The sequence below is a fragment of the Notolabrus celidotus genome, chromosome 7 (genome assembly GCF_009762535.1).
Source record: "Notolabrus celidotus isolate fNotCel1 chromosome 7, fNotCel1.pri, whole genome shotgun sequence".
Taxonomy (NCBI): domain Eukaryota; kingdom Metazoa; phylum Chordata; class Actinopteri; order Labriformes; family Labridae; genus Notolabrus; species Notolabrus celidotus.
Window position 1 is genome coordinate 30,637,257 of NC_048278.1, and position 288,358 is coordinate 30,925,614.

General features: G+C 40.8%; 5 protein-coding genes across 7 annotated transcripts in view; 4 read left to right on the top strand and 1 right to left on the bottom strand.

The window, feature by feature from the left end:
• Positions 1-210: 210 nt before the first annotated feature.
• On the top strand, positions 211-18,930 carry iqce (IQ motif containing E). Of its 2 annotated transcripts, none has more exons than XM_034688477.1 (21): positions 211-628; positions 3,102-3,143; positions 3,264-3,309; positions 3,391-3,537; positions 5,292-5,393; positions 5,627-5,697; positions 6,014-6,127; positions 6,214-6,264; positions 6,352-6,422; positions 6,507-6,579; positions 7,754-7,794; positions 8,352-8,503; positions 10,132-10,187; positions 10,279-10,508; positions 10,736-10,843; positions 13,287-13,584; positions 13,702-13,788; positions 15,389-15,516; positions 15,663-15,754; positions 18,018-18,101; positions 18,623-18,930. In XM_034688477.1, the coding sequence occupies exons 1-21, from the start codon at positions 557-559 to the stop codon at positions 18,745-18,747; spliced, it is 2,190 nt and encodes a 729-aa protein (XP_034544368.1). In that variant the 5' UTR covers positions 211-556; the 3' UTR covers positions 18,748-18,930. The 2 variants fall into 2 exon arrangements, with proteins under 2 accessions (XP_034544368.1, XP_034544369.1); XM_034688478.1 differs by having other exon boundaries at positions 8,355-8,503.
• A 2,931-nt stretch (positions 18,931-21,861) lies between these two features.
• Positions 21,862-58,919, top strand: ttyh3b (tweety family member 3b). The gene is made up of 15 exons (XM_034688864.1): positions 21,862-22,402; positions 25,481-25,658; positions 38,517-38,713; positions 46,032-46,143; positions 46,230-46,450; positions 47,675-47,770; positions 47,898-47,970; positions 48,161-48,236; positions 49,295-49,350; positions 49,502-49,594; positions 49,761-49,853; positions 49,941-50,077; positions 52,004-52,177; positions 53,709-53,784; positions 55,938-58,919. Exons 2-15 carry the CDS (start codon positions 25,533-25,535, stop codon positions 56,070-56,072), a joined length of 1,665 nt encoding a protein of 554 aa, XP_034544755.1. The 5' UTR covers positions 21,862-22,402; positions 25,481-25,532; the 3' UTR covers positions 56,073-58,919.
• Positions 58,920-62,521: 3,602 nt separating this feature from the next.
• On the bottom strand, positions 62,522-74,343 carry LOC117816640 (beta-1,3-N-acetylglucosaminyltransferase lunatic fringe-like). The gene is made up of 8 exons (XM_034689001.1): positions 73,840-74,343; positions 67,823-67,871; positions 66,920-67,022; positions 66,495-66,648; positions 65,584-65,669; positions 65,338-65,497; positions 65,155-65,240; positions 62,522-64,334 (listed from the first exon to the last, which is right to left on the bottom strand). The coding sequence occupies exons 1-8, from the start codon at positions 74,194-74,196 to the stop codon at positions 64,268-64,270; spliced, it is 1,062 nt and encodes a 353-aa protein (XP_034544892.1). The 5' UTR covers positions 74,197-74,343; the 3' UTR covers positions 62,522-64,267.
• Positions 74,344-91,464: 17,121 nt separating this feature from the next.
• LOC117815386 (galanin receptor type 2-like) lies at positions 91,465-145,309 on the top strand. Of its 2 annotated transcripts, none has more exons than XM_034687069.1 (4): positions 91,465-91,643; positions 137,348-137,466; positions 137,980-139,598; positions 143,378-145,309. In XM_034687069.1, exons 3-4 carry the CDS (start codon positions 138,718-138,720, stop codon positions 144,375-144,377), a joined length of 1,881 nt encoding a protein of 626 aa, XP_034542960.1. In that variant the 5' UTR covers positions 91,465-91,643; positions 137,348-137,466; positions 137,980-138,717; the 3' UTR covers positions 144,378-145,309. The 2 variants fall into 2 exon arrangements, with proteins under 2 accessions (XP_034542960.1, XP_034542962.1); XM_034687071.1 differs by lacking the exon at positions 91,465-91,643 and having other exon boundaries at positions 137,059-137,466; positions 137,980-138,531; positions 138,625-139,598.
• A 75,562-nt stretch (positions 145,310-220,871) lies between these two features.
• The window catches only part of mad1l1 (mitotic arrest deficient 1 like 1), a 101,955-nt gene continuing 34,468 nt past the window's right edge, over positions 220,872-288,358 (top strand). Inside the window, exons 1-16 of the mRNA XM_034688175.1 lie at positions 220,872-221,016; positions 222,258-222,412; positions 222,504-222,644; positions 224,608-224,787; positions 224,873-224,997; positions 225,217-225,298; positions 228,128-228,258; positions 230,303-230,417; positions 234,772-234,833; positions 244,417-244,503; positions 245,276-245,420; positions 256,616-256,756; positions 258,700-258,756; positions 260,098-260,189; positions 260,448-260,538; positions 286,721-286,958. Of these exons, the coding sequence (XP_034544066.1) occupies positions 222,269-222,412; positions 222,504-222,644; positions 224,608-224,787; positions 224,873-224,997; positions 225,217-225,298; positions 228,128-228,258; positions 230,303-230,417; positions 234,772-234,833; positions 244,417-244,503; positions 245,276-245,420; positions 256,616-256,756; positions 258,700-258,756; positions 260,098-260,189; positions 260,448-260,538; positions 286,721-286,958 (1,831 nt within the window). The 5' untranslated portion in view covers positions 220,872-221,016; positions 222,258-222,268. The remainder of the gene's footprint in view (positions 221,017-222,257; positions 222,413-222,503; positions 222,645-224,607; positions 224,788-224,872; positions 224,998-225,216; positions 225,299-228,127; positions 228,259-230,302; positions 230,418-234,771; positions 234,834-244,416; positions 244,504-245,275; positions 245,421-256,615; positions 256,757-258,699; positions 258,757-260,097; positions 260,190-260,447; positions 260,539-286,720; positions 286,959-288,358) is intronic.

Here is a 288,358-nt window from a genome sequence, read left to right on the forward strand (position 1 = left end):
TGCAACGGAGCTGAAGGTCTAAGGACATAGGACAGAAGAAGAAGTGATTGTTGGTGGAGTTGGTTACATTACAAGGGGCCCCAGTTGAAATCTTGCCTAGAGCACCAAGTCAGTTAGGGCCGGCTCTGACTGTATATATTCTATTCAGCATTTATTTGGTGTATGCTTTTATTTTGAAGGCACTCTGAAACAGTTTCCGGTTCGATGGTCGAACACAGCTCATTAACAGCTGCCTGGTTGCTAGACGACTCAATCCGCAACAGTGATGTGAAAACAGAAGCCCCTGCTTTGAAACCGAAACACAATAACAGCTCCAGGTTTCAGGGAGATATGGTCTACATTGTATATCAGGACAACAACGACCTTCTGTGTGGACTATCCTTGTTGTTGTGGACGGAAACCCTTGTTGTTGCTTAGCTAGCGTCTCTTTTGTTGCCTTCTGTTTTACTACTAGCAGCAGGGTGAACCTGAAGTGCTCTTTCTGGACTGGAACATGTCAAGATTACACACGATCAGAGTCAAGTTCTCAAACTTCACGTAACATAACTAACCAGTGATGTTCAGTACGACTGCCAAGATGTCTCAGGAGGCGAGTGATGTTCAGACAGATGAGGACTGTGAGGAGCTGGTGAGTCCCGAGCCTCTCATGGGTCAACAATCAACTCACTTTGCTCTCTTGATCGTTTTAATTTCACACACTTTAAAGCTTTGAATACGTCTTTGTAGCGTGCAGTTCTGTGTTTACATCCTTGTGTCCATGTGGAGCCTGTATCCCAAACAGCAGCAGATAAAGTGCTTCATAGTACCAGGGGCGGATCCAGACTGTGTGACTGGTTCGGCCAAACTGGGGCACTAACTTCTGCAGGGGTGGCATGGATTATGTCTGCACACATGTATCAGGAGCATTTCTTTACCCTGTCTTTGACTACTAAAAGTATCCACAAGATGTTCAGTTTACACTTTTACTTTTAAAAAGAATCAACAGAGTGTCAACAGATTCATCTTCTTTGCGTAATTCTTCCAGGAGTTCAAGATTCAAGATTCAAAGGTTTTTATTGTCAATTTTCACTGTATATACGAGACATACAGGAAAAACGAGATGCTGTTTCTCTCTTCCAGCTTTTAAATATCTAACCTTTGAATATAAAATATAATAAAATACAGTTTTATAAAAACAACCTATTACACAGTGCAGGTAGTGCAGTGACAGTGAGTTCAAAATAAGATGTATCCAATCACAATGCAGAGTCCTGACAGAAGGAAATGTGCCACACCGATTTGCAAAGAAATTTACAAGCAGCATGCAGCAACCAATCAACAACTACAGGTCCTGAGAAATGAAGTTAGCATTGAAGTATTAAAAGCTGCAGTATCTCCAGTGTCTACTTGAGGCTGTCTCCAAAGGACCGAAGGCCACTTCAAAAAGCATTGTAAAAGGCTTATCTTTACAACAAGTACATTACAGCCTGGAATAAAAAAAATCGACTATGGTTAGAAAAGCTTTTTTTTTTTTATTCGCACACGCTCTACTTGATTTTTTTTGTTTGTTTGTTTTTTACAAGTCCTTTGTTTGGATAGTATTGAGATTATGTGTTTTACATGATTAGGGGCTCAAATATAATTTTGATGTGTTGGAGTAATATTTATCAAGAGAGTTTTAACAGAACTTATCTTTTATGCTAGCAAGCGGTAACCTCCATCTGTGAGAATTGAAGCCAATGCAGAAGTGCAGTTCCTCAAGTGTCCACTTGAGGCTGGCTCTGGAAGTAACATAAACCACATACACACCAATTCAAAAAAGCCGATCTTTACAGCAGAAATAAACATTTTTACAGCCTGGTACAAAAGACGAGTGTAGTCTGGATAGCTCATTTCTGGATCGGCACACACTGTACAGGGGGTGAATTTTTTTCTAACGCATTCATTTTGAAGATATTTAGATTACGAGTCTTCACATGAGAGGCACAGCTGACTTGATTGACAGGCGGGAACACTGTAGCTGTTGGCTAGGAGGCTCAAAGCCCGCCTCTTTATGTCACAATCACTCCACAGCAGCAATCAATCAATCAATCTATCAACCAATCTTTATTTGTATAGGGCCAAATCACAACAAACGTTATCTCAAGATGCTTTTACAAACATAGGAGGTCTAGACCACTCTATGTCAATATATATCTAATCTATCAGAATATATATCTAAAAAAGAAATGTTCATCAAAGACGACAGATTGGCCAAAATCCTCCTACACCAATCCTCCGGCTCCAAAAGCCCCAGAGGCCACAAAAATAACAATTCTAAAAGGCTCATCTGTACAACACAATTAACATGTAAGCCTGGAAAAAAAAAAGGATTATGGTTGGATAAACTTTATTTGCACACACTGTACATGTTTTCTTTTTTTTTAACAAGTCATTGATTTTGATATTATTGAGGTTACAAGTGTTACATAATTAGGGGGTCAGATATACATGTGATGCATTGGTGTACTGTTTATCAAGACAGTTTTAACCAAACTATATGAAAGTCCTGACTAAGAGGACTTAGAAATATGTCAAGGGTAACGAGGTGTTGTTCAGCTCATTCAAATTTAAAACCTACTGTTTTTACATATGTTGTTATTTAGCTTTTCAAATTCTGCTTTATTTCTATGAAATGTTTGTGTCTGTGTTTATAATAATAATAATAATAATAATAATACTAATTGATTAGACTTATATAGCACTCTTATAGGCACACAAAGACACTTTGCATGATATGGGAAACAGATAAAGGTATTATATGCACAATTAGATCAGTAAGCTACTTAGTATTACATTTTTTGTTGATCCTTATTCACAGACAAGTCTTGTGTTAGTCTAACAGTTTCACAACCCCCTTCTAAAAATGAACCACTGAGGTTCGGAGTCACTGATTTATGAAGGTTCATTTGACTGACATTACAAATCAAACACAGGCTAAACATCTGTCATGATTTTGCATTTATTTGAGATTATGCATTGGATTCTTTTTCTTTCCCTGACATGAAAAACATTAAATGTGATCCCTCTCTCTCCCTCTCTTTCTCTCTCTCACTGATTGACACATGCTCCTTTATCCATAGGTTGATGAAAGCTTCTCATTTTCTGCTGATATTCCTGAAAAGGTAAACTAAATCACCATTAATGATGATCATATTCTGTTTAACACTATATTTTTGCACACATGTTTAAAATCAAAGTGTGCGTTTGATTAAAACCCCTGCCTTGTGTTTGTTTTCTATCAGAGAACAGGGAGGAAGAGATTTTCTGGCAAGCCTCCTCCTTCTCCAAGTAAGACCTCCTCAGGCTCTCTTTGCAGAAAACAACTTTCATCACGCACTGATTGTTTATTCACAGTGTGTTTGTTCGCAGGGTCTCCATACCTCTCCAGTCTGAATGTGAACCAAAGAAAAGTGGTGGCGGCCTGGAAGCTGCCGAGGTCCTCTCTGGGGGACACCAGAGGGGACACATCCGGGGAGAGCGTCTCCGCTCGTCTCACGTCCCTCAGCAACGGCCACGGTAGGCAGGAAGTGTACAAACACAAGTGAAGCTCTGCAGTCAGAGTCTTCTCTCAGGAGGGACAGAGGGAGGAGAGGGAGGAGAGGGAGGAGAGGCTGCTGATGACTCAGCTGGAAAGAGATGAATAGTGACAAGCCAGAGACTCAGACACGGTTTGATCAGCTGATTATTGCTTCACTGACTTTGTAGGTGTTGTGATCAGTGCTGATGGCTTTGGAAAGACGGGCAGCCCTGTCAGCGTTACAACAGTATTCCATTTGACTCAGTCTTTCTTGGAGAAATGAAGGTGCATGAACTTTGTTTTCTTGCCTCTTGGGGGCATGATAATCAGTCTGACTTTTTTCTGCTTTCAAAACTTCTGCCCATCGTGTTAGTGAACACACTGAGTCACCAGTCTGCTTGAAATTATTCAGTCCTGCAACAAATCTCCCTTTCATGAATTTATAATGTTCAGTTTTTGATGAGGTGCTGATGCGTCTTAAGGGGACCAAGTTTGGGTTGAAGTTGAACTGAACTGCATTTTTTAGTCTACTACTTTTCATATGAATTACATGATGTACTCGCTGATTTTCAAAGGGGTCTTAGCAGGAATCATGTTCTCAACATTGCATCAGAAATAGATAAATAAATAGTCTGGACAACATGATAGCAAATCTTAGAACATCTGCCTGCTCATAGACGTGAGTCATTCAGGGCTAGGGAGCTACAATGAACGTATTTGGTTGTTCACTTGTATATAAAGCCAACTTTTTTGATAGTTATTAACCAGTATGAGAAGGTAAGACCATCTGATTCCAGCTTTCTTTGATTATTTTGTGATCAATTGTTTATTGGTTGTTTTTCTGTAGCTTTGATATTGCAAAACAGAGCAGAAGTTATGATTAAGCCATACCATTAACCTCCCTAAATGGCAATGTACATACAGCAGTAATAGATACTTTATACTTTATTTCAGACCCATAGGTCCATATCAGCATAAAAAGGTATAAAAAGTAGAAATACATAATATCAAATACAATACAGGGCCAGCAAGAGATGAAGATCCAATACCTACAGTTTACATGTTCATCATGATTAAAACATAAAAAGACATTTGTTCCCGTGTTTCCAAAAATAAGAAATAAGAAAAGCACTGTTTGTCACTTAATGTGGGCTGAGTGAGCTCGCTTAAAATGTCACTATCTGAATCAGCGAGGCGGCACATACATTTATACATAACATTTCTGAGCACAGCATGAAATGAAAGGAAATTAATAGAAACAAACATAAAGCTTGCACTCGTCCATCTTGGTACTTTGAGAAAGATTCTGTGTGCATCATGATATGCTACCTGAAGCTTTTTAATTTTAGCTCTACCGTAACTGCACCACAAATGTGCAAATTGTAATAACAATAATAGTAATATATAAATAATAATAATAAACTCAGTAAATAAGTACACAACATTTTTTTTTCTCCTCTGTGACTTTAGACTGACAAGACTTTGGAGGGAGTTCAATTTGACACCTGGAAACACTGAAAATACTTTCATAATCTTGTGGCATATTACAGACCCAAAGAAAACTCATGTCTTCATTATCCCTGTACTTCACAGTGTTATGCATATTGATCCGTTATAAAGAACAACTGCATTGATGGAACTTGTGAGAGTGCTCAAACTGCATTAACAGTTAAATCTAAGAACAAGTCAGATTGAGTGTTTCTGTGACTCTCTTTTAATATCACCTCTCTCCGTCTGCTTCCTTTCTTTACAGATATGTCCCAGACGCTGAGATCAGAGTGTGATGTCACACCTGAGCTCCTCAAACAGACCTTGAGCACGAGGAAACACAAACATCTAAACTCTGCGTTCAATGGTGAGAGACAGTGTGGGCTCATGGGAAAAGAGGAGAAGTAGAGACGAGCAGAGCTGAAGGACAGAGTTTGAGGAGTGCATTATACTGGGAGACGCTTTGGTACAAAAGGCTGGGTAGTGAGGGTGGCAGTGTGATAATGGCACTGTTAGTTTTGTTTTAGTGCTATACGGTGAGAGTGAAGGTGTCTGTGTTTGATTGTGTGACATCTTTCCTTTTGTTCCTGTGTGTTTCAGGCTTCTCCATCCATACAGGTGACCACAGAGAGAAGGAGGACATGTATGATGAGATTATTCGCCTCAAGAAGGTAGAAGAGTCACAAAAAAGCGATGATGTGAATTAGAAAACAACAAACACCATATACTAAAGCATTTATGGTCTGCTGTAAAAATCCTGTAGCAATGCAGTAAATGTAAACAGTTTCTATGTGCAGCCCTGCAGCTGACTCAGACTTTTACCGATCTGTGAAATGGATTAAAAGTGTTTAGATATCTGTTTCCTGCATTGCTTTTAAATTCCATTTAGTTTTGATGCATCAATACTTCCAAATGCACTTGTAATATGTTGAACTGTTCCTTTTTATGCCTCCTAATGTGTGATTAATCGCAAGTCTTCCTCTGCAGACTATCCATGCACAGAAGTCTGACAACCAACAACTGAAAGCCAAACTGCGGCGCTCGGAGGAGGACAATACCAAAAGAGAGAAGCAGATAGAGGAACTGTTGGATCCCACTAAAGTATGATCCCTGAGTTGAATCAGTTCGATGTTGAATAAAAAAATCTTTGAGCAGCAGAAACTTTTTAAAGCTTGTTTTCTCTGCAGGGATCTGAATACACTCGTAGTTTTGTGGATAAGAGGAAAGAAGGCAGTGTGGTGAGTACACGCAGACTGTCGGTGAAGATAGAAGAAGACTTTATGGATTGAACTCTCAACTAAGTTTGTGATTTTCTATCTTTTAAGGTTGTGAACGGACTGAAACAGAGAATCCTGAAGCTGGAGCAACAGTGTCGAGAGAAAGAAAACGCCCTGAGGTAAAATGATGTACATGTTTTTAAAATCCATCCTGTTTTATGCATAAAGAATAATGCCCAGTTTGTTTGTTTTCTTCCTCTAAGTAAACTACAAAGTGAGCTGAGGACCACCAACCTGGAGGAGCTGAAGATCACAGTCGAAACCTACTTTGAAGAGGTAGAGTGTGGAAAGAAAATGTCTTACTTTTGTTCCCTTTATTTGAAGATTTAAGCACAGAAATCTTTTGTTATGATGATGCGTAGAGAGTTTTTCCAAGAGCCAAAAAGAAACAAACACCAAAGCAACAACAAAGGAAGAATAGAAAGAAACCTGATACATACAGCTAGAGAAAAGTGATGAGACTATAAGAGACTATTCTGAAATGTCTCTTCAATCAGCAGCTCTGCATGCATGGGAGTGATTCTATTCTAGTGTTAAATTCAACACACACACACACACACACACACGCGCACACACACACGCACGCACACACACACACACATACACCTCACACCTCGCTTTACTTCACAAGGTATCCTCATTATCAAGGTGATGATCTCCTGGAGACGTCAAACAAACCTGAGCTGACATAACATCACTGAACAGCAATAAGTAAGACCGGGGGAGAGCATGCCAGGACACATGGAGACTTGAAATAAACATCACGCTTATTAAACTGGATATTGATTTCCAATTCGACCTAAGTTTAATAATTATTTAAATTATCATTATTTTTTAATTATAACTAATAGTTTTGTTCTATTTTAAACGTACATTCAGCTTTTATATTTGTGCTTTTATTTAATTGGATGAATGAATTGGTCGATACATAACATAAAAATGACAAATGAAGGGATCTTGAATCTTGAAGTTAAAAAATGTGTACTTCAAAAACTAAACTAGGAAACTAGTTGTTCAAAAACTAAAATATTTTTTTCTCTTTAGATTATTTTCATTCCAAAAAGTATTTAACCTCTGTGTTATCTTAGCCTGTTATTCATTTCTGCAAATGAAATACCTAAATGAGATCATTTATTCAGATGTTGAGGAGTTTGGTAGAAATGTTGTGTCCCATAAAACAAAAATGTCATTTTCACTGAAATACAAACCTATTAATATTAAAACCTGAGAAAAATATTTTGCAATGGTCTTTTATTTATTATTATGATATTGGTAACTGTATTGCATTTAAAAGTCTATTTGTAAGTTTTCCTCCTCTGCTCTGTGTTTTCTTCCTCTTCTTAAACCCTGTTATTGTCACCTTAACTTTGGATGCAGAGTGTGATTTCAGCTGCGGAAAAGGAACTCTCACCTGACGTGTAAAGTCTGTTTTGTGTGTCTCGTTTTTCAGATCAAGAGACTCAGAGTTCTTTTGGAGGCTGCAGAAAAAAGGTCTGAATCTACTGATGAAATGAAACCTCCACATTTTACACTACCATCTAACAAACTATCATAGGAAGCTGTCAGCTGCTGTTTCACATTCATTATCTCATGGAGTCTAAATATTTTATTACCTTGCAGTATAACTATCAGTCTTACTGTTCATGTAAGATCATTAATTTATTACTAAGTATTGTTATAGCTCTGTTATAATGTATTTTAAGCACCATTTAACCCTCATTCACTCTGTATTTTATTTAAAAACATTATTATTTTCGAATATATCTTGATATATTTGATGATCTCTTGTGTTAGGCTTACTTTTAAACTGTCATTTTGGACCAATCTAGCATTAGAACTTCCTTCAAGATAATTAAACACCCTTCTAATCTCATCCCAGCACCACACAGTGTTCCTGAATGAATCTCACAGTATGATTTCTGATTCCTCAAAGAAAAGTGTTGCAGTATTGGTGGTTAATGTTAAAAAGGCAATATTGTCTCTGCAGATATGGTTTCCATCTTCCTCACATAATCACCAAACCCCTCCCTCTGTCTTTGTGTCCACAGTAGTCGTGCAGAGAGTAAATGCTCGCAGAGGCAGCAGAGAGTTTTTAGCACTAGAGTTCACCGCCTGTCTGAGGACCTGAACCAGCTGCAGCAGGAGAACTCTGTGCTCAAGGAGGAGCTCGACACGGACAGCCCTGCAGGAGGACTCAAAGGTCTTTACTCACAAAAAAACAAAGTCAAACTGTCATCTGACTGATTCAAAGATATCTGTGATGATGATTATATTACAAAGTGCATCACAGCAAAATGCAGCAAAATAGAAAAGGAGATAAAAACAGTAATGGTAGGACAGATGGAACAAAACAGGACATCAAAATACTGAAGAATAGTCATTGATTTAAGGGTCCAGAAAAGCTTTCCTACATAAGAAAGGTTTGAGAGACAATTTAAAATAAAGACATGGACTGTCTTGTTGTTAAGGGCAGAGAGTTCCACAGTCATGGGGCTCTCACTGCGAAGGCCCGGTCACCTTTGGTCATAAGCTGAGATCTCGGAACATCCAGCAGCTTGCCCAGGCACATAGAGGTCAAAGGGTTGCTTTAATACTTTGGAGCTAGTCCATTTAAAGCTTTAAAAGTATTTAATAAAATATTCAAATCAATATGATAAAAAAACTGGAAACCTATGTAAGCTGGTGAGTACAGGAGTGATGTGTTGGTAATTGTTGTCAATGAGGGAGCTCCGACTGACACCAGTTAAAAGAGAAAAAAGGAGAAAGGAGAAAAGATAGAAGCACGAATGACTTTGTACAGATCAGAGGGAGAAAGGAGTGATCTTAAAAAGAGGAAAAAGAAGCTTTAATCATACCTTTTACATGAGTGTGAGTTTGTACATGAGACTCTATTTACTCCGCTCACATCAGCCTCGTTGATCAACTTTTGTCCTTTTCTGCCATGTGCTAGTGTTAAAGACACACCATATTGTTTATTTTGGAAAGGAACACTGAAATGAAGGCTTACTTATATTATTAAGTGTAATTACATTATTAATTATTAATATTTCACTCCATCTCATCAAATTAATACCCTTTAGTTTGACAGACAGGTCCTTCTAAGAGGATAAATATAGTCCTACTTTGCAGATGTATGCTTTGTACATAACATTTCCTATCCTAGAAAAATACTAATGAGTCTAGAAGTAATTCTCCTACACTTTTATTAGCTTTCTGTCCAAGTATGTAGTACATGTCAGATTTTTTGTTAGATCCAAATAAAGAGCAGGAGTATCAAAAATTATTCAAGAAAAAGTAAAGTATTTATTTTTAATTATTAGTATTTATTATTATTATTATTTTCATATATTCACTTATTTACTTATTTAATTGAACGTTGTAATATGTGTAATAAGCACTCCTTGCACTATTTTATGGACAATGTCAACTGCCTTAACATTTTCTCTTCTAATTCAATTCAATTAAATTTGCTTTATTGGCATGAACAAAGACATGTTGTTGCCAAAGCACATAAGCTTCATATTTATAATATTCATATTTCTTCTATCTTTTATTTTTCTCCCTGATATATTGATTTTATTTATTATATGTTTGCTTTAAAAGAAAAGCATCACTTGTCTGAATTGTTTAAGTTGATCTTCTGTATGTAATGTGTAAAAAAGAAAAAGTAAAATAGCAGGAAGTGTCTCTTAGTTTAAGGACTTTCCAAGATGCAATTGACAGTGAATCATCTATCTTACATCTTCAAGTAAAGGAAAAAGAAACACATTGTAGTGCAGCATTGATAAAGTAATGCAGATCTTTTGTTTTGGTGTGTGTGTGTTTTAGGTTACAGAGAGTGGAGTAAACAGAGACTGTTGAGACGCCTGTTGGAGGTGGAGAAGGTGAGAAACGACTGTAACCAGTTTTCAGTGTAAATGTGTCCCTAAACACAGACAGCTTCATCAAAAACTGGCTCCTCTCTCGTCCAATCAGAGGCTGGAAGACAGCAAAAGACACACCCAGTCGCCCAAGAGCAGCAGCCGATTGGATCAGGAGGTTCAGGCCGTTCCAGTGGAGATTCTGAGGTTTGCCATGGCAACAGAGGCAGTGGTCTCTGTGGGAATGATGACTGAGAATGGGGGGGAGGGATGTGATCTGGAAGAACGCCTCGGCCAATCGGAGAAGGAGAGGGCAGAGCTTGAAGAGAAACTGTCAAGTAAAGAGTGAGTAAGCAGCAAGTACCCAGTTCCCCCACAGTGTTTAATATGACAAGTGTGTGTGCGTGTTTTTTTTGTGTGTGTGTGTGTGTGTGTGTGTGTGTGTGTGTGTGTGTGTGTGTGTGTGTGTAATTATTTTCAAGCCATGATCAGTTAACATGATTTAAGTTCATAGATACCAGAGATAGATACTTGTAACCAATAAAACTGTTGGTCTGTGTCTGCGTTTTCAGGGACGAGTTGAAAGAGCTGAGGACAGAAAAAGAAGAACTGGAGAAAGAGGCGGAGCGATGGAAAGATGAACAGACAAAAGAAAGAGACAAGGAGAGAGAGCAGCATAAGTATGCTTCAGCTGTGACCCTTAACACTATGACTCAATATGCCACTGTGTGTGTGTTACATCTATATACTAGTCTTCTGTGAAATTTAAGGGAGTGATACACTTTTTCCATTTCTTTTAGTTAGAAATCATACAAACACAATTTTAATTTTAAATTAATTTTATAATTATTTTTACTAAGAAATATGACAAATGTACAGGGACAGATCGATATTGAGAACCACAGTCAAAAGCAAAAAAATATATAAGTGGCAATATTAACAATGTACTGTGCCTCTCAAGTAGTCAAAGAAAAAAAATTGAATAAAACAAGCCATAATTTCCTTTTTCACATTATTCAGTAGAACATAGAAAAGAACATGACTTATCTCCCTAAAAAAAAGAAAAATATATAATAATAATAACAATAAATACATAAATAGATACAATAAAATGAATCAATAATGATAAATAAATAAATAAATAAATAAATAAATAAATAAATAAATAAAAAGATAAACATTCTATTGAAAGTGAGCTGTTATTTAAAGTCACCGACTCATTTGCATCTGAGGCCGTCACTGTGTGGAGGAAATCTCCCTGTGCCCATCACACAGACCACAGCTGAGGCATCTGTCACAGAAAAGCTTTGTAGCTACATCAAAAATAACCCAGGAAACACAGTTGGCACTGTCATCTCTAATCCACTGGAGAATTGCAGATATGTACTGTACGTCAATACAGTCTGAATGTAGAGCAGCTGGAGACGACACAGAGAGGACTGAAGTGAAGTGATGTTGATGGTCAAATCAGTTACATAGAAGTCATGATGGATGAAGATGAATTGTTTCCAGATGTAGTTTGTTTACAGATTTTGCTCTGGCCAGAGAGAGTTACATTCGCAGTTCATCATAATCATCATCATCTTGATCATTTATTCACTTTAACCCTTAAGACTCAGTGACAGTGGTGCTGAGGGACACACTAGTGGTGCACTAAGTCTAAAGGTTCATAGTATGATTTATTTTTATTTATATTTATTGTATTGCACATATAAAATAACAAAACATTACTGCTCAATATCAAGAGCCAAGATATAACAGGTAAATTCAACAATATAACTAACCATTAACTTTTTTTTGTTTTATTATTTGGAAAGGGTAACATCACAAAATTTGACAACACTTAGATTTTTGTAGTTATCCTTTTCCAGTCTTTTATATCTGCATATGCATAGAAAGAAGTAGTATGTCTTGATACCCACTCAGTCCTGAAATGTGAATGTATCCATTTAGACTCTTGAAATTTAAACACATGCTGTACATATACATTAATCCTCACCTCTTCCGTCAGTAATCAACACTCATTTTCCTGCAAACACCCCTTGCACAAACCATCACATATTTAACTCTTTACATAAGAACTAGAGGAGCTTAGATTTATGTTGTACTCTCTAATGAGGGGGAGGGTTGATATCTTGTTGGTAGAGTCATACAAAATCTGCTCACACTGGGTTTGTAAATGAAATCCAATTATTCCAAATTGGATAATTTTTTTTCCCTTTTGTATCCTCAGAGAGTAAGTCAGTCTCTCCATTTTAAATATTTTCAAAATTATACCTGCTGGTTTAAGCCACCTTCTAGTGATTGATTTTTTTACTGGCTGCTAAAAGCACTTGCAGTAGTTTTGTATCACTCCTCTTTTCCAGACACAGAACATGACCCAAGTACAGAGCCTCAAAGGTCACGGGTACTTGAGTTTCAAACACCTTGCCTAGAGTTTTGTGGATGTCATTCCAGCTAACCACTAACTTTAGTGACAATAAATGTGCAGGAGGAGGCAAAACCCTAACAGGATGTGGCACTCCAAATAAAAATATTCAACAAAAAGACAAAGCATTAATGAGGAACATAAAATCTAGATACAACTAAAGATGAAACATACGATGATAAGAAGGATTAATACTGAAAACAAAGGTAAAAAGAAAAGAAGAGTATGTACTTGTAAATGTGGATCACACTCAGGATTAGAATCATGTTGCATTGCTATACTGACCTAACGGAAGGAGATTAAGTTTGTGGTTCTTGTAATATGACAAGGTAAACTGTTCCAGAAGTGAGGTCCTCTGTATCTGAACTGAGAAAGAGTCGTCTTTTTCGTACTGAGGTTAATTTCAATGCTGATGCTAACCTACTGGATGTGATAGCTGATTGGTGTTCAATAAATCAAACAAAGGTTATCTCACTTAATCACATATTGTGTCCTTGCTGACATGTAGAAGTATCTCAAATTTAATCTGATCTACTTTTGTGGGGAAAAAAAGAAAAATGTCTTTAAAACCAGTCAGAAAATAAAAACTCAAATCATGGTTAAAGAAAGTCTTGGTGAGCCAAATGTTCATTTATTTTGGCTTACAGTTTTGTTTTGTCACCTCTTGTTCTAATTCATTCTTTGTGTTTTCCCAGAGAGGAGCTGGAGCAGTTACGGGCGAGGATCCAAACTCTGGAGGAAAGAAGTAAAGCTGCACAAGTTGAGCTGTTGTCTCTCTCTGCCACATCGCCAGAGGACAATGGAGACAACAAAGACAACAAGGACACTCAGGCTGTTTCTGATCCAGTCACTGAAAAAGAGAGAGCCACTGAATGCAAAGAGGAGAGAGTCGGGGATAGAGAAAATGCAGAATCAGGTGCAGATGCAGAGAAGAGAGAGAAAGAGAAAGCAGCGTCGGTTCTCCAGAAGAACTGGAGAGAGCACAGAAGAAGGGTGTGTAACACGGCACAATGAGAGGAAGTGATCGATGTGTGAGAGAATCATTATATCAAAGTTTGAAGACTCAGAAGTCTTCTTATATATGTGCATCTCTCTGCTCTCTGTCTTCAGGACATTGTGATGCTGCAGTCAGCGTTAAGAGGCCACCTCCTCAGAGAGTCACAGATCCAGGTCCTGCTGAAAGACAACCAGAACAAGGTTTCACCCACACACAAACACTTCCATACTGAATTAGTCACAATATATATTTATCTGTGATGCAGCAAGAATCCTGTTACACATCAGAATGATCGTGTTCAGGTGTGGTGATCACTGGGCTTCAGTATCACAGGTATTTCTCCAATGTTAGGTCCGTGAACAATAACGGTTTGGTGTTTATACTAAGAGAAGTCCTTACTTACACGAAGACCCTAAAATAATTAAACAGTCAGAGTCTATGATGAGATATCAGGAAGAGCAGCAGAGGGTGGGCCCATTTCCTGGGAGGATACTAGCAGCGGTGTGACAAGCAGGATGACAAACTTAGAGTTAGATTTTCAACACTGATGAAAAATGTTGAGCCTTTGAGGACAATGAACTTGAAACACATGGTCAAAATAAGAAAACACAAACAGACCAGATAGGAGAAAGAAAAGCAGACTCTAAGAGGGAGAGCAAGATGAAAGGAGGATGAAAGTCCAACACTGAGAAATTTGGGAGAAAGAGAGAGATGTCCCAGGAAAGCCAATGAACAAGCTTAGAGAAGCCTAAATGAAAATAGTGGACAAGGAGAAAATAGTAAGAGGCATCTGGTGTATACAAAGATGGACAATATGCACCCACCTCAAAAGTGAAGCCAAATTACTTCCAATCATGTACACTGACATATCATGCTGGTGACGTTTGGAGTCAGAGTCTGTGTAGGTGGGATCAGCAGCTGGTGGAGCTACATTTTCCCCTCCCTTCCACAATCAGTTTGTCATTATAACGGTAACAATCCGTCAGGCTTAAACAGCTTCACACTCATAGAAAGTTCATTAGTGCCCATATTAGGGTTCATTACATTTTCTATCACTGCTCTGCCTTAAGTCTGTTAATCCAAATCACACAGCATCATGGGAGCTTCTTCTACAGAGCTGTCAATCATGACATTGTACCCCTTTATATAGCATCACATTTTAAATTTTTCTATGAAATGTGAATTTTGGGACGTAAAAAAGCGTGATAAGACAGACGCCATGTGTGGAAAATGTTCTTCTTTCATCTGTGTTTTGATTTTGAAGTTTGACCCATGTCCCATCTGTTAACATGGAGGAGGCAGCCTTTAGTCTAAATGTTTTGGCTTCACTTTGGGAAGCTGGCATGTCGTCCTTCTTTAGATACAGCTCATGTCCTCGTGGGGTAAGAAACAGAGTGTTAAAAGCTGCAGTGCCTCAAATAGGTTGAATTCAACACCAAGTTAGAGATTGAATGGGAGCACACTACAGGATTAAGGCAGCACATACATCCTGATTAGTAGCCCACCAGAGCATCATGGGCAGAGGTTTATCCAGCTCTGAAAGCTTCATCCAGTAATCAAAAGTTGTGGTTGAAGCAATGTTTCCCAACATTGATTCATATCCAGTAAATGCTGATTGGTCTCATGATTTGGTAGACAGTCACCAAAAACCACTAGATGGCTCTCAGCAGCATTTTTCTGTCACCACAGGAGCCCCCCTCTGTCTCTTCCTCACATGTTCTCTCTGTCTCAGCCTCTGTTTCTCTTGTACACTTGTTTTTTTTTCACCCGCCTCTCTGTCTCTTCCTCCTTTCTGTTAAGGCTGAAGAAGCATCGATCTGCAGTGATGTGGCATCCTCCACAGAGGGAGAGCTGGATGCAGTTTCCTTGGCGATGATTCAGTCAGCATTCAGGGGACACCTGGCACGCTGTGAATTTGCAGTAGAGAGGTGACTCATGTTTCCACAGAAAAATATCAAACCCATCCAATCCTGCCAAACCTGCAGTGCCTTTTGCAGCAGTTTGAATCCATATGTGTGTGTGTGTGTGTGTGTGTTTGTGTGTGTGTGTGTGTGTGTGTGTGTTTGTGCCTTAGCTCCCAGTTGTCTGTGCCTTCTATGACGGGTAAAGATTTGCCCACACTGGTACCAAGGAGGGCTCGATCAGCACATAAACCGAGCAGAACAGGTGAGCTTGTGAATACGTTTTTTGACCAGCTGTGTATTATATGTGTCAACAAACATACAGCAAGAGTTAACACGCTAAAGGGATGAGTGTAATCACGTTACTCTGCATGCAAAGACACTGAAAAACCCTTTGCTTCCCCTTTCTTAGCTTAACTCATTCATGCAGCTGCCCATCAATCTTTAAACCTCTTACCGAGTTAGGTTCAAGTTAAATCATGCTGTTGCTTCAACTCTTACTCTGGGATTATTTAATCTACCAATCAACCAATCAACCCGCATCTACAATGATATTGAGTCATTTACAGAAACAATCAAAAGACAAACAACAAAGTAATCATGAAAACTAGGACCTGATTGATACAAGGCAACGTCACATTAAAGGGTTAACGCTAATAGGAAGTATGTATAAACATTTTAACCAGACAGGGCCATGCATAACTACATACAACATGTTACACTGCTGCAACAAAAGATTTCAAACACACTTATTTAGGCTTTTGTATCCTTGAACAAAACAAGAGCAGTCCAAATATCAGTCCAGCTGGATGTACCTGAAGTTGACCTGAAGAACAGAGGCTGCAACTGAATAAGTAATTGTTTTTGCAACAACACACTCAAAGCTTTTCATGTTTTTATTCATAAGAAAGATAAATAATAAGTAACCCCACCCCCACATCAAATTAAGGACTTTATTATTTTTAATTTTTAAATCACAATGACAGCCAGCGTCATTGAAACAGCATACACTTATAATGATACACCGCTCATCTACATACAACTCCACCTCACCCCCTAACCCAAATGGGTAAAACAACATCAAATACATATATATATATATTAAATAAATAAGTATAACAAAAAAACAATTACATTTACAGTTTATTAGGATGCACAAGTACAGAGATTTATACAAAAAATGTTAAACAATATTAGAATGTAGAAATATGACAATTAAAGACTTTTAAAATTTGTGTTGATCAGACAAAATATATTATATTTAGATGTTTTTAAATGAAAACGTGGAATCATTTGTGCTTGATTAATACTTATGCAATGCCAACTTTTGACAGATATATGTTCATGCATGCCTTGTTTTCAAGAAGAGCACAATATTTCTTTGATTAGATGAATGGAGCCGGCGAGAGGTGGAATATGCAGTATGAGTCCAGAAACGCCTGGGTGTAAGGTCACACAGGACTTTGTATGTCAGTGACAGGATCTTGTAGTTTAGTGTCAGTTTGACAGGAACACAAGAGCAGGAGAGATATGTGACAGATGGGATTAATGAACTAACAGCTTTAGAGATGATTGACTGCAGCATGTATAGAGGGAAATACGATGATATAGATAGTAGACAAAAGTACAAATTAACAGATTAGAATGTTTAGAGGAGCTAGATTTATGATGGTCTAAGGTCTACAATGGTCAAAGATGATACCAACATTCTTAGTGATAGATTTGAGAATTGGTTGAAATAGCACAATAGACTGATCCACTGTAGTGGTGAAGTTATAGAGACTTCTTCACACTGTGGATTCTGTCGGGTATGTGACTTGATCTGCCAGTCTATCAAGGTCCAGGTTTCACGTTTATTGGCTCCACAACAGGCTGGCATCACCCTGCTTTCAACGACCAGATCACTCATCATGTCCCCCCTGACACCTTTATGAGTAGTGATGGATGATGCTGGCACACTGATCTAATTCCAGGGTGTCCGTCTGCTCTGCAGCAGGCAGGACTGCGACAGCATCGTATCAGAGACTGATGAGGACACTCAGCAGCCCTGTGCCACCAATAACACTGCTCAGTACCTCACATGACCCTGAAATATCTGAAGTTTCTACTGTGCAGGAGCTTCTGCCTAAATGACCCTGTTAGGCTCCACTACCTTCCCAATAGCTGCCCCCTTCATCTTCCTGACTTTTGAAGAAGTTGACAGCAGATGGGTGCATGGAGCAGATCAGCAATGTCAGCGTTATATTCCAAGAATGCTTACAAGACTGGCCCTGTAGCTGATGTGCACAGGCCTTCACTAAGACGTCTCAGGCTGCAGAAAATTGAGCTTGCACTCCTGATCTTTTTGCAATGTGCAACAAATCTGTAATCCACATGGTACAGTCTTATTGTGTATCTTAAATCCAGGAAACCTGAGGTCAAACATGATGTGGCAAGGTCAGCATCATGCTAACATGTGTTTTCAGTGTACTGTATGTCTGAACTGTGACCCAACAGATGGTGACTGAATTTGTTGTGTTCTTGCCAAGGTGCTGCATCCCCCCATAAAGATGATGAAAAGCAGGGTGAGGAAGAAGAACCCTCTAATGCCTCCAGGAAGAAACTCACTCGAGGTAAGAGAGATAGAGGAGAGATCTTTTTATGCTCTATTTTAAATTACACAAGCTCTTTTGGTCTCCTTTGTTATGTTTTATTGGTGAAATCAAATGTTTGCTAGAGGAAGTGTATTAAAGTGATTAAGATATGGACACAAACTACTCAAATTCCCATTGGTGTTTCTTCTTTAATGTGTTCTTTCATCATTTTGGGGATTTTTGAGTTGTTAATAATGAAATATATAAATGGACAGACTGATTTTTAACTGCAAAACCTAGTTACTGTAAGGGTTGATAAATCTTATATACATTCTTTAGAGTCCATGCTGTTAGTTTTAAGTGTTTCGAAAGACCATTTTAATGATTTATCTACTGCAAGTTGGCTTCTTTCTCATTGAAACTGCGACGTGACTTCTTTTTTCACCAGGTCTTCCATTTAAAAGAGATTTCTTCTCTCTTATTTATTCAGATTAACTAAAAAAATACCCTGAAATGAAGTACAGTCATTTAATCTGAGGTGTACTCTGTATCTCCTGCAGAGCAAACAGAGCTTCGTTGCACAGCTGAGTCTGGTGGAGCTGCTGCAGCTGATTCTGACGACTCTGATGACATCATCGTTTCTCCGTCTCGTCCAATGAGGAGCAGAGAAGTCCTACTCCTATAGATCCCCTTGGTTGTGTGTGTGTTTAGTACGCTTGAGTGAGAGATAGAGAGAGAGAGTGAGTGAGTTTTGACCATATAACAATGGTTTGGGTTCTTAGTGAACCTGCATATGACAGCTGGGATGTTTCCATACCTTGTCAGGAAACATTAAACATGCACAGCATTTTACTGTGTGCTCATCTCACATGTGTAAGCTCTTTGATTTTAGTATTTTTGAAGGCAGAAGCAGGTTTTTAAAACATTTTAGACATTAGACATGAAATGAAGAGGCACATAAACACCTCACTTTGATCACACAAATCTGATCTGATTCTTTCCAAATGACAGTCTGTCTTCAAAATTTGATTTAAGACTGATAAGCTTTCATATTGTATCACATGACCATGACACAGTAATAACCTTTAATTTAAAGCCATTTGTGAGGAGGATGATTTGAGCCGTTAGTCTTGTGTAATGACAACGATTGCTTTGTTTGCCAAAGTGCCTACTGCGTGATATTCAGATAACAGTAATGCATATATTCATTTTAACCCGACTCACCTGACTGAGCCACAGCACTGTAATTTCCTCTGGACTTTGCAGCCTTGTAGTAATGAATAATATTTTGACACGCTTGGTTTTGCAAAACACAAAAGTCATATCACTAATCTATTACGTATGCTTAAATTATGGCTGATTCTGAGGGATGATCGAGGGCTGATTCTCAACTGATGCACTATTTAGTCAAACTGTGAATAAATTATAGATCAGTCTGCTGCAATACAGAACACACAGTCAGTACAATGGAGAATACACAGGGGGGGTGTCTGATGCCAGGGATGTCTGTGCTAACAGACTCATGGTCAGAGAAGGACAACACCGTGAACGGATGAGTGCAGGTTCCCCCACATGATGTGTGTTACTTGATTTCTAAGGCATTCAATAAAATGCTGTTTTTGTAATGAAACCTTTGTGTCTTATGTGGTTTTTGCTGGAAAGTAATGCTTTAATCTTCAACTATTTTATACTTGTACTCCACCACATTACAGGGTAATTATTTTATTCCTCATTGTGCCAGAATCACTTTGAGGATTGAGCTTTTATATACTAACTATATGATGTGCTTTTAAAATAAGAAAGTTAAATCAATTTATTTTAACTATCATGCTGTGAATAGCTGAAACAACAGGGCCTGAAATAAGTATTTTTAATCATCAAAATATTTAGTTTTATTTGAATTTGTGACAAGGCAAAGACATCTAAAAGGTCTTAAAGGAATTACTTTACACATGCACTTCTGCCAAAGATAATTTAGAAAAGCTAAAGAAAGTATAAAACCACTGCTTAACAATTCAATGTAGTACTAGTATTATGATTTATTTCTATAAAAAAAAAAACAAGCTAAATACGATAAGTGAGATTTTGTATTATTTTTGGTTTAGGAACAGTAGTTTATTTATTTAATTTATTTAACCAGGAAAACCACATTGAGATTAAGAATCTCTTATACAAGTGTGTCCTGGCCAAGATCGGCAACAGGACGTTCCAACAAAGTTACAGACAAACAACACAGAATTCTAAAAGATGACAACATATCATGAATTTCAGAACAGAAGTCATCAGTTAAAGCTTCTATAAACTGATGCATCTTCCTCAAGGTCTGCTTTTAAAAACATTTAAAGAGACAAGCTCACCCAGACCCAGGCTCTCCTGCAGCAGGTTCCAGGCTGCAGGAGGCTTTTTACCCATTTCAAGACGCACTCTGGGGACTGAAAGCAAAAACAAGTTTTGTGACTGGATCACAGATCGGAGACTGTAGCGTTCAGTATTTTTAAATGGATAAAATCTTTTAAATATGAGGGAAGCAAGTTAAGAATTGCCTTATAAAGAAGGACATGCCAGTGATGCAGCCTACGGGGAGACAATGCAGACCAGCCAACTCGAGCATACAGGGAGCAGTGATGGGTTAGAGACTTGAAATGAACCTCAGAGCTCCAGGAAAAACGGTGTCCAGAGAGTGAAGGCATTGAGCTGATGCATGCATATATAAAACATCACCATAATCACTCAGTGGCATGAAGGTAGCAGCAACAAGTTTTTTCTTTGCAAGTTACTACCTTGTGAAACATATCAACCATCAATAGATTTTAAAAAGACTGAAGTTAAAGTACAAATGACTATAACTTAAGATTAAGTAGATAAGACTTCCATACTTTTGTAGTATTTGAAAAGCTGGACTTTTATCAATGTTATAATTGTAATTTTGCTAAGGACAATCTTTGGATGCCCGAAGTCAGCGCATCATTCCACCATGGTGCAAAACTGAACGCTTCAGGCGCTCCTTTGTGCCCACCGCCATCAGACTGTTGAACAGTAACGGAGGCCACAGACTGCACCCCGCTGACCACTGACCCCCCCATGAACAGGTCCATACCATCCCTGCATTGTCTGTCACACTCCATCATCTCATCCCGAACTGACTCTCTTGACTGCTGCTGGCATTATAATGCATAATATACTGTATTATAATTATCTTTGCCATATTACATTATGTTATGTTACATTATTATTCTAAGTACAACTCATGGTCATATTACATACCCATATTTATTTTTATTTATTGCTTAATCTGTCATTACCAACCATAATCACACCATGTCAACCTGTCACTACTGAATCATTTTTAATACTGCCTGTAATTACTTCTATTTAATCTAAATTCCATTTGTAACATTGTATATATCTAAATTGTATTCTAGCTGTATTTATCTATTTTTATTTTTACGTATTTATTTTATTTTATTTTGTTTTATTTATTTCATTTTATTTTATTTTATTTTATTTCATTTTACTTATTGAAACTTCTTCTTGATTATACTTATGTCTGGGTTGCTGTTACAACTGAATTTCCCCCCCGGCGGATCAATAAAGTAATATCTTATCTTATCTTATTCTATTCTATTCTATTCTATTCTATTCTATTGAAAAAGACTGTACCATGTAATACCATCATTTCAACGTTAAGGGGCGACTTCTATGCGCATTTGCTGTCTTCCCCTCTCTCTCTCTCTCTCTCTCTCTTTCTCTCTCTCTCTCTCTCTCTCTCTCTCTCTGTCTCTCTCTCTCTCACACACGCACACAATCCCTCTCTCTCCTTGACAACACGCACACATACATACACACATTTGCAGAGCTGGAGTTGCCGCAAAGCCCCGTCCTCCAGGGCTTTTTAAACACCGTGTTTGCTTCACGCTCCAACAATATCATCCAATTGAAGAGGCGCAGCGCGTAATGCACTGAACCGACGGACACCGTGGGAACAGCGCCGAGGACGGAGCAGAGCACAGCGCGTTATGGTTTAGGGAAGAAAGAAAGGAAGCATCGTTTAGGTGTTTAAAAAAGAGAGAGAAGAGACGCCTAATCTGACTTAGCATCGTCAACACAAGAGAGGGGGACTCGGTGAAATGTGACCGGTGTCCCGTTGTTTTTTTCAATGTGGTTGGGTCTGCAGCCGACTCGGTCGTTGCAGCTTGCTCGGTACGTGGATGCAGGAGCGCACGGCTGTGGGGTTAAAATCCAGCACCGGATCTTGGAAGACAATAGGTGAAATACACGCCGGCCTGGATATCCAATACTGCACTAAACGAGGGTCTGAATCCGCTTCCACTTCACATTAGGTACGTTGTAACCATCCTTCGAAGCTTTGATGTCCACACACTCGGAGACACATCCTCTTCTGTGAGACTGCGGTAGTTTTAACGCACAAAGCAGGTTAAAGCTCTAATCCGGGGTTTGCTTACAATTTAACGCCTCAGTGTGAAATAATAAATAAGGCTTGGTAGTCACCACTGGGTTGACCTACATGTGTTGGCACAGTAAAAGCAGAATAATATGAGAGTCGTGTTTGGGTATGGGGTTTGATACAACATCGGCCATTTCACTCAACAATCCGGTTCTCTCATGGAGAAGCTTGTGTTTTGCGGTTTGGGCGTTATTGGGGTGATGCGGGGTCGCAGTCTGCCATCCTATTGTCATATCATAATTCATATTCAGGGTCTTCAACTACAGTATGACCTCATGTTTCTCATTTCACATACAAAGGGGGTGTTGGAAATGACATGTAATTGGTCATTTGGTTATAGTGGGTGGTGATCTGCTTAATAACAATAATATATCCAGCATGAATGAACAACACAAGGTTATCACTCAATGCATGAACAAATGTGAAGGAAACCATGTAGAAATAACAATGTTTCTGCAGAATTCGAGTTTCAGAGAATTTGAAGATTGACACAAACCAAAATGTCATATTGCAGTGTTCAATCTTTTTTCAGCATATTCACGTGTCATTGAAATGTAAAAAAACTACACTTTTATGAAAATTGGCAAGTATTGTATGCCATGCTATTGTCATATCATAATTCATATTCAGGGTCTTCAACTACAGTATGACCCCCTTCACATACAAAGGGGGTGTTGGGAATGACATGTAATTGGTCATTTGGTTACAGTGGGTGGTGATCTGCTTAATAACAATAATATGTATCCAGCATGCATGAACAACACAAGGTTATCACTCACAATGCACGAAGAAATGTGAAGGAAAACAGGAAAAACATGTGAAAAATAGCCATGTTTGTGAATTTTAAAGTGGCAGACTTTGAGTTTCACAGAATTTGAAGACACAAACCAAAATGTCATATTGCAGTGCTCAATCTTTTTTCAGCATGTGTGTCATTGAAAGGCAAAAACACCACAAATTCATGAAAAATGACAAGTATTGTATGCCATGCTATTATCATATCCCAATTCATATTCAGGGTCTCCAACTACAGTCTGACCTCATGTTTCTCATTTCACATACAAAGACGGTGTTTGAAATGACATGTAATTGGTCATTTGGTTACAGTGGGTGGTGATCTGCTTAATAACAATAATATGTATCCAGCATGCATGAACAACACAAGGTTATCACTCACAATGCACGAAGAAATGTGAAGGAAAACAGGATAAACGTGTACAAAATAACAATGTTTATCAAATTTATAGTGGCAGACTTCAAGTTTCACAGAATTTGAAGACACAAACCAAAATGTCATATTGCAGTGTTCAATCTTTTTTCAGCATGTGTCATTGAAAGGCAAAAACACAAGCATTGTATGCAATGTGAACAAAACAATCCTAAAAAATGAATTGTGCTTGTGTATTGTTAACCAGACTCAAAACAACATGTGTAACACATTGGCATGCTGATTTTTATTGTCTTGTTTGTCCCGCCCTTGTTGCTGACCAATGGCAGATAAAACTAGTTACATCATTATGTCAGTCATCTTTATATAAATTTAAGTTTAGTATTAGCAGCTGTCCATCACCAGCACGTGCATTGTGCATGCGTATTGTTAACCCTCCTGTTACCCTCAATTTTACTAACATCTTTTATCCTTGGGGTCAGCAATTTAAACCTCCAGAAACTGATTGTTACCCAGGTTTATGTCAGGTACTTTATGTTTCTTTGTTGACTACCTAAATAGCCCTTTAAATAAAATATATTTCAAGTATAATAACAATTTAAAGCATTTAGAAGGACTTTATTGTAAAACAGAAAATCAAACTGCTGCGAGTTTGTCATGCTCTCGTCGGCCCTGCCTTGTTTCTACGTTATGAAAACATGACACAGGACTCATCGTTGAATGTCTATAGAGACAAGGTGGCTGGACATATTAGACCTCAATCTAAAGGTTGGCGGTTCGATCCCAGCTCCTGCAGTCACATGCAGAAGTGTCCTTGGTTATAGTGACCTCAATATCATCCAAAACAACTAAAAACAAATGTTTGTAAAATGTTGATATTCCTTATGTTATATACAGCTAAAACAGCCTGGGTCAAATTGACCCCAAGGAACACTGATGCTTTTTTTTTTTCAGGAAATTGGGACATATCAACATTTTAATTTAACATTTTCCCAGTTGTCTCCTTTAGAATAGGAAAAGTCATGAAATATGAAGCCAAAAAAATTATGTTAGTTAATTTAGAGACGTTAAACATTGAATGGGGTCCAATTGACCCCAAGGATAATAGGAGGGTTAACCAGACTCAAAACAACATGTGTAACACATTGGCATGTTAATGTTTATTGTCTCGTTTGTCCCGCCCTTGTTGCTGACCAATGGCAGATAAAATTAGATACATCATTACGTCAGTCATCATCAATTTAAGTGTAGTATTAGCAGTTGTCCTTCACAAGCATGTTAAACAAAAAGACATCAATACTAGTTCCCTTCTAGGTGCCTGTCATGTTACAGGTGCTGTTATGAAGCAATATGACACGACAGCCATGCTGATGTTCAGAACAACAGCATAACCTTGAGAGTAACAATGATTTTATTGACTGCAACTTGACTTTTGCTAACACCACAAATGAGCTCCTTTTTGTTGTGTTCATTTATCTTCACATGTCTAAATAACATGTAAACAGTGACATTTGGTTCTCTTGAAGGTTGCTTTGCTGCATGTGTAAGTCTGAGCGAACAGCTTGACAAGTGTAGCCAATGACTGTCAGCTGTAACATTAATTAGTGATATTCAGAACACCTGGGGCAGAGTGATACATCTATATAGCGCAAAGCCCCGGTGCTGTTATCCCCTATATCACTGTGCATGAACTGCTTCTTGGCTAATGGACTAACTCTTGTGTAGTTGTGCATAAGGTCATTCCTGCGCCCTCTCATCTCACAGTGGTTGTGTATTTCTCCTCAGTGTCAATCAGGTCAGAGAGGGAAGTGAAAGCCAGGCAGGTCGCTGGAACAGCATGGCGGCCGTAGTGAACTACTCTCCCCCATGGTGGGTCAACCTGCTCCATCGGATGCCTCATTTCAACCTTGAATTCCAGCTCGTGAGCAGTGATTTCAGACCGGAGGACTCTGAGTATCAGAAGGTAAGACAAGTACGGGGGAATAATTACCTCCCACTCAGGATTCATCATCCTCTACATCATGCAGCATCACCTTATCATCCCACCTCCTGCCACCTGCCCACACTGTAATTTCACAGCAGAGTGGCCAAGTGGTGACTGAGGCTGTCCTGTAACCACAGAGTTGTGGGTTCCCTCTTTGCATCGATCAATACTGCATGTGCATATGAGAGAGAGAGAAGTGTCCTTGAATCAAGACGCAGACCCCCTGCCTGCTCCATCATTGTTATGGGTAAATGGTGCGCAGAAACTGTCGGTCGATTTATGGATTAGTCAGGTGGTTCCCGACCTAGAGGTCGAGATACCTGATGGTTGTCGTATAAATCAGAAGGAGTTACAAGATTTTTGTTGAGATAGGAAAGCTAGAAGCTGCTGTATTACATCGCAAATGATTGTCTCTACTTAACTCTGCTCACTTGAACTTGAGCTGTACTTTGTCTTTGCACGCATACCTGCTCCCTGTGGGCATTCCCTCAGGTGACCTTCAAGGCACAGCCATATGTCACCTATGATTGTGTCTCTTATATTAGGTTGTGCACTACAATATGTATGCTAAGTATGTCTATTTCAGTCTATTTGGTGCTGCCTACTGTTCAGCCAAACTACAGAGTGGTGGGCGGGGTTATTGAGGTTGTTCTGTGTTGCGCTGTCGTGCAGAGACAATCCTGTTTGACCATTCAGTGGTCTGCTGTGTATTCATGTCAGCTTAGAGGATCGACCCAGCTCGCTTGGAAACCTTGGCAAGGTTGTGCCCAAAAAAGCCCCAGATACCACCTCGACTTTTGCCAATGCAACACCGTAAAAGGAATGATTCTAAGAAGGGCAAATCCACTTAAGCTGTGCCATGCAGTTCAAATGTTTGAAAAGACAAGAAGTTTATAGTATGAAAAGTTACGTTTCTCAAGTTTTTGCGTTTTACTTGTGTGCATCAGTTTGTGCAACCACCTCAGGACTCTGTAGTTGTAAATCAACATCACTTTGGATGAACTGTTTAAAGCTCATGGACAGTGCTGACCTTGCTCTCCACATGCCAATAAGTGTTGGAACCAGTTAAGTAAGCAAGAAGAAAAAACATCTCCATTATTTTCCTCATCAATTAATATGAGTATTTTGGAAAGCCAGAATATGAAACCTTTTATTCCAAGATTCTTAAATGTGAGGACTTCCCTCTTGCATATCATTGTATCTTTAGGACCCGTGGGCTCTGCACTGTTGGTTAAACAAAACAAGAAATTGTAAGACTCCATCTTGGGCTTTGGAAACTAAACGCTGCCAACAGATATTTTGTTGGATTTGCAACTAATCAAGAAAATACTCTGAGAGGGAAAAAATAATCAGAATGGATTCAAAGCATAAAAAGAACTTGCAGTCATGCAGTGATAAAGCACCAGCTGAGTCTGCAGCGCTGCATAGAAAGCAGCTCATTCTAAAAAGACGCGCTTTGGCCCAGTTTTGCTGCATTTCATTTGAATCCTCAAACAAGGTGACTTTCAGGTCTCTGCGCCAGAAAAAAAAAAACACTGCCTCACTAACACACATGAAGCAAAGATGCATCATTTAGGACCCTTCATTCATGCGCTGCTGTCACCCCTTCAATGTGGTCTGCTGACATGTATGGGGAGAGGAGGGAGGGCGTGTGAGTTCAAGAGCCGAGCGTGGGAAGGCACCCACGGCCATGAACAAGGGAGGGAGAGATGGGAACCGGAGAGAGACTGCAGGGAGAGAGGAGGAGGAGGAAGAGGAGTGAGAGAGATAAAAAGGGACTGATTGGAGGCGAGAGGAGAGAGAAGGCTCCATGAGCCATGGGAGGTGCTTCTAAATTGCCAAATAGCCACTTCCTGCGAGCTATTCAGTGTTTAACTAAGGCTCTTTGTGTGTGTGTGTGTGTCAATGTGTGTGACCACTGGAATTTTAAGGACCCCCTTTTAGGACTAATTACATCCTGACATATTTGAGCAGACGGAGCTGTTTCTATGTCACTGAGCATTCTGCACCATGATCATATGTTTGTATGCTAACCCTACATACAGTGGTCGTGCAGATCAAGCTGTATGTATATATGTCACATACAGCACATTCTCTTTCTGTGTCAGTGCGTATTTAGCACTTAGTGTTGTTTGTGGAGGTGAGGTCAGAGATCTCCCTCAGGGGTTGTGTGAGCGTGTGTGTTCATGTGAGTGGTGTGTGTGTGTGAGTGAATATAGGGTTCTATTCAGGGTGAAATCATTAATTCTGGCTAGACGAGGGGAGGGAAAGAGGGTGAGAAGAAGAAGAAGAAGAAGCAGAAGAAGAAGAAGAAGGAGGTTGAATTGGATTGGGGCAGGGAGCGAGGGAGGGAGGAGTGAGAGAAGAGGGGGTTAATAGAGAGTGGGAAGGGGGAGAAGAGGAGAAGAGGAGGGGGCCCTGTAGTCTGTTGTGAAAGAATGCTCTCTTTCTTTCTTTCACTCTTTCACTGGAGCCCGTCTTTAGATTGGCTCAGTATATCTGTCTCAAAGGCTTTCATGCATCCACTCATCCAGCTGAGAGACGCACACACACACACACACACACACACACACACACACACACACACACACACACACACACACACAAACACACACACACACACACACAAACAAGGTCCTACACAGTGTCCTTCAGTGCGCTCAGTCCGTCACCACAACACACACACACACACACTCTCTCACACACTCCCACACAATGGAGAGAGATTCTTCTGTGTAGTGTTTTTCTTTCTGATGTGATTTGGCACTGCATCATTTGTATTCAGCTCTGGAGCTCTGAAGCTTCTCAAAACTTTCTTCTCACACACTGTCACTCACTTATTCGCTCACTGCAAGAAGCTTTTTTTCTTAAACAAACTAAATTAAAAAAAAACAACTGTTCAGCATTCATTCACAAGAGCGAGCGGTCGGTCTCTGATGACTTGGACTTTATTGAGGGTGCTGACTCTACGGCTTTTACAAGAACACTGTCTTGTTTTTTTCCTGGGGAGCTGAAACTGGAGCTCTTATCCTGAGGGTCTGTAAGGCAGTGGAATAGCTTCTGTGTGCGAGCATGCGTGTGTGTGTGTGTGTGTGTGCAGTGAAGTCGTGTGTTTGTATTATGGCAGAATCGCAGAGTCAGCGACCAGCCACAGTTAAAACAGCTGCAGAACATTACAGAGGCATCATGTGACCTATAATAACACACACATATATTCCCAGCTGTGGAAAGTAAGTCTGTAATTGGTATTTTGGAGAGTTTGCCACAGTTTGCACAATGGAAGACATCATCTCGGCACATTTTGAGAAAGATCAAACAGCAAAAATTGCTACTTTTGAATGTAAAAGATTCAGTTTATGCCCCACAGATCATCAAAGGCCTTACAAAATTAAGGGTAGGCTCCATAATTTAGATCTTGATGCAATTGTTATAGAGAACTTGAGTCGTCCCAGAACACTGGCGCCAGTTTACCAAAACCATATCACTCCTGTTGTCTGCACAGACACTCCCGAAACATCAAAACTCCATGTCTATGGAACAACAATTTTCAAATCACTTTTTCATTTAAATGGCAGATTAACATGAGCGCTCTCTTTGAGTCTGAAGTAGTAGCAGCTAGCTTGTCAGTGGTAACCATGGTGGTAGGTTGTACTGTGAACTTGCAGACCTTCCCTTCTTAAACTTATCTCAAGCCAACTTTATTCATAGCCACTTTCAGACATGCACTGCACTCCTGAAAATGTTCTGTTGTTGTCCGATTTTGGGCGCATATGTGAACCATAGACTGTATAAAATATGGACGTAGTATCCGTCACGTCACCCATCCGTTTCTGAAGTGCTGTTTTGAGGCCAATCGGCGGCGGGAGCCATATTGCTCCTCTTGAGCGAATGTGACGTAAAGAGGCGGGCTTTGAGCCTCCTAGCCAACAGCTACAGGGTTCCCGCCTGCCAATCAAGTCAGCTGTGCCTCTCATTGGAAGACTAGTAATCTCAATATCTTTCAAATTACCGTGCCTTAAAAAAATTCACCTCCCTACAGTGTGTGCTGATCGAGAAATGAGCTATCTAGACTCGTTTTATGCACCAGGCTGTAAACATGTTTATTTCTGCTGTAAAGATCAGCTTTTTTGAATTTGTGTGTATGTGGTTTCCGGTTCTTCCGGAGCCAGCCTCAAGCGGATTTTAGCACTTCTGCATTGGACTCATATTTTTAGGCCGGAGGTTGCCGCTTGGTGTGAACGCAAACAGCCAAATCTGTTCAACCCGACTTAAAGCTGCTGTTGGTAGTCGTGATATAAACATCAGTTCTGAGAGAGATTTCGAATGTTAACACTACCCCTCCCCTCTCTGCTGTCATAACCCCGCCCACAAAAGATCGTTGTGCATGTTCTAATAATAATAATAATAATTATTATTATTATTTTTATTTATCACGCACTTTACATTTGGAGCAAATCTCAAAGTGCTACAGGGCATAATAAAAGGGCAGCAAGAATAAAAACAGGGTTAAAAACAAATAGTAAAATGCAGTACTTCTATGAGGAAGTAGTGGCTTCCCAGCCAATAAGGGCGACGTAGTGGGGCCTCCACTTGACCAATCAGGACAGAGGGTTGGGGAGTAGCTCTGATTGGTCTGTGATAACGGGAACGAGGGCATTGGACAACACAGAGATTTCGCCATAATCTCAAATTACTTCACTTACAGATGAGTACCGATTGGTAATATGACCTTTTCTCCAAACCCAGCAGAAAAAAAGTACAGTTTTTTACACCATTCCTACCAACAGCAGCTTTAAGGCAGACTTTTCCCTCACCATCCCCCCTTGTACAATGTCCACGTAAAGTTGGGGTGAGCCTGAGCCATTGTGCGAACACAGCAGGTAAAAGTCTGGAACATATGCCATGAGCATAACAGAGGGACAATTATGTCACATTGAGAGGAGTCTCTCTGCTTAACAGTCTTAGTTTCTCTCCTCAGTCATCACTATATTGCTGTCAGCTGTTGTGTTCGTAAGCTGCAGTGATATCAACACATAAGAGTCACCGTTATGGAAGATTCCTCCTCCTACTCCTTCTGCATGCGTTACTCATCCTGCCCCCTCACCTGAACCAAACACACAAGTTGTGAGAGCACATCCAGCACAGATACTCCTAACTGCAAAGTGCATTTATGAACGGAAAGATCCTGAAACGTCAGAGCCTGAGTGTCCTGAAATGATCCAGAGAGTGTTGAGAGTGCATGTGTGAAAGGGTTTTGATTAGTCGGCTAATCAGTGCTTTCAATAAGCGATGGGAGGCTTGTTATGTTTCAGCTTTTTGCTTGATGAGCTTGATGAAAGGCATTTCACCAAAGTAGTTTTGAGTTTTGTGATCAGATTTTAGCATTGGTTAGCTTGATTAGCATTTGAGTTTTAAACATTTTTAAGCCAGCTGTCCTGCATGTTGGGCCGAGTGATGTCTGATTGAGAAACTGTGTAAATAGCTGATCTGATATTTCAAGATAGAAGTCAAGTCACCACATCCTGTCCAAAAATGACGCTTTAAACATTGAGCAGGTGCTTTGTTCATGAAATCAACCACTCATTTCCAAAACAAAGACATGCCATCGCTTGTCTTAATAGAGATTTAGTTTTTGGTGTTCTGGTCTCTCTTTGACCCCACAGCACAGATAAATATCCGCAGAATGAACTCCAGGTCAGTCATCGCCTCAGGACAGAAGTTCAGAGCAATAGAAGGCAAGGCCAGACTAGTAACACACAGTCAGAGAGAGAGTGCAAGGACAACCCGCTGAAGTGGAAGTGATTGATCCTGTCAGCTCAAACACACGCACACACATTCACAGGCGCGCACACACACACACACACACACACGTCCAGATTGAAAGTAGATCACTGTGCCTGGGTGTTTAACGTTTAGCCCCTCCTCCAAGCTTGCAAGCTGATCTCCAGTAGCATAGATGTGCACACACAAACTTGCAGCTAAGCACACACATGCACAAACGCATCCACAGCCAAACTCACCATGCTTATTAGAAGCTAATTGATCCACACTTAATCTGCGCTGATGGTTTGTCGGCCTAACAGTTAATCTAGCCGCCATTATACGGAGTAGGGGGGGAGGGAAGCGCTGCAGCGACCTGCATCCTCAGTCAGATTAAGATTATACGCCACACATGCGTGAAGCTATTGTTCCCTGCGAGAGTACAACATATGATGGAGGTCACAGCATGCAAACCTGAGGAAGAGCCTTCCACAATGTTGACTGGCCTTTAGTCCGTTGCCACACGTTTAGCAAACACTGTAGATAGCTTCTTTGATTCAGTTTCATTTACGGCAATCCACACTCTCCAACATAGTGCTCTGCAGTTGCCCGCTGACATCAGTCTGATTAGTTGCACAGTATGCTTGGCTCGTAGAAGGCAGCTCAAACCTGAAGCTCAAAAAAAGGTTGGACACAGAGTCTCCTGAGTTCTACATTTTTCCATGCTTGGGCTGTTATGTTTTTCAATTCCACCTGTCCGCCACTCTCATTTTTGTGAACATGATTCTGCATATCAGGAACATCTTAAGAAATGCATTAAAATCTGGCAAACCAAGGATGAACTGGGACATGTATAGTGGTTAAAGGCAGGGGTTCCTGAACTTTTACAGCCCACAACCCCCAAAATATTGGTGCCAAAGACTTGCGACCCCCACTGTCCCTTAAAGTGGTTAAATGTTGCTTCATACTTAATTTCTCTAGTCTGCAGAAAAGTAGCCACCTACATGCACACATGGCTGTGTTTCTTGTGCTGTTATGAATTATCCACTGCAAATGAGGCTTTTGTTAATTCACTGTAAACTAACTCTAACCCTAACCTTAGGAGTCATCTAAAGCAGGGGTTCCCAAACCTTTCAGCCCACTACCCCCAAAATATAGGTGCAAAAGACATGCGACCCCCCCTGCAGAAAATTAGCCTACCTATATGAGCATGTGGCTGTTTCCTGTGCTGTTGTGAACAAACCTACTGCTACTGATGCTTTTGATAATTAACTGTTCAATAACCCTAAACTTAGGAGTCATCTGGCGAAAAGAAAGGCAGAAAACTCATTACATTTTCTATTTTCAAGGTTTTATTTCAAGTTTAGCTACTGTTTTTGTGAATATGTTTTTACTATAATGGGTAAAATGTAAAATCTTTAGATAACTTAAAAAAGAAAAACATTCTGGGAGACATCTCACAACCCCCCTTTTGTGTCTCCCACACTTTGGGAACCACTGATCTAAAGAAAGGCAGAAAACTAATGACAAAAAAAATATTTGCAAGGTTTTATTTCTTAATGAATTGCTTTAAAAAATATATTTACAGTAATGGCAATATATGGAATTTTAGATTACTTAAAAAAAAAAGGGGCACCGTTGTCCTAGCGGTCTATGCGCTCACCCCATATACAGAGGCTATAGCCCTCGTCGCAGAGGTCGCAGGTTTGATTCCAGCCTCGACCATTTGCTGCATGTCCTCCCCCACTCTCTACTCCCAACATTTCCTGTCTCTCTCACGCTGTCTTGTCCATTAAAGGCAAAAATACCTCTGAAATATATATTTTTTTAAAAATAATAATCTTGCGACCCCCAGTTAGTGTCTGGCGACCCCCCAGGGGGTCCTGTCCCCCACTTTGGGAACCCCTGGTCTAAGGCCTGTGTCACTGTGTCCTGAAGTTGTCTTATTCTCTTGCATGCAGTATCATTGAACTGCCTGGAGAAAATTGCTCTGAATTTGGTTCATTTTTGTTTTCATACCAGTCAAAAGAAAAAGGCCATCTGAAATCACTTAGTATTTCTTTAGTGCTACCCATGGCGTAACTTTTCTTTTGCCTGTCTGTTCTTTTTTTTTAAGTTGTGTTTTTTGGGGCATTTTCACCTTTAATGGATAGGACAGCTGAAGAGAGACAGGAAATGTGGGGAGCAGAGAGTGGGGGAGGACATGCAGCAAATGGTCGAGGCCGGGAGATGACCCCGCGCCCGCAGCAATGAGGATCCCACAGTATAGCCTCTGTATGCCCCTGTTTTGCTCTTCTTCAGGTGTAATTCTTTGATATCTTGTACTGCCTGTAAATCATTGTGTTGCAGCTTTAAGGCTGATGTCTTCCTTCAGGCATTTTTTTCAGTGTACAAAAATATCCTTTGTCTCTGCCACAGGGAGGCTATCATTCTGTGGTTTACAGGATGGATGCAGGCTGTAACTTAGGGAAAGGATGCTAATTGCATAAAACTGCTAAACAGTGGTTTTGAGTTTGGAACTGTGATGAGCATTTACTCAGTTTACACAAACAATGAAAGAACAATGTTTCAGTCCGCAGCCTAACAGCGAGTCACTTTTGTTCCTTTTCCTGAAGCCCTGAGTTTAGAAGGCGACAGACATCTAGTTCATATCTTAGCTGAGATTAAACAAACCAATGAATCTTATGTAGCAGATAAAGAACTCGGTATGTTCCTGAAAAGATCACTCATGATAGAATAAGTTGTTACTTTCCTGTTGAATCATTATGAAAATGATGCACTTCTTCTATCATACGTCTTTTCCCCTCTTATCACTGTATCTGGGTCATGGTCATCCTCATGGTATGAAAGCTTCACATATGATGGATGTCATGAAAACTTCCAGAGTTATATAGCCGGAGGTTCCATTCACATTCTACAAAGCTTAATGCATGTTTCTCCCTATCATTTAAGCCCTCACGTTGATTTTAAGGCACAAGATCAAACAATGCATTAGTGTAGCCCAGCAGCACGCCTTTAACCATAGCGCAACATCCCCAGCACTAAGCCTATAGATAATAACACAGGATAATACAGAGCTTATCTGCCCCTCCTTTCCCTTAAGGATCCTCTCTTCTGCTCCATCTCTATCTCCATCTGCTCTTCTTCTTTAACCTGTTGGAGAAAAAGCAATCAACTGACTTCCTCTCACTCAGCACTGCTTTACAAACGTCTCTCTCCAGAGAACGTTATTCTGTGGTAATGACAGAAACATATACATGCAGGCTTTTTCCATCTGGTTTCAATTATTTATTTAGTTGTACCGCCATAGAGCCACACAGTCTTTTTTAAAAAATCCAAGATTTAAATTTCTACCTGAGTACTACGAGTGTTCCAAGTGTAGTTGAACACTTTATAGCTCCAGTCTTGTACCGAGAGACCTCAGACAATAGAAGAACATTGATTCCTCAGCAGAGACTAAGCGTTCTGGTTCAGACCGCTGTCAGAAAATTATCCCTCTCCGTTCCCTTTAGATGTCACATTACACCACTGCAGGTCAAATCCTATTATATATCACATTGTAGTCCATCTACTGCAGTGTTCTAGTGACCCACTATCCTGGTTGGATTGACTGTAGCCCTCCAGAATTGAAACAGTGCCCTTTGCTGGCCTGGTTATACATCTGGCATGGTTTAAATGCTGACCTTATTGGGCTGCATTGTTCTCACAATGTGAAAAGAGATTTGTGCCTGCAAAGACAAGCCAGTGCCAGCATATCAGCTGGCTCTAGTGTGAAGTAGATCACTGTGCCTCTAGTAGTTATTCATGTAACGTTTTTGATGAAGGAATTTCCAACATGCCGCTGAGCAGGGCGTAAAATTAACATTTTACCTCATCTGCCATTGGCTTGTGGCCTCCAAAAATGTCCCGGCCAAAAATATTTTTCACCGGCCAAATAAAAAAATCATGCCTTATTTGATTGAAAATAATTACCATACATTTTATTATTAAAATCAAATTTAAGCATCACTTAAAGAACACAGTTATGTACAGATAGAATTAGATTATTGCTATTTTATTAGGTTATACTTCATTTAAAGGTGACTCCTGCATCATCATGTATTAGAAATATTCAAAAGTGCAACCTTTTACATTGACTGATTGAGCCAAATGTCTGTCTCACAGCTTTAACTGGAACGTTCTGTTTAACCTGCAGGAAAAGGGATTTTCCTTTGGGACGTTTTCTTTGAAACGTTGTACAGTGACATTACTCCGTTTAGCTGTCTGTTGCTGTAGCTGTCCTCTTCTTGATCGTCTCCTGCCTCTTTGTTTATCCTTTTGGTGGCTTCACGAGGGGAATGTGTTGCCACATCTCCCTCGAAACGCTCTTCCCGCCGTGCTTCTTCAAGCAAAGGGAATGAAAAGAACTCCAGTAGCCGACGTCAACCCATTCCCAACGTACCAAATCACAACACAAGTACAGCTCGCCGCAAGAGTCAAAATAAAAATAATTGGCAAAAGTATGAAAACAAAACCTCACATGCAATACAAAATTTTCCATCGGCCACAGGCAGGTGCTTTTTTTTTGTTTTACACGGCAAACAAATTTTTTACCCGCCATTGGCGCTTAGAGGGTTTTAATTTTACGCCCTGCCACAGAGATGAGACACCGAGATGCATTGACACATTTTGCATTAACAAACATTTGTTATTCTCAATGGATATATCCTCTTTTATCGATGCTAGCAGCTAAAATGATGATTGCTATCATTTTGATTTTTGTCTTATAGCATCGTCTGGCACTGACCTAATGATGGCTTGAAAATAGTTTGAAAAACATTAGCTTAACAATGTTATGATAGTTTGGTCAAGCAGCAACCTCCATTGTTGGAAAATGAAACCAATGTGGAAGTGCAAAAAACTGCAGTTCCTTTAGTGTCCACTTGAGGCTGGCTGCAGAAAGATGTTAAGATAAGATAAGATAAGATATTCTTTATTGATCCCCATTGGGAAAAATTATTTTGTTACAGCAGCTTACCTCACGGGACAGGGGAAAACAACAGTGTACTTACATAGTTAAAAATCCAATAACAATAATAATAGTAATAATAAAGGTAAAATAAAATAAGATATAAATAGAATAACATTAAATTAAATATAGCAAATATTACAGATATATACACACTATGTACACTTCTATCTTATACATTGATAGTAAGGTAAGTTATTGCACAGATAAAATTGCACCAGGTTATTGAAAAACATACACAGTATGAAAAACAGTGCGATTCAGATGTGAGATGGATACAATAGTTTGTCAGTGTGAATAAAAAAAAAAGGAGTTAAAAGGCAGAAATAAGCATGTTCACAGCCTGGTTGAAAATTGTTTTTTGGTACAAAGCTCATCTAGTTGTTTGTACACACAGTCCAGGGAGCGGGATGGGGCATAATTAGAGGCATGGCTGAGGTGATGGAGAGGTGAAAGCTCACCTCAGCTCCACCTCTTTATCTGGGTTGACAGAAAGTTAGATGGAGTCAGCCTTGTGGCTATATATGGGCTTCAAAATGTCTCTCTAGAAACCAATGGGTGCATAGCTTGGACTGCAGTCTTTGAGATTTGAGCACATTAGCATGATGAAGCTAGCATTCAGCTCAAAGCAGAGCTGTAAAGCCTGGACACAGACTTTTAAAGAACAGGTTTACAACCTTTTATGACCCCCTGTGATCCTGAAGCTTGCAACCCTTAAAAATAAAACACTATTGACCCCCCCCATGAATGGTTGTAGGAGTCTCTTGATTGGGATCAGCTCAGTCTTTGTCTTTTCATAGAATCAGAATGATTGTGTAGCAATAAGAAAAAGAAGGTGTTTTTAAAGAATTATCAGCTTTCATTGCTTCTTCTGTTTTTGTCTTTCCTGCTCTAATACTCATCTTGAAATCCCTCAGATTAACCTTGTATGGGTCTCCAGGTTGGGAAACCATGTGCTCTCTGATGTATTTTAAGAAACAAAAGCATCACATGTAATGCATTTTTAAATATGATGTCAGTTCTGGCCCACATAGAGTCTTAGCATTCACATGCATATTTACAGTGGAGGTGCACAAATTGCTGCAGGGTGAGGAAAATGCTGGCTGGCAGCGAGGAAAAATTTAGGTCAGCACAAAAACGAGCTGTTTAAAAGCCTGGGAAGCCAGGAAGTCTGCGAGGATCCGAGAGGTGGAGCCAGATTTTGTTATCATCCATTGAGGAGTCCCCCAGAATCCCACTGGTGCTGTTTGTATCTGCGCAGAGCTGCAGCAGTATTCCTTTGTCTCTTGTAAGTAGTCTAGCAGGTGGAGATTTTGGTTTTCCAGAAACGTGCCTCTGTCTCTCCGTGGTCCTGCAGCACAATGACTTTTCCAGAAAATCCCACAGGGGGAAGAAAAACCAACACTGCAGTGTCTGTGCACTTTAAAAAGAGATTTCATCAGCTCCATATTAGCCAAACAGCCTTCATGTCTGCCTTTCTTCTCTTTTATTATTCACTTCAGTCATCTTCTTTCACATCTTCCTTTTCTGTCTCTCCAGCCTGCCTCTTTTTTGTTCCAAACGTATCCTCCCCTCCTTCCTCCTTCTGTCTGCCCCCGCCACTCCTTCCCTCTTTACACTTCAAAGCTTTTAGAGGGTGTGTGATCTGTGTGGTGGGTCTCTAGCGCATACGGCTCCCCAGCAGCATCGCTTCCGCTCACTCTGTGGAGGTGTGCGTGTTTGATGGCGAGCAAATGTGTTCTTCATGGTATCCATCAGACACCCATTTAACAGCCTCTGTTTTCTGGCCTCAAATAGCTGCAGAGAGAATGAAGTGTGTGTGCATCTGTAAGCGCCCTGTCTGCACAGGAAAGGCTGCATCATGTGGTCTGTCTGTGTATCTGGTTTCTGCTCGTATCAGCTCATTCGCTTCCTGTATATTTAACCTGCTTCCTAAATTGTCCCCTTCCCTGAGATAAGGACAACTCTCTCATATGTGATACATTTGTTTACTAAATAATGAAGCCCACAGTGAAAGAATAACAAACTGTGTTTTTAATTGTGCCTTCCTCCGTCTCTCTGATCCTCAGTCCATTCTGCTGCTGGCTTCCGTGGCCGTGCTGTGTCTGGGCCTGGACCTCCTCTTCCTCCTCTTCTACTCTTTCTGGCTTTGCTGCCGGCGACGTAAGAGTGACGATTCCTCGCATTCTCATTCGCACTCCCAGCAGCCCAGCGCCGACTGCTGCTGCACCGCCTGGTGCGTCATCATCGCCACCCTCGTATGCAGGTGAGAGGTTATCCCCACCAGAATAACAGCTCCATACACTTAAAAGTAATGAAGTGAAAGACAAGTCAGTGCTGTTTTATACATAAAGCACATTTAAAAACACAGAAGCTGACATGGAGGGTTATACAGGAACATGAGACAGAACCAACAACATAGAAAGCACAGTGTGATGGAGAGATCAAGCTGTCTGTTCAGGAGAAGGGGACTCGAACGCTAACATGTGTTTTGAGGTGGGACTTGAAAGAGACAACATAGGGGCCAGACCTGACCTGACCTAGTGGCTGAGGCCTTGTCAGCTAAAACACTGTCAATCTATTAAGATGCTTAACCCTTTGGTGTTTACTAAGAATGCTTGATGAGGGCTGCACAGTGAAGCAGCGGTTAGCCCTGTTGCCTCACAGCAAGAAGGTTCCTGATTCAAACCCCAGCTGGAGCCTTTCTCTGTGTGAAGTTTGCGTTCCTCCTGTGTATGTGTGGGTTTCCACCAGGTACTCCAGCTTCCTCCCACACTAAAAAGACATGCTTGTTAAGTTAACTGGTCTCTCTAAATAGGTGTGAGTGTGTCAGGTTGTCTGTGTGTATGTAAGCTCTGTGATAGGCTGGCGACCTGTCTAGGGTGAGCCATGCCTCTCGTGCAGTGACAGCTGGGATAGGCTCGAGCCCCTCTGTGACCCTGAATGGGATAAGCAGGGCAGATAACGCAAGAGTGGATGCTTGAGTGAGAAAAGGTAAAGCCTCGAATGGAGTTCACTAAAACAGACACAATCTCTGAGTCATATATTTAAGAGAAACTTCAGTCCTTTTAAATCTGGTCTCTGTTTCTACATGGTTCAAAGTCTACATGACTTATGAGTGTGACGGGTTTTGAATGTCCCTTGTCCCTTTCCCAGCTGGCAGCTGCTAGACAGGCTACAAAGGTCACAATAATCTCTCAGGGCAAATTCCTCTTTAAAATACACCCACTGAATGTTTGTGTTTTTTCCACTTCAGCTTACTTACTTACTTAGATTACTCTCAAAAAAGTCAGAACATAGAAAGGATCCCTACCTAAACCTGCCTTTTTGTTCATAAGATATATATTTTTGAAGCAGACACCACTGATAAAATTCCAAACACACTCCGTTCACCAAAACATTTTAAAGGTGTAGATGCAGAAGTTGCTCGCCTACCTATCCCTGACTTGTAAGCTTGTTTGTGTTGTTGGGTTGTGTTGGATCTTAGTCACACATCAGTTGTGATCCACAGATCCTTTAAAGCAGGGGCGTCAAGCTCATTTCAGTTTAGGGACCACATACAGCCCAAGTTGATTTGAAGTGGGCCGGACCTGTAAAATCATAACATAATAACCTATAAATTACAACAACTATAAATGTTTCCCTTTGTTTTAGTGCAAAAATGTACAAGTACATTCTGAAAATGTTCACATTTAATTAAGTATCTTTCTACAGAAACACTAACAACTCACCATGATGAGTCTCATAGTGGGCTCAATATTTTACTCTTTAAGCCCTGAAACCTTCTGCAAACACACCAAACACACAGGCTATCCATTCACCTGACACAGAGTGTAATGTTTACAGCAAAAGAACAGATAGATTATAATAATGAAGAAGGTAAAGTTGACTATTTTGGACCCCTCAGCTCCTGCATGAACAGTTTGCTTGCTGGACAGTGTTGTATACAGGGGTATAGTGCTAGTGTTAGTAGTTAGTGGATCATCTTATAGTGATCTAACCAGTCTTTATGAATCTCAACTGGATTATGCAAACAGCAAGTCATCTATTTTCTCACTTTGAGAAAAAAAGTCCTGAAAAAAAGTGCCGTTCAGGTGCGCTCCGTCAGCACTATTGATTGTATGTGACCCCCAGAGGACCAATCTGAAATAGTAGTTACTTTTATTGAAAAATTGCAGTTAATGTCTTCTCTGTAATTTTGTCACTTTGCAAAGTCGTTCACCCGGCCAGATTGGAACCTCTGGCGGGCCGGTTTTGGCCCACGGGCCGCACGTTTGACACCCCTGGTTTAAAGGCTGATGAGAAAAGTGTGTCACTCTGAGGCCAAATGCAGTCCACTGTTTATGTCCCTCTACTCATTTTCATTATTGCAGAAAGAGAAAGAATGGGTTATAAAGGTGGATTATAACAACAGACTGATACAGCACTACTTCCTGGTTTTGAAGCTGTGAAGTATCCTGATGTTGCATATCTCAGTTTTTGGAGCACAATTAAAGCTGGGGTTGGTAGTCAGATTTAGATACACTTTTTGTTATACTGGTTAAAATGATCTTTATGTCCCGATGGCAATCAATACATAATGTGTTCTTAAAAAAGAGTGAAAAAAGCTGCTATCTACATCTGGAGTAAACCTGGGAAAACACCACGTAGTGGTTTGACGTAGTGCAAAACACAAACGATGTGCTGAGGACCGGTTTTCCTTTAAAGGCAGTTGTGTTTATATTTTTAATTTAGTAAACAAATGGGTTTGTCGTGTTTTTGGAGACGTAAAAGAAATAAAGGGAGAGGAAAGGCAGTCTGAGGTAACCCCAAAAAGACTGATAGACTTTCTAAATAAACATTGTTTTCCATCAGTGTCATCATTGTGGAGATACAAGGTTTCATCTGCTGTCTCAACAGTCAGTGGTCTCCGTCTGGTTCAAGAGAAAGCCCATGTGGTTTCACTGAGAGCCAGCCAGCCAAGCGGTTACACTCCAATGTTTGTTTACCTGACTGAGAGCTGTGTGTACTCACTGAGATCTTTAACCCAAATAACCCTGTTGCAGCACAGAGACTGTTTTAACCACAGATACTGAGGCGGCATGGACTCTTAACACACACACACACACACACACACACACACACACACACACACACACACACACACACACACACACACACACACGAACACACTTTTTATCCCTACAAACCATCCCTCCGTGATTTATCCTCTTAACACTCTCTACCTCCTGTCTCCTGACATTTTCTCCCTCTCTTCCCCTTTTCTTCATCTCTGTGACTCTCCCTCTGTTATTTATCATTTCTCTCCGTTCGGCCTTCTCCCTGGCCTAGAAAGGTTGCCATGGAGACAGAAGCAGATTTGATGCAGAGACGAGGAATGAATTATACAGTCAGGGGGAGCTGTATGTGTGTGTGTGTGTGTGAGTGTGTGTGACTCAGAGCTCAAGATTGTTTTTGTGCAGGTTTTAATATTTTATGATTAGCTATAATATTTCTTGTTGAATATTTGATGTGATTCTGAGGATGTGTGTGTGTGTTTGTGTGTGTGTGAGGTTGTAAATGCAGGCATGCTTGTTTGAGTCTTTGTTCACATTTTAAAATGACATCATGGTTTATTTTGGGACTTAACATCAACCACATGTGGACTTCCTCCATTTGTGTGCAGGTGCAGAACGTTGGGATAGAAGCGGAGGGTTGTTGACTTGAACATGAAGAAGTCGAAGTCAGACGATCATTTGCTCAGAAGTTTTCTTGTTCTCTTTATTTTAAATGCAAATTATTAAAAACACCTTTAGCTTCTGAGGAGTATGTTGAGTTTATTAGGTTTCACATGTACACGCTTTTGTATTTTTAAAGTTAGATTTTGGGGGCATTTTTGCCTTTATTGGATATAGGACAGCTGGAGAGAGACAGGAAATGTGTGGAGCAGAGAGAGGGGGGAAGACATGCAGCAAATGGTCAAGGCCGAGTGTCGGACCAGTGACCTCTGCGACCAGGACTATAGCACACGCTAAAACCACTGCACTGTTTAAACAAAAAAGCTGTGAAAACTCAAAATTTCAAGGCAGCTGTCTGCACTAGATTTTTGAGTTCTGTGGCTAACCAGAAATCTCACATTTGAGCCAACTGATTAGTTTTTGTTGCGATAACTTATCATTCATATGTAGTGTAACTTAAAGTTTTGAGTTCTACATACTAAGAAGTGAAAATGTCCCAACTTATTATCTTTTGTTCAGAAAATGTCCCTTTGTTACTGCACGTTACTGCACCGTTTTCCCACTTGCAAAGTAGCTAGCTATTGGTAATGACCATGCCTTATTAAACTAACCAGCTAAACAAATTAAAGTCACATTAACCAGTAATCAACTCACCATCAATTGACCAACTGTAAAGCTAGAGTTTCAATACAATACTTTCAATGCTCACCTTTAGGGCGATAAAATCCACACAGGACGGGAGAGATGGCGCCACATGTGGGAAACTGAAGGTGTGGAAGACCCCTGTAGATTTGAGTTGGAGACCCCGTTCTTTGCCTGAAGCATACTCAAATAATTTAGCTGAGCCTCAAACTCATAGTTTCAAGTTTTGCCAACCTAACTTCATCATTTTCATCAAAAAATCATTTTCAGGCCAACAATTTAAAGTTTTCAGTTTTACAGTGTAGGCCAACAGCACCCCCACATACATGTTATCTTAACAACAATCGTGTGTCGTTGTCTGGATGGACACTTTTCAAAAGTTTGACTTCTTATAGATAAGAAGATATTTTTTATTAATCTTTGAACAGTTTCTTAATAACAAAATAGATTTTGAATAAATGAATCTAGCATTTTCTTTCTCATAACAGACTGATATTTGTTACAAACTTCTATCTTTAAACATCATATTTTGGACTTTTCCATGCCTTTATTGAGCGATAGGACAGTTTTCAGAGTAGGAAACATGGCAAAGAGAGCGGGGAATAACATGCACCCAAGGTCCAGGAACTCCTGGAACTACGGGTCATTGGGTCGCAATTTAACCATCTGAGCTAAACGGGCACAGCATGAACAAATTTAAAAACTACATGCAACATGTAACAGCCTGCAGCTTTGGACATGCCAGACTCAAGCTGCTACAACTTCTACTATCTGTCTCATCACTATCATCTCTCTCTCTTCATCTCCTCTATCCCTCTTTCCAACCCCAACTCGACCAAGGCAGATGTGTGTCTAACATGAGTCTGGTCCTGCTGGAGGTTTCTGCCTGGTAAAGGAAGTTTGTCCTTGCCGCTGTAACTTGCTAAATGCTGCAAAGTGCTCTGCTCATGGTGGATTAAGATGAGATCAGACTGAGTCCTGTCTGTAAGAAGGGACTGGATCTTAGACCTGCTTTGTTTGTGAAGAGTCTTCAGATAACATTTGCTGTGATTTGCCGCAATATTAATAAAGATTGGTTGATGCAACTGCACTTGAAATGGATTGAATCATCTTGACTTAAGTTGACATTAGGTCAGGGATGCTGTTTGGTGAAGGATCACTCCACTGTTAGGAGCTACAGATTAAATGTAACCAGCAGCTTTATAATCCCAGTTCATCTGGCCATGCCAAGATCACTGATGAAGCAGGTAGGACATTTGGAAGGGATGCTAAGGTGCCTTTAAGTCTTCTATAACCCAGATTTTTTTGCACTGCCATGAGAATATGTCAACCTTTCAGTATAGTAATGCTCATTCAGATTCTCACAATCACAGTGGACAAGCCAGGGATCAAACTATCAATGTTCTGGATGGTGGATGATCAGCTCTTCCTCCTGAGTCACCGCCAGCAGTGATTAAAACTATTAAACATGGAGCAGATTACAGGATGGAGCTGGATTGAACTGATGTATCTGATAACGCCATGGTGCTTGTTTTTTCTTTGACAATGTTTACATTCATGAAAATGTTGAGGATTTAACTTCAATCGGTTATGAAACTGCAGATAACCATTAAGGTAACTACTTGCCAAGCCTTCAAATTTATTCACACCGTAGTTTGTGGTGTGATTATGTGCCTGTATGTTCATGACCAGCTGAGAAGGGACCAACAGCCAAAGGATGCACAGGCAAAGGAACCGATTTTTAATATCTGATCTACTAAACTTCAGCTGAATGCCGGTTCAGGTACAGCAGAGTATTTTGAGTAATGCTGTCGGTCCACTTCAGCTGAACAAGGACTGAAACAGCGCTCTTTCTCTTTGAGTTAGCATCATTCAGAGCTGTATTCTCTCTGCCAAAGAAAGAGAAAGATGCCTGACAAATGCATATTTTTTGCTGACTGTAAATCACCTGACTTCCAAACTTCATCCTGCCTGCCTGTCTGCCTTGCAACCCAATCTGTGCACCATGAAAAGACTGATTCGAGCAGGAAGTGTTTAACCGGCGAGAAAAACAAATGTAGAAGTGGATAGATGAAGGGAATTGGAACGAGAAAGGAGTGGGAGAAGGAAGGAGTGGTAAGAGGATGAGTAAACAGGAGTGGAGCGAGATGATTTACTGGAAAAATCTGAGATGACATGCAGGGTGGAGGATGATGGTGGGAGGCAGGGATGGGTGGGGAAAATGGACAGATAAAACATCGTCTGCACGGCACATTCATGCACTTCCACGTCTGTGTTCATCTTCACCCCGCTGCTCGTGACAGACTGTTTCTCTCCGTATTTGTTGTTTCAAGTCAAATGTGCTCGTAAAGTCCACTATAAAGACTGAAACACTCACACACATCCACACAATGAAGTGTGTGTGTGTGTGTGTGTGTGTGTGTGTGTGTGTGTGTGTGTGTGTGTGTGTGTGTGTGTGTGTGTGTGTGTGTAAATCCACTGTAACACGGGGGTACTCAAGATCTAATGGGCTAGAATGAATTGCCCTAACAATGGCCATAAATTTCCCCTCTGCAAAACTGTCTGGTGCTACTGTGCAGACGGAGACATCATCAATACAAAGAGTGCAGTCATACACACATACACACACACACAAACACACCCACACACTCACACACACACATACAGCACACAAAGAGAAAGAAGGGGGCTACAAGAGCTTGACAGAGTGGGTGAGAAAATCAAAACATAGAGGGGAGGGGGCTCTGAGGGGAGGGAGGATGTTTCTTACATGGAAGTGCTGGTGCTGGTTTTGGGGGTTTTGGTGTGAACATGGTTAAGGAGGACCAGGATTCTGCAGAATGGGTGTTGAGGCCATGAACTCCCGATATTGTAGCATGTGTCATGTGTGAATGTGGATGCAGGGCTGCAGAAGGATCATATTATGTGCGGTCTGGTGACCCAATTATTGTGTGTGCGTGTTTATGTGTGTGTGTGTGGGTGAATCACTCCTGGTCGCCCTGTGCTCGCCTGAGGCCCTAGGGTGACACCAATGCAAAGAACACAGAGCTCAGCACCGCCTGTTGCTGGTTAACATCGGAACTACACTTAATAACAGCACTGTCTTTCTTGTGTGTGTGCATACAACTCTCAGGAATCCATCAGTGTTGGATTAACATGAAGCCATCTGACGGTTGAATTAATCATGGTGTTAACATTTGGCTCTTCCTGTTTTCTGCCTCCCAGCGCTGGCATCGCTGTGGGATTCTACGGAAACGGGGAGTCGAGCGATGGAGCCAACCGTTTGGCGTACTCCCTCCGTCACGCCAACCGCACCGTATCCGGGGTGGAGAAACTGGTGGGTTCTTCCTCTGTAGTGTTTCACCAAGACATGAATTAAAACACATTGTGCCACGGCGGCTCATTGCTGGTTCATTTATCCAGGTGACAGACAGCGCCCTCGCCTTAAACCAGACAGTGGAGGAGAACCTGGCTCAGTTGGAGACGGCCTTCCAGGAGCAGACGGACTACGTGTCCATCGTCCAGAAGCTGCAGGGACAGCTGGACGAGCTGGTGAGGCTGATGGTGGACGTTCCCTTCTGGTCCAATACTGACATCTCCCTGGAGGACTTGGCTCGCAAGACAGAGGCCTTTGATTTTTACAGGTCAGCATGCTCACTGAGTCTAGAACTTGATAACTCACTCACTAAAGCTGTTTACTAGGGGTGTCCCGATCGGATATCAGTGGCGGTTCTGGGGAGGGGCCAACAGGGGCCAGTGCCCCTGTAAAACTGAACCTGGACCCCCCTGTGGCCCCCCCCCTCCACATCAAACAAATATTTTACAATAAAAAAAAGCTTTGAGCGCTAAGGGACTCATGTTGAGTGTAAACAGCCAAACAGCTGCTGTCAGTCTGCATGTTGATATAGTACACAGTAGTATATATGTCTAGTATATAGGGATGCACTGATGTTTTACCAGTTTGTTCTCAGCTGGTCCTCGCCCTTCTCAGTCTCTTTTGTCAGGGTTGAATGTGTCCCTCTGACAACACCCTTGGCCCCAGCCTGGCCCCCCCAGTAAAATTGGTCTAGAACCACCACTGTCAGATATTGATATCGGATATCGGTCCGATATCAGCAATGAAAATGGTATTGGATTATATCGGCCTGCATCTAAAATCTCCGCTCCAGCACTTCTATCCAACAGTGCCTGGATCCAGCATGAAGAGTTTATAATACATGGGTCAGTTTTTCTCATACCTACTGTTGCTGACTATTGTTCTCTGTTAGAGTAATATCACTTGATCAAGCCTTTTCTAACATTCCATACTACAAAATAAGTAATAAAAGTATGTAGTATGCAGTCAAAGCTGAAGACTTTTCTGTTTGCCACTGTTTTTAATTAAATCAAATAATTATTTATTTCCTAAACTGTAACTTTTTATTCTTGACAATCTAATATGATTTTACGATTTTTAATGACTATTTTTAATTTCTTTTTAATGTCTTTTAATGTTCAACTTATTTTTAACTGTATTGATCATTTTATATAAAGCACTTTGAATTGCCTTGTTGCTGAAATGCGCTTTATAAATAAATTTGCCAAATTTGCCTTGTATGATTCGTGCTGATATTGTATCGGATTGATATCGGTTTTGGCCAATACTCAAGGCCGTCCTGTCCATTAAAGGCCAAAATGCCCAAAAATATAACTTTAACATCGTCATCATCTCCTCCCTGTGCTACCCAGTCAGGTTGTGTGTATTGCTTCTGTGCAGCTCAGTCTCTGCATAAAGAACATCCTCTGTTTTATGGCTCTGGTGTTTTTTTTATGTTGTGTGTCAGAATATTCTATTTGCATAACAAACATGTTACTCTGTGTGTTCACAGGTGGTTGGGGTACCTTGGCCTGCTGCTATTTGATGTGCTCATTTGTCTCCTGGTGCTGTTCGGCCTCATACGCAACTCCAGAGGCACTCTGATTGGGTAATTTTCTTTACATCACACCTGAAACTCTGCTCCTGATTGGACGAGTCAAATCTATCCTACATAATGTATGTCATGTTTTCAAGCTGAACAACTGAGCAACCCGTGTATTTGTTTTGTCCTTCAGAGTGTGCCTGCTCGGGGTTTTGACTCTGATAATCAGCTGGGGGTCTCTCGGCCTGGAACTGGCTGTCGCTGCTGTAAGTGTAACCATGGCAACATCGCCAGGCTCTCTGGCTCTCTGCAATGATGTAATCTCTTTTTTTTTCTCCGACTGCTCGAGTGAGCAAGCGAACGAGTGTGTGTGTGTGTGTGTGTGTGTGTGTGTGTGTGTGTGCTGCGCTAATGTTGCTCTAGCTTGATGTGTCATGTGTGCTCATCCTCTTACAGTCGGCCAGTGACTTCTGCGTTTCACCAGATACCTACATCACCCGGGTGACCAAGGAGAACGCTGTCATCAACCAAGGTATGCAAGACAAAGAGAGAACAAGAGAAGCACCTGCAGCCATTTTTATTGTTTTCCCCCCCATAACCTTGAGGTCTCTGAAATGTGAAAACAGAGCAGAGTCGACCTGCAAACACAGAATGATCAGCAGAATGAATCAGAATGCAAAGATGATGCAAGGTGTTGAAAAACAAAGGAGTAGAAGATGATTGGCTGATGCCCTGGTCATGGGGACACACTGTAGGTTTACAAACAAGCAGAAAAATCTTGAATAAACTCCAGTCTCCTCCCTGACAGCTGAAACCTACCCTGACATGATTCTTCTATTTTAAGAAACAAGTGTGTGTGTTTGTGTGCACGAGTGTGAGTGTGTATCCGAGGGGACTGGGTTTGACTGACACTATGGTATCCAAAAGCTCTTATCCTCTCTCTCTCTCTCTCTCTTTCTGTCTCTCTCTCTCTCTCTCTCTCTCTCTCTCTCTCTCTCTCTCTCTCTCTCTGCTGACTGCAATGCATCAGCAATCTTGCACACACAAACATACGCAAAAAACACACACACACACACACACACACTTCCTCCTCGCCAGTCCCAATTGAAAAATAAAATAAAATATTTAGAGCTCATTTTTGCTTTTTCACTCAGGACCATTATCTGATTTGCTCTCTCTCTCTCTCTCTCTCTCTCTCTCTCTCTCTCTCTCTCTCTCTCTCTCTCTCTCTCTCTCTCTCTCTCTCTCATCATCATCCTCTTATATCCCTCTGTACCTATCTCGCTGCTCCAGTTCCTCCTCTGCCTCCTTCACTTCCCTCTTTGCATTCGTCTAATGAGTTCTGTTGTCTGTCAGTTGTTTCCGCTCAGTAGAGCACAGATGTTGCCTCTGAAACAAACAAACACACATACACACACACACACACACACACACACACACACACACACACACACACACACACACACACACACACACACACAGGATCATCACGATCATGCTGAGAAGAGATCATAGTCTCAGAAAGTTTGACTGTATAAAGTTTTTTCAGAGTGTTTTAGATGTTCTGTTAATGATGTGTATTTTTCTCAGACATCCTGCAGTATTACCTGAGGTGCAGCTCTGGCCAAATCAACCCCTTCCAGCAGGTAGAGTCCCTCTCTGTTTTTGGAGTCATTCTGTTTTGAGTTTTCCATTCCAGCTTATTTAAAATGTTGAATCTGTAATCTAACCAAAGCTGCATTGTATATGTTTGTGTGTTTTGTTTGTCCCTCTCATGTCTCTCTGTATGTTCTGTAGAGGCTGTCAGGGAGTCACAAAGCATTGGTGGAGATGCAGGATGATGTGGCAGAGCTACTGAGATCAGCAACACGTGATTATGCCAGCACCAAGGTTTGTGTGCTGCATGTGCGCCCAATGTTCTGTAGGTCTTCATCTTCACGACGTATGAGCGAGTCTGCTGTAGCGGGAGCGTGATGAAAGTGTCAGTGAGAAACGCTCGTGTTCACACAGCATGTGTGAAGGAAGATATCTATACTTGCTTCATGTGTGTTTGCAGGGGAGTCTGGAGCAGATCCAGTCCGTGCTGAATTCCACTGAGGTCGGCCTTCACCAGCTGACCGCTCTGGTCGACTGTCGCAGCCTACACATGGTGAGTCACTTTGTGTGTTGTGGTAGAAACCTTCAAATCCAACACTTTCTTACACAACTCACTCCTCTGCTCTCTCCGGCCGTGCAGGACTACGTCCAGGCTCTGACCGGGCTCTGCTATGACGGTGTTGAAGGTCTCATCTACCTGGTTCTCTTCTCTTTTGTCACCGCTCTGATGTTCTCCTCTATTGTGTGCAGCGTGCCACACACCTGGCCCAACAAGAGGTAACACACACACACATATTCACAAACAGACAGACAGACAGATGGACGGAGTGTCTTGTACAAACACAAACAAGTCTTTGACAGCCTTTACATTCCTTCATCTATTTAGCTAATCTGTACACTAACAGCTAACATGTTGATAGTTTTAACCCCTTAATTGTCTAACTGAATCCATATTATGCTGAGCACAGTGGGAAAACCAGTAAAGAACCTCCTCGGTGCCCATGCATGTCACTCTTTACGTGTATTTGCCTCCTGAGCTGATTGTATCCTCCTGTGCGTCCTCCTGCCTGTCTTTGCATCCATCCAGTTTTCTCAGCATTTTTTCTCTTGATTTGATTGTTTTCCGTCAGCACGGCCAGTCTGGCTGAATTTCTGCGTCTACGTTTTTATACATATCTTTTTTATTTCCTTCTCTCCGCTCTGGACCCTGGAGCGCCAGTGTTGTGTTAGATTTTTGTATCACCACGTTTTTTCTATTTTGTGTTGTGTGCCCCACTTCCTCCTTCTGTTCCGTCCCTTCCTCCTCTCCCCCTGTCCTGATTTGGAAAATGCTTTGGGCTTCAGTGAATGATGGTGAATAATGAGGAAGTTAAAGGACCCTATGGTCCATTAAACGGCTCATTCAAACAACCCTGTATTATTTCAAATTAACCACCGGGGTGATCTTTTTTTGAATTATGACACCAGACAGGCTGTGCCATGAGAGCTGCAATAATACTAATAGGTGTTTTATGCTGCTTCGTTGGGTGTACACGACCACCAGTGGTCATGTATGTCCATCTCAAATAATGTCCCTGAATTTAACCTAAAATCATTGCTCATGGGGGTCGGTCAGTTATTAGTCTGCCTGTGCTGCAATGGCTGAGTCTAACTGATGGTCTGCACAGCTAAGCTCCTGTTTGGTTGTCTGAGTTTAAACATCTCCATCTGGTGGCCAGTCAATGCAATAACTTCTCTTGTGCCTTTTGTCTTTGTTAACACAGGGCTCTTAGAAAATGTTCCTCAGATACCCTGCCCTCTTCCTTAATTCTAAGAAACATTACCAGCTTGTTGGGACTTTGTTAGAATCTAAACATCTGAGTTAGACTTCCAAAAAAAAACACAGAAGAAGAACAAAAACAGTCCTAATAATAAGGTCTACATGTGACATGCTCATGTGTTGGATGGTTGACCCATGCATTTCAGAAGCCAGTACATTTCTGTAGCCAGAGATCCACCTTCCAAATCAGCACATATCTTATTTGATGCCTCATTCTCTTACGTTGCTGGCCGTTTTTTTTACGTTTTTTTAACCATTTCATGTCTGAAAATGGTTCTTCCTGAACAAGCCATGTTATCTCCTTTTGTTCCTGAATTTTTTTTTGCTTTGACTTTCATGGAGCACTCAGCAATGCATGACGTTTTTTTTAAGGAATAGACCTTTGACATTTGATTCTGTTTGAACTATTTGTAAAGGGCAGCAATAATCAGGAGCGAATGTCAACTGAGGATGGCTGCATGAAGAACATTAATGCATGTTAGCTTTAAGAGAGCTTTGAGAACATCAAAGTGTCGACTATCTGCCTGCTTTTTAATATAATGTAACCCAACCTCGCAACAGAAAACAGTGTCCTGGGTCCACTCTGGGCTGCGTAGTAGATAAGAGACCCCACTGAATGTGTATTGGACTTGTTTTGTAGCTAAAGGCTGCCCATGCTCTTTGTCTTCCTGGTCAGCTGATTTGGGCCTCAAGGTGCGGCCTCCCAGTCTTTTATATCAGGGGGGACTCTTCGTAGTACAAGTGCATCTCCCCCTCTCCTAACCTCCTCTTCAACCACTTGTTTACACTCTGTTGTCTCTCTTGGATCTCCCTCCCCCTCTACCTTTTCCCCCTCCTCTTCATCATGCCCTCTCATGCCCTGCCCTCACCCTGACCGATTGAAGGACGGATGAGGAAGACGGAGAGGACGAGTCGGGCGCCTCACGGGGCGGTGTGCACGATAACCTGTACCGCGTTCACATGCCCAGTCTCTACAGCTGTGGCTCCAGCTATGGTAGCGAAGCTAGCCTGCCCGCTACCGCCCACACTGTCAGCAATGCCCCCGTCACTGAATACATGTGAGTTAGCATACACTGCAGGATCAATACACTGCCTGCCATAGGTAGCTGCTTGCCCCTGTGACCCAGATTAGGAGCATAGCAGCTCTCACTGCCTGTGATACCGTCAGCTAGAATAGCTAGTCTTTACTGTGTTAGGCTCGCATGTCCTTTGTGACACCCTGTCAGCAGTATATTCCACCCAGTGAGTTAGAACCCTTCACTAGCTTCCCTTATGATGCTGATAAAGTCGCTGCTTGCTGTATCAGCTAGCCTGCCTGTCTCAGTCCACACTTTAGTCTAAAAATATTAAAGCAAAGTCAGGTTTGCACTCTCCCTGGCAAAACGTCAAATGTTCACCCTGCTTGATAAGTGATAGTTTGCCACGGTCTTGCTTGCTTTGATTAGAACAAAAATACAGACGACAAACAAGCAAATGTAACTCTGTATGTACCTCTAGTCTGCCACTGCTTGCTTCTGTTTGAGCACTGCTTTTAAAATATGCTGTTACAATCCTGCAGCAAGAGATAAGAAGAGAAACCTTGCCTTCATTCTGAAAGTCTTGTGGCACTTTTAAGTTTTTGTTTGACCTTTCAAGGACATGATTGACATGTTTTGGGCCATAAACAAACCCTGCATTGTTAACAGTATGGATGTCTTCAGTCTAAAAGGTTACAACAGGGCTTAAGAGGGATTTTCCTCCACTTAGCCTGGTAGTCAGATGGTCAGGTACTTCCTCGCATTCCAGTTATGTCATCTTATCCTTTAAGCCCAAGTTGAGCTTTTATGCATGATTATACAGATGTGAGTAAATATTTTGCACTTTGAGTGAAGGGATTAAGAAATCCAGATTCCAAAGAATCAGACTCACATCACGTTAGGAGGTTAGTTAAATGTAGATTTATACTTTAAAGCATTTCTTGGCAGCAATATGTAGCAAGCAAGTCGTGTTGCAGTTTATATGAAGCTACCAGGGTGTTCTCACATACATATATATCTTTACATTAATACTGTAAGTTAACAATATTCATTAAGACATTTAAAATATGAACACACACTCAGGTTTTTATGATTAGTTGCACTTTGGGAGTTAATTAAAGATAAAGGAGATCATTCTTTTGTGGGTTCACTTATTTTTGCATAGAAGTTAAATAAAAACAATATGTTTTCTGTTTTAAAATTCTCTTTTTTAGTATTTAAAGCTGCATTTAAGCTGGATAAAAAACCTTTGAGAGATGTTTGTCTAAGAAAGTCTCTACACTAAGAATAGTACTATTTTACTGACCCACTGACCCACTGTGAGAACAAATGTATGTCTTTTGTGCATTGTTTAGAAAGAATGTTAAGTATGTCAGGCTGTGGCAGAGTTATTTAACCTCAGACCAAAAGGCACCACAGAGCTCAAGTCCCTGATCTGTAAATATTACTGAGGCCATTTGTCAGAGAGGCATTAAGTTGGGATCATGGGCAGACTGCAGATCAGCTACAGATCAACAACTGGGCACCGGTGGCAGGGTGACCACATTCAGTAACCTCTTATTCTATAATGCAGGAGCCAGAACGCAAACTTTCAGAACCCTCGGTGTGAGAACACCCCCCTGATTGGCAGGGAGTCCCCTCCACCCTCTGTAAGTGCACACTTTCTAGAACACACTCTCCCTCCACTACCTTCCCATGCCCACAATGCATCTGGTATATATTCAAAAGTGTACAAACCACAGCGGTGGCATTTTATCATTTAAAGAAGTACTGAAATAAGTATGGTGTTAAGAAAAGCTCTTTTATCCTATATGCTATGCTTTCATAGCATGCTAGTGTGGATATTGGAAGGTAGTCCCCTCTCCCTACACCACTGCAAGTGTACTTTGTGCTCAAACTAGACCGTGATCATGGATCGCCTCTATGAAGGTCATTTTGGCAGCCTGGGATAAGTGGAAGCTTGAAAATAAGCTTGTTGTACGTCGGGTTTGCACTTGCATCAAAAGAGAGCCTCGCCTCTTTTGACAAGTGTGATTGTTGGGTCACGTTAGACACAAAGTTGTCCTCTACTTCTGATGTAAATGTCTGGTTGCTTTGTGCTGGATGAGGAGAACTTGCTGACCATGGAACAACTAATGACCAGCTTAGAGACATTATTGAGAAAACCTCTTAAAATACACAAAGACATCACTTTGCCAGTGTTGCAGGTGTCTTTGCTTCATTATTTGCCTCAAACAGGTTGTTTAATCTGCCTCTGATGAGGTGCTGCTGTGCCCGTAGTTGTGGATATTTTAACAGTATAAAACGTATACATTTGGGGCTAAAACATCATGGACTTAAAAATATGAATACAGGAGTTAGTATTATTACATGTAAACAAAGTTGCCCCATGTCACCTGGCCTTCCCCTGCGGGCCAGCTGAACAAAGCCTTGCCCCAGAGTAATCTCGAGCCCAAACCTCTAAAGTTCCTGCCCCCTCCCTTGTTCCCACAGTGTGTCTCTGTTTGCATTTTCTTGTCAAGGTGTTACATGTCCTCTGTTTCTGTTGCCCCTTCACTCTTCACCATTAAACAATCACAGGAGCACTTTTCCCACTTCCACTGATGATCTAAAAACGGCAACGATTGATCAGTATTAGTGCCGCTGACCGGGCCGCTGTCCTGTACCAGAGCGCTCAGCGGTCATCAGGGTCTGCAGCGATGCCGACACCAAAGACCTCCAACAGTAACTAGCTAGCTGCTAATGAGCAACCACTAACTCATACCAGGCTAACCTACTACATCAGAACTAGAGCACTAACTACAATCCACTGACAATGGACCACCTCTGCTAATTTACAATAACATTATTCAGACCTGATCAGCTGTTAACGAGTTTCAATCAAAGGCCCGGCTGTCCAAATGACTGGTCAAAGTTACTGTGCTGTTCATATCTATCTATCTATCTATCTATCTATCTATCTATCTATCTATCTATCTATCTATCTATCTATCTATCTATCTATCTATCTATCTATCTATCTATCTATCTATCTATCTATCTATCTATCTATCTATCTATCTATCTATCTATCTATCTATCTATCTATTATAAGCTTTGTATTTCAATCTTTCTATAGCTATCTGTTTCTCTTCATCCCTTCATGTGTCAACATTTATTTCTTTCACCCTCTTTATCTTCATCTCTCTTTCGTTATCTTTCCTCTTACGTTCTCGACCTCTATCTGTCACTCTCTGATCTCTCTCTCTCTCTCTCTCTCTCTCTCTCTCTCTCTCTCTCTCTCTCTCTCTCTCTCTCTCTCTCTCTCTCTCTCTCTCTCTTTTTCTGTCTTGATAGCTCTCCTTGTGTCTTTTTACTCTCTCTTCTTTATGCATCTATCTCTCCCTATCTATTTATAGCCATCCATTCATTTCAGTATCTTTATTTTTCTCCATCACGGTCCAGCTCTCTCTCTGTCTCTCTCTCTCTGTATACATCTATTTAAATCTCTGTATTTCTCTATCTATCTTTAGCTCCATCTCTTTCTATCTCTCCATCTTTCATGATCTCTCCATCACTCTCTCTGTGTGATGATCTGATGAACATTATTTACCTTTAAGAATGTTAAACATGATTTTAAATGAATAAGGCTAAATCACAGTCCAAACATGTGTCCTGATACTGTGTTGTTTCCTGTATCTAACTGTTTCACTCTTATATATCTCCCTCTGATTGCCCTCTTACCTATCTTACTTCACCTCCTTCACTCTACCTCTGCACCCTTTCCTTCCTCTAATTTCCTTACTGTCCTCCACCTCCTCAGTACACCTCAAGTATGAGAGCAAAGTACCTAGCCACCAACCGACCGGACCAGAACCGACGTTCCGTACCCAACGACCAACTGGACCCGGCCAGCCGGCCCCACCCCACTGCCCGACCACAGTCCTCAGTTCACTAGAGACCGGAGTCTTACCAGATCATCCCAGTACTGCCTGAATCCAGTTCTCAAAGCCAATACACAAGAAGCAACACAACAGAGATGAGTGTTTGAAGCAACCACACGGTTTGTCGAGGTCTGCTGAAGATCACCAACACACAACACACAGGACTCATCAACCAAGCACCTCAGCAAAGGACTGCACTTTGATGGTCAAACCTATAGGTTAAAAAAGAAAATCCACAGCCCAACCCTCTCAGCAGATAATTTCTCCTCTTCTTCTTACCCACAATGCACTGCGGTTAAAGCGCCTTGGCTACATCTCCAGTTCCTTCTTGTCCTCTCCAATACTCCTCTCCTCCACTGGGATCCGTACACTGCCCTCTAGTGGAGACAGCCGCTCTCACCACCCTATGCCCTTCTCCATTCAGACGGCACACTCACACACAGACAAAAGCAAACACACATACGCACACACACACACACACACATTGTACAGAGCTGTAAATAGCAGACATGTGCTTTACTCTGATTCCATGAAAAGTAGGCTGTTGAATCATTACTGGTGAAGTGGTGTGCTGTGTGTTGATCATGAAAACCTTTGCTGTATCTCTTATTCAGACACACACAAACACAGGCCAACACACATCTGTATAAATACAAAGCCAGAGAATCAGAAAGCCATGTTTAGATCCAAGCAGTACCACCACATACACATCCTCTTTAGCCTAACATTGTTGTCTAACTAAGACTTGAATCGTGAGCTTGAAAAGCGTGTCCGCATCTTTCTTCATATCTGTTTACGTGCACATGCAGTACACACGTCGATTAAATGCATTTCCAGTACGAGCCAGGAGCCCTGAAGTGGACGGACTGCGTTGAATTTTGGAACCGAGTGAGAGAGAAAGGACACAAGAAGGCTCAACCTGTGCCAAAAAACTCTGAAAACGAGAGATGCCTGATTCTGTCCTCTTCTCCTACTGCCTCCAGGTGTCTCACAAAAAGGGAAAAAAAACTCACTTGGAATGTTTTCCTTCTGACTGTAAATAATAAGGAGAATGGGAAAAGACACTTGAAACAGGAGATAGATGGACTGAAGTGGAAAAACTCACTGAAAAATATAGTGACTACACATTTTGCAAGGTGCTATGTCAGCCAGTGGAGGTCCCTGAAAGACGATCAGGTTTGACGAGGGACAGATTTTTTTTGTTACCTTAATGTTTTGTTTTCATTCAGGGATGTTATCAGGAAAATGTACCAGTAAAAAGAAAGCAGCTTTCCATCTCTACAAAATGGAAATTGGTGTCCAGAAAAAATCAAGTCCCTGATAATAATAGTTATACTAAAGTGTTTCAAGTTCAGTCAAGGAGGTGGGTGTTTTTTATGTTTTAGCAAAAGCTGGAATTCGGATGTGAAACTGTGACAAACTCTTGTGTTTTGTTTCTTCCTCTTTAATTCCTGTGCTTTTATTTTGTTAACCGGTGGCCTCAGATTGACCTCAAGCCACCTTTTTATTTCCTGTCTTTTATTTTGTATTCTTTTTACCCACAAGCACAAAATTCTTCTCTAGGTGACTCTGCAAGATGGAGAAGTAAAAAACACACTGCCTGGGACACTGCCGGTGGATTACCTCCTCCCGCTCTGAAACTCTCTGTACAGTGTATAAAACCTGTATCTGTGAACCTGTGTGTGTGACATCACTGCAGCGTGATTGGCTATTGCTCTATCTCAGTGTTACTGTGTGTAAGTACGGTGATCAGTGTGTCTGACTGGCAGCAAGCGAGGGGCCAGCCTATCTAGCCTGAGTCATTTACACAGACATCACGCATGCTCTCACACACACATTAAAAAACATACACACAGACACATATATACACACACACATGCTGTACAGACATCCTCATTCAACACACACAGGATCTCATATGAAACCCATATTTTCCTTCTTACGTCCTGTTTACATTCACATCTAGAGCTGTAGTAACTACACGCCCCTCCCCCCAACTGTGACATCACGCCGATAACCATTTGCATTATGGGTGATGTAGTAGGTAGAAGCTGCATTTCAGAGAAGCCTGGAATCTAGAACCTAGCCTAACATTGAAACACATTTCAACCACCCATTCCTGTACAGCATTTTAATATGTTACTCTAATTAATCAATGACCACTTCTCGTATTAGCGAGACAATCTTACATGTGTGATTTTACTAGAAAAAAAAAAGTCCATGTTATGGTAACAATGCTACCTATGGTCGAGTACTTTAAAGTATTTTTTTGCACCATCGATGCAAACAATGCTAAGATCTGTGGGACTAGTCACTGATTAATGGCCTTTCATAATGTTTTTAAACTCTTACAACACTTCATATCGCAACATGTTTTTTTAATTTTTCTCTGTCTTGTAAAAATCAAACTTTAAAGATAAAATAATAGCTAGCTGTTTTGTAGGAGAATAAAGGCAAGAGCAGCGTTTTTCCTCTCTTATTAATGGTGAATGACTCTCTGTCTTGCAATGTTTTAATAAGACTATTCCAGTGTCGTCTGCACACCTGACGTAAACGGTAGTATTTGAGTTCCTGTGCAATGAATTCTGGGACTAAACCAATCTGATACAGTGTGTCTTAATGAAAAAAAAAAACACATTCATGTGTAAGGATCAATAATGTTGTGTGTATGTGTGGTGTTCACAGGACTTCAAGTACACCTCTGTTCAGATGTGACAGACCAACAATGTTTTTTATGGCTGTTTTTATTTTCTGATGGTTTAACTAAGATATTAATGATGTACATGTCAAAACTGTGGTAATGATATCATTCAGCCTGGAATAAATGTTTTAAAAAAGGAATTAAAGCAACTTTAACGTAACTGATGGAGACCCTGGGTTCTTTTTAAAGGACACAGAGAGGTGTCTGTTCTTTGTTAATGTTTCCATGGTGTAACCTAATTTTGCACCAGGGTTGAGGAAACATAAATTAATTCATCCATTATTTACCTCTTATATCGTTCAGACCAGGAGCCTATCCCAGCTGTTATTAGATGAGAGGCAGGGTAAGATAAGATAAGATATTACTTTATTGATCCCAGGGGGAAATTCGGTTGTTGCAGCAACCCAGACATAAGTACAATCCAAAATAAGTTTCAAGAAGTAAAATAAAAGAAGTAAAAATAAAATAGGTAAATACAGATAGAATAAAAATTAAAAAAATTAAGATATATACAAATGTTACAAATGGTGTAACTGGTGGTAATTACAGGCAGTATTAAAAAATGGTTAAGTAGTGACAGATTGACATGGTGTGATTATGGTTCGGTAGTGACAGATTAAGTCAAGTCAACTTTATTTATATAGCACATTTAAAAACAACCAGTGTTGGCCAAAGTGATTTACAAGATACAAAGTACATGAAGACAACACTAAACAACAACATAACAGGATATTACTGTCCTCTTCACGAGGAGAAGTCCAAAGAGAAGAGATGTGTCTTCAACAAAGATTTAAAACATTCAACAGTGGGGGCCGATCGTAATTGGAGTGCCAAGCTATTCCAGAACTGCTGCAAAGGCTCGGTCGCCCCGAGTTTTAAAGCGACTTTTAGGCACATCCAGGAGCAGCTGGTTTGTTGACCTCAGTGCTCGAGCTGGGTTATGAACATGGAGTAGACCAGCCAAGTAGGATGGTGCCAATCCATTTAGGGCCTTGTACGTTAAAAGCGCTATCTTAAAATCAATCCTCTGACCGACTGGGAGCTAGTGGAGAGCATGCAGCACAAGTGTGATGTGCTCCTTCTTTTTCCTGCCAGTCAGGAGGCGAGCAGCAGCATTTTGAAAAAGCTGCAGGCGCTGAATAGATGACATGTCTAAGCCCACATACAAAGAGTTACAATAGTCAAGCCTAGCCGTAATAAAGGCATGTACAACGCTCTCTAAATCCTTGGGAGGGAGATAGGCCTTCACCTTAGCTATGAGTCTCAGCTGGAAGAAGCTGGCCTTAACCACTGAAGATATTTGTTTTCCAGATTAAGCAATATAATAAGTAAATATGGATATATAATATGACTGTAAGTTGTAGTAAACAATAATAATGTAATGTAGGTACACTCAGGACAGGTCTCCAGACTATCACAGAGTGCACATGGATGTCATCAGGGATGCAAACCTATACACAGTCGTCTGATCGTATACCTTTAATCTGTTGGGCCTGCAGCATCTCAGAAACTATAAAGGTTTTAATACTCTGTGGTAAAAGGTGTGATCATATCTTCTTCATAAGCAGAAGTTTAAAAAAAAAAACCTTGATGCAGTTCATTACAAGTTGAAGTCGCTAAATTAAAAAGTAACGCCTAGGGGGAAAAATACTTGTAGAAATCTCCTCTGTCTATTAGTAATGGACGGTAAGATATAAAAATACAAAAAATAAGCTATGACTTAGAAAACTTCACTGTCCTCAGAGAGGCAACTTGTGGTACAGCACAGAGATTCAAACATATTGAAAACACATCAGATAAATGAAGAAAAATAACTACAATCATCCATCAAGCAGCTTTTATAAATAACCTCCCAGCCCGTGCAGGCATTTATAATGCATGTCAACAAATGTACACCAACAACTTTAATATGAATTAATTGACTAATAGTGTACTGCAAATACCCATATATGTATTCCACATCCCTTGGTCCATGCATTTACACTCCTGGTAGCTACTGCATCTTGTTTAATGAAGTTATTGCCATGGGAATAAATTAGGTTTTTGCTCTGTTTGTTCCAGTCTTCAGGTATTTATACTGCAGACCTGAAGGGAGAGGCTGAAACTCTACTGAAAGTAAGATGTATCGATACAGACCATGTCTGCCCTCACAGTCACCCTGGCAATGCATAGTTTGCTGCTCTCCCATGATCTTCACAATGTTTCCCAGTCCATACCAGCATACAGTATGATAAAAAAGGATACTAGTCTCAGTAAAAGATTTGGAATAAATTAATAAAGTGGAAATGATGTTGTCATCATTTCAAAAAGTTACATTTCATAAGAAAATATATGAAATTATACTATTTTAGAGTGTGGACAATTCATTGAAATCTGAAGGCAAGGCAAGGCAACTTTATTTGTATAGCGCATTTCATACACGAGGGCAACTCAATGTGCTTTACATTAAAATTTTAAAAGCACTGAAACACAGTAAAGTGCCTAAATTAGATATGACCTTTTGTAAGAGGTCAAAAGTCAAAATACTTGGGAACTGTTGTAATAATCTTTACAAAGTCTCATATTAGATAAGCCTGTTGTGTGCCTTTGTGTATAATCTACATCTGAAATGGTCAGGAATCTTAAAATTGTTCTGAACTATTTATAAAAGTGAATATAAGAAAAAGAATGCATGAAATATTCTGATGGACCTATATTGCTGGAATACTAATCCCGGCTATGTTAACACTTAAATGGTGAAGTCCTGGGCCACTCTCGTAGTCCAGGGACCTCTACAGGGTGCCTGACCTAAAGAAAATTTGAACTGAGAACACCTTTTGTCTTTCACATAGAAGAAAAGAAAAACATTATATGGACATGAAAACATAGATAACAAATCAACCAAACAATGTCTTAGGAAAAGAAGCAGTGAGAGAGTTTTAATGGACAAAGCCATTTAGATTTATTTGCAGTACCTCATGCAGCCAGCAGATGTCACACTATGCTCAAAAGCAGGAAAGCTTCACTGTTTCACTCCTGAGTGTCACTGATTGTGTAAGAGCTCCCAATGGTCATCAAAGTTTAACATCTCAATAGTTCGCAATGGGAAAAATGCCATGACACACACACACACGCACACACACGCACACACACGGGGACGACAATTCGTTCCTGAATGAGAGATTAGTCCCCCTATTGTGGGTAAAACATGCACAAACACTAACACACAGACACAGACGTTTACTTAAGACACTTTTGGGGACGTTATAAAGATTTACATTCAGTTTCTGTACACCAACCCCCCACAGTAATCCCACAATCACCACTTAGGCTGCTGTTTACCCTTCACCACATACATCAGTGACAGATTTTGTCCCTGATTGCATGGGCCCTTGTTTTCTGGTCTTTAGCTGAAATATTTCCTTGAAGGTAGGCTAAGACATACCCACACACTCAGCCCTGCAGTCTGCCAAAGTTGTGCCCTTATCTCTACTGGACCATGTGGAAGGCTTGATCAGATAAGAGGTCTGCTGTTGTTTCAGCGTGTGTGTGTCTGTGTGTGTGTGTTGTGGAATTTCTTATGGGTGCTGTGTTGTGTGTGTGTGTGTGTGTGTGTGTGTGTGTGTGTGTGTGTGTGTGTGTGTGTGTGTGTGTGTGTGTGTGTGTGTGTGTGTGTGTGTGTGTCTCCAGACTGGAACAGTTCATAAACAAGTTCAGATGTGAAAGGTCAAAGCGGTGTCCCTAAAAACCTCATGTAAAAAGAAAACAATCTCACACACTGAGTCAACTTTTGACCAAAAATCTGTTTTATTAACTCCAATCATGACGTCTACACAGAGTCCAGATACTGGATAGAGCATATCTGCTTCAGAATCAACATTTCATCATATACATTCATTTAATTAAGGACAGAATTGAACTGACTTCTTTCAGTCGTAACAGCTGATTTCAAAGCATAAAAAGATAAAAGACGACCCAACATGAGTCATTTCTGGATAAAATCTCAAAAGTGAATATCTTTGTTATGTTGCTTCTGTGCAACTTTTCAAAATTCAGAAGGATTAAGTCGTAATCAATCCATTTAAATGTACAAAAATTCACTTTTTAGATGATTATTTTGTAACAGTGGCCTCACTATGTGGTTTAAAATACAAAATACAACAGTTTTAAAATGAATTGTTTCTTCATTTTTTTGTAAAATACTATAATATCTCTCCAAAAGTAAGATAAGAAAATTGATGCCATCTCATTTCTGGAACAAGCAGCAGGTTAGCTTAGCTGGGCTTAGCTCAAAGACTGGAGACAGGAGAAAACAGCTAGCCTGGTTTTGTCTGAAGATAACTAAGTCTGCTACTGTGTGTTTAAAAACTCAACACTAATGTGTTTGTTTAATATTTACTAAAGAGTAAAACCTACAGTTTGTACTTTGGGTTATTTTGAACAGAGCCCAGCTAGCTGTTTTCAGCTATCTTAGCTAACCGCATACTTAGCATTTAGCCAGAGGCATATCAATCTTCTCAAGTCTTGTTGATAGACAAATGAGAATATTCCCCAATTTTTCTGTCTTTTTTTTCTTCAACTTTTAGCATTTGAAAAATTGCAAACAGCAGAAATAAAACAAAAAAGTGCTGAGTCATTACTATAATAGAGAAAGGATAATACTGAACAATGACATCATCGAACTTCAGAGAAGGAGTCTGGGTTCAATAACACTGTTATAACCTCTTTCCTCATTTTTGCTTCATCATCCTGATACACATTGAATTATTGTTCCTATTGTTTCTGAACTGATGACTTCACTTCTCTTTAGTATAACAGGGACATGAATCAAGTTCAAAGAGGTCCACAGTGGAGCATGAAGAGGAATGCATGGTAATATAATTATGGACTTGTTAGCTCTAACTGTAGCTTTAAGCCTGAGCTTGACTTCAACTACATTATAGCTTCAGCTGCACACACCCTTATCTGCACATTAAGCATAATCCTACAGTTAACATGCAATGATGAGGATTATTATAGCTTGCCTTACTTTTTAAGGCCATCATTGTATCTCTTATTATTACATTACAGGTTTTCAGACAGTGTGTCTTACTGGGCCAAACATAACTCTCATTAAGATGGTTTTCAAGCTGAATTTACAGATGGGCAAGCAATATGGAGACATTCTTTAAATTAGTGAAATCTAGTGTGGAAAAGTAAGTTGGACATATGATCACACTGTGGGACAGGTTGAATTTAAAATGTTCTTGTCCTCAGTGGAAGAACAGCAAAGTTTGTTCTCCTTCTTTGGCCCATCCAAGACTTTTGAGCTTTGGTCTTTGTGCTTAAAATTCAGCAGATGACACGGACTGTAGCGGGATGAAAAGAAAAGTTTTGTCTGAACTGTTTCAGACATTCTTCAGGTCTGGAGTACCTCTCTCGATTCCTCAATGCCTGCACAGAATTCCTCCAGCATGAGAGAGAATCTGAAGTTTTCTGCAGACAGTGTTTCCCCTCCACCAGTCTGTGTGTCTCTCTCTGGATGGGAGTTTAAAGTCGCCAGGAGCTCGGGCACCAAGGAGTGTCTGGGTACAGCAGACAATGAACTGACCTGAACCTGAGAAAGAGAGGGAAATGAGTGTCACAATGCCTGGAAGCTGCCCACTGGGGATTTCAAAATAAGACTGTGAGTACAATTAGTCGTGTGCATACATTCACACACGCACAATGAACAAAGCCAGGAAACTTGTCGTAGTAGTAAAACACTCACAACAAGGAGCCCTCGCATAAAGGAGGATTGTAGTGCTCATGTTTTACACAACTGAAGCTTTTCCTGGAACAGCCCAAAAAACAAACAGCGTGTACTATCGATTGTATAAAAGATTTTTAATCTTTTTCAATTAACCTGTACGCCAATAGGTCGACGAGCTTATCTCATCCTACCTCTCTCCCCTCCCTGTGGCATGCTGCCATCAGTGTCTATTGGCAAATTACACAAGTAATGACAATTAGCTCAATTCAATACACAATTACACGATAACAGAGCAGAGGACAAAGCAAACGCGAAAGAAAGAAGGGAAGAGGCAGCAATAAAAAATCAACATCCTTGATGTCAGGAAGCCTGGAGATGAGATCTCAATTATTATTTGTTCTTTGTGTGGCATTGTTTGACTTTGTCGCCTCAATGATGCCCCTGTGCAGTAAATATTTAAACACAAGGCCACCTTTTGTGTTCACCTGCGTATCAGAACGTATTTGTGTTTCTGATTGTAGTCAGATAACAAAGGTTATTTGGAATCATGGAGGGCATTTTCTCACTTTTGCTGACTAAACAAAGAGTAGATTAATATTTAAAACAACAGTCCCAGATTCAATTTACGTGGTGTTACTGCAGAGGAACAAAATAAAAAGAACTCAACATGAACTCGTATATTTACCTCGTAGGATCGTCATTTATTGAAAAGGGTCCTTTCAGGTTCACGCTGTTTCTACTGTTTTCCACCGTGCCATAACTGAGCGTCACCTATAGGATGAGGGGAGAACAAAAACGAAAGTTGTTTAAACAGTTGCCGGACGAATAAGTCTGCTACGCGAGTGTGTGTGTGTAAATGTGTGTGTACCTGGCTGTGTACGTCTGAAACCAGCCCCAGGTTCTCCAGGTGGGAGTGGAAGAGCGCTGAGCGGATGAGGCTCACGCCAAGCAAAGCCTCCACGATGTAGCCAACAGTGCAGTCATCAGGGAGGTGTATGTGCTCAGCTGTCGCCATGAAAGTGCCATCACTACACAGAAAGAAGAAGAGATTTAATAAAATGAAGATTCATCATGGAGTTTAATTTATATAAGACCTTTCTCAGTGAAGATTTACCTAGCCCAGGGTCTCATCTTGAGGGCGAGTCCGTGGCTCAGACAGAATCCTGCTCCTCCTGTGGCGAACCAAAAACGTACCTGCCTCTGTACACAAACAAACAAAGAGATTAAAAACAGAGGTCTCACTCTGGGTAGCTAAGACTCAGAAAAAAAAACAAAGCAAGACTCTCCTCGGCCTGTTAGGAAACATTATCTAGTGAGGAGCAGATAAACAAAGATGTGAAGCTGCGCCATGCAAGGAACATGAAGACTCTCTTAACTGTGCTAAGATTTGTTTTTAATTGTCAGGGTGAAATTGTGTGAGCTGCTGCCGGTGGATCAGATTAAAGGGGCTACCGCAGAGACTGAATAATGATGGTAAGTCATAATAAGTGGTATAAATAGTTGCAGTTCCTTGATCGGCCACTTGAGGCTGGCTCCAAAAGTGAGTCAATCCCTGATAGACGTCCATGCAAACATGCCTCACTTAAGAGTAGCAATAGTAGCAAATTAACCACTAGGTACAAATGACAGATTTGGTTTCTAGATGTGATTTCTCATCATGACAGCTGTGTAATAAGGGTTGTTGCTTCCTTTATAAGCAATGGGTGGACACTGATAACTGTCTGCTAGCCACCACCTCATCTACAAGTCTCTGCACTTATCTGAGCATTCTGGAGATTTAATCTTACAACTACTGGACAGATGAGTAAAACTCAATATCATTATTATATATAGTATATATACGTTAGTTCTCTCATTGGGGTGTACCTGGCTTTGAGCTAAGCTAACTTAAAGCACTTAATACCCCCTCTCCTCTGACCAGCGCAACCCAAAGTTTGTTGCTTCACCCCAATAGATAACATCATGGTGGCTCTGTCCTTTTCTCAAACCTGTCAATGTGAAGTTAATTAAAGTTCATCAAAGTACCGTTTCAGCGGTGTCAAGTCTCTCTGTGGCCTCTATTGGTCTCTCGAGGCTGGGCCGACCGATGTAGACATCCTGAGTGTGACTGTACTGAGACAAGAGCTTGAGCAGGGAGCCGACGTTCAGGTAGTTATCATCATCCACGTGACAGAACCACCTGTAACACACAACGCTGAAAGTTAGTAAAAATGCTGCTTTTGTGTGTCAGTCAGACAAGTGTGTTTAACAGTGTTTCATCAGCAGGGACCACACCATCAACCAGACGAAGTTTGAGAATTATTTATTTATCATGCTGGAATAGTGATTATAAAATGTTGGAACGGGAGAGGGAAAGGTCTGACTTCATAAGGATGCCATAAGAGCTTGATGAGTAGTGCTCCTGCTCCTGAAACTGTGCTGTAAAGCATCAGCTGTGGAGCACATCTTACTTTTTGCCGGAGTTCATGAAGGCATCATATTCCAGAGCCATTTTACAGGAGAGGGCCTGACGACTGTGGGCTGCTGAACAGTTGGTGTTGATGAGGTGAGCTCCTAGAAATCAATGACACACACAAAAAAAAAAATCAATAACCAATATCTTAACAGCAAAATCATTCTGAAACAGAAAAATCATGATGTTGTGAAAAAACATTGTAATCAGGAAAGTGGTTTAAAATGTGGAAAATGAAAGCTCCTGTGAGTTCTTTATTAGTTATGAAACAGACTGGAACTAACATTAATGTCTCTTTTTGATCTACAAAAGCAAAGTTGACCACTTACAAGTTACAACAAGATTGATTGTTCCTCTTTTGTAACTTTAATGTCTGAAACGCTGCTGCAGGGCAGGTTTCAGACAAGGCAGCTAACAGCCGACTGCTGAAATAGCTTTTTATACATTTTCCACAGAAAAGATTCTCAATGAGAAATACATTTACTGTGAAAAGGAAGCAGGAGGAGGTCAATCTGCAGAGACAAGAGGTACCTCTTTGTCAACAGGGGGTCGCCAAAATCAACCTCAACCTAAAGCTCCTTACAGGAGCTTTAAATAGCTGCTGCCTGATAACACATTCATAACTTATCCATGTATCAAGTTGTACAATGTGTACGATAGTGAGAAGAATACCTCATTGAAAGTAAAACAATTGCTTGAGTGAGATGAGGAACACTGTTGATTAAACTCAAGTGACTTCCTGCACTTGATGGAAACAGTATTGCCAAGTCAGCAGCTTTGTTCCTGCTTTCCTGCTCACAGACTGCAGATAACACTGTGGCTACTCAGCAAAATATCTGTGTGTGCCTGGGTGTGTATGTGTGTGTGTGCCTGGGTGTGTGTGTGTGTGCATGCAGCTTACCCATCCTTTTCCTCAGCCACTCGTCCTCTCCGTCTGTGAACACGTACGTCTGTGGAAAAACACACACACACACACAGTTCATGTTATTCCAGCAGCCTGTGGCGACCAGCAGGAGAACAAAAACACCAGCACACAGAAGCTCTTATTTTTCGTCTGTCTTTGATCGCAGGTGATGGTTTGTGATCTCAGGTGAGGCTCCATCTGTTTCCTCACAACACAACCACACCTTCGTACAACAACATGACGAGCAGCAGCAGTCAGAGATGCTTAATATGGATTTAGGCCAAGACAAAGGTTAGCCTCCTGTCCATCAACAGCCAAGCAGCTGTGTGTATGCATGTGTGTGTGTGTGTTTGTGCGTGTGTGTGTGCATGAGTGTTTATGCGATGAGTGATGGGGTTGAGGGTCACTGCGCACTCAGGAAGCCATGTAGACCCCTAAACTTTCCACAGGAAGTGAGCACACACCCCGAGTGCACATGCAGAGCAGTCTGTAAATATTGTGTTAGCTGCAGGACAATAGAACTGAAACAAAGACAATGAGGTTGAACTGCTGAAGAGGAGCTTCAATTAGAGGCTGTTTGGATTCAAAGCGGGTTTAAACAGCAGGAAAGAACCTGTGTTTTCTGTTCTGATAACATATGATTATAGACATTTAGACAAAGTATTCAAAGAGGGTTTTTATTCACTAAACAGTCAAACTTTTCTGATCAAATCAGCCACACAATCAGAGTCCAACTGAGAACTCTCCTTTGCTGTGGACCCCAGTGGAGACAAAAGTCTCACACAGCAAGCAACAAGAAAAGATGATGGCTGGAAAAAATGATCTTGAAGATTGGAGGTTGAAACAGACTTAAAAGCAGGTCATATGTTGTGTCTAACCTGCAGTGCCACCACATGCCACTAGTTGGGTCTGTAGCTTCGGCTGATATGCTGAAATGCTCTTCTACCCGAATGTAAACAAGAACAGATCATGACAGATTGTATCTAGTAGTGCGGCACAGTTTCACAGTAAGTTGATCTTATAAATGGAGATAAAGTTGTGCAAAGGATGTGTCAGGTTTAAAGGTGCAGAACAGATTTGGTGGAAATGGGATATAATATTTACAAGTATGATCAAATGTGTGTAAAAATCACCTATATGAAACTAAAGTATCCTTTTTTAAAGCTTAGAATAAGCATGTTTATTTACATATGGAGCGGGTCTCTTCATGGCTGTGCCATTATTAACCACCATCATATTTTTACCGTTATGCCAACAGCTTCTAATGTTTTCTAAAGTTGTATTCTTTGGGCTTTTACACCTTTACTATAGAGGGAGAGGACAGTGAATAATGTAGGAAACAGGGAGAGAGTGAGGGAATGACATGCGGGAAAGAGGCTACAGGCTGGATTTGAGACGGGCGCAACTTAACCATTAGGCAAAGTCCACGCCAAGGCTTCGAATGTTTCGTAACATGTCTTAGTCTTTTGTCTGACGGTAACATGACATATTGTTGAATAACTAATTTACATTTCCAGGAGAGCTTCTGATCCTCCAAGGCCACCATCACCTAGGTTATGCTAATATTCCCATTTCTACCTTTAAGTTGCTCATAACAACTCAACTAGAGCAATGTCTAACCAGCACAGGATGTCAAATGTGGCAAGTTTACCATATTTATATAACATATGACTCCCAAACCCTTTCAAAATAAGAGCAAAAATTGGTTTAAGGCGTATCAATTAGCTAATATGTGTCAACATACCTCAAAGATGATTTGGACAATGCTTTCACATTGAACTACAGTATTTTAAGTTGATTATTGCACAAAAGTCATTGAAGTGTTAGCAGATCAGTACTCAGTAGTTTGCTGCAGTACAGACTGGCTGAAGATCAGCGAAAAGATGCCAAACATCTGCTAATTTACTGTCTCTTGGTCTTCACTGTAAAAGACTCTGGATTCATTGTGGGTCTGTAAATACGATAACAAAGAGAACCATGTAGACCTGCTGTTTTTGCAAAGTGTTTTTAAGCCTCACATTATAGATAAATGTCTGTCCTGTACTCTCACAGTCATCTTTACATTTGTGATTTGACGTGCTGGAGTACAGAGAAGTAGAAATATGTCCCAACACTCTCTGACTTCACCGAACACACTCCCCTGATGCTTCCACTTTGCAACCTCCCTGCCAAGCAGAAAAAAAATCAATCATAAATCTTTGGACCATGTGCGAGCTGTGGTAGAGAGAGAGAGCGAGGGAGAGAGAGAAAGAGAGAGAGAGAGTCCAGCCAGCTGTGACTTTCTGTCAGTCTTTTTTTTTCCTCTCGAGCCTCTTAAGCCTCCAGAGAGAAGTCAGCTTCTTGTTTGAGTGTGTCTGTGTTTTAGAGGGCTGTGTGTGTGTGTGTGTGTGTGTGTGTGTGTGTGTGTGTGTGTGTGTGTGTGTGTGTGTGTGTGTGTGTGTGTGTGTGTGTGTGTGTGTGTGCGCGTGTGAGAGAGAGTGAGTGTGTGTGTACATGCGCATGTGTGTTAGTAGGGTAGGGGGGGTGGGGTACTGTGAAGAGAAAATGTGGATTTGGGGGTGGGTTAGTGGGCCAGTAGATCTCAAGGAGTTGAGCTTTATGGCACAGGAAACGGCGGCAACAACAACAACAATCAGGGCAGGAGAAAGTGTGTCTGTCTGTGTGTGTGTCTCTGTGTGTCTGTGTGTGTGTCTGTGTGTGTGTGTTTACTCTTGTGATCAGACACATTTTTAACTTCCCATGAGAAATCTGTTGAGTTCCCAGGGCATGTGTGTTTGCGAAGGTAACACTGTGAGAACGTGTGTGTCACTGCGTTTCCATTACTCAGCAGTCTTATAGCATAGAGGTGTGTCTGGGAAACAGGTAGAGTTACACACACCTGACCGTGAGAGCAGATGCAGGAATGCGTCACACAAACACACACATGCTTCAGCTGATTCCCCCAACATAACCTATGCTTTCATGTCAACAGTGTGTGTGTTTGAGTGTGTGTATGTGTGTAGCAGCAGATGAGTCCTGGGTTGAAACGGGAATGAGAGCGACCGCTGTCCGCTCCACACTCATGTCTGTATTCGATTAGGAGCTTTGAAGCCGCTGGGTGCAGCTTACCACAGACCCATGTGTTTCAGAGCAACAGATCCATCTTTGACTCACTCTCTGAAGGGAATCAAACCAAAATACTGTCTTAAATACTGTTTGATCTCAAATATTCATCTGCCTCTCTCTGTGCTTAACATCTCTCCCTCAAATCCAGAAGTCATGTTGCAGCTGCTCCGGATCACATGTCTGGCGTTGAGAGGACTTGGGAATAGACGGTTTCTTACATGATCAGCAGCAGGAGGAGATTTAGCAGATTATTATCTACTGTGGTCATTAACTAAATATACAGAGTCATTCAGAGGAAGAGAGACCACTAGAAGGCAGCACCCTGGACTCTGGGAAGTGGTGGAACTTTTTGTTGTTTTGATTTTGGCACCCAAGTTTTGAGGGTAAAAATGTCTTGTCTTTCTTTCATTCTTTCATTCTTTCTGTATCTCTGTCCATCTGTCCATCTGTCTGTCTGTCTGTCTGTCTGTCTGTCTGTCTGTCTGTCTGTCTGTCTGTCTGTCTGTCTTTCTTTCTTTCTTTCTTTCTTTCTTTGGGCAGCATGTCCATTATCGCCTCATCTGACACCTACCCTCCAACATGGTCCCTTTACAAACCCCAACTCAGTCGAGGCAGATGACTGTCTAACACAAGTCTGGTCCTGCTGGAGGTTTCTGCCTGTTAAAGAAAATTTATCATTGCCGCTGTAACTTGCTAAATGCTGCAAATTGCTCTGCTCACGGTGGATTAAGATGAGATCGGACTGAGTCTCGTCTGTATTATGGGACTGGATCTTATCCTGTCTTGATGTTGGGTCTTCGTTCATAGTATAACAGAACAACGTCTAGACCTGCTCTGTTTGTAAAGAGTCTTGAGATAACATTTGTTGTGATTTGGCGCTATATAAATAAAGATTGATTGATTGATAGACTATGTCCATATATTATACAGTCTATGGCACATACACACCACGGTGCCCACTCAGCAGTTACTTGTCTCCCCTTTCCACCTCAGTTACTACCTCCATTAGAGGATCAGAGGCGGAATGACTTTGCCCCATTATAACACCTCTGTGCATTACACACTGCAGGCGAGGCATAACAGGTATTAACATTCAGCCTTAGCATGGCAGTATATAAGAGCCTTCGGGGTGAAATCTTAAGCAAGACACCACCAACATCTTCCTCCAATGTAAGCAGTGTCAACAGTGCACATGCTCAGACCAAAGGATGGCTGCTTTTAGAGATAAATTACAGGGTTGCTGTAACATTATATTTCATGAGGTATTAGTGTGCACTTATAGTACATGTACAAGACATCACAAGTAAGTACAGCTGCCTTATTCCTCTTGTGGTGGAAAAACAAATACTATTTTAGCTGCTAAGGAGGAACAGTAGTGGAGAGATTAACTTTTAGTACATGAACTTTTAAGTTGTCCTTGTGTTTTATTTATTTCAATATCCAAGATTGAAAAGTACTTTGGAATTGATTTTCTCCTCTTCTTTCTGTCTTATTTCATTATGCTGAAATCTGAAATTTTATGATGTCTGGAGTTTTTTTTCATTGCAGACAAAAGCAAGTCTTCCTCTTAAGACTCCCTCTGAACAATTGTTCTGCTGTCTTTGCATTTTTTTTTTACAGAAAAATCTGCATCTTATTGAGACCTCGTAATAAAAAACAGATTGATTCATCCGTCTGAGTCCTTCCTCTCTACATGTCCCCTGTTGGTGGGATTATGTCAACACATTAGCAGCAGTGTGGTCGGCCTGTTAGCCCTCAGATCTCCCTCTCATGCATTACAAAAGGCCTCTATCTGTGTTTTACAATTCACTGGTCAGAGAGATCAAAGAGGCAGATCACATTTCAGGGGGTTTATAGCTTGATTGCAATTGCAGCAGGAGATCAGGGACCAACACTTCCTCTGATACAGGAAGTATTTACAAGGCCATGCATTTTAGTATAATCTTAGATTATCAGGCTTTGCTTGATAGGGATAAATTTACCTTCATACAGCCCATTAATCACATAAACACAACACAAGGTCACATTGATTTACATGTAAATTCAAGTACCCACTGAAAGCCTGTTTATCCCCTGAATATGTGACCAAGAGGAACACTAAAGCACAAATTTCAAGACTTTGGCGACCAGTGAAGACCTAGTGACTAAAAAATGAAGCATTAAGCTTTGTTTTTAGAGATCATTGTAGCAGGGCATGAGTGACTCTTACTTTTCATGATACGTTTAAAGGGGAACAAATGAAAACTTGAGCTGATCTGATATCAGAATATAAGCCCTGGTCTTACATAGGCCTAATGGAACAATATTTTTGTTATTTAACCCTTTTCCACCTGGTAGCCTATATCATATAATACAATATGTAGGACAAGTTTGTAACAAATTTACTGTCAGATTCACAGTATTCTACATGTGTACCTATATTTACACACTACACAGAAGGCTTTATAGAAGTCTGGAAATATCTGTGTGCATATAAAAACAAATATATTTAGCCCATTTAATCATTTTTAGGTTTACACTTAATATCTCAGTATGTTATCATGTAAGGAAAGATAAGATAAGATATCTTTATAGTCATTGTTATGGTGTAACAGTGAAATTTTTAAGGAACAGTCCTCCAGATGCCTAAAAAAGAAATAGTCTAAAGTAAAGTATTTAACTATAAGAAAATAAACAATAAAATTAAACGTATAACTCTAAACATATACACAAATAAACTGTATAAAATGTAAAATAGGATAAATTATAAAGCTTTATAGAAATAGAAAAAATAATATACATAACAGTTTAAACAGTATTTGGCAGTGGAGAATGTACAGTGTGCAGGTGTGTGTGTGCAAATACAGTAATTTGCAAAAAGACAGATAATGAAGGAGCTGTTGGTGTATCCTCAAATAACACTTTCTCACCTGTTGCATGTTTCTGGAGATCCAGGTATCCAGCAGCAGCTCCAGCCTCTGCCGGTGGTATCTCCCGGTGCTTTTTACCGCTATGAACACGTCCTCTGGGGTGAGAGGCTCCACAGGCCCGGAGGGAAGGCTCCTCCTCGGGGGGCTGCTTATCGCCCTCTTCTCCCGGGCCAGCTTCCTGAAGTACGCCGAGAAAGCTCTCCCGCTTGCCGCTGCAGCTGCATGCTCCGCCGGGTCAGCGCTGCTCGGGTGTCCGACCGTGACGACCAGCATCCCGGTGACGAGCAGGCAGGTGACCGCGGCGGCAGCAGCGCGCGGCTCTGCGGCTGAGCTGAAGGTGGACGAGGGTTTCCACATTGTGAGGTGAGGGAGAGACTATGCGCTATGATTCAGGAACCCAAGTCTGAGAAGCTGTCTGCCTCGGCTCTCTGCATCCCCTCAGTTCTCACACTATAGAGGACGACCTCTCACTGTTGGACTCCTGTGTTTATTATCACTGTGAAGTTAGAAACTCCTTCAGGGGGCGGAGCGGTGCATTGTTTAACCAATAAGAGGCCTGGGCGCGTTTTGAGGGCGGGTCTTAGAAGTAATGAGCCGGAGAAGCCTCTGCATTAAAAGCTGAGAAGAAAACTTGTGAGGAGTTAAGTTGTTTGTGAACAGTGGTGGACAAAGTACATAGTTTCATTACTTAAGTCAAAGTATAGGTCCTCCAGGTCAAATATTACTCCAATAAAAGTGAAAGTTTCTCTGTCAGATTATTACTTGAGTTAAAGTCCTGAAGTACTTACTTTTAAAAATACTTCAGTATTCAAAGTACTTCTTAAAAAATCTCAAAGCGTTGTATTTTGAACATACACAAGACCAGTCAAGATTGCATAGGTGTACATTCTGTCACATCATGTTTATTTAGAAACCATTACTTGAAATCTGTAAAAACTATACAATGGAATAAAAACAGAAACTAAGTTACTTAAGTTACTCCAAGCACAGACAGCTTAGTTTGAAATGTTCATCTGGAATGAAACAAATGTTACGTAGCTCAACACGCTTTCTCAGGTTGGACTGTGAATGTTTGTTTGTTTGGGCAGAGTGGGAAACAGGGAGAACATTTCAAACGATACGTATCATTCTTCATTTCAAAAACCTCTAACACGGGCTGAAGATATGGCCATGGGTGCTCAGGTGCAGAATTATATCCATCATTACCACCTCTAAATGAACTGTCTGATCTGAGTGAAAGTTGCTCTGTGTTTGCTCCACGTTCAACCGTGGAGACACACAATATACAGGTATGTCTAAACCACTGAGACAAACAGAACTACACAAACACATTTTACTGTCTTAGGGATCAGATTTCAGAAAAGAGAAGGAAATTCATGAGCTGACTTCAAAGCAAAAGTAGTGAGTAACTAGAGCACTGATAGAAATGTAGTGGAGTAAAAAGTACAATATTTGTCTTCTGAATGTAGTGGAGTAAGAGTAATACGTTTCCCCAAAAAATAATACTCAAGTAAAGTACAGATAATTAAAAAAATGTACTTAAGTACTGTACTCAAGTAAATTTACTCTGTTACTGTCCACAACTGCTTGTTTTAGATTCCTATCACCCTACTGCAGGGAGGGTGACAGAAGAGGTTCAACAGCAATCAGCCTTTTTGTTAGTTTTTTTAAGGCAAAGATTCATTGTGAGTTGCATTTAAAATAAAGAAGAGGGACATTTTTTTTAAACCAGAAAACCGTACTTATGCATAAACAGGACAAACTAATAAGTGTGGGCAAGTGTTGCTGGTTGCTGGAAATGTAAGTAGAATGGCTCCTCATTGGACAGAAATGTACTGTAGTTTGTCTCTATGGAGGCATGGCAGGTCATTTTCAAAGAGGACAGATGTTGAAGACAACCGTGACATTGGGCTGTGTGTAGTCCTGCCAACTAAACAAACACACACTCACACACACTAATACACACAGAAAAGCCAACCATCTGAGGAATGTTTCCTCTCTAATAATGTGCAGTTTGTCTGTGCTGTATAATCTGTGCCGATCCCTCAAGCAGAGCCAGGGTTGTATTACATTTTGGAGAATCTACAAACGTCAGATCACAACTTTAAGTCTATCAGGGATTTTCACAAAGGGGAAATTGTGACAACATTAAGCAACTCTAGCCCAACAGATACGTTAAAGTAAATCCCCCAGTTTCACAATGAAATACATGCCAACCATTGGCAGTGCTGGTAACCTGTCAATCACAAGGTAGGTAATAATAATAATAATAATAATAATAATAATAATAATAATAACAATAACAATAATAATAATAATAATAATAATAATAATAATAATAATAATATAATAGTACTAATAATACTACTACTACTACTACTACTACTACTACTACTAATAATAATAATAATAATAATATAATAGTACTAATAATACTACTACTACTACTAACAATAATAACAATAATAATAATAATAATAATAATAATAATAATATAGTACTAATAATAATACAACTTCTACTACTACTACTACTAATAATAATAATAACAATAATAATAATAATAATAATAATAATAATAATAATAATAATAATAATAATATTAATAATAATAATGTGTTTTATTTAAAGGTGCATTTTTTAGAATTCAAGGTCACCGTACAGGGTGAAGTTTTAAAAAAGAACTATATAAAAATTAGGCTGATAAACAACAGGTAGGCATCCTGTAAAAAGGAAGAGTTGTCTTAAACAAAGACCAGTAGTATTAAAAAGATTTGTATTACATTCATTTGCTTCCACTAGAACACATCTTTATGTCGGGGGAGATGGTGCTCATGGGAAATGCAGTCTTCACTTCATTCAAAGGGGTCACCAGAATCAACAAAGCATGGAAGCTACTCACAACTCTCTTAAGTCAAATAAAAAAGTGGGCAGAGTGGTTGATCTTCACTGTCAGGACCTGAGACATATATGAAATACCATAAAACCTGTAAATATACACTGAAGTGGGAAGTAGTAAAGGATGTGAACTGTGGCTTTTCTTATCACCACGTTTGCCTTCCTGCTCTGTGAGTCAAAACGAGGAAAGACTGCTGATAGCTTAAAGAAACAGACACATATTACAAGAATCCTCAGAAGAAGAGAAAAACCAGACCCCTCATTATTCCCCTCTCTGTCTGTCTGCCCTCTCCTGTCTGTCTTTGTCATGAAAACCTCTTAACCTATACTTTCATCCTACTGGAGATCCTGTAGAGAACAACAGCTGAACTGCACATGCACTCTCACACTCTCACACAAGTTCCCCTCTCGATGATGGCTTTAATTTCCTCTCAAACCAGACCAGTACAGCCGCAGTGTGAGCTGAAGCCACATGAGTGTGTGAGTGTGTATCTGGAGAATGTTGTGGTAGTTGAATTGACGTGGATTGAATAATCTCTATTTATAGCCTTTTAAGAAGTTGCTTGGCTTTTGGTTTCTCACAATGAGTATGGACCAGTATTTGAACTTTGATTTAGAGGAAACAGGTTGATGTCTGGTCTTAGCGTCAAGCTTTAAAAAGCTAAGTGCAGTTTCAGCATCTTTTTAAGGATGTAAAGTGGATGGAGTTAATTACTGTGCGTTTTCTTCATAGCCATTTTGCAGCTGTAGGCCACAGTTGGTCCATGCCATCGACTGTATATAGATATGGACGACAGGCAAGGCACTGACATATTGCACCAGCGATGCTTTTTGGACTGGTGCATTTGCAGAAGCAATCTGGTTGGTGCAGCCGTGGAATTGACATCACAACACTTCTGTAACCAAAACACATTAAATTTACGGATAAAATATCACAGATCCCCCAAGTCGGTACAGACCAGAACAGAACAGATGCTTGGGTTGACCTGAAGTAGAAAAGGAACACTTGCACATAAAACAGCATGATAAGAACTAAATGTCCTGATGTGTGTTTATTACCTATACTGCTGCCAGCCACCAGGGGGAGCTCTAAACATTGTTGCTTTAAGCCTGGTTTAAAGCCGCAGTGGTCGGAGCGGACGTGAGCACTACATAGTTGTGCGTTAATGTGTCCTTGTAGCCTTGCAGTACTCCCCCGAGACGCTTAAGGGCATTGTGGTCTCTATGATAGTCGAGTCGTCTGTTTCCTGTCCTGCTACGTTTTCTCCTTGCTTTTTCACAGTGATTCCGAATGTATATGTTAATTCAGAGCTGATACATGTTGCACTTTATTATACAGCAATTGTTATATGGAAGAATTGAGAGGAGACGTCAGAGGAGTTGAAATGCATGGCCAATGTGCGGCCATTCCAGAAGTGCTGTAAATGCAGGAAATACAATGTTGAGCGGACCAATCACAGGGCGAGTAGCTACATTTGGGAGGTGTTGCACGTCAGGCTATGTGTGTTGGCTTCAGTGTTGAAAAAGTGCTACAACAGACCTACGGCGTAGGCTACAGCATCAATGCGACCCAGAAGTATAAACTAGGCTTTACTTTAGGGGAGCGGTTGTGCTGTCGATCTTCTTATACAGTTTTTGGTCCATGCAGATACATTTCACCACATTTTATCTCTCATATAAATATCATAACATTACGCTACAGGATATGTGTGGTGTTAGAAAGAAGGTTCAAGGGAGTCCTGTTGGGAGCAGTTTTAAGAAATCATGTATGAGCAGAATTTAGGCTTACTGCTGTAATGTGCATGTTCACTTGAGGGTGGCAGTAATGCAACGACTTGGGTGCAAACTTCCATGAAACATCAAAGAAAAAGAAGAAGAAGAAGAAGAAGAAGAAGAAGAAGAAGAAGAAGAAGAAGAAGGCAACACGTTCACTGGTACTTTGGCTGATGACAGAGGTAGAATAGCTGTCCAAGGCTTCAAACTAAATGTGCAGTTCCTCAAGATTTAATGCAATTCATTTGGTTAAACAAAAACAATAGCAATCAGTTCTTATTTATGCTTCAACAACACAGGCAGACTAATGCTTGATCTGGTATGCTAGCTTCTAACATTAGATTGCTATAGTTTCTTGATTGCCATGCCATCGATACTGCAGAAAAGACTTTGAAAACTGGTTTAATAGTGTAGAATATCTCCCCAGCTATAAGAGAGCAGCCATTGATGTTTACATTGAGAACATAGTTCTGCAGAGTTGGCTACACTGGCTTTCAACTTAGAAATATAGACATGGTTTCTGGGTTGAAAAGGCTCTAGGCATTTTTTTGCACATTGTAGAGGATGAAAAATGTCAGCATTGCAAATATGGTTTAACTGTGAACATTCAATCTCTGTCTGCAAATAGTGGAGGAACAACTTTTGCCTTTGAACAAGTTTCAACTTTCTTTTCATTGCTTACTGTTCATCTTTTCTGACATCTTTTCCAGCATCACACCATCACTGGGCTTATTTCTGGGCTAAATATTGGCCCTCTTTTGCTGTGTTTGATATTGTACAACAGTAACACACAAGGATGGATGAGCTTCACACTGTTTCTCCCTCTCCTTCTCTTTCATCTGTACAAATCCCCATGTTTTTCTCCCTGGCTTAATCCCCTTCTCCTTGATTTCTTCTTTTCAAACCTCCTCCTCCTTTCTTTCTTTGTTTTCCCTCCCTCTTTGCTTTCTCCCCTCTTGTTAAATTTTGTCGTCAATAACTTGAAGGATTCAGAGTGCAAGGTCACTGTTTTCCAAGCCTCCAGTTGGGAGTTTTCCCCCGGTTTCCTCTCACTCTTGGAGCTGCGCAAACAGACCAAAAAAAGAAAGAAACCCTCACATTCTTGAGTCTCTTTCATCTTCTCGTTTAAATTAATGGTGGATCAGATGCTATTTCAATGTGGTTATTCCTTCAGAAAAAGAAACCCTTGAGCTGTGTGATTGCCAAACAACAAGGATGTTTCCCTCCTTTGTTCTTTCAAGAGCGAGGGATCGCTCATAGACCACATCTAGAGGAGAGTAGGATGGAGCGGTGAGACAGGGGAAAGAGGAGGGCGAGGGGGGGGAAGCAATCAGGAGGATGAGGGGGAGTTCGATGTGTCGCAGGTCGCAGACTAACACAAAGATTTGTGGGTATCATGGAAATGATTAAAGCTTTACACGGCTGGAGGGGACACCAGAGAGGGTGAAACTATTAATCTATCTGCTCTTGAGCTTTGGTTTGGAATCAGAAAATACTTTTCTTTTTAAGTATTAATGAAAGGGGCTCTGTAGGGGATAACAGCTGTGATAAGCTTGGATCCTCAGAGGCAACCCAGGATTAAATGGAGATTCTCATTAACATCATATGAGAACAAAAACTGAAATCTAGTTACTGCGTTAAATTATGCAAGGCAAGTAAACCAGACCAAAAGTTGTCCCTGCACATTGTCTGTCCTTCTCCTCTCTATCAGTGTGCATGCACATAGAAACAATAGCATAGTCCCAATGCATGGGGTTGTATCCTACGAAGGCTCCTTCATAGCCTGCACAGAACGCTCAGGCTGAACTAATATAAAATGGTTTGGTCTATACGGAAGGATTTCCTGTTACCAGCTGTTCTTGCTCTTCCACTGAATCACAGAGCAACAGGTATCTAGCTTGCTAACTGGCTGAAATAACTTATCCACCATCGCTACAATTTTAAGATAATTTCAAAACTTAAAGCTCCAGTGTTTTAAACATTTGTACACCTCACTGTAGAGTTGCAACCAAATACTCTTATCTAACAGTGTATTACTCTGCTGCTTGAGTATCCGCCCTCTTGTTTGAATTAGTGCGCAAAGAATCATGTGATACATTGGACTACAAAGGATGCGCCTGATGCATCTGAAGTGGCCCAGTAGTAGGGCACATTCATTGACCACATTTGAAATGGGACAGCCTTCTCTGCCGTCTTTAAATACGCCCTTCAAAGGATGCAGCCTCCAAATTAGGACACAGAAATGGGCCAATCAACTTAGCCACTGCCGCTCAACTTGTCCCACTCTCCCCTGATCTACACCTCTCTTTTATTACCTCATTCACAGAGCACTTTTTCTTGCTGTATGTGCTGTGTTAGCTGTTTAGAATTGAATAGCTGGTGTTTGCCGACTGACGTGGTGACGGTTATTTTCACAGTGGTTGGTTATGTAGCTTATTTGGGAATCACCTGCATGTGTGTTCCTGATAAGCAAACTTATGTTTTCGCTAGCTACCGGGACCATAGACTGTATAAGTAATGGACATAGTATCTGTGATGTCACCCATATGTTTCTGAAGAGCTGTTTTGAAGCCAATCATCGGTGGGAGCCATATTGGAAATGCTGAACTCAACCTAACTTCTGTTGTGCTAGTGTGAGGTAAAGAGGCGGGCTTTGAGCCTCCTCCCTAACAGCTAGTGTTCCCGCCTGTCAATTAAGTCAGCTGTGCCTCTCATTATGGAAGACTTATATTCTTAATATCTTCAAAACTGATGTGTTATGAAAAAATTCACCCCTGTACAGTGTGTGCCGATAGAGAAATTAGCTATTCAGACTTTTTTGTACCAGGCTGTAAACATGTTAATTCTGCTGTAAAGATCTTTTTTTTTTTTCCTGTGTATGTGGTTTCCTGTACTTCCGGAGCCAGCCTCAGTGGACACTCGAAGAACTGCGTTTTTTAACACTTCCAAGGTTGCCGCTTGGCTGGGACTTTGTGAGTTCAAAGGATTAGACTTTGACATCACTAACAGGGTTAGATAGTCCACTACAAAACATGTCAACATGTCGCTTGTGTGGCCACTACATGATCAACAAAACAGCTTAACTACTATGCTAACAGGATACTGGGAAGTGTAGCTAGCACTGCTATTAGTAGCGCCATTACTGCCCAACCCTGGTTTAAACTCCACAAACGTGAAAAGATAAAAGTTGCATGTTATGCACTCACTGGTTATGGAAATGAATGCTGCTGTTGAAGCTTATCATAGCCAGAACTACAACTACTTTCACCTCCATCACAGAGAGGTTTCATCTCGTCTCTCAAACAGTATAACACACACACACACGCACACACACACACACACACACACACACACACACACACACACACACACACACACACACACACACACACACACACACACACACACACACACACAGCAGACTCATTAACTTAACTGCTTTGACATCTTGTGATCAAGGAATCTGCGCTTAAATTCCCCGCAGATCATACACTGTCTCCAACCCTGCGTCTTTGACCCACACACACACTGACACACATACACACACACACACACACACACACACACACACACACACACACACACACACACACACACACACACACTGGGTGGTATGTGCAGTTACGATATCATTTAATGGACTCACATGGTCCAAGTTAATCAGCTTTGCGTAAGTAGCTGCCAGGTCATCCATGGAGATTTCTCCTTGTTTTTGATCAATCATATGATTATCACTTCCCCCGTTCTGTAACAGTCTGGAAACTTGTGTGGCTCTGAGCATTTAATTATCACCCTCATCCACATAATCATCATCATTATTTTTCTCCTCATCTTGACCATCAAAAGCCTCCAGCACAACTGTTATTGACTGTAAAACATCAAGATAATACCCTGTCCTCTTATGTAGTGTTGACACAGTTTTTAGCATATTTGTGAGGACTTAACCGACAGAAACAAAAAGATTATACAATAACCCCCTTCCACACACACACACACACACACACACACACACACACACACACACACACACACACAGCACCAACATATCGACTGTGCAGTATCAGTCCTTTTATCCAAAACGGAGGGAAGTATTTTAATGAGAAGCACATGACTGTACAATCCTGGTTAAGATGACAAGACCTCTTGTTGTAGCTGCACACACACACACACACACACACACACACACACACACACACACACACACACACACACACACACACACACACACACACACACTGGAAACCATCAGCCCTCCCTCCTCTGAAAGGGATTTTTCCCCTGTCTTTAGTTTATGTGTTCAGGAGAAGAAACAGAACGTCTCTGATGGATTAGGAACATATCTCACTGTTAATGTCTTTTTAATTGCGTTACAGAAGACGAGAGAACGATGCGAAACACGAGCAGCGAGCAAGGAGCTTCCCGTAGACCACACAGTCGTCTGTATCCCTCCTCTGTTCACAGTAGAGAGAAGCTGAGATGGCACCGAATCAGAGAGAGTGAGGAACAGAGAGATGAGATAATGCACGTAAGGAGTGAAAGTGAGAGATGGAGAGAATTGGATAAAAAGAGTGGGATGGATAAAAATAGAGAACAGAGCTGAATCCAGATTGTTCTCTGTAAAGACTTCTGTTTCTCATTGCTCGTCCTTGAAGTTTAGAAAACTCAGCCTTCTGGTGAATGTTAATATTCTTACACACACACACACACACACACATTCACAGCATGTCTGTTGGCCTCATTATGCTGCCTATTTCCATGAATGTGGAGCTTCTTACTGTAAGAAGTTACATCCCAAAGAATGAGTCAGAAAGGTATCTCTTTTGGCTACAAAGAGGCTTGGATATGTTTGTCTCTGATATTTGTGTAGTATCACTTTTTAAGGAGACTTAACCATTCAGGCCTGTAGATAAGCCGCCACTCTGCTCTCAATGATGAGGTTTACAATGCTTTAGTCTTTGTTTCTTAAAAACAGACACTTCCGCTCCATTAACAGAAAACCTTGTCTGGCTCAGAACTTAAATTGAAAGTGGCAGCGGATCGTTGGGAAACAAATGTTGCAGCTCGACCTAGCAGTCCTCAGCGTAACCTTACAAAGGTGTTTTTCAACCTCAGGAATTTTACCCCAGAACTATGTGCTTTTCATCCTCAGGAACAAGGGTCTAAATTTAGTTCTGGGGTCGTTAATCTTCTAGTGAAAAGCCCCTGCTTGAGGGGTTTGATTTTCAAAGGTCCATTAACTATGGGGGGCGGGGCCTGCAATGCTGAACTTCTCTGATTGGTAGAATAACTGCAGTGCTTTTATTTCACCCCCCGTCCACAAAAACATCACACACAACTGTGATTCATTTGGTGAATCCATCTGCAATGCAATGAAGCATCATCTAAAACAGCACAAGCTGAGTCTACTGCATGCTAACAGACTAACTGTTGTGTCGCTCATAATGATGCCTGTCTGTCTGTCTTCTTCTATGGTGTCATCTTTGTTGAATGGCATTCGTCTATGTCTTACTGCCTTCTACCTTCTACTGGTTTGGTGGTGTAGTGCAATTACTATTTTTTTTCTCCATATGTCACTAAATTGCTGCCCCCCTGATTTGCATATCTCCCTTGGGGCCACTGGAACCATTTAGTTCCTGTATAGGCGTTTTTCGACCGCAGGAACTTTACCCCGGAACTAGGGACTTAACCCGTGAACTATGTGCGTTTCGACCGGAGGAACCAGGGTCTAAATTTAGTTCAGGGGTAGATAATCATCCCCCTGAAGAGCCCCTGCTTGGGGGGAAGTACTTTTCAAAAAATCCTGGGACTTTCGGTTGAACGGAACAGTGTTTGTGGAGTTTACACAGTTGTTGAAACACAGAGGGAGTTCCTGGGAATGCATACTAGTTTAGTCCAGACAACAATGGGGGCACAGGAACCTTTTAGTTCAGGGTAAAGTAGTTCTGGGGGGCTAAAAGTCCCCGGAACTACTGGTTCAAAATGCACCTCAAGACAGGACACTGATTCAGATGTGTACTGAGACAGAGAAATCTTTGAGGATATACAATTTCCATCACAGCAATTGTTCAAACTTCAGACATAACCCTCTGTGAATCACCACAGACCTGTAGATGACACTATATCCATTAAGTTAACTACAGCGCTTTCCAGTAGGTGGCAACTGACTGCTTGGCAGACACAGGTGTAAGGTACGTCTTGAGGTCGGTGTGCATTGTTTTACATTTATTCTTTTTTTGGGGTGGGGGGGTTGTGCCTTTATGATAGGACAGCTGAGGAGAGACAGGAAATATGGGGAGCAGAGAGGGGGGAAGACATGCAGTAAATGGTCGACTGGCCAGGAGTTGAACCGGCGTCCTCTGCTACCAGGACTATAGCCTCTGTATGTGGGGCGCTTAGACTGCTAGGCCACCAGCAACCCCATTGTTTTACATTGTTATATGGACTTTAAACCCACTTTGAAATGCAAAATTACAGAATTCTTAACATGCGTTTGAAAATGTAATTAATCGCAATTAACGATCGAAATTCAGTGATTAATCCCGATTTTAACAATCAATCATTTGACAGCTCCAGAGTTGTTTTTTTCTAAACCTGGGGTCCTCTGAGAGACGTCAGGAGTAATACATCTGCAGTATGTGTGGTCCTCTCTAATGTTCATTAATACAGTACCTCTAAATATGTCTCTGAATATACCTCTGAGCAGTGTGTGTGATCTCATAAAACCAGTTATTATAAGACACCGAGGAGTTATGAAAATGAAACCGCCGGTTGAGAAATGTAGTAAAGGAGCTGTAAAAGGTGACAGGGCTGTTATGAAGACAAGTTGATTCATTCAGTGGTGCAGTTAATGTTGGTTAGACTGATGTTCGTGTTACACAGAACACGACACCTCTGAGTCACATCTCTTTTTATTCTCTCTCTTCACCTTTCCTCTTCCTGACATCACCTCTCCCACGATCGAACACAGCTCCCACTCTTCATCAACTATGCACTATCTCTCACATCAAAGACAGCCGCATGATGATCCAGCCCAGTGTGTGTGTGTGTGTGTGTGTTTGTGTGTTAAACAGTGAGGGTGAGAGACACAAACAGAGCTGAAGAAGACAAATAACGGAGTGAAGAAGGGAGGAAATTAGCTGCTGTTTCATTTGGGTCGAAGCCAAAAGACAGCTAATCAGTTAATATCAGTACTCACACAAATGTACACACACACACACACACACACACACACACACACACACACACACACACACACACACACACACAGACGCAGAGGGGAAAGGGGAAAGAGAAATAACAAATGAAAGAAAAGAAAACAGCAGAAAATGAAGTTGAGGGGTTCATGTGTCTGCTGCTCAATATCAACAATTTCCCAGGACACAGAAAGAAAGAGAGGAAGAGACAAAGTGAGAGAGAGGGAAAAAGAGAGAGAAAGAAAGAAAGAAAGACAGAAAGAGAGAAAGGCAGGGAGGTTGGAAGAAAAGGAAAAAGAAACCATGAAAGTAAGAAAAAATTACAAGGATTATGTGAGAAATAGAAAATGAAAGAAAAGATAGAAAGAAATCAAGAAAAAAATACATAAAGAATGAAAAAATACAAAAAAGAAAGAACAATAAAGAAATAAATTGAAAGATGAGAGAAGGAAAGAAAAAGAAAGATAGAAAGAAAGAAAGTAACAGAAAGACAAAGAAGGAAAAACAAAGAAACAAAGTAAAAGAATGACAAAAAGAAAGAAAAACAATAGAATGAAAATAAGATAGATAGACCTTGACCTTTGACCTCTGGATCTTCCTGCAGCTCAGAGAGTAAAGTTGTTTTTTGGCCGATACTGAGGCACAGAATCTTAAATTAATCCATGAAAAACATGATGTTCTTTTGTCCTTCTGCAGAGTAGAAAAGCTTTTAAAGACTTGTTTCACAGTGACAGATGTTTTTTTTACGAGTAATCCTAACATTTGGTTTCATGAAGACAGGCTGAATTTGTTTTTAATCTTCTGTCCTGATCGATTGAGGTTAGTCGCATAATACTGATTTATATTGCGTAAACAACAACTCAGAAACATACAAAAACTACTTTTCTAAGTATATTCAGAAGAAAATCAAGATAATTTACCACAGCAATCAAATAAATGAATGAGTGAATATACACAGAAAGAAAGAAAGAAAGACAGAAAGAGAAAGAAAGACAGAAAGAGAAAGAAAGAAAGAAAGAAAGAAAGAAAGAAAGAAAGAAAGAAAGAAAAAATTAAGTTAGAAAGAAAGAAAGACAGACGGAGAAAGTAAGAAAGAATAAAGAAAAAAAGAAAAAAAAGAAAGAAAAAAGAGAGAAAGAAAGACAGAAAGAGAAAGAAAGAAAGAATAAAGAAAGAAAGAAAGAAAGAATAAAGAAAGAAAGAAAGAAAAAAGAAGAAAAGAAGGATAGAAAGAGAAAGAAAGATAGAAAGAAAGAAAAAAGAAAAAAAAGAAACAAACAAAAAAGAAAGTAAGAAAGAAAGAAAGACAGAAAGTGAAAGAAAGAAAGAAAGAAAAAGAAAGTCAGAAAGAAAGAAAAAAAAGAAAGAAAGACAGAAAGAGAAAGAAAGAAAGAAAGAAAGAAAGAAAGGAAAAATTAAGTAAGAAAGAAAGAAAGACAGACAGAGAAAGTAAGAAAGAATAAAGAAAGAAAGAAAAAAAAGAGAAAAAAGAGAGAAAGAAAGACAGAAAGAGAAAGAAAGAAAGACAGAAAGAGAAAGAAAGAAAGAATAAAGAAAGAAAGAAAGAAAAAAGAAGAAAAGAAAGATAGAAAGAGAAAGAAAGATAGAAAGAAAGAAAAAAGAAAAAAAGAAACAAACAAAAAATGAAAGTAAGAAAGAAAGAAAGACAGAAAGAGAAACAAAGAAAAAAGAAAGTAAGAAAAAGAAACAAACAAAGAAAAAAAGAAAGAAGAAAGAAAGAAAGACAGAAAGAGAAACAAAGAAAGAAGGAAAGAAACAAAGAAAGAAACACACACCTGGAAAAACCCTCAAAAAGATGAGTCTGGTGAGTCTGCATCTGTTTTTGACATAAAATTGATATAAAAGTTTTTCCTCCTTCTCAATTTTCATTGGTCGGTGGGGGAAAGTGTCATCAACAAGCTTGGAGTTGTTCTAAAAGTTGAGCTCTTTTAAACATAGTGTTGTGAGCAACTACGATCAAAACCAGTTAATGCTAAAAAACAAAAGACTATGTTTTTGTGTCTAAGTTGCTGAGCACTGTGAACGCTGCATTGATTTGGATCCGGACATAGATGCTGCTAGTGCAAAAATAAAAAAAACATTAGTGGACACAGGGCCAATGAGTGCAACCTAATGCAAAGCCAACCCAAGGTGAGAGTGAAGGTTATGGTGCTGTTATCCCTGTCAGAACTAAAGAGGCTTATTAAAAGTAGTCAGTCTTACACTGAACAGCTCTGTTCTCCAAAAACAAAGAGCAGGCTCCCGGTCAGCAGGGTTTAAGAGGTTAAACTTGTTTTCATCACTTTAGAGTACAATCTTTGAACCTGTTGACTCTATCCTCAGTTGGTCGCTGCCCTCTCTGCTCTTCAAATCTAACAGCCCATTTGTTTTCCCTCCCCTGGTGTTCGACCTTTAACCCCTGCTTTTCCTGGTCCCTGAAATCCACACCGCGTGCCCTTACCTCCTCTCACACACACTGATTTTCACACACACACACGCACATTCAAAAACTTTAAATCCTGCTCCTCTGGCTCTGTGAAATCCTGCCAGTCGACTCTGAGCCATGACAAATGCAGAGGAGCCTGTGGTCTGTATGGAGCCTCTGCTCGGTCACGCTGTCACTGTCAGCGTCTGAAAGTTGAAAGTCAATCTGCTGAACTGATGTGAAAGTGAAACAGGTAAAAGCCTTGAATATCCTCTGTGGAGATATCTGTGAATCTGTGACGTCTTTGCTCTCTTTGTGATTGATTTAAATAAAATCCCTTCAAAGTTTCTCTTTTTGATGACAGATATGGAGCTCAATGTTTCAACTGAACGCGGAACTGAGTGAGAGGACAGAAGGATGATGGGAAAAATGAAGCAGCAGATCAGGTTTTGTTTGTCTCCACGGGCTGATAAACGTACAGCTGTTGTTCAATCTTAGACATACGTATCTGATTTAACTGTCTGCTGACCTCCAGTGTGTGAGAACGAGCTTTACTCGCTAAAACAGACTTTCTATTTTACAGCACATGACACTTATGGCAACTGGTGACCTCCCTGAGCGTGTATGTGAGAGCGGGGATGTAAATGTGGCTGCATGGGAACACAGATTCATATATATATATATACATATGTCACACTGTAAACATGTAAAAACTCCCCCCACAAATCAGCCAACTCCGCAAGTTAAAAAGAGACGACAAATTAAAGAGAAATATGTGTCTGCAGAAATGAAAACTTGAAGCTCCTTTCAGCTTTAAGTCAAATCCTCCTGACATCTGCAGAGAAGCCTCAAAATATTCATGGATACCAGAATGTGTCTTGTGCACAGAGATGAAGTCACAGTCAATCAATGTGAGTTAATTTCATAATTTTGAATTAGCTTCTGGAGTCACACGTAGAGTTAAAAATGATGCTTAGTCAGGGGAAAATGTCAGATGTTGTTATGACTGTAAGTGGAAACACTTAACTACATTCATCATTGTTGGAAAGTTGAACCAAAATGAAAGAAAACAGGATTCATGCAGATTTTCTCCAGATTTTGCGAGCTGAGAAAGTGGCATAGACGAAGAAAAAAGATGTGAAGGTTTCATTGCAGGATGTCGTGATTGATCTCCGGCTTTAGAATATAACTATGACGGATCTGGAACTCAGTACAGCAGTTCCTCCATTTTTTTCACAATGAAAATAAGCACAGAAGAGTAGAGAGATGTAGACTCCAGATTTGGACTTCACAGCATCCTGTGAAAACTTTGACAAAAAGTAGAAGTGTACAAGGAAAGTAACTTTCAAGTAGAGGACAAGAGAGATGCACAATATATGGCTTTTTAAGGATGTTCTATGTTTTGTTCCTCCTTTTATACTTCACTTCCTACAGTACATCCTGAAGAGCTCTGAGTGAGGATGTAAAGACCTTCACTTTGTTAAAGTCTTCACAAAGAGTCTACACTCCTGAAGTTTAAGGAGGCGAGACACACAGATGCAAAATACAAACCATCTTCTCATCTGCTGCCTCAACTCCTCTCACTTCATATATCTTCTTTGATTCATCTGCTTGCTCATTAAGTGGGAAGGACACAGGGAAAGGGAGTGAGGAAAGGAAGGGATGATGCATGGACTGAGAATGCCCCATCCCAATTTCCACTCTAAAGCCTAAGCACTGAACTCTCGTGGTATGAGATGGTATAAAAAGACACACAGATGCAAAATACAAACCATCTTCTCATCTGCTGCCTCAACTCCTCTCACTTCATATCTCTTCTTTGATTCATCTGCTTGCTCCTCAAGTGGGAAGGACACAGGGGAAGGGAGTGAGGAAAGGAAGGGAGGATGCATGGACTGAGAATGCCCCATCCACATTTCCACCCTAAAGCCTAAGCACTGAACTCTTGTGGCATGAGATGGTATAAAAACGAGGAATGAGACACTATCTGACATCACAGGTTGCCTGCAAACCATGCAGATTATATAATAATCTGCTGATGTCAGTATTTATTTCTGTATGCACGTTACAGGATTTCTTCTTCAAAAAACATGCAGCAAATAATCATCAAAAGTGATTAAATACAACAGAACTTATTTCAGGCTTTGTTTGCATTAAATCAAACTTTATTGAACACTGCGTCAACATACAAACATTTGTTTACATTAGCAGACGGCTGGACAATCATGTCCATCATGTGACCAAGTTTGCACTGAACCTCAAGTTAGTCCCAGAGTTAATTTTGTCAGAAATATGGACCCACAAAAAAGCCTAATATGGTGTTATAAAATCTGCATATGAATATCTGTTTCCTCATTTGGTTGGTATATTATTTGAAAATAGTATAATGTTATGAACGCTAATTAAGGCAAGTAGAAGAAGTTTCATACTGAAAAAACACTTTTAACTTTTTTTTTATTGAACTTTGAAAAGGGTTGATCTGATCCTGAACATAACAGGAGGGTTAAGTGTGTGTCAGTGAGTGTGGAGATGAGGATTTTGGCAATAGTGGCAGTAGTCTCACCAGTGGCTCATCATTATCCCATTGACCTTAAGCTAATGAGCTGAGAGATGCAAGAATGCACCAATAAAGACTGCAAAGAAGAAGAAGACTACCTTTAACCTTATACAGGCTAAAGAAACATCAACATATAGATAACTTTAATGTGGATAGCAGCACACAGAGGGATAAAGGGAAATTAACACCTGGATAAACTAGCAAAACAAGCACTGTAGCAGGATAACATTTTGGACATACCACTCTACATCTGAAGCCAAGGGAGTCATCAAAAGCAACATTATCACATAATGGCAGCACAGATGGGATCGCAGGGAGACACCTTTACGATTGACTGCAGAAAGTGGGCAGCTACCAGGAGCACAAAGGAGGGGAACATTATAACAAGGAACAGAGTAGATCACAGAAGACTCAACAAAACATCTACTACACAAACATCTAACAGGATTATGTAAACACAGCCAAACAGAGGAATCAGTGGAACATGTTCTTTGACAGTGCCAGGAGCACTCCAGAGAGAGAGAGAGGATAATGAAAGACAGACATCAGGAAGCTTGGAGGAGAGGAGATAACCTCAGGAAATGTTCCAGATGTTGAAGTAGGAAACTTGTTTTGTTATCTAAGAGAAACAGGGCTGACTGTGAGGATTCATGCACCTGAATGCTGAATGCTGCCTGCTGTATAATGAGAAGACGGAGAAGAAGACTAGCTTTACATTGAAGGGGGAAATCACTCTGGTCCATACTCCAACACAGTAGGTGGCGGTAATGCACCTGTAAGCTGAGTGTCACCTGCCATTATATGGGCAGAAGAAGAAGAAGGAAGCCTGATATCAAGTGATCATGGGTATCAAAACGGCAGGTTTCAAACTTCAATGCAAAACTGTCAATAATTTTAACAGGAAGGAAGTACATTCAACATGTTTGCTACACTTTGAGGAGCCACAAAGAGAGATTTGGTGAGTACAGAAAGTTAACACAACTTAAATGTGTCTTACAAATCCACCCTGGGACTCAAGTTCTCATGATTCAGACATAATCTGCTTGAACTATTTGAGCTCATGTGAACCTGTTGTTTTAAAACATGTTGCATACCATAGTTGTGTTTGAGTGAGATGCATGTGCAGGAGCCTCTCTTTCTGCTGTTGTAGCTTTAAAGCTGTTGTAAGGAACTTTCAGATTGTGTAGAATTTGGCGCCTCCTGTTGACCAGGTATTTGATCTCTTTGCTGATTTTTTCCTGTGCATGCAGAGGTAGTATTTTCTGATAGAAACAAATCTCATTATACTTCTTTTCACTCTCAAATGGCTCACTCATTACCAGTGGTGGACAGTAACAGAGTAAATTTACTTGAGTACTGTACTTAAGTACATTCTTTGAGTATCTGTACTTTACTTGAGTATTATTTTTTGGGGGAACTTATTACTTTTACTCCACTACATTCAGAAGACAATTATTGTACTTTTTTCTCCACTACATTTCTATCAATGCTTTAGTTACCCGCTACTTTTGCTTTGAAGTCAGCTCATGAATTTCCTCCTCTTTTCTGAAATCTGATCCCTAAGACAGTAAAATGTGTTAATGTAGTTCTGTTTGTTTCAGTGGTTTAGTCGTACCTGTATGTTGTGCATCTCTACCTTTGAACGTGGAACACAGAGCAAATTTCCCTCAGATCAGGCAGTTCATTTAGAGGTGGTAATGATGGCTATAATTCTCCACCTGAGCACCCATGGTCACATCTTCAGCCCGTGTTAGAGGTTTTTGAAATGAAGAATGATACGTATCATTTGAAATGTTCTCCCTGTTTCCCACTCTGCCCAAACATACAAACATTCACAGTCCAACCTGAGAAAGCGTGTTGAGCTACGTAACATTTGTTTCATTCCAGATGAACATTTCAAACTAAGGTGTCTGTGTTTGGACTAACTTAGATGCTGTTTTTATTCCATGGTATATTTTTAGAGATTTCAAGTCATGTTTTCTAGATAAACATAATGTAAGCGAATGTACTCCTGTATATATTCTTGACGGCACTTGTGTATTTTGAAAATACAACGTTTTGAGATTTTTTAAGAAGTACTTTGAATACTGAAGTATTTTTAAAAGCAAGTACTCCAGTACTTTAACTCAAGTCATTATCTGACAGAGCAACTTTCACTTGTATTGGAGTAATATTTGACCTGGAGCATCTATACTTTGACTTAAGTAATGAAGCTGTGTACTTTGTCCACCACTTCTCATTACTAATCTTTGCGGCCTGAGTGCTGTAAACAGCCTCAACCAAAACCAACAAGGATTACAGTCATTAAAATATATCTCTATAGAAACATTAATTCATCTTCAGAATGGTTTAATTAGCTTTTATATGTCAAAAAGAGGCATCAGTTTTCATGTCAGAGTGTTTCATAACCAGTTAAAAACTCCCTGCAGTAGCTTTTGTCACATGTGTAATCAAAATAAGGGAGGAGGACCCACATGCAGACTACTTGAGGATTTATTAACATAAGACCAAAAGGCTAAAACAAAGATAAACATATATTTCATACAAAGTCCAAACAAATACAATGAAAAAATCCACAAAACCAGAAACAGTGAGGAAAACTGGGAGGGTACTAGGATGGTAAAAAAAGATACATGAAAAGATTCATGGTTTTAATATAATTAAAGCAGCTTTGAAGATGATTCAAATTTGAAAGGGATGACTTTAAAAACAGGATTTTTCTTGCACATTTCTCATGATGTGAGACAGATTTTATCCTTAGGCACTCGAGCCTTGGCCCAAATGTTTCATCTGAGTAGACAAAACCTGACATACCTGATGCCTCTGAGTCATCCAGGCTTTATTGTTGTCACGATGAAACTATTAACTGCACATAACAGTAGTCACATTGTTGCGCTGGTACAAGTTGAAGCCTTTTATGATTAACACACACTGTAGTTTATTTCGAATCAACTCCTCCCTCCTGATGTTGCAGTGCAGAAATTGTATTAATCTGCACCTGAAAATAGTCCCTTAAATACTCTGTTTACTGCAGTGTCAGTGATTTATTTAAAGTGCATAGTCTCATGACATTATTTTGTCCTATTTAAAAATGATACTCTTTGTTTCTACTTTAAAAAATGACACCTCCTGTGCTTTCACGAGATTTGACACAGCAACAAAAATAAAGTATCAACAGACTTTTCCCATTAAAACAGCATCATGCATCATTAAGGCATTTTACACTGCACAGTCTGTTGCTCCTTGACATAAAGCTATGTTATTATGTTATTTGATTTACTGATTGCACTAATAGCCTCCTGTTGTTATGAATCCTGATGACTAAAAGTGACAATTACCCCTTTAAGCGGTGAAATTTGAACGTGTCACAGCAGTCAGTGAGTTAATATGTGAGATTGATTCACTGTCCCGTCTCCTCTCCTCTGAGGCCACAAACAGCCGCAATGAAGCTGATCTGTGTACTAAACAAGGTGAAGCCTAGCGTGAGAAATTAAATCAATGCAGAGTCCTCCCTAGCATTGCTAAACAGACACATGTGTGTGTGTGTGAGGTGTGTGAGAGATAATGCACTTCAAATATGGCAGCACACTAATGTGTGAGGGTAGAAGGAGCTGACACCTTTCTGTTTGTGTGGATGGGATTGTGACAGCTGACAGGCACAGTGTTTTATCTTATCGTGGAGGTACATGCAGGCCTGACGCAGAGATGTGTTTCATCCCTCTGACACCTGACTGATAATCTGGACTCAGACAACACCAATTAAGACCTTGTTATGGAGTCATCCATCACACATCAACACTTTAACACACACACACAGCAGTTTTCTACAGATGCAAGTTTTTCTAAATCTTTCCACAACAGTTTATTGGCCTAATTTGTTTTAATCTCTCTAATCTGTCTCTTTGGGGCTGTAATGACTTCCCCTCCCCTTTCATTTTTCTAGTATTGTATCTTTATTCTAATGTATTTATGTATTTATTTACTGTTGGGTGTTGCTTTTATTATTGCTGTTGTAAGGTGACCATGGGTGTCCAGAAAGGCACCTATAAATTAATTATAAATAATTATTATTATGAAACTGTTTTTCTCTGTACAACCTGAACAGTAGCTGACAATACTGTAATAGTAAAAGGAAGACAATTAATTTACTTCATTCTTACAGCTGTGCTATTAATGAAAGGAAATATTGTTAGCATCACTTGGCTGTCATAAATTGCTGTTTGCTCTTTCATAGAGCCGCTTTGAACGTTTGAATATTTAGAGTAAAAGTTGAAGAGTGCATCAATTTCTTTGGGGTTTCAGTCTCTGACATTTTTCCTTGACAGCTGCCACAAATTATACATTTTAAAGACATGAAGTGTGATAAACAATTCCTGTAGTGTCAGGTTTTCATCAGGCAGCAACTTCCTTGGCCTAAAAATTAAGGAAACTTCCAAAAATTGCCAAAAACTAGCTCAAAGAGTGAGTCAACTACTACTAGTACTGAGCACTTTGTCACTTTGCTTGTCATGTGTTGTCCTGCTGTTTGTTGGTTTGATGTAAAAAGGAGGCTGACTCACTGCAAACAAAATCTATCTACAGGTACAAATATAGTAACCTTGAACTTTGAACCCTCAAGCCCAAATATGATATAATAATAAGGACAAATATCAAACATATTTCCCACTGTGCATATGTATGAAAATATTCTTAAATGCTCTGATATCTTGTGCAGCAACTTCATTTGAACCCATGACGTTCTTTAAAGCTGTAAATTAAGGATAAAATATTAAATGCAGGCTGCACGGTGGTGCAGTGGGTAGTGCTGTTGCCTCATAGTTAGAAGGTTCCTGGTTTGAATCCCCGGCCGGGCAGGTGCCTTTCTGTGTGGAGTTTGCATGTTCTCCCCTTGCATGCGTGGGTTCTCTCTGGGTACTCCAGCTTCTCCCCACAGTCCAAAAACATGCTCACCAGATTGATTGATCAATCTAAATTGCCTGTAGGTGTGAGTGTGTGCATGAATGGTTGCCTGTCTCTCCATGTTAGCCCTATGATGGGTTGGCGACCGGTCCAGGGTGTACCCTGGCTTCCGCCCGAAGCCAACTGGGATAGGCTCCAGCCCCCCTTGACCCCTAACGGGATAAGCGGTCAAGATAATGGGTGGATGGATAATAAATGCAATCTCAATTCTTTAAAATGAATAAACAGAGGAGTTGTTTTCTCTATTAATGGTTCTAATAAAAAAGATAGCTGCTCAGTGAAGAAACCTTTCCCATGATGACGCCTTCATCTCAATATACTGTACGCCCCTCTGTTAAGTTGCTTAACCTACCAAAAAACTTTTACTGACCTACAAAAGCAGTACAGCACTGCCACCTCCAACAGACCCCGGCTCAGTTTATCCATGCAGTGACATCTTGGATACAACCTGCTCAACCTCTTGTCCCCTCATGGTCTCCACAACCCCACTGTGTAGATAGATGGACAGTAAGAGCTGACACATTGGCAGGGTTATCAATGAGCACTTCCTTTCTTCGGTGTTTTAAGACTGTGACACCTCAGGGAGGCTCAACAGGCAGCTCAGGCTCCCCTCTTTGTGCTCGGACCACCCATCATCTCCTCACGCAAAAAGAGAGATTAGAGGGAGGAGTCTCAAGAGATGTTAGAAAAGAGAGCAGGGAAGTGGAGAGGGCGAGAAAACTGTTTGTGCTTGGTTAGACTGTACAAGAAGGAAACTTTTAACAGCTGCATAACTAAGAGTATTGCACTGACACATTCAAACCACAGCACTGGGTTGCACCAGCTATGTGTAAGTTTGAAAGTAGCTTTGTTTGAAAGTAATGTAAACTAGCTGAAATCGTAGGCACAAGTTACTTCTTAAATCTTAAAACTAGCTCTGGTGTAAAGTCCTCTGTAAAATACTTGTTTCCATGTTTTGAAAGATAGGATCATTTGGAGGATGAGGAGGAGCAGAGAGTTTTAACTTTCTGTAATGTGTCTGCAGCTTGTTCTCCCTGATAGATTACATCAATTCAAAGTGTATAATGACTCTGATCTGTATTCCTGCTTTCATTTTCTCAGAGTGGAGATAATTACCGCACATCTGCACAATAATGGTTTACCGTTATATTTACGTTTGCTGTAGTGGGCGATTTAACCACTCAATGTCACTGTTTTGGCACACAATAGATTGGTTATCACCTTCCTATTGCTGTCAGTTTATTACCTGGAGTTAACGGCAGTCATTTCAGCCGTTAGCTTGATTAGAGGCAATCAGGCATGAGAGTCAGCGCTGTAACTCACACTTCATTCAGAAAAAAAGCTTTTCAAGAATTGGCCAAATGGAGAGAAATGTTATTTCTGTGACTTTGACCATCAAACAGTAAAGCTTTGTCACGGTCCATCTTGTGTTAACTTGAAACCAGCTGTCTAGAAAGATTTTGACACAGTAAGAGTCATGTAAAACTTTTATTCTGAGTGAAGGGATGCTTCTTTGAAAATCTACAAGTGGAAACAGTGTGGCATATTCAAAGTAAAAGCCTCCCACAAGGAGATACTCTGTCCACACTGCAACAGGGCTCGGTGGAGGATAAGTGGTTCCTATTTTTATGAGGAATAAAAGATATCATTGTGTGAAACATGAAGTAGTGTTCTTAGAAGAGGTGTGTGTGTGTGTGTGTGTGTGTGTGTGTGTGTGTGTGTGTGTGTGTGTGTGTGTGTGTGTGTGTGTGTGTGTGTGTGTGTGTGTGTGTGTGTGTGTGTGTGTGTGTGTGTGTGTGTTTCCTGGAGAACCCAAATCGAATCAAGGACAAGTGATACCAAAATAAGTCAGAGCAGTGTTGTCGCCAGTGAGTCACTGTCGTGTGAGAGGAGAAGCTCTTTCTCTCTCTATCACACACACACACACACACACACATACACACACACACACACACACACACACACACACACACACACACACACACACACACACACACACACACAGTAGCACACATCAGCTGCCCTTATAGTGCAACACTTTCCACTGACACTGATAAACTAGCCCAGGGGACACGTAGAATCATTTTTAGCTTCCTGTGCATGTCTGATTGACTCCTGTGTGAATTTATCTGTTTGTTTCTGAGCACATGAAGCCCAAAATTTTCTTAGAATAAGAGCAAAGTTTCCCCCCACAACCTCTCAGCCCCTCGTCTACCTCCCAGGGTCCGTTAAGTGTAGCCATCTATGGATTTAACTCTCCTCAGGACTCAAACCTGACAGGATGAATCGGCTGTCACAGGCTGACTTTGAGCTTCAGAACAGTTTTTTTATGTGATCCTCTGCTCAGATTAAACTAATCCATGCTGACCCTGAGACCATATCTGGAGTTTGTTCCAGGTGCTTTACAGTCCTGCAGACAAAAGCTGCTCTAATCCTCTGAAAAACTTTGAGTGTTTTTATCAGAGCAGGCCTTTACAGAGCACTGTGGCTTTCCCAGCAGAGAGCAGGAGATCACCTCGAGTTATCGATCTGCTGCACAAGATATAAGTGGTGCTGTTGGTGCAGCACCACTCAGCTGACCTGTTTCCTCAATTATTTTGTGGTGTCAGCTAATCTGTAAGTCGATACAGGCTGTTACCAGGGCATGAGAAAGTCAGGATGTTGCACACAGTTTTGTTTATCTTTTTAACGTGTCATGCACTTAAAGTGTGCCGAGCCCACACATAATGAGAGGAGACAAACAAATACATTCATCTGTATTTGCCTTCAGAAAGTAGAAAGTGAAAGTTTGTTATTTAATGAAGTAAAAGTTTTGGGTTGCTTGTCAGGCAGTAATTAAAAAAGATTAGAAATTGTGCACCATCTGCTGCTGTTTCATAACCATCTAAAAGATGCAGCATCTTTTGTCGGGCAGTAAATTGTACAGCAGAGCAGAGGCTTTTTTAAGTGCATGGTGCACACAGCCATTCACTTATTATAGATTCTCTTTTTTATTTCTCAAAGGTCAGCACTTTCAATGTGGAGTGGAGTTTGTTAATGGTGTTCAAAGGGTTAGGGTCAGTAGACTGCTTTAAAGCTCCTGCGAGGAACTGTATTAACAGATGGAGGGCACAACAGCTCCACAACTGTGAAGCCTTATTTTAGAGCTCTCCCTGCTGGCTGGCTGCAGTATAGGTCATAAAGCCTGCCTCCTCCTCCATGTTAACAGATAAGACTAAGGTGAAATGTCATGGCAGCTAGTTCTTATCATGCTGATTCAAGAGTAAATGTTAATTTGTCTGTAAAGTTTCTTTTGAATTGATTATTTGATTCTAAAAAAGAGAGGATGTGACATCATGATTTTCAAGAAGTGCAACTCCTGCAGCGTTTTTTTTTTTAACTGGATTAGCAGAGTAGAGAACAGGCAGTGAGAGGAAATGATGTTAACCCTAATGTAACATAACATAATTAAATGACACGAATGAAACGTGATGAAATTCAACGTAACTAAATGCAACTTAACGAAATTTTAAAAATTGTAATAAAATGTATCGTAATATAACACAGCAAAATGAATGGTAACATAACGAAACAAAACAAAACAAAACGAAAAATAACAAAATGTAACATAATGAAATGTAACGTATCGAAATATATAACGTGACAAAATGCAACTTGACAAAATGCAACTGAGCTTTAAAGCAGTCTACTAACCCTAACCCTGTCAACACCATTAACAAACTCCACTCCACATTGAAAGTGATGACCTTTGAGAAATAAAAAAGAGAATCTATAATAAGTGAATGGCTTTGTGCACCATGCACTTAAAAAAGCCTCTGCTCTGCTGTACAATTTACTGCCCGACAAAAGATGCTGCATCTTTTAGATGGTTATGAAACAGCAGCAGATGGTGCACAATCTCTAATCTTTTTTAATTACTGCCTGACAAGCAACCCTAAACTTTTACTTCATGTACAATGTAACGCAACGAAATGTAACGCAACGGAATGTAATGCAACGGTATGTAATGTAACAACATGTAATGCAACAAAATGTTACGCAACAAAATGTAACGCAACAAAATGTAATGTAACGAAGTGTAAGAAAATGAAACGTAATGTAAGAAAATGTAACGCAACATTACGTCTCAACCAGTTGGATTGCTTCTCTGTATGTCTTAGGTAAAAAATGATCACCATTGTAACTATCAGCGTCCATTGAGGTGGTATTTTGGCTTATTTATAACAACAGAAGACAAACAAAGCATGCATCTTTATTCACATTCAATGGGAGGAACATTTGAGTTGAATTTTTGTCAAACTATTACACGCTGTGGAGCATATAAACTAAAGCAGTTTCTGCTGCAGTGGCTAAAAACATTAAAAACAACAGTATAGAAATGATGAATGTTACAGCTGATGCTGTTGTTCTTCTTTTGTCCACCAAACTGAAGCATCAGTCTTCATTTCTGTCTGTTTGATAAGTAGCTAGAAACTCTGCAGGACCTTGAAGTTAAATTCTATTTGAAAGCTTAACACTGATTTACTCGACTGTCAGCAGTCCAATCAGTTTATTTGACTTTTGCCGTTGAATGTATGCTTTAAAGGCCTCTGCATGTTTAAAACACCATCCATTACCCCATGTTAAAGGATATATATGGTGTTAATGGGGGTATGGGTTTCCTCTAAAAATAGGGACTCAACAACCTGTGCTGAGTTGTTGGTAGGATGATGTGACGCTAGGATTAAGTAAAGGGGGCTCTTAAAAACTGCAAAGCTGCAGTTTTTTTCAGTAAAAGTCAAATTCATGAAGCCAGCATTGGACTTAGAAAGGCTTCAAAACAACAACATAAGGTAGAAGTGTTCATATAGCATCTGTCTCTGAGAGACAAATGCTGGCGGGGGATTCAGATGGAGTACTTGTGTAATGAGGGATAAAAACATTGAGCTATATTAGCACAAGACCTCAGGCTACAGATTATAAATGAATAAATACAGTTCTTATCTAGAGTTCTCACATGACCACTTTATCACACACAGAGCCCAAATATTCTTTAATTTTAGGAACGATTATTCATAAAAGCAGCCGGAGGAGGCCTCTGCTCTGGGTTGCAGGAACTCTCAGTTCTCCCTTTTTCCTCTTGCCCTGTTTTACTTTTCATCATTAATTCATTTGATTTCAACAATTTATATAACTCAGAACAGCTATGAACCCTTTGCTTTTAGAAGTGGTCACATGACAGGTCATAGAAACCAGTTCCTTTGAGGCAAACTGAGGCTTTACATGTTGGATTGAATCACTTTTAAATTGATTCAGTGCTTCACTTCAATCCTTCATCAAATCAAACACACATACTGTTGCATGAAGTCACCAGATGCCATTGTTTTTAGGAATAACAATGATTGCTGATGTTCATTTAATCACTCCAGCTTCAGTTGCATTAGACATCACAGAGGAGACAGATGTTCCCATTGTTCTCTTGGCTGTGTGGTAGTCAGCCAGAATCAGGAGAAACACATTAACCATAACTCTTCTCTGGAGTTCCTGTCATCATAGTGTCACTCTCTGCTGCATTCATTATTAATCTGGATTTACTGAAAACCTAATTAGACTGAATGCACTTCTGGCTCAAAGTTTCCCAACAGCAGCTCATTGACTGAAAATAAAGCAGCGCACTTTTTGGAATAGTGTTCCTGCAGGACATTTTCACCACATGTGTGACAGAGCATTTCTCCCCACTAGATGGTGCTGTAGCATCTTGATGAGCATGTCACTGGCATGTCAATAAATCCTGAAAGGCATGTTAGTGTAGTCGTTTTGGTTTCCTCTCACACACATACAAACACACACACACACACTCACTCTTGCACTGACAAATGCATGTGTGGGAAGCCTCTGTGCATCCATTATTATTGCTTTGAAGAGCCGGGCGGAAAAGACAGATGATGCTTCAAACGGGCTGATGGGGTGGGGGGATAAGTGTGTGTGTGTGTGTGTGTGTGGGGGGGGGGGTGATACAGCTGATGTGATTTACTCTTCATGCAGCTCATACATCTTCCTTGTGAAACGGACAGGGACTCATCGACATGTCAATTTGTAACAGAAACTCTCACGTTCAAAAATTCATCTTCTGGTGCCATGGGGAATTACCCTGCTATACTTTGTCTATTCTTCATCCCCCTCTGCATCCACATCCATATATGTCCCTCCCTCCCTCCTTTCTCCATCCTCCCTCCATCTTTTCTCCTGTAACTACGCCCCCTGGCTGTTTAAGGAAGTGTCTTTTTTCCAGAAACTGCCAGGTAAAACTAGCGGAGGAAAACCTACAGCCAGCAGCGAACACATAAAAGAGTCTTTTATTTTTCCGGTGACATTGTTGGTGACTTATGTTTTTTTTTATAAGGTAGCACAGGATATGGTGAAGAGTTCAAGGATGAGTAAGAGTGGGGGAAGAGGCTCCTTGTATTTCCATATTACCCTCATTATTGCACAGCAAGTGCCCGCACAGCATGAAAAAGGATGGTGACACATAAAGAGGGAACACCTTGCAGAGCAAAATGTGATCCTCAGTTAGGTCCTAAATATAGCAGCTCTGAGTTCATCTTTTCAGATTCTGCAGATCAAACTTCTATTTTCATGTAACAAGAAGTCAAGACGTACTGCCTGTTTACGCACGAATGCACTGACTATTTATTTGTTATGTTGCGGTGACACAATTAAAGTAGTTTTTCCAAAGACTTCATGAAGCACCGTCTGACAGACATTCAAATGTTTCATGAATAAAATAATTACTCAACTGATGTTCAATGGCTGTAAGAGTAAAGAAAGGATGTTATTTATCCTGAAAGAAATTCCAGTGCCAGATTGCTGGGTAACATAAAAGACATGCAGGAAACACAAACATAATGTGTGTGATATAAAATGAAATGGATGATAGTTAAATGCAAGAAAGTGTGTCTACAATAGAGCAACAATAAGTACAATAAGTTAAATAACAAAGTAGGCTTTGAACAAAAGTTCTGGCAAATATAGGAACAGCTATGAGCACTCACACTGATAGCTAATCACTTATCAATCCCTCAAGAAGTTGCAAAATTGTGATTAAGCCCATTCACATAAAGTCAACCAATCTGTCATGGAGCCTAATTCCATATTGTGACCCATTTTGGGATGAATGTTGATATTTGGGTCAAGAGGAAGGTTTATAAAACCAATGTTGGAGTTACATTGTACATTCAAGGTTTGTTTGGTGAGAATTATTTTGTGAATATGAACTAAACTGGCTGCACGGTGGTGCAGTGGGTAGCGCTGTTGCCTCACAGTTAGAAGGTTCCTGGTTCAAATCCCTGACCGGGCGGGTGCCTTTCTGTGTGGACTTTGCATGTTCTCCCCGTGCATGCGTGGGTTCTCTCCGGGTACTCTGGCTTCCTCCCACAATCCAAAAACATGCTCAGGTTGATTGATCACTCTAAACTGCCCGTAGGTGTGAGTGTGTGCATGAATGGTTGTCTGTCTCTCTGTGTTAGCCCTGTGATAGGTTGGCGACCTGTCCAGAGTGTACCCTGCCTTCCGCCCGAAGCCAGCTGGGATAGGCTCCAGCCCCCCGTGACCCCTAACGGGATAAGTGGTCAAGATAATGGATGGATGGATGAACTAAACTTATTTTTCTGTTTAGATTAAAAGAGAAGTTCTTGTTAACTTACTTTCTTAGTAAAACATGTTTTAACCCTAGGAAACTATTGCTAAAGTTACTAACACCATCACTAACGCAGGGTGTTTTTTACCCGATATAATATACTCAATAAAAAGTACTTGTCATCTAAATATATCAAAATATGACAATACATGACAAACTAGAGAAGTGTTCTTTTATTTCAAACTGTGCCATGTCTAACAAAATGAAAAAAAATGTATCATGGGGGGACACTATAAAAATGCTCCAAAATTACAGAAAATTTGGAATTTGGGACCAAAATTTTCTAAAACAAAAAATGATGAAACTGGAAACTTGGTGTTCGGTCCACCCATTACTGGGACATTTGAGACTTCCCTGGTGAAGGCACAGTCTCCTTGACACTCAAACAGCTGCAGGAGAGAGAAACAAAAAAGGGAGAAAATCACCCGAACATGCAACTGTAGGTTTTGGAATAGGGAAACAGCCACACCTTCTAAGACATCAGAGACGATGCTGAAGCTACCCAGGGACCCATGAAACTCAGACAAACGCAACATAATAAAAATCATGTAAATGTGTTTGCGCGGGTGAAAATCACCCGGCGATAGTGTTCTAGGGTTAAATAGCCTCTAAGAAAGGTTAAATTTTGTAGATTATTTTCTGTTCATTCATTGAGTTTCAAGTTTTGAGTTTGAGTCATGTTTAGTTCCAGGTGAGAGGAGATTAAAGGCACCTGAGTTGAGTTGGCACTGATTGCAGGGCTCCTCACTGATTGGTCCGGTAATCAGGTAGCCTGCTATAAAACGTCTGGGTCAACATTTAAGTGTATTTATTGTGTCACTGTAGGCTGTGAGGAGAATCTTTGATCAACTTTCCCTAGGTTTTTTTTTTGTGTTTCCTGTTTCTGTTGCACGTCTCAATAAAAATGTAACCAACCTCCAAATGAGAGGCACAGCTGCCTGCGGGAACACTGTAGCTGTTGGCTAGGAGGCTCAAACTCCTCCTCTTTACGTCACACTGGCTCGACAGCAGCAATATGGCTGCCGCCGACGATTGGCCTCAAAACAGCACTTCAGAAACAGATGGGTAACGTCACGGATACAACGTCCATATTTTATAGTCTATGGTTACAACACAAGCACCGCACTTCAGCAGCTTTTCAGCAGATTTGACCTATGTTCATATTTATGCCCTGTCATGAACATCACTCTATTGACTCCTTTGATATTCAACGTATGAATTCCCCTGAGGTCTGCAGTGTATTAACAGCAGATGGTTTGTCTTGATGCTTTTCTGAAGCTTCTGAGACTGAAGTGTCATCGTTTCTCTTTGATGAGCTTCTTAAAGGGATACTTTGTTTTTGTAGTTGGGTTCTAAGAGGTACTTGTCAATATTTTGTGTATTACCCGCAGGGGGTCCCCATCAGCTCTGCCCCTCTGTTGAAAGTGGCCAGAGAACCCATTCAGAAGATAGGCACCAGACGCCAAGAATGTTTTTTGTGCTTACCTCACGAATGGCTGGCTTTTATTTGGCTGTTGTCTCAGTTGCTCACCGTTGATGTTTAACTTGTTGCACAAAAAAGCCTCGAGGTATTGCAACCTGCTTTATAACTTTTTCAAAAAGCACATGCAACATCAGTCATTTTTTCGAAGCAGCAATCAAAGACACCGCAGAAAAATACTGGAGGGACTGACTTATGTTTCAGCAGTCAATGTATGCAAAATTGCATTTGATACTAAATATAACTGTACATGATGAAAATACAATAATAATATTGCACATGGTATTGAAAGTAATATTGCACATGGTGTCAATCAGGTATAGAATAATCAGTAACATTACACATGTCTTTAATACTCTAATGGTGCATTCACACCAGACGCGAACGATCACGCTATGCGCGAATACAGACGCAAGAATGTTTTGTGTTTACTCGCTCTATTCGCGCGAATGACTCGCGCGTCAAAATCGCGTGTACACGAGTACTCAAGACACGAATATATGCGAGAGGGATGGGGGTTCCCACGCCACAGCGGTCTGTTGTCATCAAACAAAGTTGAGCTTGCGGACATTGAATGGGGAAGTCAGTTATGCTAAAGGGGGCAGAACTAACTTCCTACTACAACCCATAGCAGGATTCAAGTGACAGACAAAGTTTTTCACAACTCACCAGATAATCCTCCTCACTCTCTGTCCTCACAGTGAGCTCCTGTTTATTCCTGATCCCATAAAAAGTAGGTAGAGCCACAGAGTTTGGGGAAGCCGTACGCAGAGAAATATAATCAAAGTGGATTCGCTGGAGTTCAGATATTTCAACTCTCGCGAATCATTCGCACGAATGAATTCGCATCATTCGTGCATATCACGCCATTCGCGTCGCCCAATTCGCGCCATTTGCTCCGCCAAACCACTACTCGCGTCTCCGCATTGACTTTATATGTAATTCATTCGCGCAAATTATTTTATTCGCATTTGGTGTTAACGCCTCTTAAGGGATTATACATCATTATGAATATAACACAGCTCCATGTTCACAATTTTCCAGACATGATATGAAACAAATATGAACACAATTAATTTGGCCAAAAAATCTGTGGTATAAGGGCGAACATCATCAATGTCCTAGCTTGCAGTTTCTTTGTTTTGGTAAACTCTGGATGGCAGAACGAGGACGGGGCAAAAAGAGAAGATGGAAAACAGTTGTGTCGGTTGGAACTCACTGACTTCAGTGATCTGGATTTCATTTGTTTTGAGACCCCACTCTGCCGAAATCTATGAGCCTGGAGAAAGATTGATCAGCTTAAGTTTGTCCAACAAACAAACTCGCTCTGAATCGATATCAGTTTTGTTTACAAGGCTTACTTTGCTTTTAAACTGCATGCTGAATGAAAAAAGGGTGAATAAAAGGGTTATTAATAAATAATGCCAAAGAGAAAACCCAATTTGTAACGGATGAAATTAAGCATTTAAGTCCAATATGAATCAGAAAGTCACTGATGTGATTGTTCCATCCTAGTGCAGCAAAATCAAGTCAAGTCAATTTGATAACCTACTTTAGCATGAGATTGCACCCCATGATACCGGCTTTAAAGTTTGTACATCTTCTATAGAAGTTTGATTCATGAGGAGAAGCCTGAGGATTGTCTTCAGCATGTGCATCCAGTGTGCAAACACCGGAATCAGTCGGGCACCATGCATTCATTTCCCTTATGTGTGTGACAGATAAGGGGTAACATGTACAGAGGAAGACCATATGGATTCCTCCAAGGCACCACTGAGAACCAGCGAGCCTATATCGACTCAGTAATCAAACACAGCCTTGGTTGTGATCCTGTTAAAAAAACTGAAAGAGTTATTGATTTTGATCGTATCCCATCAAGATAGTTTAGACGACACTGCTGACTGCAGCAGGAAGCAGCTGGAGTCACATCAGTCACAGATAACAGGGAGCAACATACAGTTTCTTTTATACCCTCCCTGATATTTTCAGACATTATCACAGCTGAAGATCATGTGTCTGAGGTTTTTCAGTCATTCCAGATTTGTACTTCCCTGTGGTGACAGACAACAGCCTGTATAAAAGATGGACAACATCACATGTCTCAAAAAGTGAAGACAAGGACATGGATTGATCTGTTTTAGCTATTAGTTAAGTTGTGCGCCCATGGCGGCCGACCCGGGTTTGGTTCCAGCCTGTGGCCCTTGCAGTTTCCTGATGTATCCACTGTCCTCTCCTCTAAAAGTGAAAAGGCCAAAAAAATAAAACATGAAGAGCTCCCTCTACTGACTGACAGGGGTATAGGTCCCCTCCATGTTACAAAGTGGGGCGAGGGACAAACTACAAAATATAAATAGTTGTCAAAGAAGTTTCTGGTTGTTTCTTTCATTATAGTTTGTTCTTATCAGGTTGACTTGTGTCAAACAGGAATGTAACGATAGAGAATGCCTCATAATTATAGTTGTTAATTAGCCTTCTTTTACTCAATCAATCAGTCAATCAATCTTTATTTGTATAGCGCCAAATCACAACAAACGCTATCTCAAGACGCTTTACAAACATCTAGACCACTCTATGTCAAATTATGAACAGAGACCCAACTTCAAGACAGGGTAAGACTCAGTCTGACCCCACCTTAATCCATCATGAGCATTGCACCTCGCAGTATTTAGCTAGTTACAGTCGCGAGGAAAAACTTCCTTTTAAAAGGAAGAAACCTCAGGCAGAACCAGACTCATGTTAGACAGCCATCATGCCTTGACCGAGTTGGGTCTTGAAAGAGGGATAGAGGAGAATAAGAGAGAGAGAGAAGTGATAGTGATGAGACGAGTAGTAGAAGCTGTTGCCGCTGGAGTCCAGCACGTCCGTATCAGCTGGAGTCCAGAACATCCACAGCAGGAGGATGCCTACGGCAGCTCCGAGGGACCTACGAGACAAGGGAGCTCAGGGACTCCAGAAAGGTCAATGGTTAGCAACTTTCAATGGGACAGGCAGAGTTAAAGTAAGTGATGGGGGGTTGGGGGGAAGGGAGTGGGATAGGATCCCAGTGTGTCAGTGCCAGTCCCCTGGCAGTCTAGGCCTATAGCAGCATAACAAAAGCTGGTCCAAGCCTGACCCAGCTCTAACTATAAGCTTTATCAAAAAGGAAAGTTTTAAGCCTAATCTTAATAGTAGAGAGGGTGTCTGCCTCCTGGACCCTGACTGGTAGATGATTCCAAAGGAGAGGGGCCTGATAACTGAAGGTTCTATCTCCCATACCACTATAGAGATTTTAGGTACAACCAGCAGGCCTGCATGTTGGGAGTGTAGTGTTCTAGAGGGGTAATAGGGCACTATTATACTGCCTTTTTACCTAGGTTACTTTATTTCATTTCTTTTAAACAAACATGCTTTTATTCTGAAATTACAAAAAAATTACTTCAACTTTAGATCATAAAGTTTCAGAGACAAATGGAAACAGCAGATAGAACGATCAACAGCAAGAAGTATTTGATTTATTAGCACCTTCCAGGGGGGTATAAGCTCTGACATTGATGTAACGCTGTCTATTACATCTCTCGCTGTGCTTTTCACTGTTTGCACAGATGACTGTATACAGCTCTGATATGTGGGCTGAGTAATACAGATTGCCCGGGCTGCACCAGCATGCTGTGAACAAAAGTGGATGAGTAGAGTGATGATATTGCTCTGGAGATTAATACAATACAAATAGAAGAAATTATATGTGGATCGGTCTGACTCTGATAAAGCTCAGATTGCTATTCATAATGCTGATCATGGAGTATTTGTTGCCCTGGAAGACCACACTGACTCTGTCTGTAAAAAGACAGGACTTGCCTCGTGAGGTGACCTTGAGTGTTTTTGAAAGGCGCTTTAAATAAAATGTATTATTATTATCAAAACAGAAAAATCCTCTGCAGGCGAAGACCTTCTGGGGCAAGTAGACACATTCTTGTTTTTTACTTCTGGGATTCTGAGTCGATATATTACATACATGTACATCTACATATTGGAAAATGCTGTGTTCGCCTGTCAGTCAAGTCAACTACGCCCCTAATTATGCAAAATATGTTGGTCTTGTATCTTCCAAACAAGTAAGTGATAGACGAAATAGTTATTTCAAGAGGCGCTTAACATTAATCAATCAATCAATCAATCAATCAATCAATCAATCAATCAATCAATCAATCAATCAATCAATCAATCAATCAATCAATCAATCAATCAATCAATCTTTATCTATAAAGCTCAAAATCACAACAAACATTATCTGAAGACACTTTAAAAACATAGCGGGTCTAAACCATACTCTGTTATATTATAATGACCCAACATCAAGACAGGATAATATCCAGTCCCATCTTACAGACATGACTCGATCTCATCTCAATCCACCATGAGCAGAGCACTTTGCAGCATTTAACAAGTTTCAGTGGCAAGGACAAACTTCCTTTAACAGGCAGAAACCTCCAACAGAACCAGACTCATGTTAGACACACATCTGCAGAGACCGTGTTGGGGTTGGAAAGAGGGATAGAGGAGATGAAAAAGAGAGAGAGAGAGAGAGAGAGGGAGAGGGAGAGAGAGATGATAGCGGTGAGATGGATAGTAGTTGTAGCAGCTCGAATCTGGCACATCCACAGCAGCAGGCAGTCTATGGCAATGATCCAGAGGAACCTACGGGACAAGGGAGCTCAGGGACTCCAGAAATGTCTGTGGTTAATAACTTAAATGGGACAAGGAGACTTAAAGTAAGGGATAGGCAGAGAGAAGGGAGAGATAGGATTGTAAACATGTTTATTCCTGCTGGACATTTTAACATGGGTGTTAATTGGGTTTCCCTGACTTTTGGAGCCAGCCTCAAGTGGACACCCGAGGAACTGCAGCTTTTAGCACTTCAGCATTGGCTTCTTTTTTAATATATTGTACACTTCACACAGTATAACACAGCAAATCTTGACTTCACTCAAACAGAGGTAAGGGGGAGATGATAGTATGTCCATCTTTAGACACACTCAGTGGTGTAGTCGGTGTAACAGTGTCCTCATCAACCCCACCAACCACCACCTTTCATGGAGTTCTAGCTTTTGAAACCCCTTTATCCAACTTCCTTGTTTGCTGCTATCATACTTACTATGTCCAAGAAAGGTCAAAAACCAACCTTCAACATAAATAATTATAAACTGCTAGCACACAAATCTTCAGAGCACTTTCTGTGTGGCTCAAATTAGACTAATTGCTATCACAAGTGAGGAAAGCTAGGTGGTGACAGGGAATTCATAATCACAGTGATGGGGTGATGTGAAAGGTTGCATGAGGAAAGTACTTGTTCAGCTGTGAAAAAGTATTTAGTGACTCTGCTGGAAGAAGAAGCATACAGGTCAATCTGATGGATGAGCAGGATGCCACAGAGAAGCATGCATGTGGAGTACAAACTGGCAGACTGTGCAGCAGTACCAGAATAAATTTGTCGCCTTGTCTCTGAGCTGCTGGGTTCTGGATCTGACATGAACATCTTTACTGCTTTTCTCTTTGTTTCTTTCCTCATAGCACTGAGTTCAAACCCTGTCACTTCAGTACTCCATCATATTAATTCCACAGGAACAATGATTTAAACATGAATCATTCTCAACTGTAGACCAATTAGTACAAGCACAAGGTAATCCAGGAGTCATACTCTCTCACACTGGCTCTAAGGAACAGGCTCACTCTCAGACACAGAGGGGGGGCAGAACAAAGGTGACTTAAGCAGAAATGAAATATTTATAATGTAAAGCAGAGGGTTGGGAGCGAGAAATTGCCCTAGGCTCACTGAGTAGCTGCATTCATTTCAAAAGCATCCATTTCCTCTGTAACTCACACAAAAACACACTCATCCGCACAATTACACACACTCCAGGTGCCCAGGTGGACATACTTCAACTAGCACATCCAACCTTCAGTGATGACAATGGCTTCCAACGTTTCTCAACAGGAAATTGGTTAGGTGATAATGAGGGTGGGTCACTTTGCTTGTTCATGAGGCAGAAAATGAGACTGAATGTGAGAGGACAGCTTGCTGAGCACATTGATTCGAGGCGTAGGAGGTAAAGCATTAAAATGCAAAAACCGGCACATCTGGGTTCTTTGTATAACTTGCAGTTCAAAATGATTTATGATTACTTTGAACATGCCAGTTTGAGCTCTTTCTTCCGTTGTAGAAAGCCGAGATGCAGACCCTCACGGCGGTGCTGTGTTAGATGCTACATGCTTCACAGATTTAATGTTTCTGTAGCGCGCTCAAGGATCAATGACTTTCAGCTCAGACCTTGTTTACCAACCAATGAGCAGGTGACAGATATCTGTGACGAACCCTAGACATGACTCCTGAGGTTTAAACTCCACCGTTCTTTTCACCATGTGTCTATCATTCTTTTCCTTTAATTTCATTTGTTTTATTTGTATCTTCTGATTGTTATTGCAGACCAAACAGTGAGAAACACCAGGAACGGTCTGAAAAGAAAGAACTACAACAGAAAACAACGTGACAGTTATTACAATCACAGAACCCTGCATACCTAAACCCACCCATGTACTGCTCACACAATAACTGGAAATTAATGTAATAGACCAAATTAAAAAATTGATAAAAATTAGCCTATCAGCCCTTTTTCTTTGTAATCATTGGAGATGTCAAGTTTGGCTTCAAACTAAGGATGTCAACAATTAATCAACTATCAATTCATTGATTGTTAAGAACTTACTCGACCCCATTTTTTGTTTTGATTTTCTATCACATGGAGCAAACATCATGTGGTCTTATATTTTGTTCAGCTATCAGGGAGGTGTTTTAAGTTTAAAGCATGTTTCGATGTGAATCAGCCAGCTAAAGGTGTTGCGCACAGCGGAGACGCTCGGCAGGGGGCTGCGGCTGAGTGACAGGTCTCCACGAGCGCTTTTTTTCTCCGCCGCTGGACAGATTATTACCATAGATTATGACTCGGGTGCACTCCCGGCTGACACCTGACCGCGTTCACATGCTTATTTTTCTCAATAATAAAAGAGTAGATAGAAAACTGATAACTGTGAGTCTGAACTAGGGATGTACATTTTAAGTATTTTCCGTGATCGATCTTTGGAAATGTTAATCAATTATCGATTTATCAATAAAAAAACAAACATTATTATTCTTATGTGAAAAACAATGCCAAATATGTTTTTCCACCAAAATAGTATATTCTACAGCAACAAGATGCATATCACTTACGGTATTGAATACGAGAACATGTTTAACGCTGATTATCAACCATCAGGCTCATAAAAATATTCTCTGCGGACAGTCTTATAATGTGAAGGCTCATAATACTAACAGAAAAGTACTTCAGACTCACATAGTCCAGTCTACTCGTTCTTATTGAGAAAAATAAACATGTGTATTCGGTCAGGTGTCAGCCAGAAGCGCAATCAGGTCATAATCAGTCCAGCTGCAGAAAAGTCCAGGCGGCTCTGATGTTGCTGGTCTGCAAACATAGCGTACTAGCAATTCCCACCAGTCTGTTGGCTTTGTATCTAAAGGTGGGGAAATGTACTGTTTAAAGTTGTCAATCCTCGTGTCGTTATTGGCAGCAGTTGCGTATTGATCCTCTTTAAAAAGCGGAGACCTGATGTTCTTTTTATCTTTCTAAATTAAAAGATGATTAGAACAAAAGACACAATCACAAAACCACAAACATGTGATCCTCTAATAAAAAAGATAAACACTCAGGGAAGAAGCCCATCCCTGTATGACCTCATCCCCATGTTTATGTTCTGCTGATAGGTTACATAACCTGACACATGGCCCCTAATGTCCTCCAACACCCAAGCATGAAGATATATGGAAACAGAAGAGCATCGAGAGCCTGTGCAGCACCGGAGGTATCAAGTGGGCACCTCCCTTCACTGGTGTTTCGTCAAGTTAGGCCCACAACACCTCAGGGAGGCTCAACAATGAGGACCTGGTAACACCTTCCTCCATGATAGCTCTCACCTCCCACTATAGATATATAGCTAGAAAGAAAAACAGGGACAGTAGAGTCAGGGGGAATATAGGCTGTATGCTCTACCTCCCCCTACTCTCCCTACTGCCCCATCTTCATTAGGGAAGACAGAGAATATAAAGACAGGAGTATAAGGAGTGTTGCATGGAGAGGACAGGGAAGGCAGAGCCAGAGCGAGAAGCCTGTTTGGGCTAGAGGCCCCCCGGTTAGGCTGAATGCTCTACCTCCCCCTACTAGCTCTACCTCCCCCTACTGCCCATCTTTATTAAGGAAGACAGTAAAGAAAGACAAGTATGTAGAGATCCTTGAAAGAAGATAGTTCAGCCAGAGTCAGAGGGAGACGCCTGTTCGGGCGGGAGTTCACTCCTGCTGGGTTAGGCTGTACACTCTACCTCCCCCTGCTGCCTCATCTTCATTAAGGAAGAGAGGAGAGAAGTGAGAGAAGTGTATAGAGAAGTGTCTGTAGAGAGATGCTAGAGAGAGAGTACAAGGAAGGCAGAGCCAGTGCAAGAACCCTGTTTTGGCTAGAACTCACCCCCATCCAGTTAAGCAGCACACTCTACCTCACTAACTCTCACAGTTTTAAGAGGACAGAGAGGAAAGAATAGAGAGAACACAAAGAAGAGTATGCAGAGAGATGCTCAAGAGCAGAAAGGGAAGACAGAGCTGGAGCAAGGAAGCTTCTTGGGCAAGAGCTCACCCCTGTACGCTCTACCTCCCCTTACTGCCCCATCTTCATTAGGGAACAGATGAGGGAACAGAGAGAGGAAAGGAGATGGATGGTTCTCTCTTGCTTTTGTTTTTGGTCTCCAACTGTTATTATTCCTCCTAATCATTTTATTGCTCATGTCTGTCCCGTTTTAACCGCTTCATCTAACATCTTCTTCACCGTCTTTCACAAAGTCTGCTCTTGCACTCTTATCTGAGATAGTTGGTCATGCTGTGTACAGGTGTGGTACAGTTACAGGATGTTTTGCACATTTCTGGTTCAGGCTTTCTGTGTGGAGTTTGCATGTCTTCCCTGTGACTACATGTGACATAAGTCCAAGGTGCAGCTGGTCGCTTAGTGACAGCTGTGATTGACAGGTTAAATAATTGACTGATTTATAATTGATGATTAAACTTATTTCCAATGCGTTTAGAGGACACATTCTGCATTTAATTGGACTTGACAGCTTGGCTTTGCACCAGATTGAACCAGTGCTGAATGTACGGCTATGTCAACACTGATGCATTCACTGACAGATGTACATACTTAACTCTTATCGTAATATTTGAGTTAGATGCGCAATTTTGACAGCTTCTACATTGGATGAATGAATGAATTTCTATAAAGCTCATAATTTGCTTGTGTAATTCAAACGGTTTAGTTCAAAACAGAAAGAATATTTGCATGCAGACCAGCATGCTGCAGCAAACTGAAAGCATGCACTGGGACATTTTATTAGTTCAGGTGTGGCATGGTAGGGCCACACCTGACACATCTATACTTTAAAACATACCTTTGATCCAGTTTTTAGCAACTTACTCACACTCTTCCATCAATTTTGGGTACCACGGTATTCTCTGTGACTTTTGAAATTTTGTAGATCGAATAAATACACTGACCTACATGTTTCTGTCTCACTAACAACACCCTGACTCCATCCGAATATCGCGTCCTACTTTTGTGCCACTTTGTACCATGCAATCGCTGTGTCTCTCCATCTTTCTTCCCCCTGGTGCTGTAGTTGGGAGCGACAGTTGCAATTAGTTATGTGGGGTGCATTGGCTTTGCAGACAGCGACACCGTCCACTTTAGTGATTAAGTTTGGTGGCATTTTAAAGTCTAGACCCCGAATATGTAGCAATCCCATTTATTCAAATGGATTTCAAGGAAATGAAAAAGTCATGTTTGGGTCTAAACAGTACACAAAAGCTTGAGCTCACTAATCCACAGATTGGTTCAGACGTATTTACATTCTGCTCCAAAGAAAAACCAAGAGAACTAGAAGCATTTATAAGATATACTAAACATATTGTATCCCTCGGCAAAGACAGCATGGCCTGAACTGTAGAGGTTTCAGATGTGTGTAGTTGGTGAGCAACTCAGCTCCTTTTAACATTTTCTTATCACATTTATTGCAGTGGCAGAAAAGGCTAAAGGTCTGGAAAGGGTTGGACTTAATTACTTATATTAAAATGAGGGAGTGGCTGGAGGGAAGGAAAAGAACAGAAAGCTTTGTCATAGATTTTTCTTTGGGAGGAGCTGCTTTTTAACTTAATGATTTTAAATTTTAACAAATTGTAAGTTTGTGCTGACTGTAGGGTAAGTTGTGTTGGAAAAAGGGTGTGAGGGGTCATTATGAGGAAGTTAGAGAGACAGAAAGTAGGGTAACATGTATACTCTGTGTGTGTGTGTGTGTGTGTGTGTGTGTGTGTGTGTGTGTGTGTGTGTGTGTGTGTGTGTGTGTGTGTGTGTGTGTGTGTGTGTGTGTGTGTGTGTGTTCATGAAGCAGAGTTAGCAAAGACTCAGGAAATTGATTGTCCCCGGACACACATCCTGATAAGTGAGATGGTTCGTTAGACGCTTCCAGAGATTCAATTAATAGCAGAAATTAGATCATACTTTGTGTGTGTGTGTGTGCATGGATACGCAGGTTTGTTCATGCGTGTGTGTCGAACATGATTCATGTGCCTTCAGCAGGAATCACAGCATTAGCAGAGAGAGAGAGAGAGAGAGAGAGGAAGAAAGAGAGAGAGGAGCTCTAATGATTTATGATAATTGCTTCCTGTCCCTTAAAGAGGGCAACATAAAATATGATGTCACAAAGAGAAAAAGATAGAGAGTGAGTGAGAGAGAGAGAGAGTGCTGTACTGAGCTCAGGTTGTGTCACAGGTTCAAACCAATCTTCATTTCAGGAACGTATCGCCCGGTTACAGCTGCTGAGAACAAGAACAAGACAAAACGTTTCTATAATTACAGTACAGCCGCTCCTTCCTTGTGAGGAGGACGAGTTTGCAGTGAGATGACTGCTAGTCTGTTATTCTCCTTTACCTATTTTACCCCTGATAAGGCTTGTCATTCTCTCAGTTCTTTGCACTGTTCGGCTGTTTTCTTCACACCTTTCTGTCCCATTGTTTAACTTTGTGTTGTTTTAATTGAAACTTTATCACAGATTCACACAGGTAACACTCAAAATATTAAAAAAAAAACAAAGACAAGGAGAATTATAAAACAGAGGTGTGTATGTGTTAGAGGGGTAAACTTTTGGAACAGTTGTGATGAGGAATTAAAAATGTGTAACCCCTTTAACCTTTGTGTATTAAAAAAATGCTTAAAAACAAACGGATAAATAAATATATGGATGAAGTATAAACTGTTAATTTAAATTAGATTTCACTAAGATTTCTGATCTGACGCTTGTTGAGATTGAAATGTTTTGGGATTTGTTTCTTTTTGTTTGTAAGTTTGTTTCTGAATGAAACGTTTGAAGATTTCTTTGTTATAAAATAAAATAATTATTTGCACAATGTTGCCTATAATGTATAAGTTATGTTAAAGGGTAGGCAGGGTAAGCCTTGGCTTCAGCCCACACCTTTTTTGGTCAGCATGTGATTGGCTAAAGTCTATGTGTATGCATGTTTATATGTATGCATGAATGTACTTGTGTATGTATGCATGTGTATGTGTACGTATGCATGTACATATCGATATGTGTGTGTCTGTATATGCTAGACTCTATATATATTTTCTTGATGAATCCCTCAGTGATTGTTTTGTTTTTTGCTTTTATTTTTAATTTTCACATTGCTCCTATGTTGTGGAGGGACGTGTTGGTTGTTGATGCAGACAAAAATAAACCTAATCAATCAATCAATCAATCAATCAATCAAACTAACATGAGATATGGGGAGTCAGAAACACAAAATAATCAAAGAAAATATGTGAAAAATTAAATAAACTACCAGCACATAACCAGTGTACATTATTTGTAAGAAGGACTCTGCATTGAATCAAATCTTTTTTCTTTACCTTGATTCTTCGGTCTGATCTCTTGACGAGGTCAGATCTGGTTTAAGATGCAAAGTCAGAGGAATCACAGCATTCAGTGGGTTTATTCACCGAGCTGAAGGAAATCCATAAACATTTAAAGCCGCTCTGCTGACACTGACATTTGAGGACACTGAGCCCAAAGGGGATGGAGCTATTGTAGCTTGTTTTCTGTGCTGCACCACCTGTTTAATTAAGCTTTTATTTTCATTTTCTTCCATTTTTTGGGCTCTGGGGATATAACCATGGCTTTTCAAAATGTGTGAATTTCTCTTTCCCATTAGCGACCAAGCAAACAAGCTTCTTGCCAACTCAGTTTGCAAACTTGCAAGCTTGAAGCATTTTTATTATTATTATTAATAATAATAATAATAATAATAATAATAATAATAATAATACATTTTATTTAGATGCACCTTTCTAAACACTCAAGGTCACTTTACAGAAAGAATAAAACACAATAAATAAAACAACGTGATAAAATAAATAAAAACGAGCAGAGTAACACCAAGTTTAAATGAGGCAGATAAGTTAGTCAGCGAATGCAGTTTGAAACAGATGAGTTTTGAGGTTTTGATTTGAAAAGGGTAGTGAGTCAGAGTTTTGGATGTCTGGTGGGAGTGAGTTCCAGAGTTGGGAAGCAGAGTGACTGAAAGCTCTGCTCCCCATGGTGCTGAGACGGGCAGGGGGCACAGAGAGGTGGAGGGAGGAGGAAGACCTGAGGGAGCGAGAGTGGGTGACAATGTGGAGGAGATCGGATAGATCCAGGGGGGGTGATGTGGTGAAAGGAGGGGGTTCTGGTAATGATGCGGGCTGCAGAGTTTTGGACCAGCTGAAGTTTATGGAGAGATTTGTGAGGGACACCGAAGAGGAGTGAATTACAATAATCGATACGGGAGGTGACGAGACTGTGGACCAGAATAGCAGTGGTGTGAGGGGTGAGAGAGGGGCAGAGACGGTTGATGTTGCGGAGATGGAAGTATTGGGTTATGTTATTGATGTGAGAGTGCAAAGAAAGTGAGCTGTCGAGGAGGACACCCAGAACCACAGTTCTGGACCTGTTGTAGAAGTAGCGATGTAAAGAATCAATCAAGTATCAAGTAATTGATTGTTAAGGACGTACTTGACATTCTATCAGGTACAGATAGAGGACCAACTAGTTAAAGGTGTTGTGCTTGGAGGAAATTTAATGCAGCCATGTCACTTTGGAGCAATGCAATACAAAACAACTTCCACCACTAATGGCATGGACACGGACGCAGAGGTTGAAAACTTTTTACAGGACACTACGCCGTCATTGGATACAAAGCCTCAGACCGGCACAAAGTCAAGCCATGGAGATTTTCCATGGGACTGGGACATCAGTGACTTCCTGACCTAGAATCCTAGAATCTGTCATACGCATGTAAGCATAAGAAATAAGCAGGTTTATGCAAACTTGTTATAATCAGTCCAGCGGCAGAAATCAAACTCAGACGGCTCTGATGTTGCTGATCTGCAGACATAGCATGCCAGTAACGTCCCACCGGTCTGTTGGCTTTGTATCCAAAGATGGGGAAATGTCCTGTTTAAAGTACTCAACCTTCGTGTTCGTGGAGATGTTGGCGGCCTGTCGCACAGCCGCCAGCTGAGCGTCTCCACTGTGGACAAAGCCAGCAGATTCACATTAAACCAGTAGCGGTTCTGGGGAGGAGCCAGCAGGGGGCCAGTGCCCCTGTAAAACTGAACCTGGACCCCCCCTGTGGCCCCCCCTCCCCATCAAACGAATATTTTACAATAAAAAAAAGCTCCAGTATCACGTCGATGTTACAGGCGGAACACATGCGTGTGGCACTTGGTTCAAGTCCCTTAAAGTGCTAAGGGACTCATGTTGAGTGTAAACAGCCAAACAGCTGCTGTCACTCTGCATTCTGATCTAGTACACAGTAGTATATATGTCTAGTATATAGGGATGCACTGATGTTTTGCCAGTTTGTTCTCAGCTGGCCCTCGCCCTTCTCAGTCTCTTTTGTCAGGGTTGATTGTGTCCCTCTGACAACAGCCTTAGCGCCAGCCTGGCCCCCCCCAGTAAAATTGGTCTAGAACCGCCACTGATTAAAACATGCTTTAAACTGAAACGCCTCCCAGATAGCTGTTTGGGAAATGAGACCACATGTTGTTTGTTCCATGTGATAGTTAATTGAAAACAAAAATGCACGTTTCAAGTAAGTTCTTAACAACCAGTTACTTGATTCATTCTTAACATCCCTAGTCCTGAGACTTATGCCTTTCAGCTGATCTGAGGCGTCTCTCTCAGTTGCTGCCTTCAGTGGTGAAAAACAGACTTCTGTGCAGCTTTCCACACAGCTCTCACTGTGCCCCCGATCTCTGACATGATTGGTCCTTTCTGAACACACCACCACAGCTGACCCCCCTGGTATGGCAACTTCAAGTTCACCCACAGAAAATGAAATTGCTCTTTGAAAAAATTACACTTTCACAAGGCGTACAAGAGAAGAAATAAAGATGATAAAGGATCTAGGACGGGACTGACCTGATTTACAAATTCAGCAGACGACAGGTGAAGGAGGACGAGCTTCAACCTTGGGCTTCTCCTGCTCCTGCTATGAGAAACAAGTAACTGGATGTGATGTTAGTAGTGCCCTGTGCTTGTTTCCTGAAAATATTGGCATTTTTGTGTGGGTCTCCTGAGCTTTTGGTACCAGCACCAAGGGTACAGTTGAGGAAATGCAGCTTTTGCACCTCTGCATTGGCTTAAAATTGCACTTCTAAAGAAAGATCAAAAAAGGGCCAGTAAGGAAATCTGTATTCCTCTGTTGTCTGCCAACATTCAGAACTATTCGACTCACCTTCAGCTCCTGCTAGCTAACCCCATGCTTATCATCGTGTAAATGACACCAGCAAGCGTTCCTGCAAAGCTAACTTACAGAAATACTTCTACAGCTTCCAGAGACCAGACATCAGAACTCAAAAACCTTCTGCTGTGATAGCTTTCATCAAAAGAACATCTTATATTGGCAAACTAGAAAGCACACTGAACTTTAGCGGGGAAACAAATGTGTGGCTTTTCTGAACCACTTCATTTGTTCCCTTTTGGCGAAACCAAGGCTGTGAACAAAACATGTTTGCTTCGTCGCACATTAAACTGACAGCTGGCAGCATGTAAGGAGATATTTGCTTAACTTACAAGTGTGTTTGTTTTGGAATTTCACACTCAAGATTGCGAAGAAATGAAAGTTAAAAATCTGCTTTCCAATAAGGACTGAGCAAACACAGAAAAAAACAAAAACTGAGTTGTCATTCTTGATGTTTTTTCTATCATTAGACATTTAAATGGTCACCCTCCCAACCCGTTCACATTTTGGTTGCATCAGAGTTTTGGTGTGCAGTGAAGAGTTGAACGCTCTGTGTGATACATTTCCTCAGAGACATCACTTCAACACTTCAAGGTTTGTTTGAGTCAGAGAAGGAGCTTTCTACTTGCATGTGTCATATCTGCAGATGAAAATCGATAATGATCCAGTCTGTTATGTGTAGAACAACGTGACGTTTGTTTCCGTCAGTGTGTGTGTGTGAGTTCAGTGGAATGATGGATTGATTAAATCGTCAAACAAGAGGACAAATGTTTGTTTACTCTGTTCCCTGTCATATCTGTTCAATTGTGTTGACTATCTGCAGGTTGCACGATGTATGTCAGCATACAAAGATGTTTGCATCCTTCAACACAACAGGTGGTGCACAGACACACACACACACACACACACACACACACACACACACACACACACACTGGAGCTGCCATCAATTCGTCTTTAGCAAACCGTAAAATTGATGATGGAAAACAGAGTGTTATCTCAAAAACAGAGTAAAAATCCATAAAAATTCTGCGTGTGTGCATGTGTGTGTGTGTTTGTGTGTTTTAGACAGGGACAGAGAGATGGAGGAGACCTGTGGTGGTGAAAGGTCCTGTCTGTGATTGGTAGACATCACTCAAATCTGCAAGGACCTTCTTTTTTCATAATAAACAACATTTGAAGAAATATAATGGTACGAAACCTTCAAAGGTAATTTTTTTGTGTGTGTTTTTAAATGGACAGACATATGTGTCCCCACTTGGTCAATGTGGCGTGATAGTCCTCTGTCGGGGGTGTAAGAATGAATGTATGTGTGTCAGTGTGTGACAGTGTGTGCACATCTTCTGCCTTCATTTCAGCAACTACAATACATGTATTCAGAAACAGCTGGGTACCATTACTGTGAAAAACCCATGCAGGTCATTACACACGTGTAGAGGAACAGCACACGCTTCATTTGGAGTGTCCCCAGTAGAAAATGAGAGTCCACTCAGAATACTGATGTTCCACTTACAGGGGAGTGCTTGCGCTTTTTCCTTTTCTTTGCCTCGTTTAAATCATCACATCTTTGTTTCAATTAAACTACAGGGCCACATGAATGAATCCACAGCTTAAAAAGCCATTTCCCACTTCCTAGAAAATCCACTGTGCACTTGCTGCCACAGTAAAAAGTTACTGACTGGAGCGATTAAGTTGGCTTGTTTTAGCTGTGCACAGAATGGGAGATGCTTCATTTACAGTGATGGATTATGCTTTCACATTGATGCGTTCTGTCAGCAGGATTTTGACTTTCAAATTACAAACTAGTCTGAATTACAATAACTGTTTACAACTCATGCTTTCCCGCAAGGCCCTTCAATTCTGCACAGCTGTCAAATCTGTTTTACTTACAGGGAACCAATCACCTTACAACAGATGAAAAAGTGGATGCCAACCTGGATTACAGTGAGCTATTTGTTTCTTTTTAAATCTTTAATGCTGAGTGCAAGACCATTTACTGAACATAAAGATGGATGATACGCCACCATCTCCTCTCATGGTGAAAAGTGAAGCCAGACCTCCCCTGTGATAGGTGCTGACACATTAGCCTGGTGACATATTTTGGAGCCAAGGCATGCATAGAAGCAGTCTGGTTGTTAGACCTGCAGGAGAACTTATGATAAAACATCAAAGATCCCTCAGGATGTTACGATCCACAGCAGAACAGATGCTTGTGTTGATCTGTAAACAGAGATTCACAGTTATAGAAAGTTAAATGACTCGTGTTAGTGTTCAATCATGAAATCACACCCTCTCTTATGAGCATCAGAAAACGTCCTGGAAATTGAGGATAGAGTGAGGATACTGCCATCAACCAGTGCACCCAAGGCAGTTGGGGGTTGGGTGCCTTGCTCAAGGGCACCTCGGCAGTGCCCAGGCAAGTGAACCAGCACCTCTCCAGCCACCTCTCCAGCCACCAGTCCACTTGCCAGACTTCTTCCATACTGGGACTTGAATCGGTGACCCTTCGGTTCCCAAGCCAAGTCCCTATCAACTGAGCTACTGCCACATCAGCATGATATGAACTTACAGTCATGACAGAAATAATGTCAAAAATAAGTTTTGTTGGCATGCATTCCTGTTTTTTTTATTTTATTTATTATTTATATTTTTTGGGCTTTTTTTGCCTTTATTGACAGGACAGCTGAAGAGAGATAGGAAATGTGGGGAGTAGAGAGTGGGGGAAGACATGCAGCAAATGGTCAACTGGCCGGGAGTCAAACCGGCGACCTCTGCGACGAGGGCTATAGCCTCTATACATGGGGCGCTTGGACCAGCGCCCACCTGTTCCATCTGTTATGACAGAGGAGGCAGGCTTTATAACTTATACTGCTGCCAGTCACCAGGGGAGCTGTGAATGATTTGGTTTCACTTTTGGGGAGCACTCAATCTTCATCAGCCTTTGATGGAGAGGAAACTGAAAAAATATCAAATTCAAAAAAGAGGACTGAACAAATTACAAAACAAAACTACTTTTTTCTAGGCTGCATAAACATTACACAGAAGTGACAGCATGGACAAAGGAGACAGCAGACAGTGATGAAGCAGCAGAGGAACTTATAGCGAGTTGAAAACATGTGAATATGTTGGCATTTCCCTGTAATACATGCAATGAAAGTAACTTAACCTGTTACCTGTTTACTGAGATACACTGGACAGAAAGAAGAGTATATGAAAGATATGATTACTGTGGAGCTGTGGGAGGAGGTTACACTACCGTGGTCTAAAACTGCAGCTAATCACAACATACAATGTTTGTACAAGAACTGGAAAAAATTTGAGTAGACTGGAAAGTAGAAATGTCACTGTATCAAATTTTCACGATGATGTGGCCAAAAAAAAAAGAAGCAGAATGATGATGTTATCAAGATTTTTATAGAAAAAGTCAAATCAAGGAAAGGCAAAACAAGGGTGGAGCAACATGTTACTTCATAAATTAAGAATAAAAGTAACTACCTTACTTTTATGTCATTATCCTTTTCTAATGATGTTAAAATTATGTTTTCTCCATGTCACCAGCCCTGTGACAGGAACTTCTAATTTAAGCCAATCAAGGGCAATCAAGATGCAGGCTGGCTCAGATGACTGACAAAGGAGGAAGTAAAAACAAACAAAAACAGGACGCCGGCGAAAACTCACCGCTGTAATGAATACAACTCGTGCTGTAATGCATACAGCCCACATTCCTGCCATCTCCATGACTTTGTCCATAATCGTTTTCCTTTTTTTTCTCGCTTTTCGGAAAGTAAGAGGCCGAAAACGATCATTATTGCCTCTTCCTGTTGGTCCACCGTGTTTGTTTACACCAAATTCATGTTTTACCATGCAAGATTTTGAATATTGGACGTGAAGAACCTGATACTCTGCTGAAGAATCAGAAGAGAGGGATCTTGTGCGATCTGTCTTTTGTTGTCATCAAGTGTGTTGTCTCTAAATGTGTGAAGGTTTGAAGAATCCTGTAATGTGTGCCAGCCTTAAGTCTTCTTCTCCTACTGCTGCAGCTTTTTCTCCGACTTCCTCAATGTTTTGTGGTGGGTGGCAACCAGCTGGAGAATCACAACTGCCTCCTACTATGAACCTATTATTGCTATATGCTTATTTTTTAGCACACAATCGATACATCATATTTTGGAAAAGTGTTGAAAAGTTATCATCAATACATACAGGCACATTACAACAGGCCTAATGGAAATAAAAGATGTATATATATATTAAGAGTGTTGATGATAAATCACTGTCCTGTTCAGCTACTTTTACTCTGTTTTTCTTATCTCTTGGCTCATCCTTGCCTGAACATCTTTGCATTGGAAATGTCTCCAGGGACAAATGTTTCTTGTCACTGTTCCTTCACCAGAATTCAACAGGCATTAAAAATAAACACTGAATCTTCTTGCTGGGGGTCTTGTTTGCTCTTGCAGGTCGTATGGAGGCAGGAGTAATAAAATTGGGACTGTTTCATAAGCACCATAGACCTCCTCACAGTAGTTTGTTGAAGGTGTATTTACAGTTATTTTTTGTGCGGGGGTTATGACCTAGCTACCACCAGGAGGCTGTGATTGGTTGCTTTGTTGTGTCTTTTCTCCTGGCAGTTCAGATACACCAACATAGAGCAAAGAGGTTGTGAGAGTAAAATTAGCAGGCTTGAATAACATCTAACCTTAAAAAGCTGGACTAAACCAGGACTCAGAGGGACTACTGGACTGTTTGTGCAGCTTGTATTTAATCACCCCGAACAGCCACAGCTACAAGGATACAGACGTTAGCTGCAGGCCAGCTTGTCCCAGACAGTGTGTGGTTTGTGTGGCCTTTTGTGGATTTGTTCATCTCATCATGAACTCAATTTTTTTTCCTATTTAAGATTCATCAAGCCTCGAATGGGAATGTTTCGCTCAGGTTGAAGCAATTTTAACTCTCCTCATTCATAGAGCCCTGGGCAAATTTGTATTCTATTACATATTTGTATTGACTCCTCTTTGACAAAGTTATCTCCGCTACCAACCTCAAATCTGATGATGAATATGAATCACACACAGAGTGTGCATAGGTAAAGCAGTTACTCATTGCCTCAAGTTTGAGTAAACTGTAACTGACCTTTCAAAATTTGACTTTGATCTGCTGGTCACTTCATCTCACTCCTGTCTCTAGATGAAAGTTTAAATTCACACAGAAACTCTGAAAAAGTTTCTACCTCAGATGCTCAGTCCTTTGAGCAAATGCCCTCAGGGGAGAAGAACAAAGAGAGCTGTTTAAAATCAAATAAGTGTTTGGCCTGAGGATGTTCGACTGGGAATGATTAAAACCTGGCACATTAAAAAACACTTGGGGCCTGTTTTACTGAAGGATTGCCAAAAAACACATCGTCTAATTGACAAAGCCGCGCAAAGGGTTTATCACTGCACAAACTGCGCGTAAGAGCAAACAGTGTCTGTTAGCATACATTTAAATGAGCTATTACACACCTATTAGAGTAAAACAGGCCATTTTCTATTCAAATGAGCCTCTTTGCAATAAATACCTAATTCACAAACACTGGCACTTAGAGTGAAATATTTACCATCTGCAGAGAGCTCAAAAAATTCCACCTCTGGTTGACCTAAAAAAAAAAATTTCACACATAAAGTCTGTTAATATTACTCTGACATAACTATTATTATAATAATCAGGGGTTAATTAGTCTGGAGCTGTCTGAGGCTCAACCCCCTGCAGATATGAGCTGCTCCATTCCACATTGCAGACTGTTTGAACAAGCTGATTTTTGCTAGCTCATTCCAGGAAGTGAGCTGGATATAAACTGTCAATTTGTGTCACATCTGTCATGAATCAAACTCCACGAATGGTGATAACTTTCCCTCTCCAACCAGCTCTTCATACTATATATGTAGTTAAAATTTAGCACCACCCAGAAGGCAGAATACAGCGCTGCAGTGTGGAGATGCTTATATCTTATCTCAGTTACAATCGGGTGGGTAACTGGAGCAAACTGCACAGAGCTTCAGAACTTTGTGGGCGTTTTTCCACTTGAATATCATCAGTGCGATTTGCTTTAGATGTTGAGACGGAGCAGAGAGGGAGGGCAAAGAATGCACAATTTTTGGTGCTATTAGCGGCGGCATTCTTAGTATGAATTCCTTTCTTAGTTTAAAGCTCCTGTGAGGAACTCTTATTAGAATCTCTTATTTATTTTCTGAGTTTGTGTTGTACATGTGTAAGTTGTGACTTTTTAATTTAAAAAAAAAAAACCCTTACCCTTCTGTAGGGGAGGACGGGGTTGGTTGTCACACTTTTACTGTTTTGACGATTGCTTATCATCAAAACATCTTTCAATAGTCATTCCTACATTAAATTGAAGCTTAAGGTGTTGGCTTGAAATGTGTATCCCTCTCATTTCCAACTCATTGTAACAAAGAGGCAATTAACTATCAAAGACACTCTGACACAATGTGACAACCAACCCCATCACGGGGATGGTTGTCACACACTATGGGGTTGGTTGTCACACACTATGGGGTTGGTTGTCACAATGGTATTTTAATGGGAAAAATCTTTCAAAAAAGGCAAGAAGGCAGAACTTAATTTGAAAGTTTAATTGCACTGACAAGTGATAGGCTTACATAACTTAATGCATTTTAACATAAAATGAGCAAGGAACATGAACAGGAAACACATCTTTAGGTCAGCCTATATAACAACATAAAGAACTAAACAAATAGGCCGAACAATAACGGCCTACTCAACTCGGCTACATGCAGTCACTGTCTGAGTTACAGTGATGGCAAATGTAGGGTCTGCGCACTCCAACTCATTTCACCATGCATGATTTTGCCAACATAGGGGTTGGTTGTTACATGTGACAACTAACCCCAAAGAGTATGTGACAACCAACCCCAACTGGAATTTTTTTGCTAGCATCAAGGCTAACAACCATCTAACAACTACTTAGCTAGCTAATAAAATATAAACTATGGCTTTCCTCTCACACTTTGTAAGGTTAACACTTGTTTTGTTATAAACCAATCTTTTAAAAGCCTAGAAGAAAAATACTGAGGAGCTGAATATTTACAATTTGACATGAAAAACACAAAAAGTCCTCTCACCTCAAGTTCAGCTGTCTTACTCCAGAGAAGACTATGTAGGTGAGCTCTAATCCTAATTCTGGAAATGTCCATACCCCAATTTGAGAGACAGTGCCCTCTGGTGGCGAGATATAACGAGTGTGCCAACCAACCCCGTTCTCCCCTATATGAACACTAAAATCTAAGATTTCAGACATTAGAGTAACTATATGGGAAAAAAGTAAATCTTTATGCTGATGATGTTGTTTGCTTTTGTAGGTCATAAAGAGACGTCAGGATTATTATCAGTCTATTTCATAATTAGAGGGTTTTACTGTTATGTCATTAAGTTCTTATCTGTCCTTGAGTCTATTAAGAAAACTGTTGTAACAGTAATAAAGGTAACTTGCTCATGTTAAATACAACAGGTTTTCTTACAGTGAGGGTGCTCTTACAAACAAATGGTTAACACAAACGCAGAGATGTGACCTTGCTCAGGTTGTGATGTGATTCATGGTTGTTATGTTGTGCCAAGGTAAGCTAGCGAGAAACATTACCTAACCATGAGCAGTGAAGGCTTCTGTCCTTTTCAGGCTGAAAGACAAAGCTGGAATTTCTTACCACGAATCAATGCGAATAAATTGCGTTGATTCTGCAGCACTTCCTCCAGGTGATTATTTGTATTCGAACCTGGCACATGTCTCATCCATTGTTTACATTACTCAGAAAACTCAAGGTCTTCGAGGGTTTTATCCTCCCAATAAAAGCAGACACTCCTATCCTACCCTGCGTTTTTTAAAGGACTGACGTTATCTGCAACTCATTGGACTAACCTTCAGAAAGTGTCCTCTGAAAAAAACAGACACACAAATGATTGAAATGAGGCTGTTAAATTGTATTCACAATTCTTATTTGTTCAGGATTAAATATGTGATAACTAATTTTATTTATTTTTTTATCAGACACATGAAAATAATTATATTCAGAGGGGAAATAATCAAATCTTTGGTGCTTGATCCTGAGGACAAATGTGGAAACTAAGAACACTTCAAAGCTTGTAAAACTCAGAGACAAACATAATGTTTTTAGTGCCTGCTTGTTTAAGTGCAGCCCTGAGAATCCACCAGGGGGATTTTGTGAATAAAAGTAGATAAATAAATAAAACATAAATCATTTATTCCCAAAAGTGGAACTAAATAATAAATGTCTTCAGCTGACTCATAACTTCAACGCCAACTTTTGCTCCAGCAATTAATATTTCAGAATATGTCTTCTATGATACTGGGTATCTTAGTTTGCAGCTCAACCTTGGGTCCCTGTTTTGAAACGGTTAAGATGTTTATTTGATACACCTACAGACCCACTGCCCACGGTTGATTCGCCACTTTCTGGGTTCATGTTATCTTAAATTAAGGAGTCTGTTTCGATCGACCATGCCAAGGTGCATTTACCTCATGGTACACCACTTTTTTCTTAAAGCGCTTGATTGTGATCTAATGAAGGAGAAAAAGGCTGGTCCATCTTGCTTTGTATCCAGCATGCTTGGACAACTGTTTGCTTTGTAGAGCTCTATCTGCTGGGTTAAATTACTGCAACACAGTAAAACACCTCTGTCTGCAGTTTATACTTGTACAGACCTGTGAAAAGGACAAAAAGGTATTAAAAGCTTGTTTCATACACTGAATGAATGAGAGACACTTTTGATACACACTATATTTTTGGGATATTTCCACCTTGATGTAAAAGGACCTTTTCTTTAGCACTTTGTTTCTATTTGAACATTTCTACCCCCTTCCCAGTGACAGTGGTTACAAGTTTTGAATATTACAATACAGAAATGATACACTCATGCTAATGGTATTGTTTCCCTTTGGCATCAGTTTTAATCTCAGTATGTTTTATAACCAGATAGAAACTTGATCTCCCGGGAGCCTTAAAGGGATATTTCAATTTTTTTGAGGAGGGGTTGTATAGGTTTTATGTCACTAGTAATTGTACTAGCCACAACAGATGCCCCTCAGCTCGGCCCCTTTAATGAGAAACTGCAGGGAGACACAGCAGGCTGAAGAGCTGTGTTGTGTCAGCAAATAGTGCAAAGACAAACAGGCTTTCAGGTGGCAAAGTGAAGTGCTGAAAAAATCCCCAAGTAGAGCGTACACCTAAGCCAAGTGCGTGGTTTCAGAGTCTTGCAAAATTGGCTTAGTTGCGTGGCAGAAGTGACATCGTCCGCTGGAAACTGTAGCCTAGCTTGCATGCTGTTCCCCCCTGCAGTTTCAAGGGGAATGAGTCCGTTGTGCCATTGTCAAGGGTGGATGATAGGGACAAGAAACTCCTTCAGAGAGGCTCATTAGATCCACTACCTGCAGACAGAGTCTCCTAGAGGCTTAAATGAAGAGGTTTCTGTATCTTGTTTCTTGTGACATTTATTTATTTGTCATTTGTATTTTGATGACCCACATTTCGATTACAGTAGACGTTGTCGGAGGGTGAATTTTTGGTGATCTTTGTGTTTGAGTCTGGAACAGTAATAAGGTGTTTTATTGGCCCGATTTCGTTATTTCCTGGTTATATCTTTTCAGTTATATGGTTCAGGTTGGTTTTATAACCGACTGTTTTTCAGTGTGACCATTTTTTGCATTCAGGGTTCCCACGCGTCCTGGAAAACCTGGAAAACCTGGAAAACAGTTGACCAGTTTTCCAGTACACCTGGAAAATGGGAGAAAATGTAAAATGTCCTGGAAAATCACATATAGTCCTGGAAAATTATTCCAACATGGCTGCGTGCGACCTGACCCTATTAACAAAACACATCCCCATTCATTGAAAGTTGAGTGCACGCTGTGCTGGAAAAGACAGCGAACCCTGCGCAACTTTTTTCACATCTTTTCTCCTTCACTTCATAATCATGCATTCACAGAAAACGGGGGTTTATTGTCTAGTTTTATGGTACATGAACCTTGTAGAGTGCTCTTTTGATTCAAAGAGTCTTATATTTAAGTTATAGTGTGACCAGTGGAGTCGGGCAGAGAGCTTGGGGGTCTGTGCCTCACAACTTTCTCTGCAGGCTGAGAGCTCAATTACCGTACTCTAGCTCAGTTGTTCTCAAAGTGGGGTCCTGGGACCCCTGGGGGTCCGTGAACCATAGCATGGGGTCTGTGAAATAATTTGAATACATTTCTAATAAATTATAAAATTGGGTTGTGTCATTACAAAACAGCATATACACCATTGTTATGATACCATTTGGTGGCTTGAAGGGATATGTGAGTCTTGCTACTGTTAATTTTCTGAAAGCGTTTAAGATCAATTACTTGAAAAGTCTAAATGCTGTCATGTTGAGTCCACAAGGAATGAAATGACCCTCTGTTTTAAAGTATACAAGTGGTATTTACTTGATTCAAATTGAAGTGTTATCTGTTTATCACTATGGTACAGGTCTGAAGGATTTACATTGATACGTTTTACAATACAAATAGTTCCAAGGGCATCTAAGAGTGCAAATGGTAGTAAGCATGTGCTTTAGTGATGGGAAGATCGGCTCTTTTCAGAGACGGGCTCTTCTGACTCGGCTCCCAAAGAAGAGCCGGCTCTTTCGTCTCCCAAAAGGATCTTAATTTAGGATCTTTTGTAGCCGTATGTTTTACCTTAACTTTGAAAAACTAATGGTTTGTGTGTTGAAAACCCATACAGGGCTTTTATGAGAAGCTTTATAATTGCCCAATTTTGTGCATTTATTCTTTTACAAAACCATTCTAGGGTAATAAGGTTATGATTAGGGTTAGGGTAAGAGTTAGAGTTATGGTTAGGATTAGGGTTAGGGTTATGATTAGGGTAAGGATTAGGGTTAGGGTTGTGATTAGGGTTGTGATTAGGGTTAGGGTTATGATTAGGATTAGGGTGAGGGTTGTGATTAGGATTAGGGTTGAGTTAGAATTAGGGTTAGGGTTATGTTTAGGGTTAGGATTAGGGTTAGGATAAGGGTAAGGGTTAGGGTTAGGGTTAGGGTTGTGATTAGAAGGGTTAGGGTCAGGGTTAGGGTTATGTTTAGGGTTAGGATAAGGGTTAGGGTTATGATAAGGGTTAGGGATAGAGTTGTGATTAGAAGGGTTAGGGTTAGGGTTATGTTTAGGGTTAGGATTAGGGTTATGATAAGGGTAAGGGTTAGGGTTAGGGTTAGGGTTGTGATTAGAAGGGTTAGGGTCAGGGTCAGGGTTATGTTTAGGGTTAGGATTAGGGTTAGGGTTAGGGTTGTGATTAGGGTTAGGATTGGGGTTAGGGTTAGGGTTAGGGTTATGATTAGGGTTAGGGTTATGATTAGGGTTAGGGTTGTGATTAGGGTTAGGATTAGGGTTAGGATTAGGGTTATGATTAGGGTTAGGGTTATGATTAGGGTTAGGGTTGTGATTAGGGTTAGGATTAGGGTTAGGGTTAGGATTAGGGTTAGGATTAGGGTTATGATTAGGGTTAGGGTTGTGATTAGAGTTATGATTAGGGTTAGGGTTATGATTAGGGTTAGGGTTGTGATTAGCGTTATGATTAGGGTTAGGGTTGTGATTAGGGTTATGATTAGGGTTAGGGTTAGGATTAGGGTTAGGGTTGTGATTAGCGTTATGATTAGGGTTAGGGTTGTGATTAGGGTTATGATTAGGGTTAGGGTTAGGATTAGGGTTAGGGTTAGGATTAGGGTTGTGATTAGGGTTAGGGTTAGGATTAGGGTTAGGGTTAGGGTTAGGGTTAGGATTAGGGTTAGGGTTAGGATTAGGGTTAGGGTTAGGATTAGGGTTAGGGTTAGGGTTATGATAAGTGTTAGGGTTAGGGTTGTGATTAGAACCAGAACTAAACTTAAGCAAACAGAACCAAACTCATGCACACAGAACCATAACCAATCTCAAGCAAACCAAACCAGAACCCAACCAGACCTGAACCAGACCCGAACCAGAACCCAACCAGAACGGTACCAGAACCAAACCAGAACCGAACCAAAAGCGAACCAGATCCAAACCGAACCAGAACCATACCAGAACGGTACCAGAACCGAACCAGAACCGAACCAGAACCGAACCAGAACCGTACCAGCACCATATCAGAACCGTACCAGAACCAAACCAGAACTGAACCAGAATCGTACCAGAACCATACCAGAACCGAACCGAACCAGAACCGAACTCAAGCCAACAGAACCGGAACCAGAACCGAACCAGAACCATATCAGAACCGTACCAGAACCGAACCAGAACCGTTCCAGAACCATACCAGAACTGAACCGAACCAGAACCAAACTCAAACAAACAGAACCAAACCAGAACCAAACTCTAGCAAACAGAACCAGAACCAAACTCAAGCAAACAGAACCGGAACTGAACTCAAGAAAACAGAACCAGAACCAGACTCAAGCCAACAGAACCAGAACCAACTCAAGTAAACAGAAACAGAACCAACTCAAGCAAAGAGAACCACAACCAAACTCGAGCAAACAGAACCAGAACCAACTCAAGTAAACAGAAACAGAACCAACTCAAGCAAACAGAACCAGAACCAAACTCAAGCAAACAGAACCAGAACCAAACTCAAGCAAACAGAACCAGAACCAAACTGGAGCAAACATTATTAATGTCCTCAGGTTGGCATTGAGAAAAATCAGATGCCTCAGCTTGGATGGGCTTATCCGATTTCTCCTCTCAGTGAGTATTTTCCCTGTCTTTCAAGAAGACTCTCTCTGAAGGAGCAGATGTAGTCACGATACACAGCCTCCCCTCCATCACCTGTATCCTATATCCTCACATATGATGGCCACAGTACCTCCGTTGGGAGCTAATTGTAGTCCAAATGTGGTCTTTGTGGACGTCTTTTCTACGTCAAATTGTAACTCATTTTAGAGTGTATGTGTATATATACATTTGGTGTTGTTGTAAGGCTCTTGTATTCATGTCTTGTTAGCCCATGAGGGCTGGGCATCTTTGGTGTATGACACTGTGATAATTAAAAAAAATATCTCACTCACTCACTCACTTACTCACTCACTTACTCACTCACTCACTCACTCACTCACTCCTGCTTAGATGTACACTTGATGTCCAGCTGTTCAAATGTTGAACTGCAAATTGACGTCCAAGTTGGGTCATGGTTAGACGTCCAAATAGCAGACCTAACTTGTACATTGTGCAGACATCCAGAATTGGTCTTGGACTGACATACGCAATATAGACATGATCTGCACGTCCATCATACGTCTAATGTTTAGTGGGCTAGCCTAGCCCTAGGGCTGAAAAATGTTTGTTTCTTTGAGCTGCTGTCAATTACTACTATAAAAGTTTCAAACTTATTGCAAGTGCTGACATTTTATCAACCCCCTGCAGTTTCGCATTACAGGGGCTAAGATGAGCGGTATCTGTTGTGGCTAGTACAATTACTAGTGGCATAAAACTCATACAACCCCACTTCAAAAAAAACAAACTGTCCCTTTAATTACGTGATTCAGCTGACCCTGGCTGTTTTCGAAACCGCCTATTATACTAGCAGTACGTACTGATTTGGCCAAAATTCAGTATGTAGTGTGTAGTATGTGAACAAGAGCAAAATCTGCAGTATGCCAAAACTCCCCAGATGTCTATTGATTTGGGAAATTTTCTCAGTATGCATCGGACCAGTCTGCCTCGCGAACTGTTTCCCACAATGCACAGCGCTCATTCTACTTTTTCTTTTTCCTTCTTTTTTGACGGTGGGAATCTGTTTTTGGGTAATGTGAAAGTTATTAAATTCCATAAAAACCACTTCTTAACTTTTTAAATCATTAGTGAATGCTAAAGAAGCATTTTATCTATCAGCTTCGCCGTTGTTTACTTCTGCTGTTCGAAACCGGAAATCCAGTGACGTCTGGCTCAGCGTACTGCATGACAGATCGAACAGAACAGTCATACTACATACTAAATTCAAACACAGTATGTAGTAGGCAATACCTACTGCTTGCTACATTAGTAAGTAGTATGTAGCAGGCTGTTTCGAAAACAGCCCCTGTCTCCATACCATATACTTTTCCTTTACATAATGGGACTCTCTGTAAGGCATCTGGTTTCAAACCTGTGGCAGCAATTCTTATGATGCTGCTCTTTGTTAAGCTAATTTAGAAGAAAAGTGGCCGGAAACAACCAGTAAGTTAGATTTAAAGCTCAATTCTCCACCTTTGTTGCCAAGACATAAACATGTGCTGCTGGGTTTTGGCTGAAATGTTTGGCTGAGTGTTTATGAATGGAGAAGAGAAACAACCTGCCAACCTCAAAGGAAATACATTAGTCCACTGTAGTGAGAATGACAGAGGGCTATGAATAAATTGTGATGGAGTTGATTTGATCAAAACGCTCTCTGACAGGGAATTATTAATTCACTGATACTGAGCGGATTCAGGTCCATGACATTTTAATATAACCTTCCAAGTTAATTAAGTGAAAATGTATTTTTCTTCATATGATCCTATGTCTGGTCTATCAGGGGAAAGCTTTAGTTCAGAGGGTTGTGGATCTGACCCTGCAGTCATCAGAGACCTTTTGAGCTCTTATCAATATTAACAGATGGAGGGTGTTGTGAATCGATAATGGTGCCCTATTCAATTATTCCTCCCTATTTGATTAATGTAAATACATTTCTTTATCTTGCAAACAGTATTTAAAAGAGTGGAAGCTATTTTATAAATTGAATGGGTAGCTTCTCTGTAGCAAGAGGAACATTTAATAAAAGCTTATCATTCTTGTGCCTGTGGGAATGATAATGACACATTTTTATATTAATGCAAGTTAATTAGCTACCGAGAGGGCCATCAGGAAAGAGGCTACAACAGCACCATTGCTAATATCAAGTAACTCTTGAACCAGAGACAACATCTTAAGCTAGGGAGAAAAAGAACTGGACTGTTGCCCTGAGGTCCAAAGTCATCTTTTAAGGTGAAAGTCAACTTTGCATTTCATTTGGAAATAAAGGTCAGAGAGTCTGGAGGAAGAGTGGAGAGGCAAAGAATCCAAGGTCTTTGAAGTCCAGTGGGTAGTTTCTGCAGTCTGTGATGATTAAAGGTCCCATGTCATTTTCAGGTGTTGGGCTAATGTGTTGTATCAAGTTCAAAGTCAATGCAGCCGTCTAACAGGAGATGTTAGGGGTAGTACCATAGACTGTTAAATTAATGGATGTAGCATCCGTGACTTCACTCATCTGTTCTGAAGCGCCGTTTTGAAGCCAATCGTCGGCGGAAGCCATATTGGAAATTCTGGATGCAACCTAACTGCTGTCAAGTGATTGTAACGTAAAGAGGTGGGCTTTGAGCCTCCTAGCCAACAGCTACAGTGTTCCCGCCTGTCAATCAAGTCAGCTGTGCCTCTCATTGGAAGACTCGTAATCTCAGTATCTTCAAAATTGCAATGTTAGAAAAAAATTCACCCCCGTACAGTGTGCGCTGATCGAGAAATGAGCTATCCAGACTACACTCGTCTTTTGTACCAGGCTGTAAACATGTTTATTTCTGCTGTAAAGATCGGCTTTTTTGAATTGGTGTGTATTTAGTATCTGGTACTTCCGGCGCCAGCCTCAAGCGGATCCTCGATGAACAGCAGTTTTTAGCACTTCCACATTGGACTCATATTTTTAGACCGGAGTTTGCCGCTTGGTGCCGATAGAGAAATTAGCTCTTCAAACTGAAGCCATTTTTTTTTAACCAGGCTGTAAACATGTTTATTAATGCTGTAAAGATCGTCTTTTTTGAATGGGTGTGTATGTGGTTTTGTTTCTGCAGCCAGCCTCAAGTGGAGTCTCAATGATCTGCGGTTTATAACACTTCCGCATGGGCTTCATATTTTGAGACCAGAGGTTGCCGCTTGGGGAGTACATGCTTTAAGCAGATGTTGAGGACATAGCACCTGCCCACAGCGCCAAAAAACTTCCAAATAGTTTGATGAATTTTATGTTACTCAAATTATTTCACTTTACCTGTGTATACAATTTGTGAAACTTTACATCTTTAAATAGGCCTATAAAACAAAAAACAAAAACGTATTCTAATTAGTTGAAATGTTTATTTTCTCACTCTTTCATTGATTGTTGAATGTTCCGATTTATTACTGGCCTACGGTGGCCCTGAAGTGCAAAACATAACGGCAATTCAGAAAACACTACGGCAATTCAGAACACACTACGACATTAACCAAACCGGAAGAAGTATGTACCCTCGGGGGAAATGATTCGTCCCTGATTGGACTGGTCTATCCTTTGACCCAGAAGGACATGGTTTACATGTTTTCCAAATATGAGTGCCGCCAGCGTGTTTTCTGATTTGTCGTTGTGTTTTCTAAAGTGTTGTTGTGTTTTCTGAATTGCCGTAGTGTTTTCAGATATGCCGTTCAGTGGCGGTTCTGGGGAGGGGCCAACAGGGGCCAGTGCCCCTGTAAAACTGAACCTGGAACCCCCTGTGCCCCCCCACACACCAAAATAATATTATACAATAAAAAATGCTTCGGTATCGCACCGATGGCAGGCAGAACACATGCGTGTGGCACTTGGTTCCAGTCCCTTAGAGTGCTAAGGGACTCATGTTGAGTGTAAACAGCCAAACAGCTGCTGTCAGTCTGCATTTTGATATAGTACACAGTAGTACATATGTCTAGTATATAGGGATGCACTGATGTTTTGCCAGTTTGTTCTCAGCCAGTCCTCGCCCTTCTCAGTCTCTTTTGTCAGGGTTGAATGTGTCCCTCTGACAACACCCTTGGCCCCAGCCTGCCCCCCCCAGTAAAATTGGTCTAGAACCGCCACTGCCGTACTGGCCATCTGCTTTGAGTAGATTCAGCTTTCTTGAAGCACACTTGCATTCCCTCAGTTGCCCTCCCTCAGTTTGAGGTGATTGAAGTCCATGCAAAGACTAATTTGTTTGACTTATAGATCATTTTTTTTCAAAGACTGGACAGATTTCTGTCAAAATGAAGCCGGAGCAATAATCTTCAAGTCACCCTTACTCTCACCCCCTCATCAATCAGAAGAGATTAGGACATGTTTTTCTGGTAAGAGTGTCAAAAGGCACCAAACAACCTTTTTTTTTCAGGCTGTAAGAGAGCCAGGAGGTGAAGAAGAATCCTGCAGAGCGAAGTGAGGGTCACTTTTTGATTGATTGCACGGTTTCAGATGTGTCAGAGGTGGTGTTCGGTTGAGCGCGTGGCGGCGTCCTTTGCCCGGTTAGTGTGTGTGTGTGTGTGTGTGTGTGTGTGTAGGTGTGTAGGTGTGTAGGTGTGTGGGGCAGCATCTGCTCCCTCTCTCACTTTATTCCTCTCCCATTCTAACATTCAGTCCTGCAGTTGCGCACGCGGGCTGGGTGCTCCCGCCGGCACGAGCGCAGCAGACATCTGAGGAGCCCGCTTGGTGTCAGAGGAGCCGAGGGAAACAAAAAAAGCTCTGCCAACAACAAACCCTCCAAGGCTCTGACACTCAAAGGATTTTACAGCGTCCATAAACGAGTCCAGAATAACTTTCCCCCAGTCTCTACAGTCCGTTGTTTCTGTCTTTTTCCTTTTTTCACTGGTGCAGCTCGGTCAGCACCTGAATGCCTCCTCAGCATCTTCAGGCTCTCAGCATCATCACGCAGGGATCCGCACACAGTCAGCAAACAATGACTGGAATGAAGCTGGATTTGCTTTCCTCTGAAGGTAGGATCACTGTTTTGTGTTAGTTAATTTTAATTTTACAAACAGCAACTTCTCTTATCCTTTTATGCACTTAAGACTAAAAATATGTCCTTTTTTTCATGTTGTTGGCACATTTTTTAGTTTGTATATTTCCTTTTGCCTTTTTAAATGCTAATAAACTGACGCTCTCTCTCTCTCTCTCTCTCTCTCTCTCTCTCTCTCTCTCTCTCTCTCTCTCTCTCTCTCTCTGTCTGTTCAATCGAGGAATCTAAATCTGCAAAATGATAGTTATATAATCAAAGTGACAGCCTGATAGCTGTAAGAAACGTATGAAAGATTCATGTTAAGGCTTTCTAGAATGACTCAACATATCAATAATTGTTTAATAATAGTTGTTCTTTCTTCCTTTAAGCATCTTTTACTCACTAGGTGGGTAAAGCTATGACTTAAACACTCCTGGAGAGCACGTTCAAGCTTTTTCAGATGTCTTTCTTTTCATGAATGTGCTATTTGACATGGTTTTGTTTGCTGCAGATCTGCAGGTGGACCCAGCGTCTGATGCCTGCTGTGTTTCGCAAAACAGAACTGATTGCATCCCTGTGAAAGACTGAGGGCGAGAGGAGAAGTGAGTGTGAGTGTGAGGAGGAGAGGGAGGGAGGAGGTCTGCATTGGATTTGCCTTCCTTGAAGGTGAGAAAGTCTATTAGCAGCTGTTGGAGGATTATCAGGTTCAGACTGCCACTCCCTGGAGGACAAAATGTACATATGTTACATAAAGACTTACACTGGGACCACTGATGAACCGCATCATGAGTCCAGCTGACTCATAGGATCTGGTATGAAACGGGGCGGACTGTGCCTTGCCTCCAGAGATTTGTATTCCTGTTCACAAAGCGGTGAAGAGGAACCGGATGTCATGTTTTTGGAGGGAATTTTCCAGCTGTTCGGATTCAGATTTTTTGATGTATTTTTTTTTTTGCAAAGTAAGAAGAATCTTTGAACAGGTTTCCTCGAGGACCAAGGAAAAACAAGACTTTTATTCTCTCTATGAAAACTCTTTGTTCCATTTTAAACCATGACACAGCCGGTGAGTCTGACCGAAAACATTGATACCAATTTAAGCAGGAATATATTTACTGGATTACAAACACAGTGACCTAACTTCTTGTGCTCAAATTAGGGGGGTAAGAAAGCAAGACAATCCAAGACACAAGCTTATCATACGTCTTTACTGCCCCTCCTGCTGTGGGTTTTCCCCAGCTAGGAGAACAGCATGGATCGGTCCCCGGTTCAGCAGTCTGGTCAGCCCAGCTTCTCTCCCCTGCTGCAGTACGGCAATGCTCAGGAAAGATTCAACCTCACAAAAATCCTCCACAGCTCTATGATGCTGCCTTCCACTCTCAGCTCGCCCACCGCCTCCATCCATCAACCTCTACCCTCTCTGCTGCCCTCTTCCCTCATCCCCTACTCCTCCTTCATCTCCTCCCCTTTATTCTCCACCCCTACCCCATCCTTTCAGCAAACATCCACTTTTGTGTACCGACCCACCGCCTCCTCCCTCCCTTTCTCCCTGTCCAGCTTTTCCCCCAATGACTTAGCAGACCTGGAGAGCATGCTTCTCTGGACTCTCCACGAGCCCAGCACGATAGCTCTCACCATCATGTACTGCTTGTCTTTCATTTTGGGATTTATAGGGAATTTAATGTCCCTGCGAGTCCTCACCAGCAGGCGGAGCAGGCGGCTTGCTGGTGTCAGCGCAACACGTAATCTTCTTGTGAACCTGGCAGTGTGTGACCTTGCTGTGGTGTGTGTTTGCATGCCCATCACCTTGGGAAGCCAGATCTACACAGCCTGGGTATACGGAGACCTCTTGTGTCGAGCTGTGCCGTTCACACAGGCGGTCTCAGTCTCAGCCAGTGTGTTAACCCTGACTGTGATCAGTGTGAACCGCTACTACAGTGTGCGATCACCCCTACGAGCTCGCTCCATATTTACCCGCCGGCGAATCTTGGCGACTGTCGCTGTGGTGTGGATTTTATCTTTTATCATATGTGCGCCTATCACGGTGATGAACCGGCGACGGGAGATCAGCTTTGGGACTTTTGCCATCCTGGTGTGTCAGGAGGAGTGGCCTCAGCATCGCCTTAAACAGGGGTAGGTACTGCCAACATACCAGAGTTGTTTCAACTACTCATGATGATTTTCACTGAGATATGCACGATGCACCTCTATCTCATCCCACTGTAAGAAAAGAGAAGCCCAAAAAGCACTGCAATAGACATTGAGATCTTGCATTGATTTGGAGCTAAAACATGCGCCGAAAAAATCTGGCCAGTGGAGTCGCAGAATTATCTTCCCAAACCAAATCACTCCTTTAACTTAAGGATAAAATGCGGACACTCACAGATATGTAAAACTCTCGTGTTAGTGATAGTTACTTTTTTCTCTCACCCTTCCTTCTCTACTCTACTAATCTGGTACATAACACTGCCGGGGCCTCATTCGTCAACAGAGCTGTCAATCATGAGTTCACATCCCATCTTTTCAGAATCAAATAACTAAAAGTAATCTCACATGGACATACATTATCATAATAAGAAAAAAAAGCCATGACAAAAAGCATAGTTATTGTGTATTTTAATTCTTTAGTTTGACCCATGTCCCATCTGTTAACATGGAGGAGGCGGGGCTTGTGACTTGTACTGTTTTGGCTTCACTTCTGGTGAAGGGAGTGCTTATGCTGTCCATTTTACAAACACAGTTTTATGCAGGTCTTCACTTTCAGCAACCAGTTTTCAGATCTTATGTAAACTAACACTAAACCCTGATGCAGCTGAAGGGTTTCGATGAGAGAGCTCAGCTGATACGACTTTTCTAGGAAGTAAAATGATTTGAATTTGGAAGAAAAAACTTGTCTGATTGCTGTTAAGGTGACACATCTAGTGAACCTCTGAGTTTAAATAAAACTGTACATTTTAATACCATTTGTTTACAATATAACAACACAAGGGCACTCAGAAGGCGGATGTCTCTAAGCCCCAGTGAGGAACTTTCTGTTTATGTGGATTTTGGCAGCCTCTGTGGACACAGCGGCAGCTCTAATAGCTTCACTGATGTTTGCCCTGTGTGAGTAATCTCTGTTTTCTGACAAAAAGCTATCATCCTGCTGTCCTCAAACAGTCAAAGGCATCACTCAATGTGAATATTCGTCCTAGAAAATATAAATAAAGACAGTTTCGACGGCCTCGGATGCAGTTGCAGGTCATATAGAGGCATCAAAATTAATTTCAGCCTCTCCCATAAATGGAGCAATGCCTGTAAGCGAGTTCAGGCAGCCAACTTGAGCTTCACTAATTTCCCATTTGCCACACGTCATTCTCACAGTCACCTGACAAATACATCCTCTATATTTGGCGGTTCTTTTTAAGCTGCGAGGTTCCCTGTCTCTGCCTCTGCTCTGCCAATGCCACAGCTGCCCAGCACTAATGCTACTCTCGAACTTTTAGCACCACCTACCCTGCATCCACCTGCAGACTACGACTATAGGGTTTTTAGATACTCCTCAATTTTCTGCATGTAAAGTTAATCTGCTAGGAGTAAGGATGCCAAATACAGTGTTCTACTACTGCAGTGAAGTTTTGACCGATGCACCTGTTTCAGCACAGACCTGGATGTTAATGTGCTGCAGACAGAGCTGAGAGGATTGTTAACAATGAAGTCAAAGTATCTTTTTCTGTATTTAATACCTTGTACAAAAAATGTAGAAATACCCTGATGCATAACAGAAAACATGTAGACCCATACTTATACTTATATATCTGTACAACCCCCAGCTCTGGCCTAATAGTACTAGTGGATCGATGTATCTGTTGAGCTCTTAGCGATCCATCGGCAGTAGTTGTTGTGGATTACTGGATTACAATTTCTGTTCTGTCAGATAATTGGCTCTCAATTCTATTTGAGCTGCCAAAACCCCTGGAGGCTGTCAATTAACAGACAGCTCTCTGATTGGTTTAGTCTATTGAATTACCCATTTCAAGTGTCTCCTCACAGCAGGGCAGAGGAAAGTTAAAGATCTCTGTGTTAGCTGCAACTTTTTACACAACAAAAGTGTCATTCCAGAGGATTTCTAAGGACTTATTTAAAGGTAAAGTGATTAGAAACGGGAATATTTGGCAATATCTAGCTGTTCAATTCTGGAATGAAACACTTTCCTGCTCACGCCTCCTGTTGGTAGGGCGGTGATCGCTCCTGTGATGCTTGAAAGGTATGATCCACCATTCTTGAAGTTTTTACTAGTGATGTTTGATACCACCGATTTTCTTTCCGATCTGATACTGAGTAAAATTCAGGCTGGTATCAATCCGATACCGATACTTTGTGCAAATACACCTAATGTATCTGGTAAATTTTAAAAAAGTAGTGTATTTCTGAGATATATATTTATTTAATTTAAACTCATAAGTATATCAAGGTAGTGGCCTCAAACACACACAAAAAAGAAAATAGCGAAACCTTTCCTGAATAAATTTAGGCTTTTTTGCCAATGTGAGATTACTTCATTGATACACATATTATTACTTCAAGCTGAACTCATGCAGCTATTTGTTGAAGCATGAATTCATTTAGTTACTTATTTCCTAACCATATTTATTAATTTGAACAACAGCAACAGTGCTTAGCGCCGCTTAAAGCTTCACATTTCTCCCTCTGTACCTGGATAGTGCCTGCCTGCAGCACCGAAGGACTCCGCCAGAGACGTCTGTTTTGTCCTAGACAAGATCTCATTGGTTTAGTTACTTTCCACTGTGTTCCTTTTAATGATATACATTGCCTCAAATGACTGAAGTATCATTTTAGGATTTTAGAGCATAAAGATCAGGTATCGGAAGTATCAATATTTCAGTATCGATCCGAACATCACTAGTTTTTACTATCAAAATCATCTATCATAACAAAATCTTCTCCAAAAAATAACCGCTATCATCTTCTTCCAACCTGTGCATTCCATGCGGCCACACACCAAATACAGAAACGTAGATGTTACTAGTTTGTCCGTTCTTTGCTACCATAGAAGAGGGAAGAGGACCAGTGCTTTATGTAGATATAAAAGACTCATTCTGAGTGAAGCAAACAACATGTTTTATATTCAGGTGATTATACCCTCATTCAAACATACTTATGAATATAATATATTCCATATCTACTAAGACTATTCTGCTAAGTGAGCTAAATGCTACCCACTTCAGCTTTAACACATTCTGTGAAGTTCTTGCTCTGCGTACAGGACACTCAGACTTTCAAAATCAGCAATCCATTGTTCTTCAAACACAGGTTTGAGTGAGACAGACTTTACTCTATTTTTATGCCTAACAGGTTTTCATGTAACTTCATCACAAGCTGTGAAATGTCTCCAAAACAACTTGTATTGTCTACTCTCCTGTTCTTTTATCTTTTTCGGCTGGTATGTCATTAAGGCTTGTCTTTTTCTTTTCTGTAACTGTGAAACTTAGTGCTTCAAAGTGTGAGAATAAGTGTTGATTGAAACAACAAGCTGTCAAACCTTTATCTCTTTAGAAGTTCTAACAAAGAGTGGCGGCTAATGATGTTGGCAGACCGAACCTCCGATCTACTTTTTGAGAACTGAAGCGATGAGACAGATGTGAAAGGAGCATTGTGTTCCTGATAACAATATTTAGGCTGCAATCCATAACTTGACACTGAAGATGAGGTTGGAAAAAAATATCCTTCATGCATCACTTCAAAGAAGAAGTGTACACAGAGCTTCTATGCCAATTAAAATGAAACACATCATCACATATGGATATAATACATATTATGACTGAAAATATTACTACACCAGATTTTAGTTAAAAGTTTCAAAAGGGAATTAATTTCAGTTTTATATATTTGGATTATTCTCTTTCTTCCAGATACAATGTGCTGCTGTTTGTGATGCTCTATTGCCTGCCCGTGACCTTTAACCTCACCATCGGCTTCCTGACTGGAAGGCGGCTTTGGGGAGGAAAGAGATCCACGTTCGCTGATCTGGATCCTCGCAGCCAAGCTCTGCATGCTTCCCGTCTCAAGACTCGCCAAAAGATCGCGAAGATGGTGGTGTGTCTGGTGCTGCTGTTCGCCGTGTCCTGGCTTCCGCTCTACTTGGCTGACCTTTGGATTGATTGCGATCAAAGGCCGCCGTCTTGGCTCCTGCAGGCGCGGCCGTTTGCCCAGTGGCTTGGTTTGACAAACTCAAGCCTCAACCCCATCTGTTACTGTTTCATAGGGGATCTGTACCGCTCCGCCAAGGTGATACGGACGAGGTACTACCAGAAAGTGGCGTCTCTCTTTGGCTCGGCGTCGTTCTCAAGCTCAGTTGCAGTGACAGCTCCTGTCACAGTGACTCAGGACACCAAAGTAACTTCTGCTGAGCGTCACCATATTGCAGCGGCTGCAGTTGTAGCAGCGTCTGCGTCCATTGTGACAGTCCCCAGGCTGCTCAGCTTGGCTAGAGGCCAGGGGATGGTACAGAAGGTCGGAGACAGTTCAGACAGCAGAGTGGGATCCGACCACAGTATCTCAGACTGGTGTCGGTCCAGTCCCAGCGTGTGTGACAGCTCCTTGTTCAACTGCCAGCTGCACACACTTCACACCTCCATGCACAAAGCAGACTTCCTGCCAATGAGAAGACACTCTGTGAACGAGAACGCAGGATCGTTCGCTTTAAGAATGGAGTCTGTGGAAATAGACATTACACCGTTCAGGAGTTTTTCAGGAGACAGAATATATGGTCTGTCAAACGATAAGAGGGACATCATTACCATGGGCAGAGACGCTTTCTGTTACAGCCGGCAGCATAGAAGCAAAACATCACAAACTCACTCTCTGGTAGGAGACAGGGAGGATGAAACCACTGACATGACCAGCCTGTAAAAGCTGCAGATCACCTGATATATCAGCAGGGATGCCTTTTTTTTTCTCTTCTATTTTGTCACACACACAGCTCCTGATGCACAGTTTGTAGTCTCCAGTGTGAGCTAATCCCTCAGAAAAGCCATTGTTTGACTTGAGGCTAAACTGACCGGGTCTGCACCCTCTTTCTGTCCCTCTGTTGTTCTCTATTTGTGTCAAGGAAAAGCACAGGGGACCCAGAGCTGATGTTTGCACCAATCAGATGGGCTTTTTGAGGTCAGGTGGAGGGAGCTATGATGGAGTGAACCCTGCAGGGAAAGAGTTGGAGTGATATTTAGCTCCAGGCTAGAGGGACATTTTTCCATAAAGAGGATGAATTGCAGTACCAGTGCGCTATCACATGCAAAGCACTTCATAAGTGATTCAGTAGCTCTTCACAGCTGGGTTTCATTTGTGCTTAAAACAATAACACAGCAGGATGTAACTGTGTGATAAGTTTGTTTATCTTTTCTTTTCTTTCTTATTGCTTCATTAACGGTTCCATTTGATGCTCATATAAAGGCTCAGTTTTGTCACAGTGTAATGCAGGAACGTGTTGTATCACGCACAGATAAAGCATGCACGGAGGCTGTCTGACACGTCTGGTCTGGATAATGTTACCATCACTGTCTGCGGTCTGTGAAAGAGACATACAGAGGCAGCAGTTATTCATGCATACAGTCGCAGAAAGGGAATTCAAAGAGATATGAAATAAACTGTACACGAAGCAGAAAATCAAACTGTCAGAGTCAGTGAATGGCTTAATTTGCTCATTTTTCTGTGGTATCAAGACATACAGGATCCCAGAACAGGAAGAGGTGCTTCTATCAGACATAATTTAAAGGGTCAGTTCACCAAAAACAAAGACAAAACGAATGCACAACAAACTGTCACGTACCTTCTGTGGTTTCTAACCATGCAGGTAGTTTCCCTGTTTTATCCCTCATTCTCAGAAACCATGTTTTATGTTTATGTTTATTTGTTTGCACAATTAAAAGGAAATACATACAAAAAACCCCCAGCAAAGATAAATAATTTAATGTGCAGGAAGAGGCAAAAAACTCAGAGAGCTTGTTTGAAGCCTCCACCCAAATAGTGTTCTAATATCAAATGTAGCGACTACAAAGAGCCAAAAGCCGCTGAGAGGCTGACGCTGGGCCTAGTTATTGTCGGACACGCAAAAGCAAAAAATCACTATAGCACAAAAAAGTAAGTTTAACCTTTTATTAACAAAAAAGGATAATCAACTCATGATAAAGTGCACAAACAGAAAGTAGCGAAGACAAGTGATAAATAGCTTGAATAGTGTAAATTAAGCGATCATAAGCGGTCAACAAAAGGTACGGAGACCCAGCTCCCCCCCTCTCTCTACCTGCAAAACAAAAGAACACAGGTGGCCTAAATGAACTCAATATCCCTGCCCCGAACACATGACCCCTAAATAATCTAATTAACTGATCCCACAATAAACCATATCGTAAACAAGCAACAAAAATAACACCACAAAAAGTATGCAAACAATAAACTACCCTAAACCTCAAAATAACATAATATAAACACTTGAATCCCTTCATGGCTCCAACATCAAAAAAGAATAAAAAAATACTAAATTGACACATAAAGACAATAATTGATACTAAAAACAATATAACATTTATAACAAAATGAACAATTAATATAAATACAGTTATTACATCAGCAGAATTCAAAAGTACAAAAGTTTATGGACACCTACTCTATGAGTATGTGGTTGAGCATGATGAGTATAATTAAGTAACAGTAGTTCAGTTTTTTCAAGCATCCTTTATAACATTTTAAAGATAAACATTTTTTTGCTACATTGGAATAAATAGTTTGGATTCCCCTGAAACGTGTTGAAAATTGACTTCTACATTAAAACATTCAGGAGGATGAAGAAAAAAAGTTTGACGAGTTGAATGGCGAGCGGACCTGTGAATTTAATTTGAAATAAGACTTGAAGTGATCAGGGATATTCCCTTCACGTTGTATTTTATACAAAAAAACACAGATTTGAGAGATATTGATGTTATAGATATTAATGCCGATCAATGCCTTTCATTGCCGATCACAAAAAACCATCACCTGTGGCTCATACTTTGCAGCCTGCAGCCCGAAGAGGACCTGTGTGTAATGTGCCCCCTCCCCCTTTCCTTCACACTGAGCAGGCGCGCAGGGGCAAACCACAACAAACATGTCTGCCGTGTGGAACTTTTAGACAGTCTGTCAGAGTGATGTAAAGTTTGTATCCTGCAACACATGCGACGAAAAAATACCTCGCAGGGGAAGCACGTTAAAAAAGCTTCAACACAACCAATTTAATAAGACATTTAAAGACCAAACACTTGGCGGAGTATGGTGAGGTTTTGAGGCTCACGGCAGTAAATGAAAAGAAGACAGCCGGAGCAGCATCAGTCAGACGGCAGCTAACACAGCCCACGGTGGCAACACTCGCCTGTATGAGCGTGACAGTCAGAAGGCTAAGCAAATAACCCGAAAAATAATTGAATTCATCCGACTAGATGAGCTTTTCTCAGTGGTGGAAGACACCAGGTTCCGCCGAATGCTGTCTCACTTGGAGCCCCGCTACGTGCCACCGGGACGTAAATAATTCACAGACGTAGTGCTGCCAGAGCTCCACCAGACAGTGTACTCTCACATCGAACGTCTCCATAAAGAAGGAATCCCATTCTCTGTAAGTTTCACAAGTTTCAAACATGGCATATTCAGAAAGACAAACTTGAGATATATTGTCTTTTATTTATTTGACTTTCTGCACTGTTTAGCCTGTTGAGAGCCTTAATGTTTCCAATCTGTTAAAGATTGGGTTACTGATAGCAGGTACATTTAAGTGTCTCTCAGTTGTCCTTTTGACTGAATCGTTGCTGCATTGCGCCTGCAAGGTTGTTTTTTTTGCATTTTTTCTCTTGAAAAAGTTAGTAAAAAGACGTTTTTTTCTAAATTAAGGTGATTTTATGGTTCCTTTTTTCCCAGATGATGTAGCACTCACCATAACTAAATTGAAAAATGTACAGAAAATCCATGTGATCGGTATCGGTGATCGGCAGTGATCGGCACTCATGGCTGATCGGTATAGGAATGGGCAGCATAAAACCTGATCGGAGCATCCCTATTAAGAAGCTGGAGTTTCTGAAACAAAGGAGCAGATGAGACGTGTGGCTCTGATTGAGTTGCCATTCTAACAAAATGTCTCAGAAGGAGCAACATTTAATGGAGAGTCGTAGGAAAATTACTCGCCCAAACTATATTACAATATGAAAGATATGGATAAATTAGGCTGTAATAAAGAGCAAGGAGACAGTTTGTGGTTTTACTTAAAGCTTTCTTCTTCTTCTTCTTCTTCTTCTTCTTCTTCTTCATTGGCTCATCTTATGTGCACATCGCTTTGTTTCAAGCTGTGTAACAGCAACCCCGTCTGCCCCAGATCACGTTCATTTGCAACTAATTTGCAACAGCAATTGCTTTTAAGGGAAAATGTAATGCCGACCAATTATGCTTTCTATTACCATCATAAAAGCTAATGCTGATTAGCATATCATACAAGTCATTTAATATGCACGGTCATATAATGATTACTTACAATGAAACTTAATGTTTTATTCCAAACTAGGACATCTTATTTGTTTCTCAGTGTTTTTTTTTCTTAGTTGGATTAAACCAAACACACAGTCTTTCTCTCACCTGAAGCTAAATTCTTTATTCACCTTTATAGTAGTGATGGTTTATACTGTTTTATAGTCCTGCGTCACCCCTACACAGCGAGGGCTGAAGCGGATATGAGCTCTACATACTTCTGTGTCGATGTGTCCGTGTCGCACAGCAATTCTCCGCCACAGCTCTTGAGGGCAGTGCGGTCTCTCTGACAGCTGGTCGCCTGCTTCCGGCCCCGCTACGATCTCTGTTTACTTTTCCACAGCAATTCAGAGCGTGTTATGTTAATTTACAGCTGATACAAGTTGCTGTTTATCATGCAGACATGATTACATGGAAGAATAGAGAGGAGATGAAATACACGGCTGATGTGCGGCTGATTAGCGGGAATCCAGGAAGTGTCATTTTTGAGGAGCTCCAAGGGGAGGGGTTAGACGGAGTCCTGAGGAAATGCTACATTCAAATTCATGCTAGTTTTCCGTGACTACCAACCCTAGCTTTAAGAGTAAGAATAAGATTAAACTTTATTTATAGAACACTTTTCAAAATCCCAGTTACAAAGGGTTAAAGATAAAACAGGCAGGTCAGTAAAATCAAAAGCAAAAGAAAAGAGGAAACAAATATTTAAAAGACATTAAATTCATTTAAAAGAAGTCTTACTGGGGCGCCAGTTCAGCTTAGTTGGTAGAGCAGGTGCCCCATGTGGGGATGTCATTGCGCTCATCACACTGGCAGTGGGATTAATTCCTGGTCCTGAAGTATTTTGTCAGTCCCCACTCTCTCTAAATTCCCTGTCTCTCTCTAGCTGTCGTATGTAATAACAGCAAAAAGCCCCTAAAATTATATTTAAAAAAATAAGTTGTTTATATGTATAAAGTAAAATTCATTGACACATTCAAGTAAGATCATGTAAAGAGAAATGTTGTGCCTAAACTAAACCAAAGACTGGTAGCTGATGGTGTAGGACCATTACATCAGAGACAATAGAGGATTTGTGTCCACATTGTGCGTAGGGCAGAATAAAATGTTAAATAGAAAAAGATAATCTGGGAACATGATCCAGGCAGCGATTCTTTGTCTTCACTAGGGATCATCTGAAGGGACTCATTTCCCAACAGTTTTAACAGGAATTTAAGTTTCAACTAACTGACCAGTTTAAAGGTAAGAAGACACTCACAATTTATTCAACATGGTTTGACACAGGCTCATAGATTCTCTATGTAAATAATGTGTAAGTGGTCTGCTGAATATGACTACCATTAGCAGAGCTAGCACCAACCAGCCTTTTGCCTTCCTTGCAGGTTAACATCCACATGAGTATGCTTGTAATGCATTACCCCTGCCATAGGTTGTATGTCAGTTTAACCAGACTCAGCCTGCATACAACTTAATATCTAATGCCAAACCATGCCATGCTACAGTAGTAGAGCATTGTAGCATCATGGCAGTAGCCACTAACCAGAGCTACAGCCCTTGCCAGTGATGGGTGGCTGCACTACAGCTTGGGCACATCGTATAACCTGCATTTTGGGTCTGCGATAAAAACAAAATGTATTATTTGTGTAATTGCCTAGACAGTTTTGTGCTAAACATGCACATCCTGAGTCTCAACTATGCGATTGAGAAATGAGTATATACATACAATTTTATAAGGAGACAGAGACCCTCTTACTACGTCACTGGAATCCTGTGCATGTGCATGTGCATGTTACATCCTTTTGAAACTTCATGCACAATGCACAAACAAAACAAGGACCTGTCCCATTACTCAATAGCGCTTTTGGTGGTGAAAAGTTCCATAGTGCACCTTTAAAGAAGATGTCACATGGACAGGCTGATTGCTGTGGATGTTAGAGACCTTGCGCTCCTCCACCTTCCGTTTGAGGATGCCCCACAGATGCTCAAAGGGTTTAGGTCTGGAGACATGCTTGACCACTTCATCACCTTTACCCTCAGCTTCTTTAGTAAGGCAGTGGCCGTCTTGGAGGTGTGTATGGGGTCATTATTGTGTTGGAATACTGCCCTGTAGCCCAGTTTCTGAAGGGAGGGGTCATGCTCTGCTTCAGTATGTCACAGTACATGTTGGCATTCATGGTTCCCTCAATGAACTGTAGCTCCCCAGTGCTGGCAGCACTCATGCAGACCCAGACCATGACACTCCCACCACCATGCTCATCTATAGGCAAGACACACTTGTCTTTGTACTCCTCACCTGGTTGCCGCCACCCACGCTTGACACCATCTGAACCAAATAAGTTTATCTTGGTCTCATCAGACCACAAGACATGGTTCCAGTAATCCATGTACTTAGTCTGCTTGTCTTTAGCAAACTGTGTGCGGACTTTCTTGTGCATCATCTTTAGAAGAAATGTGAGGGGTGTACTCACTTTTGTGAGATACTGTATCTTCACCTGTTGACATTTTTCTCGCTCTGACACAGGCAGTTTTTGATCACATTCTGCAAACCCCCGCAGAGCTCTGATTGGCTCACTTTTTCTTTCTAATCAGGGAAACAAGCTAATTAAACCCTGACTGCATGTGCCACTCCAAGTAAAGGTCAGAAAAAATGATTGTGATCTGCGGTGAACAGACCTTTTAAAAATGATTATTGTCAGCACAGTGAACATCACCTGAAAAGTACAAGAGCAAATCAGTTTAAATATTTCATAGCAGGAGCAGTTTAATCCAAACAGAGACACTTCCTGTAAACCAGAACTGCCTGGTTGAGAAAAGATCTGAAACAGGGAGCAGAGCTGGCTTTAAAGGTTAAAGAAAACTAACACACACACACACACACACACACACACACACACACACACACACACACACACACACTCACCCACACCCACACCCACACTCACACATATACAGATGCATGCACACGAACAACAAAATCTTATCCAGCCTCAGGCTTATGAGTGAGATAGAGGTGGCAAATAGCATGAACTGCTGTGACATCAAGCCGCTAATCACACTGCTGTCCTTGCAGCAAAAGTGAAGTGGTGCAACACTCAAGGCATCAGACTGTGTGGAAACTGTCCTATTTATGTCATTCATTTAGGTTGCTTTGTACTTGAGAGAAGTCTCAATGCCACAACGTTAGCTGCGTCTTTCTCTCATTATTTCCTCTCCTTTCATCTACCCCTACCTTTCTACACTTTGTTAATGAAGGGCATGTGGGCTGAATAATGTGTACGTTGTGTTTCATTAAAAACTAAAACATTGCTTTGTGGTAACCCGTAAGTGACACATCATAGGATTTGCACAAAGTTTTAAAAGCCTGCAGCATTTCTGTTTTGAAAGAGCTTCAGTTTGAGAATTTAAAAAGTTGTCCTCTGCTAATAGAGACATTAGAAATGGGTGGGTGGCCTGAAATAGACAGATAAAAGCTTTCTGAACAGTTCTTGGATCTTTTATCTAATCTCCTCTTGTTCCTTCAGGCTTGATTAAATCTTAATGGGATCTGTATTTGGTTATGAGTAGCTCTCGTTCTTTTATCAATGAAGTTTTGAAGAAGTTGAAGGAGACTGTCTCATCAAAGTTGAGATAGACATCGCTCCATCAAGAATCTGATTAGTGAGGGTAAGGCAAGATGGCCATGCTGATTTTTCTGCTGGTGGTCATTTTAAAAAGTTTGATAACAGGAACTGAAACTACTTCTGTGAAGGTTGGGTTGAGTTTGGGCTTTTATGATGGCAAGGTACTGCAAAAGCTTCTAAGTTTTAATTGTGTTTGCAGGTTAAAGAAACCCTGCAAACAAATGACTTTTCTCTTCTCTTTTCTCTGCCGTCTTTCCTTGAGGCCCAATAAAAGGGTCAGAATGCTCTTCTTCTTCTGTGCTAAAAACATTTGCATATCTCACTGAGTGAATCTGTTTGAAGGAATGTAAATCACACTGATCTTTGGAAAAAGGTGGCCACTCATCAAAACAGTGCTCCATCGCCATGTGGTCTAAAACATCTCAGGTTAAAGTTAGAAAACTCCATGAGATGGTCACGGATTGAGAGCCTGGACGCTAGTCTGGATTCCATGATATGAGACCAGATATTTTTGAGCTTGATTCACTTTTTAAACTTTGTGTAATAAAATAATGATTGCTTTTTAAATTAAAACCCATTAAGAAATAAAACCTATTTTTCCTCACTGGGAAACCTTCAAACTGAGTATGATGACTGCACAAAAACCCTCAACCGAAAGATGTTACCATCATCACAAACAGCGGATGTCTTGAAGTAAAAATCTGATTAGATAGGATAAGATTATCATAAGTGCTGACGCTTTCAAACAGCTGTGCAGCATGGTACAGTCTAATGCACTAAACATTCGTGAGAATGCTGAGCACACCAAATTGAACTTGATATTGGATTAAATTCCTGGGGGAAATTATTTAAGCTAAGAGGAGTATAGGTCTTAACAGTGGGATTAGCAAGTGTTTTCATAATTGGGGCAGATGGAAGAGCTTCAATCACAAAGAAAAAAAGCCATATCATCAGCTGAGTCATCTTTCACCTCTTTGTGAAGCGTGACAGAGCATGGATTTAAAAACTGTGACAAATCACGGCTGCAGAAATAACTCTCACCCTGCTTGAGCTCGATGAGATCCAGCCAAAGAAATCCTTAATCTGAGGTGGCTGTTTGGCTCAGTTGTTGGAGCGGGTGCCCAGTGTTCAGAGGCTACAGTCTTTGATGCACTGGTCAAAGGATCGGTTTTAGTATTTGGTGCAAGTCATCCCTCGCTCTCCTCACATCTCCAGTGTCCCCCAGGCTGTGCTATCACATGAAGGCCAAAAAAAAAAAAAAGCCTCTGAAGTAATGTTCTGAATAAAGAGAAAGAAATTGTTACATTAGGACAGGGGAAGACCATTGTTTGGGCTCCACTTCATCCCTGACATTTACTAAACCACATGAATTACTGTATTCTACTATAGATCCATAAACAGGTATTGAGTTTAAAAGCAAATTAAATATACAGCTATGAAAACTTAGAAACACACATCTAACTCTACGATCTGTCAGCTGAATATTTGGCCAAAGGATCTGTGTTTTAACATCCCAATACTCAGGGAACATCCCCTAAAATAGAAGAGCTAAGGGAAAAGAAACACTGATCAAACAAAAAACTAAAAGTGAACTACTCCTCATCCTCAAAAAGCTACACCTCTCTAAAACTAGACCATCCTGTTGGGGTCTGTCCTGATATGTTCATAAAACTCCTTCAAATTTTCACAACAGCTGGATACCGCTTCCTACATCTGGATTACTAGACGCATAAGCCATGCTGAATGCCTGTGGAATGCTGTAAACCTGACTAAACACAGCACTCTGCAACATTGGATACTTCTCGGATGCTGCCACATATGAGCAGTCATTCACGGCCTCCAGAATGGACGACGTTCACGTTCCCACTCATGAGCTCCAAACTAAGCCGTTCAGTTTACAATTCACCACATTAAGGGCACGTTCAATGAACAGGGTTAAACTTGGAATCCACAGGAAGTGTGTGTATCATGTTCCATCAGCACCCGATTATGCTCCAGTCAAGAGTGCACGCCCTGCCTCATTGGAAGCATGTTTAAAGAGTGGCCCAGTACAAAGCAGCTGAACTCCCGAGATCCCAAAACCAAGCGAGAACTCTGCAAAACTTGCAAAATTATTGAGACAACGCAAAAAAAAAAACACTGTATATGAAGGATAGTATTCCACAACAGATTACAGTGCCTAAAATACATAGTTATGACCTAATGAAGGTAATGAATCTGTTAAAATGTGGTGCCACTTGCTGGGTCTGCCACATAGGTAAATACATTTAGAGAGGAGATCTCAAAAGTGTTTAATGTATGTCTCCTAGACAACGAGATCTGTTTGAAAGCAAAATGAGACTATAGCTTATGTTTCCCGTTGCTCATTCTTGCCTCCAGAAAAAAGTTGCAAAACGTCTCAGCTTAGTCTCCCTTTCAGTTCAAAAGGAGATCTCGTCAAAATCTGAAATTATTCTAAGGTATTTCTCAAGTGGTGTGACTCCTTTTGAGCTCAGGTGGGGAAATCAGGGAGCTCTCTCAATTGTCTCAATCTAACCTCATCCATTTATTTTTGTCAGACTCAGTTTTTGTGTCTCAAGTTGAGCTCAGATGGAGCAAATAAAGAGCCTGAGCTCATCTTTTCATGAACATTTATAGTGCCCTGCAAAATAAGGATTTCAATGTAATTGTCCACAAACTTAAAATCTCATTAAAACATTTGAACCACTTGCAAGATCAGCTATTTAGATGTCAAATGATCTCTTCTTTGACTTCACAATATGGTCCTTCCTTTACAAGTCTGTTTGGAACAAAACAACTTCACAAAGATTTAGTGTATTTGAGAGAAATTGTAAAAGACAGAGATTTCATACCAGGTATGACCGACCATTTATTTAAAATATGGGCCACAAAAGGGCTGACCAGATTTAGCCAGATTATTACAATTAAAGGGGTGGATTCTTTTGGGCGCTGGTGGCCTAGCGGTCTAAGCGCCCCACATACAGAGGCATTTCCTACATGTCTTCCCCTGCTCACTACTCACTATTTCCTGGCTCTCTTCAGCTGTCCTGTCAAATAAAGGCAAAAAGGCCAAAAATATATTTAATAAAAGAGAAGAAAATTAGCCATTAATGAGATCTCTCATTTAAGTCTCAAATAAGACTCATGTCATGGTCTTAACTATTTCTCCTAGTGAACTTTAGGAGAAACTAATGAGAACAATTTGAAACTTGAATGAGGCTGAAGTGAGAATCTCAATTTTGTCTCCAGAGACTTAGAAAAGAAAGCCTTGAGCAGTAAAATTTTCCTCTGCCTCTAGCATACTTTGCTCTGCGAAGTGGTCACTTTCTTCTTTGAGCACTGTCTGCAGGGTAAAACACAACATAATACAGCTGTCTGAGTTGTACTCTGGTATAGGCCATTGGTCACTGTTGTAATGGGCACAGCACTGTTTTTAGAGGACATCAAAAGTATGCCAAGTGCACTTTGTACACACAATTTCACAGTATAAAAAAGATTATGCCCTCAAGTTTTGGGAGGAAAGTCACTCAGTGGTACGTGTATTAAGAGTAGCAATATGTGCTCAAATATTGCTATCAGGCTTGGTATTGGTCCATTGTTCTCAGTGCAGAAAGTACTGCAACTTTTGACTAGTGAGAGTTTTCTTTTTGTTTATGAGTCATAATTTTATCAAGGAGATTTTGGAGCAACATGGGAACAAAGATCGCCACCGCCGCCACCATAATCAAAACATTAATGAGTGATATCTTTAGTCAGGAGCGGTGTTCATTACTCCTGTAGAATACCTGAGACTTGAATCAATGCTGTGCAGCGTTCAGGTACATTATTATAATGAGTCAAAACATATTGATGTCTCTCTTTATAAATCATTTAGCTCTAAACAGCATCGACACGCTCAATTTCTTCAACCTCTCACTTCAGCATGCAATTTCTGTATCAAATTACCCTGTTGTGCTCCTCTCTCCTGCTGGTTTTACTTGATTGCATATTATTCACAAAATGTATCTTTCAGGGCCTAACGCTTCTCTGATGACATTTCAGGATCCATCAATTCCACCTGCATGTATTCTAACTTATAGAAACCTGAGTTATTGAAGACATTTTGTTTGTGAAGTGTCATCTGGCTCTCATAGGACTCCCATTAAATTGATGGACACACACACACATTCATACAATTTCAACCCACATTTTCAGATATCCCCAGGACTTATGATGAGGCACTTCAACTCATGATTGCTTTCATTTCTTCAGACAGCCGGCCTTTATGATTCTCTCAGATCTTTTCTCCACATCGTCTCGTCTCTCCTTGTTATTCTTTGCACTCTTTAAAGGGATATTTCAGTTTTTTTGAAGTAGGGATCGCATGAGTTACTCCTGCTTGCCACAATGAGTGCCGGTGAGCTCTTCCCCTTTAATGAGAAAATTCACAAATGACTGGCAGGTAAGCTAGGCTACAATTTTCTGCAATTGCATGCACTACTAGAAAAAAATGCCACTCTTGACTTTGCCATCAGAAACCCCCTTTGTTTTGGCACTATTTTCGGACGCACCTCACAGACCTGTGTTCTTCCGCTGCATGAGCATGGATACATGCCGATCAGCATGTTTGGATCTGCCTGCACTTTTCGGATTTCAACTACAAACTGCAAAAATGAGTGATTCTGACAGCGACGATGACATGCCGTTTACTGTGGACACAATAGGATACCTCTATGAACCAGAGTTTACAGAGGAAGAACTCCTGATGCAGACCCAACGTACCGAAGAAGAGAGGGGAGAAAGTTCTGTGCTAACGAGTGAGCAGGAGAGATTCCACGTTACCTGGTGGGGCCGGTGTGTAAACTGTGAGCCCATGCCAACGAATCCAGAGAGCTTCTGCTGTTGGTAGAGGGACTTAGTGACAACAATACTTCAGGACCTTTCTGAATCAGAGGATACCAGCGGCTCACATACGGCTCCAGTCTGCATCACTCATCATCCAGAGTTCCCTGCCTTACAGGAGGTTTGCTTGTTTGAACAGCCTGGTTAAAGACAAGCACGTACCATCTTTTAAATTTGCAGAAAAGTGAGTTTAATTCACTCTAAAGACCGATACCACTACTTGATCTTGCTACTTGCTTGTTGTTCCAAACAGCTGATCGGCGTGTATCCGTGCTCATGCAGCTGAAGAAGACCGGTCTGCGAGGTGCGTCTGAAAATTGTGCCAAAACAAAGGGGGTTTTCTGACGGCAAAGTCAAGAGCTCTAGTTTTTTCTAGTTGAGCATGCAATTGCACCGTGATGAATGCCTGGACCATATTTTCTTAACTTTGGCGAAATTACGCAAAAGAGGTGTCCCTGTCTGCAGACAATTGTAGCCAAGCTTGCCTGCGGGTCATCTGGGAATTTTCTCATTAAAGGGGAAGAGCTCACCAGCACTCATTGTGGCTAGCAGGAGTAATAGTGCAATGTAACTCATACAACCCCACTTCAAAAAAACTGAAATTTCCCTTTAATATGTCTCTCCACTATTCTCCACTTCTTCTTGCTTTCCTGTTTTGGTCATGTCCATGCGTCACAGCTGTATGACTGTCAGAAACTTGCTCCCACAATAGCCTGCGTCTCATCCTCCTCCTTCATTACCGTCTTCATATTTTCCTTTTTGGCGGCAGGACAAGGTTCATTTAACAGAGCTGAGCCCAAGGGGTGCAACGCACAATAATGGCACCAAAACTGTGAACTGAAAATGCTGTGAAATAATATGCATGATGATGAGGCCACTTCTGCAAAGCCAGAGACAGCACTTTAAATAAGAGGTTGATTAAAGGTGAAGGAAAGGGAATTTCTTCCAATTACATGTTTCTTTTTTTTTTTTTTTTATGGACATAATTTAAATGGGTTTTACTTTGATAACAAAATATTTTAAGAATGAAGTGATGTGTCTCACAATAGTGTAAACACTGGCTGTAAGAGTAGTCAATGCTTAAAAACTTGACTCTTACCAAAGGTAGTGTCTTTTTTAGCTACACTTTGATGATTGTGCTCATGTGAACAAAGTAAATGCTGACAAAAGATAATCTGCACACACAACAAGCTGTGTTACTTTTTTCAACATACCTGGACCTAATATATATCTACGATCTGTTGCTACATTTTCATTTTGTGAGCCTCATCATTGATTACTCTTTCTTTCTTCTTTCTTTTATTTATTTGTAAAGCACCTTTTTAAAACAAAGTGTTACAGCTTGAGCAAAGGACCAGGACCCAAATGCAGAGTACAGAGAAAAAATTATTTATTAAAGGCACTATGAGGAGTTTTTAACTGGCTGAGAAACAAACTGATACTGATACTGATGCCTCTTTATGACCCTCAAAAGCAAACAAGTCCATCCACAACAACACTGATACCTTCTCTGTTGTCATTTTAATGCCTGAAACTGCTCTGAGGGGGTAGGTGTCAGAACAGATGATTGACATCTCGCTTTAGAAACAGCCTTTTTTGGATGTTTTCATTGCAAATAATCACATTGTAAGATAAGTCTGAATGTTAAAAGACAACAGGACGAGGTTATTGTCTGAAAACACTTATTTTGCATGTACAGGACAAGAGATAAGAGGTATCACTTTGTCCACAAGGGGGCGCCAGAATCAATACAAGCTAAAAGTTCCTCACAGCCACTTTAAGCAAAAAACCAAGGTTCAACTAAAGCGCCTTGCGGGTAAATACAACAGAGAAAAAGTACAAAACTAGGAGTAACACAAAATCACCCAAAAAGGGGGAAAAGGTTCTATCAAAAAACTCAAACAAAAAACTAGGAATCAATCCTCTGGAAAACACTCGAGATAAGTTCACAGAAAACGTGGCTTGAATCTCCTCAGGAGCAAGGCTACAATGGGACATGAAGCATGCGGCTAGAGGAAATAATCTGGCACTGGAGGAGTGTTTGGTGGCAGCTTAAGAAGCCAGTGCTGATTAGAAAATCAGGGACAGGTGTGCCTGAAACTTACAGGTAACCAGTGCAGTTGTGCTGAAACAGGAGGGATATGATCTCCAGGTTTTGTGCCAGTTAAGATTTTTGCTGCAGCGTTTTGGATGAGTTAGAGCTGTTTGAGGGATTTCTGGCTGAGAGAAGGTATAAAGAGAGTTGCAGTAGTCAAACCAGGATGAAATAAAAACATGGATGACTTTTTACATATAGGCATAACATAAAAACCCTGATTTTATTTATAGTTTTTAGTTGATAAAAACAAGAATGGACAACTCTCTTCGCCTCTTCGTCGAAGAAAGGTTGCTGTCGAAAATCAATCCTAAGTTCCTGGACTACATATGATGACAGATCTGTCAGATCTTGTACAATTATATTTCAATCAGGAGAGACACAGTTTGAAGATTAAAGGTTATTTATTACAACTTAATGAATAATGAAACTTGACAGAAATCTTTGGCGTAAGGACTCTATGGAGATAATTTTGTGAGCGTAGGATGTGTGATTTTGGCAGCAGAAGAAATCCCCCTAGAGTCCAGACACTGGTGGTGGTGGTTGATGAATTCCAGGAATTGAAGACTTTGCTGAGACCAGGTGGAGATGGGGAGGTGGAGGGGTGCGCACCAGGGGCATTGCTAGGCATAAAGCTCTACTGGGGCACAGGCCCCCAAGCTTTTTTTCAAGTTATTGAAACCAGTGCTCAGAAATGTGTCATGTTTCATGTGTTTACAAAGCTGCATCTCTATTAACAGAATATTAAAACTAGGGAAAGCTTTCAAACCATTGTGAATTAAATGATTGTTTTTTTAACCCAAAGCAGTGCTGGGGATAGTGGGACTTCACTTGTTTAGGACCATCATGCTTTCCCCCTAAGTCACTAATGTCCCCTCCTTCTTCGTGGGCTCTGGTTTTTGCTCTTGCCCTAATGTCCTCTGTTTCTGTTGAAACTGCTCCCTTGTCATCTTCATGTCTGTCATCTTGGTGCCGTCTCTCCTGACTTGTTTCACCCTTCTCTCGCCTATCTAACTTTCACTTTGCCTAGACCACTCATGCACCTCAGTCTCTCCTCCTCCTCCTCCCTCTCCTCCTCCAGCACCTTGATCCTCATCCTCTGCAGCAAGCAAAATCAAAACCAGACCCAAACTTCGCTGTCCGCATGCCGCATCCGAGGGAAAGCTGTGTGTGTGCATTTCCCCTGCTGCTCTGAACACAGCAATGATCTCTGAGCGGGGGAGGGGAGGGGGGGCTCGCGTCCGTCACGAGCAGGTCGCAAATTAATGAATGCATGGGAAACACTGCGGTGGATGCAGGATGCAACACATTAATAACTGCGCCTAAAGTATTTTCTTTTTTTTTTACTCCGGCCCACTAGGAAAACTTCCGGTACTCCCGATGGCCAGCCAGCCCCTGATACTGGGGCACAGCTCATTTATACTGAGGCACGTGCCCCAGTAAAGGTGGGGCTGGCGACTCGAAAATGTTGTGCCTAAACTAAACTGCGCACCATCAATGCAAGAAGGAACTAGCTGGAGAGATAGACACATTTAAAAAGACAGCAGAAAGTTGATAGGCTGGCGATAAGGGCGTGCCACTGAACTATTGGATGACAGCCGCCGCTGATTAATCAATGACAGCTCCGGAGCATGCAGCTGGAAGCGGGTGAGCTATTGAATGAGGGAGAGGAGAGTTAAACAACTGCTGTGATTGCTTTTATAGTCTTCCTGTCTAGTTGTTTTAATTTAACTGGAGAAATTGCCTTGAGACAGTTACTCAAGCAACACTAACACAAACAGAAATTCTGTGTCAAAAAGACATTAGCTTTATTCAATAAATATTTGAAGTTTGTAATCATTTTTTTATTTCTGAAGGATAGACTCAGTTTGGACTACAAGGTTCTGAAATCTTTATAGATTTAATAGAATGAAAAAACAGATAATCTGACCTGTAAACACCAACAAATGTCCTTCATTCCTGTCAGTAAAGGAAGTTCGCCTGTCGTGTTGATTGTCGAGAAGGCACTGGAGACACAATTTCATCTTTATTATTGGGAGAAACTCTCTAGAGATTTTCTCTCAAATCTTAATCAATCAAACACTATTGGATCACAGGATAATTGTGCGTTTCTCACTCAAGTCAGCGATGAATCATCCTACGTGCTCTTGTGTGATCTTACACAATTTCACATGAGAGTGTAGCTGTGAATAGGACACTGATTAAAACCTGTGGTAGTGATGCTGTGTAGATATTACAGCAAAAGGGTCGACAGGTCTGAATAAACAAATCCTTGGGAGACACATTTAGGTAAAGCTGGATCTGAAGGTGAGATGTTTGTGGGTTTTTTTGATCAGCTGTTGCATGCTAGGTAACGTTAACCTCCTTATCCTGCGCGCAAAGTACTGACATCATTATCATCTCATTTGAGATGAGTGCATTGGCTCAGATGAGTCTGCTGTAAGCTGGATCGTTTAACACTCTATATGGTAAATTGTAAATGGACTGAGCCTTCTCAAGTCAATGGCCACTCAAAAAGACATTCTCTCATTTACACCACCTTCATAAATGATGGCAGAGGCTGCTGTGTAAAGCCAATCGGTATAAGCTAATCCCAGTCACACACCACTGGCACAGCAACAGGAAGCAAAGGGGGCAGTTTTGGGTTCATTCTTGCCAAGGACATATCAGCATTTCATCAGTGAAACCTGGTATCAAACCCCCATTGAGAGACAAGACAAGCTATTTTAACTTAGTTCTTTACACTTTCTATTTCACCACCTCTGCTTCCTCAAAATGTGTCAAATGGTCTTTTGGATGTTGAGCACATGTGGCTTCGACTTCACTCCTGATAAGCCACATCTGCGAGGATGCAAGAAATGTAGTGCCCTGATGTTCTTTGACAGATGCGGCAGCTTGGGAGAAAGCCAGGCTCTCAATGTTCTGGCATGTTTGAAAGATAGTTGGCCTTATTTGTAATAAACTGGCTGTAATAAAAGATTCATTATAAATGTTGCATGTCACAGCATGCAAACAAAAGGCTGTCAGGACCACACTGTGACTCTACGTTTCACTTTTACCTCTCATGCACCTGCAGCACTGAAAACTAATTACAATAGCGTGTGTTTTAAGCAGCATGATGTTGGACTAAGCGCGGTCTTCAGCTACAAATTCTCACAGTTCAGATTTTGGTGTCACAAAGTGAAATCCCAGTATTTTCTCTCCACCTATATTCCACTTTAAGGACCAAGCCTTGTTTTCATGGCTCCACAGTAATGGCTACTCAGTTCCCCAGGCCAACTTTGTATAGCTTCTGTCAGTTATTTTCTTGTTTCTGTTTCCCCTGTTGGTTTAAGTTGTTTGCACTGTCACTCCTACAGTTTTTGGAGACAAAGACTGCTGTGGTATTGATTTACTCCCCTGAATCAAGTAAAATGAAAACAGCAGCCCTGATGGAGTAAGTGAGAGTGAGACAGCTGTGGCACCAGACTCGAAGAGCACTTTATAAAATGTGGAGAGACTCGGCAGGCTCATAAACGTGGCAGTAAGGTTAAAAATAAGCGTCTTGGGATGTATATTAACACAGCAAAGTCTGGAAAACTTTTTGGGATAAAGGAGCTACTTTAGTCTGTCACATTGACTTTTAAAACCAGATTAAATCAGCCGTGGCTCCAATATAGAGATCAGACCTGATGTTTATGAGCTTGTTGTTCCACCAACTGTAGTACAGCCAAAAAACGTGACATTATCCTGTAGAAGAAGATTTTCTTATGTAAGTCACGTACTGATTCACCAGATTTTATTTAGTTACTGAATCTGAGCCGTTTGTGTGTTTGCGGATTGAGGAAAGCAAAAACATGAGATTTGGAGCCATAATTAGAGTTCACTTTTTCATTACAGAAAATTTGGGCGATGATTACTCAGGATTATAATGACTATAATTACAAACAATTAAAACATGGAAAGCATTCTGCCAGCTTTGGCTTTGTGCAGTCAGCTGTAATAATACTGGGCTCTGTAGCAGCCTGTGTTAATAGCTTCAGCTTGCTAGCAGCTTTGAATAAAATCTGTCATTCAGGAAGCAATTTTCTTTTCAAGGCAACAATAATATCAGGATTCTGAATTAGAAAGGATACCTGTTTGAGGGGCTGGTGACCCATCTGTCATCTGCTACACCTCCCAGCTGCTCCTTTACATTTTCCATTTCATTTTTTAAGGTCATCAACTCTCTGGCACTGTTGCTGCGTGACTGACAGGTACATGAATCAGCATTTAAATATTTTGCTGACTCCAGCTGGCAACACAGCTGGAGTCATGAAAGTAAGGGGAAACAACCGAGGTAGTTTCCCCTCAGTGCCTGTAAGCTGACATAATTAGCCAAATTTAAGAAGTTTTAGAGCTAACGATCTGTGATAGAATTCAACTGAATTAATTTGGCTTGACTGAGATGGAGATTCAGTTAAACTTTTAAACTGTCCTAAAGTTAGAAGCTCTTTAAAGCCAGTCGATACTAATACAATGACAAAGATAAGTGAATCTATTTATTTTTAAAGGTGACATATTACGCTCTTTTTCATCAAAATATATTGGTCTAAGAGGTCCCCAAAACATGTCTTTAAAGTGTATTGCTCAAAAAAACACTTAGAAATCAGATTTTGGCATTCCTGTAAACCCCTCTTTTTCAGCCCTGTTCAGAACAGGCTGTTTTCTGTGTCTGTGCCTTTAAATGAGAATGAGCTCTCTGACCACGCCCCCTCAGGAAGTGGATGTGGCCTGGGCTCTCCAGCACGTTGATCTAATGTTTACATATTGGCTGAATAGACACGGCTGCTCACAGACCACGTTACTGCAACCCTCTGAATCTGATCCAGAATCTGATCCTGATGGAGAGGCGCCTGCAGCAGAACCTTTCTGAACCATTGGTCACAGATTTAGTGTTTCTTGTTGTTTTATTTGTCAGTATGTCGACGTGTGTCTTGGTACACAGCTACGAACATGTAGCTATGTGGCTATGCTAACTAGCACTATCACTTATCCATGAAAAATAAAAATCATCCACTAGATCTTCAAATCTGCAGACGTGGGGAGTAAAACCGACCTTTGTGTTTATTAAGACAGCCTACAACTAGCATGCCTCCCTCCTAAGCTCCTTGTTAGCACACATATGCAGTTCAGTCAGACAACTCCCGTTTACTTAAGATAAAGTTTACTGCAGCATGCAGTATTGTGTTTGGTGTATGGGCTCCGAACTTCATTACTCCTCGTAGATTATTTAAATGCAGACATTTAGGAGCAATGAGATAGGACTAACCCCCTTAGCCCACAGGTGGATGCCGGGGAGGAGGTGGTGACGAAGTTTTCACACAGCACTGAGCAGGACAGCAGGAGCACTTGCAAAGCAGAGGCAGAGACAGGGAGACTTGTAGCTTAAATAGACCGCCAATGAGAGGATGTGGAGATCAGCTGATAGGGAGGATGATGACGTGTCAGTATGAATGAGCGCAGCTCGGGTTGTCTGCCTGAACTAGCTTGCAGGCGGCGCTCCAGGTAATAAAAAACGGAGGAGGAGTTGAGTTGTATTTTATGCAGTCTATGGGCTGAACAAGCTCCGAGCTCTGACTTCCGTGACAGACCGGATGTCGTTATGACGTAAGAAAAACACTGAAAACTGAAACGGCTCGTTTCAGCACACATTTACAGAAAGGTGGAGAAATCAGAACAGGGGCAGAATGGATTTTTTTCATTTTCGGGGGTTTGTAGACATGCCAGGGACACATATATCAGGTAGAGAACCATTAAAAAGTCGATTTTGCATGATATGTCACCTTTAAAATAAAAGATAAACATTACAAGTAAAGGTATTCAAAACTGAACGTTGCTTAAGGTTTGAGGTCATGATAGCCGCAGTGTTTTCCTAAAGGCTGATTTATACTTCTGCATCTCCCCTAGGCAGCAGGAGCTGACGCCGACATGAGCCCCACTTACTTGTGCGTCTATGTGTCCGTGTCACGCAGCAATCTCCGCCAAAACGCTTCAGGACAGTGTGGTCTCTCTGATAGCTGGTCGCCTCCTTCCAACCCCGCTACGATCTCTGTTTACTTTTCACAGCGATTCAGAGCGTATTATGTTAATCTACAGCTGATACATGTTGCTGTTTATCATGCAGACATGGTTACAGGGAAGAATAGAGAGGAGGAGATGAAATACACGGCTGAAGTATGGCCGATTAGCGGGGATCCCTGAAGTACTGTAAATGCAGGAAACACAATGCCGCTGAGTGTACCAATCACAGGGCTTGCAATCCGTGTCGTTTCTACGCGTAGTTACATTTTGGAGGAGTTGCATGTCAGCTATGTGTAGGCCTCTGCGTAGGTACGGGAGCTACGCAGACCCCCAGCGTAGGCTCCGCCATCAAAGTATAAATCAGCCTTAAGGCACAGCGGTGAGCTAATTTCAGAAAGTAAAGTTTTTACAATCAACAGGAAGAGGTGAAATCATAAACTTGATAAATATGCCAGACTCCTTTCTGCAGATTGATTTGATATGACTCATCTGTCAGCCGCATTTGAGGGACGCAGCGTCATGAGTTGACCTTGTTTAGTGTTTGCTTTTTCCTTGTGTTTTATCTGTCTTTGTTTCCTGTTTCATTCTGCAGATTTCCTTGTGTGTCCTCTGTGTGTGTATTCTGTTTTAGTTATGAGTTATCCTATGTCTTCCTCTGGTTATTAGTGATCCATGTCTTGTGTTTTAGTCCAGTCTATCCTGTTTCCTTTTTTATTTTGTCTGATTAGTTTCACCTGTGCCACGCCTGTGCTGATTACTCTGTGTATTTAGTTTCCCTGTCTCCTGTGTTGGATCATTGCAAGTTTTCCTTGTGTTTCCAGTGTTTTCTTTTGGATTTAGTCCCTCTGACATTTTAGTAAGTTTTGTTGTACCTTTTCTTCTTTTATTATTACATTAAATCTTGATTTTTCTGCACATGGGTCCTCCTCCTTTTTTCCCCTATTGTGACATGCATCCCCTGAATTGGGACACAGCTTATGTTATTCAGGTTCCTCAGTCTATTTAGCATGCTAATTTGCTTGCATTGTAACTTAACAGAAATAATAGGATTGTGAAGATGAGTCAGTGTTTTTTTTCCCCGAGGTGTTTGGTCATAAACCCAGGAAGTAGATTTCAAGGCAGTCATCCGGTGGTTATTTCTCACAAAACAATCCTCATGGTTGGGCTTTAGGTAAAATCAGGGGGTTATAAATGTCACTCAGAGAGCCTCCTTTGATAAAATAAACCCTGCCCGTGTTAGAGGTGTTTTACTTTGAATCCCTGAGGTAAAAGGAAAGCCATTAGAAAGCCACTTCTAGACATGGATTGATGTGTTTTCAACTAAATGGAGCGTATATTCCCATCTACACCTTTTATAGTCAGTTTGCCTTTAGGACCAACATAAAGAAGCTTCTGCTATTTAATCTTTTACAACTCTTCTGTTGTAAAGAGAGTGATTTGCTTGCTGCTGTTCAATTGCTTGGCTTTGCACCTTTTGACTCGTGTTCTAGAGCAGGGGTTTCCAAACTTTTCAGCCCTACCTATATGGGCATGTAGCTGTGTTTCCTGTGCTGCTATGAATCATACTGCTGCTACTGATGCTTGTAATAATTAACTGTTCACTAACCTTAAACTTAGGAGTCGTCTGGCAACAAAGAAAGGCAGAAACTCATTACATTTTCTATTTCAAGGTTTTATTTCTAATTTAGCTGCTATTTTTGTCAATATTTTGTACTACACTGCAAGAACTCAAAACTAAGCAACTGATGTTCTCTCATTTCAGGGAAAAAAAGATAGATTATACAAGCCATAATTAAGGCATGAATTGCATCAAATGGGTAAAAAGTAAATTGCCAATGGAATAAGACAAGCGTACTTGTGAAGTTTCATGAATTAAAACATTATTCTTATTTCAAGAAACTTTAATGGTACATTTTTCTGATTCTATTGGCAGATTTTTTTGCTTATTACAAGCAGTTCAGGTCTCATTTGTGGCTTTTAGTATCTTAAAATAAGACATTTTTCTGAACTTGTTTGGAGAATGTGGCTTATTAAGTCTAAAAAGACATTTTATTCTAGAAATAAGATGCTTAGTTTTTAGTTTTTGCAGTGTATAATTGGTCAAATGTACTATTTTTAGATAACCCTCTCCCTCAGGGGGTCCCGACCCATACTTTGGGAACCCCTGTTCTAGAGCATACTGACAGTAAATGAACACGATTTTGAATATAACTTTTTTAAGAAAATACAGGTCTCTGCTCAAGTGCTGGTTGCAGTTATGGTTGGAGAGGCCGATGTGTGTTTAGATTTACATCACTACAAAACTTTAGTTTGGGTGGTGGGTTTGTTTTATTGTAGAAAAAATAAACAAATCTTGACTTTTAAAATATCTTACTCCATGACAATCTTTCCCTTTTATATAAAAACTAACATTTGCTCTTATGCGATTAGTACACCGCTGTGTTAGAGTCAGAGTAGAGTATAGTAAAACTTTAATGTCCCTGTTGGGCAATTCACATTGCAGACAGCAGTCCACACAAATACAAGACGAACAATACACCACACACAACACAGCACATGATCCAAAACTGTCCCCGTAGATCACAGTGGTTACAAATTATTTAAAAAGCTAACAGCAGATGGAATAAAGACAGTCTGTATCTGATGGTGCTTCACCTGGGATGACTGAGCCTTCTCCCTGATGGAAGCATCTGAAACTCCTCATGTTAAGGATGCCGGGGGTCCCAAACCAAGCCCTTTACATTGGAGATGGCTGTCACTTCATAAATCTGCTGAAGGTCATTAAGAGAGGCCCCAGTGATCTTACAGCACTGCCTGCCTGAGACTGCCAAACCAGCAAGTCATAGAAAAGTAAGACCAGGCTCAATAAAAGCAGGATAAAACATTTTCATTAAAGTCATATCCTCATTTAAACTTAGCAACTTTCTCAAGAAGAACAACTGCTGCTTTTCCTTTTTAAAAATAAAATCTGTGTTTACATCAAAAATAAGCTTTGCATCAAGCACAGAGCGCAGATATTTATGTTGCTGCACTGCTGCCACTGGCTCACCCTTAATCACACATAGGGCCGGGGCAAAAGAAGAAGAAGAGAGGGGGCTACTCCTCTGGAAATCGATAAAACACTTATTTGGTCTTGGCCGCATTAATTTGAAGGAAGGATCGGTCACACCAGTGAACAGAGGCATTGAGGACAGGGCCATGGTCTTGCTCCACTCCATGCAAAAGACTCACAATAATAGAGTCATTGGCATACTTAAAGGCCCCATGAGGAGTTTTGAAACAGACTGAAAATAATACTGATGCCTCTTTATGACCTTCAATAGCAAAGAAGTCCATCAGCAGCAACACTGGCACCTTCTCTGTTGTAATTTTGAATGCCTGAAACCGCCCTAAGGGGGTAGGTGTCAGACCAGATGATGGACATCTTGCTTCAGAAACAGCCTTTATTTGACTGTTTTCATGGAAAATAATCACATTGCCTGATAAAGTTGACTGTTGAACACAACAGGATGAGGCTTTTGTTGAAAACACTACTTTTGCATGTATAGGACAAGAGATAAGAGGTATCACTTTGTTCACAAGGGGGGCGCCAGAATCGATACGAAACAAAAGTTCCTCACAGCAACTTTAAGGACACGTCATGATCCATGGTTGCTCTGACATCCATTAGTGTACAAAACAAATAAAAGAGGGGCAATCACCAACCCTGAGGGTATCCAGTGGAGGATAAAACCTTACTGGACATGGTTTTTGCTAACGCTGACCCTCTGTTAGCCAACATACAACACTAAAATCCATACTAAAATTAGATGAAAGCCTATGAGCAAGAACATGTGGCTGGATACAATTCAAAGCAAAATGAAAATCAATAAAAAGCAACCGTGCATTATCATTCTTTCCTTGAGTGCTTGATTCTGATTGGTCATTACATGGCAACATCACATAGCAATGGGCTGTTGTTCTCAATAGCAGACCGTTGCTGAGAATCCCGTTGCTTTAATGTACCGGATCACTGACCATGTATCAGCCTCACACCACAGATACCCAACCCTACTGGCCAGGCAATTTCAGTGAGGGCTCTGTCTGGCTGCAACTAATCCGCAGGTCAAATGTCACCTTCTAAACCACATGTTTTGCCCGTAGAAGTCAAGATGTCTTGTGTTTTGACAGAGTGGAGGATTTATTGCTTCAAAAAAAAAACATTCAGTCACTGTGTGTTGTACAACCCCACACCTTTTAAACCTGAGCACTTCACCGCTTTGTGTTTCACAGTTATCTTGTCAGACCATGAAATTGCGACTGTCTAAGAATTTAAAGTGCCTTCAGAGGTGTTTTGTGTTAGAAGTTACCCCGAAGAGCAACTTACCGAGGCTCTGTCTGAGTCAAACTGTTATGCTTGTGTCATTTACTGTAATTATGAATGAGTGTTTTTTTTTTCAAGGTGTGTTCCCAGAGGAAAATTTTACTGCTCAAGGCTTTCTCTTCTAAGTCTCTGGAGACAAAGTTGAGATTCTCACTTCAGCCTTAATCAAGTTTCAAATTGTTCTCATTCATTTCTCATTAGTTTCTCCTAAAATTCACCAGGAGAAATAGTTGAGACGATAACATGAGTCTTATCTGAGATCTCTAATTTCAAATTTTCTTCTCTTTTTTTATATATACTTTTGGCCTTTTTGCCTTTATTTGACAGGACAGCTGAAGAGAGACAGGAAATGTGGGAAATAGTGAACATGCAGGAAATGGTGGACCGGCCAGGAATCGAGCCGGCGACTCCTGCGACGAGGACTGTAGCCCCTGTATGTGGGGCGCTTAGACCGCTAGGCCACCAGCGCCCAAAAGAACCCACCCCTTTAATTGTAATGATCTGGCTAAATCTGGTCAGCCCTCTGTCATACCTGGTATGAAATCTCTATCTTGTGCAATTTCTCTCAAACACACTAAATCTTTGTGAAGTTGTTTTGTTCCAAACAGACTTGTAAAGGAATGACCAGATTGTGAAGTCAAAGAAGAGATCATTAGACATCTAAATAGCTGATCTTGCAAGTGGTTCAAATGTTTTAATGAGATTGTAAGTTTGTGGACAATTACATTGAAATCTTAATTTTGCAGGGCACTATAAATGTTCATGAAAAGATGAGCTCAGGCTCTTTCTTTGCTCCATCTGAGCTCAACATGAGACACAAAAACTGAGTCGGACAAAAACAAATGGATGAGGTTAGATTGAGACAATTGAGAGAGCTCCCTGATTTCTGAACTTGAGAAATACCTGAGAATCATTTCAGATTTTGCCGAGATCTCCTTTTGAACTGAAAGGGAGACTAAGCTGAGACGTTTTGCAACTTTTTTTCTGAAGGCAAGAATGAGAAACAGGAGACATAAACAGGAGTCTCATTTTGCTTTCAAACAGATCTCATTGTTGTCTAAGAGACATAAATGAAACACTTTTGAGATCTCCTCTCTAAATTTCTTTTCCTATGGGTTTTTAACTCTTTTCATCAAGGACGTTTTCAACTCAACTCAACTTTATTTATAAAGCACTTTAAAATGACCACAGCCGGAACAAAGTGCTGTACATAAATAGACAAACAACGCAGGCATAAAAACAATTAAAACACTGGATAATAAAACAATAAAAACACTAAAACAATAAATAAAAACAAGCCATAAAACACTAAAACAGGAGCAGAGTCTCATGCTGGGTTGAAAGCCAAGAAATAAAAATGGGTTTTAAGGTGAGTTTTAAAAATGGACAGTGAGGAGGCTTGTCTAATGTGAAGGGGAAGCTCATTCCATAATTTTGGAGCAGCAACAGAAAAAGCTCTATCCCCTCTCAGCTTCCGTTTTGCCCTCGGTACCTCCAGGAGCAGCAGATCAGCTGACCTGAGGCACAGAGCAGGAGCGTAGGGGTGAAGGAGCTCAGAGAGGTAAGGCGGGGCCAGACCATTTAAAGATTTAAATACAAATAACAGAATCTTAAAATGGACTCTGAAGTGCACAGGTAGCCAGTGGAGGGAGGCCAGGATCGGAGTAATGTGCTCCCTCTTACGTACTCCAGTTAAGAGGCAGGCAGCTGCATTTTGCACCAACTGGAGACGTGCGAGGGAGGACTGACTAACTCCAATATAAAGTGCGTTACAGTAATCCAGCCGAGAAGTAATAAAAGCATGGATTACTGTCTCAAAGTGCTGCTGTGCAAGAAAAGGCTTCACCTTTGCCAGCTGCCTAAGCTGAAAAAAGCTGGACTTCACTACAGAGCTAATTTGACGATCCAATTTAAAATCACTGTCCATCTTAAAACCCAAGTTTGAGACTGTTGGCCTCAAATAATCTGCCAAAGGGCCCAAGTCAACAGGAGGTTCACATGGGCCACTGGGACCAATCAGAAGATGGAGGCCAACAAAGAAAACCGCACGGCATTGATGGCAGCCATGAACGAGAAGTTCAAGGAGAAGGACAAGAAGTTGGAAGAGGTACAAAAGAACAAGGAGACCAAAGAGGGCACTGCAGAAGACTGAAAGTCACCATCGGGGGATTGTCCAGGGTTTTTTACGTATCCAAAGATTGATTTACCAGGATCACTGGTTTTCAGAGAACACATGAAGTACTACTTTAATATTTAGAGTCAAATTAAACACATGCATTTAAAATCCTCTTTAACTTTTGACCCTGATTCTTTCAAGTGAGAACACACTCCCTTTATGCTTTCTACTTTCACTCTCACAAAGGCTACTGCCAATAGTGGTTTTGCATGTGAACAAGCTGCATTGTCGATATAATAGAAAGAAGTCTTTGAAGGTTAGAATATTCTCTCTGTTATTCATCTTTCATGTTTTAGGTTTTTCTATTTCTATTCACTTTATCGAAAGCATTTGACCTCAGCAGAGGAAACCACCAACCTTTGAGCTTTTTTTGTGTTGAAAACTGTTTCTTACTTTCTTTCATTTATAGTCTGCACAAACACACACAAACACACACACACACACACACACACACACCTACACACACACACACTGTACTTTCTGAAGGGCACTGACTGTATCACTTTGAAAGTAGCAGATAGCACTTTCTTATTTTCCCATATGCAACAACTGAGATAGGACCAGTGCCCTGTCAGTGTGTGTTTGTTTGTGTGTGTGTTTATGTAACTCAGATACGTGGGTCACAAAAATGATAAACATCTGTTCCCCTTCTTTTTTCAATCATTTATATTTCCTGGTTGATGGACTTGGCGCAGCCTGAAGTAAAGGGCAGTGCTCCTGAGATAGCCGAGGCTCTGTAAGTACTCTGGTGTGTGTCGCCTTCATCACCGATTTCCAATACTCAATAAGCAAATTAAGTGAAGCAGAAACAAGATTTTATGACTTGGCACCGAAAGGAAATGACAACCTGCTGAGATGTGCGTGGTCATATAGCTGCAACAAAGCCTCCTTGTGTGGTCATGGAGACTAATGAGCTCCAGGAATAGCTACTTCCTGTCCTTCAGGTATAAAGGCAAGAGAGCAAGATTAGCCGCAGCGGTGATTCAGTCACAGTGGCTTTACAGGAAGAATCCTCCATAAATAGAGTTCAGGAGCTGTAATGATGGTTGAAATGAGCATTTTTTCAGCTTCAGTGAAAGAGATTTTGTAAATTTGAAATGAGAGGATCCAAAGTAAGAGTTCTGAACTCTGTCTCTCACTGATGAAAAAGCATGAATATGTGTTGCTAAACAACATGATGCTTTTAGGTTCCACAGATGTTATACACACATTTACTCCCATAAGTATTCACCTCCCTTGAACTTTTGCAAAACAGTCTGAAAAAATGAGAAACCTTCGAGTGCCCCTCTGTCATCCATTCTCAATCTCCATACTCAAGGACCACTTGACTTTGAGGCACTTTGCCATGTGTGACTGCTCAGTGTTGTTACAATTTCATTTAGCAGATGCTTTTTTGAGTGCAACTAAAGCAAAGATCTAGACAGGAGGGAAACAACATGAGTAAGTGCCACAAACTGCTTCGAGTGTGGTCAGACACAGGTGCTGTCATGCAGTGCTAGGGTGATGCACATGGTGTGTAGAAGCCTTTCATTTATTTTCAAATCATCATCAAGACAGCAACTAAACAACATATTATTATAATGAAACCTCAAAGTCATTGGTAGAGCTGGGTTTTCAGTTTCTCAGAAGTAGAAATGGACTGTGTGGAATCAATGTGGATGGGTAACTCATTCTGCCACTGGGTACTACATTGAGGAGAGTCCAGCTTAAATGCTTAGGTGTTCCTGGAAGAGCTGGGTCTTTAGCTGTTTCTTAGATAAATAGAAAGGGATTGGATGGAGTTAATTAATTCAGTCCACCACCGGGGGGGGCAACAGAGGAGAAGAGTCTGGCTGGTGACTTAGGGGCCTGCTGTGATGGGAGCATCAGGCGCCTCTCGTTGGCAGAGCGTAGCATGCAGGAGGGAGAGTGAACCTGGATGAGGGATTCCAGGTGGGCAGGAGCTGGTTTTATCACTGTTTTGTGGGCAGGAAGTAGGGTTATGAATTTCATGGAAGCTGCATCTGGAAGCCAGTGGCGACCTACAGACGTGAAGGGATATATTTGTATTTTGGGCTGGTTGAAGATCAGTCACAGTGCTGCGTTCTGGATTATCTGCAGAATGTTCATGAAGGAAGGCCTGCCAGTAAGAAGTTGAAGTAATCAATGAGTGATTTCACAGGAGGCCTGTACCAGCTGCTGTGTTGCATGCTCAAATCGGCATGACCGAGGGATTGAGGCAGCACGGACCTTAAAGGTCAGCTGGTCGTAAATCATGACACCCAGATTCCAGGCAGACTTAGTGGGCATGAGTTTGTATGATCAAGGCCGGATATTGATTTGTGGTTGCATGGAGGGATAGTCTGGGATGACAAGAAGCTCAGCCTTCTCTGCATGCAGGTGCTGTCCCACTGTCACAACATCAAGAAAGTGAGCGCTCTGATTAGGACAACTTCAAATTATGGACCCTCCAAGAGGCTGCATTTCTGTGGACTTTCCCAGAGTTCATTGCAAGCTTGGGGAAATTGGCGAAAATTTGCAAGGAATCAACACAAATAGATTGTCTGGCCTTTGATAGTTAGCTTAAATGTTTCAACATTGAAATGTAGAACACAGTAATACCTACACTGAAGATGGGCCAGTTGTTTTTTTGTTTTTTTATAGCACATCTTATTTCCAGGCAACGTCTATCGTCATGATTATGTGTCCCGTTTCACAATGTTAAACCATCTCAGGCCCTCACACCTGACCCTTTTGAACTCTGTGAAGTTTCATTGCTGAGGCTTTAGGGCGGAGGTTGGGATTGGACCGGTGTAATCTCCAAAATCAGATGCAATGTAGTGCCTTCAGGTTCATTTTTTCTAACTCAAACATATGTTTGATTTTTAGACTGCTTAGATACATCTCTTTAAATTCAAGGTTGTAGTTCTGTAAAATTCAGAGCTGGAAGAGAAAGGGGATTTGGAAAACAGACCTCTCAGATTGATAGTCTAGTTTGGTGGATACACAGTTTAGTCCGCCTCACTGATTTGATAATGTGGAGTTTAGATGACATCATTGGTATTTGTTTACCGAGAAGCCCAGACAAACAATCACTCTGTTGATTTAAAAAGCTAACATGTAAAGTAGGTCAAACACTGCTCTCTGAGTGTCCATGTATGCCTGTTTGTTTTTCGGTGTGCTTGTTTCTTTGTCAAGTGTCCTGCACAGTGCTGCTGTATGAACTCACCGCTGACTCACTCAGGATGACACGATAAGATGAAACCACTTCAGCCATGTATGAGTCTTTGTGTTTGTCTGTGTGTGTTTGTTTGTTATATTTATGCTGATAGGGACAAAAACCTCTTCACACACTGTGACAGGGACAATCCAGTGTTCCCATGAGCTTCATAACACTGTGAGTCTGCAGTATGTGCATGCTGTCTCTGCAGTTTGATGAACATTTCTAATCAGAAGATCATAGACAGGTTACCTTTATGACACTACATCAGCTTTTATAACATCTAATTTGTAGAAAAGCAACATTTTGAATTTCGTTACACTTGGAGAAATCAAACAACAAATACTGAACTTCAGAGCAAAACTGTCTGATTCTGTTATTTCTGATTTTCATCCTGCACACTCTCCTGGTACAGAAAGGGGCCACTGAACACAACCAATATCTGACATACTGTTAATTGTAGTGAAAAGCTATATAAACAAAAATATCCCCAAAATTAAGTGTACCCAAAATAAAAAATGTCCTCTGTGTTAGTGAGTGTGATGATGTGTAGCCACAGAGAGTGATCTCCCTGTCTCGTTTCACAGCATCATTACTGTGCAGTGGTGTGAAGCTCTGTCTGCAGTTACAAGGTCAGGACTAATAAAAAAGTGATATCTTTATTTCTCTCCTCTGCTCTCTGTCTGCAACAGATCCAAATGCAACATGTAGCGTGACTGTATTAGAGTCTAAAAAGACTTAACAGCGTCAGTATTTGCTGACCTGTAAATGAGAGCAGTGAGCGATGCAGTGTTCATTTTGGTGGCTATTTTAGATTTAGTCTTAGTCTTAGTCTTTAGTCTTTTCAGCCCTTTATAGTTCTAGTCACATTTTAGTCTTTTCAGCCCTTTATAGTTTTAGTCTAGTTTTAGTCGTTGGAAACTCAAAACATTTTGATTTTTGCAGAAACATCTTCACTCTTTAAATAATTCATGTAGTCCATCAGATGTCGGTATCAAGGTTGGCAACATTTCACTCCTTTAACACTTTTGCTTGTGTAATATCTTAAGTTAAATAATTTAGCCTGGCCCTGCTAAAAAGTCAAAAGAAAACATTCTTGATTTTACCACTGTGACTGTATTTTGATTCTCTTGACTCACAGAAAAAGGCCATGAAAGGGCTGTATTGCACATTTACGACGGTCCTTGAATGCACCTGCAGTGACAGGCGCACTGGATAGACAGTCCGTTCACGGCACTCTGAAATGCATCTGCATCTTTCAACAAGGAGTTGATCAAAACTTACTAAATGTGTCTGATGTTTCACCAAACTGGATTAAATCAAGCTCTACACGTGGAGCTTTTTACAGTAATGGCGGCAACAAGGTCAAATATTAAACACTGTGACGCAGTGGCTGTGACAGAGGGCGGAGCAGATACACCCAATAAGTGTAAAGACTTCAACAGAAAGTAAACACTTTTTATTGTGTTAATGCATGGATAGGGGAAGTGTGTATGTATTTATAAGTTCTTTAGAGTTTAACTGCTGTCAAACAATCAGGAAGTAACATTTTGATTTTCGGCTTGTTTGCATCAGCAGCGCTAACTCGCTTTGCTGCTGCTCTCTCTCTCTTTTTCTTTGACTCATAGCACTTCGGGTTAAAACTATGACTGTAGTTCTTATGCTTCAATACTTGTCAATACTTTGGAATGTTAAAATATTGGAAATTGTACCATTTTGAAGCACGTGGTACTGAGAAGTATCTAGGAATCACAAAATTTGACAACCTTGTTACGTAGGAATGCAATGGTGGGCAATATCAAACCATAACAGAGGAAATCTCTTCTCAGGGGCTTGAACATAAACTGAGTTACTAACACCCTCAACAAATAGGGAAAAACTTGCAGCAATAACCAAGCCCTTGAATCATGATTGTAGTGTATCCTTATTTGTCATCCATGCATTCATCACTTCCTGATTAGATTATTGTAACTCACTCTACACCTGCCTAAGCAAAAACAACCTCTCAAAACTCCAGTTAGTCCAAAACGCCGCTGCCAGACTCCTCACACACACCAATAAAAGGGAACAAATCACACCCATTTTAACCTCCCTTCACCTGTTGCCTTTAGGTTTTAGAATTGATTTTAAGATTTTAACACTCACTTTTAAAGCCTTAAATGGACTGGCCCCTGGGTACCTAAGTGAATGCCTTAAAATGTATGTCCCCAACTGCTGCCTGAGATCCTCCGGCAGGTCCCTCTTGGAACTTCCTTGAGTAAAGTTAAAAACCAGAGGTGACTGGGCCTTTGCATTCAGGGCCGGGTCACTCTGGAATGACCTGCCGGAGGAGATCAGGCAAGCCACATCCTTGTCCTCTTTTAAATCTGTTTTAAAAACACACTTTTTTAAACTGGATAGCTGTCTTAAACATCTTAGTGGGTCAAAAAGTATAATCTCCAACCTGTACAGTGCATTTCAGACTATGGCCTTCAGAGTTTCTGACACCCTCAAGGCAAGCTGGGAGGCAGAACTTGGGGAACAATTATCAGAGGATACCTGGAATGAAAGCTTGAAATATGTGCACAAGTGTTGCATTAATGCGCCACATTGTTTGATACAATTTAAAATTTTGCACAGACTGTACTATTCAAAGTCCAAATTGCACAGAATATTCCCTGAAATTTCACCACACTGTGATAAATGCAATTCAACAGAATTCCAATTTAACACACAGTTATGCCCTGTGTCCCAGTTTGCAGAATTTCTGGATTTGAACCTTTAATTTTCTTTCACAAGTTCTGGGGGTTGAGATTAAACCTAATCCCATATTGATCATCTTCGGGGTGTCGGAGGGGCTCAGGAACCTCCACATCTCTGAACGCTGTCTTTTATCTTATGGGCTTCTTTCTGCCAAGAAACTGATCCTCCTATTTTGGAAGAAGAAAGAAGCACCTACCCTCAAATTATGGTTAACGGAGATTAGAACACTTCATTTAGAGAGAATTAGATTTGTTCTTAAAAACAGACTTGAGAAGTTTGAAAAAAATTGGCGCCCACTGGTCTCCTTTTTGCAGTACTGACATCATCAACTTTTTGTACATTGTCAGGTAGCACTCCTTGGGAGGGTTGAGGGAGGGGGGAGGGTGGGATAGTTATAGTTCTACTGTTAACTCTATGATGAAGACAGTTTGCCTGATGATAAGGAATTAATAATCCAAATTAGTGATGTCGAGTCTGTGAGATCAGGCCTTTGATTTACAGTTACATGAAAATTGAAGGTCGATGTGGATGCTTTGTGGAGATCTTGTTTTCCTTAATAAACATATTGAAACACAAAAACGCACTTTTTTAAATGTGCTTTTAGTTCTTAACTCATCACTGACTTTTTCATTTCTGCATGGTTTTTATTATTGTTTTTACTTCACTCATTTTAGCTCTCCTTACCTTTGTCATGTACTTGTTTTTGTTTTCACTCACTATGTCTTGCACTCTGTAAAGCACTTTGTAAACATGCTTTTAAAAGGTGCTATATAAATAAAATGTATTATTATTATTATTACATTCTTAGTATAATGTACACCAACTGATGATCTTACAGCAAGATTCCCTCCCATGTAACATCATCCCTTTGTACACCTTCTGCCTGGGAACAGTCATTCTGAATTGCCAGAGGAAGTGACTGTGAGAGTGTACTCATGTATGCAAACTCTGTGATGCAGCACTGCCTGTCTGGCCTCTTGCCCAGTGTTGTCTTGAAATAACTCAAGCCCCCTGTGACTCCGAACACCACAAGCAGTTTGAAATATGCATGAATGGATGTAAAAGGGAGCCACCAGGTGGGAGGGGTGCAGTTCCTTTTCTCACATCAACTTAAAGGCTGACAGATTCCTGGCACCAGTTCTTATTGTAAAGATCTACTTCACTCACTGAATACCTCCTGAAGTATCTAACCAAGTGTCTGATAAAAAAAGCTTGAAAGTTTCTTTTTTGTAAAGAAACTTCTGCTTCTCTTGAAAATATTATGCAAATGTGACTGTGTCCTTAGGAAATCTACATTTGCAGTTTTTTTCACCCTTCTTCTCTGCTATCTAAAAAAAAATGATATTCATGGAAAAAGCTAAAGTTGACATTTCACAGTACAGCTTGCTGCCCACACTTCTCTGGCAGTCTTCATATCAGCTGCCATCATTTTTAATCTTAAGTCAAGGGAGCTTGAGGTGGAATAGATTTGACCCGAGGCCCTGCGACCTGCGGTATAAAGAAGCTTGCAAAGCCTTCTTAAAGCAGCCCTTATTTCCTTTGCAGTGTGACTGCAGCCAGCATATACAAATGAAAAATAGATCTTAAAAAAGGATAATCCTGGCCTGGGTTCAGTGCTATCAGCCCCCTGCTTGTCCCCTGCTGTGACCCCATCAGAGAGTTATTCAACCCAACAACACAGTGCTGCTCTGTGAACTGATGACAGCTCCTTGTTTCTGTCTCTCCCCTCTTGTTGTCTACTCTCTTTCCCAAAGGCTGTTTTCGGACCAAAAATAGCACTGGATCATAACATTCTGTGCAAGACTGGCTGTGCTGCCACAGGTGAGACGGTGAAATACACAGAAGTCCAGTTTGAAGGATTTGCAGAAGCCAAGGATCAGTGTGAAAGTTTTTAGTCTTTAGTGTTAGATGACTCAGAGGAGAGGTGACCCCTGCAGTAATCTGCTCCTACAACTGTCGTCAGGGGGAATAAAACCTGGGTATCATTATGTTAAAAGGGTTCACATGATGCCAAAGGTTCAGTCTTAATATGTGATGGCTCACAGATCATTTATCATCCCATATACTACTTTTTTCTCTAGGCTGCATAAACATTACACAGAAGTGACAGCGTGGACAAAGGAGACACCAGACAGAGTGATGAAGCAGCAGAGGAACTTAAAGCGAGTTGAAAACATGTGAATATGTTGGTACCATTTCCCTGTAATACATGCATTGAAAGTATCTAAACCTGTTACCTGTTTACTGAGATACACTGACAGAAAGAAGAGTATATGAAAGATATGATTACTGTGGAGCTGTGGGAGGAGGTTACACTACCGTAGTCTAAAACTGCAGCTAATCACACTAACGCTGAAAGCCAGGTTGTGAAACTCTGGCACCAATATGTCCTCATCATCACCTCCCACGGCAGTCCACCTTGACATGGTTGGCTGGTTGCAACTATTGCAGACTCAGGTGGCCTTAGGCAGTGAGCATCTATTTGACTGGCAGATAAGAGATGGTGAAAATTCACTTGAGAGCCAATCAAGAACAACGCTCAAAATCAGACTGCATAATGTCCACTTGTCTGGACATAGAGACAGCTTCTTGTAAGCCATCCTCACATTATGTTAACATAAAATGATGCAGTGCACAAAATGGTACAGACAGCTTTGCTGATTTGCATTGTCTGGACTTTATATTTTGCTGAGAGGATGCAAAGCAACATATAATACATATAAAACACTATCTTACTTCTATGTGATACCAGTTTTGATTTAAAACTTACTCTAAAACTTATCATTTTCACTTCTATGATTATCATTTTGCTTGCTGCTTAAGCTATTTGGTTATAATATAAGTTTAATATAAGCTCTCTTAACTGATGTTACTCAGGCCCATCTCTGCTCTGATAAGATCACTTTTCACCCTTATCTCCCCCAGTATCTTTGCTCCTCTTGTTCCCTGCTATACCATCTCCTTGGACCCTGCTGTTGGGGTCTACTACGGTTAGTTGGCCAAGGACGGGTCTCCCAACGCGGTTCATGTGCTCCTGCTCTGAAAGGGCTTACCTGTCATGTAGGCCTGACCCCTGATCTGTCCCTGGATCCACTTGACAGTACCAATATTAACACTTCGTAATCAGAAGCAACATTTTTAATAGCAACTTTAATTTAGTTACCTTATTTTGAGATCATTATTACAATTACTGTAAATGCACTCTATCTATCTATCTATCTATCTATCTATCTATCTATCTATCTATCTATCTATCTATCTATCTATCCAAATAGTCTTCTAAAAAGTGAATTGTATCCTACGCACCAACATTGAATATAGCAGTTTAAAATACAGAGCGTGGTTTTCCATGTGTTACAGAGTTGAACCCAGAAAATGACCCTCATGTCACTTTGAGGCAAAAACAAAACAGGAGGACCCAAAATGCAGACTAAAAAGAAAGGTTCAATGAACAAAAAGAGAATAATAAAAACATTCTTTCTTCAAAAAGTCCAAAAGACAAAATCCCCCCCAAAACACAGGGGAAGCCACAAGGGAAACGCAGGTCTGACATATAATGAACTAACACAGGAGAGGGGAAACAGACAAACTAAATACAATCAGGGAAACGAGCAACATGTGCGGACACAAGTGAAACTAATGTGTGCAATCAGAATGGAGGAGAAACACAAGGGCAGGAAGTAAAACTGAACCAGACACACAGGGAGCAAGAACTACAGAATAAAACATGAAACAATGAAACACGATAGACTACAAACACATAAGGAACAACAACACCAGACAGGGTACCAAGATACACACCGAGGACTTAAGGAACTTACTAATTGAACCGGAAATCTAAGAACGATAACAACAAAGAAAAGACAAAACAAAAACAACTCATGACATCTCGAAGAAGCAAGTTGCCACTTTGCTGCATTCAGCATGCTGTTAACATAACAAGGCTGACCACTTTAATGGTCCTTTTCCACCGGCCCGTCTTAGCCCTACTCTACTTGTCTTGACTCGACTCTACTCGGTTTGTGTTGTGTTTCCACGGGAGCGGTACCTCGTGTGTCAGACCACCAGTTTTTCGTATATGCTCTGCTCTGGTTCTAAGCGAGCCGAGCCGATACTGACGTCGACGGTCTGCCGGCCACTGATTGGTCAGAGAATGTCGTCACCGAAGAGTCATGAGCGCGACGCCCAACACAGGAATCAAACCCACCATTTTTTAGAAAAACGACATCAGTACTGTACAATGTCTGCACGCAAAGTTTCTCCGTGGTCCATTGACGAGGTCCAGACTTTTTGGGGTCTAGTGGCACATGAAGTGCACCATTGCAAGTACACCATTGCCTCCATGTCCTCCATTGTTTGTGATTGTTGTGTTTGTGTCGTGTTCAAAATGACTTGAACGCAGTTTTGCGCAGCTGTGTTAAGACGACCCCACTCGAGCCGGTGGAAAAGGTACCCAAACCGAGTAGAGTCGAGTAGAGCCAAGCCGAGTCCAGTAGGCTGGAACTGTGTAGTGAAAAAGGGCCATAAGAGTCACCACTTTTTACTGCTGTTCTCCCTCGTAGCATTTGCAGAAAATGGCATACAATAATATGTAGTATACTCTTAAGGAAGAGAAAAAAGAACATCTGGGGAGCCGGTTTGATTGAAAAGAGTCTTCAAGTCTCTTGCGGAAGAGGATGGCGTGAGTCCTGGCAAACTGGTCTCTGGCAGTGAGTTCCCTACATCTAACAATGCTACTGTAGGCTGAGCTAGACTACCGAACAAGCACCTGTCAGGGTGGTGATAACCGATGGTGCTGGAAGGAGCAACACAGCTGCATAGAAACTGCACATTGCTGACCGCAGTGGCATTCTTCTCTTAGAAATACAGTTTAAACTTTTTCCCCTCCAGAAGCCCCCCAAAACAGACTTCATTCATATATCAGTAACTTATATTACAGATTTTACTACACCTTTATGTTATATTCTATTTATGTATATATGACTACATACTTTTTGGAAAATATGAAATGTTGATAAACTGTTGAAGAGTTTAACCTGATCTTTCTGCATGGGCACTCCTGTTATCCCAGAGGACCATATTCGTCCAGATCAGGCTGCTTGGGTGGCAGGTACATTAGAGCCTTTTGGAGGTATACCTGACTCATTGTGTATTCAGGTGAGTGAACTTCCACCGGAGGCACAGTCAGAATGAGTAATCTACCTTGAGCTCATATTATGACCTGACACTGAATCCTAAATACATTTTGTCTCCTTCTTCATGCAGTCTAAACGCCTCACAGCTTCTTTCCCCCAGTCTGTCTCGCCCCTTATTGCAATTCAGCTGGCTTTATGCTGCATATTTTCCATAACTAAAATCACATTATAAGCTCTTAAGAAACTGCTCAATTATCCTCACATTTATTCTGCTCTTTTTTGCTGCCACTGGGCATGGGAGGATATTCTGTGTGTCTGAGTTGTAAACATTGAGGTGTTGGCCCAAAGCAAAGTCCCTTCAAAACAATAAGCTGAACACCTATTTTTATACAGAATCAACAGGATAAAATTATCTTTACTGCCTATTTTTTAAAACATGAAGTCTTGTCTGTCTTCCCTCAAGCGAAAACGTCTAATCGCTCTTCATACATGTTGTAGATGTGAGTGTATGAAGTTGTCTCTGGGCTGTCCTGATGAATATATCAGTGTGTAGGTGTTATATCACAGGCACATTTACATACTAAAGAATACATGTCTCAACCTCTAACGTGTCAATGTGAGTCTTGACTCAGAAGCAGAAATATTGATGTGAGAAATTATAAAGGAAGTTCTTTTTTCAGTTCATCTCATTTATTTTTCATCCTTTAATTCATCTGAAATTAATGCACTCCTGCTAAGACCAATAAACTCAAGGTCACCTCCTAAGTTTGTCTGTCATAGCTAGCTACTTACAGCAGCAAACCAGAGTGTTCGCTTGTCAACATCAGTCAGCTTCATTGCTCTTATCCATAAAATAATTTAGCATTTTAGCTTAATTGTATGGATCCCTTCAGGTGCAAGGTCAAGAGGAAAGAAAGGAACATGTGTGGATACGTGAGCATAGTTTAATATCTGTGAGTGTAGATTATAACCTGTGGGAATAGATCCGAATCCCATGCGAACAGATTTGCACGAATTATGAATCTTGGCCCATATATTCACATTTAATTTTATAGCATGGGTGTCAAACATGTGGCCCGCGGGCCAAAACCAGCCCGCCAGAGGTTCCAATCCGGCCCGCAGAACGACTTTGCAAAGGGAAAAATTACTTGCTGTTTGCATAATCCGGTTGTGATTCATAAATACTTCTAGAGCACTATAAGATGGTCCACTAACTACTAACACTAGCACTACACCCCTTCATACAACACTGTCCAGCAAGCAGACTGTTCATGCTGGAGCTGAGGGGTCCAAGATAATCAACTTTACCGTCTTCATTATTGTAATCTATCTGTTCTTTTGCAGTAAACATTACACTCTGTGTCAGGTGAATGGATAACCTGTGTGCTTGGTGTGTTTGCAGCAGGTTTCAGTGGCTTAAAGAGTAAAATATTCTGCCCACTATGAGACACATCATGGCAAAAAATACAACAGCTGTTTTTGTAGAAAGATAGTTCATGTAATGTGAACATTTTCAGAATGCACTAAAACAAAGGGAAACATTTAGAGTTGTCCTTCTCTTTGTTATTATGTTATGATTTTACTGGTCCAGCCCACTTCAGATCAACTTGGGCTGTGTGTGGCCCCTGAACTGAAATCAGTTTGACGCCCCTGTTTTAGACCCTTCTTTCCTTCGACCTCAAATACTACAATTCTTTAAAGCTCCTGTGCCTGATTTTCAGATTGTGTCGAGTTTGGCACCACCTCTGGACAGAACAGTTTGTCCTGCATCTTTGCTGATTTTGTCCTGCTCATTTAAAAGTAGTATTTCTTTTACCCAAAATCTCATCATGCTTTCTTTTAACAGTGACATGTACCAGTCACTGAGAATATTTGCGGCAGAAAAAACAGACTGTGTTGTAAATCATCTGACACCTACCCCCCCTCACAGTGGTTTCAGGCTTTAAAAATGTGCAACAGGAATTTTCAATCTTGTCTTTGATGGTCAGGTTTGCTTCAGTCGGACATAAGAAGGGATCACTGTTATTTCTATTCTTCTTTATTTTAAGGTACTACTGTAGCTGTCATCCTTTCCACAACTGTTAGTCAAACTACAATACAAAGAATAACCCTCTTGATGATAGATTTTACATTTCTGTTTGCATGTGAGTGAATGTTACTGAGGTTTAGAGAGGCAGGTGTTATTAGATTACATAACCAAGCTGCTTTTAAATGCTAAAGTTATTATTCCCTGCTGTGTCACACTCTGTGGATGTGAAATGTGAAAGTGGTATCAATGATACCTTTCTCATGGACGAAAGATACTTCTGTTTAACCAGCAGTGAAGATAAGCAGTCTAATTGTTTAACTGGTACAACTTTGCCTTTTTGTACTCTTAAACCATCTGGTATTAGCATTAATCTTTGGAGAAAACAAAGGTATTAAAGGAAGAAACACGACCTTCCCTGGCCGTCATCAGAACTAAATCATATCACCACCAAGTGTTGAAACATTGCGACTCAAAACTGACTTTTCAACAGCGCGACCCCATTGTAACACTCGCAGAAAATAATGAAATCAAGTCTTTCCCAAGATATAAAATTCAAACCTTTATTTTACATATTTAGTTGATAATATTGAGCTAATTTCACACTCCAGTGGGATCCAGCATTAATAATTCCCATTGGTGTGAGAGAAACTGTGATTCATATAATCCTTCATTAGAATATTTAGCAGCCTTTGAAGTGAGGGGACGACTCCACGATTGGTTTGAGACGAAGGGACAGAAGACACAGTTAGCAATAAGCAGAACAAATCTTGTGGTAAATTTAACTAATTCAGACAATGACCATCTTGAACACGAAAGAGGTTAGAGGAAGGAGGTGTGGAGGGAATTGGCTTTTGTTCAAACCAATTTTCTAAAGCACTTTGCAGTTGGCATCATGCCTTTCTTCCTTTAGAGCTTTATTTAGAAAAAAAGCCTTGGGTTGGGATAAGTGGTGTTATTGTTGGTCTATTAAGTTAAGTAGGCTTTCAAATTGGTTTCAATAGTGTGAAGCCATCTTAAACGATGAATACTGCTTGAAATGATTACTTGTATGGAGTATTAAAAATCTTATTCCTGTGGAGGTTTTACATAAATGTGCCAGTCATAGTATGAAGAAGAAAACACTGATGGTAGAACTGTTAAAAATGAATCACTATCTAGTTAATATCAGAACGCATGATTGATTCAACCTGAAACACCAGAGTTCTGACCTTGAGAACAAAACAATGATTAGAACACTTCATTGAGATGATAGAAGGGCAGACATTGATAGAAGTTCAATGCCCCTTTAGCAATAGTCATGCTATTTGATGGATGTTGATATAAAAACGTTGATTTTGCAGCTTTTTAAATTGAAATACAAAATGATGTCTTTTAAACAGAAAATAATCTAATAATTGATTTTCGTATACCTCATTGATTTTTTTTAAGTGGAGTTATAGAGGAGAGGCATGGTTACTGTATAAGTTTTATTATCTCTTCTCGCCTTCCAACTCATTCCCACTGAACCCAACAAAGGACCTGTTAATGCATGTTGACCCCGGCAAGAAACTCAAGTTCTTATCTGAAATTGCATCAACAAACCTGCTCCAGGATCTGATCTTCTGATTCATCTCCTGCTGAAGTGCCTTCATCAGTGAGCTGATGGTGCTTTCAGAAGATATGGTGGATTAATCATATCAACAGAAAAGGCTGCGATGCCTGCTTCATCCTGGCAGGTGAAGCTGAGTAGAAAGACTAGCAAGGTGAAGTGAAGTCCTGACACTGCAAGGCTCCCGAGGAAAGTAGCAGTCAGAGGGCAAACTCATAGAAAGACAATCGAGGAGCAGTTACTGGAGGTAGACGAACAGTCGATACTGTCTGGGCTGCAAATTGACTATCGAGGGACAATCCATGGGCCAGGTCTGATCGGCCTGCAAGGGGCCAGCCTCAGCTAAAGGCTCTCTTCTGATACATAGCCCACAGCAACAGCAACCTCTGGTGTTGTAGAAAATAAAGCAAATATGCAAGTGCATAAAAATTTAGTTCCTTGAGTGACCACTTGAGGCTAGCTCCAAAAGCCTAAGAAACCCCATATGAGCCCACATTAAAATGTCAATCTTTACAGCTGAGTTTAACCTGTTTACAGCATGGTACAAAAAATACAGTTTTGGTCTTTACCTCATGTTTTATTGTTTTTTAAACTCAGCTTTTTTGATTATTTTATGGGCAGCTGCAGCTCAGTTTGGGACATCTCTCTAGGTTGCTGGTTCAAGTCCAAAACAGGGGTGCATCTCGCTCGGCTGGAAGTGAAGCTTTCAGCAGTGTGTCTGCCCCCTGGTGGCTGGCTGCAGTATAGGTCAAAAACTCTGTCTCCCCCATTCATTTGAATGGGGCTGCAGTCAAACTTTAAAAAATAAATACACGTGGTACGAATGTTTCTCACATCCGTATGCTGTGGTGATATGTAGTTATTATTGGACTGTTTTGTGTTCAAGGCCTCTTTTTTCTGAAAAGTTTATTTTTCTTTAGTTATTAGAGGTTGAAAAACAGGATTTTACTTCCGGGTTTGCATTAATTGACAGCTGCCGTAGAGGGAACCTCCATAGGATCTTGTGACACTACGCTATAGGGCGGAGCTCGTTACTGTGCCGACTCAGAAATTACCGTGGCAACCACAGAAATGTTGTGGCTTCGCAGACTCTGGCTGCACAATGGCTACGCCCTGGAGCAGGGTTTTTTGGCTTCAGAACCGTACAACAGGAAGAGGCCTAGCAACGCTGTTCATTTTTATTTACAGTCTATGGTTCCATGAGTGTCCACTTGAGGCTGGCTCCAAAAGCCAAAGAATCCCAATATGAGCCAACATTAAAATGTCGATCTTAACAGCTGAGTTTAACCCGTTTACAGCCTGGTACAAAAAATACACTTTTGATCCTCATGTTTCATTGTTTTTTTAAACTTAGCTGTTTTGATTATGTCATGGGCAGCTGCAGCTCAGTTGGGGATTAGGTCGTCTCTCTAGGTTGCTGGTTCGAGTCCAAAACCTGCTCACGTTTCTTTCAACAAGGGTAATTTATGTCTAGAGCAGTAGTAGCAAGAGTTTTTCGTAACACCTCTTCAGAAACCAGAGGGTGAAGTCCTTCACACTATGCCCATGTTTTTTCAAAATCAAGGGAAAAACTGTGATGCCAATATACACACTTGTGCCATAACGGCTGCAGCATCACCTAATGGTAATCTTCAAAACCTACATGATTCAGTCGTGGGCTCGGCCTTGGAGACTTATCCCAGATTGTAGCACCCTCTCTGGTTCTCTCGGATGTTGCTACAGGGATAGACTCTTTACTCTTAACCACTGAGATTGTAACATCCTGTCCTTGTAGTTTATCTCCTTTAAAGATTTTTAGAGGTATCCAGTTAAACCATGAAGATCACAAGGACCATAAAGATCAGTGCCTTTGTCTGCTGCCTGCTGATATGGCTTTTTCATCCGCCTCCACTTGCATGATGCCCACCCTCTCTGCTCCGATATTTCACCAGCAGAGACACATCTGCCTTAGGCCCTGGCCTGCTGTGACCATTTACTGTCTGGTAAATAAAACTATGTTCCTTGCCGCAGGCCTGATCTACTGGGTGAATTCATAAATCCCCAAATTTACCACTGAACACAGTCATCATCATGCAGCCTCTCTCTGCAGCTGTACTCAGGAAATCAGATTTGTGCGGACATGTCTGGACTTATGAACACCTGACTTAATGTAGTTCATAATATAGGAGAGTAAGTGAGTGTAAGTGAGTGTACTCTATGATAATATCTGTCTGATTATGCAGTGAAGAATGAGTTATAGTCTTGTTCTGACATTCTGTGATGGATGTTTGATTCTTTATTCTGATATTAACCAGGCTTTGTACTGTACTCTGTCCATATTATAAAGGTGATGACATTATGTATACTCCACCAAAGACTGGCTTTACTATCTCCAAATACAATACTCAAAAGGCTTTCTTTAACTTCTTAAAACAGAGAAAAAACACGTCTTCGCACACTCATTGAATGAAAACATTGAGGTGCTGTTAAAAGCCTCTGCAACAGCAAACATAATAGAATGCCAGACTTGTAACATAGGCTGTCTTGTGCTGCTGTGTCAACTGTCTTACGATGTAGTACTGGGTAAACTTCCTGCTAAATCAATTTTACACTCAGCAATAACTTCATAAACGATGTAGCTTAGCTAGCACAGGCTGAAAACTAAATGAAATGCTGACTCCAGGCATGAAAAGTATAGCTTACTCTTAACAAAATACTTCTGTCAGCAACAATGCACATACAAAGATCGATCTATCTTTTCATCATCTATACTGCTTACCCCATTCAATGTCAAGGGGGCTTGGAGACCCTCCCAGCTGTCATTAGATGAGAGGCAGGGAACACCCTGGGCAGTTCGCCAAGCTACTACAGAGCCAACATGTAGATGCAAACAGCCATTCATGCACAAACTCACTTTGGGCAATCTAGAGTCACCAATTAAACATCAACATATAAATATCGTACATGTGAACAACACAGTCATATTGGTGAACTACTGCTAAACATGGCTAGCATGCAGCATGTGTTTCAATCAGCTACGGATACTCGTGCCTTATTTTCTAACATGAATAACATCCTAAACTTGAAAATATTTGTACACAAACAGAGACAAACTTAACCTAAATTTCAAGATTTAAGATTCAAGATTCAAGATTGTCATTATGCAGGCATAACAAAATTTTGCAGAGTCCCAGCAAGGCACATAAATTAAAACACAAATAAATAAGTATGTAAAAAGTAATAAAAACACCCTTAGGATAGAATAAATTATTTACAAAAAAGTGAAAGTGCAGCTTAGTGCATGTCCTGTTTTGACTATCAGTAAGGGTGTATGTGTTTGTGTGCGTGTGTGTGTGTGCGTGTGAGCGCGTGTATGTGTGATAGAGGTAGTCTGTGTATTCGAGAGGGTGGGTGTGGGATGATATGCAAATGTTCCTTTACAGGGGGCTATTGCTTTTCACAGCTCTGGGGAAGAAGCTGTCCTTGAGTCTATTAGTGGTGGTTCTGATGTTCCTGAACCGCTTTCCTAATGGAAGCGGTACAAACAGTTTGTTGCCTGGATGGGTGGGATCGGCTACATTTGCTGCTGAGTCAATAGATGTCTGTTTGTACTCATTGTTTTTTACTTTTAAAACTGGCCTTTTGTTATTATGGACCACAGACCAGAACAGGGAAATCAGCTTGGCACCTATCGCACATATCGCAAACACCAATAGATTAACAGTGTGAAATCTGTTTGCACTTACTGGAAATATGTTATTTCATTAAGACGAAGAGTGGCTAGCACCTGGTTAGAGTGTGGAGGAAAATGAGGATGCTGTTCTTGCGTTAATATCAACAGAAAACATACAAATCTAATCCGCAAATGACTGTGACAAGCAGAATACAGAGTGACGCAGGGATAGTCCACACAACATGAACGTTGTCAACAACAGGCTTCAACTGGCTTGTGAAAGAAATGGTCTTTGGCCTGCTGCATTCACACACCAGCTCACTTTGACACGTAATGGAGTATTTCAGACAGGAGAATCATCTCCTAAAGTTTGAGTCAAGGGATTTGGAAATTTGGATTATCCCCTCTTGGTAATGTCAGTCTTTTGCAGTCAATACTTGATGCATCCATAAAAGACTTGAAAGCCATATGCAGGCAAACAGAAGGGAGTATGGAGCATATCTTCTTGTCATTGATCCAGTTACTCTCCAAAGAGTTAACAGCTCTGAGGGACATCACACAGAAGTGTACCAGGGAGAGGGCAGGTAAGAGATTGATTAACGTCTCATATTGATTTCAGCATTTGCTTTTCGGAGCTCATTCAGAGAAATTCAGCGTTACAGTGCATACATTAGCTGTATTACAGGGTGAAAGATTATTCACAGAAGTGTCTCTGAGGAAGTTGCGCTTTTGGGGAGCCGACTGAAGGGTATCAGCAGATGAGATGGATTTTTTGACCTCCTTTAAATGGACACTGAACCCTTCTGCTATGATAAGAGACTGTCTTCATTAAATGTGAAGAGGGATGATTATACTCCTCAGAACCTCTCAAAGCTGCAAAGAGACTGCCACAGAGATCTCTTCTGCACACGTTTGAAGGCTCTGAAACTCCAGACATAAAGCTGGTGACCCCTGAAGAAGTTGTTTGTTCCCTTGTTTTCACTCCAGGCTATTTTATCTTTGTGCTGCGCAACTGGGAGGACTGAATTACCACCAAGACCTCTAAGTTCACTGTCTAACAATTGTTTTTAGATGATTTCATTAAATGCAATGTAGTTGGGCAAATTACACCACTTTAAAAAGTATCGGCTCATTTGGTTCTGCAATGATGCTTAATCTTAAAGCCCTGTCCTGTCCTGTCCTGTTCAAATATCATCTTTTAATACATTACCTGATTATTTTGGCCTCTTCTGGGAGGATAAAATTGTACACATTGCTAAACTTCATATAAATATATGAATAATCAATGATTTTACTTATGTAGCAGCACCCACTTGGTGTCACCAATGATTGAAGGTAACGTTTGTTTAAACGTGACAAACAAATATCCATTATGAACTTCACTTTTAGTTTAGTTTTGTTCTCAGTGAAATCCTGAGCCTTAATGCACCACTTTTTTTTACTGCTTTGAGGCTTCTTTTTCTGTCTATTTTTCAATGCTTGGCATGTAGTTTTTATTTTCCTGGCATTATTGCTTGTTCTTTTGTTGGTCTGTTTGTGCCTCTACCACACATTCTGCTCGAGGTTTTCTGCCTGTTAGAGGACATTTTTACTCGCCAGTGTTGCCAAGCACAAACTTATGATGATTAACATTTGTCCTCTCTGAAGAATATAACAAAGAGTGCTGTCCAAACCTGCTCTTTTGGAGGAAACCATTGTAGTTGATTGGTGTGTTAAAAGTTTTAGTCACTTGATTTTGTTTGGTTGATGTGTGGAAGATGCTGGTGAGGGCGGGGATGGGGATCGGTACACTATAGTACACCGTTTCCACCAAGCGGTTCAGTTCGGTTTGACTCGGTACGGCACACATTTTGTGGCGTTTCCATTAGGGGTGTAACGGATCAAAAAACTCACGGATCGGATCGTATCATGGATTTGAGTCACGGATCGGGTCATTTTTCAGATCAGCAAAAAAAAAAAGAAAGAAGACAAGACAAATATATATAACTTTGTCACCCATTTATTTTGTAAAACACTTGTAAACCTTTGCCCATTAAATAAAAACAACATTCAACTCAAAATGTACTGCATGTGCAAAGCACCCTGTCTGTGGGCCCAGTCCTGCCTCATTCACTGCATTTCATAGCATGGCAAGTGCAGGAGCAGAGGAAGTTCAAAAGTTTCACTCCATTCTTCTTTCAATCTCTGATTTTCACCATCCACTTTTCTTTGAGCAGCAAACTTGGAACACACCGTTTTAGTGCATTCTAAGAACACAAACAAACAAGCTTTTTAATCCTGTGATGACGTTTGTGTATTTGTTTTTAGAAAACATTCTTTTTGTGGCCACTGACTGTATTTTGAATCTCTTGATTCACAGAGAAATGCCATGAAAGGGCTGTATTGAACATTTACGACGGTCCCTGAATGCACCTCACAGCGACGGAGGCACAGACAGTCAGTTCAAGGCACTCTGAAATGAATCTGCATCTTTGATGACTATGAGTTACTAAAAAAAAAAACTTACTAAATGTGTCTGATGTTTCACCAAACTGGATTAAATCAAGCTTCAGACGCAGAGCTTTTTATGGTAAGCCTGAATTTGTGACACCAAGTAGGGCACGGTTGGCTGTGGAAACGCAAACAGGATCAGGCGTTACCGATCCGACCCGTATCAAACTGTACTGATCCATACCAGACCGCTTGGTGGAAACGAGCCATATAAGGCCCACCAGAATTGATGGTAAATGGTAAATGGACTTATATGGTGCTTTTCTAGTCTTTCTGACCACTCAAAGAGATTTTACACTACTGGTCACATACACCCATTCACACAACATTCCCTCACTGATGGCAGAGGCTGCTATATAGTAAGGGACCATCAGTATTAGCTAATCTCATTTGTACACATTCACACACCACTGAACAATTTTTGGGAGCAAGTTGGAGTTCAGTGTCTTGCCCAAGGACACTTCAGCATGTGACTGAAGGAGCTGGAATCAAACCACTCCATCTAATTGATAGACGACTGACCCTACCCACTGAGCCACAGCCGCCCCTGTCCTTGATACAATTATTGATCCTTGTTTTTAAAAAATGTGGAACCAGATCTTTTATACATCTGTATTTTGGTCCCTATCTTTATTGGTGAGAGGGGTGTGCAAATCAGAGCAGAAAACTCCCTGTGAGTTAAGACATGTTGTTGATCCATAAACCTGAGGGATAATCATCTGCTGGTCATTCTTTAAGATTAACCTATTATGCATACTTAAATAATACACTGTTAATATGAAATAGGAGCTTCTTACACGGCCCATGAAATGCTTGATTTAAAAATCACAAACAGAAACACACTCAGAGTCGGGTTGTTTTCCAGCACAGGAGCACGTGTTAGTGTCTAGGAGCAAGTTGCATTATTAAAGCCGTGTTGCTGTGTGCACTAATGGGAACTTCAGAAAGACAGAGAGACAGGAAGGATATCACAGTTCACAGTGTTTGGGTGGTGGCAGTGAGAGGGTAATGGGGAACCTTGCACAGGTTAACATTGCCTTGTTTACTCATCAAGGCCCACAGGCCAACAGGTCATCCATTACTGCAGCCTGAGTCATCCGTGACGAATCCTCTGTTAATCCCTCGCAGCCAATGACACAAGGATATAAACTGAGGTCGACATTATTATAGGTGGTGATGTTGGTGTCCATTTCTCTGACAGAGAGAATGTAAAAGTTGACCAAGCGTACTATTAATGTTGATTTCTCAGCAATAACCCACCTCTTTACATGATTTAAAAGCTTTGATGCTTTTGATAAATCAGACACAAACACTCGCAAATCATAGCTGACGTTTCTTACATTCATTTTTAATTTCAGATTAAAGTCTCTGGAGTGTAACCAAAAGCATGATTACCTTATTCTGCGTGCACTGACTTACTAATATGCAGAGTGAGAAATAAGGCAACAGAAATACAGAAATATTAAAAATCAGCAGATTGAATGACACCATCTAAAGCCAATATATCCTCAGCACTGACATGTCGTCAATACGGAGACAGGAAGCTCTTGGTATTTTTGTCACGGACTGACAAAGATGGATCTGCAATTAATTAAGTACAGATAGCAGCTCTTAGAAAAACAAGACTGCAAATGAGGATGTAAAACAGAGTCATACATTATGGTCATCTCACTAAAGAAACATTGTTGTAAGCTATAATTAGGAGATCTATATGCCTTCTTTCTTTCTTTCCGCCTCTCAATAGATTAAATAGTCTAAGCAGACACATAGTACACGCATAACAATTTGGTCTGCCAATGGAATTCACCATTTAATACAGTAATGGCTTCATATTGCTGTCACATCCCTGCTTTGCTATGCAAGCAAATCACAGAACGTGTTCACAAAGTGCTCCATGTATGGAACCTGTAACTTGGTAAAAGTAAGGAAAAGGTTGTAAAAGGAGCACATGGTTAAGTCTTCTACTTTAGAGACAACCTACAGCTGCTTTGCGCCACCCTTTAGCCTCTCACACAGATACACAAGTTTGCTTTGCTTCCTTGTCTAGTAGCAACATCATTTATTCAACATGTTAAGACACAGAGACTACAGGCATACAAGATCTTAGTTTGGGTAAACATTATGCAATACAATATAAAATGTAACACGATTTATGGGACCTGAATCCCTGTCTCCTGGCTAGGGGTGGGAATTGATAAGATTTTATCAATGTCAGTGCCATTGTCGATGCTGCTTATCAATCCAATTCCTTATTAATTCTCCTAACGATTCCTGAGTATTATTTTGAGGGGAAAAAAGTTATTCTACACAGTCTTCTGCAATAAAAGGAACCATTTTATTTTTTTCCAAAATTATGTCACAACAAGACTGAACATGAACACATTCAACTTGAACATACTGAACAATAGGTTGACCTTATTCTCATCCGCGTTAGTTCGGACGTGGCCCCTCGAGCCTGGATGAAAAGACTTTAAATTTGGAGAGGAAAAACGCTTTTCCTCTGGGGGTCATCGCGGAGGTATTTTACCCACTCTCTGTGTCTCATTTTTGGCCGCATGAGTCCGGACGTGGCCACTGGAGCCTGGCGGAAAATACTTTGAATTTGGAGGGGAAAAACGCTTTTCCTCTGGGGGCCATTGCAGAGGTATTTTACCCGCTCTCAGTGCCTCATTTTTGGGCCGCGTGAGTCTGGACGTGGCCCCTGGAGCCTGAGGGAAAGCGTCCCGTCTCTGAAAGGGGAGAAGTAGGCCGGGGTTCGCCTCCCCGACCCGAACATGCTCACATGGAACCCTTGTCCACTTCATCCCGACACGAACACCAAGCTTCGAAATGCTTCAGCATATTTGAGGTACTTGCACCTAGGAGTTCTGCATCGCAGAGTGTGTGACGTAATGCAACGTACCACGACGTGACGTGACGTGACGTCGTGCTGGGAAATGAATCCTTAAGAAGAATAGATTACAATTGAGGTGTACAATTCCGATGGAATTGATCAATTGGAACCGAGTCTAAGTCGGATCCAGTTTTCGATTCCCACCCCTACTCCTGGCTAAGGTCATATATTGTGTTGCATTGTCCTAGCTGCCATCGCCTTTGAAGCAGCACTCAACAGACTTGTGTCTTTGTGTCATTAGGAGCATCACTCAGATTGCTAACGGTGCTATGAAAAGGTTTATGTTAAACTTCATTGAAGGCAACGTTAGCTAACACAGACATCACTGGCTGTGACAAAACAGTGTATTTGTGACAGACAACAAGCTGGTATAAGGGGCTAGGTAATAATGGTCATGCTTTTCAGGTTTCCACATGTGAAGAAAAAAAAAAAGTTGGACTCTGGACAAGTATGAAAATGTTGGAGCTAGCTAGTGTTAGCTAACGCACAGCTAACATGATTTTCTGTTGAGCATTGAGGCTAACAAGCTAACATTCTTTTTTTTTTAAAGTAATATTATTTGAGCTTTTACACCTATATTGACAGAAGGAGAGGACAGTGGATAGTGTAGGAAACTGGGAGAGAGTGGGGGGATGACATGCGGGAGAGGAGCCACAGGCTGTATTCGAACCCGGGCGTCCCGCTACATGGGCATGCATCTTAACCATTAGGCCACAAGCTAACATTCTATTTTGAAATCAGCTTGATTGTGAGTTGTCACAAAGAAACTATAGTTTTAAAATTCATTTCTGTGGTTTGAATAAATCACATCAGAACTAAGAGGCTAGCTAAAGCAACACAGTTAGTGAAATAAGCATTAGATTGTCTAAGTGTACATCTCTAAATGTTACATTGGCAACTTAAAATGACAATAGAATAAATAAGTATGCTGTGTCATATGGCCATATGTCTCAGACTGTATCGCTATCTCCACAATGGCTACCTGTAGCTTGAATTGTTAGCCAGGAGTTAGCCAAATGTCCATAAACTTTCATTATCTCCACCACTGCTACCTGGAAGTAGCTTGTATTGCTAGCCAAATGTCACAGGGATTTAATGTCTGGTCAAACTCTAAAAATACATCCTGCAAAGCTGCTTTGATTTTTAATGGCACGACCGCATTCAGCAAAAGTTTTCAGCACATTACTCTAAACTTGCCCGCCATAAAATCTTTAGATGAATAATAAAACTCTCTTTACTCTTTCTATTCCTTGAAGATCACTATGTCAGATTTGAGCTTGGTGAGGGAAATGCTGCAAGCGAAGAAAAATTCAGTCATTTTGTGGGAGAATGTGCTGTCTTACCATTATCTCCCTGTCACAGAGTGTTTTATAGTCTGTCTCGGGATGGTTTCACTTTTTCTTCCACCTCACTCTCCATCCTTCAAACCTGCAAAGGAATTCCTTCCCTGCGGCAGTGAAAAACGTATAAAATGATGATCAGGTGTCCTTTCTGAACCTGGGTGGATAATGCATACTAAAACATTTTCTCACAGGTGTGTTTCAAGTGAGGACTGTAGTTGTGATCTCGATCAGAGCTGGAAGCTAGATGAAGGATTTTATAGAGAAGTAGATAGCTGTCAAATTGTTATCTACTGTTTTGATGTCTGGAGTTTTGGTTTTCACTGTCTCAGTATTCTCAGAGCCTGAAGTGGCCATATCTGGATCAGACGATGGATACGCAAAGTTGGTCTTTGTGACTATTTAACTTTTCTGAAGAAGATTTAAGGCTGATTTATACTTCTGCGTCGCCCCTACGCAGCAGGGGCTGACGCGGACATGAGCACCAAATACTAGAGCATCGATGTGTCTGTGTCACGCAGCAATTCTCCGCCGAAACGCTTGAGGGCAGTGTGGTCTCTCTGAAGACTTGTCGCCTGCTTCCGGCCCCACTACGATCTCTTTTCTACAGCGATTCAGAGCCTGTTATGGTAATCTACATACAAGCTGATACAAGTTGCTGTTTCTCATGCAGACATGATTACTGGGAAGAATACAGAGGACATCAAATACACGGCCAATGTGAGGGATCCTGGAAATGCTAGAAATGCAGGAAGTACAATGCCGCCAAGCCGACCAATCACAGGGCTTGTGGTCCACGTTGATTCTACAGGTAGTTACATTTAGGAGGAGGTGCACGTCAGCTACATGCATAGGCCTCTGCATAAGTACAAGAGCAGAATTCGATGCAGAAGTATAAATCAGGCTTCACCCTGCTTTGTTGTCTATTTTACTCTTAATGTGACCATAATTTACAAAATTAACATTGTGCTGTATAGAAGACTTGGTAATGATGACTGAGACCATTCACCCATTAGGAATATGTGTATTTGGGTCTGATAATAAGTGCGAAGGAGGTCCTTGTTCTTATTGACTATCTATAAAATCAGACGTGTGTATGTATCCTTTGGTGTCGCCCTCTGTTGGCCATTAAAGAATGCAGTTGAGGGGCTCTTCATATTGCTATTATCCACTTATCCACTGTAATGGAATCCTTGTTGCAAAATATAGTTAAAAAATATAGTTTTACAAAGACAACAGCAAGACTTTTTTTTTGTAATCAAGTTTTTATTTTTTCTTTCCATATAACAAAATAAAAAATACAAAAAAATAAGTATGGATAGACATATGGACAATACAAAAAATAGAGTACATGCTCACATACCTATACCAAGGTTTATATACAAATACCATGAATACACAGTTAAGATAAAATAATAATGATAGTAATAATCATAATAAATTAATATAATAAATACAAAAAAACACACACACAAAACAAAACAAAAAACAAATAAAACCCACCCATTCCCCAGATCCAGAACTATGTCAGAAAGATGTCAGAACCCATGCTCGGAAAGAGAGTGAGTGTGGAGGTTTCCAATGTGTGGCCACTAGTTTTTCTCCAGCTGTAAGTCCAGCCAACAATGCTCTTTTCTTGTCCAGGGTCAGGCCCAGCTTTGGGAAATAATTCATAAAGAAAGTAGCTGGCAAACATGGCAACCTGATCTTAAACAACTCAGAAAGATTAAAGGCAACCATCTTCCAAAACTTCAAAGACTTATTGTAATATTACCAATTATTCAAGTTTATAAGGTTATTTTGTAGTGAGAACGGTTGCTGTTTTGGGACAAATGTTAACAGTGTTGGTGTGAATCAGGTGTCAAAGTTGCGTTGGAGCTTTTCAGATATGAGATGAACTGTTGTATTGAGTGTTATGTCAGTAAAAACAACTTTATTTAAAGGCATAGTGAAGACCTTTCATGTTTTGTTTATGGTGACCCCTTTGCATGAAATTGGCAGCACTTTTGTGGGATGCATCTCCCCTGAGCATCATCAACCACTGGAGACAAGATGATGCTCTTGCCAAAGTGTGCATTTGGAAGCAAATGGAAGGAATACAGATCTTTGTTTTAATACAATTTTTTTTTTTTTGCTGAAGACAAGTTTTCAGGATGTTGAGTGATGAGGTTCTTGGTTCAATTTGTATTTGAGTTGTAGCTGGGTGTGTATAAATGCGTGTGTTGTATAAGAAACTGCATTAAACGCCCCCTCATCTTTCACTGCCTGTCCATGTTGTTTACACCAGCTCCTCTTGAGTACTTATTGTTTGAAGTGCAGAGGGCGACTGCTGCCAGGACCGTAGAGGACAAATTTCAAAAGCCGGCTGCTGAAAATAATCAGGGAGGAGCCGATGAGATGAACCTTTTAGCTTGAAGGGAACAGAAGCTGGATGAGGCTTTGTGTTGGAATTAATGTGCTTTTGATAATGACACGAGATAATTGAAAAGGAAAGATCACTAACGAGTAAAAGGAAGATAAAAGTGTCATATTTCATGGGGGACATTTAGGAGAAGATAAAATCCTCATTTAGGCAGGGAAAACAAGAAACCCTCCCTTTATTACAACACACTGCTCTGAAAATGTTAGAGGCCTTTCATGTGAGATAGGTCAGCCTGTTCGACTGGCTTTTCTCTGATTTATTTTTTTCTCTTCTCTGCGTCCTCCAGTGTTTTTTCCAGCTGTGGAAATAGCGCTAAACAATCCTCTATGTTTGCTTTATAAAAACCTCTTTCAAAGTGTGACAAACATTATCATATTTGACATTTTTGTGCTATTAATAGGCTAATACACTGCAGCACCTCCTACACTCTGCCATCTTTGATTCAAGTGCCCGTGCGGGATTTTCTGTCTTGCTTTGGACTCAAATTGATTTCATTAATTTCCAGAATATTGCCTAATTAGAACACACTGAAGCAAAATGCAGCCCACCCTGCCCCGTGAAATGTGACCACAGGCTGCTGACTTTCATAATGTGCAGGCAGATAATGACGTCCTGATAAACAATAATTAATCCTCAACAGGCATGACTGCTCGAGTGTGGGTCTGTGGAGCTGGAGCTGACGTGAGGAGGTGAAAATGAATGACACCTGATGAATGAACAAACAAATCAATGTCAGATATTCACCCTGAAAACAAGAGGGAACTTTCTTTAAAAAAGTTGGGGGCTCATGTTTTTTTTTTTTTTTTTTAAAGTTATATTTTTGGCTTTTTGCCTTTATTTGACAGGACAGCTGAAGAGAGACAGGAAATTGGGGGAGTAGAGAGTGGGGGAAGACATGCAGGAAATGGTCGACCGGCCGGGAATTGAACCGGCGACCCTGCAACGAGGACCATAGCCTCTGTATGTGGGGCGCTTAGACCGCTAGGCCACCAGCGCCCTGTTGGGAGCTCATGTTTGAAGTTCTTTAAGTCTCGCAAAGGTGAAAATTGTCATCTTGTGCGCACAAGACGTTAACTTCTGTGCACAAGATAATTAGTGGTTTGAAAAGTGGTTGTGTACCCTCTTGCCATGAGTGACAGAGGTATAATTTTCTATTATCTATTTACATTGTCCATTTTTAAACCGGCACTGCACTACCTGCACTGTGTACATAGGCTGTTTTTTAACTGTATGATATTATATTTTATATTAAAATGTTTGCTATTTGAGAGCTGGAAGAAAGAAACGGCATCTCGTTTTTCCTGTATATCTTCGTATATATAGTGAAAATTGACAATAAAAACCTTTGAATCTTGAATAACTTTTAGCTCCAACATGAGGTTTATTCTGACAACAACAGAGGCATATTAGGTCTCTCACAGACACTTTTGTAGGAGTAATAATTTAGGAAGAAAATACTTGAACAGAAGCCAAAACTGTAGGAAAGCAATGCTTCACTAAGGTCGAGCTCGTGCAGCATAACATATTGAGCCACATTACTCTACAGCAAATCCATAACATCACAAAAGTGTGTGATATTAAATTTAGAGGTTCTCTTAAACATACCATGGGGATAAAAAGCTCTTTCACCAAGAAAAACAGACTTAATTTAACCTTGTCGGGCAAGGTAACACAAAATGGAACACACTCAACTCTGCTAATGTCACACCCAAAGTATCAATCACAGTGTAACACTTAAAAACAGCAGGTAACAACCAAATACTGGTGTTATGGCATTATGCACACAAGATAATAACTTCTGTATGCTAACTTATAGTTGTGCTGACGGTCAAAATATTATTCGAACAAGATGAGAATCTGTGTACTCAAGATAATAACATGCGCATTCTAAAAATGGTTACAGTGATGCTTTGTTCTGAATTATCATAGCTGGATGCTAACTGGCTATAGACAATGCTAGCATTCTAATGCTTAGCCAAGCGGAAGCTTCCGGCCACGAGAATTGGAGCCAATGTGGAAGTGTTAAAAACTGCAGTTCATTGAGGATCTGCTTGAGGCTGGCTACGGGGGGTGAATTTTTTCATAGCGCAGCAGTTTTGAAGATGTTAAGATTACGAGTTTTCCATTACGAGAGGCCCAGCTGACTTGATTGACAAGCAGGAACACTGTAGCTGTTGGCAAGGACGCTAAAAGCCAGCCTCTTTACCTCGACAGAAGTTAGGTTGACTTCAGCATATCCAATATGGTTCCCGCCGACGATTGGTTTCCAAACAGTGCTTCAGAAAGAGATGGATGACGTCACAGACATAGACATATATACGTAGAAGCCACATTAACTGTGCTGTCCCGCTGCTGCAAAACGTCAGCGTGTCTGCCATATTGTATGTGGCGGGGCCACCGTGTAAACTAATACAAGTAGATGTGAAAACTGTGGGTTATGTGGAAAAAATTACTGTTTCACTGCATTTCACTCGTTTTGATCAACCGTTTTTACAATAAAGGATTAAAATTAATGTAGGTACTAAAGAAGACGATTATTTAGGGAAAAAAAGTATGAAGTTTGTTAATCAAATAAATAAAAGTCTGCTTTTTGGCAGTGGAATGATAGAGAATCACCATTACTGAAATTATAGACATTTTACAATTGTATGAAATAGCATTACATTCAAAAGAAATGTGCAGTAGGTTACTGTTATGCTACGTACACCCAACATACAAGTCTTACTGTTTCTCTATGATCATTTTACTCATTTTGATCACATTACCCACTGTTGACTATTGTTAGTTTGATCACCTGTATCCATAGCCAGCTCCAAATATTTCATCATTTTAATTTCATATTTTCAGCCTTCCTGCACTGTGTGCCGTTGTGCACAAACAGTGCTATTTATGCGTTTCATTCCCGTTTTCACTCTCTCTCCTTTTTCATACCACTGCTCTGTGGCCTTTAAATGCCCACACACTGAGGAATATCGTTTTTTAAATTGAATTGTATTAAGGTCAGTTGTCCATATATTATGTTTTAGATCATATGAGGACTAAGTGCTTGAGACATTTCAGTGCTTGAGGATTTACTTTTTCAAATACAGGATGAGGACTGTTATAATTTATTCTATAAACACATCAAAGTGATTAAAAATCTAAGAGGACTTAATTTATACTGACCTTTTTTAAGAGACAGCGGCTGTATGTGAAATAAATATAAGCCTGTCACGGATACTACGTCCATTATTTATACAGTCTTTGTGCTTAGCATGTATTTTTCAGGTTTACCATGTTCATTATCATAGTTTAGTGTGTTAGCATGCTCACATTTGCTAATTAAAAACATAAGGCACTAAAATACCTGACAACCTTAAACATGAAGAGATGCTAAGGATAAGGATAATCTTCATTGTCCACTGAGGGAAATTTTTCTTGGATCACAGTAAAACATAAAGCTTAAGAACTTGCTGAACTGAGCAATCCCCCTCACACAGTTTCTCTTACATACCGACATACACACACCAACATCGACATAACTTCACCACATTACCACAACATATGAGTTTTCTCCCTTCTTCTGGACCTGTTGTTTTGTTTTGTTTCCCTTTTTTTAATTGTATTTGTTGTATGTTTGTTCGTTTTTATTCAGTATGTTCCTTGTTAATCTATGTTTGTATTTAACTGCAAAAATTACAATACAAATTTGATCACAAAAAAAACATAAAGCTGCCATCACAATCTATACATCCATCAGACTCTTAAACAAAAAATATAGTGAAGCACAATTTAACAACAAACAAAAGAAAACACACAGAAAAGAACAGCCAGTCCACACTGTAACACCAGTAATGTGTTCCCATTAGAAGTCAATGCCAATGACAAGCTTTATATTGCACCTGCCTCTTTTGGAGGATTATATATTGCACCAAATCAAGATTACAAGGGTGGAAAAGAGCCCAAGGGTGAAATAAAGATGGATGCAGCAGCAGCACTGTGTCCATGTAGCCTGCTGAGCAGCGCCACTGAAAGTTCAGTTGTGATGATGATGCAAAATGAAACAGTTACCAGAGTAAGGCTGTTAAAAGTCATCCAGAGCATGCACTAAGAACCCAAATGCTCCCAAATTATCACTTCATGGAGGGGCTACCAAGAAGCTAGGATTCATTGAGTGTCAGATATAACTGTTCAGACAGAAGTTTGTGATGTTGATGATGTTAGTTGATCACAAACATTTGCATGATTAATAATAATAAATAATAATAATGCATTTTATTTATAGGCGCCTTTATTGACACTCAAGGTCACCTTACAACATTAAAACAAACAGAGTTTAAATAACAAACAGTAAATAAAATACAATTTAAAAAGTTTTAAGTGAATGGACAATGGAGTTGTGGTCAGATGAAGTAAGCCAGTTTAAACAGATGAGTTTTGAGTAACCTGAGATGTCTGTACAAAATTTGCAGTAATCTATCCAATCGTCTTTTTGTCGGAGCCACATGTTGAGAGTCACGCTGCTAGCATGGCTGACAAAACCCACCCACATACACACAGATAGAAATTCCTAGACAACCTTCACAATTCCTGTCCTGAACTATATTTGATCACCTAAAGAACATCTATTTCAGGACACACACTGATGTCGTGCTCGAAAGCCTGAGCCATACATTTTAAAAATGAATTCCAGCCTTCAGATGATGAAGAGCTATATCATTCTACTCTGACATTGAAGATAATGAGGAGCAGTTTTAAATTATCACCAGTCAGTTGAGGACTAAAGGAGAGGGGAGGAGATTCATGGTATACAAAGAGGACATAATTCATTTTTTATGGTTCCAGATAATCCCTGCTGATCCTTCCACTTTATCGTGTGAACCAACCAGAAGAAGCTACCATCCACTGAAGTGCTAAAGACTCCTAACACTCCTCTGTGCAACTGTAGGCTGATATATGAACCTGTTTGCTGGGAAATGGTACTGTACTCAGAAGTATAGAAACACTTAAAAACACACACACACACACACACACACACACACACACACACACAAACACACACACACATACACACACACACACACACACACACACACACACACACACACACACACAGAGGGCTGCAGCAACAGACAAAAACCACTAAATAATTCAGAAATGTTTAAGTTAGAGTTGATTGCACCCTACTGACTCTTAAAACACTGTAAACAAATCAGTGTAACATAACACAGTGTTCTTTTTAAAGGGATAGTTTGTTGTTTTTTATGTGGGGTTGTATAAGATAGTTAGGGCCTGATCTACTAAGATCCCAAATAACAAGCGCTAATTTGCATTTGCAAATTATAATATTGCACGTGCTATAAGTGGCATGCTACCGGCTGTCACCATGGAGAGTTTGAGAGAGCAGAGTTTGAAGCCATGGAGTTGGAGGTCTTGGTGGAGGAGGCAAATAAACATATCGGTGAACTCCAGCAGAGACATCTCAGCGTTGCCAGAAGAAATGTGTTTGGGAGGCCATCTGTGAAAAGGTGAATGCTGTGAGAATAAACAGAAGATCTGACAATGAAATAAATGCATCTACTCTATTCGGAAACGCAATCAGTGTTTTGATGGAGTTTAGAGAGAAATTGATGAGGCTAAGTCTGCCACTCTTGCTCTGTAAAGTATATCTTTCCTTATCTTATCTTATCTTATCTAACTACTAAATTGGGAAGTCAATCGCAGTTTGAAACAACCAGGGCCAGAAATGTTAGGCGCCACTTTAATGAAGACAGTCGCCTCACTGACGCAGAGAGCAACTTTTGGGTGAATGTTTTTAGTGCCTGTCTTGATATCATCATCCAGCAACTGTCCCAAAGATTCACCAGCTTAAATGCAACTGTGAACATGTTGAGGCAATTCACCCCAACACACTGCTGCAAGCACGAGATGAGGAGTTACGCCAACCTGCCTGGAGGCTTAGTGAGCACTACAGTCAGAACATCGCCCCCAGCTTCCCTGGCCAGCTGCTTTCTTTTAGAACCTCTTTCAGGGACCAGATACCAAAGCAAAAGTCTGTTGCGGATCTGGCAAAATTGCTCAGTGTCAACCACCCGGCAGTGACTTCTGCATTCAGTGAGGTTTGCACCGCCCTCTTTTTATTTTTGACTCTTCCTGTCACAATTGCAACTTCTGAGCGCTCATTCTCCAATTAAAAACCCATTGAAGAGCACGAAGGGACAGGAGAGACTGAGTGGACTTGCCATGTTGTCCATTGAGAATGACAGAGCAAAGAAAATGGACACATCGATCGTGGACGAGTCTGCGGAGCTTAAGGCCTACATTGTATGCCCTTCAAATAGTGGTGAGTAGGCCTAGTACTTCTTATTGATTTCTACTTCGTATGTGAACATGTGGGCCGCTGTACAAATTTTACTAAACTTTATAGCTATTGGCCTACTATGCTCTCATTAGTTGAAAACGTGAGTGTCAGAATGATGCGGTAGCTATCCGTGGTGCTGAACTGCTTTGAATTTGTGTTGTTTTATTATTAGGAGAGAGAGAGAGAATGTACTTTATTAATACCCGAAGGTACCAGGTAGCCTAGTGTCTTTGTTGTTCTCTCAGTTTGATTGACTTCAAAATGACATAACTGTCTGTAAAAAATGTAATAATGCTTGTAAGCCCCGCTGATGTGCTTTACAGTGACCGCAGCCATTTGTGTGTAACGCTGTGCCAGTTTGAACCTGCCTTTGTGCTAAATATAGCGACAAAAACAGCGCCTGCTATCTGCTTCAGGTTTGATAAATCACATTGCGTGTGCTAAATTATTACATTTGCATCTCATCCTCCCAGTATTTCGCGCATTCTGATAATCTGCATGTATTCTGCATATTCATGAAGGCAAACACGCTAAATGATTTGCGAGTGCTGTTTTGCTCATTTGACAGACGCAATCCTTGGTGCTCCCGGTTAGTACATCTGCTTTGCGTGTGCTATCAAGTTTGCACATGTTTTTATACACGCAGACCTTTAGTAAACCGGGCCCTTAGTGTATTAGCCACAGGGGAGGCTGGTCAGCTCGGCCCTTTTGTTGGGAGAGTGGCTGGAGAACTTAAACGGAAGCTAGGCTATCAACCCTGCTACGGGTCAACCCTACCACATTGGGAGGGAATGCCGTCGTGTGATAGTGGAGTGTGGCATATATCAGAGCAGCTCAAGTTGCCTGCTTGAACTAGTTTGCCTGCTTCGCTTCATTTGTAAACTTATATTTATGTGCATCAAATTGAAAATTATACAACAGTGTTCCATTTCAGACTTCTCTGGTATGGCTAAAGTTATGAACTGAAGCGGACTTGGCTGAGCTGTGACACTCCAAGGCTGAAACTGAGCCCGACTCCAGCCCTGGCGGACGGTGTTGGAGATTAAACGTGTCCATTATTAATTCAACAAGTTTGTAAATTGACTGAAAAGGCTGAAGGGATTTAGCTGACTCTTTTAAAGAGCAGAGATGGAATAATGAATGTCAGACGCGGTATTACCTGTTCACTCTTGATCCCGTTAATCCCCTACCTCTGAAACCACGACACCCTTTTCCTCCAGGCCTCACACCAAAGTGTCTTTAATTACTCGCCCAGGAGATGCAGAATGTAAATAGGATGTTTCTCATCTGTGTATCCATGTTTCAGTTCTGTGAATCATTGATTCATTGATATGTTTGCACCCTGCTGGCTTTCTGTCAGCACAGAATAAATTACTGCCTCAGATGAAAAAGACAACAATATTGATGCAAGGCTGAAAAATGATGATGGTTTTAATTCTCCTTGTGATGTATTCCTCCCTGCGTAATGTGCTGTGATTTTTAATCGTATTTCTTCTACAGACACACTCATCCATCGAAGTATTGATTCATTAGAAATAATTTGATGAATCAGCTGCTGGATCCCCGTGTTTTTAATATGAATCTTATTCCGGATGTTCTGTAAACCAGTGGCTGGTAATTCTTTTTTCATTACATTTTTTTCATAGCTTTAGTGCGGACTGTAAACGCAGCTGCAGTCTGTTTTGCATGCAAGTGAAGCTGTGCTCATCCATATGTGCAGTTTCCCCACAGCTGAAGGTCTTCATGAAGGAGGAGTGGATGGAGGAGGAGGAATGAGAAAATCAATAGGCCAAAAGTGAAGATTGATGAAGTGACTGGTCGAGGCAAAGGGGGCTTCACATCATCTCTGAGCTGGCCCCGCCCACGTTATTCCTCTCCTGAGACTCTGAGATGTGTCACCCTCTATCTGATAGCCCATGCTATCAGATCTGTAAAGGTCGTGGAAGAAACAGTCATTGTAGAGTCACAGGAGATCACAGAGAAAGGGAGTAGCAATTTCCAGGCTTTCTTAATCACGACGGATAGTCCCTGCAAGTTTCTGTTTTAAGTTCAGCTCCATCAATCCTCAGTGTAACGCTTCGTGCTGCGAGAACAGAGAGCTGAATGTTAATTAGAAGTAGAAAAAATACACATCATGTTGTATCTTTGTCAAATACTTCATATGGTCTAACCCACTATCAGGATGAAACATCAGTTAGTAGACTTATCTGACAGATACAGGTGATGAAACCACTGTTATAGATTGTTGGTTTACCCATTTCTAAAACCTTCACACTGCAGCACGATAAGCCAAGTTGATAATATTCTGCATAAACTCATGTATTAGGGGCACATTCACAAAGAACACATTCTGGCCACTGATGGCTACATGAATTGCACATCGATTGCCACTGCCATTGGCTCCAGATCTAATTCACAAAGCAAACTGGGCATCTGACTGTGGAGATGAGCTGCCTGCACAACTCTCTGCAGAGTGGAGCTGCGCCTTCATGCTGATGGAGTTCAGCTCTGTGCACATATTGTAAAGTCAATTCTTGCCAGATGTGATACAAGTCCTGCTGTTTTTAAAAGCTTTCTTCCTAGAGTGAGACAGCCAGACCAGCTTGTCCAGGTAGAAAGATTCTTGTCCCTGTTTTATATAATGACCCAGACCATCCACATGTGATAGTGTGACTGTATGTGCCACCAACCACCAGCTCTCAGTGGACTTAATATTGTCACACTGACTGTGCATGGCTGTTGGCGCCAATGTTTGTGAATTAACTGGGGATTTTTGCAATGGGGCTCATTTGCATAGAAAAGGGACAATTCCCCTCCAAATGAATGCATTATGGTTAATTTATATGTGAACCATTTATTCTGCAGCACAGCTATGGGAGCCTTTAACCCCTTGTGGCACACCCTACTAAATTGCAAATGAAATAGCATAATGCTTTCTGTAGAAGTTTCTTCAAGATTGTAAAAAACTTAAATGTTGAAGATCATTCAGAAGTGTCAGTTACCCTCATTGCTGTTGGAATAAGCCTTAAAATGCGTAAAATGTGTCACTAATGTTCTGACACATGAACCATCAGGTTGTTGTTGCTGCATGGATTGAGTGAACCTGTCACACTGGGAAAAGAATCAAAGCAATATGTTGAGAAAGTTGAGGTCATGAATCTACAATGAGCCAAACGGCACACAGTGCGCCATCTGTGAGGTTTGAAATGTGTCCAGAAATGTGTTTTCCTGACACATACGTATGTATATTGAAATATGAAGCTTCACCTATGGGAAATAACATCACAGTAAACAAAGCCTACAGCTATATGGACATGTTGTTTGAAGGCAGAATTTGTCAGTTTGATCAAAATGGAACAAACAATTGGATGCCTTCAGGCAGGTTTGTTACAATAGCTGGATATCTTATGTTACATTAATTCAGAATTAATTTGTATAAAATTTGTTTGAAATATCTGTGTTTTCTTAACCAGCATATAGCCGTGGCTCTTTGGGAGAGTCACTCCTCATTCAATCTGAAGGTTGGTAGTCCAATCCCAGGTCCCGCAGGCTAAATACCAAACGGTAAGACGCTGAAACTTCTCCTGACATGGATGCTAAAAGAGCTGTATAAGTCCTTTTACCAGTCCTCAGAGTCAGATGCTGACTGTTGCTATGGTGCCCGTGGTTGCATCACACCTTTTAATGTCAGTAAATGCAAAATGTCCTCTTTGTATCTCAGGGGTCCTTTAACTTTGATTCAGTTGGTCTGTTCTTACAAATATGTATGCTTGTAGTTGTATGTTACTGCTTTGCTACTTTTGTTATTTGCTTTTAATTTCACTTGTTTTATTGTCCATTGTGAAGCACTTTGTCACCTGCATTGAAGGTGGTGTAAGGTGGTGTACATCCCAACTTTCATAGGGCGCCGCGTGTGAGGTATACCTCGAATGATTTTGAATCTTGAATGTGTCTACTCTCTACTGAGCATCGTAGAACTTTTATTGGAATAACATTGTAGGCTGGGTTCTCTTTAATAGATACCCTGGGAATGGCACAAATCAGCCAACATCTGCCATTCAAAAATTATTTAAATCCTTGCCAGGCAGCTTGGTAGCGTGATCGATAGGAAGGTGCCTTAGAGTCTGAAAGTGCAGGGCTCAAGTCCCGGTAAGGGCTTCAAATGTGAAGCTGTGCGTTTGTACAACTTCAACCGGGGGATGAAATGAAAAGAGAGAAAAGGGCAATTCTTGCTAAGCAGCTCGGTAGCGGTAGGAAGGTGGCTCAGAATCCGAAGGTGTTGGTTCAAGTCCCAGTAAGCTTCAGATGCAAGATGGAAATGAAACAATTTGCTCACAATCTGGTTGAGCTGTGCTTTTATACAACTACAAACAAGAGATGAAATGAAAAGAGAGAAAAATGCAATCCTTGACAGGCAGCTCAGTCGCGTGATCAGTCGGAAGGTAGCTCAGAGTCTGAAAGTGCAGGGTTCAAGTCCAATGTAGGGAATGTCCAAGGTTGAGGCAGGAATCAGACAAAGTTGAGGCAGGGAGTGTGGAAGTGACGAAGAAGGATGAGGAAGGGAGGAGTAGGACAAAAGCCATGAAGTCCTGGACAATAACCCCAAAAAGGAGAAAAAGCAGAAGGGAAATAAGCAGGAGCAAATACGGACCCACAGTGTCAGGCGGTTTAAGGCGTTTTTTAGTACAGCTACAACCAATGGATGAAATGAAAAGAGAGAAAAAAGCAATCCTTGCCAGGCAGCTTGGTAGCGTGATCAATAGGAAGGTGCCTTTGAGTCCCGGTAAGGGCTTCAAATGCAAGATGGAAATGAAACAATTTGCTTACAATCCTTCTGACCCACAGGATTACGCAAACTATAAATTTTAAAATACAAAACTATATTGGTCATCTTATCTCTATCGGCCATCAGGAGCAGGTTGTTATCAGTTTTTGTCAGCCCCCCTGAAAAATCTCTGAAAACATAAAAGAAATAGAAAAAACTGAATGACATACAGTCATCAAATTAATGTATATACTGCTGAAGTGAACACCCTGGTTAAACATCGGCTCATTAGTGTGACCTTGTTTTACTAGAACTTATAAATCTTTAAGCTGAATGTGTAGAAGAGCAAAAGATTTCAAGTCTAGGGAGGGGATTTATACTGTTATACTGCTATATGGCCTTTAGACATAGTGTTGTTAAAAAAAGAGCAGGTCATAGATGTGGTGTTTAATTAATTCATGTTATGAATAAATCACTTCCAACAATCGTCTTTAAAAGGAGAGGGTTTGTAGCTCTAGAAATATGGAAAACCTCTGGTGCTTGCACTTCAACATGAATACAGCTACATCTCCAAACTGGTACCAGGACTGTGATTTAAACCCAGTGGGGGCATTTCTACATGCAGAGTGTACATTGTTTAGATTACACATCTTCTATCTGAAACACTTAGATTGCAGATCAGCTGTTCTCCACAGTGTATTCTGATAAATGACCCTCACAGGGAGAATCTTAATATTACCCAAACACTGCTGTGGTCCTCAGCATGCACTGCTGCTGAACAGATGTTGGCAGTTCTACACTCTATCTTTCCATCAGTAGATGAATTGACTGATAGAGATATGGAAGTCTGCAGCTGAGATGAATCAAGCAGGCCAGGTTATGTTTGAGAACAGATTGGAAGCATTCATCACTGCCAGATATGATTTTGCTCCAAGCTAGCAGTTATTTTTTGCATTCAGTTTATCTCATTATGCGCTTATTTATCCACTTTTCCCTCACTTGTGAATGAGATCATGAGATTCTTGAACTCCTTCACTTTGAGTCAGAGCAATCCACTCTTCTCCTGCAGAGAACCATGGCCTCAGAGTTAGAGGTGCTGACCCTCATCACAGCCACTTCACACTCAGCTGCAAACAGCCCCAATGCCTAATGTAGGTCCCAACAAAACCACACCATCTGCTATAACAGCACAAGCAAGGAATGGGTTTACCAGTTGATGAATGTCCTAACCCCTCAACCATGATCATGAGCTGTGGGTGGTGACTGAAAGAATAAGACCTTGGAAACATGATCCCAATAAGATTCCTGGGTTCAGACTTCAGGATAGTGTCTTTTTTTAATTTGAAAGACAGATATCATCAGATGTGGAATATTACAACAGGCCTAGTTTTAAGATATCCTGCTTGCTCTGAGCCTTTCTGACAAATACCCATGAGGACGGGAAATGTTTGAAGTTAAGAAAAGTTTATATTTGCAGGTCAATGCTTGTTTTTCATCATTGTTGTACGGTGTAAAGAAAGCATTGAAACAAGGTTTACACAGACATTCAGACTGAATTAAGTTGGTCTCTACATAAACAGCTGCTAACCTTAAGAACTTGGTTACTCATGGGTTACAGACAATGATACCATCTATTATTGACTCTCTATATATTGGCATTCATATCAGCCTTTAAAATCCAATATAAGCAGGCCTGCAGTTTCAGTGCAGCACATTCACAACACCACTACACCAGAAATGAATTTCTGTTTGCTGCTTATCTCATCGTTGGGATGGATGCACTTCTTTTTTCTCTGTTGCACTCAGTCTACATCACTTTTTTCTGCTCTTCCTTACCTCCTTTATTTCCCCCCTCTTCTCTATCACACGTTCTTGATCCTGCCTTCAACCCTCCTCCTTTTCCTCCCACTGTGTGTTTTTTTTTTATTGTTATTCTCCTCCCTTTCACTCCTCTCACCTGCAGCAACGCCTTGATGCATCTTATTTTCGCATGTCAATCAAGCCACCGCGCAGATAAGAACACATCTCTGCCAGCTGGGGGCTCACGTGTGCAGACACACACGCGTACAGAAACATACAGAGTCCTCTTTCATAGCACAGAATGAGACTTCCATTGGATGCAGATTGATCGAAAAACACAGGTGAGTGGCAGCAGTTCATGAGAATGTAATGCACTATGAACATACAGCAACACTTGCAGAATGATAAAGAATATCAAACATACTTTTATTGAACCCCTTTGTATTTTTTTAATATATGTCGATGCATTTATTGTTATGCAGAAGAAGAATGAAAGACTCAGTTTTCTAATGTGTTCTGCACTGGTGTTATTTTTGATGTTGGGTAACCCTGGGGTGCAGATTTCAGACTATCACATGACACCCTTGTCTCCTCCTCGTCTCGTCCACGTCTGCACTGCCTGACTGACTTTGCTCATTTTATTAATTAGTAAGTAAGATTTATTTTTAATTTCTCCCCTGTTTGCAGTTTATTTTAGCATCATTGTGTAACCCTGCCTTCCTCTTGCTCTGCGTATGTGTGTTGTGTGTGTGTGCGTGTGAGCATGCGCGTCACCCGTACGCTAACATTGTTAAAGTATTCCCTGAGGCCTGAAGGAACACAGGAAGCCTGAATCAGCTATTGACTCTGTCCTCCTTCATTAGAAGAGTATAAAATCACTACTTTATTGATTCCTCTCCTTAACCTTTGCCTCATCTCATCTCTAACATTGTTTCCTCTACCTCTCCTCGCTCTTTTCCTTCAGTTTCCTTCTCTCTTTCTCCAATTTATTTCCTTCTTTATTCCATCCCTCCTTTCTTTCCACTTTATGGACCGTCTCACACCTTCCCCTCCTCTTTAATATCCGTTTTTGTACTATTTGTCTATTTTCTTCCCACCGTAGATGTACAGTTACAATAGTTACTGAGGCAACACATTGTGTCTTGGTGACCTGGACGTGACCCTCTTTCTCTGTACACTGATTTGACTGACTTCATTCTATTTCAGTGCCACACTGGGCGCAGTTTTTTTTATTTTTCCACAGCTGGAAAACATCTTTTCCACTAGCTCTTCCATTTATCCTTAATGGTCATGGGTGGAACACATTTGAGGTGACACTGGATGAACCCTGGAGAGGTTGCCAGTCAACCAAACATAAGTCCTTTCCACATATACTCCCCTGGAAAGCTCTAGAAAATGTCTCAAACCATTTTTCATGAAGTTATTTATCCACATGTGGCCAAATGCTTCCTACTTTCCTCAAGAAGGGCTGATGTTTGTTGGACAGCCAAGATGGCAGGAAAAGACACTATGATGACAGTGTTTGCCTATATATCAGGGGCGATTCTAGGATAGGATGTTTAGGGGTGCTGAGCACCCAGAGAGCTGCCCGGCCGGGCAAGATACATTTCACTGTTTTGTGCATTTTATTGCAATTTCATTCCCACATTTGTGAAAGAAAAGTATGACACTTTTTGGGAGAGTCTGTGACTAAACCTTAAAATCTGATAAAGGTTATTTAAATGCTGAGCCACTGCAAAAGAGAAATGGATTGGAATCATAAAAGAAACATGGTAACCCTAATTTCTGGTGAAAGACAACTCATTTTGATACAGCAGCTCCTCAACTTATACATAAACAGTACGTATGTTTCTGGAGAAAACCAGCCCCCTATGGTGAGTACCAAAAAAAACAAAAATTGACATTGGAGTTATTTATTGGACTTTCATTTGAAACACAATGCACAACATATAAATTACATTAACAGAAATTGACTTTTTCAATGTTTTTCTCTGCCTTTGTCCCTCTTCGTATTATATAATTTGATATTTTTGAGTGCCACTATTCTCTAGTCTTACCTGGTTCTTCCTGATCTTGCACTCTCTCCTCTCCTTCCCCTTTTTCATCTCTCCCTCTTTGGACTGACAATAATACACAAAGAGAATATATTCAACTAGATTAAAAATGACATAAAAATTAAAAAATACTAATAATAAATTAATAATACTAGTACTGCTGTATTTTTGTTTTTGAAATATTACGTTTCAACCCAGTACGGTCTGGTTTTGAAATTTTTCTAGCTTGTTAAAAAGAACATAGTGTAAAAAAAAAAAAAAAAAAGTCTCAAATTTTAAGAGTGCTGGGATTCAATTTAGGGATGCTTCTGCACCCCCAAAAATGGGCTAGAAATGCTGATGCTATATATAAGTGGATGTATTCCCAGTATACATAAATGAGTGGAAAAGAACATATAAGGATATGAACCAGCTTAGTTCTGTGCTTAAAGATTGCACTGGTCACACTCCAGTAGCATACAGTGTTAATCAATAAAAATAATAATGACAACTATTCATCAACAGACGTTTTTCCATTATGACAACGAGACACCAAAGAGCTGATAATACATCACTGATAATTAAAACTCTTTTATCAACAAGATAAGGCAAGACTTAAATGTTAGTGGTGAGCTGTACAACATTCAAAGTCCATGATATTTTACCCACTGTGGGTCTAAGCTGTCAAATTACAAGCTATACATTCCTGATTGTAAGTGGCTGTCTTCATTGTTACTTTTGTCACTTGTCTGCAAAACATGAGCCATGAGTGCAAATTCTCACTGCCTCCATGCATCTTTGTCATTGATTATTTAGTTTCCTGATGCATGTCAGTGACATAACCACTTCCAGTCAGTTTAACATTTTACATCTGTTGTTTTTGCTGCCGTTAACTGTATTAGCTCTGTCTCAAAGACTGCATTTTTCCTGGTTAATAGTGCTCAAACAAATGAGCTTTGTACTAAACCCCTTAGGGGACACAAAGGAAAAAAAAAAAAAAGTTTATCTTGAGAAACTTTTGTGAAATTATGCAAAACTTGCCAAAGCGTTTCATACATTTGATTACATGCACAATGGGAAATTAACAACAGTGGCGTGCACACTATACAGAGAGACTTGTTGATTTTGATTCTGAGCTTGGGCTTATATCTGAAGAAATGAGATCTATGCTAACCAGTCGGCACAGTTTACACACAAGTGAGAGACATTTTGAGAGAATACTTAGAGCTTGGGGCTCTTATCTTGTCCTGACCTCATGAAAGTTGGAGAGACTTCTACAGATTCATCCGTCTCGAGTCAACAAGTCCCCAGCCTGTCATTGCTTGGACGAAACCCACACCTCTCTCACAGGGGCAGAATGAGACCTACAGCCTGGTTATAATCAGTATGAGTAAGCTGGTACAGTACTGCTCAACATCATATATTTGCTTCTATGCATAGCCAGCTGAGAGCAGAGTGTGCAGGTACTGTCTGCAAAGTGCAATACATCCACTAACATAATATGGAGAGCCATGAAGATAAGCTCTTCATTTTCTTCCCTTTTTGTTTTCCTCCATGTCCCCTAGGGGGCTCCATAGCTTTCTGACAACCTGAAAAATTAGGTCAAACTGAAATGCAAAAGTATAAAAGATAACAATTTTTGTGACTCATACAGGATAGACTGGATTAGGTGATCAGCGCACTACAGGTGGAAGAACACGTATGTGTGGCATCCAAGAATAGTGCATAAAAAAGGCTTTCTGACTGCGAAGTAAAGCAATGAAAAATCTCCCCATAGATCATATCCTTACACTGAAGATACTGCTTTGACTGGAGTTTGTTAAAATGAGCTTCAATACATGGTAGAGTTGACCCCCTCTGCAGCGGTTGATCGCAAATAGTGCCCTGGGTTCTGTGGCTGCTTTGTCAACAGAGGGGCGGAGCTGACTGGGAAATAAATAGATAGATAAGTAAGTAAGGAAGCAAGTAAGAAAGCAAGCAAGAAAGTAAGTAAGTAAGTAAGCACATAAGTAAGTAAGCAAGCAAGCAAGGAAGTAAGTAAGCAAGCAAGCAAGTAAGAAAGCAAGCAAGAAAGTAAGTAAGTGAGTAAGTAAGTAATCAAGAAAGTAAGTAACTAAGCACATAAGTAAGTAAGCAAGCAAGTAAGTAAGTAAACAAGTAAGCAAGCAAGCCATCAAGTAAGTAAGTAAGAAGGCAAGCCACCAAACAAGCAATTAAGTACGTACGTAAGTAAGAAAGTAAGCAATCCATCAAGCAAGCAAGTAAGTAAGCAAGCCATCAAGCAAGCAAGTAAGTAAGTAAGTAAGCACATACGTAAGTAAGTGAGTAAGCAAGCAAGTAAGCAAGCCACCAAGCAAGCAAGTAAGTAAGTGAGCCATCAAGCAAGCAAGTAAGTAAGCATATAAGTAAGTAAGTAAGCAAGCATGTAAGCAAGTAAGTAAGCAAGTAAGCAAGTAAGTAAGTAAGCAAGTAAGCAAGTAAGTAAGCAAGTAATCAAGTATGTAAGTAAGCAAGCGAGGAAGTATGTAAGTGTGTAAGTAAGTAAACAAGTAAGTTAGTAAGTAAGTAAGCAAGCAAGCCATCAAGCAAGCACATAAGTAAGTAAGCACGTAAGTAAGCAAGCAAGTAAGCAAGTAAGTAAGCCAGCAAGTAAGCAAGTATGTAAGCAAGCGAGCAAGTAAATAATTAAGTAAGTATATAAGTAAACAAGCAAGCAGGTAAGTCAGTAAATTAATCACAATCTAAGTTTAGTATTCTGCCAAAGATGAAATGAATGTCAGTAAACTTGACACTGAAACATCTAGTAGAAATGTCCATGAGAAGATAACTTTGAACTTTTTAAAATCAGTGTCCATATGAAAACCTGTACTTCTTTTTTTTTTGCACAACAAAGAAGTTAAATCTATACTTTTACTTTTACCAGTCATTCTCTCTTGAATTGTGAATGTGTGTGCATTTGACAGCTCTGCTCCCGTCCCAATAATCATAAAAAGTCCTTTTGATAAAGTGTGACCCGAGCCAGTTTTCAACTACAAGACCTGAATATGTGTCTAATCTGGATACAAAGCCTCATTCAAATGCACTGAAGCAGTTACAAATGTGTAAAAGCTGAACAGTCTGCAGTAATTATAAGCTTCATGACTTCACTACAATACTTCAGATATCTGGGGATGCTAAAAGCATGTTAAATGGTGACTTGAATGACATAATTATTAGTTTTCACCCTCCTGCAGTTAACTGATGAGGAATAAAAGTCGTCATTGCTGATAGTAATGCAAGGTTACACCATATAACATGCATTTTTATAGATGTCATCTGCCTGAGTCTTTACCATGGACATAAAGCTGGAGTATTTATGTTTGTGTTAATGTGCCGAATAATACAGAGGGCTGCTTTTCATTTTCACAACAGATGGCATGAGGAGCACATCTGCAGGCACTTCTGCTGATTTACTTCTCACAGTGTATGTGTCAGTGTGCTCACGTTCATGTGCATCAGACTGTGTATATTTGTGTCGGCGTACGTCATCACACAGAGATTGCTGCTTTCAGGTCGCACTCAAAAGGGAGAGGGCAAGTAGAGCGAGGAGAGGCGAATGGCAGAATACCCGAGAGAGAGGGGGAAAGACTGAGTCACACTGTGACAGATACACAAAGACAATGAGGATAGCAGTGTTGTTAGATGGTTAGAAAGGGGGATAGGAGGTCCAAGAAGGCAGGAGAGAGCAAGGCAGCTGAGGACAGCCGGCAGAAACAGAAAAAGTCCTCTTAGGGGTGAAAGGATGAGAGAGAAAGAGACAGTAACACAGCAAATGGGAGCCCCTGTGTCCCTCTGAGGAGGACATGTCTTCTGTCTGACCTTTTCAGACAAATTCACACCCCTCCACTCTCTCCCTCTTGGATATCAACCAAGGCTTAAAAGGCTTCCTTGTGATGCTCCCTCTAGCTTTTATTTCATGTCTTCCAGTGCTTTCCTTGCATAAAAATTGGAGAATGAAGGCAGCTGTGCTGACCTGTTTAGCTGCTGCTCTCCTCTGAGCGCTTGATGTTGTAATTTAGTCATTAAACTCACGGATGCTGTGAAATGCTCTGGACTTGACGCTCAGTCAAAGCCCAAGATATATAAGTGTTGCTTCCTTGACTGCATCTGACCCGTCTCCCAGCTCATCACACCCACTGAGCCGAAAGCTGATGAGGTGGCATAACCACTCCCTATAAACAGCAAGACAATTAAATGCTGTAAACAAAATTCCTGCGTGTCTTTGTTGACTACATTTTGATGACTTCTGGGACAGCTGTGGCTCAGAGGTAGAGCTACCTGTCCTGTCAGAAGATGGACAGCTATGATTTTCAGTTTCTGCAGTCCATGAACCTCAAAACAGTTCCTGAGGACATCTGTGTGTGAATGTGTGTGTGAATAAATCACATTAGACCCTGAAGGGCAGGTTTGCACCATGTATGGCAGTCTAAATGTGTGTAAAGGGGGAATGCTGTCGTGATGTAGTGCTCTTCGGTGGTTGAAAGACTATACAGGCCTTGCATAAGTGCAGTCCATTTACCTCTCTACTGAAGTACTCTATGTTTCCTGTTTATTTGACTGACACTCCACATGGGAGGCTTTGGTCTGTTACCAGCCATTCCCCACTCTCAGTATGTTTGTATAAATTCTCTTCCATTTGCTTCAAACATCAAAAGACATGTGGGCTCTGAGTACTCCGTCATTGCCTCGGACAGCAGCGCTAGTCACAGAATTAATCCTTGGGTGCTACACGGTTGCTTTCAAAAGCAGAGGACGAATTTCCTCTTGGGGAATCAATGAGGTATGTTGAAGCAAACTGGATGCAAATTTAAAATGGTTGGTAACAAGGTTTGATAACCTTGGATGCTCATTGCTAGTTTAAAGTAACTCCAGGTGCAACATTTGAGGTTGTTTGTTGTGGTGAAATAGAATGTAATTTTAGAAGACCATGGCCCGAGAAAAAGCCCATACCTGGATTGCAATGCTGGTTTGATGCATGCCAGACCTCAGATCATACTGCAGGATCAGTGTGTCTTGTGGGTACAATATCCATATAAACTTTTCCACTCTAAGTAATTGCATATGCACTTCAATATTGAAGAGCAAGTCGCAGCTTTTTGTTGTCTAGCTCTCTCACTATGCTGTAAACTGCAGACAAATAGATATCACTGTACTGCCATCTGTTGGACAAACGAAACACCTACATTTAGATTTATTTTTCTGAGTTGTAACACTTTATTATTATTTTACTGCCCAGTTGTCTTCAAACTGGTCTCTGTGTTTTATTGTGCTCTTTTTGGTTGTACAGCCCTTTGATCAATGTTTGTTGCTTTATTTGTGCTTTTTAAATAAGTAAAAATTGGATTCTACAGATACAAGTGCATGCAGGTGCAAACTGAACAGCAGTTTTAACCACATTTTCTCATTATTTTTTGGGCCCTAACCTAAAAAGCTGAAATACATGGAGATGATAAAGTTGTTGATGATCTTTCGGTATTTATTTTTGAACCTTATCACAAAGGGTATGATGTTCTGCGTCTTCATAGCAGGCATACACTTGGCATAGGCAGTATAGGCAAATGCTAGGGGCGCCTGCCATCAATAGGGGGTCGCGCTGAATGAGTGAGGAAGAAAATTTGAAGATAATAGGAAAAACAATATTGTTTTATCTAATTTAATTTTGGATTAAAGGCACTATGAGGAGTTTGTAACTAACTGAGAAACAGACTGAAACTGATATTGATGCCTCTTTATGACCCTAAAAAGCAAACAAGACCATCCACAACAACACTGATAGCTTCTCTGTTGTCATTTTTAATATCTGAAACTGCTCTGAGGGGGTAGGTGTCAGAACAGATGATTGACATCTCGCTTTAGAAACACCCTGTTATGTCTATTTTCATTGCAAATGATCACACAGTGAGATAAATCTGTATGTTAAACACAACAGGATGAGGTTATTGTCTGAAGATACAAATTTTGCATGTACAGGATGAGAGATAAGAGGTATCACTTTGTCCACAAGGGGGCCTCAGAACCGATACAAACCAAAAGTTCCTCACAGCAGCTTTAAATTGCGGAATGATGCCAGTAAACATGTAAAAGCTAGTGATTAAATTTTAGTTTTAAAAATAATGGTATGCAGAAAATGTAGGCTAGGCTTTAAGCTAGGATTGTGACTGATTCAGTCCTCAGCACATCGTTTGTGTTTTGCACTACGTCAACTCATGTCTCACTCAGCGGTAAGAAAACACCAAAACATTATCATAGTAAAAGTTAAAAACACAAACAAACATGAAATGTACGCGCAGGAGGCGGGCAGAACGGCAGGACGGGACTTCATTGGTTTCATAATTTGGCTCCTGATGGCAGGGATTGGTTGGTGTTTTCTCAGGTTTACTCCAGCTGTAGATATCGGCTTTTTTTCCTGCTCTTTTTTAAGAACTCATTATGTATTTTTTAGCCATCGGGACATAAAGACCATTTTAACCAGTATAACAAAAAGTCTATCTAAATTTGACTACCAACCCCAGCTTTAAATAAGCATTTTGCTTCTGCCTTTTCAGTCATCAATGTTCAAGGTTCAAGGTTCAAAGTTCAAGGTTTTTTATTGTCATACCAATACAAGCTGTCGCATGATATGGAACGAAATTTCGTTTCTGAGGTCCTGTATTAAGCCAAAAAAAGAGCATACAATTAAGGGAAGACATAGTAATAAATGTAAAAATATAAATACAAATATAAATATTGTGCATAGTGCAATTGAATGTGCAAATGTACAGTGTGCAAGTTTTGAGGTAGTCTGTTTAATTGTACTGTTCATGTCAGAGTCTGTATGGCATCACTTAATACATTACTGTTGCTTTATTTAAAGTGTCTGCACTGTGAAAATTATTGTGTTATATAATGACTGAATAAATACATTACAATACATTCTGCATTTTGAAATTGTATTATTATTTTCCTACTAAATATCAGTGTTATTACCATTTTATTAATGTTCTTTTAGAGGTCATTTTATTTTAAAACAAAGGAAACCTGTAAAACATAAATCTGGATGTCAGTTTTCTTTAAGTGTATATGTGATGTGAGTGTTGGAGTTGGTTATAATACAAGGGGCACCAAGTTCTGCACTTACCTCAGAGAGGATGCACCTGAAGCTTCAGGCTCTGAACTGCTCACCGACTCCTCATGAATGAATGCCACTGCCCTGCAACTGACACTCTCGCGATGTGTTAGGAAGTCTCGCGATACTACACGTATTTCATTCGAGATAAACTGGAGGGATTTCTGGTGTATGCAGCAGTGTGTGCAGCTAACACGCTAGCAGAGCAAAGATAACTTATCTGCTAGTAACCTGCTCCTCTTGGTAAACACGTCAACACCAAGGTAGGGAAATATATTACAAGTCGAGGCTCAAACTAGGCAAATGTCTTGTGGTTATTTGGAATAATTAGCTGTATAGCTCTCTCTGAATAGCAGTATACATGAACACCGGCCCTTCAAAACAACGTTAGCTTTGTACCAGAAGCGAGGACAACTATTTCAGAATTAAAAAGAGACAGGGACGAAAACATGCCGGAATAACTTCAACTTTAACTGCAACTGCGAATCCACTGGTGTTATAAGGTGCTTGGCTAGCTTGAGAAACTTATGTTGGTGTGTGCAAGGAAGTTGTCCGTCCGTCCGTCCGTCCGTCCGTCCGTCCATCCATCCATCTATCTATCTATCTATCTATCTATCTATCTATCTATCTATCTATCTATCTATCTATCTATCTATCTATCTATCTATCTATCTATCTATCTATCTATCTTTTTATGTGTTACTTTCTTTCTTTCTTTTTCTTTCCTTCTTTCATCTTTCAATCTCTTTCCTTATTGTTTTTCTTTCTTAATATTTTTTCATTCTTTATGTCTTTATTTCTTTCTATCTTTTTTTTTCATTTTCTTTTTCTTACATAATCCTTTTTATTTTTTCTTACTTTCATATTTTTTCTTTCATGGTTTCTTTTTTCTTTAATTTCATCCTCCCTGCCTTTCCTTCTTTCTTTCTCTCACTTTCTTTTTCCTCTCTTTCTTTCTGTGTCCTGGGAAATTGTTGATATTGAGCAGCAGACACATGAACCCCTCAACTTCATTCCACATGAGTGGACTATTCTGAATACTATAATGCACAGACCCTACTGCACATGAGATACAGAGTTGACAGATATCATGTAAATATCCCAAAACTCATGGAGAAAGAAATTAAAGAATTTGGCCAGTGTTTCTGTCATATTTCCTTTTCTGTTTTCCTTCTTTGTCAATAGGAAACATCAATAATAAAACAAGAAGATATAATAATTGAATTTGTATAAACTGTGTAATTTTGTTAGTGATGAAGTTTCACTTTGGAGTTTGAAGTGGAGTAATACTTGCCATGTGTGTGTGTGTACTTTTACCCGATGGTCATCGTGTTTTATTGATGTAGCAGAGGTAGTGGGACGTTTGATGTTTTGTTTTTCTCGTTGTGTGTACATGTGTTAGATTATTATTATAAGAAATGTAATGAGAATGCTGTTTTATTCCTCTCCTGTTTACTAACTAAGCTCACCTTGCTCTTACTTCTTTTGTGCACTCCACCACCAGAGACTCTCAACATGGATTTAGAAGATGACACCACCGTGTTAACAACCTTGAAGTCCTTCAATTCCTTCATAAGCTGCACTGAACCTCCAGCGCGGCTGACCGAGCACTCAGCGGGGACCGGAAACCTGCAGACTCAGTACAAACGCAGCATGGAGGTAAACAGAAACCCACAGCGTTACCAGTAAGCTGTGCGAAGATGATATTAAAACGCGACCTTTGCACTGACCGGTTCGTCCTTCTTTGTAGTTGTTGGAAGCTGCAGAGAAGGTTCACTCTCAGAACCGCTACCTTCAGTTGGACCAGGAGAAGAAGCAGATGGAGCTGAGTCACAAGCGAGCTCGATTTGAACTGGAGAGGGCTGCTTCTGACAACGCAAGAGACTTAGAGGTAAGAGTGTCAAGTGCTTTCAGACTGTAATACCATGATCAATGTGAGTATTTGATTCTGATTGGCTGAAGAGTAAGTTCAAGGTTCAAGGTTACTTTATTCGTACCTGTAGGTAGATTTTGTTTGCAGTGAGTCAGCCTCCTTTTAACATCAACACAACAAATAGCACATGACAATACCTGACAAACAAAGTGCTTAGTGCTTAAGAGGTAACCCTTAATAAAAACAATAAAAACAGGAAATGAGCAATCAATAAGAGCAAGATCAACTCAAATTTATTTATATAGCACTTTTCATACATAAAAACATGCAGCCCAAAGTGCTTCACGGAGTAACAGTCAGAAAACAACAGCAATGGTAAAATTATAAAAGGCATGATTTAAAAAAAGAAATACTGAAAAAAGAAAAGAAAATCAACACATTAAAATTAATAAAATAAGTAAGAGTGGAAAGAAAAGTTAAAAATAAGGTAGAGTTAATAAGATCCGATGAACACAATAAATAAATACATGTTAAAACAATGGTTTAGATAATAATGATTAAAATAATAAAAATAATAATAGTAATGCAGTCCAGGGCTAAAATAAACTACTCTAAATTAAAAGCTAGATAAAAAAAAAGATCAATAAAAACAAGATAGACATAAAATAAACAATTGGTCAATAAAAACAAGATAAAAAGAAAGAAAGAAAGTGCCACCAGTAAAAAAAACAAGATAAAAAGGTCCATCAAAAATTCAATAAATAGTGGAGAACTTGATAGTACAGCATCATGCTGATACTGCTGGGACAAAGCTGCTTTTATATCGCTTGGTTGAGCATGCTGGGACTTTATACCTCCGTTTTGATGGGAGGAGCTAAAATTCATGGTTCAACGAGTGGGAGTCACTGTTTAAAATCAGTTTTAATTCAGTTAATTCAGTTGATTTAATTCCTTACGATCGGCCAGTTCCAGTGAAATAGCCTTTTTACTGTTCGTAATGTTTGAGCTGCTGAGATGTACCTCTCATTGCCCAGTCATATCAGATAAGATAAGAGATATCAGATGCCTAAAAAGAAATAAGACTAAAGTAGAATAAAGTATTAACTATATGAAAATAAACAATAGAATAAACATATACATATAGTAAATAGAATATACATAACAGTTTAAACAGTATAAACATAAACAGTAGAGTATGTACAGTGTGCAAGTGTGTGCACTGTGTGCAAGGGGAGTGGTGGCTGCTGAGTGTCGGTTGGGGGGGTGGGGTGAGACAGAGAGGGAGGCAGGTGGCGGCTGTGGGGCAGGAAGGTGTCTGTTGGGAGTTGAATTGTGTCACAGCTCTGTGATAGACACAGTTTTGGAGTAAACAAGGAGGGTCAAGGGTGTGTGGAGTCTCTAATGATCGTCTCTTGCAGCGGGATCTATATACGTCTTCTAGTCCGGGGAGCTGGGTGCCGATGATCCAGTGCAGCTAGACTGCCATACTGTGATATAGTATGTTAATACTGACTCGATGGCTGCCCTGTAGAAGTTTATCAGCAGCTGTTGTGGGAGCCGCATTTGCATAACAGCATTTACTGGCATAGTGAATACTTTTCATTGTGTTTCATTTTTTAGGGGCAAAACTGAAAATTTAAATTGAAAAACACGTGAATACTTCAATAAAAAAGTTGTATTGGTTCTCTTTAGCAAGTAAGCAAAGTAACAGCTGGAAAATTCTCTTTACATTTTCTATACTGAGGAATTAATGGATGACAAAGATCCACCACTTGTTAGATATTCAGCTGAGGGTGTTTCTGGCCTACATAGACATTATCCTGTATATATACAGTATATGAAAAAAGTTCATATAGTAGCGATGAATCAAACTAAGTAGCTTCAAAGAAGAAGTATTTTCTCACCATTTTCCTATCCACAGAATCAAAGATGAGTTAATATGCATCAAAGAAACATAATTCTCAACCCTTTGATGTTGCAGCACGAGGTGGACAGAAACCAGGACCTCTTGGGAAGAATAAAGAAGTTGGGGGAGAGAGAGACAGAAGCAGCTAAGAGCCTATCAGAGCAGGTGGAGGTGAATAGGTCTCTCCGTAAGAACCTGGACGGACTGAACAAGAAACTGGAGGAGAGAGATACCAGACTGAACAGTGCTAACCAGGTACACACAGTTGCATACACTTGCTCCCTTGGTACTCACCTTGTCTCTCGTGTGATGTTTATTCATGTCTGCAATCTGTTTCCAGACCATCAGTGCTTTTAAGGATGAGATCAGAGAGCTGAAGCAGAGGATTCAAAACCAAGACTTGACGATTTCCTCTCAAACTCTGGAAAATGAGGAACTGCAGGAACAGATAGATTTACAACGCAGGTACACGCACACACACACACACACACACACACACACACACACACACACACACACACACACACACACACACACACACACACACACACACACACACACACACACACACACACTCTGATACTACTGCTTACTGAGCTCTTTTTCATGCAAATAAATAGTGTGCTTTACTGCATGAGATGAATGCTGACTCTACAGTTTTGTCTGTTTTGGTATTGTACTCAGAAAGTACCAGGAAGTCTCTCAGCTCTGCCAAAGTCTCCAAGCTGCCCAGTCCTCCTGCTCAGAGCACATCATCAAGATTAAGGTACTTTACCCACAGTGGAAGTTATTGGTGGTGACCCAACAGTGCCAAAGTTTTGTTTGAGCGAATATTTCATTCTTCTCGACTTCAGTTTTATGAATTAAGATGCATGGAACCACCAAATGTGAGGCTGAGTTGTTTGTAGCTCTCAAAGCAAAGACTTCATCAACGTCTTCACTGTGTTTGCTGTCCCTGTGACAGCACTGCAATTTAGTGCTTGGAGGAAAAAATGTTTGTTTCTGGATCCTCATTTTTATTTGAAAGTTGAAACAAACTCCAACTGGTTCAGATTAGGGAGGTCAATTTTAAATATTCTCCTTGATCGATCTTTGGGAATGTTAACGGTCAATTTCAATAAATCATTAAAAAAAACGTAGACGTTTTCCATGTCAAAGACAATGCCAAATACGTATTTCCCCCTCACTCAAATTTCCCTAAGCAACACAATGTTTATATAACTGTCGGTATTGAATAGCTACAGATCATATTGAGGCGTACAAAATGTTTGGAGCAGGCTCAAAAATAATCTCAGTCGACACATAGTCATATAAAGTAAAGGCTAAGACTATAACATGTGGATTTACTGCAACAAGAGAACTGGACAGAAACATATTTCAGACTCACAGTGTCCAGTTTTCTGTCTACTCGTTCTTATTGAGGAAAATAAGCATATGAATGCAGTCAGGTGTCAGCCGGGAGTGAAACAGGGTCGTAATCAGTCCGGCGGCAGAGAAAAAAGCAGACCTGTCACTCAGCTGCAGCCCCCAGCTGAGCGTCTCTGCTGTGCGCAACACCTTTAACCAGCTGATTCACATCGAAACCATAGACTGTACAAATAATGGACGTAGTATCCGTGACGTCACCCATCTGTTTCTGAAGGCTGATCGTCTGTGGCAGCCATATTGGTAATGTTGAACTCAACATAACTTTTGTCGAGCTAGTGTGACGTAAAGAGACAGGCTTTGAGCCTCCTAGCCAACTGCTACAGTGTTCCTGCCTGTCAATCAAGTCAGCTGTGCCTCTCATTGGAAGACTTGTAATCTCAATATCTTCAAAACTGCAGTGTTAGAAAAAAATTCACCCCCTTAAAGTTTGTGCCGATTGAGAAATGAGCTATCCAGACTACACTCGTCTTTTGTACCAGGCTGTAAACATGTTTATTTCTGCTGTAAAGATCGGCTTTTTTGAATTGGTGTGCATGTGGTTTCCGGTACTTCCAGACCCAGCCTCAAGCGGATCCTCGATGAACTGCAGTTTTTAGCACTTCAGCATTGGCCTCATATTTTTAGACTGGAGGTTGCCGCTTGATTGAAACATGCTTACAACGTCAAACACCTTCCTGGTAGCTGAGCGAAATATGAGACTACGTGTTGTTTGTTCAATGTGATAGACATCGAAAACAGGGGCGCTGGTGGCCTAGTGGGCTTAGCACCCCGCATAAAGAGGCTACAGTCCTCGTCGCAGGGGTCCCCGGTTCGATTCCCAGCCGGTCGAGCATTTCCTACATGTCTTCCCCCGCTCTCTACTCCCCACATTTCCTGTCTCTCTCCAGCTGTCGTATCAAATAAAGGCAAAAAGGCCCAAAAATATAACTTTAAAAAAAAAAGAAATTGAAAACAAATAAACATGTTCAAGGACATTCTTAACAACCATCCCTCCATTATCTTGACCGCTTATCCCGTTTCGGGGTCACGGGGGGCTGGAGCCTATCCCAGCTGGTGATGGGCGGAAGGCAGGGTACACCCTGGACAGGTCGCCACCTTATCACAGGGCTAAAACAGAGACAGACAACCAGTCACGCACACACTCACACCTACGGGCAATTTAGAGTGATCAATCAACCTGGTGAGCATGTTTTTGGACTGTGGGAGGGAGCCGGAGTACCCGGAGAGAACCCACGCATGCACGGGGAGAGCATGCAAACTCCACAAAGAAGGCACCTGCCCGGCCGGGGTTTGAACCAGGAACCTTCTAGCTGTGAGGCACCATCGTCTTAACAACCAATTCATGGATAATCAACTAATTGTTGACATTCCTAGTTCAGATAGTTTTGTTTTCTCTTGGCCAGAGCAGCTGCCGTTGATTCCTCTACATAAACTGAAATTTAAAGTCCTCCACACTGAAAGAGCTCAAACATTTATATGGGAAAAGAACACTCTGACACTCGACTGTAAATGTATTCAACAATCAACACACACACACAAACATTGGAGCTTCTAACAAAAAGTAATTAACCTCAAGAAGTGGAAGGTAAAACGTGAGCATGTTGTGATGGCGGCTCGCCTTCTGCTGTGGTTGTCTTTTCACTGCTGTGATGTCGCTGTATTGCAATAACTGAGACAGCCTTACGCATGATTGACCAAGTTTTAATTTTTTTGCTTATTGCTGTCATCCCCCATTAAATTACAAGCAGAGTAATGCAAGCAGCAGTGTCCTAGAAAGGAGATAGCAACACAGTGTGGAAAAAATTGACAGTAATTGGCGAGGGATGAGAAAGATAATGAGGAAGAAAATATTCTCCGTGTTATAAAAACCAGGTTTGGACTTAGAATAAATAAAATATGCTAACATTGATCTTATTGTTATGCAAACTGTTCCACTTGAATTATTGGGTTTGTAAGTATCAATATTTGTTTAGGCTACTGCTCCACTTCTTTATTGGGTTTTATATCGCTTTAAGTTGGTTTAAGTCTTTTTCATCTCTCTGTATCTCCTGTTTCTTTCCTATGTGCGTTCAGTTAATCAATTAGTGTAATTCTGAAAAATACTCCTGTGAATGCACGCATCCTGCTGCTTCCTCTCTGGCTGATTTCTTTCCTCCTGTGCTGGCAGGAGCTGGAGAGACGTCTGGCCCTCCAGGATCAAGACATGGCCATTGTGAAGACTGTGAAGTCAGAGGTGGCCAAAGTGCCAGACCTGGAGAAGGAGCTGAAGCGCCTCCGAGAAGATAACGCCTTCCTCAGGTCAAACATTGTTTTTAAAGTTTTTTATTGCTTTCTAAAGGGTTCCACGCTTTAACCTCTTTGAAAGAGAAGTCAGACTTTTATTTTGTAAGACTGCTGCCCAGTGAGATGCTTTCAGTGCTTCAGACCAACATTTAAGGTGTTTTTCGACCGGAGGAACTTTACTCTGGAAGTATGTGTGTTTCCACCGATGGACCCAGAGTCCAAATTTAGTTCAGGGGTAGATAATCTCCCCCCTAAAAGCCTCTGCTAGGAGGGGAATACTTTTCAAAGATCCTGGGGCTTGAGGGTGGCAGGGCCTGCAATGCTGAATGTGTCTGTATTTTACTGCCCTCTACTGGTGTGGTTGTGTAGTGCATTTACTATTTTTTTCCCTCCATGCTTCACTGGCCTGATTTGCCCGCCCGTGGTTGAAACACAGACAACAATGGGGGCACAGGAACATTTCAGTTCCGGTTAAAGCAGTTCTGGGTGCTAAAAGACCCCAGAACTCTTGGTCGAAATGCACCTTTAGGTGTTTTTGTAGGTCATCATACCATAGTATGTGATAGAGTGACAGAAGACTCTGCATACACTGTTTGAGTCCTTCCAAACTAGACTCAAATGTGTTCAGGTATGTTAACCTGGTCTGAGTGTTATTAGGATAGCAGAGGATCAGCGCCTCCAAGTCTGAGGCCATGGTTCTTAGCCGGAAAAGGGTGGATTGCCCACCCCGGGTCAGAGGGGAGTCTTTACTTGAAGTGGAGGAGTTTAAGTATCTTGGGGTCTTGTTCAGGAGTGAGAGGACAACGGTCTGTTGTGGTGAAGAGAGAGCTGAGCCAGAAGGCAAAGCTCTCAGGTCAATCTACGTCCCAACCCTCACCTATGGTCACGAGCTGTGGGTAGTGACCAAAAGAACAAGATTGTGAAAACAAGTGGCTGAAATGAGCTTTCTACGCAGGGTGGCTGGGGTCAGCCTTAGAGACATGGTCAGAAGAGGCTCAAAGTAGAGCCACTGCTCCTCTGCATCAAGAGGAGCCAGATGAGGTGGTTCAGGCATCTAGTAAGGATGCCTACCAGACATCTCTCTGGGGTTTTTCGGGCTTGTCCATCTGGCAGACCAAGGACACGCTGGAGAGATTACATCTTTCAGCTGGCCTGGGAACGCCTCGATATCCTCCCAGATATCCTGGTGGAAGTGGCCAGGGAGAGGAGTGTCTGGGCTTCCCTGCTGAGACTGCTAAGCGGAGGAAGATGGATGGATGGATGGATGGATGGATGGATGGATGGATGGATGGAGTGCTATGAAGTTATGCTGTACGCCAATTACAGTGAAGAGATAAGGAAGGGTAGAAGTAGTGCTGCATGATTCTGCAGAGCAAGTGAAAATAACAATCAGCAATTCAATGTGTTGTCAGGCACCAGATTATTCCAAGCTGTTTGCACTGTTCAGGAACTTGAGTTGAAACATGAAGCTTGTTTTTGTTTCCTGCATAATGTGTACATCATGGTATTTTCACACTGCAGCAACTCATCGGAACATGACATCACTCATTCTCTGGTAATGCTAACCCATTGTGCTTGTTCAAGGAGAGTTTTTGTTAATGAGGCGATGTACATTGTAAAGAAGCAGCACTGGAAAAGAAATAACTTATGTCACATTAAAGCAAAGTGTCTCTGATTACATCTTTCATGAAGAGTTACATCTGCCTGCTGCTCTCTTAAATACTAAGAGTGTTTTTGCAGCTGAAGTATTAGTGTGAAGATTTATTCCTTTTACTGTAGCCTGTTTGATCCTTTTGGAGAGAGCCTTCATGTAAGCTGTGGGTTTAAAATAATCAGATTAATGCAATACAGGTTAATATGTTGCACAGTATCCTGTGTTAGCTTGCTGATTCCCACTAATCTAATTTTTGTCTGTGATCTCACTGTATCTGAAATCAGATTTAGTGTGCTTGTAGCCACGGATTAAAAGTGCTATGTGTCTGCATCAGACAGGCTTTGAAGTTAATTCATGTGTTTCTTTTTTTTTTAATCTTCGCTCTGTTTTCTTTTCTCCATCCAGGGAAAGCAGAGAGAATTGCAGCCTGTTGAAAGAGGAGGTAGAGGGGCTGAGGAAGAAGCTGGAGAGGATGGAGAAAACGAAGGAAGAGCTGGTCAACATGGAGCTAGAGAAAGAGGTAACCTGCATCCGTCTGTCTGTGACATACTGATACCTCTACCAGACCACCATCCACTTAAACAAACATGTACTGAAGAGTTTAAATGGTATTTTTATTCTACCTGACCAGTGCTTTCCCTGTCCATATTCGTAGTAAAATACTGTTATTAAATACTTATAGATCAGGTTTATACCTTGTTCTATTATTAGACAGACTAAATATCCTTATGTTATTTATCTTAGGTACATGACGGGATGTCATTTCTGTCTCTACATGCTCGTGCGTCTACAATGCTCATCTGCTCTCTGTATCTCGCATGGCAGAGTTCCACCCCGATGCGCACACAGACACACGAACACGTGTGCGCACAAACACAGACGAGTACACTCCGTACAGCGGACTGAGGAGGGAAAAAATGTCGCAACCACCACAAGAAAAGCAGAAAAAAATCACTGCCTTTTTTAGTGCTCTCAGGGCCATCTCTGTGAGGATGGCAATGATCGCACTCCTGCGAGTAGCAGCCGGAGTAGATCTCCTGCTCCGGGTCCAAATACAGAAAAGAGCCCGAGTGCTCCACGCTCTGCCCCTGACCAGCAGCAAAAGTCCAGTCACCATCGTATTTCAGGTTTTGACCTTGCTTGGCTGTCAGAGGGGAAATACTCCCCCTGGCTGTACAAGACTTATCTTGGTAAGTAAGTAAGTAAAAACATACATAAATGATAATAAGTAAATAAACAGACAGACAGACACCCACCCACCCACCCACCAAAAGGCTGTATACCTAGGGGAAACACTGCTGTTGATCACATTGAGATTATATACCCTAAAGTCAGGGGACACTGAACCTCACACCTACATGATCCTTTTCTCAACCCATATCTTTAAACACTGTGACAGACTCACCTTTGTAACCAGTGGAAGGCATTTCCACGGATTTCAAGGTGTGTCTGTGGGAATTCCTGCACATTCAGTAAAACAGCATCTGCAGAGTCAGGCATAGATGTTGAACCAGAAAACCTTCCTGCATGCCAAAATGACTGAATGTAGTTGAGTCCTGGGCTCTGTGCAGGTCCAATTGATTTCCTCCATAACCAACTGCTCCAACTGTGTTATTATAGACCTGGCTTTGTGCAAATAGGCCCGGCCTTCGTCCTGCTGAAACATCCACATGGCCTCCTGAAAAGGTTACACAAAGGGAGGAGTGCCAGATTGGCTAAAATGTCTTTGGGTTTTGTAGCATTAAGAAGACTGAACAGTGTTCCATTGTTTCAGTAGCAGCAAAAATTGTACAAGCTTCCTTAATGTACATCTTTTTTTTTTTTTTTTTTGCAATTTCCCATAACAAAATGTAAAAAATAACTCATGTTTGTTTTTAAACATCTTACAATCTGTTTACACTTACACCCAAGAATGCAGAAAATGAAATATTTCAGCTCCAGGGCCAGGGCAATCACCTTTTTTTTAATATTATGGTGTAAAAAACAAAAGAAAGTATAAAACAGGGAGAAAAATATGGAAAAGATGGCTTTGGGGACATGCACTCTCAAACTAGCCTAACACAGATCCCACCATTTGGTTTACAAACCATGCAGCAAGTCTCCTCATATCAAAAACATACTGCTGCTCCAGGGATCATTTACTAGTTGCTCTTCTCTCTCAGGTCAAAGCTGAGCACCTCATGATGATGATGATGATTATTTTTCATATAGCTCCAAAAAGCCCAGTTAGTGTGCACATGATGCTGCAGCCAGTTGTGAACCATGTAATGTGTGATGCAGCAGATCATAGGTGCATTTTGCATGATAGAGTCGTTAGTCTGACACTGTCGACTCTGCGTTAACTATTAACTTAAAGGCACTATGAGGAGTTTTTAACCAGCTGAGAAACATGTCATTTTTAATGCCTGAAACCGCTCTGAGGGGGTAGGTGTCAGAACAGATGATTGACATCTTGCTTTAGAAACACCTTTTTTTGGCTGTTTTCATGGCAAATAATTACATTGTGTGATACATCTATTTGTTAAAAGACAGCAGGATGAGGTTATTATCTGAAGACACTGATTTTGCATGTACAAGACAAGAGTTAAGGGGTATCACTTTGTCAGCAAGGGGACGTTGGAATCGATACAAACCAAAAGTTCCTCACAGCAGCTTTAATACACTTCATTAAATATACTTTCAGGATGTGGGTAAAGGAAGAGCATGGAGACAGCTTCTGCTGTGCATTTCCAACATGTTTAATGTCCACCGCGACTGTAGTACAACTGAACACTGAATAACAGTGATGCATTACTACACTGTAGGAAACAACATCACTCTGCCAGTAACCCTTAGTACTCTTAAAGTCAACAAAATCGACAATGCTTCCCTCACTCCGTTCTCACATGTTCACAACCTCAGTATCATTTTGGACTCCCATCTAACTCTGGAACAGCACATCAAGCAGATCACCAAAACCGCCCTTCTTCCACCTTAAAAATATCGCCCGTCTCCGTCCATCTCTCTCCTTTTCCACCACTGAAACCCTGATCCACACCTTTGTCACTTCCAGACTCCACTACTGTAATAGCATCTTCTACGGCCTTCCTTCAAAACAACTCAACAAACTACAATATATCCAGAACTCTGCCGCCCGCCTGCTCACCCACACCCGCTCCCGTGACCACATCACCCCTGTCCTCCAAAACCTCCTCCTCCTCACCCACAAAGCCCTCCAAAACCAGGCCCCATCCTACCTCACCTACCTGCTCCACCACCACACCCCCTCCGGTAACCTCTGATCCTCCAAATCCCACCTCCTCTCCCTACCACCTTACACCAAACACCAGACCTGGGGGGACAGAGCTTTCTCTGTCGCCGTCCCCACCCTCTGGAACGCCTCACCACTTAACATTAGAACCTGCCCCAACTTGTCCACCTTCAAAACACTCACCAAAACCCACCTATTTAGAACTGCTTTCAACTTCTGATTGCTTTTAAATGTATTTTATTCATGTTTTTATTATTCTGTTGTTTTAAATGATATTTTATCCTTTGTGCAGCGTCTTTGAGTTTTTAGAAAAGCGCTTTATAAATAGAATTTATTATTATTATTTTTATTATTATTATTATTATTATTGAATGAGAGAACACAACTCAAAAAAAATACTCTACTAAATTAATACACAAAATATAATTTGATATATGTTGTAAATTTAAATCAAATTATGGCAATAACCTCAATCTGAGGAAAATAAGAATCTACAAACTCAAACCACAAAAATCTAATTTTACACAAAAGACCTGCTTCTTGTTATCACTGTCAGAATTCAAGAATGGATTCAAGAAGCTTATCAGAAAACTAAATACAGATACAAGCTAACAAACTGTCTGGTTTTTTCAACTTTCACTCAGGAGCAAAAATCTGACTTTATATTTAAATGAAATAATGATTTGATATTTATCGTGATAATTATCAATATCGACTGATATGAAATATTTTAACATGATAACATAATTTTCAATATCGCCCAGCACTAGGTGACGTCACCGATACTATGTCCATTACTTATACAGTCTATGGGTTTTACACTGTAAGTATTGAAGGCGACTAAAACACCTGAACTCAACAATGATAGTGATGTCTTGAATTATGCTTTATGGTTTGAGTCATTTGACGGACAGGGTCCCAAGACTTTCACAAGGTTCTTTATTGTCCCATAAGTTAGATTTTTGTTATGAACTGTATCCATCAATTACAATCAATCACAATTATACACACAGAGAAGATAAGCACACTAACAATTCTGCCACTTAATCACCATCAGAAGAATATAATGAAAGCTCAGAACCTCAAAGCTTCGGTGTGGCTGCTCTGTTGTTCCCTCAGCTTTGATTCCTGCGTTTTGCGGCATCCTTGAACACTCAGTTTTGCATGTAAGCTTTTCCTCAAATGGAGTGTTTTGATATCTTTTCCCCTCAGCCACCTGAACACTTATTCCTCCCACCTTACCCAGCATCCTCCCTCCTTGCTGCCACTTGCTAGCTCCTTATCAATAGGTGCCGCTGGCTGATAAATGTTATCAGTTTTATTAGCTTGTCCTTCATCCTCCACTGCAGCAATCCTATTTGACACCTTATTTACCAACCATACCTCAGATATTGGACTTTTTTGATATACTTTGTTCACTTAGCCTTCAGATGTGTTGCCTCATTTGTTTAATACACTTAACCCCACCCACTAAGACTGAGTAGCATTTAGGGGCATTTCTTTTTAATCTGTGTCCACATGTGTGTGCATTTTCACTCAAATGCTTATGTTGATGTTGCCACAGTTATTGTCACACTTGTTGCACATGTTCAAACACATGCACTCCTGTTTCTTTTACTCTTAGAGGCTGGCAGAGAAGCTCCAAGCCTGGGAGAACCTTGGACAATCTACAGGACTCAACATCAGGTCAGACTTTGTGCCCGTGTGTGAGAGAGAGACGACAGAAGTTTTCTTTCTAAATGACATCTTTCTTTTAAAATGCAATATAAGTTAGTACCACTAGATGGAGCTGTGGTCACACCAGAGAAATGTGCATCATCACTGTGGATTGATTTCACCAGCTTGTATAGGTTTGTGTGTGTGCGTGTGTGTGTATTAGTTTTATACATGCGTGTTTGTGTGGGCTGAGTGTTTCTCTATGCATCCAGTCAAACACGATCAGCAGAGGACGATTACATGTTTCTTAGTGAGCAGTGGTGCAGATTTGACAGACTATGCACACAGCAGCCTCGTGCACTCAATGCATGCACGCACACACATATGCATACACACGCACACACCATTTTCTCTATGATTAACTCAGGCTGGGATGTTAACTGAATGTTAAACAGGACACATCCACTCAGTGTATCCGGTTTGTCTCATCCTGTGCGTGTGTGTGTGGTGTGGCACCTCGCTGCAGGGCAACAAGAAAAAGGTAGACATGCTTTCAAAATTATAAAATGTAATATTGACTCATGGAGGGTTTCAGGTCTTATGTAATATGTTATGGCAGTTGATAGCATTTGTTCAATTTACAGTTATTAAAAGCCCTGGGAGGATCACAAGGAGTGTAATACCAGCCTGAGTTTAATTTATACAATTTTTGGGTCGGACTGTCCATCATTTTTCTGAAGAGTAAAGTCAGGCTCAGCTGCCATCCTGGAATTGAGTTGAAAATTTAAAACCCTCCTCAAAATTCAGGTGTCCAGACTGCCATGTGATTGGTTGTCTGAGTGCTGTTGCTGGGAGAAAAAAAAACCCGAGCGAGCTGTGTTGCACATACGGCTTCTAAAGGGCAGCCATATGTGTGAGGCTCATACTGATCAAAAGTAAAGGTTAATGCAGCTTGCAAATCAACAGTTAGAAACTCCTTCAAGCTGTTTTTACTGTTTACTAAATGGGCCTGACGTAATTGTCAGGATGTTGTTCCCTGCCACGGTCCTGTGATGTAGAGAGCTGCAGTGTTTCATTCAGCAAGCTCTTCACCTTCATTCCTCTCACTCCAGAGTGAGTATCGACTTTATGCTTTGGCAGCACATCGTGATTGCCTTATAGGCTGTTAGGCAGTAATTACTTCATAATTTGTATTGTGCTACACATTTTTAGGTGTGTCATTATTACATTTACTAGAAAGTTTAGGAATAACTTTTTTAAGAATGCAAAATTGAATCTACATTTATGTCTTTAAACCAAGCGGCTAGGTTTGCAAAGGGGTGGAAAATTTCCAGAAAGTTTCCGGTAAATTTCCATGGGAAGTTTAGTTAGGGAATTTTGGAAATATTCCAAATTGGAAACTTTCCATGGGAATTATGGGAAATAATGGGAATTTATGAGAGTTAACTGGGAATTGAGAGTAATTTAATGGAAAGGTATCATATCCAAGCATGAATATGTTTTGTTATAAGGTGACATCCATCCAAAATAATACAATTAAAACAGATTTATTTATAAGTAGAACTTTATCAAGTGTTACATATTTTATTGAACAGATTTATTTATAAGTAGAACTTTATCAAGTGTTACATATTTTATTGAACAATCAAATTCTTTGATTGAAGAACAAAAACATGAATGTTGAGTTAAATATTACTCATCCCCCTGACCCAACCCATTCAAATATTAACAAAAATGCAATCCCAACAAAGTCCCATTCAAAATGTTAAATGAAAAGAGCCCCTCTCCCCCCAGAAAAGTCCCATTCAACATGCTACTATATTTAAGTTCCCTGCTAAGAGCCAACCTTCAATTTAGTAAATTTCTGATTTGTTCCTGTTAATTCCCATGGGAAGTTTCCAACTTTGTAAATTCCCCGAATTTTGCAAGCCTACAAGTGGCAACCTCTTGTCTAAAAATATAGTTGCATTTTGACCAAGAGTTCCGGGGTCTTTCAGCCCCCAGAACTAATTAACCCTGAACTAAAAGGTTCCGGCGACCGCCGGTCTAAAAATGTGAGTCCAGTGTGGAAGTGCTAACAACTGCAGTTCATCAGGTAACCACTTGAGGCTTGCTCCAAAAGTACCAGAAACCACATACACACCAATTCAAAAAAAGCAGATCTTTACAGCAGAAATAAACATGTTTACAGCCTAGTACAAAAGATGAGTGTAGTCTAGATCAGTGATTCTCAAATTGGGGTACGTGGGAGTATTGCAGGGGGTATGTGACAAATGTAAAAAAAAAAGTTGCATCACAACAAATTTAAAAAAAATCTGATTTAAAACAACTTTATCAACAGCATTTTATTTCTATTTCAATGCAACATCAAATAGGGCACTATTTCCAAATTGAGCATATTCATTCATAAAATATATTATTTGCAAAACCGCTTGGACCAGACGGCCTCCATCTGTTGACGTCAATTGTTCAGTGAGCGATCATGTACATTTGCATGCTAATAACAGTGCGACCATGCAGGAGGATAACAATGGACAGGTGGTTGAAATGCTTCTTGTTTGACAGAAATAATTAGGTGTGCTCCTTGGGGAATCAAAGGTACTAGCTGCCTCAATCTTTAATTATTTCTAAAAATACTGCACTACAAAAGTACAGAATATGTGTCATCTTTCATTTCAATGTTATTATGACACTGTAAAACCACATGCATACATTAATTCCTATTATGTTATCATATTATTATTTTTATTTTTTTCTCGGCCATACAAGGGGGTACTTGGCTGAAATTGCTTTTGAAAAGGGGTACAAAAGCCAAAAAACCTTTGAGAACCCCTTGGTCTAGATAGCTCATTTCTCAATCGGCACACACTGTAAGGGGTTAATGATTTTCTAACACAGCAATTTCGAAGATATTGAGATTATGAGTCTTCCAATGAGAGGCACAGCTGACTTGATTGACAGGCAGGAACACTGTAGCTGTTGGCTAGGAGGCTCAAAGCCCGCCTCTTTACGTCACAATCGCTGAACAGCAGCAATATGGCTGCCGCCAACAATTGGCCTCAAAACAGCGCTTCAGAAACAGATGGGTGACGTCACGAATACTAAGTCCATTATTTATACAGTCTAGGGTTCAAACCTATAGATTTATAAAAGAAAGCAGGTTTAAAAAATGTTGTTACATAATGATGACATCATGGTGTGGAAAACGAAGCCTACAGAGCTGTGTGCATCATGCTGCTGACACTAAATATGAAGCATCTCATCATGCAGTGATTTGGCATGTTCATATGTGTTGTATTGATTTGTTCATATTGCTGCTCTATCATCTGTGTCTCATGACTGCAAGCCACCGATACTTCATGCATTGTTTTCCTTGAGTTTACATAATGTCTTGTGTGTTGCTAGCCGGTTCAGGGTGGTCATTAGTGGTGTGAAAAGAACACGTTGTGCTGCAGTTGTTAATGAGGAGTAAACACATTGGACCTGTTGTGAAGCGTTCTGTCTCTTGCAACAAAGGTTATTGTCTCCTACCAGCTCTTTGTCTTATTTTGCTGGACAAAAATAACTTTTTGGGGACAGAAGTTAACTCTCCACAACAACAATCAATGCTGCTGCCTGGAGGAGGAGGAGATGAGCGTCACAGCCGCAGCGCCTCTCTGCCAGCAGTTGGCTGGTCGCTGGTATTTATTTTCTTTCCTTCTGTTGCACAGTCTGATAATATTGTGCCTGCTTATGTGTGTACCCATGTGGTTCACAATTAAAATAAGATTGACAGAAACTGTCTGAAAATATTTCCTTCGAATCAGGTTGTTGCACGGAGCGACGTTGAAGGGGCAGATGATGGAAATGTCGAGGGAGGATGTTTGGAAATTGCTTCTCGGTAACATTTTTATTTCTAGCTGTAAAGAGACTCGAGGTGATTTGGTGCGTGTGTTTTTAAAGGAGAGAGAAAGAAGTTGTGAAGATGGTATAAGGTGTGAATGTGTGTTTCTTTTAAGCATATATTGGTGTCATCATTCTGTAACAGGAGCTTAAAATGTGTCTGAAAGGATAAAAATCTGGACTTTAGTGGGAGATTTTCTTTGCTGCTAAATGAGCAAAAAATGCTAGTTGATGCCGTCAAAGCTCTGGAAAGTGTTACTTCACAGAGGAGAGCAGTAATCATATGAAAGCTAAATAACTTTTAGAACCAGAATCTTGTTAAAACAATTACACAGCAACACAAAGCTAACACACTTCTGTCTGATTGGGGTCTTCATAAATGTTTCACAAATGCAAACATTTTCTAAAAGTGTCCCCACAACACTTCTGTGTTTGAACATAAACTTTTCACATGAAGTGAACTGAGCTTCAAGGTTGTAAAAGAGGGGGCACCGGTGGCCTAGTGGTCTTAGCTAGCACCGTATATAGAGGCTATAGTCCTCGTTGCAGAGGTCGCTGATTCAACTCCTGGCCAGGACTGTTTGCTGCATGTCTTCCCCCTCTCTCTACTCCCCACATTTCCAGTCTCTCTCTTCAGGTATCCTATCAATAAAGGCGAAAATGCCTCAAAAAATTACTTTAACATGGTCATCATCGTCATCTCCTCCCTGTGTTACTCTGTTAGGTTGTGTTTATTGCTTCTGTGCAGCTCAGTCTTCGCATAAAGAACATCTTCTGTTCTCCAAAAGTACCCCCCTAAAAAAAGGTGATCTGCTGCATCACACATTACAGAGTTCACAACTGACTCTGCAGCAACATGTGCACACAAACTGAGCTTTTGGAGCTACATGACCAGAGAGAAGAACTACCAAAGGTTGTAAAAGCGAAGTCAATGGGGATAAGACTCAAACCTGGTTTACACCCACTGTCCTTCAAAGTGATTAAATGTTGCTTCATACTTCATTTACTTCATACTTCAAAATGAGTTTACCTGCATGCTACCTATCCCTTTGTTAATTAACTGATAGAGAACCCTAACTCTAGCTTTAGGAGTCATCTGGCAACAAAGAAAGGCAGCAAACTAATGAAATGTACTCATTTGCAGGGTTTTATTTTAAATATAACGACTATTTTCGTCTACGTTTTTACAATAATGGGTGAAATAAGCAAATTTGGATTACCCCCCCCCAAAAAAAAGAAATCTGGAAGACATCTGTCACAGTTCAGGAAGGACCCAAGAGCAGATTTAAGGAAGAAGTGGATTTATTCACGGCAGGCAAATCCAAAAAAACAGGCCAACAGGCAGTGGTCGAATTTCCAAGGATACAAAAGAACTCACAGCAGGCCAAAACACAAACAGGCAGGAGCACACATAACAATCTGGCAACCAGCAAAGGTACTGGCTGGCTTATATACCAGGGAGTGATCACCAACAGGTTGCAGGTGTGTGTGATTAGGAGAGAGCAGAGGGGGTGGGGCTAGGAGGAGCAGGCTGCTCCGCAGTGTCCATGACAACATCTTGCAACCCCCCCCAGGGGATCCCGACCCAAGTTTGAACCATAGACTGTATAAATAATGGACGTGGTATCTGTGGCGTCACCCTTCTGTTTCTGAAGCGCTGTTTTGAGGCCAATCGGCGGCGGCAGCAATATTGCTGCTGGCGAGCAATTGTGACATAAAGAGGCGGGCTTTGAGCCTCCTAGCCAACAGCTACAGTGTTCCCGCCTGTCAATCAAGTCAGCTGTGCCTCTCATTGGAAGACTCGTAATCTCAATATCCACGAAAATGCTGCGTTAGAAAAAAAAATTCACCCCCCGTACAGTGTGTGCCGATCGAGGAATGAGCTATCCAGACGACACTCGTCTTTGGTACCAGGCTGTAAACATGTTTATTTCTGCTGTAAAGATCGTCTTTTTTGAATTGGTGTGTATGTGGTTCATGTACTTCCGGAGCTAGCCTCATGCAGCAGATCCTTGATGAACTGCAGTTTCTAACACTTCCCCATTGAACAGATATTTTTAGACCAGAGGTTGCCGCTTGGTTTGAACAGAAGCACAGTTGTGAAGAAGTCCATGATAAACGACCCAACTTCTCACTGGACTCATCACGTTAATACAGATTGTATTAATAAGTGTATGATCTCATGAATCGTGTCAATATGTCAGTCTGTTTTTTTGAAAGCCTCTTTTTCTTCACCAGCCAAATTTAGCATCTATATCAATTGATAATAAAGAATGGCACTTTTCTGAACAACTTACCTCTAGCATTAGCTGCTAAATTAGGATTTACTAAAGAAAAAATGTTGACCTCTGTCTGCACATCAACCACACAGGCCACAGCCAACACTTTGACTGGTTGAGTTCCGCATTACCAATATGGCTTCCACTGATGATTGGCTTCAAACCAGCACTCAGGAACAGATGGGTGACGGATCACGGATACTACGTCCATTATTTATACAGTCTATGCTACAACCAATAACAGACACTACAGTGGCTATGTCCATTTCTTACAGTCAGTCTTTGAGTTAGAATCCACTGAGCCCCTGAAGTACTGCAGAGGTGATCATCTTTATCTTGCATGCACAATATAATAACGTGAGCACAAGATAAAAACTATCATCTCGTGAGACTTCAGACCTCTTTGAGAATCACATCCAAGTGTGCTCCTTAACCCTAGACCTTCAGTTGTCTCTCCCTACCCCGCCAGTGCATCCACTTGTAGTTCACAACATCTCACCCAATAATTTACTACCAACCTGTTATTTGTACCTTCAACAGAGATGGCTGCCTCATGACCCATGAAACCCCCCAGAAATCCGGCAGAGCACAGAGAGACGGCACCTCTTGTATAAGCACAGAAGAAGAAGCGTGTCCCTCTCTGCTCAGGGCGATGTGGAAACCCCGTCTTAGGATACCACATTTATTCCACCGTAATTCATGAACTCATATTTAAGTCATGAGATTATTTCCATGCATGAGGCTCCACCTAGCGGAAGTGGACATGTTGATAAATCCACGTCACCCACATATATCACATGGCGAACTCTGGCTTTCCAACCGCGACGCTCACCCCGACCTCTCAGCCTTTTCTCTTCCATGTGTTAAATTTGTCATATGACTCAGAGGACGACTCACGCTCAGGCTGCTGCAGAAAGAGAGACCTAACATTGACCAGATCTACATCGTGTTCCAAATTATTATGCAAGTTGCATTTTTGTGAATATTTTAAAAGCTATGTCAACAGTCATTTTCAAATCTGTCCAAAAGTCAGATAGTGAATATATTTCTTCAACTGTGTGGTTAAAAATATGCATTTCGGCTGTATTTTTAAATAAATGCAGAATCTGCAGAAATGAGTGTGCCAAATTATTATTCAAGTTGGTGATAAGAGCATATAACTTGTGAAAATTAAAAACTAGGCACCATTTTTTATGTTCTCTCATGAACTGACCTGCCTGCTTACCCGATCTCAACCCGATTGAGAACTTGTGATCAATAATAAAGGAGATCATTTACAGTAATGGCAAGAAATACGGCTCAAAAGAGCCTCTTTGGAAAGCCATACAAGGTGCAGCTCACAGAGTCAGGAGAGAAGTCATCAGAAACCTCACTAAATCTGTTTACCAGTGACCTCTGACCCTCACTGAAAGAAAAGGAGGTTATATTGGACATTTGAGAAACACTTTGAAATGTTTCAAAGACATTAACAGTTTTATTTTGTAAACAAATGTAAAGAAAACTGTTGTTTTTGTTGAAGTTTGAATACAGTTGTAGTAAATATTATTATTTTCAATCAATAGAACATCAGGGTTCTCACGCGTCCTGGAAAACCTGGAAAACCTGGAAAACCTGGAAAATAGTTGACCAGTTTTCCAGTACTGGAAAACCCCTGGAAAATGGGAGAAAAAGTAAAATGTCCTGGAAAATTATTCCAACATGATTGCGTGCGACCTGACAAGGTTAAAAAAACATTTGTGGCCATTTTTGTCATTCAGTTCTATTTAGGTCAATGTATGCACTGGTCCTCTGATTATTATTATTTATTTATTTCAGTAAGGCAGCTTCCAGATTCCTTTGCTGGCTCTTTGTTTTTTACATAGCTCATTTTATACTTTTTGAGAAAAGAGAAAGCTGAGATGAGAGTTGGCCATCATTGTTACTTGGTTGCACTAATAAGGTGCTGTACATTTGTGGTTACATTATTCTATAATCAATTTGCTATCATTTTTTAAGCATGTAAGAGATGATTTCATGGATAGCCATAGACTTTCAAAGTAGACTTCCACTGAGAGGAACATATTAGACTATTTAGAAACTAAATTAGGAATTAAATTTAGACTGTCATACCAGCTTGATCATCACTGAAAATGTCCTTGAAATGTCCTGGAAAATGATCTCTGGAAAAGAGTGGGAACCCTGGAACATTAAAAATTGTCCCTAATTTTTAATTTTCACAAGTTAGATGCTCTTATCACCAACCTGCATAACAATTTGGCACGCTCATTTCTGCAGATGCTGCATTTATATTTAAAAATACAGCTGAAAAGCATCATTTTAACCACACAGGTGAAGAAATATATTCCCTCTCTGACTTCCTAAAAAATTTGAAAACAACTGTTAACATAGTTTTTAAAATATTCACAAAAATGCCACTTGCATAATAATTTGGAACACGGTGTATAGACCAAGCATGCCGGATACGAATACGGCCTCTCCCATTCATTTAAATGGGGGAGCAGTCAAACTTAAAAAAATAAATAAAAGCCGTACGAATGTTTCTCACGCCCGTATGCTGGGGTGATATGTAGTTAGTATTTAACTGTTTTGTGTCCAAGGCCTCTTTTTTCTGAAAAGTGTATTTTTCGTTAGTTATTAGAGTTTAAAAAACAGGGTTTTACTTCCGGGTTTCCTTTGATTCACAGCCGACGTAGATTGAAACGTCAAAGGGCACACAGCGTCTTGTGACGCTACGCTGTAGGGCGGAGCTTATTACAGTGGCTTCACAGGCTCTGGCTGCACAATGGCGGCGTCCAGGAGCGAGATGTTTTGGCTTCAGAACTGTACAACGGGAAGAGGCGGAGCAACGCTGTCCATTTTTATTTACAGTCTATGGTATAGACAGAGTTGCATCACTTTCAGGTGTGTCATTCTACCTGATAGACTGCAGCACATATTTTTGAGCTAAGCCGCTTTAATGCACGCACGTTTCACAAGAATGAAAGAGATAATGGAACTCATATTTTGTGCAGAGATCCATAGCAGCACACAGGATTTACAGTTTGCAGGTCACATGGTCCATCTCTGAGTATGTGACCTTCTCTATTGTTGCCTTACCCTTGTGCGTTTGTATGTGTCTATATGTGTGTGTGTGTGTGTCTGTAATCTGTCAATCTCTCCCACAGAGTGAGTTTGTTTTGAAGAACGGTGACCAGTATTTAGCCCACTATCCTCCTCTCATCTCTCCCTCTGCTGCTCATGTCATTTTATTTCCCAGCTCCCCACCGGCCCGCTGACAAAAGAATATGGAAAAGCCGTCGTTTTCATCTATTCTCTGTCCTCGCTGCTCCCTCAGTCGTATTGATTTTTCATTGTGTGTGTGTCTGTCTGCATGTGTGTGTGTGAGTTATGGTGTGCGTGTGTGTGCGCACGTGTGTGCATGCTAACTGTTCTGTGTTTGTGTCTGCCTGTAGGAAACCAGAGGATCTGTCCAGGGAGGTGATTCAGATCCAGCAGAGAGAAATTGCTCTGAAAGAGCAGAACTACACACTCAACAGCCGGTAACACTCACACACACACACACACACACACACACACACACACACACACACACAAACACACAAACATACACAGCTCTTCACACTTTCACAAAATCCCTCTCTCTGCCTTCAGACCTTTTCCTCTCATTCTGCCTGCATGCCTCACTCCCCTCATGTATCTATTAGAGCATATCCTTATCCTGAGAAGTCCTTAATTGTCACAAAGTTAATTAAACTGGTCCTGATTCTGATAGCACTCCTGACAGTAACCACTGGTGTGTGAGTATGTGAGTGTGTGTGAGAGAGATTGTGATAGAGAGAGGGGGAATTCGCTAATTAAACTTGTCCTGTTTAGGCAGAGGTGATGTCTGCAGGGAGAGCTGCGCGCATGCTCCGATGGGCTCCTGCTGCGGCTCAGTCCAGCTAAGAAAGCTTTCATTAGCTAACAAGCGTCTCTCTTGTGCTCGGCGTATTGGGCTCATTATGAAATATTACAAGCTGCAGAGTGGGAAAGTGGGGGTGTAATGCTGAAAGAAGTGTGTGGTGTAATCATTGCTCTATTGATCAAACAAGGCCTGAAATCACTACTGCAAGTAGCTTCTCAGCAGTGGTCTCAGAGTTCTTTGGTGTCAGTCAGGTTAGTCATCTGTGTCATTCTGAATTGACCGCGCGTTTCTCTTCTCTAATAGTCTGACCAGCACTAATCAACCTGTTTCCCCTCTGTCCCTGCCCTCTCCTCTGTTATTAACCTACCCTCACACTTCTGCTTTGTTCATTTATCCTGGCCTGTCAGTGTGAGGAGTGTGGAGCGTTCGCAGTCGGAGCTGCGGGCAGAGCTGACCCAGCAGCGCGGCAAGACACTGGAGGAGCAGAAGAAGAGGGAGACGCAGGACTCGCTTGTTCGTCGACTACAGAAGAGAGTGCTGCTTTTAACCAAGGTGCCTCAACTATCAAAAGACACACTCTGAAAACAAACACAGACACATTTGCAGTCACACAACCTTTCCACCATCACCCAATCTCAGAATCTAACTCGAGAAACTCGGGGTACAGTAGACACCTGAGACTCTCAAAACTCAAGGCCAGCACAGAATTCCTAATCCCCCACTTACCCCTCTCTTCCTCTGGTTGGCTGATGAATGTCATGTGACTCCTCATGCTGTCTGCTTGGCTTCTCCCCACTCTGCAGTTCCTGACTAGACATCTCTGTGATATTGATTTCTCAGTGTGTGTAATTCCCTAGGTCAACATGCTCGGTCTCTTAGTACACAAATCACACACACTCCCTCTCTCACACACACTCAAACACCATCATAGCTTAACAGGGACGCAGGAATGCTGAACGTGTGGCTCGGCGTGAGACTGTTTGGGCAGAGATTGCACTCAAGCATACACACTTTATGTTGTGATTATTGTTATTTATCATCCGGACACAATGTGTTTTAAAAACGATCAGTTCCTGTTACTGTGTGCCGCTCGGCATTTCAGTAATGCCCCTTTCATTTATTTAAGGATGGTCTGCTGAACGTTTAGTTTTCATCTGGCCAAATATTCCTAATCTAGCTTTATCAACAACTGTAGCTGTTTATAAATACATCTTAACCAACCATATCTACCACTGCCAGAAAGTATTTACTTACTTATTCATCCATTTTTTCTTTTTTTTTTAATCTGAAGAAACTTCTGAATAGGTTTTAGATTCAGCTGCTACCTTAGGTTATCTCAATACCAGAGGTTTATTTTACTACAATATAATACTGGTCTGAAAACAAGATGTGATACAAGTTTTATTACATGGACAAAAAGATAAGGAGCTTAAGGGACACAATGTGCAAGGGACAATGTACGGTGAGCAGGTGATCATGCGAAAGAGAATCCCGACAGGGTGAGCAGGTTATGTTTCACCCTGAAGTGAGTCTAACTCATGTAATCACCTGCTCATTGTGCATTATGCTGCTTAGTACCCAAGTTCCAACTAAAGCTATAAAGAAGTTGACAAACATGTTGATTTAATGATGATGATATATAGAAATTGTTTAGGTAAATGGTTTAGAAAACAGTTCCTCTGATTCCACAGTTGGTGATGAATGGATTCTTATCAGCCTCCTCAAATGAACAATTAACATTAAACTGCCTTTAACCTCAAGATCCAATGACGCTGTTAGAAATTTGCTTGACTGCCTGAACGAAGTTAGAGGTGACATATCATGCAAAATTGACTTTTTCATGGTTCTTTACCTGAAATATGTTTCCCTGGCATGTCTACAAACCCCCCGAGAATGAAAAAAATCCATTCTGCCCCTGTTTTGATTTCTTCACCTTTCTGTAAATGTGTGTGAAACGAGCCGTTTCAGACTTCCGTGTTTTTGTTACGTAACAACAATATCCGGTCTGTCACGGAGTCAGAGCTCGGAGCTTGTTCAGCCCATAGACTGTATAAAATAATACTGAATCCCTCCCCCATTTTTCATTCCCTGCACACATGTGTGCTAACAAGGAGCTTAGGAGGGAGGCATGCTAGTTGTAGGCTGTCTTAATAAACACAGAGGTCAGTTTTACTCCCCACGTCTGCAGATTTTAAGATCTAGTGGATGATTTTTATTTATCATGGATAAGTGCTAGCGCTAGTTAGCATAGCTACATAGCTACATGTCGTAGCTGTAGCTGTGTACCAAGACACACGTCGACATACTGACAAATAAAACAACAAGAAACACTAAATCTATGACCAATCCTTCAGAAAGGTCCCGCTGCCTTTCTGGCAGAGGTCGGTTTTACTCCCCACGTCAGCAGATTTGAAGATCTAGTGGATGATTTTTATTTGTCATGGATAAGTGCTAGCGCTAGTTAGCATAGCCACATAGCTACATGTTCATAGCTGTAGCTGTAGCTGTAGCTGTGTACCAAGACACACGTCGACATACTGATAAATAAAACAACAAGAAACACTAAATCTATGACCAATCGTTCAGAAAGGTCCTGCTGCAGGCGCCTCTCCGTCAGGATCAGATTCTGGATCAGATTCAGAGGGTTGAAGTAACGCGATCTCTGAGCAGCCGTGTATATTCAGCCAACATGTAAACATTAGATCAACGTGCTGGAGAGCCGAGGCACATCCACTTCCTGAGGGGGCGTGGTCAGAGGGAAAACAGAGTGTTCTGAAGAGGACTGAAGAAGAGGGGTTTTCAGGCAGACCAAAATCTGATTTCAAAGTGTTTTTTTGAGCATAAACTTTAAAGACATGTTTTGGGGACCTCTTAGACCAATATATATTGATGAAAAAAGCGTGATATGTCACCTTTAAGTCCTGGATGGCTGCAAACTTTCTGCACTTAAATGATAATAAGACAGAAGTCATAATGTTTGGATGTGGTCCAGCAGTCTTTCCAGCTGGTTTTCTGTCCCCCCTTACACCAAACATCCAGTCATCAGTCAGGAATCTTGGCGTAATATTTGATGACAGGCTAAAATTTCATCGACAGGTAAGCTCAGTTGTTAAAAATAGTTTTTATCACCTGAGGATTTTATCAAAAGTAAAGGGGTACCTGCCACAGAGAGATCTTGAGACGGTAATCCATGCTTTTATTAACAGTCGACTGGATTACTGTAACTCTCTGTATTATGGCCTGGACCACTCATTATTGCACCGCCTGCAGCTGGTACAAAATGCTGCTGCCCGTCTCCTCACCGGAAAACGTAAGCGTGACCACATATCCCTTGTCCTAGCTTCGCTGCACTGGCTCCCGGTTGCTTTTAGAATAGATTTAAAAATGTTATTGTTTGTTTTTAAAGCTCTTAATGGCCTAGCCTCCCAGTACCTGACCGAGCTTCTCCAATATCATGTCCCTGCCAGGACATTGAGATCATCTGGTCAATTGCTACTGGTCACTCCCAAAACCAGGCTTAAAACCAAAGGTGACCGAGCCTTTGTGGCGGCTGCTCCTCGGCTCTGGAACAACCTGCCCCAACATATCCGCTCTGCAGGATCAATCGAGATTTTTAAATCCTCTCTTAAGACACACCTCTTCTCCCTGGCTTTTAATCAACATTGAGTGGACATCTGGCATAATCTTAATTAAATTAATTTTATTCTATCTTACATTTGCACTGTTTACGTATTCTAGTATTGTATTTTAGTATTGTATTGCATGCTATGTTTGTCATTTGTGCTGTTTTTGTCCTGTACAGCACTTTGGTCAACTCTGGTTGTTTTAAACGTGCTCTATAAATAAAGTTTGAGTTGAGTTGAGTTGAGTTAAACTGAGCATTTAAAGTCCCAGTCAAGTTCAAACATTAGCCTGCTTATTTGTTATTAATTATGTTAAACTGGAACCTTTCCATTGAAAGTGTCATTAGACAAGGTGAACTGGACTTCTGCAGAAATACTAGATATTGACAGTTCTGTCTTCATTCAGCTCTCCTGCTTCTTGTGGGGTCTGCAGTTGACAGACTTTTAAACACAAATATAACAAATGTCACAACTTATAACATTCTTGTTTCCATCACTATGGCTTGTGGTTAATGATCTGCAACTTTGAGCTGCTCACCAGCAGCTGAACTGTGGGACAGGATTCAATATAAAACAATCCATGTTGTTTAGCCGACTGACTTAGCATGCTAATTGAAATAAATGATTGTGCCACAGTGTTTACCAGTTTAGAATACCAATGGAATTTTAGTTCAGTGTTAACCAAGAGGCAAACTCCAGCTAAGAGAATTGAAGCCAATGTGGAAGTGTTAAGAACTGCAGTTCATTGAGTGTCCACTTGAGGCTGGCTCCGGAAGTACCGGAAACCACATACACACCAATTCAAAAAAGCCGATCTTTACAGCAGAAATAAACATGTTTACAGCCTGGTACCAAAGACGAGTGTTGTCTGGATAGCTCATTCCTCGATCGGCACACACTGTATGGGGGGTGATTTTTTTTTTCTAACGCAGCAATTTCGTAGATATTGAGTCTTCCAATGAGAGGCACAGCTGACTTGATTGACAGGCGGGAACACTGTAGCTGTTGGCTAGGAGGCTCAAAGCCTGCCTCTTTGCGCCGCACTAGCTCGACAGCAGTTATGTTGAGTTTAACATTTCCAATATGGCTCCCGCCGATGATTGGCCTCAGGACAGCACTTCAGAAACAGATGGGTGACGTCACCGATACTACAGCCATTATTTATATAGTCCATGGTGTCAACAGGCAGAGGTAAAATGTGTTGTAACTTCTTTCTACTGACTGATTTGTCATAATGTTTAGGATCCGGTTTTCCCTGTTATTGCTCTTGCTAGCCAGAATGAATAACCATCTTCGAGGCATTTTGACCAATCAGAATCAAGTATTTAACTCAGCCGGGTGATTAGTGAGAAAGCTGCATAATAAACACTGTTTCAAATTTCAACCTACACAAAGTTCTGACAATGAAAGTCAGTGAACACACCACCAACACATTTCTAAATATCATAATAGTAATAAAAAGCATAATGAGTAAGATTCTCTTGAGACAACAATATAATGACTCATACTAATTAAACGCCCCTCAATCATCACTCTCGACCCAGTTGCAGTTTTTAAATGTCTCTATTTACAAAGACCCTGCCATCTCTGTTTCCTATCATGTTGCTGGGATATGTTGTTGGGACGTTCCATGCTGTCAGTCAGTGGGCGATGGAGGTATTGCCCCAAGCATGCAGCTTGTCAGGTGTAAGGTCGGGAGTCACCTCACTGGCCAGGTTACATCTCTGCCTCTGTCTCTCCTCTTTTCTCTGTGCCGTGGATATTTAAGAGCTGCAGGCGTCTGTCCGTCTATCTGTGTGCCCGAGGGCCGGGCTGAGCTATACAAGAGGCAAGGAGCAGATAGGCCACACACACTGTGTATGGGACACATCGTGCACCTTGGCTGCATTTAAACACAATTTAGCTCCTTCACAGAAAAACAGAAAAACAACAACCACAACAAAAAGTCCCAGCTTAAAGCTTTATTGGTCAGTTTCACTACTTTATAACCCTGCTTCATCTCCTCTGTTACTTTCAGGGTCAGTGACCTCCTCTGCTCCCTCTCTTGCTCATGTTGCAGATTTAATTACATTACATTTAACATTGTTGGAATAACAAAATCAAAGTGTGATACTTTCTATTTTAACAAATTCTAAAGAGTGCATATTAGCTTTTCCTCATGTTTCACAAAATACCCAAAGTTGAGGAATGAATTCAGACTGCGGTGTGATTACTGTGAAAGTCCTAGTTTTGTTAACTTCAGTTTCTTCAGGTTACTTCGGTGATCTTTTTTAACGCCTGGTATCAAGGCACTTCTACATTTTAAACCCTGTTACAACCAGGGATGTCTCCAGAGGTGTGGCCGGGGGTTAATGGGCCCCCCATGACATCTGACTGGCCACCCCAACATCCTGAACTTTAACTATTTGCCTTGTGAGAGGCAAGTATTCGTACTGTGTGGCAACAGGATGCTTCTGTAGCTTTCTTTGCATTTCAGGGTTGCAAGTTTACTTTTGCTGGTTCTTAAAATTGTAGGAAAACACTTTGGGCAATTGATTGAGAAAGGAATCACCCCTTTGAAAATTGCAAGCAAAAATACATATTTGCAACATTAAAATTGTCAAAAAATGTATTCTTAAAAGTTGCAAGAGTTTGCTTACAATTCGTGACTATTAACAAACTTCTTTTTGAGTCCTTAAAGAATGAAGATTTAAATGTTACCACTCTTTAATATAGCATCTGTGTGATGCTTAAATGTTTGTAGTGAAGTAGATAAGTGGAGACAGAAAGTGTAAATATATTATATTAATTAATGTGTGCACTCATACTTTATGCTACCTCTGCATAAGTAAGTCCCCAGGTGGGCCAACCCAGTTGAAATAGTTTGCACACGCCCCAAAGAAAACCAATACCTTTTTGATTGATTATGACACCATTAGGCCTCTGATATAGCCAGCAAATGTTATTAACACTCTTGAACTGAACGATTCAAATCACTGTTTCACATTCTTCATCTTAAATCTCCTGCAGTAACTAAAAAGGATGATCAATTTAATTTATCAGCAGGCCCCTAAAAGGCTCTCAAACTGTGCGAAACGCCTCTGATTTTAGAGAGAGGAACACGGGAAGCATGGAACAGTACCCGTTGAAAAAGGACACAATTACAAATCGTTTGTAAAAGTTGTCATTAATTTGATTTTGCATTTATTAACTTTGTTATTAATTGACTAACCATCTTGGCTGCAATGGATCTCCAGTCTCCCTCTTCCACCTGGGGGACTTACTGTAGCCACAAACAGGCCCATAAATCAATGATGATGAAGTGCGTTGACAGCAGTTGTTAAAGAAGTGGAGAAGATATTGAATTTCATCTCCCCCCTCTCTGCCTCGTTCTTATGCCACGGTTTGCGCAGATATTTTTGTTCCTGGAATAAATTCTGCAGGACACACTCAGTGTCTGGTCGGAGCAGTCACGCAGCAGATAAAACAGCTGACATAAAAGCAATTTAGAAAAGAGTTGATAAAAAACAAACAGTAATGGCAGTTTTATCACTTTGTCCTCCTGCTGCCCGTTTGTTTGTGTACGTTATGAAGAGAGAGGTTTTTTCTTTTGGAAAAAAAGCGACAGATTTTTGATTAAGATTGACTGAATTTCATTGAGTGTTAATAGACGGTAAATAGCCAAAGGGTCTGTTGGTTAGAATTGAAAGCTAACACTTACACACTGACCTCTGAATGTGTCTCAACCTTTTTTCTATTGACTTCTTTTTTCTGTTCTATCGCTGAGCTTTCCCTTCTCTCCTCTCTAAGTTTATCCAAAGATGTATGAGGCAATCTGGAAACATTGCATGACAAATGACGCTGCCGGAACAAATAAAGATGAATAAGGATGATTTCACATCGAGTGTTTTTAAACGAAGCAGTCTCAGACCTCTTTGAAAGGATTATGTTGCTTTTGACAAGGCTAATCACAGGCTAAATCTGATGAGAGTAATCATGTGTTGTTTTAGGATACTGGCCTGGTGGATAATCAGGCAGGACAGTCGCAGCACATTACTCATAGACAGAAATTACAAGGTGGTTTTGAGCAAGCTCTATGCCACTGCACTTTTTAGTAGTCAACATACAGTACACGCTGTTATCTGATCTAGTGTTTACAGCCGGTATTCATTACCTGACTTCAACCGAAATTGCGTTCGCTCCCCTAAATTAGCCCCGTTAATAATCGTCTATTGAGCTTTCAATGACCCTCAAAACTCAAGGATGGTCCTGAGCAGCCTTGCTGTTTGTGAGACGGTTATTAAAAGCCTGATTGCCTGCTTTGCTTTATAATGCAGAGCAGAGCAGACCAGCTCAGAGAGGAGAGAGGAGGAGATGCATCATTCTAACAGTCTTGACTGACAGTGAATTTGCATTCATAAACGGGCTGTTTGCCAGTTTTTACACAGATTAGATTGATCTGTCTCATCATGTTGCTCTGCAACCAGTGCGTATTTAGGATGTAATGCATGGAATAAACGCAGTAATCATCTCTGATCATAACGAGCTAAATTGATGTATCGTGATGTGTTAGATGTCTTGTGGGTTGAGCAGTTTTTTTGGCCTTTTTGCCTTTATTTGATAGGACAGCCGAAGAGAGACAGGACATATGGGGAGTAGAGAGTTGGGGAGGACATGCAGGAAATGGTCGACCGGCCGGGAATCGAACCGGCGACCCCTGCGACGAGGACTTGAGCCTCTGTTTGTGGGGCGCCTAGACCGCTAGGCCACCAGTGCCCGAGCAGTTTTAACCTATATTACTCAAAAGAAATAATGAAAGAAGCTTCTTTATATGTGGAATGTATGTTTCTATCGACAGTACACAGAGTACACAACATGTCTTGATTTCCCTCTGTCGTGAGATGTGAAGCTGAAATATCACCTCAATGGGTGCTGACATGTTGCCCTGGTAAGATAAGATAAGATATTCCTTTATTCGTCCCACAACGGGGAAATTCAAGACAGTGCAAAACAATATAAAGTATATAAAGAGCATATAAAATAGTAATTATTAAAAATGATTAGCAATTAAAAAAGTAAATTAACATATATTAAGAAAAGTATTTACAGAACTAAATAAGTAAATTTACAACATATTTACAGAACCAGAGATACATTAAGAAATGTGCACAGAAGTAACATAGGTGAATAAAAAACAAGGAATAGAACTCAGATGCTTGGTAGAAAAATGTATTGCACATGTTAGGAGTAAGATGAAGTAATAAGCGATCTGGCTGGGGGTGCAGTGGGACTGACACATAGACTGTAAATAAAAATGGACAGCGTTGCTCCGCCTCTTCCCGTTGTACAGTTCTGAAGCCAAAAAATCCCTCTCCTGGGCACAGCCATTGTGCAGCCAGAGCCTGTGAAGCCTTTGTAATAAGCTCCGCCCTACAGCGTAACATCACAAGACGCTGTGTGTCCTTTGAAGTTTCGTTCTAGGGCGGCTGTGAATCAAAGGAAACCTGGAAGTAAAACCCTGTTTTTTAAACTCTAATAACTAACGAAAAAGAAACTTTTCAGAAAAAAGAGGCCTTGAACACAAAACACTCAAATACTAACTACATATCACCCCAGCATACGGATGTGAGGAACATTCGTACGACGTGTATTTCTTTTTTAAAGTTTGACTGCTCCCCCATTCAAATGAATGGGGGAGATGGATTTTTTGACCTATACTGCAGCCAGCCACCAGGGGGCAGTCACACTGCTGAAAGCCTCACCACCAGGGCCGTATCCGGCACGCTTGGACTGACATCATAGCTCCTCCACTAACTAATACACTCTTATTAATGTTGCAGGAGCTCACATTTGTCAATCAGCTCAGCTGTCAATCAATCATCTTTTTAATATCTAATAACTAATTAAACCTAAACATCTCTGGAAAATGAATATAAATGAGCACATCAATCAGCATTATAAGAGCTAACTGTTGAGAAAAATATACAGTATGTGACATGTATTCATATTTTTTAGTTTGACCCATGTTCCACCTGTTATAATGGAGGAAGCAGGCTTTAAGACCTATATTACTGCAGCCAGTCACTGGGGGGAGCTCTGAAAGTTATGGCCTCACACAGGATGGCTGTTGTCTATGTCTGTGGTCCCAGGTCCTAACCATAGACTGTATAAATAATGGATGTAGTATCAGTGATTTCATCCATTTGTTTTTGAAGTGCTGTTTTGAGGCCAATTGTCGGCGGGAGCCATATTGCTGCTGTCAAGTGATTGTGACGTAAAGAGGCGGGCTTTAAGTCTCCTAGCCAACAGTTACAGTGTTCCCGCCTGTCAATCAAGTCAGCTGTGCCTCTCATTGGAAGACTAGTAATCTCAATATCTTTGAAATTACCACGTTATGAAAAAATTAACCCCCCTCACAGTGTGTGCCGATCGAGAAATGAGCTATCCAGACTACACTCGTCTTTTGTACCAGGCTGTAAACATGTTTATTTCTGCTGTAAAGATCGGCTTTTTTGAATTGGTGTGTATGTGGCCTCATATTTTTAGACCTGAGGTTGCCACTTGGTCCTAACTTAATTATGGATTTGTTAAGGCTTATGTCACGTCTTCTTTCCTGTTGCTGTGTAAGTATTTATACGAGGACAAAATAGCATCTGCTTATGAAAAAATAGTATTGGATTTTTGAGTCGCTGCTGTGGACGTGCCAGACTCCAGCTGCTACAACTACTACTATCCGTCTCACCATTTCCATCTCTCTCTCTCCATCTCTCTCTATCCCATTTCCCAACCCCAACTCACGTCGGGCAGATGGCTGTCTAACTAGTCTGGTTCTGCTGGAGGTTTCTGCCTGTTAAAGGAAGTTTGTCCTTGCTGCTGCAACTTGCTAAATGCTGCAAAGGTCTCTGCTCATGCTGGGTTAAGATGAGATCAGACTGAGTCCTGTCTGTAAGATGAGACTGAATCTGGATGTTGAGTCTTTGTTAATATTACAACACAGAGTAGGGTCTAGACCTGCTCGGTTCGTAAAGCGTCTTCAGATAACATTTGTTGTGACTTGGCGCTATATAAATAAAGATTGATTGATTGATTTTGTCTCTTGGTAGCCGTAAAGCTGACCACAGTATTTTTCTTTTTGCTAACACATCCAGCATGCTGCAGAGCAGAGCGAGACCTGACGTGAAACTGTCAGAGTTGATTTTTCACTCATGGACTGTCAATGAAAAACAGTTATTCAGAGTTTAGAAGCTAAAATGAACCACTGGTTAAGAGAAAGTACGATTCAGAGGCTTCTTTTTTTAATGTTCTGACTGTCACCTTCTCTTTACTTTCACCCTGTTTTCTCTCTCACACTCTGAAGAGAGCTTTCATCTCCCTCTATATGTTCCTCTTTGTGGCTTTGGGAACTAAACCAAGACATGCATGTTGTCTGTGCTAATGAACATCACACAAAGACACGCTGACAGACACTCGTGAGCTATTTGGAGACAGCGGTTCAGTCTGAGTGACACTTGAGAAGGCGTAGACTTGAGGAGGTTTTTATCCTCTCTTCTCAAACAGCAGTAACTACTCAGTGCGATGATTAACTGGACAGACTGCGGTGCTGAGGACACATCTTTCATAGCAGTATTATAGAGGAGAGCCAATTCATTTGAATTTTTAAATTATCTCATCACATTTCAGATAAGAGAGATGAGGCAGAATAATATTATATACTTCACTCGCAAAGACATTTCTCTGTCATGACTCTCTGATTTAATTTCTTGATTTATTCTTTATCCTTTGTCTACAAAGACATTTGTCTTTGATTTGATTATTACATGAGGGGAAAAGTGAATGAGCAAGACCATAACCCTTTGCTTCTCTTGTCACAGCTTGGATGAGAAAGGCGCAGCTGCCTCGTACTTTGTTCCTCATTTACAAAGGCATTTTCTTGTCATATTAACACAACACGCCGTCAAACAAAAAGCACCGCAGACGGATCAGAAAAACATCAAGAGCTTTGATTTTCTCAGTTTGCCTACTCATGCACACAACTCCCACATATCTCATAACATTCGCCTAAGTCATGACTTCTTCTTTGGTTGTAGGAAAATTTGCTAAGTGTACGGCAGGACTGAAAATGTGTTGTTCCTTTTGATCCTGCAGGAGCGAGATGGAATGCGTTCCATACTTGAGTCCTATGACAGCGAGTTGGCACCGACCGAGTACTCGCCCCAGCTCAGCAAACGTCTCCGAGAGGCAGAGGACATTCTGCAGAAGACACAGAGCCACAATGCAGAGATGGAGGTGTGTGAACAACACTGTGATACATTGAATGCAGACAAGTTGCATAGCTTTCAAGAAAAATGTGAATAAAGAGTACTTATTAAAACTCTTCTTAGTTGCATGCCACTTAACACTTACTTTTTTTGTGATCAAATATTTGGCAAATAATAATAGAGGTTGAATTAACAGAGGCAATACTCAGTCTCCTGCCCAGGGACTACAGATGTAAGTTAGCCAGTGGTGGACAAAGTACACAGCTTCATTACTGAAATCAAAGTATAGATACTCCAGGTCAAATATTACTCCAATACAAGTGCTCTGTCAGATAATTACTTGAGTTGAAGTACTGAAGTACTTGCTTTTAAAAATACTTAAGTATTCAAAGTACTCCTTAAAAAATCTCAAAACTTTGTATTTTCACAACACATGAGTGCAGTACATTCTGTTACATTCTGTTTATTTAGAAAACATTACTTGAAATCTCTAAAAACTATACCATGGAATAAAAACAGAAACTAAGTTACTCCAAGCACAGACAGCTTAGTTTGAAATGTTCATCTGGAATGAAACAAATGTTCTGTAGCTCAACACGCTTTCTCAGGTTGGACTGTGAATGTTTGTATGTTTGGGCAGAGTGGGAAACAGGGAGAACATTTCAAACAATACGGATCATTCTTCATTTCAAAAACCTCTAACACGGGCTGAAGATATGACCATGGGTGCTCAGGTGGAGAATTATAGCCATCAGTGCCACCTCTAAATGAACTACCTGATCTGAGTGAAATATGCTCTGTGTTTGCTCCACGTTCAACCGTAGAGACGCACGATATACAGGTACGGCTAAACCACTGAGACAAACAGAACTTCACAAACACATTTTACTGTCTTAAGGATCAGATTTCAGAAAAGAGAAGGAAATTCATGAGCTGACTTCAAAACAAAAGTAGTGAGTAACTAGAGCATTGATAGAAATGTAGTGGTGTCAAAAGTACAATAATTGTCTTCTGAATGTAGTGGAGTAAAAGTAACAAGTTTCCCCCAAAAAATAATACTCAAGTAAAGTACAGATACTCAAAAACCATACTTAAGTACTGTACTCAAGTAAATTTACTCTGTTAATGTCCACCACTGAAGTTAGCTAATAGCTAACTCTGTTACATCTAAATGGCTGTACACTGTCCCTGTCAAAAACAATACATGAATTATTTAATCAATCAATTAATTAATGAATTGTGCCCATATACTGATCAGCCATATCAGACTTTTTTATTTGTAATCATAAATTATTTATAAGCACTTTTCATGCAACACTATTTTAACACAAAGTGCTGTACATAGAATAATAAAATAGATATAGAACAAAGTTAACATACATCATAGTCTTGAGTTTGCTTTCAAGAAGGTCCTTTAATGATCCTTTAAGTCCTGGGAGTTTTGAGGTGTTCGATCAGACTTAATTTTCCATCACACCCCATGGATGCATGATTGGATTGAAATCTAGGGAAGTTGGAGGCCAATACCTGTTGTGTTCCTTTGGCCACCTTCCCCCCCTACGAGACCCAGTTCTGCTGCTTTTTGCCTAAAGTAGGCGCTTTCGGTGGTGAACATGGTCAACATGGGCACCCTAATCAGTCTAACCCAAACTCTATACACAACAAACTGGGATGCACTGTGTGTCACAACACTCTGGACACACTTGTATGCATGATGGGGAATGATTATTGACTCACAGCTGAAGGCTTCTTAAATCCATGCTGCACAGCTGGCCCGTGTCTGCACAGATAGACTGATACAAACAGAGACTTAGGGAGAAATGCTGGAACAAAATGGAGAGGGCTTACTGAATGAACGTCATACTCTTGTTAACACATCTGACGTCTGCCTATGTACCTTATTATACAGACCGGAAGTTTGCATTCTGTATCTGAAAGGTGTATTCATTTCTCCTCTGTCCTTGGATTCAGGCCCAGCTGACGAAAGCACAGGAGGAGACAGGGGCTCTGAAGCTGCAGTTGCAAGCAGTATGTATACACACACATAAACACACACACACACACACTCAAGTTTTATATTAGTAGCACCTTTTTCTGTGCTATACAGAGAACACACTTATCATATCTGACTGCTTATTGTTGTCTTTAAGTTTCTATTTGAGTCCAAAATAACTCCTGCCTGCACCTAAAGGCTCATTTCAAGAGGGTGCAGAAAAGCTAAACACTAAAAATGTATCAAAGTAAAGAAACCCTCTTTACTACATAATGTATAGTCAAATGTTTACAGACTTCCTAACCTCAGACGTCTGCTACCCCAGGTTCCTTTTAGTCACGACTGTGATCCGTGCAGGTGCACAGCTCATCCTGTGACTCAAAGATGCTCTAATGCTTCTGTGACTAACATGCTGATGGAACAGCTTTTTTTTTGTGCTGTTCAGAACAATGACGCTGGAGCTGTATGCCTCTCTTTTTTTTCCCTTCACAGGGATGGTCCCATTTAGTGGCTGGATTGTTATTTCCTGTAAAAGAACAGACGGTTTCTTGTCTTGTTTTATTCTCCTTACATCTTTACTGAGGTGACTTTAATTGACAGGCTACATGAAGAAAACTAGTTATAATGGGACATCCTTTGTAAACTGTTTCTCAAAGTGACTGGTTGCCAGGTGCACTGAATAGATACTGTGTTCTCTGAATGACGTTAAGTAGTTTAATCTGTGAGTTTTGCCAGATTAATTGGGCGCAGTTCATCTGTTCCGTTTCAGACATCAGGAAATTACCTGAAAAGTTGAAAGTAAAAAAAGTCGCACCTTTTAAACGTTGTACAAAAGTTGGTTAAAGCAGAGAATCGTGCAGGTGTGACCTCTCCTACACGCTCTGTGACTACGTCTTTGTATCTTCGCTTGTTCCTTGATCTCCCATCTTTTCATGGCTCCTTGTTGCCGAGGAGACATCAACATAGCCATGGCAATGAGTACTGACGCGTGAAATCCACCTGTCTGGTAGAGCTGTAATTACTTATCCGTCTTGGGAAGACTGGGAGCTAAGATGAGCTGCGAGACAGACAGATGCTGTCAGAAAGAGAGGGGAATGGGTGTGCAAATGTAAATGAGGGATGATTGCAGAGAAAGCAGAGGGAGTTTAGAGAACAGCCAACTAAAACATGCGGGGTAGAAGCAGAGGGAAATTAGTCTGTGCACTAATGGCGTAGAGAGGATATATGTATTTGTCTGGATGTCTGCTTAGGACGATAGCAGCTCTCAAATAGAGTGCTCTGGATTTATCTGCAGCCAAAAGGTTTGTGCCAGGCGCATGGCCAAAGGTGGTCGGATGTTTGTGCACAAGGCTAATTTTCTCCCCTGTGTGTCCCAGGTGGAGCTGGAGCTGGAGACTGCAAAGAAACAGCAGGCCTCTGCTGCTGACAGCAACTCTTCAGTGGCCAAGGAGGAGGTCGGCATACTCAGGTAGTTAGCACACACACCACACACACACAAACATACAACCTGTTGCTGCAGAGAGGCAACCAGTTCAGAATGAGGAAAATGAAAGATCCATGCATAAACCAAGGCAGGATTAACTCAGTCAGACTCTGTATGCTTTGTCTGTGAGCAAAGCTCTTCCTCCAGGATTACCCTATTCGATCAACAATGAGCACAGTTGTTATCCTACAGGCCTAGATATTAATAAACAAGAACGAATTTGTGTGTGCGTGCTTTTTGCAGACAAAAAATTGAGGATTTAGAGGCCGAGCGGCAGCGTTTGGAGGAGCAGAACAACATCCTGGAGATGAGACTGGAGAGACACAACCTACAGGTGAGGCACCAACACTTTCCTCCAACTGTTCTCTGTGATGGATTTACCCGCCTGGCACAAAGGAACCAATTTAATAACCCCAATGGCAGAAGCCGAGTCCATATGACATCGCAGATTGATTCACACAAACGCTTCCCATATCTGACAGCTTTTCAAACACAATTGGACCCAGGTGTGATCTCAACACTGTCCAATGGAACAGTCTTAGAACCTGTGGCTGCTTTTAAATTCCTCCTTTATTGGTTGAAGGGATTAGAATGAACAGAGCGCCGGGGTGAAGGAGAGATATCGGCAAAATAAATTTAGACCCTCCCTGGAGTCTGCTGGGAATGAAACTGGAATGAAATGAATCTTGGATCTCACACACACACACACACACACACACACACACACACACACACACACACACACACGCACACGCATGAATGAGTGTGTGCATCTAATCCAGCTACTTTCATCTCGCAAAGTTCTTTAACTAACTCCCTCCCTGATACCTGAGCCCTTCTCCTTTTTAAATTGGCCCCATCTATCTACATGTGTGTGTGTGTTTCATCTCAGCCAGGTCCTCTCACTCGCCTGACTCACACTGTGCCAAACTAAGCCTACCAGGGCACTTTAATGAAACGTGTGTGGGCAAGCGTGTTGGTTCCATTTAGCCGAGGGGTGAATGAAACCCATGTGTTCTCAAGCATGACCACCACTTTTAAGGCAATTGACAGCAGAGCATGCGTAGGTGTGTGTGGATGCAAGTTAGTGTGTGTGTGTGTGCACAGGTTTCAAGGTTGCGCGGTCAATGGATCAGCTCTTAGGAGTTAATTCTTATGACTCCTGCATGGTCTAATGCACACCCAGAGACCGCTACATCAGGCCGTGTGAAGGGATGAGTGACTGAATGGAGGAGCGTTTGAAAGGAGAAATGGGTGTCTGAATGAGTGGGCATGAATGACTTACAGAATTGAATGCTTGGATAAACAGACAATGGGAATTTTTATTATATCAACTTGCATGTCAGATACGTGTGGCCTAACCCATCATTTCAGTCCTGTCCCTATATTTAGACCACTTAGAGCAGTGGGACTGTCAGACACTCGGATATCACTGTAATGCTACAGCTTTTATAAACTCGGGCTCAATTACCCAGCTCCTAATCTGACTTTAGTCATACAGCTTCACTTTAGGGGAATGTGTATTTACATGAACATTTCGAAGACCGGTACAACTTCTCAGACCCAAACTGGTTCCTTGTGTTTTATTTGTTTTGGTCTAGTAACCAACGAATGAGTCACAGATATATTTAAACTCTACCTGCAAACTTTTCTATACACACTAAAGGCTGATTTATACTTCTGCGTCAAATTGAGGGCTGAGCCTACGCTGGAGGCCCGGGTAGCTCCCATACCTACGCAGAGGCCCACGCACGTAGCTGACGTGCACCTCCTCCAAAATGTAACTACCCGTAGAATCGACGCGGACCGCAAGTCCTGGTGTTGGTCCGCTTGGCGGCATTGTATTTCCAGCATTTCCAGCACTTCCGGGATCCCGGACATCGGCCGCTCATCGGCTGCATATTTCATCTCCTCCTCTCTATTCTTCATGTAATCATGTCTGTATGTTAAACAGCAACATGTATCAGCTGTAGATGAACATAACACGCTCTGAATCGCTGTGAAACAGTAAACAGAGATAGTAGCAGGGCTCAAAGCAGGCGACCAGCTATCAGAGAGACCGCACTGACCTCAATTGTTTCGGCTGAGAATTGCTGCGTGACAAGAACACATCAACGCACAAGTATGTGGTGATCATGTCCGCATCAGCCCCTGCTGCCTAGGGGTAAAGCAGAAGTACAAATTTGCTTAAGTGATGTCACAGGTAATGCTAGCTTCCCTAAAGGAGAAGGCTTTTCACATCAACTTCAAAAGACAGGTGCGTAGGAGAGAAGTGAGAAGAAGCTCACGAAATATGAGTTACAAGAATCCCGCACACTGTCCAACTTGAATATAAAAAAGTGTAATTGCAACGTTTCATACCTAGCACCAAAACTTTGCAATTAAACTTTTTTATATGCAAGTTGGGCAGTGTGCAGGATTCTTTTAACTCGAATGCTACTTACCCTAATATTGTGATCAACAGACTGTCATGAGTCTCCATGTCAGTTATACATTGGCCAAGCGTCCAAAACTTTGATAGTTAACCCTCCTGTTATGTCCGTTTCCTAGGGACAACCATAATGTTCCTGGGTCAACTTGACCCAGAGCATATTTTATCATTCAAAAGTGTCAGAACCCCAAAAAATCCCAATAAACATTTTTAAAATCTCATTCTTACTCCATTACTAACCATTTAAATCAATATTTAGTGCAATGGTGTTCTTTAATTATCTCACATCATAGTTAGATGAGGATAATTCACTCATTTTGTATGAAAATTCATGTTAAAACTTTTTTATGTACATTGGAAAGTGATTTGGGTGAAATATGTCACACAGTTGTAAAGAAACATTTAGTATTTGACACTTCTGACCCCTTTTGGCCTCCACTTTGACTGTAGGGTCAAATTGACCCACGGACAGTATCTATGTAATATAAGCATGCAGGGGGGGGGTTGCAAATGTATGAAATTAACCATTTTCATTCTATATGTTGTTCACGCTAATTAAGCAAAGCAGAAGAAGTTTCATAGCAAAACATTACTTTTAATATATATATATATATATTTAACTTAAAAATGGGTCAATTTGACCTGCAACATAACAGGAGGTTTAAACTGTAGTAATCTCTCATCCCAGGTTTCTCCTTATCTTTGTCTGTTTTTGACTAAAAGTAAAACCAAATGGCCTCTTTATAGAGATGTAGAGATAGACTAATTAATTGGTCGGCCAGTGTGGCATTTTCAACCAAGCAACATCAGCTCATGCCTGCGCTCACACTACACAAAGCTGCGCTAACCAAATAATATCTGCAGACCCTGCAGGCAGGCTCGTCAGTGTGGCTGCTGTAGAGCAATGCTAACACTTCCCCTTATGTCCATGTCACCATTCTGCATTCTGCGTACATTTTCTTAAGCCACCATCGTATGTTCTAAATGTTTGTCCCATCCTAAATGACAGCAGATCAAATCTAACACAGTTAGTTTTAGTGTTTGGTGTAAAATCTGTCATGATGTCATGATTGAATAAGGTAGTTGCATATTGCTTCTGACGTAAACATCAGTCACGCTCTGAAATCTAAAGCATAACACAATGTATTGTATCTATGATAGCCGTGTATATTAAATTGAGACATGCATTGAATAATGGATGCTGTCATTAAGTTGTTATTTTACAAGTTGCAAAACAACAACAACATGAGAGGGGTATTATATATCAGCCTTTAGCCCAACCTGCATAGTCCATTGAAAAAACAACATCAGTCGACCCCTTCTCTTTTTCTTTCATGCATTGCCTGCACATGTAGCATATATATGTGGGCTGTTGTCTTTACTTGCTGACTGTGCTTGTGAATCAATCTTTTCATTTGCAGATGTTCTAATTTTAGGGGAAAATCCAAAGGAGATGGTAACTCTGTGGATCCCTGGCTTAGAGTCAAAATGGCAACATGCAAGCTGTCCCTTGCTATATCAGATGGTGCTCCCTCCTGTCCATTTTGACATATTCATTATGCAAATCATGTGACCAGTTCATGAGCAACTGAGATTCCTGTTGAATTCATAAAGTTATACCACCGTTTTTGAGTGAATTACCACTCGTTCACTCACTGAGGTGGTTTATATTTAATTATAGAAATGCTCTCTCTTGTAGCTGTTAAAACAAAACTGCCAAGCGATGTTCTGTTTGCAATAACATCCAGTACCAACAGCAGTCCCAATAACAGAGTAAGGGAGTGAGTGAAACTGGTATGTGTGTATGGATGTAAATAAAACATCTGTCAAGTCTATCATTTTGAATATGCGTATCTTTTTAGCAGAAGGTTTAGTTGTGTTATTAAAGCAGGCCCCATTGCTCTGCAAAGCCAATATTCAGAACAGGCTTCTTGTCTTGTTAGTCACACTGACACAGAGAATAGATTTCAAAGTGGACGTTTGGAATATTAACTTTTTTTGTTTCACTTTCAACCAGTGGATGTTGTTTTTGTTGTAATGCTGTTGTTTTTATTTCCTTTACTTTCTCTGCTACTCTCAGGCTGCATTCAGGTTGGTCCTAATGAGTTCTCTCTCTGAGGAGAAAGCAGGCTGAAATGTCAGCTTTCAGATCATCCATGGGAATGAGGGAATGAGCAGAACAGCAAAGCTTTCATCTGATTTTTTATTTTTTTCAGAACCCCCCGGCTTCTCTGTTCATTCCAAACATTCATTATTAATGATGACAGAAAGGTAAACACATTACGTCCGGGGAACCAGATTTCTTCAATCACCTCCTCTCTTGTTCAGAATAGTAAATGCAGAGACTCTATAAATTGGTTATATGTGGCATCAGAGTAGACAAAAACATGGTGTGCTGGTGTAGCTAAGTGGTTAATGGGTAAATCACATGCCCTATATACAGAGGCTACATGAAGTGGAGACCTTAAGTTTGACCTCCCTTTGCTGCATATCTTTCTCTACTCTCTCTTCCCTGTTTGTGATTTCATCTGCTGTCCTGTTCCCTCAATAAATGCCCAAGAGATCATCTTTGGGTAGTGTTATGTATGACTCCTCAGGGTTTTTCTCTCTCCTGTCTCTCTGGCCACGCCTCCTTCTGCCGGCTGTGCACCTGGGTGCGATTAGCATGCAGGTAGGGCGGGGGGAGGTAAGAAAAGAGAGGCAGATGGAGCTAGTTGCTCTGACAGAGGAGGGCTCGCGCATGAGGAAGGGTCTGGGTTGTTTTCCCTTTGTCCTGTTTTCTTTGTGGTCCAAAGCAGGCTGTTTTGGTTATTACAAACATGGGTAGTTTATGTTTGTTTGTTGTGTTAGTTTAGGCTGGAGATTTCCGGTAGTCTAGTTATCGGTTTTCTCTTTCCTTATGGTTTAGATTTTGTTATTCTCAGTTTAGTTTGGGAATGACGGTCCATTGCGTGGTTGGTCCGGCACCTTTCCATCTTTTGTTCTTTTTGGCCAGGGTCTCCAGTCCCTAAGTAGGGGAGAACGGGGTTGGTTGTCACACTTTTTACTGTTTTGATGATTGCTCATCATCAGAACATCTTTCAATAGTCATTCCTACATTAAATTGAAGCTTAAGGTGTTGACTTGAAATGTGTATCCCTCTCATTTTCCAACTCATTGTAACAAAGAGGCAATTGACTATCAAAGACACTCTGACACATTGTGACAACCAACCCCATCACATGGTTGGTTGTCACACACTATGGGGTTGGTTGTCACACACTATGGGGTTGGTTGTCGCACACTATGGGGTTGGTTGTCACAATGGTATTTCAATGGGAAAAATCTTTTAAAAAAGGCAAGAAGGCAGAACTAAATTTGAAAGTTTAATTGCACTGACAAGTGATAGGCCTACATAACTTAATGCATTTTAACATAAAATGAGCAAGGAACATGAACAGGAAACACATCTTTAGGCCAGCCTATATAACAACATAAAGGACAAAACAAATAGGCCGAACAATAATGGTCTACTCAACTAGGCTACATGCAGTCACTGTCTGAGTTACAGTGATGGCAAATGTAGGGTCTGCACACTCCAACTCATTTCACCATGCATGATTTTGCCAACATAGGGGTTGGTTGTTACATGTGTCACATGTGACAGCCAACCCCAACTTGAATTTTTTGCTAGCATCAAGGCTAACAACCATCTAACAACTACTTAGCTAGCTAATAAAAATATAAGCTATAGTTTTCCCCTCACACTTTGTAAGGGTAACACTTGTTTTGTTATAAACCCATCGTTTAAAAGCCTAGAAGAAAAATACTGAGGAGCTGAATATTTACAATTTGACATGAAAAACACAAAAAGTCCTCTCACCTCAAGTTCAGCTGTCTGACTCCAGAGAAGACTATGTAGGTGAGCTCTAATCCTAATTCTGGAAATGTCCATACCCCAATTTGAGAGACAGTGCCCTGTGGTGGCGAGATATAACGAGTGTGCCAACCAACCCTGTTCTCCCCTACTTCCCTTATTTCTTTTGATTTCACTGGTTCTTTAATTTGGGAGGGTTTTCAATGTCAAGTAAAGCTTGGGGTTTGATTGTGCAATCTCTCTTATTGAGCTTCTGAAGTTTTGTTGCTTGGGCGACCATAACAGTAGAGACAGCTTAAAGTCCATGTTTCTGAGATTAACACCTTAAAGATGTAGTGTTGAAAAGTGTGATCTGATTGTTTGTGGTGTGTTGTGTTAAAGGGTAGTTCTACAGATGTTTATGCGGAATTCATCTGTCAAAGCTCTCTCAAAGGACTGTCATCATTAGAATTGAGTCCAATTGATAACAATAATGTTTTTTCATCAACATTCTTCAGCAGCTGTCACGGGCTGTTCATCGCTCCTTCAAGTTTGTTCCGCCTTCTCTTAAGTAGCCCCTCTGTGGTTTGAAACCTGTTTTTCTTTCTGCTGTGAAATCATGTTCATTAGCACATGGAGGCGAACGACTTCACCATCATGGCGTCAGCAAGTGAAACAAAATAACAGCTGTTGTGAATCCAACAACAAACAGATCTGTTTTGCGGTGTCAATCACTTCCTCTCAGTTTTCTCCTTATCTATGTTTTTGTCCGGTGTTTTTTTCTTGTTCTACCGAAGCAGCAATAATGGCCGACTTGACACTGCTGTTCTTCGTCTTCTTGTACTAGCTGTCATGGCAGTGTCTAGACAGAGATAATTGTTGTCATTGCAAGAGGTTGCATCAACATAGTCTCTATTATACACGCTATTACATGGACATGCCCAATTGAATACTACTCAGCCACGGTTGCATTGGGTTTAGACATTATTTTGGGATAGATGGAGTCATGGTTATCAGATAGGAGATGAAAAAGCTATTGATATTTTGTTTTGATAAATGTAGTAGCTGGGTAGCTTGCTTTCAAGTCTTAATGCTGGTCTTAAAATTTGTCCTTTTCCCTGAGGTGATGTGATTCAGGGGTTTGAAAACTTAATTCTACAATTCTTTCATAAAAGTTCAATTTTCATCTTGTTTATCAACAATTTTGAACTCATAAAAACAATTCAGGATGTAAACATAATCAAAAACATGCCTATATGTTAAAGCCCCTACTTGGCTCTTTAATTAGATACTTACACGGGACTTCCACCAGATCCGTGTCTGGTCCATCTCTGATCCTCTGTGGTCCCGCTCCGTGCTCTCTCGTCCGTCAACACCCACCAGTTGCGTTTTTTGGAACATAACAAAGAGCAGGACCACCGGACAGCTGCGGTCATGGTTTCCACATGGTAATTACTGAATCAAGGATTCTCCTCCTCCTCCTCTCCTCATCCATGTTGTCTTTATGGTCCTCTGAAAACCTCTGACCTGTTGACTCCAGGCCTGGCTCCACTCATTATGACAGTTTGTTGTTGTTGTAGTTAGTGAAACACAATCTGGTGATAACACTGAGTGTTTTATTCTGAAAATTTACCGGATGTTTTAACTTTTTTATGGTGCCTGACTTCCTGTCCTGCTCCATCTGCTCTGTGCATATTGATGCGTCGTGCTTCGCCATCTTACAAAAATAGAAGTCTTGCGTATCTGATCCATTACGTTCCAGCGTGCTGGATCAGATCAGCCGGAACGCCACAGAGCAGATCCAGTGGAATTTAACACATTGACTAGAATAGAAACCTATCATATCCAGTGCTGTAACGGTTAAGACGGACCAGACACTGATCTGGTGGAATTTGGCCGTTAGTTCTCCACAGTGTTGGGCAGATGCAGAGGTAGCTGCCAGAATTATCTATGGAAAAGTATAAAAAACAGGTCCTTGTGGCATTAAACACCTAACATTTTCATGACCAATTTCATTAGAAGAACCATTTCATTGTATTTTACAGAGACGAATGCTAACAGCCATGTTAAAGCCACATATGTTCAGTGGAGGACCAAATACAGCACCATCAATAGTTGTCCTTGTATGATGCTTTCATTCAAATAAATGAGATCCTTTTAAAAAGAACTGAGGATACAAATCTCAAGAATTCTCTGTAATTGATTTTGGAAATGTTTACGATCAATTATCTTGTTTATCTCGTTGTCCTTTGACAAAAACAATATCCCACTTGTTTTTTCCCCCTGTATCATATACTTTCCACTGCTACATAATGCATTTAACTTACAGTATTTCATAACTACAGAACTTGAAAAGGTAAAAAATCATTGAGCATGCTGAACATCAACATGTGGAGTTGGCTCGTGAGAGTGATCTCTGAAGACGTAAAGTCGTGTCGAGCGAGGCTCAGACTACTAAATGTGGATTTTCTGCAACAAGAGAACTGAACAGAAAAATAATTCAGACTCACAGGAAGCTTGTTCTCATTGAGAAAAATAAGCACGTCTAACTCGGTCTGGTGTCAGACGGGAGCGACACCAGGTCAACATCAGCTCAGCAGCAAAAAAAAAACACACGCTCAGAAGGCACTGATGTTGCTGGTATGAAAAGATACTGGCGTGCCAGCTTTGCCAGTCTTGAAAACTCCCTGCCTTGACTTTCTACACGTCTGTCAGCTTTGTATCCAACAGTCGCCTGTAAAAAGTTCCCAACCTCCTTGTTAGTGTCATCAGTGGCCCCGAAAAAAGAGTGATCGTGGAGAGCTGGTACACAGCTATACCCCCAGACTTAAGGCTGATTTATACTTCTGCGTTGAATCAACAGTGTAACCTACGCAGGAGGTCCACGTAGCTCCCGTACCTACGCAGAGGCCTACGTGCACCTCCTCCAAAATGTAACTACCTGTAGAATCAACACTGACCGCAAGCCCTGTGATTGGTCTAGGCGGCATTGTATGTCCCACATTTACAGCACTTCCAGGATCCCCGCTAAACTGCTGCAGATGTCTATTTCATCTCCTCCTCTATCTTCTTCCCTGTAATCATGTCTGCATGATAAACAGCAACATGTGTCAGCTGTAGATTAATACAACAAGCACTGAATTGCTTTGTAAAAGAGATCATAGCATGGCAAGAAGGACACTTCGATGATTATGTTTGCTGACGTCCGCGTCAGCCCCTGCTATGTAGGGGCAATGCAGGAATATAAATCAGCCTTTAGTGCAGTGTTGCCAACTCCTAAGTGAGGGAAGTAGCTATTGGCTGTCCTAAAAGTCGCTAGAAATCGCTAAATGACGTCATCAATTAATTTGCAGAATTTGAATTGTAATGGCCGCTGTAGGAGAGATATGTGTAACGTTGAGGGAGAGACAAAAAGAGTTTAAAAAAGACTCTAAATATGTGTATAACTACACTTAGGAGCCTACAACAAATCAAAGTAAAACATTACAATTTTCAACCATAACATCTTCAAGATATTTATTGTATACATCTACATTAACTATCTAAATGGACCAAAAAGAGACAGTAGGCGGGATCAGCCAGCGGTGTCTTCGTACATGTGTGATACATTTGCAGTCTGGGTGCGGCGGGATGAACGCCTCCTGCTCTGAGGATGCAGCTAGGAGGGACTGTCAGCAGCATCCAGTAAGAATGGGTAGAGTAAGAATGATACATGCTTTCATCTCAGTCTCCATTAACACCAAAAAAAAGTCGCTAGATGTGTCGCTACTCGCTTTTTTGAAAAAGAGTCCCGAGAGGGGTCTGAAAGCTCGCTAAATGAAGTGACAAAGTCGCTAAGTTGGCAACACTGCTTTAGTGTCTTTCCCTGGTGTAACTCCTTCAGCCAGCCTGGTGGCGTTGAAACATGCTTTTAAATGACACCAGCCCGACAGCTGAATGTAACATGAGACCATGAGTTATCTCTACCTGATAGATTTTTTAAGTCTGTGTTTTGTCCTTTGTTCACAATCAATTACTTTATAATCAATCAATCCTTAACATCCCTGTTTAGAATCACTGTGTTATAAAGTGTGAAGTATCCTTTTTGTCACCTCATTTTTTCAATGTGAATTTTTGGTCCAAAATAGTCTGAAGCTTAAAGGTGACATATCATGCAAAATCGACTTTTTAATGGTTCTCTACCTGAAATATGTTTCCCTGGCATGTCTACAAACCCCCCAAAAATGAAAAAAATCCATTCTGCCCCTGTTCTGATTTCTCCACCTTTCTGTAAATGTGTGCTGAAACGAACCGTTTCAGTTTTCAGTGTTTTTGTTTCGTCACAACGACATCCGGTCTTTAACGGGAAGTCAGAGCTTGGAGCTTGTTCAGCCCATAGACTGTATAAAATACAACTCAACCCCTCCTCCGTTTTTCATTCCCTGCACACGAGTGCTAACAAGGAGCTTAGGAGGAAGGCATGCTAGTTGTAGGCTGTCTTAATAAACACAAAGGTCGGTTTTACTCCCCACGTCTGCAGATTTGAAGATCTAGTGAATGATTTTTATTTTTCATGGAAAAGTGCTAGCGCTAGTTAGCATAGCCACATAACTACATGTTCGTAGCTGTGTACCAAGACAAACGTCGACATACTGACAGATAAAACAACAAGAAACACAAAATCTGTGACCAATCGTTCAGAAAGGTCCTGCTGCAGGCGCCTCTCCATCAGGATCAGATTCTGGATCAGATTCAGAGGGTTGAAGTAACGCGGGTCTGTGAGCAGCCGTGTATATTCAGCTAACATGTAAACATTAGATCAACGTGCTTGACAGCCGAGGCCACATCCACTTCCTGAGGGGGCGTGGTCAGAGAGCTCATTCTCATTTAAAGGCACAGACACAGAAAACAGCCTGTTCTGAGCAGGGCTGAAAAAGAGGGGTTTACAGGCATGCCAAAATCTGATTTCAAAGTGTTTTTTTTGAGCAATAAACTTTAAGGACATGTTTTGGGGACCTCTTAGACCAATGTATTTTGATGAAAAAGAGCATAATATGTCACCTTTAAAGGCACAGACACAGAAAACAGCCTGTTCTGAGCAGGGCTGGAAAAGAGGGGTTTACAGGCAGACCAAAATCTGATTTCAAAGTGTTTTTTTTTATAGCAATAAACTTTGAAGACATGTTTTGGGGACCTCTTAGACCAATATGTTTTGATGAAAAAGAGCATAATATGTCACCTTTAAGTTCTAAATCTAATAGAAAATGGAGCTTTTGCATATTCTGGGTTGGGGTTTTCCATTAAAGTCAACAGTTGACCTCAGATTGATGATTTTGGAGGCTGCAGAATAGCAGCTGCAACTGAGAAGAAGAAGGAAGAAAGCCTCAGCCCTCCACATGCCAACCTCAGTTTTGAATTTGTCACCGCTCCTTTATTACTTTGACACATGAGTACCAAGTGCTGCTACTGTATCCCATTGTCTGGGCTTCTTTCCTACCAGACTGTGCCTTTCGATCACACTCTGTCGGGCATATTGTATGCACTGGTTGGAGGGAGAAAAAAATGGCAGCTCTCTGACTTTTGAGTTGAAGAGATGATGGCAGTACGGTTCCGTTCTCATTCAGAAAATAAGTGAAATGATTCAAGACGTCAGAAAAGAGCGCCTTATCCTCCTTCAGCCTACTCAATGTAAGATGCAATTTGAGAGAGAAATGTCAGTGATGACGGCTATGCTGAAGCACATTTGATTGAACATGTAAGTATTTTCCTGCACCTCTTTCACAACTTACCGAAGAGGAAAAACAGCTGAAAAAGCTTCCATGCGCTCAAAGAAACTCTCTCTTTATAGACCTTAAAGTCACTATCATTGATTCCTTGCAGTGATTACAGCTATATTTCATTACACAGACACATATTTCAGAGGAAAACCATCTGCACAGCTTCTGGCATACTACAAGAAACAACTAGGAGTCCAATTAGCAGCCCAAAGACACAAGAAAGGTCACTCTAACACCTGGTTCATACAGGTGAGAGGATTCAACGTGAGCAAGCTGTGTGATGAGGAAAAAAAAAGAAGTGCACGATTCTGCTGTGCCTGAGGGAATCTTGGACAGTGTTCATGTCTCCGTGCTAGACCCAGAGGAGGAAGAGGAGAGGCTGACCTGGAGACCTTTGCCTTCATGCTTTGTTGGCACATCAACCTACTTGAGCTTATCCATAAACTCCACAGAGCTCAGGTCCCTGTGGCTTAGCTTTAACGTGAATACTGATGCAGAGAATACGTGGTCTGAAATGTCCTTTGACTGCAGCTCCTCTCAGGGCTGATCAGCTGGACCTTCTCCTCATATGGCTTGCAAGGAGCTTCCATTTCCTCTTGTCGTCACCAGGGAAGACTTCACATCAACATTAACTTGCTTCCTTTATTGTAAGGAGCATTGTCAGTGCAAAGTGCATGCTGTTGCACTAGTCCGAACTCCATCTTGCTTTTTCAAGCACCATTTGGCTGATTTCTATCTTCCACCGGGGACCAGGCGACCTCACAGGGCCCCGTCTGTGGGAGTCTCTATCAGGACATCTTTGCCTCAACTGGCTGGTCACCCTCCAATCTTCCCCATGCAGGAAAGCATGGAAGTGTAACCTCTACCAAGAAATATTCAGTCCTGCTTTGCCCAAGGGTCAGAGGTTTAGTGCCTGCGTACGTCATTGTCAAACAAAATTCCCAAGAAGCACTGATGTGTGTGGTGATAATTTCCTAACTGTTTTAGCAGTTGACCATTCAGAAACATTGAAGCACCCTCATTAACATACTTATCCATATGTAAGCCCACATAGTGTATTTTATGTTAGGCCTTATGATGTATTTATTTTATTATGTCTTTCTATTGCTATAAAAAAAAAAAAACGTATAGGCTTTTAAAATGTCCAAAAAGCTACTTTTCTTTAATGAATAATTTACAGACATTGACCCAGAATTCATTGCAAAACCACTTGGGTTAAAACAAACCGTGATTTGAAGGGAAATTGTTGCTTTGGAGGTCTCTGGATGTCCTGATTAACCAGGGTTTTCTCTTGAAGTTTTAGTGAGTTCATCGTAGGTGTGTGAGGCAGGACCAAGCGAACCGGGTGCAACCCAGGTGGTGAAGCTTTCAGCACTGTGTCTGCCCCCTGGTGGCTGGCTGCAGTATAGGTCAAAAAATTTGTCTCCCCGCAGTCAAACTTTAAAAAAGAAATACACGTCGTACGAATGTTCCTCACATCCGTATGCTGGGGTGATATGTAGTTAGTATTTGAGTGTATTGTGTCCAAGGCCTCTTTTTTCTGAAAAGTTTCTTTTTCGTTAGTTATTAGAGTTTAAAAAATGGGGTTTTACTTCCGGGTTTCCTTTGATTCTCAGCCGCGGTAGAGTGAAACTTCAAAGGACACACAGCATCTTGTGACGCTACGCTGTAGGGCGGAGCTTGTTACAGTGGCTTCACAGGCTCTGGCTGCACAATGGCGGCACCCAGGAGCGGGAATTTTTGGCTTCAGAACCCTACAACGGGAAGAGACGGGGCAACGCTGTCCATTATTATTTACAGTCTGTGGACAGGACAGTATTAGATTGAGAAGGATTAGATCATGTCTGCAATCTGCAAATCCAGATAAATTGTAGTATTTGCGTATTTTGTTGTCATCCATTGCAGTTCTATGTTCACACACGGACACATGTTGATGTTTTTAACGCACAGACTGAGCAGTCGGATGCAGACCACAGACTGAAGAAACGGCATGTCCGCCACATTGAGTAAATCTGCTGCATATTGAAGCTGCGCACACTATGACTGTGTATGACAATACTGAGCCTACTTTTCAAAAGTTTTCCTGCAAGTTCTTAGTGTTTTATGATAATAATAATATAATAATAATACATTTCATTTGGAGTCACCCAAGGTCACCTTACAGAGTATAGAAACATGTGTTCCAGAGTCTGGGTGCTGAGCAGCTGAACGCTCGGGCACCCATGGTACTGAGGCATGATGTTGGGATGGTTAGCAGTCCAGCAGAGGTTGAGCGGAGGGAGCAGGAGGGAGTGTATTCATGGAGGAGGTTGCAGAGGTAAGTGGGGGGCCAGGTTGTGGAGAGCTTTATAGGTGAGGAGAGGGTTTTTGTAGTGGATGGTGTATTGTACAGGGAGCCAGTGAACTTGGATGAGAACAGGAGTGATGTGGTCAGATGATTTGGTGCGGGTGATGATCCGTGCAGCCGAGTTCTGAATGATTTTCAGTCAGTCAATCTGTGTATACTGCATTAAGTAAAGGACCGCCGATGGACCGGACACGGATCTGGTCTAAGCTCCATGTTATACATGTCAACATTCCTGTTTGATGCCATTTGTACTTGGAACCATTTGCCAAATTGCACACAGATCAGAACTGTTCAGAAAGGTACTTTGGCTTAAATAGTCTTTCATTCTTTCTTCTTTTAAATAGGGAAATTGTTTTGATTATACTGTTCTATAACTTCCAAAATAGTCTTAAATAAAATGAAAAGGAGTGGTGATAAATTGAGATTAGGATTCTGTACTATAAGACAGTGAGAGATGATTTTTTTTTAGCCATGTCGCCTTCCTCTAGTTGAGCCCAAAATGTGAATTAAGTTCCTTTCACCACCTGTTTTGAGTTGGTGCAAAAAATAGCAGCTCAATATGTAATCCTCTATGACGGCACCAGTAATGTCAAGGTTTTTCATCTGCCCAGGTCAAGTATAAATAACTTGTCTAAAGGAGTTGTTAAAATAGAAAGAAGTTTCCAATCTATTTTTGAAAATGTGTCCCGGCTCGGAGTCTCCGCTTCTCCATTCAACCTCACTTTAGCAGTTCATGCAGTTAAAGTGTGACGTGTCTGTATGGTTTTTTATGACGGTACCTCTCCACTTATGCACTCACTCTGCGTCAGCCTGTCACCTGTTCATCAGTGACTCATGTGTCCCATGTGGTCACCGCTGTATATAGTACCTAAGTGAATGTTCCACAGTGATTTGTTCCGCTGTGTAAAAACAGACATCGTGCCCTGGACTTTCTGTCTCCCTCTCTCTATACCGTCCATCCCTCTTATTTTCTCTCTCTCTCTCTCTCTCTCTCTCTCTCTCTCTCTCTCTCTCTCTCTCTTTCTCTCTCTCTCTCTCTCCTGCCTCTTGTGCCTCTTGTGCTCTTTTTTTTTTTTTAAACAGACCTGGCTCCTTGGTATTAGATGTGTTGTTATTGTTGTTCTATGAATAAGAGATATGTAGCCTTAGGCACTCAGAATGGCACTCCACCTTGCTGCACTGTAAATACTGTGTGGAGGAGAAAGCTGTATATATGCAGACACAGTACCACCCCCAACACACACACACACACACACACACACACACACACACACACACACACACACACACACACACACACACACACACACACACACACACACACACACACACACACACACACTATAGGCCAACTGAAATACTGTCATATTAAACACTTTGCTTACAACCATTTTGAAAATTGGGCAATTTGGCTTTTTTTCTGCAGCAGTGAACTGAATTATAATTTATAAACAGGTAGTGCATAACTTTCCTTTTCTCTGTTGAAAATGCAGACATGCATATAAAATATGGTCTCAGTGGTAGTCTGTGTTACTAGTCTTAGAAGGTGGTCCAGAATACATGAACTTCATGATCTTTACATTTCCCATTTTCAGCTAATGCTTTTAGAGATTACAGGCACCAAAATAATGTCTATATGCACTGCTATGTTTTCTGACAGTGGATTTTTGAATGCAGCTTACTTGGTTTGATACAAATATGGAGTGCAATGATGTCACCAGTGCATCGCCAAAAAATGTAACGTGATGAATGAGTTTTTTTTTTTCATAGTGCTTTAAATAACTGAAGTAACCTCAAGTATTTTTACAATTTTGAGAGATGCTTTTTAAATTATTTTGAGCTGTTGGCCATGATGATCAAAATTACAATGAAAGAAATGCATGAAACATTTTGAGAGATGCTTTTTAATTTTTTTTGAGCTGTTGGCCATGATGATCAAAATTACAATGAAAAAAATGCATGAAACATTTTGGCTTCCATCTAATGAGACTAGAGTATGTGAAAATGTCCGCTTTTTAAATCAGGGGTTCCCATAGGAGGGGTCGTGAAACGTCTTCCAGAATGTTTTTCATTTTATTTTTTTAACAATATGTTTATTGAGTTTTTCAGTCATTTCTAAAGTCACACAATTACAATTAAAGAAATCCTAAGGAAAAAATAAAGAAAATATATATACATACACATGCACATATATACACATCTATAAAATAAAGGGAAACATCTTTAAGAATACAAGGGAAAAATTAAACAAACAAACAATAAAAACCTTAATTACAAAATGTTAAAACATTATTATTGTCTGTATTAACTATTAAGATAAACAAAGGGAGTACATTGCGATAGATGATTTCTTTATCACAAATATTCTGTCCGAAAACAGTTTCTGCAAAAACAACAAATATTACAGACATTGCCAACTCTTTCCCAGCCTAGTTATTTTTTTTAAAGTTATCTTAGAATAGTACATTTTACCCATTATAGTAAAAAAGATTGCCAAAAATAGAGGCTAAACTTGAAATAAAACCTTGAAAATAGAAAGTGTAATGAGTTTTCTGCCTTTCTTTGTTGTCAGATGACTCCTAAGTTTAGGGTCATTGAACAGTGAATTATCAAAAGCATCAGTAGCAGTAGGTTAATTCATAACGGCACAGGAAACACAACCACATGCTCATATAGGTAGGCTTAATTTTCTGCAGACCCACTAAATGAAGCCACATTAAATCTCTTTGAGGGACAGTGGGCGTCGCAAGTATTTGGCATCTATATTTTTGGGGTGGACTGAAAAGTCCTGGAACCTTGTTTTAAATAAGGGATGGAAAATATTGAACTTTTGCCCCAATGTTAAAATGTTTAGAGATGCATCAGTTAACCCAAATCATGTCTTTTTCTTATATTGCATGTTACATTAATGGTACAACCTAGCACATTTCAGCTAGATGTCTCCCTGTGTTAACTATTCTCAACAAGACACATTAAGTGAAACTCTTCATGAAGTAAACATTGGATCATGTGATCAATTATGGCTGACTAAGGGAAGTCGTTTCATCATTTTAGACATGAGCGATAACTTCACCTTCATTGGAGCTCTCCTGTACGAAAACAAAAATAACAACTCATCATTAAAGGAAGGACTGAGATAAAGGAGATGGCAAAGGAAACTAACTGCCCAAATAGATAAATATAGTCCCTGTGAAATGTTGGGTGTAATTGATAACCTCAATGTTGTCACAAGTTAATAAAGCACTGGGAAAATGTCCTCACTGTGGCATCCCAAATGTGCAGTTAATGGTAATTATACCGTCTTCTATTTCATGGATGACCATCCAGGTTTCAATGTTTGGAGTTGATGTTTTTAATCTTAGAGAATCACACTTTGTTCACACTTTTCCCAGAGTCTTTAGAATGGTTGATACAGGAAAATGGCCTTTTTCTACTTTCTTTAAGTTTGATGAGAGAGTTTAGCCAATTAAAAAATGATTAGCTGTTTCTTGGCTCCCCGTGAAAGCAATGTTCCCGAATGCCAAAAAGAAATAAATTGTCTTTGTTTTGGCTGCTGAGCAGTCAATTAAAACTTCGCCCTTCAGCCCAGACCAGGCATGGAAAAAGTGCAATATGACGTCCATGGCCAAATCATTCAAATGTTTCTGTCGCTTGACCTCATTTTGAGGACGTATGTTTGAAAGAGTTCAAACTTTTTGACAGCATCTAGCTGTTGGCTGCGTTTTTAGGACTTAACTCGCCAAACTGCTGAGTTTACAGCTCTAATCTACATATCTGTCTCACACTATCTGGCTCTGCTTTCCACTCTGCCTCAGTGTTTATCACAACACACACACACACACACACACACGGATACATCCTTAAATAAACCCTCCATATACAGATGTGAAACTTCAAAAAGCTTTACGTAAGAAGCAAAGAAGACAGGGCTCTCTTTGGCTGTGACGTGTCGGGTCCAGTTTAAAATGTTTTTGATATAAATACACACATTTCCTCTTCCTCATTTTGGAAATCCTTTTCTTCCTTTTGAATTATACAAAGCGCTATTTATACGCGTGTGAGGCTTTTTCCCCTCCATCCATGCTACATTTTCCCCCTCTGCCGGAGGCTATGAGACCCCTCTCCTTTGTTTTCATCATGTTCTTTTCCATGTCCTTCACCATATCCCATCTTCACATCCCCTTTCTCCTCGTCTGCCTCTTGCTCTCCTGTGTGCCCGTAGTTTATTTGGCAGCCGTCGCTTGGGGGCATATGGAATCTAATTTAGCCAGTAATCAAGAGCTCAGATTGGTGTGTGTGTGTGTGTGTGCGTGCATGTTGTGTTTGTGTGTGTGTGTGTTCTTGTTTGTGTGTGTTCTCCTATATTGGCATTAAGCAGGAATAGACTCCTCTGCTTTCTCCAGACCTCGTAGAGTCAGGAGAAAACAAAATAAGAAAAGAATGATGTTTCCAGGAAACAGTGTCCTCATTGTTCTACCATTAGCTTCTTAATCTGCGTTTTCCCATGTCACTAACATTAATCTGAATTTACGTCTCATATGTTATGGATGTTTTTTTGATAGATGTACTGCTGCAGTTAAATCTTGTTAGGCTGTAGTAAGATATTACAGCACAACACAGATAAAGAGAAACATTATTAAAACTCTTCTAGTGCAATTATTTAAGATTCAGACAGCGATGTGATTCTCCCTGAAAATCTGGATTTTATGACCTGAAAGTTGACCCACAAGAGGATGCTAGTTGGTGTACAGCTCAGACTCAACCATAGACTGTATAATAAATGGACATAGGATCCGTGACATCATCCATCTGTTTCTGAAGCACTGATTGTCGGTGGGAGCCATACTGCTGCTGTTGAGCGATTGTGACGTAAAGAGGCGGGCTTTGAGCCTCCCAGCCAGCAACTACAGCCTTCCCATCCATGCTTCAGTTACAAAGATGGCAGCCAGACATCACTGTGGTCTTTACTTTGTTTATTTTTTCCACATAAAGATACAGCAACATATAACCATATAGTCAGAATACTCAGTCAATCAATCAATCTTTATTTATATAGCGCCAAATCACAAATAAATGTTAACCCAATACTCTTTACAAACTGAACAGGTCTAGATCGTACTCTGTGTTATGCTATTAACAAAGACCCAACATCAATACAGGATAAGATCCAGTCCCATCTTACAGACAGGACTCAGTCTGATCTCATCTTAATCCACCATGAGCAGAGCACTTTGCAGCATTTAGCAAGTTACAGCGGCAAGGACCAACTTCCTTTAACAGGCAGAAACCTCGAGCAGAACCAGACTCATGTTAGACAAGCATCTGCTGAGGCTGAGTTGGGGTTGGAAAGAGGGATAGAGAGAGATGAAGAGAGAGATGATAGGGGTGAGATGATAGTAGTTGTAGCAGCTGGAGTCTGGCAGGTTCACAGCAGCAGGCCGTTTACGGTAGTGGCTCAGAGGGAGCATGACAAGGGAGCTCAGAGACTTCAGAAAGGTCTTTGGTTAGTAACTTTAATGGGACAGGTAGACTTAAAATAAGTGATAGGCAGAGAGAGAAGAAAGAGGGAAAGATAGGATCCTAGTGTGTCAGTTCCCCGGCTGTCTAAGCCTATAGCAGAATAACTAAGAGCTGGTCCAAGCCTGAACCCGCCCTAACTATAAGCTTTAACAAAATGGAAAGTTTGAAGCCTACTCTTAAAAGTAGAGAGGGCGTCTGCCTCCTGGACCCTGGCTGGTTGATGATTCCGTACTGATATTCATCTCTGTACATAATGATCTGAGTTAACAGGAATGCTCTTTGTCTGTTTCTCTGAAACTCTTTGTCAGTTCTTTATTTTGCTGCTGTAAGGTCTGATTTAAAGAAGTGAAGTTATGGAATAAGCTTCAATTGAAGCAAAAGGTACACTTTGCTTTCTTTCCCCAGAGTGCATCTTGAAATGGGGAAAATTAGTTTTAGGTACGCAGCTCCTGCAGCCTTGAATCTGTTGCAGGAGAATTCAGGTTTGAGTGAGCTGGTCTCTTTAATCCTTTGTCAAAGTAGATTGAGGACGTTGGAGGAAGATGCATCAGCCTGTAGATGCTTTAACTGATGACTTTCTGTTATGTGTTCCAGGACATGTTGACATGTTTGTAAATGATGTGTTGTATTTATGTAGCATTGTTGGAACGTGCTGATTCTGATCTCAACCAGGACACTCTTGTTTTTAATTAATTAATTAATTTTTTCAAGTCATATTTTTGGGGCTTTTACACCTTTTATTGACAGAGGGAGAGGACAATGGATAGTGTAGGAAACTGGGAGAGAGTGGGGGGATTGACATACGGGAAGGGAACCGCAGGCTGGATTCGAGCCTGGGCCGCCCGCTATATGGGAGCGCAACTTAACCTTTAGGCCAAGTCCGCGCCCAGGTCCCTATCATTTTATCATTTTATCATTTTATCATGTCTATTCATTTTACCATTTTTAGTGTTAGATTAGTTTTAGGATATTTTTTGTATGTTTTGCACATTAAGTAGATTGTTCTGTCTGAAGTCTATCTTGTAATTTTGTATCGACCTAACATCTCACTGGCTGCAAAACAAGTTTACTTACGGGTACAAATAAAGTAACCTGAACCTGAACCTGAACCTGAACCTCTTGCTAAAGAGATTTTTAATCTCAATGAGGTTTTCCGGTTTAAATACATCTAAAATGTGAAATCATTTGAACTAGTTTGACCTTAAATTCAGTTGAATTCAAAAGCTTCTCTGGCTTCCTTCTTGTGCTCCACTCTCAGTCTTCTTTACAGAAACTGAGAGTGAGAGATTTCTTAAAGAACATATCAGATATGCTGGATGCTCTGCACATGGCGTATCAGTGCAGGTTGTTCTGCTGCTGTGGTCCATACTGCTCTGAGCTGAGGGCAAAGATTAGCACGCTGGGAAATAAAGCAGGTAGGCAGCTTGATGCTCATAACTTCACCGTTCACTCCTTCAGCCTCTGTAGAGAAGGTTTTGGCAGGCTGGAGGAAGCAGGGCAGTCATAGGTTACGCAAAATAAATATCTTTAGGTACAGAAAGTTGGGAATAAAGCTACTTGATTGAAATCCAAACTCCCTGTCTCCCACACAAGCGTGAAGAAGAATTGCTTCATCCTTGCAACGCTGGCATCACTGTTTGTTGAACAGAGAAAATGTGAACATAAGCTACTAAGTGACTCATTAGATTGTTGCAATATCCTGAGAAAGTGGATGATTTCATACATGTGTAAGCCTTTCCACCTGTTTGTGTGCATATACACAATTTGCACAAAGAAGTTGAAATTCAACCTGAAGTGGAAAAAATGCAGAACAAGTGTTTGAGCATGACTGAGGTGTAAATTACACATTATATTTGGAGATGTAAGTCAGGATGATAAATAATGCTGATGAGACTAATGAAATACACAAATTAAGGCATGTAGCTAAATAACAGTTGCATGTTTTTGACATTGTTATGGTTTGATGGGTGCATTATTTGGTTGCAGTTATAAAAATACAAAAATATTTGTTAATTTAAATTTTTTTAAAAATATATAAATATTCTACAGACATTTTCCCCCTAAAAGAAAAAGTACACTAATTTAAAAATGCAGACACAGGAAGAAGAAATAACATAGGTATATATATAAAATGAAAAATAAACAGTAATAATCATGACAGCCAAAATGAGTTAAAGAAAATTACAACTTAATAAAAAGAATAAATACAAATAAGTAGATCACAGAGCTCTCCCTTTCTGTCACAGTTCATAAGGACAGAGTTCACCAGGCTTTGTTGAATGATTGCTCAGAGATCAATAAACGTTCTCCATGTTTTCAAAAATACATTCCCCTTGATTCTTTAAGTTATGAATGCGCTGCTCCAGTCTTAAAGTACCATTCAAGATTTGTATAAACCAATAGCAATATACATTTTATTTATAAAACACATTTCATTACACTTAAGCTCAATGGTAAATGGACTTGTACTTATATAGCGCTTTTCTAGTCTTTCTGACCACTCAAAGCGCTTTTACACTCCTCTTCACATTCACCCATACATACCCATTCACTCACTGATGGTAGAGGCTGCTACAGTAAGGGACCATCAGTGTTAGCTAATCTCATTCATGCACATTCACACACCTCTGAACAACAGAGGGAGCAATTCGGGGTTCAGTGTCTTGCTCAAGGACACTTCGGCATGTGACTGCCGGAGCTGGGATCGAACGGTCAACCTTCTGATTGATGGATGACCGATTACCCACTGAGCCACAGCTGCCCCGGCAATGTGCTTTACATGCAGAATAAAAACATAGAAAAACAATAGATACAACGGGCTCTTGGGGACGGAGGGCATTGTTGGTGGTTCTCCGTCCTTCCAGGGCGATCGCCAGTTGTCGTAGGACCTGCTTATGTCTCCAGGTGTAGCGGCATTGGGACAGACTGGTTTTGCAGCCGGTGAGGATGTGCCTCAGTGTTGCAGGGGTTTGACCACTGGTTTAGATTATTGGGAGTAGGAAGAACATCATAGGTGGCCCTGATGATAAAGCTGAGTTGGCTTCCTTCCATCTCCCAAAGATCCTTCCATGTGAGCTTGCGATACTCCAGGTTTTCCCAGCTGGTCCACTGGCCCTGTTTGGACTGTGAGACTGCCTCTGAGCATCTTTCTGCTTCCTCTTGTTGCCGGACCTGAGCAACCACCAGCTTTCTCCTTTGGGTTGGTGTTGCCTTTTGCCACGTGGGTCGACTGGTCCCAAGTCACAAGATATCATGCAGATCCTCTTTGTGGTTACTGGATCTAGTACGTTGTCCAGCTCTGTACCGAAAAGGTATCGTGTCAAAACAGTTTCAAATATCTGCATTTCCAAAAAACATGAATAATGGTACCTGTAAATGTTTTACATCTGTGACATTTGGAAGATGAGTGGAGGTACATTTTACTCAAGCACTGCAGTTGAATGCAGGTTATCTGATAATCTATAAAAGTCTAATAACTTAACTCCATTTTTGTAACTATACTTGATGAAAATGTAAATCAACAGTCGTTGTCTCTTTCTGATTTTAAACAAACCCGGTTGGACATTTGACTTGAGGCGTGCATCTTCTCCCCACAAATGTTATCCATGTGTGTATGTATATCCCTGCAAACCTAATGTACTGCACTGCTGTTGCGTGACTCTGAACTAACATGAATAAGTAGATGACCTTTGTTCCCTTTGTAAGATGTATATATTCTTGTACATTCACCTTGTCAGCGCCGCTTTGATGCATAACTTAAAAAAGGTCAGACTTTTACAAACTGCCTCCAACAGCCAACCCGATAAACCAAAACACTGCGACACAGCTGTAGTCGTGATAAAATGACCTCAGCTACAACACACGCCTGTTAGAATACAGCGTTAACACTTGAACATTACACGATCACAATCCGTCTTTGTCCCGCTGTTTTAATCAAAAGTAAAGGGAATGAAAGCTTGTCTTTTACTACCTCCAAACGCTTCTCAGCAGCACTTGAACGACAGAAGAAGACAGAAAGGTGTAGTTGAATGATAAATGGTAAAAGTTTGCAGTGTTTAAGTTGTACAATTTGTCTTGAGTCATTGTAACTTAAAGCGTGGATTGATTTCCTGAAAAGCACTTTTGTGAAGCACTTCGTTTATCATCCCCTCCTCTGAATCACAGTCAGCGCACACTCTCTGAGAGTTTCCATAAAACACTTCCCGGCCTCTCCATTAGGAAAGTCTGTTCAGTTCAGGCTTTTATGATTTGTGCATGTTTTATACCAAACATTACAGGAATACTTAGAACAATAAATAGTTTCAGTTCTGGTACAGATGCATCTGCTGTTTGATGTGCTGTAGCCTTGGGCGGCGCTCATATTTTCCAGGCTTGTGAGGTATTTTGTGTGAAAACTTCAAATGCAGTTTACTTGATCAATACTGAGAGTGAAAAAGTCCGTGGGGAAGGACAGAGAGAGACACTCTCTTCTAGATATCAATACTTTTTAGCCCTGTGTCTGCATCCAAGACCAGACAGATTTAAATGGACTACCTGATCTGAAGACATGATCTGGACACTGGATTGAGAAGCATCTTTGGTCACCTAAAGGGATATGCAATCTGTGTTAGTATGGTTAATTTGACCAATTAAAAGAATACATTCCTTGATGCATCTATGCCGGTTAAGAGGGCTGCGTTTCCCTGCTTGTTGAGCAGTGCTGGCAGTGCCAACTAGGGCTGTCAAAATTGCTCCAAAATTCTGTTTGAATATTCCCTCTAAAAAAAAAACCAAAGGTTCAAATATCTATTTGCGCATTATGTCAATAACAGTTGGACAAACTAATACAAGGAGATTTAACTACTTGTATAGGAATTTTAATTTCAGATTTAAAGCTGGGGTTGGTAATCAGATTTAGATACACTTTTTGTTACACTGGTTAAAATGATCTTTATGTCCTGATGGCAATCAATACATAGTGTCTTCTTAAAAAAGAGTGAAGAAAAGCTGTTATCTACAGCCAGAGTAAACCTAGGAAAACACCAACCAATCACCATTTTTTGGGTGCCAAAATTTTAAACCATTCAAATCCCGTCCTGTCGTTCTGCCCGCCTCCTGCGCGTTCATTTCCCCGGCGTGAACTCCGAGTCCCCGTCTCCTGCCTCTGCTTCCCCTGACTCTACTGACTGCCCCTCTCACTCGACCTCGGGCCTGTCCCCTCTGACCCGATGAGGTGCTTTGCTCAGGACTATAGTCCGGATCAGAGTCTAAAAAGCTCTCACCACGGGGGCTCTGACAAGCAGACGAATTAATGACATTCAGTAAGTCCTACAGAAAATATATATGTCCGGACGCTATAGGGATGACGAGCCGATTCGTGAACACGTTGAGCTTTACTAACCGGTCACTGTCAGCAGTGACCATGTCAACCAACAAAGCAACAATCAATGTCTGAATGAATGAAGAACTTCTCCTCTTTTCTCTCCTCTCTCCCGCTCACACACCCTACACCTCTCCTGATGCCTTCACTGACTGTCAACACTGTAGGAATTAAGAACATCTTCACTGAACATGTTTAACAAACAGTAGAGTTGTTGCAGTATTACATGTGTTATAACTTTTCTCCTGATATCGTGTCACCAGTACAACTGGATAATGCTAGCATGACAGTTGTGAGTACTAACAGCAGTCATATTTGTTTGTGTTTTTAACTTTCACTATGATAATATTTTGGTGAGGACCGGTTTTTTATCAGTCACCATCATATGGTCGCAAGTCAGCGGCGCTCGTGCATGTGAGCGGTGGGGGCGTCGTTTTGAAGGAGCTCCGAGGGAGGAGGGGAGGGGTTAGACGGAGTCATGAGGAAATGCTACATTCAAATTCATGCCAGCTTTAACATGCCTAAAACATACCTACACATTACAAAACAAGTACATGACCTAATGGCCTATACCGTAACACTTTTAAGACCGTAGACCTCTCGCTCGCTCGCCCCCCTGAGTGCTGAGCAAGACTTGTGCGAGCAATTAAAGGTCCCGACTCTTGTCCCTAATATAGGCAGGCTTCATTCAGTGATTGAAGCAAATATTATTAACATTAATTGAAGTTAAAGTTAAAAACGGAAAAAGTAGTCCACTTTCATTCTTGGGGCTTGTATAAAAAAAAGAGAGGAAAAACTGCATTTTATCCCAGTGTCACTGATTGTCGGGCTCTTTTAGTCCACTGTCAATGTAGGGTCTTAGGCCTGACAGGTTATTTGCCAAAAACAAAGATTTCTCTCTGCCATCTGCTTCATGCTGTGCATATGCGACTCCTGTGACCTGTCCCTGACCCGTCATGCAGTGCGTCCACTCGCAAAGCAGCCGCCGATGTGTTTTTTTTCCACAGTCGAATATTAATTTTCACAATCAAATCTCTTTCAAATATATATGCAAATTTAGAATATTCGTTGACAGCCATTGAGCCAACATGTACCAGGATGCATTGCATGAAATAAATCACAGCTTCCTCACTGCTGCATTTCTTTCATGCTGTCATGTTATCTTTGATTTTATTGAACTACTTTAAATCCTCTCAAGTTCAAGAACTCTTTAGAAAACCATTCAGCTCACAGCAGCTCATGTTTCTCTTTCTGTCTTTCTGTCTCAGGGAGACTACGATCCAGTCAAAACCCGAGTCCTCCACTTCAAAATGAACCCTACAAGTGTTGCCAAACAACAGCGGCAGCAAGAAGTGGAATCTCTCCGGGAGGAAGTGACGAGCCTCCGAGAACTGGTGCGCTCGTTGCAGGAAGGGGGCGCTCTGGCGCATTCACATGACGACTCCAGCATGCATGTCTCTGGCCTCGGCCTCAGTCTCAGTCTGCCGCCATCCAAAGAGGTGCTGGGTAAGAAACCACATCCCAGTTTTCCCCTTTACAGACTCTCTTTTGTACTAAATTGCCTCATTAGCTGGAGCACGTCTTGTAATAAATGAAGCCAGGTTGGGAAATTGCGTTGACTCTTTCATTGCCCATCACATTTCCATCCCCATAAATTTGATGTAGCTGAACACAGGTGCCTCAGCTCAGATTAGACCAGAGCAAACATTATTGCAGGAATGAATCTTAGCTAGCACAGACCACATTGATGTAGGACACGGAAAGAACATGCTCATAAAGAGCTCAGCTCTAATTAGTCACACATAGCTGTTATTAAACAGTGCTATGCCTCAAATGGCTTGCTAGTCCAGCATGTTTCCTTCTTTATTACCCATCATGCTAGCAGGATTCATCTTTCAAAAGCTCATTATGTTTGAACGGTGGCTTCTTTCAAAGCGCACACAGATAGTTACGAAGGTTATTAAAGAAAAATAAGGTAAGGACTGTCAAAGTCATGGTGAAGGAGGCCGTTTGATTCTTCCCTTCATTCTTAGCAGCACATTTCTCAGGTTTTCAGGTCCTGTTTCCTTTGAGACTAATGAAAAGAATTAAACAAGAGAACAGCCGAGGAAGAGGGGAATTGCTTCATTGATATTTATATTAGAGGCCACTGAGGCTTTTGTCCTCACAGGAGTGTGTGACAGACAGTTAGAGCAGGGAAGTGTAGTTATGACAGGGTTAAATATTTAATTGGGGTTCAGGGCAGTTCAGTGCCAGAAGTCTAATTTGTCTTCCGAGAAGCTCTCAGTACACTCCCTTTCTCTAACTCCTCTCTCATCTCCTCTCTTTTTAACTCAGGCCTATGTTTTCCTTCTCACTCTCTCCTTCACTCTTGTCATTTCTCTCAGTCTTTAGTTTTGTCTGTCTGTTCTTTTTCTCCCATGTGAAGCCATAATTGAGTTCTTACCAGTGTGTTCATTTTATACTGGAGCTGATAATACAGACCTAATGTGTGGTATCTGTTCTTATCTTCAGACCAGTGCTAGTGCAATGGGGTGTCTGAGAAAGGATCAGAGATAAAAATGGAATCATTTTCGAGTCTTTGAGGTTGGCGCAGGTTTACACAAAAAAAAGTGTAGCGTCTTTTATTCTATAGAACAGAATATTAGTTTAAGACCCTTCTGAGAAGGGTGGAATCAGGATTTACAGATCTAAAATACACCTTTTGAAAGTTATCTTTTGGAAAATGAAGCGCTTAATGAAGCAATGAATGGCATGGCAAAAGTCCTTGAGTGACCCACAAGGGTTTGAAGGTGTATGGGTCTTTTTTTCATTTGGACAACTTTGTGTTTAAGTCATTTGAGAATTAAAAAATGTGACATTGTTTTAAATTTCAGGTAGCGTCTCGAGCACAAACACATTTAATG

Bases quoted from the DNA above. Each gene is read 5' to 3' on its own strand.
- LOC117816640 (XM_034689001.1), bottom strand. From the start codon at position 74,196: ATGTGGAAACCCTCGTCCACCTTCAGCTCAGCCGCAGAGCCGCGCGCT. The intron at 66,649-66,919 runs GTAAGATGTGCT...TGTGTGTTACAG, and splicing joins TTCATGAACTCCGGCAAAAA to GTGGTTCTGTCACGTGGATG. The intron at 65,498-65,583 runs GTAAATCTTCAC...CTTTCTGTGTAG, and splicing joins AAGATGAGACCCTGGGCTAG to TGATGGCACTTTCATGGCGA.
- LOC117815386 (XM_034687069.1), top strand. From the start codon at position 138,718: ATGGATCGGTCCCCGGTTCAGCAGTCTGGTCAGCCCAGCTTCTCTCCC. The intron at 139,599-143,377 runs GTAGGTACTGCC...TCTTTCTTCCAG, and splicing joins CAGCATCGCCTTAAACAGGG to ATACAATGTGCTGCTGTTTG.
- ttyh3b (XM_034688864.1), top strand. From the start codon at position 25,533: ATGGCGGCCGTAGTGAACTACTCTCCCCCATGGTGGGTCAACCTGCTC. The intron at 48,237-49,294 runs GTATGCAAGACA...TATTTTTCTCAG, and splicing joins GAACGCTGTCATCAACCAAG to ACATCCTGCAGTATTACCTG. The intron at 53,785-55,937 runs GTAAGTGCACAC...CCACCTCCTCAG, and splicing joins GGGAGTCCCCTCCACCCTCT to TACACCTCAAGTATGAGAGC.
- iqce (XM_034688477.1), top strand. From the start codon at position 557: ATGTTCAGTACGACTGCCAAGATGTCTCAGGAGGCGAGTGATGTTCAG. The intron at 5,394-5,626 runs GTGAGAGACAGT...TGTGTGTTTCAG, and splicing joins TCTAAACTCTGCGTTCAATG to GCTTCTCCATCCATACAGGT. The intron at 13,789-15,388 runs GTTTCACCCACA...CTTTCTGTTAAG, and splicing joins TGAAAGACAACCAGAACAAG to GCTGAAGAAGCATCGATCTG.